The 253,305-nt window shown below is 39.2% G+C and overlaps 1 protein-coding gene and 1 long non-coding RNA gene across 6 annotated transcripts; one reads left to right on the top strand and one right to left on the bottom strand.

Moving 5' to 3' along the window:
• Positions 1-11,831: 11,831 nt before the first annotated feature.
• Positions 11,832-246,873, bottom strand: PTPRO (protein tyrosine phosphatase receptor type O). 5 transcript variants are annotated; one of them, XM_078075649.1, is made up of 28 exons: positions 246,379-246,873; positions 118,561-118,834; positions 101,709-101,867; positions 100,321-100,374; positions 99,775-99,927; positions 97,668-98,111; positions 95,651-95,812; positions 91,830-92,026; positions 84,983-85,103; positions 84,440-84,633; positions 82,977-83,088; positions 78,605-78,756; positions 76,800-76,920; positions 60,574-60,713; positions 57,397-57,529; positions 55,373-55,493; positions 51,169-51,237; positions 48,721-48,804; positions 42,382-42,417; positions 39,086-39,167; positions 29,202-29,292; positions 28,180-28,256; positions 27,475-27,609; positions 27,125-27,247; positions 21,694-21,848; positions 20,470-20,605; positions 14,153-14,273; positions 11,832-13,127 (listed from the first exon to the last, which is right to left on the bottom strand). In XM_078075649.1, exons 1-27 carry the CDS (start codon positions 246,451-246,453, stop codon positions 14,169-14,171), a joined length of 3,705 nt encoding a protein of 1,234 aa, XP_077931775.1. In that variant the 5' UTR covers positions 246,454-246,873; the 3' UTR covers positions 11,832-13,127; positions 14,153-14,168. The 5 variants fall into 5 exon arrangements, with proteins under 5 accessions (XP_077931775.1, XP_077931777.1, XP_077931776.1 ...); XM_078075651.1 differs by lacking the exon at positions 48,721-48,804; XM_078075650.1 differs by lacking the exon at positions 100,321-100,374.
• Positions 223,519-227,374, top strand: LOC144382117 (uncharacterized). Its single transcript, XR_013448532.1, has 3 exons — positions 223,519-223,639; positions 224,396-224,449; positions 227,255-227,374. It is a non-coding gene; the product is annotated as an uncharacterized LOC144382117 (long non-coding RNA).
• Positions 246,874-253,305: the final 6,432 nt, after the last annotated feature.

Here is a 253,305-nt window from a genome sequence, read left to right as displayed (position 1 = left end):
GGTGAGATGCCCTGAGGAGCTGGGACAGAAAGCTTTGAGGAGCGGATTCTGGACAGTTGACGCTGGTATCTCTGAGGGGGTGTCGTGATGCTGGTTCTGAAAACGTTGGGGGGGGGCGCAGAGACTAGAAACTAGAATCACCTGCTACTGAATTAATTGCTGCTGCCAAAGTGGAGATCTCTTGACTGGTGTTAAGCCATTTGATGATGGCGGGCCTTCGCGTAGTTTTCTTCTTGTTTCTTGATCTTGGTGTTCATCGAGCTTCTTGGGATTGCGGGATCACAATTTTTATTAAATAAGGCAAAATTTTCAGCAATTATTACTTTTCTTTTTGGTCCCTCCTGCCTTTCTAGCATTGAAAGTCTCCAATTGTATGTATATTAGGCCATTTGAAGTTTGCACGTATATTGCATGTATATTAGGCCATTTGAAGTTTCCCCAAGTTCATTAATGCTCTGTTAATTTTTCCCCAGTGCTTTTCTTTGTGTTTCATTTTGGGTGGTTTCTGTTGCTGTCTTCCAGTTCAATACTCTTGTCTCCTGGAATTTCTAGTCTCCTTTTAGTCTCTTTCATTGTATTTTTCATCTCAGACATCAGTTTTCATTGCTAAAAGTTTGATTTGATATTTTAAAATATCTTCCATGTCTGTTCAATAATTCTTCTTTGACTTTATCAATCAGAGAATACAGTTAAAATATATGTCTTAATGTTCTTGTTTATGAATTCTATCATATGAGTAGGTGAGTTTTGATTGATTTTTTTTTTTCTCTATCATGGGCCTTATTTTTTTGCTTCTTTGTATGCCCAGTGATTTTTAATTGGATGAAAGACCTTGTAAGTTTTACCTTGTTGGATGCATTTGTATTCCTATAAATATCTTCCTGCTTTATTTTGGGATGCTGTTAAGTTACTTGGAAAAAGTCTGGTTCTTTCTGATCTCGCCTCTATTAGGTGGAACTTGAATAGCATTTGCATTAAACCTAATTTTATCCCACTATTGAGACAAAACCCTTTTGAGTACCCAAGCTATTGTTCCATGAATTAGGATGTTTTCTACTCTAGCCGATGGTAAGAACTATTCTGGTTCTGTGTGAGCTCTGACAATTGTTCCTCCAAGCCTTTCAGGGAGTTCTTTCCTCGGCCTTGGGCCATTTTCTCATACACTTGCACTGATCCATACTCAACATAAGACTGTGGGCATCCTATAAAGATCTCCCGAGCTCTCTTCCCGGCAGCGCAGCTTTCTCCTCTCGTTACTCTGGGCTGTGAACCTTAGTCCCTTTGTCCTTGCTATACTTTAAGCTTTGTGTTTTCAACTCAAGGAGTCTGCTTAACTCCACCTGGGCCCTCCCTCCGTGCACTGAAGGTTGGAAACAACCTCTAGGCAGAAAGCTGAGCAATTGTAGGGTTTTTTCACTTGATTTTCATCTTTCAATGATCACAGTCATTCAGTGCCCACTGTCCAATATTTTGAAAACTGTTCTTTCATGAATTTCATACATTTGGCCTGTTTTTTGTTTCAGGCTTGAGGGTAAATCCAGTTTCTCTGATTCCATCTGGGCCCAAACTTGGAGTCACCTTGCTTTTTAAAGTACATATTTCACTGAATACAGATATCTAGGTTGCCACTTTTTATTCTAGAACTTTAGAAGTGTTATTCCACTGACTTTTGGCTTACATTGTTCCTAATGATAAGGCGGTCAGTCATCATTCATGCTTTTCCTTCTGGCTGTTTTCAAGACTTTTTTCCAGTGTCTTTCATTTTCAGCAGCTTGATTATAAAGCTGATAGATGTAGTTTTCTTGGTATTTATCCTGTTTGGGATTCAATGACTAAGTCCTGTTTTCCCATTGTTGAAGCCCATATTCCTTCCAATACTTTTTTCTGCTCCTTTCTTTCTCTCCTTGGCCTCCTATTACATGTATGGTAGGCCACTTGATATCATCCCAAAGATCTCTGAATCTCTTAATTTTAAAAAAGTTTTCCCATTCTTCAGATTGGAAAATTTGTTATTATGTATTCAGGTTCACCAGCTTTTCTACCCCTACCCCTGTGATCTTTTTTTCCAATATGCTGTTAATACAAAAATTTTTTTTGTCAGTTACTGTATTTTATTCTAGGATTTACATTTCATACTTTTATTTCGCTTTCATTTCTCTGCTAAGACTATCTGTTCAGTCATTAAAATATTTCTCTTTAATTTTTTTAATAACTTTCTTTTATTTCTAAGAATACATAAAACCTACTTTATAATCCTTATCTGCTAAATCTAGCATTTGGGCCATCTCAAGCTCAATTTCTATCGATTGCTTTTTTTCTCCTCCCACCCCGTGGGTTCTAGTTTCCTCTTTCTTTGCATGTGTAGTAATTTTTTATGATACACTTGGCATTGTAGAGATGTCTTCGATACTCTAGAACATGTTATCTTTCTTTGAAGAATATTTATTCTTGTTCTAGCAAGCAGTTCTACACTGGCTGATCACTTTGAACTTGTATAGCTTTGGTTTTATACTTTTCTGGGATGGTCATGATGGCTCAAGTTGTTTCCCAAGGTCTTGTAACTTGATGGGACTTTATCTACAAACTCTCGCTCTTCTACATATCTGGTGAGGGCTTAATATTCAGCTTTGTCTGTACCTGTCAAGAGTAGTTTTTACTGTGGAGTCCTTACTTCTAAGGAATTTCCATAAATTTTATGGATGAATTTCCAGGTTATTTTGTATCTCAGGTGGATTCCCTAAGTGTTAAAAGGTGTTCCTTTCAGTATTTTCCTCTAAGAAAATCTGTAGGAAATTGAGATTCATTTGTTTTCTAAAAGTAAATTTATGGAGGCTACACTAGGGGTTATGTAGAGATCTCACCAGGGCTGGGTCTGCTCACTTTCCTCTCAATGCTTACACTAGCAGACTGGAACAGTATTCGAAAGTTTGGATTCAATAAAGGGGTTTCTATAGAGACTGGCTGTTTGTAAGTAGGAGAAGACACTGTTCATTCAATAAACATTTAGTAAGCGTCTACTTTAAGAATTGGATATGAAGGAGAATCCTAGATACAGCCTCTGGCCTCAGAAAACATAATCTAAAGAACTGTGCAGCTTGCATTATTTATCCCTGGAGCTAGTCTTACTGATCTCCTAGGGGCTAAAGTACACCCTAAAACCAGCAGTGGGGGGTTTTCTAGAGGCTGTGATTTTCTTTTGTGACATTTAGTTTTTCCCAAAGGGCATTCCTCCCAGTTAGTCTAGTCAGAGATCTTTGTAGAGTTATGTAAGAGCCCCTAGGAAGGAGGTGGGAGGGGCAGGCAGGTACCATTCTACCACTCTTCTCTGGGGGCTTCTTTTCCTTATTTAAGACAAAACAAAATTTAAAAAACAAAAAGCTGCAGTTGCTATAGGCAACTCCCAGAGAAAGGTGGTGTTTCCAGCAGTCCTGGGTCCTGAAAAGAAATGTCAGTCTGGACTCACATCTTCCCCCTCCTCACCCACTCTCTCTCTCCACCATCTTGTTTCCTCAGTGTCCTCTTGGCTGCAGGCCTCTCCAACATCTACTCCCACATCACCTTACAACCTCCTTTCCTGGCCTCTTGGTTCCTTTCTGTCCTCAGAGTAGAGGACAGGAAAGAGGCTGAAGAAGCTGGTGCTCTGAGCTCAGTTTTATGGGAAGCACTCAGTGTTTTGGTGGAGAAGGGGCATAGTTACCAGGCAAAGAATATCTTCCAGTATCCAAATATTTGGGTTTACCTCGTCAAATTTGTAAAAGGTGATAAAATAAAAAGCCAGTAAAATCTGGTAAGCTAAAAGGAGTTACTAAGAGCTACACTTAGTAGGCTGTAATCTGAATTGGGGAAAGATACAGCTATTGGTTGCTATGAGAGGACTAAAGTCCTGAATCTGGATTTCTGTATCAAACGGGATATTTTAATAGCTGAGATGCTTCCTGAAGAGCCTTAGGCACACCGCCTTTGCTTTGGTGTGGGGATACGGTGGGCAATGAATCAGGGCTCCTGCCAGGCCCAGATGGTCCTGGTCCAGGCTGGTCCCATGGGCTCTTTCCTTCCTGAGTGTAGTTCCAGACTCTTGGCCCAATTCCTGCTTCTTTTCTTGTCCCTCAAGCCTGGCTGTGGAGTGAAACATAATTTGTCCTACTTTAGTCATTCCCATCATCCCCCCCCCCCCAAATGAGCACACAGTCTTTCAGATAATGGAAAAACAAGGAATAATATATTCACACGGTAAGAAATTAATATCTATACCTGGTCCTGTTTTAAAGTTTCCTACTTTAAGCTGGTATCATATGCTAAGGCTTTCTGCCTCCCATCTAGTCTAAGGGAAGGGAAAAAAAGAACTGAACTCAGTATTCTAAGATCTTTCACATATAACCCCACTTTACAGATGGGGAAATTGAGACTCAAATATGAGTCAAGTAGCATATACAAAGTCACACAGTAAGTAGAAGAACTAAATTTGGACTGAGCTGTCTTGGAGTTCTGTATCACCTGCATTATCTTTACTCTCAGATATCATAGGTCAGTGTAGAAAAAAATTGTAAGCATAGAAAGCATCTTTTCAAGACCTGGAATTTTATATTGTATACCACTGTATAAAATAGGTTAAATCAGAGTTTCTCTTGTCGAAGCTGCAGAGAGGAGATTCGGAGCCTCATTTGGAAATCACTGGCCCACGTCCCATAGATTCCCTCCTCCACAAAGACCCTTGCAGGTGAACGTGAAGGTGGATTGGGAGCTGACCATTCCATGGCCACAACTAGACTTGGTCTCAGCAGTCATTTACATCTTTGGGAAATTTCAGGTGGCTGACCACCCCTTCAAAACAGCATAATAATGTCAGGAAAATTGCCTTTGGACATCCTTTCTTAGTCTTTTTTTTTTTTTTTTTTTTAGAGATTTTATTTATTTGAGAAAGAGAATGAGTGATGGGGAGGGGAAGAGAGAGAGTGTGTGAGAAGCAGACTCCCCTCTGAGCAGGGAGCCCAGTGTCCTGGGATCATGACCTGAGCAGAAGGCAGCCGCTTAACTGACTGAGCCACCCAGGCGCCCCCTCTCCTAAGTTCATACTTATGCTTTGAAGTAGAAATTATAAAAGATGCCAATAAATTGACAAATACTAGTTGATTCTGGTCCCAGTTTTCCCCATGATAGCCGGGCCAGAGCCAGGAAGAGATACACGTTTGCTGCAAGTTAATCTGTGGTGTGGTTTATGCGGGAAACCTAACAGTGACAGGGTCTTCAGCTCCCGGGAGGCATGTGGTAAAACAGTGTGACTTGCACCGGGGAAGAGAGGAAAGTGGCAGAGCCATTGCGCCACAGGCTAAGACAATTACCCTGATCTGTTGTCTAGCTTACAAAATACAGCCCTTTGCAAGGTGAGGAGGTCTAGAGCATTAATAACTTGTAACAAGCCAGGATCCTGCAGCCAGTGAGGGAAGACACATTTTCATTAGGAAAACAGCACAGGGAATTTAGTTTATTACCTCGTCTCTATAACCAGTCTAATCATAGGGCAGAATTTAGACATTTGGGTAATTCATTTCATTTGTCTTGCAGCAATAGGGAAAAAAAATGGAGGAAGTGACTATTGTTATTTTATGCCTTGGCAACAGCACAACGGATTGACAAAATGCAAATTAGAACAGCTATCGGGAATGGCTTGGATGCTTCTTGCTTCTTGTAGCGTTTGTCAAACTGAGTCTCCCACAGCCCTGTCGGACATGAGTGTGCAGATGAGACAGATGCCTGTCTTGCAGAGTTGCTGACTCCAAGTTTGGCAGCACTGAGCCCAGAGGGTTGTCACCGCGAATCTGGGGAGCCCGGCTCGCGGAGGGCGTTGCGTGGTCAGCGCTCCCACGGGGGATCGCGGAATCACCTGCGCATGCCCAGTGGGGAGATGTCGCGGTGCTGGAACGAGTGGGAGGTCTGGCGGTCACTTGGAGAACTGGACAGCATTTATTCCGTGCCAGCTCTGCCAGGCCCCGGCTGGTGCTTTACGCAACCACAACTCCACAGGGTTGGTATTACTTTGTTTTTGTGGGGACACTTAGGCTTAGGGATGGTCGGGCACGTCTCAAGAGCTCGCTGCTACAGCGTGGCGGAGCACGGGCTGCTCGAACTCCAGGTCTGTTTTCAGTGACGTCACTCTGCCACCTCAGAGCACCAGGCACCACACCAAAGGCTTTGCATTTCATCCTCAACACTGTGGAGGAAGCTCTTCTGACTCCCATTTACAAACAAGGAGCCTGGTTCTCTGAGGGGCCGAGCGGTGTTCACAGCGGCGCGTGCTCACTCCAAGCCTCTATTCTTAACTCTACCCCGGAGAGTTGACTCGTAACTCTTACATCTTACACTTCGTACAGATCGGCGCCTTTGTCTTAGACAGAGCTTGCCTGCACAATGGCAGACGTTTTCACTGAATGCAGGTCAGGTCGTGGCACTGCTCTGCTGGGGAACCGTCTGTGTGGGTGATGTGCACTAGACACGAGACACACATTGCTGATGCACTTGGCCATAGAGAATCAGAGCAGAAAGGCAGGCCCGGACAGTCCAGGACTCTGATCTGGAGGGTCAGCCCCTGCTTCGACACCCCGTGCCTATGACACAAGAGTCCACATGGCATCACAGTCTGCACCTCCTTTAAATTCTGAGCTGTGACTAGGTGGGGTGGGGGTAGGGGTTCACTTGTCACCCTGGGGAAACTGGCCCAGCCCAATTCAGGGACCAACTTCAGATGCTCTAATCAAATGTATTCAAGAATTCCAAGATGGCCCTTGGGGACAGTGGGTGGTTGGCTTGTCCCAGGGAGCCATGAAATACGCTGTGTTTTTCCACGTATTGTTTTCAGCCCCACCACATGTTATGGCATCTTCTTGAAACCCTGTGCTACCATAAAGCCTCCATCACCATGTCCATTTCACAGATGAGACAACTGAGTCACAGGTGGGCAGAGTTTCAGCTCAAGTCTCTCTCTACCCATCGTCTCTTGTTCTAAGCAGCTCCCTTCCGCTATGCTGCTGGACCCTTGGCTGGCCTGTTTCCCAAGCTCACTCACAGGTTACAGGAGGATGTAATCTAGTTTGGTTTGGGACGTAAAGGAACCCTTCCAAGACCATTCTGTTCTGTATCTGTAAAGGCGGTAGTGGTTCCAGTGAACTTTTCCTAGTTTTCCTGAGCATCACCGCACACGCCAAGCCTCATGGCCTCCTGTACGTTTGGGCTTTTATTGATGTGAAACCACAGTGGGGCCTATTGTTCATAGGAATCCAGGACTTTGATTCAGAGCCAATAGCCTTACATAAGGCTAAAGAATTCAAGTGGGTTTCCTAAGTAATGGTCTTCTTATGATAGGGTTCAAAAAAGGATAACAAAAAGAAGGAGAGATCTAATGCAAGGTAAAACCACTTCTGGAGAAGAATGCATATATTTCCATAGAAAACTTTATTAAAAGAACCATCACTGCTCCTGTGGCCTCTTCCTGAGCACTTGTTTGCATTGTGGGGTAACCTTGCTCTGCTCTGTTTCATTTCTCACCTGCCTTCTGGGAATTTTATGAGGAAGTACACGCCACTGCCCTGGAGAGCTCCCATGGTAACGGAGGCACCCGCGGTCGTAAAGCATATCCTTGTGCTGCCATATTAGTTCAGAGCAGCTTGACTGCCCGGGCTGGCGATACCAGAACCACTGTGAGAACGCAATGGAAATGTGTTACTTGGTCACATTATGGGCCTGCGGGCAGGTTATTCCTGCTCCAGGTAGTGATTCAGGGTACCAGCCTCCTTCTGTCTTTTTGGCACCACCATCTCGATCTGGAGGGGGGAAGGGAGGGACAGAGAAAAACAGACAGACAAACAGGCAGAGATGGAAGTTTGCTCCTGGGTGATTTTCAGTGGTCACAGGCCAGGGAGTGGAGTTGACCATTTCTGCCTATCTTCCCTTGCACAGCACGAACCGTAAGTAGCTGGCAAATGTGGGCTTGATGTGCTGTTACATCGGCAGTAATAGTAAATTCACTGGATTCTGCGGAATAACACGTGAGCTAGAGCTGTCTGTGGAGGCTTGGAAAGAAATTGTCACTTTGGAGTCATCTAGAAAGAAAAGTTTCAGAAGGCAGGATTGGAGGTTAAGTTGCCCATATGGGGGTTCTGGTAACTGATACAGTGGGTTTCATGAATGCTTGCTGAGTGCAGGAATGAGTGTACATCATTAGTATTTCTTAATATGGCTCTGCGGTCTTTAACACTTTCATATGGCAGGGTAGTCTTTTTTGACCCTTCTAGAAAAAAAATCACCTGTCCCGCTCTTGGGCCCACATTGGATGTTTTATGTTTTTCTATCACAGCACGTGTAACACTTTGCTGCCTTTAGTTTCACTTCTAACTTCCCCCAATAGAATAGAAATTCCTTGAAGCAGGAACCTTGTCTCATCCATCTTCATAGCCCCCGTGCCTCACAGGGGATGTTGAGTAAATAAATGATTTTTTGAGCGGGTTAGAAGTTGACTATTTCTCAAATGGAATGGTTTGAAATTAGACCTCTGTTCAGAGCAGCTCTGGGCGCTAGCACACACACACGGCACCTGCCCTTTCACCAAAATGGGGACACGATTTGGGCTTCAAGCCTATATCCACGAGAGGTATGGACTCAGACATTCTTAATGTTAGCAATAAGGTGGTTAGATGTGTAAACAAAAGAAGGAAATGCTTTCTGACAAACGAAGGGACGGACTGCCCGGTGAGGGGGCAATTCTGCATGCCGGAAGGGCTCAGTAGAAAAGAACTCACCATCCGCCAGGGATCTATATGGTTGAGGAGAATCCTCTTTGGAGGAGGAGAGGAGGCTAGCTTGGTGATTCTCCTCAAGGAACAGGGACCATGTCAGGGTAGTGACGGATGAGCAACAAGAACAATGAGAAGCTAGTTCGCTGTTCTACAAGCCATGGGGAAAAAAGCCTAACACCGTTCTCTTGACTGGTAGGCACTGCCGAAAATATACTGACAACGTTTTGAGTGAAACATGGTGAAAAAGACTTGACTACTGTTTTCTTGTTCCTTCCAACAACAACCGGATTTCATGGCACATTTTTGAAAGTGACCATATGGAAGCACTTGTGCTTCTCACAGTGCCTAGCATATCGCAAGTCATCAAGAAATCTTTCACTGGGGGCGCCTGGGTGGCTCAGTCATTAAGCGTCTGCCTTTGGCTCAGGTCATGATCCCAGGGTCCTGGGATGGAGCCCCGCATCAGGCTCCCTGCTCGGCAGGAAGCCTGCTTCTCCCTCTCCCACCCCCCCTGCTTGTGTTCCCTCTCTTGCTGTGTTTCTCTCTGTCAAATAAGTAAATAAAATCTTTAAAAAAAAAAAAAATCTTTCACTGGTCAATGGATTGATTCGTTCAACAGGATTCGGTCAACAAACATTTGTTGAATTCATGATCGAATAAACAAAGGATGCTACCTTTACTCCGGGCTTAAGGGCCCCACTTCTCTCAAGTTCTTGGAAACTTTGACCTGCTATTTTCCACAGGTGACTCTGCCCTGAACGGCCTTCAGTTTCTTAATGTCCCTCATGATACAACTCCCAGAGCTACACATCACACTCCGTCTTTCATCGAGTGAACCCACCAGGACCAGGCCTGGCCATAAGCATTGGCTGAAACCGAAAGTAAAACTTGCTGTTCTGAAGGAGCGGGTGTCACAGATACCATAGCTCACGTTTTTTGGGTTTTTTTTTCCAAATGCATACGAATGGGGCTGTGAAAAACTAGGGGTAGAAATTTGCATGTGTTCTGTTTTTGTTGCTTTATAACCCCTTTGGCCAAAGGAGATGTTATATTTGGTCCCGGGCATGGCCTCTGGACTTGGGGCCTGTGCCAAGTACCCGGCTAGAAAGCTGTGAGCCAGGACGCGAGCCAGCTCATTTGAAGCACATTATATCAGACGTTTCCTGAGGTGGAAAGGAAGGCCTCCTTGCTAGAAAGCGGGGAGGATTTTGGCTCTTAGAGACTGGATTCAGTAACTTTAACTCCTTGGCTAAGGGCCAGTCCTCCAGCAAGCAGCTATCATATGGTCTGTAAAAAAATTCAGATCCAACGTCTCCAGCCCCTGCCTTCTGTGTCGACACCACAGCCTTCTTTGAGAGATGTGTCGCCTTTTGGGGTGGGGTGCGGGGGGTGGGAGGGGAAGCTTTTAGCACAGGAGAGACATTAGAAAATCTGATTAAAGATTTTATAAGAGATTAAAATAATCTTACTAACTTCTCTCAATTTGAGGGGTCACGTTGACTTTGTAGTGGAAAATGATAAGCCTTGAATTAAAACGCTGTCCAAAAAAATGTTGTCATCCATCACTTTTTTTTTTTCCTTTTCAAGTTAAATAAAATCATATAATGTGTAGTGAGGGATATATTGGTATTAAATATTAAATTTATAAATTAGGCCCTCATGGTAGTTTCTCAATTAACTTTAGAAATTGACTTTTGCAGGGAAGAAATTGGATCTCCACACACTGAAAGTTAAATATTTTGTGATTCCAAAGTCTCCCTCTCTTTCCATGCACCATGTAGGTTATTATGACCTGTATGTGCCAGCACCTCTGAGTTCAGAACATTGTAGCACGACTCAGATGATTAAACCAACAACAACAACAACAATAACCTTATTAATAATACAGAGGCCCTGGCGACTTCCCCTCTGAATGCTCACAGTGAGTCCTGGAGTGGAAGTGGTTTTAGGGCACATGAGAGGACAAGATGCAGAGCACCTTTGGGTGAATTGTCATACTGATACTCTTTATATCTGAAAAATCTGGAGCTATGGTAAGACATTCTACAGTTCGTGAACGGAGACTCAGGAGAGAGAAGTCCCAAGGCATCTGTTGGGATGAAAATCCAAGCCTTCTGACAGATGGATGCTTTCCTCACTATAAATTCTACAGCCTCAGGAGCACCCGTGTCCCAGTGAACAAAGTGACTGCTCTGGAGACCCCTGAAGGAAGGATCTGCTTCCTTCATGTTGTTGGAAGGAAAAGCACAAAAGTGCTTTTGTGGGAACTTTCTGTGGTCTCAGCTCGGAGTCTTCAGTCTAAACTCTGGATACTTTATCTTCTCTTTTGGGAAAACTGATCTGGTACCATTTGATCCCGACATTGAAGGGGGTGCTCAAGAAAAAACATGAAATATTTACGAAGTGCTTTAAGTTTCAGGGGAAGTAATAGTCCAGTCTGTGAAGCCAAAACGAATTCCACCTTACCCGCTCCATCTTATCGGCCCCTTCCGAGGTTGCCCGTGTCCCTCCTGACCTGTCCTTGTGTGAAAATCTAAGAATGTCACACAACCCTTTGCCACCTTTCTTTAGCTCCGTGTGTTCCTGAGAATGGAGTGATACCTTATGAACATGTCCAAGAAGGGAAATGGAACAGGTAGGGGTGAGAAGAGGAGGTGGCAGCAGGGAGGCGAGAAGGGGAGGAAGGGAGGCGAGTGAGAACTCACAACGCCTGAGGAGCCCAAGCTGTTAAGCCACGGGGTCTGGGTGTCCTCTGCCATTCCCCCTGCAAGGTGAACCTGAGACTCACTGACCAGCTCTTGCAAAGACCCGTGCCAAGGTCCGCTGTGGCCAAGCCTTCTCAGTGGCAGGAGACGGCGGGGTGCGGAGCTGTTCGCTTGGCATCCTTCGCCACCACTAAGGTCACTGATAAATTATTAAGCTGCTCCTAGGTACATGGCTTCGTGAAGATGATCAGGAGTGAAGGGAAGCCAGGGCAAGGGGTGATGATCAGATACACAGAGAAGAGCAAAGCCTGCGGAAGCACACACGGGAAGGCAGGACAGCCACGTTGCCACAGTGAAGCAGTCAGCTTGTGTTTACTCTCAGCTCCAAATGTTTTCCTTTGTATCTCCATACCATCACCTCTTACTTTTAAGGAAGTGACACAAAGTAACAGGCTTCACGATGCTGTCAGCGTCCATCTTGACAGCATGAAGGTCACAATACACAATCACGTACTGTAATTATACAAAATCCGAAGAAGAAAATGTTACTAGTTACACTGGTTAAAATGAAACCGACAACCCGAAAGAAAACAAAACCAAAAGAAACCTCCGTTGGAATCCATAGAGACGCTTGACAATAGCCAAATAATCGTCCTAGCATGCTGCAGTTCGTTGCCATAACTTCATAAATCCCCAGCTCTTTGGGGGAAAGAAAGTGCGTTTTTCACAGCCGGTATAGTTCCCAAAGAAATAGCTTTCACATGTATGCAGGTCCACAGAAAAGGAATGCAAAGTCTAGGCACCAAGGTTGCTCAGACAGCAACGGAGTCTTAAGAGTCCTTCTTCAAACTGTTCCGAACCAGATCTGGTTTGGTGAAAAAAGAATCTGGACAGTGACATTAGTTCAAGAGGGCCCAGGAAAAAACAACACTTAACTGTTAATAAGGAAGAAAACCATCAAGAACTAGAACAATTAAGACTTAAATATTTTTTCTACTCTACTTTGCAGCTGGATTGCAGCTTTTCATATTTGGAAAACATATGCAGTTGATCTGTGGGTAGAACCCTTCTCTCTTCCCCCCACCCCCTCCGCCCACCCCACTCCTGATCCAGCAGCTTAATGTTGGAGGACAGATATCGCTGGTTCAATTTCCTTGAAGTGGAATTAACATTTCCTCATGTGTGGCCAGGCCACTTTTTAACAATGAGGTATAATTTGATACTAACCATTCCTGTTCCCTCTTGGGCTACGGGCTTGGTCGGTCGTGTGGGTAAAAACAATTCAACTTCCTGATAAAATCACACATACAAAAATTATTGCACTTAAAAACAACAACAACAAAAAACTCAGCCCAACCAGTCAAGGGCCAAGGAAACTCTTCGGAAGTGCTGTGCTTCCTGCCCTTTGCGGAGCGTCTGGACCTTTGTGGTGTTCAGTTGAATTTGGTCCGTTATTAAATGTCCAGAAGTGAAGGAGTCCAAAAGACACTGTAGGCTCTTTAAGGCTAAGTCTTCCCGGTGCTTCGGTGAGATAGATTATCTCCTTGGCCACAGACTACAAAGCAGGGGCTCTTCTTAGCAAAATGGCCAGCAGGGCCCCTAAAAAACTCTGGAAGCAAGGGAGGCATGTCCTGTCCTGTGGATGAAAGAGAGAGAGAGAGAGGGAGACAGTAAGCAGCTTGGCAGGGACAAGGCACACGCTGACAGGTCTGGGGCTAGAAGTAGAGCATCCTCCTCCCGATTCCTCTACTTGCTCTCTTCACACTCAACCCCATCGCCCATGTGGACACAGGCTTATCTGTGCATCTTTTTCCCTTTAAGTCCCTTTTGTGGATCTAAATATCTTTTCCTTTTTGGCAAATTTGTTTCTTAGTCTTTACCCTTCCTGCCTCCTTGGGCTTTCTATGTTTTGATAGCTATAAAGGTAGAATACTAATCCTATCCTGCTATCCACTTATCCATACGCTATTTATCCTTCCATATGAATCCTACAATGCACCCCTGTCCTCTCCCAACCCTGCGTATGGTCCCCCCACCTCACTGTACTCAGATACATTTCACACTGTTTACTGACTTGAATTGGCATATTGTTACTTCAGCTAAGAGTATAACACCTCCAAAATCAGATCTCCTGGTCAAAGTTGAGCACAAGGCATTGAATATGTTACTAATGTTTTCAGGAAGCTCTCAAGTAAGTGTTCACATAAGGGACGGAGGCAAGGCATTCCTTGACTTCACCATCCTGAGACTAGTGGTAATATTGTTTCTCTTCTTTGGGATGTGTACTCCAGCTCATATCTCCTTTGTAACTCCTTGTATGACCCTTGTAATCCATAAAATATTTGCACAAAATATTGAGATAAACAGAGTGGGAGGGTAGCATCCTGATATCTCAGGCACAGATCCAATATCAGAACAATTGAAAGTTCCGGTTGCAGGGAAGGAAGGTCAAATCATAATGAGTTGCTGAAGCTCCTGCCTGTCATCCCCCAACCAAGGTGCACTGAAGCTCTAAGATCTGTATTGTATTACTCTCTCCCTATAACCACATTTGGGGGGTCAGAATCAATACAACTGGTGACTGCTGCCTTCTGTTGTATCCCATCACGTCCCCTTCCATGGTTCGAAGACAGAGTGCCCACGATGGCCTCGTCTACTTACTGCTCTGGATTCTGAACTAGGACTTGCTAACGTTTTCATAGATGACATCGCTGATGCAGAACTGCTGCTTCTTCTTCATCCACATCAGTTGCACACATTGATGGATAAAAATGTACTGCTCCTGGAGCAAAAGACCAAAGCAGGGTTCAGAGCGAGGTATTGTGCAAACGCATGCAAAGATTTAGTATTTTCATACTACGGCAGGATTAGATACTGTGATCTGATGTCAAAGGAAACAATATCCATTATTTATGAGATAATTTTATAACTAGAAAATCCAAGAGAATCGACTGTAAAAATATTTTGATTAATAATAGAGCTTAGGTCATCACAACGTAATGCTAAAGGCAATGACTATCCAATCAATAAATCATGGGCCTATTTTGGAAAAAAAAATAGTGTATCATCTCATAATACACCAAAATGAATTCTGGGAAGTTTAACAAATTAAGCCATAAAATGGGGAAGGGGGGAAATACAGGTTAGTTCTTCTCTGATTACTTTTAGGAAGGACTTTCTAAACTTCAAAGCAATGTAATAAATCACAAATGAAAATTTCAAACTACTGTTTTTAAAACAAAGTAAAATGAATAAAATAAAGGGTAAATTGGAAAATGGGAGGGAAAATTATTTTCTAAAATTATGACAAAATGTTGATACCACTTAAAAAAAATTTATTCAGTGGCGCCTGGGTGGCTCAGTCGTTGGGCGTCTGCCTTCGGCTCAGGTCATGATCCCAGGGTCCTGGGATTGAGCCCCACATCGGGCTCCCTGCTTGACGGGAAGCCTGCTTCTCCCTCTCCCACTCCCCCTGCTTGTGTTCCTTCTGTCCCTATCTCTCTGTGAAATAAATAAATAAAATCTTTAAAAAAAAAAAAATTTATTCAGTATCAAGATCAAACTATTACCTTTAGAAATCAACAGCATGGGTACAAAAAAAAAAAGTCTACATTAAAACCCCTTGTTGGAATGCTTTCCACTTTCCACAGAACAGAAACTAAAATAACCTGTTATACAATTAGTCACAAATCCAGTCCTCGAGTTTTTTGCCCATGCATGTGAGTATTGTCTAAAACGTGTCTTCTTTGTAGCCGCTCAGCCCTGCCACCACTGTGCTTGGCTGAGGTAACAAATCTGTCGTAACCTGTAGCTTCCCTGTCACGTCTCTGGCTCTCCTCTCCTGCTAAGCCTTGTTTCCTGGCAGTCACGAAAACCATCGCTTCTGCCGCTGCCGTAGCTCCTGCTGCTGCTGGAACCGCCACGGCCACCTGAGGGGTTTGGTGAAGTACCGGCCTCCACCCCCAGGGGGCCAGAGCATCCGCCTCCAAAATTTCCTCCCTTCATGGGTGCAAAATTTGAAGATTGATTGTTGTAGTTGTCCAAATCATGATAGCTTCTGCCTCCTCCAAAACTGCTTCCATCATTATCAATCCATGATAGCCATCCTCACCACCACCATATCCACCACCACCACCAAAGCCACCTCACCGGTTTCCTCGTGACCAAAGTTGTCATTCCCACCAAAACCACCTCCACAACCACCACCAAAGTTTCCAGCCCTCTCTTGCTTAGCTAGGGCTTTCCTTACTTCACAGTTGTGGACATTCATGGTATGGGATTTTTGAATGACAATCTTGTCTACAGAATCATGGTCATCAAATGTTACAAAAGCAAAGCCTCTCTTTTTGCCACTGTCTCGGTCACCCATGATTTCAACCGCTTCAATTTTCCCATACTGTTTGAAGTAATCTCTTAGATGATGTTCTTTGGAGTCTTCTTTAATGCCACCAACAAAAATCTTTTTCACAATTAAGTGGGCACCAGGTCTTTGAGAATCTTCTCTTGAGACAGCCCTCTTTGGTTGCACAACTCTTCCATCCACTTTGTGTGGCCTTGCATTCATGGCTGCATCCACTCCTACACAGGGGCATACGTGACAAACCCAGAGCCTCTGGAGCACTTGGTGTTTGGATCTCTCATGACCACACAGCCCGTGAGCTCATTTCTCATTGCTCAAAATGGCTCCTCAGACTCTCATCAGTTGTTTCAAAGCTCAAACCTCCAATGAAGAGCTTCCGCCCCTGTTCAGGCTCTTGGGAGACTGACTTAGATATAATGGCGGTGGGAAGGGAGACTTTAATGACGCTTACTCGGTGGGCATCCATGCGCAGGAAGGAGTAACCTAACGAATGCATCTCGATACCTTTATTTTTGTTTAAAATTCCTCCAGTCAGTAACACACACACTTAAATTGGCCAATAAAATATATCGGCAATTAGACCAAATATTCCCAGAAGGCAGGGACTCTATCTTTTTATTCCTCATGCCTAGCACTCAGTTTGTGCTTATGAAAGGTTTTCTGAAGTAAACTGAGGAAATATTAAAACATACGCAAAAGATGGTGACATAATAAAAAATGTAAGTTGAAACAATTGTGTTTCATCCATGATATGAGCAAAGCTAAAGGAAAATGGTAACGCTTGATGATGAGTTTGTTGAAGCTGTCATTTTTATCTATTTTGGGTGGAGGTATTATTACTAAGGTGCTAGTAAATTACCTTGTGTACACAGATAGTAAACAAGTGGAAAAGGATCCAATTTAATGTTCTGTAAAAAGGAGAATGGTTTAAATAAGGCACAGCAGATCTATACTGAAATATTAGTGTCTTTAAAATGAGATTTATAGAGTTTTGGACAATTTGGGATGATATGTATAGCAAACTGTTAAGTGGAAAATTACAGTGTAAAGTTAGTATATGTACATATAGCATGTAAGCATAATAGTATAAAAGTTATACTTGAACAAAGATGGAGATGAAATATATCAAAATATTGAGGAAGCTGTCTTGGTGCCATGAAATCCAAGTAACTTCATGATCTTTCACCTTTTTTTTTATTTCCTAGAGCTTCTCTGTAATACCATTAGAAATAACCTTGACACAAAATCCAGTCATGATAGTCAAAGGATTTAAGGGGTCTTTTGTATGACAACTTTATAAAGGTTAGGTTAATACTTAAAAGGTTGACACCTCAGCCTAATCTGTATTTTTCAACAAGCTTTAAAGAAAATATATTCCCTTATTTCGTGATAGTATCACATCCGTAACTGACTACCTCTTCTCATTATCACACATCACTCCATTGTTTCTGGTGTTATCAAGCACCGAGCACGGTTCAGGCCAGAGAGTGCCTTGTTTTTCAATTCAGAACTACTCGGTGGCCAAACTTTGTGTCACAAAGAAAAAAAAGTAGCTGAACCACAGGAAAAGTAAATGAGAGACTATTTACAGACATATCCTTGAGAGCCCCTGAGAAGTCTAAGCTGCTGATCAGGATGAGGGCTGCTCAAAGCAAAGCCCTAACTGACCTCCAGGGAAAGCCTATTAGAGGAAAACTAAACAAAACATTTGATAGAAATAGAAGAGAGCCCAGAAGAGGTGAATGCCACCCATATAGAGCGCTGTATGGTTTCAAAGTGCTTGTCTAGGTGTACAGAGGCCATAAGTGATCCAGGCCGACTCACAGCGTCTGGTCTGCGGACCCGGACTCTCTAACTACCCCTTGCTGCTCCTGTGGAGAGGCTCATACCATGTGCCGGTCAGTTGAGAAAAGGGAAGAGAACATGTCAAAATGCAGCCCATGCAGTGCGTTGCTGTGACCTGAAATGTGCATCTCAGGACAGGCTGTTTTAATCAGTTAGTCCTGCTATTTCTAGACTGGGGCAGGGGTGGTAGAATTGAGATGACGGGCGGTAGAATCGAGGAGGTAGGAAAATTAGAAAACCAGCCATGGGAGGGGACCTGGTCCACAGCACACAGGTGGTTTATATAGAGAATCGGAAATCAGCTGGAGAATCACTCTGGCCTCTTGAAAATCATTAGTGTCAAAGGAGTACTGTGGGATGAAAAAGCTGAAGAAAATAATTTGTTTATTCCGCTCCTTACTTGTTAACATCAGTAAGGTCAAAGGCAGCAGGACTGCGGTATTATGATTGGGCTCGAGGAGGATGTTAGGAAAACCCTAACATTCAGAATCCAGGTTGAACCATGAAAAGCACAGGAACCAGGAAAATACAAAGGTAAACGGACAAGATGTTCCAGACATAACTAAAAAAACAGACATAAATAAATAACTCGAGCTAGAGAGCCTCCACTGCAGAATCCCGAGGGAACTCAAGAGTGAAGCTGGAACGGTTGGAAAAAAATCAGTAACCTGTGGTGACCTCCGCCTCTTTTGCTGACTTTGAGTTTTCCCACCAGAGTTCAGGGAAGGGATATTGTACTTTAAAAAGACTGTTTCCCTGGAGATGGCAACTTAAAAATGCTGCCATAAACAAAGAAGCCAAACAACCAAAATTTGGGACCAGAAAGTTAGGGAGAACACAAAACACTTCCTCAGCTCTTCTGAGAGGCACCTGGTGGCTGCTGTAGTTTGGTGTGATTACCACACTTGAGGAGAGATAATGGTGTTGAAAATTGGACGGAGGGTCTGCCATGTGTAGGTAGTTGTTTTTTTTTTTTTTTTTTAAGATTGTATTCATCCATTTGACAGAGAGAGAGAGCACAAGCAGGGGGAGTGGGAGAGGGAGGAGCAGGCTCCCCGCTGAGCCAGGAGCCCCACGCAGGGCTGGATCCCAGGACCCTGGGACCACGACCTGAGCAGAAGGCAGACGCTCAACCCACTGAGCCACCCAGGCGCCCCGTGTAGGTAGTTTTTAAAAAAAGGCATTAGGGTTCTGTAATTGGGAAAGCCAAAGGCAACCAGGCTATAATCAAAGTCTATAAAGTTATAAGAGGCATAAATTAAGTCAGTGGGGCAGACAATTCATCACATCCAAAATACTTAAAATGAGGAGAGGCCCTTTGAAGGCTGGGGATTAATAGACATAATGGGGAGTTTTAACCACATATTAGGATGTCAGTTTACGGCAGTGAAAACCAAAAATATGGACCGATTCATAAAGCACTGTTTAATCACTAGGTAGTGGGCTTCTCTGGGAAAGCAGAACATTTTGAGCTTACGCTAACGAGGTCATGTTAACGTCCCCACCGCTGTGATTCCAAGGCAGTGGGCTGGCATGTGAGTGGGCTCCAGGAAGCGAGCAAACACATCCTCAGTGGGACGCCTGCATGTGAATGGGTCACTCTTTCCAAAGTGGTATGATCTTGCTGGAGCGCGGAAATAAATCCCTTGGGCTGGCTGTGCGGAGCCTTGGTCAGAGGGGAGTGGGGAAGCAGGAGAGAAAAGTAAAGGGGCGAGGCGCGGGGGGAGGGGGAACCGGAAGCGCAAACAGCAGCCATTACTGCAGGCTCTTTGAGTTATACTGACACCTAGTGGCGCTTAGTAGGAAAAGCATGGGGAAGACGAAGGCAGCATTTAATCTCCTGGAAATTGAGTAAGAGGTCAGCCTAGGTTGTTTTCTACTCTACAAGCGTTCCTCCCACACACACTCCTTGAGCAAAAAGGATTACTGTACGCTCGAAGCTGAGAAGTCGCAGTAGGGCATGGTGACGAGGATTATGAGCCAGCTATTGTGCGTAGGTTTAGGGGCTCACCCAGGTGCCCACCCGCTGCTGCTGCTCGGAGGCGGTGTGATGCTGTGTGTGGGCAGCAAGCAGCCCAGGGCTAACCACTCCGGCAGGAGTGCATTCTGAGGCTTCCAGGCAGGAGAGGACTCGGTGAGAGAGGAGGAAGAGGGAGCACATAACACTGGTGGATATTTCTGGGGATGCTCCCATGTTGTTACAGTGATAATTCCATTCCTTTAGATCAAGGGCACTGGCAGCACTGCTTGGATGGGAGCTGGAAATCCTTAAAATCATAAGGGGGACAGAAAGCATAAATCCAACCCCTGATCATCATCCAAAGTGCATTGGGACAGAGAGTCACATGGAAGACGAACTAATGCCAAACTTATTGAATGAAATCTAGCATTTCAAATATAAATTAAATCACATCAGTTCCACAGTCTCCACTTGGTGGCATTTACCCAGATTGGCTGTCACCTTCACTGAACTCTCAGTCTATTCAAAGAGGTTTTATTCTATTATAGATAGTATAGATACATCCATGTGCTCTGGATTACTAAAGGACATATGAAACCACAGTGCAAGTGCTATACACTGAATGGATTTCTAGAGGCTAAGATCTATTTTTTTTAATACCTTGAAGCAGTTTGAACATGCACACTGAGAAACTGGGAAGAGCAGAGGCAGAAAAATAAAAATTGAGACAACTGTTTTGAAACATGAGACTGAATCATGGGAAGTTTCTCAGTCCAGGGCATATCTGAAAATACATTTTGATTCTGTTCCTACCTCTGTCTGCACCATAGACATCCGGTAGGATCGCATTTCGGACACCAGCCCTAAGATGTCGACAAACTCATGATCCCGAATGTGCTGCAAGAGCCTGTCCAGGGCAATGAATGTTCCCGTCCGGCCGACTCCGGCACTGCAAAAGAGTGTTTGGACAGCATATTCCTCAGACAGTCCTTTTACACGGTTGCAAACACATCGGCCACTAGAAACCCCCCCAAGCTACAGGTAGCACCACTCAGAAAAAAAGAAGAAATACTCCTGACAATATTTTCCTGATTTTGAAGTACGTGATTGTGGTTGGTTTTTTTTTTTTTTCTTTTTTTAAAGATTTTATTTATTTATTTATTTGAGAGTGAGAACACAAGTGGGGAGGGCCAGAGGCAGAGGGAGAAGCAGACTCCCCGCTGAGCAGGGAGCCTGATGCGGGTTCGATCCCGCGACTCCAGGATCATGACCTGAGCCGAAGACAGACGCTTAACCAACTGAGTCTTTCAGTGTCACATTTCTGACTCACCCTGCTGCCTCCCTCAAAGAGGTGCACGGGTGCACAGCCTTAGCCCCACCCCGGTCCAGCCACAGGGCACCCTGCTTCCTGAGGAAGGTAAGGATTCCAGAGGGAGCTGGCTGGAGAGTCGCTTCCTGCTCTCAGACAGGGGATACACAGAAAACAAATCCAGTTTTCTGTGTAGCCTCGGAGTTCGGTGCACACCCCCCTGCTGGAAAGTCGGCTTGAGAGGCCACACACTAGTTCTAGCTCTGGGGCTACAGCCATTTGCAGGCGGGCAATAATATTTATATTATTCAGGGCTGTGATGAGCTATTTTTAATCTGACTTTGTATTTGGCCATGTTATAAGCCACTCAGAATCACTGAGAGGCTAGGGTACTATCCCACAGCACCTAAAGGCAAGGATTTGAGCCCTAATCCCTCCCCATGCTAGCTGCCTGAATTTGTGTCAATCCCTTTACCTCCCCTCTTCTCAGTTTGTTTTTCATCTGAAAATGAGAATAATAACATCTACCTCATAGGCTATGGGAGATAAGAAAAGCCATAATATAAGTAAATCATGTATCAGGTAAGATATCAATTGTAAATTTTAAAAAAAGTCATAGTTTACGTAATGGCAAATTCAGTGTGACGGGGTATATGGAACGGTGGGCTCTTTGCTTGGTAAAGCAGAGCCCGTGGGACCCTACCAGAAGATACGGCTGATGCGGTTACCTGCAGTGCACGATCATGGGGCCTTTGCTCTTGGTAGCTTGCTGTCGAACCACGTGTACAAACTGCAGGATGCTCTCTGCAGCATTTGCCGTGGGCACCCCGTGATCAGGCCACGCCGTGTAGTTGAAATGCATCACATCCTGCATCTCATCAGCCTTTAGGGGAAAAAGCCAACACAAGCATGAATGTCTCAGTGCGCCGGCCCGATGGCCTAGGCCTCCACGGCAGCTCACAGGTTAATGGCTTCAAAAGTTCAAGCCACGTTCCCCTCCTGGCCAGTCCCCTTCCCTTCCCAGCTCTGAGGATGGTGTCTGGCCCAAAGCAGGCCCTGAAAAAAAAAAAATACTAATTGTGTAAAACTTCGAAGAGTAGGATAAATAGGCGAATCTATGCCTTTGTAGAGATAAGAGCTCAAGCCGATCAGGGTGTGCCTCCTGGCTCGGCCACTTGCCAATTACATCAGTGTTGGTCCAGGAATCCCGTGGAAGGTGCTATTGGTTCCTGCCTGCCCCCGGGTCCCCTTTGCCAGGCTGATGCACCCCCTTTCCAGCGGCTGCTAACAGCATATGGCTGTGTCCTCCTCATAGTTGTCCTCCACAAAGGGAACTGCCTGCCTTTCTGGAGCGTGCCCGAGGGGATGTGTTCTCCTGATGAGGGCAGTGCATAGCTAAGGAATGACGGATACTGGGGTACAAATGCCTGCCCCCTTACGTCAGGGGGCACAGCTAACAGCACAGTGCCATTCACTGCCCCGGCCATCTCCGTGGGACCCAGCTGAGGCCAGAATTCAGCAGAACCCACAGCTGTGTGTAGCTCCTTCCCTGCCCTGGCCTATCCTGATTCTCTTGTTCCTTTAGAGATTTGACCCAAGACTGTACTTTCAAAAAGTCACCAATATGACAATCCCTGTCTTGTGCTCTGACCCAAGACAAACTTGCTGAACATGTTTTCTCATGCTTTTTTTTTTTAATCTTTTATTTTAAAGATTTTATTTACTTATTTGAGAGAGAGAATGAGAGAGAGAGAGAAAGAGCACAAGACGGGGGAGCGGGAGAGGGAGAAGCAGACTCCCTGCTGAGCAGGGAGCCCGATGCGGGACTCGATCCTGGGACTCCAGGATCATAACCTGAGCCGAAGGCAGTCACTCAACCAACTGAGCCACCCAGGCACCCATTTTCTCATGCTTAAAATGAGCCCTTTTATTTATTTTTTTTTTTATTTTTTTTTTTATTTTTAAAGATTTTATTTATTTATTTGACAGAGAGAGACACAGCGAGAGAGGGAACACAAGCAGGGGGAGTGTGAGAGGGAGAAGCAGGCTTCCCGCGGAGCAGGGAGCCCGATGCGGGGCTCGATCCCAGGACCCTGGGATCATGACCTGAGCCGAAGGCAGTCGCTTAACCGACTGAGCCACCCAGGCGCCCCTAAAATGAGCCCTTTTAGATGTTATAGGATAAAATAACCCATCACAAAGGTGGTTGTGAGGATTCAGTGTGCTCATGTCTGTGAAGGATGGGACCTGGTAGATATGGTCATCACTACTACCTAATTACCACCACTCTCTCCCAGCTCAGTGCAGGCTTATGGTTGGTTCTGGGAATCCCCGTGGGTCGGTATGTTTTGTATATTTATCTCATTCATATTAACCCATATGTCAAATGTGTTCTTGTCCCCTCTGAACTGAGAATTATCAGTTAGGGTGTGGGCCTTCAAGATTCACTCTTTTTTTCTTTCTTCTTTCTTTTTTTTTTTTTTTTTTTTTTTTTTAAAGATTTTATTTATTTGACAGAGAGAGACACAGCGAGAGAGGGAACACAAGCAGGGGGAGTGGGAGAAGGAGAAGCAGGCCTCCTGCAGAGCAGGGAGCCCGATGTGGGGCTCGATCCCAGGACCCTGGGATCATGACCTGAGCCGAAGGCAGACGCTTAACGACTGAGCCACCCAGGCGCCCCTCTTCTTTCTTTTTTTTTTTAAGATTTATTTATTTGAGAGAGAGAGTGTAAGGGAGAGGGGCAGGGAGAAGGAGAGTCTCAAGCAGATGCCACACTGAGCACAAAGCCCCATGCGGGGTTCGATCTCACGGCCCTGAGGTCATGACCTGAGCCAAAACCAAGAGTCGGATGCTTAACCAACTGCACCACCCAGGCGCCCCAAGACTCACTCTTTTTAGTCTCTACTAATTTGTAAGCATAAAGATTTATTCTGTTCTTATTATCAACTATCAGAAATAGTCCAAATCCAGGCCTCACAAAGATCTAATTCATCCCCTTCCCTCAAACTTGCTAAGAGCCTAGAATGCGCTCGGTGAATGGAATACTGTATCATAATTTGGAAGAATTTGGCCTGGTTATGAAACTAAAGCTAGGTTCAGGTATTGAAGAGAAATGAATTCCAAAGAGTCAGTGGCCTTGGGTGGAGTAAAATTTGTATAAATGTAAGTAAATGCATAAATAAAGCATATACATAAATACGTAATAAGATACATAATAAGATCTGTGTAAACATAAGTAAATCAGCACTTCGACTGGACCCCCTGTCCCCTAGGCACTCAAGGCTATCCACCCCCAGCCACACGCAGTGCCTCCCTCACTGCCTTCAAGGGCTCTTTCATAGACACATGGAGCATGGGTGCAAAAGTCTGCAAAGATGCTGGCGACTCTCACTGCTGTTTTCAGGAGGTACGGCAAGGAAGTAACCCAAGCATAATAAATTGTGCAGAATGACTCCATTACTCAGCACCATGAGGATTTAAGCATACTCAATCACTAGATAACTTTGGTTGCCCGGAAAAGCTCACAAAAAATGTTAACTCTTTTCCAAGGCTGATTACAGGCTTTGCTCAAAGACTTGTACATGGTAGGCAATACATATGTGTGTATAGATATATATACATATATATAATTGATCTGAAAATGTATCCAGCTAAAATATGCAAAGTGGTTCAAAACTAGGAAACACTTAAATTGTCATTAGTCTCTATCAGGGTGATCCCTGTCAGCTGAATAGCAAGGCACGCGTCGATGGGAACAAACACATTTTTGCTGGTTTCAGTCTCCAGTTCCTACTCAGTTCAGGCCAAGTTTTCAAGCCCTGGAAGGTGGCAAATTATGTGTTATGGTCATTTTCCTCCTTTCTTATTAAATGAGAAAACCATCCTTGTTCATCTTAGCCATTTCAAAATTTCTCTTACCCCGATTTCCTCATTCATGTACTTTTATCTGGTTGTACTCTGAAAGCTCCCATATATCAATATGGAAGGAATAAAGAAGAGTGTGAGCAAAAATCGAAACAAATAGAAAAACATGCCCGTGAGCACAGCACAATATTCTTTTGCAATACAACCTTCATCCAGGAAGCATAAAATTTAGATTTGGTGTTTATGGCCACAAGGGGGCACTCTAGGACCGAATGCTTGTAACTACTGTATAGGCATCTTACCAGAAAATACTATTATTCAATGTTTTATTTCAGTGTTTCAAGCCCTTGACACGATTATCATTGAAAGATAGGTCAGCATTTAAGACCAAGGACGAGAAGCATAGGACTGACCAGACACTGATCTATGTGACTCTTCTTTGTCAAGGAAACAGGCGTGGAATAGACCCTATTTTGTGCTCCGCAGTCTCTTTTCTCCTGAATGCAAACTCAGGGAATTATTTGTTCTACGTTTACCCAGCAGTTTACACTGGCTTTCCGGCTGAAACAGCCAAGAAACAAAGCTGGATTCAAATGGCATTCAGGCTGTCAAATATTTTCCCTGAGGAACGTCCGTGAGATTTCCAAGTGTTTTATTATTTTGAAATCGTTCATTCATTCACTCATTTATTCATCCCACAAAGATTTTATAAATGGCAAAGGGTTGCGATTACAAAGCTTATTAAAACAGGGTACGTGCTTCCCAAACTCACAGCACGCTGGGGGAAGAAGACATGAAGAGAGACAGTTATAATCATCTCTGGTATCCCGTGATAGAATAATCTAGATGAGACTAGAGCAGAGGGGGAAGGAATAAAGCTGTCTGGAGACTAGGGAAAGCTTAACAAAGGAGGTGACCTTTGAATTGAAACTCTGAGGGGGAAGTGTTTAGGGAACAGGCAGACATGGCCATTTCAAAAATATGGAACAGCACGAAGCAACAGTCTGCTAAGGATTTGCCTAAATTCCCCTGTAGCAAAAGCCGTTTTGTTAACTACCAGTGGTTAAGAAGTGATTAAACTTGCAAATATCAATAAATGACAAATTAATGAGTACTTCTGCTGTATTGATATGGACAATCTTTGTTTCCATTGTCCACATTAAGGGTCAGCAGATGTTTTCTGTGAAGGGCAGACAGTAAATATTTTAGGTGTTATGGGTCATAGGGTCTCTGTTGCAACTACTAGAGCTTGATGTAGCACAAAAATACTCATCGGTAACATGTAAGCAAATGTGTGTGTGGCTCTGTCTCAATAAAATGGTATTTGTGGACACTGAAATGTGAATTTCATATGATTTCCATATTTTGTGAGAAATATTATTTTTCTTTTTTTTTTTTCCACCCACTTAAAAATTAAAACTCATTCTTGGCTCACAGGCTTTATAAAACAAGCAGTGGTCCATCGGTCCACAGCCCAGTCTACCATCCCCTGACCTATACGTTTAGGAAGTGCTGTTTCTAAGCAGAGAACATTGCAATGAGAATGTTCCTATTCAATGTTGTCCTCAACAGAGAGCATGTTCAAGTGACTACTAGTAAAAATGCCCTCCCCTCTTCTGGGACTGCCATGTGTGAAGAAGGCAACAGGGTGACTGGTTGTTGTCGGCCCCTAACCAGCACATAAACATTCAGCATAAGCTCAAAGGCTAATCATCAGAGAGGTAGCAGGTCCAGGAAAAGTAGACTTTTCCTGACATGCTAATATTCAGAAATCAATAGCATTTTAAAAGAGGTATGGAACCATGGTTAAAAAGGCCTGAAGTACCTTTGACATAGTAAAAACCAAACCAGAACAAAAATAAGGAAAAAAGCCAAACAAAACCAAACCCAAACTACTAAGTTATGGTCTAAGTGTTTAAAGTTTAAGTGTGTCTTATATATCCTAATTATTCGCACATGGAATTTAGTGTAAGTACTGAGAACTTCTCTCCTCAGTCATAACTGGTGAGCGGGTGATTCCCCGAGTCTCCTATTGCCCTGGGCTAAACTGAGATGGAACCATGAGGACTTTTCATCCCACCTCTTCGGGCTCTCCAGGCCAACCATTTCATCCACACCATTGTTGATGAAATGGGAAACAAATACATTCAAAAAGTGGGATTTATCTCTTTATCTCTTGAAGAAAGCACTGTTGCAAAGCCCGAAGAGCTCACAGTCTGAGGTGACGGTGGTTTGGCCTCTGACACGTGGGTGTCCCCTCAGCATGAGGACCTGAAAATGTGCTTCGTGACTTACATAGTTGATCCGGAAGTGTCTGCAGGCCCAGTCATCCCTCTCTTCCTCCGAGATCATCTCCACGGTGATGTCTCCGTAAGCTATGGGTTCTTCCGTGAACGGCCAGTAATGGTCACATTTCACCTGAGGGGACAATGGCACAACCTTTTAAAACAAACAGGCTATGGAAGAAAGAGTCTGTGCTCACTTAGGGAAAACAGAAGTCCTTGCCTCTGAAGAACCGTATCGTACTATCGTGAGGAGGAAAAATGGAGCAAGTGGAAGTTTCTGGTACACAGTAAGCACTCAAGCCATGACCACGGCTGGTACGGGTTGTGCTGCCAGTGGGGACAGCCCCCTTGGGCACTTACCCTTCTTTTCTCGTTACACTGCGTGAGCATGACAATGATCTGGGACTTCTGTTGTAGAACCATCTTCCAAAAGTCATTTCTGGTCTCAGGCAGTGGTCCCTGTGTGGCAATATACTCCTGGGGTGAGTTGTATCCCTGAAAGATGAAGTCACCAAGTTGTCACCTAAGGAGCCCCAGTCAACACCAAATGCTGGTCCACACGAAAGAGGAAAACCTGAGAATTTACTGGGGGATGAGCCTGGCAAAGGATCACATACCTGGGTCGTGTTCTTTCCCTTTTACATCAAAGAGGTAGTCAGAGTAACGGACCCGTGTAGGTCAGCGTGATTGTAAGCCTTGTTCTCACACCCTTTTAATGAGAACAGCCACTATTTTTAAAGAACAGGGGCTCAGGTGGAGCCCTTTGAGTTGAGTTGCCGAAACCGAAAGCTAAACACGACACTGATGATCTTTAGTGTAATTATTTACTTTCACCAGATTTTACAAAGAAATCCGAACATTACTCATCTAGGGGCTTTTCCCCCCACTCCTTATTCTGAAGAGGAATAATGGGAAGTGTTCCTGAGAGTCGGGTGGCTAGGTGGAGAATGGCTCTCTTTACAACTGTTGGATGCATCCCCGGAGCCTGAATTGTCCTCCTCTGGCTGAGCTAGAATTTGGATGCCTGGTTAAAAAAAATTTTTTTTTTTACTGTGTTTTACTCACAGGAATGTAGTTGGCATTGATATAGTCCGTGCCTTCCTCTTCATTCATGGAGACTAATCTCACTCGGCTAAAGTCATCTGTAAAGAACGAGAAGAAAAGAAATATTAAAAATGTGAGCAGAAAGAATTGTCTTGACCTTCTCTAACCGAATAGCAAGTCAGATCAGCCCGTGACAGAGTAGGTCGAGTTTATTTTAGCCTGCTATTTCAGCCACACCTCAATCTTTGTTTCTTGCTTAAATAAATATAGAAACACATCTCAATCACCGTTTCCTCTCCATCAGCTCCCCTGTGCTTGTCTCAAGGTTGTGGGGGCATTGTCCAGGATATTTAGAGGAACTGAAATATCTGGTGGGTTGTATGGAAGGCTAGAGGATATAGCCTAAATCCATGAATTCCATGTCACCTAGCACATCCAGAAAATCCACTACCTCCTTCTAGAGCTTTTTCAGCTCCCCTCCTCCCCCTTCTCCATTTCTCCCAGCACTACCCGCCCCCCGACCTCTATCCACTGTGGCAGAGAAGAAAGTTAAATTTATATTGGAATGTATTTTATTTGTCCGTTAAATGCTTCATATTACTTTTTTCTCGAATGTTGCTTTTATTACAAAATGCTAAGCAACAAGAGAACCTACCAGAAGTAAGAAAGAGGAGGCATTTTAGTGCATTGCACTCCTTCCCTTGTCAGGGAGTTGACTGAAAATAGTTTATGAGAGCTCAGATTATCTTATCCTAATTTGGCTAAGATTTCTGATCTCTGAAGAGCGAAATGGTCAGTCTTTCCTGATCATCAGACACAATTCAGTTGAAAGCAAAGAAGTTCAGTATTCCTACATAGGATGGTATCCTATGTTATTTAATAACATCAAAGCATGAATGGGACCAATGCAATAGCAGAGATGGCCTTGAGGATCTAGACCGCAGCTGGGCTTGGCCAGAGATTGGGGAAAATGATGAATCTGCAGTAACAGTCTGTCAGCCTTTGAGAAACGTGAACAGGATAGGCTCTAGTGAGAATCTTACACGGTAGGATGTTTGTGTAACGATTTTTACATCGGTTCAGTGGAAGGTCTGCCGCAAAGTGTGGGATGTCCAGTCCAATCAATTTCAACTCCTGTAAATGACAGAGAATAGAGTTGAGATTTCGGTAGTTGGTGTGGATTGGATTATTGTTCACACTGTATTTTTCCTCACTCCCTGCCTGTAATAGAATTATCACACCCCATCTTCCACACGATGTTCCCGTTGCTCCCTTTTGGGACAGAGTGCACTTCTCCACTCCACTCTTCTCAACTTTCTTTGGCCAATGAACTTGGGTAGCAATCATTCCGATCAGAAGCTTTAAGTGTGCTTGCTCAGTTTGGTTTTCCTTTCAGTGCTACTGCCATCTGCCATGAAAAGAACATGCCCAGGGAGGCTGCTAGCTCCAGAATGAGGAGATGCTTAGAACAGACCTGACTCTGTCCTACAGACCCTTGAAGGAGGAAAATAAATAAATGTTGTTGCTGCTCATTGAGATTTTGAGATTAACCCTATAGGATGCTTCTATAGCATTATTGCAGGAATAGGGCTAATATAATACATAAATACCCTGAATAGCTTAGTGATCACATGGAGAAGGTAAGAATTATGTGTATCACTCAAGGTATGGAAAATTTGAAAACAGAGACACATTTCAGATTTTTGGAGGTATATGTTAACTGAAATGTACGCAGTATGTGTAAACTTTTCTATTCTATGGGGAAATGTAGGTATTTGTCCTACAGGCAATAGGCCTTAGAGAAAGTAGTAGAAGAGTGAGGAACAAGTGGGGAATATTCCCCATGTTACAAGAAGTAAGATCCACAGGCACTAAGTATCTGGTAATAAATTGGAGAGTAAAGATGAATCAGTAGTGGGCAGGCAAACCTTTCAGTGAAAATAGGAACAACCAAATATCTGCCTGTATGTACATATCAGTACTCCTATAAAACCTATAATCCAATTGCATTGGTAGGGCAATTTTTATATAAACAGACAACCATCACACTTCAACAAGATTATGTGATGGGCTAGGGGGGCTTCTAAGTGTTCATCTCATGTGTCTTCTAGGAAACAAGCTGGTATGGTCAGGCCACCTGGATTTCCCAGGAGGTATCATTGATGGTGTGGTCGGTGTGAATAGCTCCCTGGAGTTGGGCAGTGCACAACCAGTGCAGCAGATCTGGTTATGTTCCTGTACAAAGTTCAGGGAAATATGAGTAAACAGCATATACAGCCATCTACAGATGGAATGATCTCTACAGTCTCTGTGAGACTACTAGCTGAGGCTGTAATTGTTTTTACTCAGATAGGACATTAATGTTGTGCACACATTTTACTCTTCATAATTCCTCCCAATTTTTACTCCAACAAATCATAATTGAGAGGAATACATATCTGGGGGTAGAGTTTGGGAGCATCTTTGAAAGACTTTTGAAGGAGGCTGGAGACATTGGTGATGTTTTGAGAGACCAAACAGGCACATCTCTTTCATGGCCTTTCTATCGTGATATAAGCATTCTTTGCAAAGATATGCTTTAAAGAGACCAAGTTCTTGAGTCTTCTCTTGTTTCCACATAGAAGTTCCTTGACAACTAACTGGGATGCAACGCTGTGGTCCACACGGATGGACTCACTTGAATCATTCAGATCTCTCTCCTCCTTCCATTCTGCAACACTTTGGGCTTTTTAAGATCATGAAATCCCAAGCTCTGGGGCCCAAGTGGAAGCCAACCTTAAAGACAAGCTAGGCTGACTTTGATCCTCAATTCACAAAGGGAGTTTTTCTGTTTCAGGCAAAAATCCTTGCTTGCTAAATGCCTTTAACCAGAAGCATGTCACTGTCACTTTATAAGTAGTTTTTTCATTTTAAAGGGTTTTCAAAGACTGACTACATTGTTCTTATAAGTAACAAAATTTATTTTTAGCAAACTTCAACCAAATCAGTGTTATTTTTAGGTTAGTTCCTCTCGGAAGCTGGAAGCTAATTTAAATGATGCTCCCATTGCTTAAAATATTTTGGAAGTCTACCTCCTTTAGAGAGTGTCCTTAGAGATAGTTGGTCAAAACATCTGGCTTCTTTTGGTGTAGCACTCATTAACTGTAAGGTCTTGGAAAAGTAGTTCAACTCTTGGTAACATCAATTTAGTTATCTGTAAGATAAGGCTAACAACATTTCCATCCCTCAGTCACGTATAGTGACTCTCCAAGGGAACGATTAAACTCCACAAATATGAATACAGCACTATTGATGATGGCGACGAAATGCTTCTGCTCGGATTCCTTGTTTTGCTTTGCCTGGATGCATAACTTTTCCCTCTTCTGCCATTTGCACTAACAGACCCACAACTTTCCCCACAAATCCCCCGCTTTGAGGACAGACTGAGGAGCCACAGGAAGAGGCCTCGGTGATGAAAGAAAAGTGTGGAAACAGATTGGAACTGGGAGCTGGAGCACATATGGGAGCTGAAACAGATTGGAGCTGGGAGCTGGAGCACGTATGGGAGCTGAAACAGATTGGAGCTGGGAGCTGGAGCACGTATGGGAGCTGAAACAGATTGGAGCTGGGAGCTGGAGCACGTATGGGAGCTGAAACAGATTGGAGCTGGGAGCTGGAGCACGTATGGGAGCTGAAACAGATTGGAGCTGGGAGCTGGAGCACGTATGGGAGCTGAAACAGATTGGAGCTGGGAGCCGGAGCACGTATGGGAGCTGAAACAGATTGGAGCTGGGAGCCGGAGCACGTATGGGAGCTGAAACAGATTGGAGCTGGGAGCCGGAGCACGTATGGGAGCTGAAACAGATTGGAGCTGGGAGCCGGAGCACGTATGGGAGCTGAAACAGATTGGAGCTGGGAGCCGGAGCACGTATGGGAGCTGAAACAGATTGGAGCTGGGAGCCGGAGCACGTATGGGAGCTGAAACAGATTGGAGCTGGGAGCCGGAGCACGTATGGGAGCTGAAACAGATTGGAGCTGGGAGCCGGAGCACGTATGGGAGCTGAAACAGATTGGAGCTGGGAGCCGGAGCACGTATGGGAGCTGAAACAGATTGGAGCTGGGAGCTGGAGCACATATGGGAGCTGACTAACTGATAGGACTTATTGTGTGTTGCCTCCTTGCTGTAAACGCCCTAAGCTGATAAGAGAGGTGTAATTGGCTGAACACTGTAAATGTAAATTGCCAAGGCTGAACCACGGCAGAGCGGGAACGGCGGGTGTACACAAAATGCTCTGCAATCTTTTGTAATTTAGCCTGTCACTAAGTGGAAGATCAAATACTAAGTTTCCAGATCAGTAGCTTTGCAGTTGTTCTCTTTCCAGCCATATGGAAACTCCAGAGGCTTAAATCTTCATAAAGGCAAAGGACGAGGTGATGGCCTGAAACTGACATAAATCATTTTTGAATTTTCAGTTTTGTTTCTATTATGATTTATCACTCTGTGTGTTTTTCCCTGGGCCACGGAGTCATCCATAGCGGGTTGAGTGGTGGCTCCCCAAAAGATGTGTCCACATGCTAACCCGCAGAACCTGTGAATGTGGCCTTATTAAAAAAGAGGCTTTGCAGATGTAATTAAGTTAAGGATCATAAGATGAGATTATTCTGTATTATCTGGGTGGGTCCTGTATCTAAGAACAAGTGTCTTTCTAAGAGAGAGAAGAGAAGGCCATATAAAGACAGAGAAATAGATTGGAGTCATGCAGTAAGTAAGCCAAGGAGCACCTGGAGCCTCCAGAAGCTGGAGGAAGCAAAGAAGGATTCTCCCCTAGAGCCTTCAAAGGAAACATGGCCCTGATAACACTGACTTTGGACTTCCGGGCTCTAGAATTCTGAGAGAATAAATTTCTGTTGTTTTAAGTGACCAAGACTGTGGTAATTTGTTTCGGCAGCCCTAGAAATCTAATACAGTCCCCAAAGCCCAGTGGCAGCCTACGTTGGGTTGGCTGGGTTTGAAGCACGCAAGTCAGGGAAAGCAAAGCACAAACATATGCAGTGTCAGTCTGTTCAGGCTGCCATTGCAAAACTCCATAGACTGGGTGGTTTAAACAATGGAAATGTATTCCTCACAGCTGTGGAGGCTGGGCAGGCTAAGATCAAGGTGCTGACAAGGTAGACGTCATTCTGGGGCTTCTCTTGGCCTGCCTGGGACCATCGTCTTGCTGTGTGCTCACGTGACCTTTCTTGTCTAGCCCTACTTACCTTCCCAAGCCTCCATCTCATCAACATACCAATTTTGGGAGGACACAGGCAGCCCATAACATGCACAGTCATCTTCTGAGAAGAATGCAAACTCTAATCTGGCTCTAGAGTCTGTAACAATGTCAGCAGGGGCTAAGTATTTGGGACAGGTTGGACATCAGAGTCAGGCGGGTTCGATTACTAGACTACGGAGCAAGTGAGGAGACACGACGTCACCAGTGGTGTTGACAGGAGCGGTGCCAAATGCGGCAGGGTACAAGGCTCGGTGGAATTGGGCCAGGTCTGGCTCGTTTTCAGGAAAACCCTAAAGGAGATGGGATTTAGAAGAGGTGTTTAGTGAGACTCTGTATTCATTTCTGAGGGCTGCCGTAACAAAGTACCACAAGCTGGGGGGCTTAGAGCAACAGAAATGCATTGTCTTATAGTTCTGGAGGCTATATGTCTGAAATTGAGGTGCTAGCAGGGACTTCTGACGTCTGTCACTTATAGAGGAATATTAGGGCATCCTTCCCGCCTCTTCCTAGCGCCTGTGGTTTGCAGGCAACCTTTGGTATTCCTTCACTTGCAGCTCTATAACTCCGATCTCTGCCTTTGTCACCACATGGTGTTCTCCCTGTTCGTCTCTGTGTCTTCACACAGCTGTGTTTCCATAGGGACACCAGTCAGACTCAGAGCCCACACCACTCCGATATGACCTCATCTTAACTAATTACATCTGCAATGACCCTGTTTCCAAATAAGTCATATTCTGAGGTACTGAGTGCTTAGGGCTTCAACATATCTTTTGAGGGATACAATTCAAGCCAGGACAGGTACTCTAAAGGAAGAATGGGGTGCAGTAATAATGGGCATCTTGGGGAGGTGATGGAGGACTGGAGGAGAAGGACACCAACCTCAGGGGAGTCTAGCAGGGGCTGGCAGGGCCCTGGCCCACTAGGACGGGATTGAGGGGCCACACTCCAGCTGCTGGACAGATCGCTAGTATAGACACCTGGAAACAGAGACCCAAACTAGAAGAGGAGGGAAAACTCAGGTCTGGGAACCAAGCAAGACCCCCGGAGTAAGCACTGTTGGAGAGAGTTCAAGGTGACTTATTTCAACAAAGGCTGCAGGTAGGTCTCCAGTGAACTGGACCGGAACACAAGTAAAAAGAGTTGTCAATGGGAGCTACTAGCAGAAATCAAGGCTCATCTCTCATGAACTACGTGGCAAGGAATACAGTCCGTTTTGGCATTTGCAGCCACATTTCTGAACAAAGATGGTGAGAGCTTTCATTAGCCTCCTGATCAAACAAATACAAAACACAGAAATTAATGGCAGAATGAGCAATATATGGTATATCTCGTGGGCTCTCCAATTTCAAGCTCTAAAGTCTGGCTCTTCAAAACCTTTCCATATGAGACATACAAAATGAGGAACTGAATCTAATCCCTGAGTCCCAAACCTCCTTAAGAAAAGATGCACATTTTCACCAGAAGGATAATCTATCTTTCCAGCAGATCCAAAATCAGATGCAGAGTGAAAAAGGAATGTATTTAGTGAGTGCAAATTAGCAAGTCATAGAGCTTCATGTATGACTTACAGCTGTATTGGTAATATATGTAAATCCAGACATTAGTTTCAATTTGCATAATGCTTATAAATGATGTAATGTCTCAGTATGAGTGTGATCTTTCAATGTCAGTATCAAAATGAATACAAGTATTAAGCATTCATACAAACAGAACAAATAACTGTGCAGCTACTGAATTTAGCTAGACCAGCTGATTGGGCCATTTTAATACCCTCTTGGGCTCTTATTAGAGCAGGAAACCTTTTTTTTTTTCCCTTAAGTTTTGATTAATTACCAACTTCAGGAAAATTTGATGGCTGCCATGTGAAAGGTCTGACATACATCATAAAATCAGGTATGAGTATGAGTCTTTGAAAACAGATGAGGGTACCGGGACATGGAACCTGAGGGAGTGGAGGCGGGGGGTCAGGGGTGTTGTTGGAGGCTGGTGGTGCCTGAGGGCTGGTGAACAAAAAAGGAAGTGAGTCACCCATGGGTCACTGCTTGGGCAAATGTTAAAAAATACAGTCTGAGCCTATGACTTAAAGCAGACTTCTGGAGAATAATTTATATTTTCTCACCAGAGCAGGGATATGGTATTAGGACTCGGCACCAAATAAATTACATATAGGATCAACAATGTTCTAAGAACAAAGATAGATGAAGAAAAGCTTCAGAATAAATAAAGATACTAAATGCTCCTTCAAATCATGGTGTGATGGGTAATTTTATGTGTCAGCTTGGTGAGCCTAGATAGTGCTTAGTCAAACATCAGTCTAGATGTTGCAAGGTTTTTTTTTTAGATGTGATTAACAAAGCAGATTACTCTCTATAATGTTGGTGGGCCTGATCCATCAGGTGAAGACCCCAAGAGAAATGACTGAGGTGCCCTGAGGAGGAAGACATTCTGCTTCCTGGTTGCTTTTGGATTGAGCAGCAACATCAATTTTTCCCTGGGTCCAGAGCCTGCCCTGCAGTTTTCAGACTTGTGAGCTCTCATGACTCTGTGAGCTCATTCCTTAAAATAAGACTGTCTCTTGGGCGCCTGGGTGGCTCAGTCGTTAAGCATCTGCCTTCGGCTCAGGTCATGATCCCAGGGTCCTGGGATCGAGTCCCACATCGGACTCCCTGCTCGGCAGGAAGCCCGCTTCTCCCTCTCCCACTCCCCCTGCTTGTGTTCCTGCTCTCGCTATCTCTCTGTCAAATAAATAAATAAAATCTAAAAAAAAATAATAATAATAATAAAGACTATCTCTTTATATATATATATTTCTTCAATTATATTATAGTATATAGGATATGCATCTTATAATAATTACATAAGAATTCTATAATTATATAAGAAGTATATAATGTAATGAACTTATGGATGAATTATATGATTACATTATATTGTATTAGTGTTTATACATGTATATATTTCCTATTGGTCTGTTTCTCTGGAGAACTCTAATACACGTGAGTTAGAAAGCTTGGATGTACCCTCGTCCCAGATTTAGTCCAGGGTCTCTCAATGGAATACTATTGGCCTGGAACAATTCTTTATTGTGCAGGACTGTCCTACTCATCACAGAACATTTCTCATCCCTGTCCCTTTCTCCGTTGAATATCACTAGTAGCTTCTTCCCAAGGCATTATGAGAACCAAAAATACTCCCACACACTCCCAAACTCTCCCTAGGAGACTTCCTGGTCCTGGCCCAGTTGAGAACTACTGATTTAGTTCAGCCTACTCATTGGATGAACAAATTGAGGGGATGAGAAATTGTGGCTTTTTTTCAATATTGATTAAAGGCAAAATGGTCATGAGAACTAAGGGTTTTGGATCTGTTTTCAAAGACTCATACCCATACCTGATTTTAGGATGTATGTCAGACCTTTAGTACAATCCTACCTCCTTTATAATTCTTATGGAATAAGCCTGAATGTGTTCATTTATATATTGAATGTACAAAAGGTTTCAACATGCTATAAATTAAACATTTAGCACACAGAATTTATTATCCTACATTTCATATTTTTGAAGCATCTGAAGCTTCAAATCATTTATTGTTTGGTTCTCCAGTATCCTTCCTTTTTTGGGGAATAGTGCTCCCCATTGATTTAGCCAAGCGGTTCTAGTAAGAACTGTCCCGTTCCTATGTGAGTCTGCTCTCTCAGGCTGCAGTTGGCTTGAGTGGATGTCACAACGCAGGCCTGCAATCAGTATCCTCTCCTGTTAATTTTTAAACTCTGAATAAGAAAGAGAGTCAACAGTTCCCTTTGGAAACTGTGGAAACTCTCAGATGTGATGCTTGGGGGTTGTGGGTTGTGGTGTTTTCCACTGTGTGAAAGAGGTTGGTTTGCAGCGAAAGAGAGAGAGAGGCCAAGACAGAGAGAGAAGCAGAAGTGAGAAAAAAAAAAAAAAAAAGAGTGGGTCTCTGCAGGGGTGTGGCCCCTGGTTCCAATCATTCCTGACACTGAGCTGCTCCCTTTCCTCCCTCTGGTTTAGCTCTGATTATAAGATTCCTTTGGTTAGATGAGATATCTCAGCATCCTTTGAACAAATGCCCTCTCTCTTTGGTCTAAACTAGTCTGAATGGTGTGTCATTGACAACTAAAATCATCTTCTCTTTTTACCAAAAAATGGCTCACTGAATTTTCTTTATGATGATGCACTTCAGAAGCACAGTAATAATCACACTGGGGTTTGATGGCATAAGCTGGGAGGTACTCCTAACCTTCCCAGCGAGGGCAATGATGCTAACTGCATCACCAAGGTGACATCATCAAGTAGGGATGAAGAGCTGGAGGCTTCAATGAATTTGAAAGTGTATGTACATCATAATTTTCATCACCATTATCAGAGTTATCCAGACATTTATTTTCTGCCTGAGTTTTGGTTTATGTGTTCTTAAAGAAAATCTCCTTTGTTTTTTTCTTCCTGAAATGCCATCCTTGTCATAGATCTCCAGTTCACACCAAAGTTCTATTCTTTGAGGTATAGTATTTGGTGTCACATCTACAACTTCTTGCACACTTGCATGCAATGGATAACAGAGCCGGCTCTGTGTGGAATTTCTGATGACACAGGTGGGTAGTATTAGGGGGCTTTGTATTTGATCATGAGTAAAGTTCTTCTCATCCTTAAATTCCCTCTTAGATATCCACACCAGGACTCCTGCTGCTTCTTGCAGACCTAAGATATCCTCAGCTGATGAGGGGAAAGAAGAAATGAATATGAATACTGAGGGCAAAGCAGCTGCATTCGACGACCTGGTGTTTCACACGAAAGAGCTCCTAAGGCCTTTAAGAAAACATTGCCGTATTTAGAAGAGTCACTTGATCTCTTTCTTTTCCCTGGTTTCCTTGAATCATGGACCACCTGAGCCTTGCTGTAGGAACCTCAAGGATGAGGCCACCCAGACTGTCCTGAGCTGTGAAATATATGGGAAGAAAACCTGAGGACCAGTTACACTGCTGAGATCCGAGGCTGACTCATTTCCATCTACTCTGACACGTGGTCTTGGACTCAAAGGATACGCGTACTTCAGAGAAAGGAGGTGTTGCCATTTTTTTTTTCCTCCTTCCACATGAACCAGGTATAACTCTCTCCCTAATTTCCCCCCCAAAAAGTAAAGGAAATTGCACAAGGAAATATGAAGCAGAATGCCAGGAGTCCTACAGCTGTAAGAGCCCACCCCCACCCCACCCAGGCTCTTCTCTGTCCAGAAGAGAAAGGGGACCTGTTTCATCCACCACCCCCCTTATTGTGCCCTCAGTGACATAAGAGACCCACTAAAAATTCCCTGAAAGTGAAATTCTTTTCCGACCTAAATCCTCACCTTGCTTTCCTCCCCGCACACTCGATTGCATTGATGTTCAGTGATGGTTTCTCCTGGGATTGTGTTTGTTCACCCCACTACCCGCATTTGTTCTCTCTTTTCCTCCAGTGGAGCCACCCTAGTCCTGACCTGCAAAGGGTGCACGTCCTCACTCTGCACCAGCCGATGAGACATCCCCATCACAGTTACCACGCTGCCCATTATGAACCGTATCGCAAGCCCTGCCCAGTGAACAGGGAAATGACACCAGTCCCAATCTGGCAAGTCCCATGCCTCTTCTACCACAGAAGGTAGGAAATACTTGATCTACTCACCTCAAATTGAAGAGAAAATTTATAGTCAGAGTCTTTGGCCATATCCTTGATGTAGGCGTCAAAGTCATCCAGTTGAACTGGGCTTTACCAAACACAAAGAAATGTATGTTTTAGAAATCTGGTTGACAGGTATCTATACTGTTTAATGTCATACTTTTCAAACATGAATGACTTTCTTGGAGAAAAAAGGAAGCTTTACTGCTCCAGGGTCAGCATTCATCTTTTTGTTGTTGTTGTTAAAGTTATCAGTCCCTAATATGTTGTGATTAAAAAGAGGGCCTTATGTATTATACTTCCTTGAGATGGGAGAGAGCTCTAGATTTTCAGTCAGCTCTTACTCTAGCAATAAAATATTATATATATGGGATGCCTGAGTGGCTCAGTCGGTCCATTGTCTGCCTTCGGCTCAGGCCATGATCTCAGGGTCCTGGGATCAAGTCCCACATTGGGCTCCTTGCTCAGCAGAGAGCCTGCTTCTCCCTCTGCCTGCCGCTCCCCCTGCTTGTGCTCACTCTCTTTGACAAATAAATAAAATCTTAAAAAAATATTATATATATATGCATGCTTACATACATACATGTATATATGTTGTTTCTAGAAAATTCTGATTTATGGGAAAGAACAAAGGATTAGAGTCTGAAGAACTGTTTGAGATATGGTTTTATTTTATTTACTGTGTGATCATGGAAAATTGCTCTAACTCTTGTGAGATTCAACAATGTCATCTATAAAATATTATGGTCATACTAGTATACATACATACATGCTAGCTACACTGTCTCCTCAGAGCAGAGGCAGGGTCGGTGTGATGAAGCACATATCCAGAAAGCTTCTAGAGCCTCATTCTTAAAGAGCCATGTTTGTGTATCTATAAAAGTATCAAAAAGTTTCAAAGGTACAATCAAGTAACACATCTGAGCTTATGTTTCTGTATCTATACCCGAAGTCCTCACCTCTTTCCTTCTTCTTCTTTTCATGAATAAGAATTATATTTTAGGGTGCCCGGGTGGCCAGTTGGTTAAGCGTCTGCCTTCAGCTCAGTATCATGATCCCAGGGTCCTGGGATCGAGTCCCAAGTCAGACTTCCTGCTCAGTGGGGAGTCTGTTTCCCCCTCCACCCCTCCCCCCTGCTCATGATCTCCCTCCCTCCCTCCCTCCCTCCCTCTCTCTCTCTCTCTCGGATAAATAAATAAAATCTTAAAAAAAATTATATTTTATTTCCTACAGTTTTCTGTAGCTGCTTATCCTTCCCAGAGTTTACCTATACCAACCTGCTCCCTAAGCTTCTACAAGATGCTCTGCTCTGGCATCTAATCCAAGCCTTTCCACTTTGGCAGGATCCACACAGTGACCTTTCCCTTAGTCTTGCTACAAAGTACTCAGCTTATATCATCTACTTGTGGCCTTATGTCCTATTAGCAAATACATAGTATTATTAATAGTTATTTGTTTAAAGTTGTTGATTAGCCAATCCCATAGATTCTGTTAAGATTTTAGTAGAATTTAAAGGGCATTATACCTCCCAGAAGTACACTTGAATTCTAATGGTTTCACTTAATAGCATTAATGACTCGTATCCATAAAACACACTGCAGTGCATACATATTCGCATATGTTATATTGCTCGGTTGATCCCTGAAGTAGACCCGGGCAACATCAACCCCATGCTTCAAGTGAGACAGCCAAGGCTAAGAGTCCATTGAATAGTCCAAGATTACGTGGCTACTCAGCAGTAGAATGATGACCAGCACCTGGGAGAATGATTTCTGGTTAAAAGCTATTCCCACATCAAACTTGCCATCCTTCTAAAAGAATGGCTAAATGTGGGGCTCCTATCCTAGAAGGAACTCCATTAGACCTGCCCTCTCCTGCTGTTGTCTCTGAGCAGGGCATTGACCTTAACGTTGGATTGAATGATTCCAGTTTTCATCCCATTACCAGGAGAAAGGAAGCATGAATAGGAAAGGCAATCTGAGAAAATATTTATGGGTTAGAAAAAGCAAAAGGAAAAGAGAGACAGAGGAAGGGCCAGGAAACAGAAGAATGAACATCAGGGAGAGGAGGAGGATGGTAAGGAGTAGCAAAAGCAAGCTGGGAGGGAGTAAAGATCGAGAGGATAAAGGTTTAGAGGGAAAAGGGAGAAGAGAAGGTGGAGCAAACGAGGGGTGAAATGAGAATAGGTACAGATAGGAAAGGGGAGCCACGGGGACATGGTGCGGAGTGGGAGGGGGCGGCTTTGGGAGGTAAAGAGAAAGAGTAAAGAGAAAGCAAATGGAAATGTGGGCAGGGGAGCCCCTCAAGAACTGGCTTTTAGAGAAGGAAGGAGAATTAGAAAGAAAACGAGAAGGAAAGAGGAAGCTGGTTTCTTAGTGGTCTCTGCCACCCATATGTGTAAACACACCCACACATAATAGTTTAGCTGTTGAAATATACACCTGCCCTCTTTTTTAAGTTTTATTTATTTATTTATTTATTTTTAAATATTTTATTTATTTATTTGACAGAGAGCCAGAGAGGGAACACAAGCAGGGGGAGTGGGAGAGGGAGAAGCAGGCTTCCCGCTGAGCAGGGAGTCCGATGTGGGGCTTGATCCCAGGACCCTGGGATCATGACCTGAGCCGAAGGCAGACGCTTAACAACTGAGCCACCCAGGCGCCCCTAAGTTTTATTTATTTAAGTAATCTCTACACCCAATGTGGGGCTTGAACTCATGACCCTGAGATCAAGAGTCTCATGCTCCTCCGACTGAGCCAGCTAGGCGCCCCTACATTTGCCTCTTTCTTAAGCATCCCTTCCATTTGAAAACAAGCAATCTTTTTTTTTTTTTAAGATTTTTATTTATTTATTTATTTGAGAGAGAAAGAATGAGAGAGAGCACATGAGAGGGGGGAGGGTCAGAGGGAGAAGCAGATGCGAGACTCGATCCAGGGACTCCAGGATCATGACCTGAGCCGAAGGCAGTCGCTTAACCAACTGAGCCACCCAGGCGCCCAACAAGCAATCATTTCAATAGGCAAAATGAAGATCATTATGAAGAACTTTTTTTAAATTAAACATTTCAAAAAGAAATATAAGAAAAACTTACTGTATTATATACTTCAAAGTTTCTAAGACTAATCTTTAATATTTTCACCACAAAAAGAAACAATAATTATGTGACAGGATAGAGTTGTTGCCTAAATGTTATGGTGGGAATCATACTGCATTATATCAGTGTATTAAATCAACACATTGCACACCTTAAACTTACACAATGTTATAGGTCAGTTATATCTCAACAATAAAAAACAACTTACTTAGTCAGTTTCCTCTTCTTTAAACCATTTTTACTCCTGAGAATTTAAAAAAAAAAAAAAGACAGCTTTATCTGGGCAAAAGAATCGATTGACATAATGATGAAACTTGAAGAGCTTTAAATAATTACATCAGGCACCTCAATTTTATTTAATTTTCATTAAACATACCTCCAGTTTGTTTAATTACTTTTCCTTAAATGAGAAGATAATGATAATAATTTCAGATTCACTTCTTAAAAAGTCTATTAGATTACAAGAACATACTTGTACTTTACATTTTGGATTTGCCAAATACTAAATTCTAGAAATATAATCTCTTGCTACTAGTGGTTAAGCTGCTGAAGTATTTTATAAATATACAGAAATATCTGTTGCCTGAAAACTCTAGGATCTATAGGCAAGAAGGAAAGAATTGGGGAATAAAAGGGGAGAACGAAGTATCTGGGAGGGTGGATATGTTGGTTGTCAAAGACTCAAAGACTCAAAGCATCTTCCCTGGGAATGTGAGTTTGTGCTAACAGTGTTGGCATGTATCTTTTTTTTTAAGATTTTATTTATTTATTTGACAGAGAGAGAGCCAGAGCGCACAAGCATGGGAAACAGTAAAGGGAGCGGGAGAAGCACGATCCCTAATGAGCAGGGAGTCCGGATGCCGAACTTGATCCCAGGACCCTGGGATCATGACCCGAGCCGAAGGCAGACGCTGAACCGACTGAGCCACCCAGGTGCCCCTCTTTTTTTTTTTTTTTAAGATTTATTTATTTATTTGAGAGAGAGAGAGTATTGCAAGCAGGAGGGGCAGAGGGAGAGGCAGAGAAAATCTCAAGCAGACTCTGTGCTGAGCACAGAGCCCAATGCAGGACTCGATCTCATGATCCTAAGATCATGACCTGAGTTGAAACCAAGAGTTGGATGCTTAACTGACGGCGCCACCCAGGTGCCCTGGCGTGTGTCTTATAGAATTCTATTATGGCATTGTTCTAATTCAGTTTTGAACTAGTTTTTTAAGCTATCTGAAGAATGGTACCTATTACTAGTTCTTAATTCATTACTATTCTGTAAGCTCAAACACATGTAATGCTAATATATGTTACAGTTAATTACATTTTTAGGGGGTATTTAGGGTAATCGTTTTCAACCAACAAATAAGGTAACTGACCTAAGTTAGTGAATGAGAATATGGTCTCTGCTGAAACACTTCATTACTGTATTTTTATTGTTTTATATAAATGATAAATATTGATACGATTGTGAATGACAATTTTTACAAATAGTTTCCCAAAGTCTTTAAATATTGATGGAAGCACACAAACTTTCAGAAAATAAACCATCTGTAGTAAATAACCAGTGTGATCTGAGTGCTCTCGTGTGCCAGAATATTTATTTATATTAAAAATTGTGGAGGCGACTGGGTGGCTCAGTCGCTTAAGGCAGCCAACTCTTGCTTTCGGCTCAGGTCGTGATCTCAGGGTCGTAGGATCAAGCCCCCATTCGGGCTCCGTGCTCAGCTCAGTCTGCTTGAGAGTCTCTCCCCCCCTCCCCCCGCTTGCGCTCATTCTCTCTAAATAAATAAATAAAATCTTTAAAAAAATAAAAATTAGAATTGTGAATATCCGGGTACCTTCATTTCTAGAAAGGTTGTAGCAGAATGAAGCACTGCTTCCTCTGTGCTCTCGTAGCACTTTGTTCATGGAATGTTTCTCCTGGTGTCCATCAGTTGCTTCTGTGCTCCTTGCTACACGGTCCTTCCCCCCCCCCCACCCCCCCCCCCCAGAGCTGAGCATAGTTAATAGGACACATGGTGGTGCTCAATAAATGCTTAGTGAATTGGGTTGAAACAAAACACGTTTGCCATGTTGCCCCCACAATTTTACTTAATGATTCAATGAGGAGTTTGATACTAGACTCAGGAAGTGGAACTGGTGGATGGACAGGAAGGTACGAGGGCAGGGAATACAGGGAAATATCCATTAAGGCAAGAGGTGTTTCGGTTTTCATTTCCTGGTTTCAGTTTTTACTTCAGTTTTACTTCTTCCCACTTCTGAGTGATGACAGTCCACTCAATAGCTCCCTTCCTATTTGTTCTCCTTCATCCTCTGTCCTCCGTGTTTGAGATTTAGAGGGAATAGACATTCCAGTTTTTACTTTGCTTCTCCCTCACCCCCTCAAAACACCACTGTAATGTTGGACAGGGCTGTATCATCTAGGCATTTGGGAACCTAAAAGAACATCTTTTGAATAATTTTTACTCAGCTCTTGTGGGGGTAATGTAGTTAACTTTAGGAATTCCACATTCACTTTGTATCGTGGGAGCTGATGATGGTGCTTTATGACAGAGGAATGTTCGCTGAGATAACAGTTTGGTGAAGTCAGGAGGCTGCCAACATATTTTGTGATTGGGAGTGGGAAAAAAAAAAAAACCAAACCAAATCTTTCCTATCCAAACAGACAGGGAAACTGGGAAGAAACAAATGTATGTGGGAGAGTAACACTGAATAAATTCAGTGCTGAAATATTAAGCTGCTACTATTCAACAGCTGTGTAGAAACCTGATTACTGGAAGACAGGCACTTTTTTTCTTTCATTTTCATTCATTGATTGAATGAACTTTACATAGAATGTAAAATTCCACCACACGTTTTCAATGACTTATTGCCAAAAGTGTATGTTTAAGTGTATGTCTTCATGATTTGTATACAACCTTTATGTTCTGCTTAGATTTTGCAGAATTGATTCCAAAGGGTTCTCACATCTGTAGGCTGTGGGACAAGGACAGGACTGAATTATGAGACTCCACAGCCACACGGATGGAATTTTCCTACGTTTTCAATTGCTGTACTAATTCTAAGACGAAAATCAGGGGACATTTCACTTTTTTTTTTTTTTTTTAAGATTTTATTTATTTATTTGACAGAGAGAGAGACACAGCGAGAGAGGGAACACAAGCAGGGGGAGTGGGAGAGGGAGAAGCAGGCTTCCCGCGGAGCAGGGAGCCCGATGCGGGGCTCGATCCCAGGACCTGGAATCATGACCTGAGCCGAAGGCAGACGCTTAACGACTGAGCCACCCAGGCGCCCCGACATTTCACTTTTAAACATGTAAGTGGAGGTTCCGCCAGCCCTTTGGTTGTCAGCGCATTATGGAAAGAGCTAGTGTGTGCGCCTGTTACCATGAACATTTGAGGTGATGTGTAGGGTGTCATCTTGTCATTGCAAAAGATTTTTTGAGTAATTGATAACACTCATCAGACAAACAGTATATATGCATACATGATCATGCACATCTTCCAATTTTCTCTTTTACTTATATCAGTTAGGTAAGGTTCAAAATCCTAATGACTTCAAGAAGTTAAGATGCATAAGTTCTTCATGGTTATGAGATCTTAGAAAGCCAGCCAGACTGGAATTCATTGTGAAAAGGAATATGAAAAGAGGCAATGGCAGAAGCATGGGATTTACAAAGACTAAAAACAAACAAAACCCCCCGGAAACAACCCCCAATACTCTAAATGTCCCCAATTTCATAAGCGCCACTTACTCTTTCATGAGCTAGCTGGAGATCATCCCCAAATCTTAAAAAGGCGTTTAGAGTTATATCATCCTCTGAATAAAATATGCAATAACCAGGAGGAAAGCTGAGCAGTTTAAACTAAATGTTGCTTCACGCTTAAAATGACAACTCTTGCAGATTTCGAGCAGGCAGATGAATACTTGAGCAGAGCATGAGGTGAGTACAGTGTTAATAAAAAGAGCAGTAACAATGAATCCAGATAGAGCTGGTCCGAATGAAATGGTTTTCTCTGATTAGGAAACCCGATCTGAGATGATGGTAACCAGAAATCCTGGCAGAATACCATTTTGAGACTAAGCCACCTGGGCACTGGTGATCGGCTCTGGTTTTGCTATCGCCCTGGGAGAAGATTCGAGCAACACTATGAGAGAGAAAGAGTCTCCTGGTTTCCACACGAACCACTCACCAGGAAGATTTTACAAAATTAACGGGAACATCTATTCCCCTGAACTTGGCAATTTAGAGAAGAAACCAGGCCGTGTGTGAGGAAGGAGGTAGGGTGGGCGGCTCTGTTATTTCTAGTGGTTGTTAACAGACTAGGTGAACTATGAAGACAAACACATCTGGAGGAGGATTAAAATGGCTATCTGCAAATGAAAGCAGGGGAAAACATCCACGAGTTACTAGATGAAGAGAAACGTAGCAAACAGTAGGGACCTCGGGTGGCTTTGTGAGTGCTAAGCTAGCTGCACCTGAAAAAAAGCAAGGATCATGTATTTTACTTCTGTTATATCTGACCTAGCACAAGCCTAGGGCGGAAAACAGAGTTTACGTTCAGTCTATTCTCATTGGTTGATAAGTGTATGGTTTACCGCAAGTGACAGAAAGCCTGGGGCTCTATGTTTTGCCTTCTCTTCTCAGCTGGAGATAACCATTTACATCTCAAGACAATTCTTCTAAAAAAGACTGAAAGGTTTTTTAAAAACAAACAAACAAAAACCCCAAACAAAAAACAAACAAACACAACTACTGAAGGGTTTTTTCCCCCCTGACTTGGGTCTCATGCTATTTGATCAATACTATAAATAGCAGACCTTGAAGGAGTTGTTGGAATTTGAAGATGTGTTCATCAGGGGGACCTAGTAAGAAATACATGCAAAAAAAGCACAGCCCTGATATAAGCTTACAAACCAAACTGTGGGAAAGTCAGAGAATTAAGCAGAAAAATTAATATGATAGTATACGTATCTTTCTTTCTTCTGTTTGAATTGAGATCTGTGGAGGGTACTTTAAGGGTATTGGGTACAAGTATTCTGATGATAGGTAGAATACTTGAGAATGATTAGTAGATGTTGAGTGAAAAGTGATGCATATTTTGAAGGTCAAAATGGAATATATATGCACTACTCATACCTGAATACTATCTGATGTTAAATACTTAAAATATTGTGTTGGCTATGGTGAAGCCCTATACTCAAAACTGTTATTAAAACCAACTTGGAATAACAGCGAATGGGTCCTTATCATCCGAGACATTCTTGTGGGTTCATTATTTAACACCTCAGTGTCTACCATGTTTCAACAGTTTTCCTCTAGTCTTTCTTTAAAACAAACAAACAAACAAACAAAAAACCCCAAAACAACCCCATTGCTGGTATTAATCTCTACTGGTATTAATGCTGGTATTAATCTCTACTGTGAGAAAGTCCTTTTTGGTATTTCTTCCATTGCAACTTGAAGTCCTAACCTTGCCAACTGTATTTATTCTGTCCTTGGAGGAGCTGAAGAACATTTGATCAACTGTCTTTTTGAATAAATAACTCTACAGATTGCTTTTCATCTTTCACTCTTCCCCTCACTCTCCCCACTCAAGCGCCATTTTTCCAGTTCATGAACTATCTTTATTGTTTTTTCTGAGTTCTGAAGTTGTCCATATATCTGAATCTGTCTGTACATAATTTAGTACCTAAACACCTTGGATTTTTCAGGACAATGATGTTTTGTTTTTGGTCAGGAAACCACTACCTTTTTTCCTGCGGCTCAGGAAAGGAAATAGTCCTTCTAGATATGTTAGTCCCAGATTTCAAAATTATTGTTATTAGATTTTATACAAACTGAAAAGGATACTCTTTGAGATTTGATTATTAAAATGATTTAAAAGTTAAGAAAAGGAGAATTTAAAGGAAGCTGCTTTTTACAGAGGAAAGAATAGATTTTGGAACACCTGTGGTTGGAACCTGGATTTTCTATATAGTAATATGATGTTAATATAATCTCCTTAAGCCTCTATTTCCATGTCTCTAGGATGGGGCTCTGCACAGTTGTGGGGACAATTAAATAAGATAATTATACAAAGAGGCTTGCACTTAGTTGTTCAATATTCATTGAGTTAGCATTACTGTGAAAACACTAACACCTCAACACAGAGTACAGTATTCTGGGCTTCTCTACCTGAAAGCATTTCTTCCTTCTTGGAAATATGGAGCTCTCTAATGGATGGAGATAGTAAGGAAAATGGGAAGCATCATTTACAAAGATGAGAAGTCAATGCATTGATTGAATGAAGAAACAAATGACTAGTAATTCATGGAAGAAAAGCTTGCCAAGAACATCCCAAGAAGAAAATTTTAATTGGAAAAACATTATACTTAGTTAGCATCTTGGTACCATGAACTATTTTAATCCATTTCAATACCTGATCAATAATTTTAGCAGTTGCCCAAACACATCAGATAATTAAAGAGAATTTTTCCTTTTGGTTTTACTTCTGGAGAGCTAACCTTATAGACTTTTTGTTAGGTAAACAGTAAAAAAAAAAAAATCACTTACCAAGGATTAATATAAAATGCCAAAAGATAATCAGTCCAAAGACATGAGGGTAGCAGGGTTAAGAAAGCAAATATACTCCTACGCCTGTGAGCATTAATAGATATAACAGATGTAAAGATGAAAAAGTGGCAAGAGTTAGTAACATAAACTGTGAACAGATATCAGTAAATTACCTACTGGGATCAATTAAAATGACAAGCATCTTAATTACAATTACATATTATTCCATTCTGTGAAATTGAAACGCGAAGGCTTACGTGCTATCATATTGCCAACACCAGTTTTATTCGCACACATACATATTGTAATCAGATATATTCCTTTCAACTTATTTTGTGTCAATTAGTCTGCTATTAAGTGATTACATTTTACATTCAGTTAAATGAGGTCTTAAATGCCTCATTAGTTGTCTCTTATTCTTGGATATTATTACCTTTGCCACGCTTGAACCTATTTTAAGGAACCATTATAGCATCATTCAATTGCCAACAGCGGCTTGTGTGAGGAAATATCAACCAACGGTCAATTTCTGCCTATACCAATTCTGGCAGAGACCCCAAGCTTCTGGGATGCATTCTTACAAAGCTGCACTCCTAGGTGTGACTTTCTATATTACTTCTAGTTTAAGTTCATACACCATCGCTGAAAAATAACCCTTAAAACAGAGCTATGGAAGGACGCTCAGGTATCAATGATTCAAGACAAGTAGCTCATGAAACTGCCTGGTCCATAATCTGATTAATACTGACCTGAGTGGGAGCAAAATTATCGCGCTGTACTTTACTTCTGATTCAGTCTGCTGATTTAAAAAGCGTGGTGTGAATACAATTTCAGGTATGCAAACCACGTGCAAAATAGAACGTTCATTAACGTAGATTTCAACATGTCCTATGGCTGGGTCTGTAGGTACACTGAGAACTAGGAGGGGAGATGCTGTCACCTTGTCACTTTCATTACTACAGGTTCCCAGGGATATATCTGTTCTGTCCGCCAGTACATGCCGGTACTGGCAAAACCATCTTTGCCAAGAGCAGGAGGAGAATTTTCTAGATTTTTCTAGAAAGGTCCTGAAGTGAATTCTCTTTTGCCTTAGCTCTCCCATAACTGACGTCCCATATTCTATCAGTCGTGACTGATTGTGCAGTTAGTCAATACACAGCTGCCCTGAGTCCCAGGTATAATTGGATCAATTCCTAGATGGGCTGTTCTTCACTGTTTTGTGACTGGGCCTTTTTAAAGGGTGAGCCAGACAAGAAACAAAGATCAGTGAATTAGTCTCTTAATCTTGGCAAGAGTGTTAATATATCTGAACAAACCTAGAAATGTTTACTAACTTTCCACTGTCGAGGGGTTATGGGTTTTCTTTCTTCACAGTTGGATTAATTGTAGTTTAATAGCAAAATTCCATTCAGGCTAAAATTTAAAAATAGTACAACATATTGTCTTATTGAAAAGAATCCTATTTCAACTAGACTTCCCACTGCTAGATGCCCACTCAAGGAAGCCGAAGTTATATTCCAATTAAAGCCCTCCCTCCCTCATTGATTCTGTAAAGTTTCTAGTCTCACCTATCTATTTCTTGAAGATCACCATTTTGGGGGATTAGGAAAACAAGAAGAAGAAAAAAAGACCATTTACCAAGGATTAACATGAAATGTATACATTTAAATAAATGTGCTTTGCATTGTGGCTTGCAAAAGAAACAAACCTGATCATGTAAGCAGTGCCAGCTTTGTATTAAATGGTTACTTCATTAGCAATTTTGTTGGGTCTCCATTGTAGCTGATAGCATTGTTAATTCTCATGTATCAGTGTTAAGGTATAATGTCAAACAATTTAATCTCCTGACAATGCTTTCTCAATTCTCCAAATACCTCCTCCCTCTAGGTCCTTAAGATTCAAGCATGGGGAAAAAAATAAGGCCAGGTTTTCCCATGGGACCTCACTGCCTTTGATATTTATTTACCTATAAGTGTAAGAGCTGAGAGGCCTGGGCTGAATATGTCTACTCGATCCTGAACAGAAGTGGGGCTCATATTCTCAGGCACTGAAATGTCAGTTTGAAATAGAGATGCTTCTCTCTGTCCTGTTGCTTCGCTGGGGTCTGTCCTGTGCCTTCGCCACCACTTACGCGTTCAGTGTGACTCCTGCACTGAAGCCCTTCTTCAGCACGGTTTGGGGCTACATCCATGCCTGTGTTAGTCCTTCGTTTAATATAGTAACAACTCAGCCGACTAAGACATTTTCTCTACTTCGTAACTGCAGTAAACCTATATAAACTAATACATTCAGGGAAAAAAATCTAACCTTGGAAAGTCCACTCTCACCAAAATTGTGAAAGGACAATCAGACAAAACCATGTATCCCCCAAAGAGAGTCAAATAAAGTTTGGAGCACACACACAGCATAGATAAGCTCTCTAGAGCCTTGTTGCAAAGTAATGCTCACCAGTTGTATGGAAGCTTTCCATCCCTCTCCAAAGAAGCAAAATTGACGAAAGTTCCTGCTCCGCATTCCCTGTTTGAAAGGAACCACAAAATCAAGGTTACTGCTTGATGGAGCACTCTTTTACCTTGATATAAAAGAAAGCCTTTACTGGCTTATCATCACAGCATTAAATTAAAAAAAAAAAAGCTAATATAAGTTCCACGTGTTCCTCTTTCACATGCAATACAAAATAGAAAGATAAAAACGTTTTTCATAAGGTTGCACATGCTCTAATCAAGTTATTTGAAGCCAAGAGGATTTGGTTTACAATCCTTTCCAAAGGGCACTCGTGATCCTAACATAAATCTTTGAACTATTTGGGGTATAGTATTTTTCACAAAGCCTCCTAGCCTGAGGGTTTTCTGTTTTTAGCACCTATTCTTTGTGGGGTTGTTTTTAAAGCATTTTGATTTCCTCTCTAAAATGACGGTGGATCAATTTGGATTATTTTCTTCCTCCAAAGTTTTCCCCTCATGTCGGGATGCCCATGTGATTTATCACTTGAGATAAGAGTAAAAAGAGTGAGACATATGGAAACAGATGGGCTTAGCAGTGCCTCTTATCCAAAAGGTTGCCTATTAATCTGTCAGTGGAAAATATTGTTGAAGTTTTTTTTTTCCAGAAGTGGAAGACAAAGGTAAACATATTCTCATGCCTTCTCCACCTTTACCTAATGTCATGGATAAACAACACAGCTCATGGGGGTTCATGCATCTCATTTCCCCCCTAGATGAAATTGATGGACTTACTCAGAATTGAAGCAGAGATTTTGACATTAATTGGCACATCTGCTAATAACTTTGGTGATCTCCCTGTTCTTATTACTGTGTTCTAAGAACAGTTTTCTTCTTTCAAAAATGCACTAATATATTGTTATACCATGCTGTGTTATAAATTACACATCATCAATTAATTTTACTCTGTCAATTTCCCATATATAGGATTTATTTTATCCTGTAATTCAACGGTTCTTACCTGGGGTTCAAGGATAGAATTTAGAGCTCCATGAACACAGTGGGGGGAAAGTACTCTTGTTTTCACAACCTCTAACTGAAATTTAGCGATTTTTAAAATTATTAAAGTAGGCAACAAGCCAAAATAATATCATCAGTACTGGCAAGATTGCTAACCACAGAAACTGCAGATGTTTTTCTATAATGAACCTGCTGCAGATATGGAAGTATTGTTCATATTCATCACTCTGATGAAATTATGAGAGTTATTAGACACCCTACTAAATATTATCTAAATATATTAATAAAGAAGGATGTAATGCATTTGTTTTTTAAATACTCTGATTACCATGTTTTCATATAATTCATTTCTTTTTAATCTTATGTATTTTATTTTTTGCACTTAAAAAGAAAGCATTATTCTTAGAAGAGATCCACAGGCTTAATCAGATTGCCAGAAAGGATCATGGCACAAAAAATGTGAAGAATCTCTGCTCTAATGGTCAGCTGGCTGAAGTAGAACCACTTCTCCTAAGCATCTTGCTGTATGCACCACAGAGAATGCTCCTGGAATTGTACCCATTACCACACCTGCTACCAACCCCTCCACTATTACTATTATGAGCTAACATTTACTGCATGCTTCCCAATTATGGCATTATTGCTCCTAACCATCCACTAATGTAGGGGTTAGTCTCATCTTTCTTGATATACATTCTTTCCCTTGCTTCCAGGCTACACACTTTCTTAGTTTTTCTTGCACTCCACTGGATGCCTCTGGCCAGTTTCCTTTGCTCTTATCTTTTTTTTCTCCCTGAAAATCTTAATATTAGATTGTTCTGGTGCTTAATGCAGGGCCCTCTTCTCTCATTTACTCGCACTCCCTCCGGTAAAGGAGAATTTCATCCAGTCTATTACTTTAATACCACGTATATGCTAACAACTCCCAAACTTATATCTTCAGTCCAGACTTGGCTCCTGAACATCAGACTTTTATATTCAATTGCCTACTCCACACCTGCGCTTGCAGTCATCTCAAACATAACATTTCCAAGACTGAAGTCTTGATGCTCCCCCAACTCTGAAATCTTCATCTGGAATCCTATTTCCGTTGATGGCAACTCCATCCTTTCAGTTGCTAGGACCAAAACCCTTGGAGTCATCTGTGACCCTTATTCATTTCCATTTCAAGTGCGATCTGTTAGCAAATGCCCTCAGCAAATGCCTCTATTTTCAAAATATATCCAGAATCTGATCATTTCTCCCCACCTTTATTGCTGTGACCTTGGACTAAACCACTACCATCTCTAGCCTGGGTTACTGTAATGGCTGCCCCCATTAATATGCCTGCTTCGCCTCAATACAGACTATTTTCTGATGTAAGTCGGCTCTTTTGCCCCAAGTCCTGCAATGGCTTGACTCAGAATAAAAGCAAGAAGTCTTTACAATGGCTTACAAAGCTCTGTGTGATCTGACATCATCTCCTGCTGCTCCTCCCTTCATTTCCTCTGTGTTAGCTGCACTAACCTTCCTGCTACTGTTTGAACATGTTCCTGCCTCAGGGCCTTTGCACTGGCTCTTCCCTCTACTGGGCATACTCTTCTGCCAGAAAACAAATGACTAACTCCATCATATCCTTCACATCTTTTCTCAAGTATTATCCTTTCAGTGAGATCTATCCACCTCCCAGCGCTCCTGTCCGTATAATCCTCACACCTGTACTGCTAATTTCCCTTACTCTACTCTATTGTTTTTCTCTTACTGTCTGCTCACATACACCGCTGTTTTTATTGTCTATCTCCTCCGTTAGAATACGAGCTCCATGAAGGCAGAAATTCTTGTCTATTTTATATACTATCATATCTCAAGCATCTGGAAGAGTCTGACACATAGCAGGTGTCTATTAATATTTATCAAAATATCCACTAATATTTATTCAAACTACTGAATGAAGTTTCAGTAAACTGCACAAAGTTACATAGATTATAAATTAGGATTTGATCCCAAGGAGTGTAATTTCAGAGATCTCTATGCTAGCCACAATGTGGTACCACCTTCCTCCTTATCCTTCTAAGATTTGTTTAAATGCCAACAGTCATAAAGCTTGATTTTTATATTCAGAACTAATCTCTTTTCTCTACATTCATGGATTCTCATTTTTATCTCCTTTCTGGGGCAGGTCAGTTTATACCTTTAAATATATTTCTTTATGTGCATATCTCCAGCTACATTCTAATTTCCTAGTGGACAGCTTGGGTATCTGATTTTTATTTAATTGTGCCAGATAAGACACTGATTAGATCACTATTGGATGGATAAATTTATTTATGACTAGGCAACTGATAGAACTCTGAGAAAGAAGAAGGATGTTGATTGACAATTCAGCAGGCTAACATTGGGTAAATATAATTTGAGCCAAATTTCCCAAACCCAGCAGTATTCAACAAGGCAACAATTTTAAAGAGAATTGATGGATTGTTCTGATAATATAGGGGACCACTGAAAGTACTTGAGAATGTGCTTTGATAAAAAATGCATCAGTGCTCAAAGGAATAGGGAATCACCAAAATCATAAATCAAAAGTCTTTTCTAGCTGCAAGAAAAATGAAAACTGCCTGAACTCTGAGTAGTAGAAAAAAAACTAATACGAGACTTCAAATGACCTAATCATAAACTCTTCAAATGTTTTCTGATAAAACAGCTTTGGCAGAACTGATGAGGAGAGGGACTTTTTTTCTTTCTTGTGGTCTCTCCATACATTCACTCCTTTTATTAATCATACTGAGTAGCCAGAAATCTTTATTTTACTCCAAAGTATGTTTGAAAGTATCCAAATGTCATTAATGGATTCCTTTGTGTGGATTTCTTAAAATGACAAGACTGATAGTAAGAGGTCTGGATTTGTGTAAGCCATCCTTTGCTTTGTCATTTCAATGGTCATGTTTTCTAAAATAACATTTAGAAGTCTACTTAGAAAACACACAAAACAGACACTGAAAACCGAAATCAAACTTACGGCTATACAATTTAGATATTAAATTAAAACATTTTAATATTATTAAAATAATTATACATTACATTTACAAATTAAAGTATAAATTAAAATACTTTAAAAGCCCTGCTATACTATTTCGATCTGCAAAAGCAGACCTATAGGATAAATTAAAATATTTTAAAGCCCTTGGGTAAAAGGTCAACCAAACTGAACTTACCTTGCCATCTGGAGGTGCTTTTTCCTCAGAATGATAAGGGTCACGAGCAGCAGTCCAATTAACAGTGTACTGAGGATGGCCAGTACCGAGATGACTACCACATTGGGGTTCATCTCTGTAACTGAAGAGAAAAGCCATGCATTTTCATTATAACTTCCATTACACAAAACTAACAGAACCACTCATCATTTTCCATTGATTTTTAACAGCACTGAACGTATAATGATGACAATAACAGCAACAATAATGTTTCTCCTAGCCGACAATGACCTCCTGCTGGTCAAATACAACCTAGTAAAGTAGATTGATAAATGGCGTTCAGGTACCTGGCAGAGTTGTGTCCATCACAAGGGCTTACATTCAGAATGTTCTTAGCCAGGAGAACTATACACTGTGAATAAATCAAAGCCTGGACCATAGTTTAAATTCCTTTGAAAATTAAAAAAATCTAGAGGTCATCTTATTACTGTTTAAGGTTTTCAGAAGTTTAGATGGAGAGTGGCAGGTTTTCATTTTACGCCCACGACTTTAAAGCCAGAAACCACAACTGTATATTTCGCTCACAACTAATAACGTATATGAAAAAGGCACTAGCAAGCTAGCATCTGCTGCAGCACTTAGCACGTCTCTAGAAGCAGGCGTTCTGATGATCTGTAACCATATGTCGAGTGGTTTTCCATCTGCACAACTCAAGAGATTAAACCTATTAATAAGTCGTGGGGCCTTTAAGAACAGGGGCTGTGTCCCTTCCCTACACTTTATATGGGGACTGCTATGGCCCATGCACACTAAAAGTGGGAACACATATCAAATGTTTTTATAAAACTCTTAACCAGAGACCGACTAGAGCAGGGGAGAATGATACACCATCCTCTGCTTTGATCATAAAGTCACAGAACTGGCCGGCGCGTTCAATCCCTAAGACTCTGTGCGTTTGCCACCTCCCATTTGGGCCAGCACGACTCCTACTCATGGGCAGAGTGACTGAACAGAAAGAACATTAGACTTAGGGTCAGGAGGCCTTCAGGTTCATTTGACTACTAACTGCCATTCGGAGAAGCTATTTTATCTGTCTCTCTGGGCTTCATTTTCCTCACTTGTAAATCAGTTTAACACTATACCTGTTTCACCAGGTTGCCGTAGCAATGACAAGGAATAGCGAACAGGAAAGGCTGCTTGGAATGGTGTACAGGCCATAGAACTGAGAGACCGTTAATATACTTTGCGGGTCCATCTTTGGCGCCCTCTTCCGGAAAAATAAAAATTTAAAACAGAAAACAAACAAAAGGCCACTCTAGTCAACACCGAATAGAGCGGCTACATACACGATGAATGCAACAGAAATGAAAATGCCCCCCGTAAAGGGATCATGTGACACTGCGAGCGGCTGTATTACAGGGGGCTTCGTGGCGGGTCTCAGACCGCAGGATCAGCCTCCAACAAACAGGGCAGTAACACATACAACTCAGAAGAAAAAAAAAAAAAAAAGGAAGCACCATCATTCTAGAGCTTCCATTAATTTCTAATTTCCCCCCTTATAGTTTGGCTTCATTGGGAACTTCCCCACTTTGACCCAGGAATTTAGTATTGTCATTGCTTGACCAGGGACGGCTAAGGGCCAAGGCGACAGCAGACGAGCCCGAGTGGATCAGGGTACTGTGGCCACCGCTGGGGAGGAGGATGAGGCCGGTGGCGTGGACAGGAGCTGCTATGACTCACACGGCGTGTGTTAGGGCTTTAGGCACTTCATTTCTATGCCTCATTACAGCTCAGCAGGGGACGTATATTACAATTCCAGTTTTGCAGATGAGAAAACAGAGGTTCAGAGATGGTAAATGTCTTTCCCTCAATCACACAGCTAGTAAGCGCCGTGAAGGGCTCCCTGCCCCCAGAGCCTGGAATGTTTCCGCGGAACATGGTTCTATTAAAAGGATAGAGTACCTGTATTTGAAAGGAAAACAGAAGGAGAATCGAGAATGCTAAAACCTCCAAAGACAGCGGATTCCACGAACGCAAGTAATTACCCATTGTTGAGACGGCTATGAACGTGGGGACACTGGGGCTGTCGTGGCTGAAGCTGGTGACACTACAGTTGTAGGCAGTGGCGGGAAGGAGGCTGGAGATGGTCACAACGTGAGAGGAAACAGAAATCGGCTCCTGGAGACGCAGAACATAAGACAGATGTCATAGTATCTTCATCTGTTTTGTGTTTTTTTTAGGCTGTTTTTCAGAGTTGAGTGGGGAATGAACAAACAGAGTAAAACATTTAAAAGATGCGAGAGGATAACAGTGAAAAATAAGTTTCCTTCTTTCCCTACTTTCTATCTACCCAGTTCTCTTCCACGGAAGGAGCTGTTGTTGTCAGGGATTTTTTTTTTTTCCCTTTCGATCTGTATTTTATGGATGTGAAAACATAAGATACAGCTAAGCAAAACTTAAGTGATAACGTGGCTTACATATCATGCTGCTTATGTTTTACTTGGTTATCATATATTTTGGTGCTCTTCTCATATCAGCACAGAAAAAGCTGATTTATTCTTCCTAAGGGCTGTGTAGAAATTCACCGAAAGGACCTACTTTTTTTTTTTTTAAAGATTTTTATTTATTTATTTGACAGAGAGAGAGACAGTGAGAGAGGGAACACAAGCAGGGGGAGTGGGAGAGGGAGAAACAGGCTCCCCGCGGAGCAGGGAGCCCGATGTGGGGCTCGATCCCAGGACCCTGGGGTCATGACCTGAGCTGAAGGCAGATGCTTAATGACTGAGCCACCCAGGCGCCCCTGTTGCCTCTGATTTTTTGCTATTGCGAACAATGCTACAGCAAACAAAATTTTAAATTATGGGAACAAACATATATGGACACACACTCACTTAATACATGGATGTGTGTATGCATGTATACACATACATACTTATACACAAAACCTGTGTGTGTGTATTCATAGGTGTGAATGTACATGCATATAGGGATACTCATATTTCCAGCAGCTGAATGGTGCGTCGTAAAGTTGAATATTTTTCAAAATTTTGAAAGTGACTGACAAATTGTCTTCTTTTAAATTTTTCATTTTTTAAAGATTTTATTTGTTTATTTGAGAGAAAGCATGACTGGTGCTTTGAGAGAAAGAGAGCATGACTGGTGGGGGGAGAGGCAGAGGGAGAGGGAGAGGCAGGCTCCCCACTGAGCAGGGACCCCGAAGTGGGGCTCAATCCCAGGAACCCGGGATCATGACTTGAGCCAAAGGCAGACACTTAATCCACTGAGTCACCCAGGTCCCCCAACAAATTGTCTTCTATAGACATTTTCCAAGTTATCCTGCTGCCCTGTGTGTGACAACATCTCTTCTCCTACACTCCTTCCAATCCAATATATTTGTAAACTCTTTGAGTTTTTCCAGTCTTATTAATGGAAATTGCACCTCATTGTAGATTCATTTTGCATTTCTTTTACTGTGAGTGAACTTGATCATCTTTTCATATGTTTAAGAGTCTTTTGTGTATATTTTTATTTATTTATTTTTAAAGATTTTATTTATTTACTTGCCAGAGAGAGAGAGTATAAGCAGGGGGAGTGGCAAGGAGAGGGAGAAGTAGACTCCCTGCTGAAGAAGGAGCCCGATGAGGGACTCGATCCCAGGATCCTGGGGGTGTGACCTGAGCCGAAGGCAGACGCTTAAGTATCTGAGCCACCCAGGTGTCCCTTGTGTTTATTTTCTATGAAATATTTGTTTTGGGCTATTGGTCTTCATTTTTTTTCTATTTGTAGTTGTTCTTTGTATATTAAGGACACTACCCCCTTTGTCTGCATTCTCAGCTTTTAAATCACATCCACCCAAGGCACAGCAACTTTGTGTTCTCAAAAACATTTAACATTAACCTATCCTTGAGTAGAACAAATTGTTAATTTGGTGGGCCAGTGGTTAGACCAGTGGCAAGTACCACAGTACAATATAAAAATATGAGCCAGCATAACATTCTTTTTCAAAACAGGTATCTGAAACACTCCTGCGTAAAGAGATGAGAGCCGTGAGCACTTATTTCCAATTCCACCTCTTTCACTGTTCTATAAAAGAATGATTCTAAGGAAAGACTTCTGCTAGCAAGACTGTTATAGTAAGTGGCTGCATAACCATTGTTTTCTTAAGGGGAGGGGTTACTATAGGTGCAGAGAAGAAAATCCGCTACCTGCAAAATAGTTATTTCCAAAAAGGATTCTTAGAATAGAAAAAGAAAAAGATGAGCTCTTCAGTATAAATCAAAAAGAGATACGTTTGTACAAGAGAATATCAAAAGGAGAAAGAAATCAAAGCAAATTATCTTACACTCGTATGAAAAGATTCCTACTCCCAGAAATCCTTTCTTCTTTTCAATCTCATGAACTGCATTATTTAAAAAGCATCAATTATTCATGTGCATAGAATTAGTCTGTACACTGCATTTTGTGACATCCCTCACAAACTTGACCTTTCCCTTCCATGTCTGGCTGTAATATATTTCTTTTCTTGTGGTTTTGTTACCCTTGGAGCTACTGGTTCATCTCCCTCCTTCCCTTCGGTTTGACCCGGTGAATAACTCAGCAGTCATTCTATCTGCTATTTGCGATTCTAAAGCTTTAATAATCTCCTCTCTCAACCTTCATTTTCCCAAGCAAAATTGTCCTCCTTACTAACTAGAAATAGTCCCTTCTTTAAATTCTCTTAGTAGAATGGATCTCTCTATGGCACCTGCGTTTCACCTTAATTATCTCTAGATGGATGCAATATCCATAACTACATGAAAACAATTTTAAAGGCAAGTATTGATTCTAACATTTGTATCACACATAGAACCTTCCACATAGCTGGCAATCAGTTCATATTTGTTAAGTTATATTTTATATGACAGTGTCTATCCCTTTGATCGATCTAATGGCAATAGGAAAAATGAACCCCTTCCAGTCCTCAGTATGACCCAGGGTGACTAAGGATTAGGGACAAAAGATACATGCAAAGATGGAAATCAACTTGGCAATTTGGCAAATTGGTTCTTATATTTAAGGCTTGCCCTAAGCCGACTGCTAATTTCTATCCTTGAAACACAAAAGTGCAAGTGAACTTTTGTTTTCATTTTCTGTAGTTTAAACAAATAAAAGACTTTAATTTACTTAGATTATTAGCCTTAATCAAAATGAACTCAGACAAGGACAATCAAAAAGCAAAGTACCTGGAGTTTTGTTTCTTGACTCGAGCCAACTGGTTGACAGAAGACTTCAAAGAAATCAGCTACTCCCTCTTCCACCCACAGCAGAGTCACCGAAGTCTGGGTTTTATTCACGGCAAACAGTGATTTTGGGGGAGCTGGTTCTGAGCAAAGGCAGAGTTTTAAAAAATTTCATTTAATTTAATACATTCTTTCTTCTTCCCCTGATTGGCAGGATAAAACAGGCAAAAAAAAAAAAAAAAAATTCCCAAATACAGGTAGTTAAGAGCACCATCAAAATGTTACATTATTGCTTTTGAAATATGTCCCAACACGGTTGTCATCTAACTTGGGAGGCAGATTATTTTGCCTTTTTCTCCCCCTTCCATTTTATACTTCCCTTTTTGGAACACTTCTGTTTTCTACTTCAGCTTTACTATATCCATAATCTATTAATAGTTTTTGTGTCATCTGCACTGGAACTAGCCGTGCCCTGATAATACAGAACTTTCTGCAGGAGAAACAAAAATCTGTACTTAGAGGGCTGAGAAAATGAAAGTAGTTTGCTCCCATCTAATGGAGACATTCAGTCTGGTACTTAGCCAAAAACCTGTCTTCCTTTTCTGGAGACTATTTGGAATAGTTTAGTCCGAGGAATGGCTTCTTGAAAATTCAGTCGAAATTAGGAGGGGTAAAGCTAAACAGATAGGATTTTTTTTTTTTTTAAGAAAAGGATTAATGGAAGGGGACTGGATGGTTAACAAAATATTAGAGGACTGATTTCTTTATCTTCTTCTTTTAGACATTTAATCTAGATCAATAAATTAATCCATTAGTCAAGTAAACTGTGCCCCTTCGTACTCATTTCCAGTAAGTGAGTCACGGGATTTGTTAGCTTCAGACCAAACCCCTGCCTGTTCCCCAGTTTTAGGAAGTGGTCTTGTGTCTTGTTCCCCCATTCCTGAATCTCTCCTACCCTCCTCCCTGTCATTTGGGCGTTTTCTTTCCCTTGAATTCCTCCAATACACAAAGCCCTATGCCTGAACCCCAGTGCTTCAGCCAGAGTCCCTGCTACCCTGTGTCAGACGTCTTTAACATTGCTTATTTGAACATACTATAGCTAGCTATCAGGTTCACGGAACATCAGACTCTGCCCACGTGTGGGTCCCTGTCGGACAACATGCTGTGTGCTTGTTACTTGGATTTCTTTTTATTATTTGTCCCATGCTCCGAAGTCTGTTCTCTAGCTCCTGGATTTTAGCAGTGCTTGAAGAAGCCCCTGAAGCCTTTGACATGTCCATGATCCTTGCGTGGGAAGGGTTGGATCTTCTTTCTAGACTATCATCATCATGGCCCTATTCAGAACCAGGCAGTATGTCAGAACCGTCCTTCATGTGATTTATCACAGGCAACTTAAATTTGTGTCCAACTAAAAAGAAGCCGTTTTCTTTCCAGAGACAACTCGACGAGGTTGGGCAGAAGAGTTGAAGGAGGAAAGGGGGGTGGGGTTCAACTTGCACAGGCGTAATTCACAACAGATGTCAGGACCCCTTTCTCATTTGCACTGAATCGTCCACTCCCCCAAACGTTGTACTGTTGTACTGTCTCACTTCCCCTCTGATGAACTGTTGATGAAACATGGGGGCAGCTTCCACTGCCCACATCCTTTATAACTGTCACTGCAAATAGGTGTGAGTCAGAGGGTAGGTCCTCCAGTGATTCTGACTGGTGCAGAGCTTGAATCTTTGGAGGCAAGTATGAGGTTGTCTGGGGCAGAGATGGATGATTTTTAGGCTGAACCTTGGTTTTTTCTCTTTACAAAACACACATGAGAGAATTGCCCCTCACAGTGAGTCTCCTGCACTGATTAGATTCCTTAGGACAGCTATGTATTTTTTTTTTTTTTTCCTGATGGGTAGATAAACTCAGGTTAGCTATCCAACATGAACATTGCCCAAGTCCTGATCTCCAGCTCCAACATTTTACACATGCCTTTCCAATCACCTACCCTCCATGTTTCCTAATGAGCACCCCCATTCGTTCCCTTGTCTGGGCTGACAAGCTTGAGGCTCTTCTCTGGCTTCTCAAGTGCCAGAGAGCGTATCTTTAAAGAATTCTTGTCATCTCTTCATTGTGTCTATTCCTTTTATTATATTGCATGTTCAGGCTTTTGTCATCACACTTTATCAATCATTACAACAGCCTCTTCATTCTTTTTTCCTGCTCTTGATCAGTTCTTTCTTCATTTGTCAATGAGGGCTTAAATCATCTTGAAACACCACTTTGCTCACGTTAAGTCCTATCTGTGTAATCATCTATTGTGATCAACGACTACTGCATCAAATCCAAATATGCCAAGTGTTAAAGATCCTACTTACATAGGCCACATATTACCCATCCAGCTTCACCACCAACCCTCCCACACAGAAATGCTTCCCCTGGTAAAGCCAGTTTTCTCACTGACTATCATACAAGCAGTACTCTTTCTTAACTCAGTGTACTTTTTCTTCTACTTGGATCATCCTAAGATCAGGAAAAAGTCTTCTTCTCCCTGAAGCCTTGTCTGTTAACTCTATCTCGATGATCTATCCCTTCTCTGACCTTCTATTACCCTATTTGATCTATGTGAGTAAAGTCCTGATTCTTCTAGGTCCTACTAAATGCTTTAAGAACAGGGGCCATGTGTTATAAATTATTTTGCTTTCACCTTGAACTAGCCACCTGCAATTGTTCAATAAATCTTCTCTACTGGCTGATTTAAACCATAAGTCAAGATTCATTAATCAGAGGTATTAGGATTTAAGCATCAGGCAAGACCAGACACATTGGGGCTACATTTTGATGCTCTCTGTCTTTTTAAAGTGATCATATTGGTAAAATTATCAGCTTTGGTGGCTGAGTCAAAGACCGTCATGAATTACAAGTGTTTTCAGTGGTCCAAAGAGTATGACTTGAATCCTGGACTAGCGGTTTCTTTGGGTCTCACTAAAAATGTGGATCTAGGTGATAAGTAGGATCCTCAGGAAAATCTCCAAAGGGCCTGGGACCTTTGAGCAGCCATGTAATAAAATTTTCTTTTCAGGTGGTATATAGGGGCAATAGATTATTCCAAGGTCACTGTACCCATTATCACTGTATCCTTTTCTGGAAGACATATGCATATTAGCTCTCTAGGTCAATGAGTAACATACACAGATCGCCTGCTTGAGGACTGTTTAGGATCTCTGTGACGGGTATATTTCCTTAGATGTACTGGAGAGAAATTTCACCTGTTATTCCAAAGGAAACAAAAAAAGTCATTGCAATATTTCATAAGTGGAGGTGTAATTGGATTGGAAAGGGCTTCTAATTAAATTTCACTACTCAAGACAACATCTGCCCCAGGAAATGTATTAAAATTTTAGAACTGTCCTGTCCAACACAGTAGCTACTAGCCACATGTAGCTACTGAGTACTTGAAATGTGGCTAGTCAACATTGAGAGGAGCTGCAAGAGGGAAATATGGATTGAATTTTGAAGACTTAGTATAAAATAAGAATAAAGATATTTCATTTAGAATTCTTTATATCAATTCCATGTTAGGATGATGCTACGTTGATATATTTGGTTAAATAAGGTATATTAAACTCAATGTCACCTATCTCTTTTTAGTATTTTGTAATGTGGCTATTAGAAAATTTAAAATTACATCTTCGGCTCTCATTATATTTCAGTTACACAGTACAGGGCTAGAACATTCTTTCCCGTTTGGTAGAGCAGAAGTGTGGAAATTCTTGGCAGAAGCTGGTTGGAGGTTCCCCCATTCTGTTATCTAGCTCCTCTCATAAGAAGGCAAAGTCAGCTAAACTCCATAGCTTAACATGACTTAGATGATTCCTCTTTCCCATCCTCAGGCACAAAACCAAAAGGGAGTAGTGGCTAAATATATTTTTTTAAGATTTTATTTATTTATTTGACAGAGAGAGAGAGAGCACAAGCAGGGGGAGCAGCAGAGGGAGAGGGAGAAGCAGACTCTCTGCTGAGCAGGGAGCCCGATGCGGGGCTCGATCCCAGGACCCCGGGACCATGACCTGAGCCGAAGGCAGATGCTTAACGACTGAGCCACCCAGGCGCCCCAGTAGTGTCTATATATTGTTCAGGCAGTTTCATATGGTTCTGAATATAATGACATGGAAAAGCCTTTTTATTGGTCTCTTATCTCTGTTGTGGGCTGAATTCTGTTCACCCAAATTCCTAGGTTGAAGTCCTAAGCCCCAGTACCTCAAAAATGTGAATGTGGTTGGAGATAGGGCCTTTCGGGAGGTAAGTTAAAATGAGGCCCTTAGGGTGGACCTCAATCCAATCTGACCGGTGTTCTTATAAGAACAGGAAATTTGGGCAGACAAGGAGAAACCAAAGACAAATGGGAAGAGAGACGAACCATGTGAGGACACAGCTGGAAGGTGAGGTCACCCGTAAGCCCGGGAGAAAGGCCTCAGAGAAAGCAAACCTGCTGATACCTGCATCTTGGACTTCTCGCCTCCAGAACTCTGAGAAAATAAGTTTCTGTCGATTAAGCCACCCAATCTTTGATATTTTGTCATGGCAGCTCTAGCAAACTAATGTAGTTCTCTTACTCTTCAAAACATCAAATCCAGTCCAGTTCATAAAAGAGAGGGAGAGGAAGGCCTTAATGATGTTTTGAAGAGCAAACGAGCTTTAAGATAACACACACAGGGGCACCTGGGTGGCTCAGCCGGTTAAGCTGCTGCCTTCGGCTCAGGTCATGATCCCAGGGTCCTGGGATCGAGCCCCGCATCGAGCTGCTGAGCAGGGAGCCTGCTTCTCCCTCTCCCTCTGCCTGTCTCTCTGCCTACTTGTTCTCTCTCTCTTTCAGATAAATAAATAAAATCTTAAAAAAAAAAAAGATAACACACACAAAAACACTTTCTAGAATATGAAGAGCCAGGCAGACATTAGTTATAGAACATCCCCTGGCTAGCACTTCCTACTTCTCAAAATGACATTTTAAACCTTAGCTTCTTCAAAATTCCCTGGCTTCATAATGTCAGATTTCCTTTTGTTTAAAATCACTTCGGAGTCCACAATATTTGAGGGGAGAACCTGTGGATATGGGGAAAGGATACAGATGGACTCTTTACAAAACAAGCTACAGATACGGGGTTGTTGGCTTTAAAATATTCTCTAAGAGCTTTCTAACACTGTCAGTGTTATACTCAACTGTTCAGCCCTCTTCTTTTCCTTCTCTTCTTTCCTTTTCAATGCCTCTCCTATTTGAGTGGGGAATCCAACTTAATTTTATAAGGAAATTAAGTACAAGGCACAGAACATGGGCAGAAAGGAAAGCTGTAAGGCTATCTCTACGTTTAATTTTGCTTGGCTTATGAGAGGCTCAAGCTGTTCCCTAGGATCTCAGGGGAGTGAAGGTGACCTTGGGTAAAGGATGGGCTGGTGCCTGACTCTTATTCTTTGCTCTGGCAGCAAATTTCTTCCTTTCCCAGGGAATCCCAAAGGGAGTCAGGTTGTAATATTTCACGTTGGAGCAGAAAAGAATGTATTTATTGTCTCAAATCCATCTTTTTTCTGACAATTATTACCTTGTTTCTTATTTTAATAGGACCCATCAGTTTAGCTGCCAGTAGAATGATGTTAATGAGGCCAAGATTATATCCACAAGGGCCCACTAGTTTCATTCTGTTTATAGTTTATACCTCTAAAGCTGGTGAGTCCTTTTACAAATGTGTGACATTGGTGATAAGGGGAATTCAATAGAAAAAAACATTGTAAAAAATGATCGATATGATAAAATCTGTTTTCAATCCTCAGCATCACTGACAGCAATTTGCGAGTGTCCTTTTCATACATAAAGGATGGCCTTTAACGTCTATATTATTATCGGTCTTTTAAAAATAAATATATTTTTTATTTTCCTCATGGCAGGCAGTTCTACCTTAAGGAGTGTAAGCCTAACTTATATTCAACTTGGTCAAAGAAACATTTGTGACTTTTACAGTGCAAGCCACATAAATTATGTTCAGCTTGGTCAAAAACAACATCCGCAAAAGAAAGCACTATTTGAAAGGGGAAAAAAAAGTGTTAGAGAAATTATTCATAGTGGGTTGAGATTGGTAGGCAGTGAAATTAAGAAGATGAAAATATATATTAAATAACAGAAACCTGGGTTAGATCCAAAGTTTACTAAACCTATGCTAAGCCTATTCTTTTGTCAGTTTAGGGAGATTCTTTTAATAAGTAATGAGAAAATTTAAAAACAACATGGGGAACTATTTAAAAAATTCAGGCAAATATTACCTTATAATCAGGCCCTTTCCATATGCAAAACATAGGATTTTCTCAGGAATTAGAAATACCCGTGATTTCTATTACATTTTAAATAAATTCTTTATGCCTTAATGATAGCAAGTGTAATATCCCCTTCTGTGAGTCACTGGGTGTTTTTATGATTTCACCAGCTCTGGTAACTTCTAAAGATAAGTAAAATTTTTCAAAGAAAGCTCTCATTTAACCTTACTTAGTTTCAAAACAACATTTCTGACTTCCTCCTTTTTGGGTTCCAAGAATATGGTTTTTTACCTAGCATTTTTATTTAGTTAGGAGTTATTTTTGCCAAATTCTTAGAAAAAGGTCACTACTCTTATTGTATCATTAGCCTTGTTGCCTTTACTCTGAACTCAGGTATGAACTAAATTCTGAAACTGGAAGAGACATTAAAGATCATTTAGTTCAGACCCTCACTTTATAGACGAGGCAACTGAAACCCAGAGGCCCTAACCCACTTTTTTTTTTTTTTTTAAAGATTTTATTTATTTACTTGACAGAGAGATAGAGAGAGTAGCAGAGGGTGAGGGAGAAGCAAACACCCTGTTGAGCAGGGAGCCCAACATGGGGCTCGATCCCAGGACCCTGGGATCACGATCTGAGCTGAAGGCAGCTGCTTAACCCACTGAGCCACCCAGGCGCACCCCTAACCCACTTTCTAAGGTAACACAACTTGCCTGTGAGAGCAAGAACTGGGATCCAGACCTCCGTATGCCTAGTTAAGGGTCCTTTCTATACCTGGATTCCTCCCTAAAAATGTGGGTATTTGCCATTCATTTCCATATAACTGAGGATGATGGGGCCTCCTGAAAAGTTCCTCTTTCTAGAAGACCAACTTTTCCAGAGTGGGCACTTGCTTAGTACATTGAGATCAGTGCCGGACGTCACAGTCATGGCCCTATCTGTCCATCATCCAGATTCTTCCAATATGTTGAACAGAAACCTACAAACTCTGCAAGTCACTTTATGGTATATAGGAGAAGTGCTTTTAAGGAAGTGCTGAAGTTGTGTGGCTTGGCTGTGGGCAGCTGACAAATGGCTGTGAAACTCACAAGACCACAGTGAGAAATGGGAGAGAAAGAGATCGAGAAGGGGCATCAGTTAGTCTTGGGATGAGACGGAGCCATGGAACAGTGACATGCCTGGCAGCCCAACCCAGAAGATAATGCTGGCACGAGGCTGTTGGCCATGGAGGACTCTACAAGAAGGGTAGCATGGCAGTCATGATCCTCTGAAAACCTAAAGAACATGTTTGTAAGAAGTCAGTAGCAGAAGTCTTCCACAAGCTTCCATCATCGCCCCTACCTGACTCGCCTACCCCATTGGTGCCCATATACTCTGTCACTCTTCCTTACAGATTCACCCAGTCTCGGGCCGCCCCCTCCAGTGGCACCCACGGTCCTGCCACTTTTGGCCCAAGCAAGGACATCATTTTAACGAGTGTCATCTCTAACCATCCTGCCCCATCAATTTTCCCTGTTCTGTTGAATCATTCTGATCAGCCCATTGAAAAGCTGTTTCCACCCACTTCAAAAAATACAAAGAAAAAGAAAACAAATCCAACAAAAAAGATAAAAACTCTTGGATTCTGTCTTCAAGCTCCTGCTCATTTTTTCTCCTCTTTATAATCACACCCCTCAAAAGTTTTGTTATTCCAGCTGTCTTCAGTTGTCCTCCTTTTATTCTCTCTTGAATTACTTTTAATATTTGAAATATTTTGTCTTCACTACACTCCACCCAAATGCCTTCTCCCTAAATCACCAATGACTTCTGCGTTGCTCACATCAGCAGTCAATTCTCATTCCACATCTTACTTGACTTACCAGCAGGCTCGACAAGTTGATCAATCAAGCACTTTCTTTGCTTGGTTCTTTGGACATCACACTGCTTTGTGTTCTTTCTTACTTCACGGCCATTCCTTCTCAGGCTCTTTTACTGGTTCCCTCACACCACCTCCATTTCTTAAAGCTGGAGTGCCAGGGCTCAGTCCATAGATAGCATTCTTTTTCCTTAATTCATTCCCTGATGACCTCATCAAGTCTGTTTCCTGACTACCTTCAAATTTATACTTCCCAGTTCTGAAATCTCCCAGAATCCAAGCTCCTTTAACTGCCCACTCAACATCTGTTCTTTAATGCTTAACAGACACCTTCAAATATTGATGCATCCAAACCTCAGCTTCTGGTCTTTCACCCAAATCTGCCTCTCCCATAATCTTCCTTTCTGACTGCTCAGGACCCAGATCTTGGCATCTCTCAAGACTTACTTCATTCGTTCATAGACAACATCTAAATCCAGCAGTAGACTCTCTCAGCTTCATCTTCAACATAAATTTTGAATCTGATCACTGTTCATCACCTTCACAGCTACCACCCTGGTGCAGGCAAGAATAATCCCTTATTTGGATAGATGCAATAGCCTCCTAACTTTCAGTTAACTATGTGATTTATCAGAAGTGTCCAAATTGAAATACTTTGGGGGGAAGAAAAGGATTGCAAAAGAGGGTGACTGGCCTTTAACTGATCCATAGCAGGTGTAAACTGGTATTATCTGTGGTAACTCGAATGTATGGTCACCTTATCTACCTGGTTTCCCATTTTACCTCGATTCCTGAACACTCTATTCTTACCAAAGTGATCTTGTGAAACTTGTCAGGTCATGTGACTCCGTCACTTGACCCATCCAGTGGAGTACCATCTCACTTGGAATGAAACGTCTATTCAATGACCCTACATGATCTGTTCCCTTGTTACCTCTCTGTCCTTTTATCCATTACTCTTCCCCTTGTTCCTTCCACTTCAGCCATACTGCCTTCCTGACTTTTCCTTGAACCTTCCAGGTACACTACTGCTTCTGGAGCTTTGCACCTGTGATTCCCTCTGCCTACAAAACCTCCCAGTTATCTGTTTGGCTCACTGCCCCACCTCCTTCAGGTTTTGACTGAAATACCACCTTCACCATGAAGCTTAACCTATGCCACCCCCTACAAAAATTGCACCCTACTCCCCATAACACTTTTTTCACTGCTTCATTTTTTCTCCATAACATGTGTAACCATCTGGCATCCTTATATTTATGTTTATTGTCTCTTTTTCTCCACTAGAATGAAGGTAGAAATTTTTATCAGTTTTGTTCATTTCTGTATTCTCAGCACCTAGATTAGTATGTAGCGCATAGTAAATGCTAAATAAATATTTGTTGATGTATAGAATGAATTAATTTTTTATTTTTTTACTTTTATTTTTAAAAATTTATTTGAGAGAGAGAGAGAGCATGAGCAGGGAGAGAGGGAGAGGGAGAAGCAGACTCCCCACTGAGAGGGGAGCTCGACGTGGGGCTTGAGCTGAATTAATTTTTTAAAAGTACAGTATCTTAATTTATTAGCTTTTTTCTGACTGGCAGCCCATAAATAAGTAAGTAAATAAATATAGATGGATGGATGGATAGAATGGATATGCATATTTTCTTTCTTCTTTCACTTTCTCCTTCCCTTCCCTTCCATGCATTCATTCATCCACCTTTTTTTCCTTTTCTCGGTGTTACATTGACACAATTTAGTCACATTTGTATCTTATTAAATTCGTTTCTTTTTGGTGGGGGGCGAGAGGGATAACAAGGTAGTTCCTTACTAAGAGAGGATCCGAGAAAAGGGCACGGGTGGATAGGGAGAGGTACTTTAGACTTCAGTGTGTTCTGACTTACAACACTTAACTCACTTCCTGCGAAAAGTAAGGACTGCATATATCCAAGCAACTATTTCTAAAATTGTAAACTCAATGATTTCAACATAAGAATAAACAAATTTTCTCAACTGAGAGTGAGATCATGAAAGGCAGCACTGTGTAATAGCTGGGCTTTTATAAAGTCAGAAATTACTTTTCATCAAAGTGTAAATAATTATTTGTAACCTACTGAAATATTATGAAAGAGAAAGAGAGAGAGAGAGAGATTGTAATATGTCCCAAATTCCTAACATCTAAAAGTATTTTGATTCTTTTTTATTTATAATCAAACTATGTTTTAAAGATGTCTAATCTATATAAAACCTTTCGTGATTGAGATTAAGAAAATCAAACTAATGTTATTAATACCCAAATTCCAAAAGAGGAACAGAGAAAGCCACCCAAGTGGGTGTGAAACACCTCCCAGCTCTGTTAGAAGGGTTCACTAAAAAATGAAGTTTTTAGAAAAAAAAATACACTCCAAATCCAGGAAGACATAAGCAGCAGGTGGATAAAAAGGGCTGAATCACTGTTTCTCCACCCAGACTCAACAATGTGTAAAGTCAAACTTCTCTAGGTTCCAAGTTGCTCAAATGAAGGCATTGTACTGAATTATCTCCAAATCTCTCCTAGCACCTCAAAGGACTGAAGTTACCTGATTTCTTATCTTGAACCTGTCTGAACACAACTGCGGTCAGGATACTGCAGAATTTTGACAGTGGTGGTGTATACATTCTGTTTCTGGTTTTCTCTGACCTCACTGGCCGTACCATCCCAGTGTCTCTTGCTGACTCCTGCTCTGCTCAATGTCTAAGTGCTGGAGTGGTTCTTTTCTATTTCTGCTTACTAGTTAGTGATCTCATCCAGACACTCCAAAATTTATATCTCCAGTCCAGAATTCTCCCCCGATCTCATCTCTAGACACATAACAATAATCATTTTATTTGACAACTGTACTTGGATGTCCTCTCATTTTTTTTATGTCCAAAGAAGAATCTGTGCTTCTCACCATACCCCCAATTTATTCCTCTTCTAGTTTCTCTAGTCCTCAACCTCAGTGAATTGTACCACCATCCACCCTAATTGCTCAAGAGCAAAGCCTGAAAGTCATTCTTAATTTCCCTTTCTCTTATTTCCTATTTTCACCCCACCAGAAAGCTCTGTGGACACAAGCTCCAAAATAACTCCTGAATTCTGTCCATTTTTCTCCATTATTACCACTTAAGTCAAAGTTGCCTTAATTTCCCATGGAACTTATTGAATTAGAATGCTATTTTTAAAGATTTATTTATTTATTTGAGAGAGAGAGAGAGAGAAACAGAGAGGGGGAGGGGCAGAGGGAGAGAGAGAATCTCAAGCAGACTCCACACTGAGCACAGAGCCCAACATGGGGCTTATTCCCATGACCCTAAGATCATGTCCTGAGCCAAAATCAAGAGTTGGCTGCCCAACTGACTGAGCCATCCAGGTGCCCCTAGAGTGCTATTTTTAAGCTTAAGACACATGGTCCCTTAATTGGTCTCCCTGTCTTCATTGGTGACCCAACAATCGTTCCTCCCTTGAGCAACCAGAAGGATTATTTTAAATATGTTAGATTGTTTATTTTTAATTCTCTCCATGCTTTCTTATTGCATTCAAAATAAAATCTCAACTCCATCTTCTTAGAAATCCTATATAATCTGGCCTCTGCTTATTACCTCTGCTTAGCATGCCTTTTTCCAAACTTTTCATGGCAGATCCTTTCTTGTTATTCATATCTCTCATCATTGCTTCCTCAGAGAAAGGTTTTGCTGCATATGCAATCTGTCCCACACTGCCCTGTTTTAATACAGTACACAGCAGATCATAAGTTCCTTGAAACTGAAAGTAGCCCTTTGAATTCATTACTACAAGTAGTCTGGCAACTGGACGATTCTTACAAGGTTCTCTGTATGTATTCATTAAATGAATGAATGAATGGATATTCCACTACCATAGAGCTATTTTGTGATATGCCCAACACTCCCCCTCCTTATTTCTTTCCCTTTCTTTTTTTCCTTTTTTTTTTTTAATGGTTGATCATCTGATGTAAACTTACTAAATCCTCTTAAGGTTGGCTCAGAGTTTTAAGTGGATTCACCAAGACCAGAAGTTATGACTGGTTGCTGGTTGAAGCCACAGTTGCATGTCAACCAATAAGTTCTTGTAAAATGACACGTCTTAGTGCAGATTTGATTGACATTTGTATTGACTGCCAAAGAGAGCTGTCATCACACACCACCATGATACCGTGAGACTCCTGGCAACCTAAAATTCTTAATAGGATGACTGGCTCAATGCCCTGCAAACAGCACCACTGTTGGTAGGGTCTTCTCGTCGATGCTTATTGATGATATAATAGTTGAAAATCCTTGGCAATTGTTTGAGGGCTCTCTATCCTTGTACATGCCATCTTGGATTAATTTATATTATACTGGATTCATCAGTAGCCTGTTTTTTTCCCACAGATGTCAATTCTGCCCTCCATGAGGGCAAGTAGAGCAAAGAGGCTTTTATCACAGTGAAAATGGACGAAAGGTTAGCCCAACCAGTTTGTTTGTTTGTTTGTTTAGAGAGCGAGGGGGGAGAGCAGAGGGAGAGGGAGAGAAAGAATCTTAAGCAGGCTCCACACCCAGCTCGGAGCCGGACACAGGGCTTGATCTCACAACCTTGAGATCATGACCGGAGCCGAAATCAAGAGTTGGATGCTTAACCGACTTCGCCACCCAGATGCCCAAGCCCAGCCAGCTTTGGTCCCAGCTCTAACAACATCATTCTGATTCAAACAAGCCCTAACAATCTGTGTGCCAAAGCTGCATGTTTCTGTAAAGTAGAATTAATATGACTTCTCCGTATACCAAATGAACGCCATAAGGAAACATAAAGTGACTAGAATGAAAGTTTTGTGAAATACAAAATACCTGCAATCAGTTATTACTAAAGTGAAATGTTATTTTACTTCTCTGAAAGGTAAAACTTGCAATATTATTTTCAACTTTGAGGTTTGTGGTTGCAGTGTGGTTTGATGAGTATCTATTGAACATCTGAAGTAGGCAAGGCCTTGTGTGTTATGGGAAATTGGAAGAGCTGAAAAAACGCAATAATGCGATTAGTAGAATAGAAAATAGACTTTTAGACAAATGTATAAAAAGTGAGGTTATTTAGTTTTCAGGGGGAAAAAAAGGCTGAGTTCAGGCCCAGTATATATACATTGTCTTAGTTTCAGAGAGGAACAATAGAGAGGCAATATTTCACCTGATATTTAGATCACAAAAGGGAAAACCTTGCTGATTCCAAGAAATAATTTCTATGGAAACTTGCCTTCTCTTCTTGAAAAGTTTAAAGGGCCTTTCTAAAGTGGTTTAGGTAGTTCCATCTATTAACAGGGAGACATGGAGGCTCGAAAGCTCATGATAAATTTAGGAACTATCATGATTTTCACTCCTACTCCTTTGTAGTGTGAGTATAATTGTATCAGCTCATGATTTTAACTCATACTCTTGATCATATATCAGCCATAATGTAATAAATAAATAAATAAATAAATAAATAAATAACAGTGAAGCTCGCAATAGGTTCACTGAATGCTACTTTGGTAAGACCTAGCTTTGAACTTCAAGGAAGACTAAAAAAAACCAAATGAGTTAGAGAATGAGTTAGAGAAATCAGCTAGGACTCAAGAAACACTTACAGATTCCTGTCATCATGAAGCTGGGGAAAAGAAAGGCATGGGGAAAGTGAGCATAATCTTTAAGCAATTCCAGTTACCTAGAAACAAGTTTTGAACTGATTTTTATGTCCACGGAGGACAAAATCAGACATAACAGTTGGAATGGATAGGCAGGCAATTTTTTCTTAATAGAAAGATCATACAAGGTTGGAAGCTGATGATCTCCGCATTCCTAGAATTGAAGTATAGATAGCTGGGGAAGAAGAGCAGATTGCCTGCAGTGAATGAAATTGAACTTGTGGTTCTCAGTGGGAGGGTGTTTGTAAGTTTGCAGGAATGTTTTTAATAGGGAAGGTTGCTAACTGGCCTTCTGTGGGCAGGAAGCAGAAGTGCTAGATGTCCTGAAATGATCAAGAAAGCTCCAAACGGAAAAACTGGCCCATGTCCCACATCTCATATACCTTTGTAATGTCACACCAGTTAGAGATACACTATAAATATAACTGCAAGTACTTTACCACATGATAATCTTGGGAATTTTTTTCAAGAAGTTAGGTAAAATAATTTAGAAGAAAGTTGTCATGAAGAAGAATTAGGTGTTATTTACAAAGTATTCAATAATTTGCTTTTTCTGCCCATAGTATCTATTTAACGTGTTATATATTTCCAACTACCTATTTAATTTTAAAGGGTTCCAGTGCAAGGATTTAATTTTTCCAATGGCAAATATGAGGCACACACACACACAAAGATTTAAGACCTAGTGTCTTATGCACTGAATTCCAGTGAAACACAACTATTGGGGAAACTAAGGAAAGACTGTGTTTTGTTTTGTTTGGGATTTTCTAAGAGTTTTCTAAAGGTACATCACTGCCAGCAAATGCTACTCAGGGTGTCTGAGCTGCCTATAAAACACCCTGGATCAGACTTTTCTTCTTTTTTAAAAAAGATTTTATTTATTTATTTGAGAGAGAGAGAGGGGGAGTGAGAGTGCTCGTGTAGGGAGGAAGGACAGAGGAAGAAGGAGAGACTGAAGCAGACTCCATGCTGAGTGCAGAACCCAACGTGGGGCTTGATCTCATGACCCTGAGATCATGATCTGAGCCAAAACCACGAGTCGGCTGCTTAACTGACCGAGCCACCCAGGCGGCCCTCCCCCTGGATCCATCTTTACTTACAGCTACACATCTGAACATATGTAGTAACCGTGACAATTTGACACTCTTATGAATAGGCTTAGATACAGAGTCTAAATTAGCAGACGTCTGAAGCAGTGATGTCAGTAAGTTGCATTAAGTGTTTTGAAAATATTTGTATTGCTATTCTCTATAATTTTCATTTTCGAAATATGAAGAGGAGATCTCTGCTGTGAAAATGACACATTGAAGTGCATTTGTTTCCAGCTTGCCCCTCGTACACTGAAACTACCCCACAACAGTTTGCCAATCTATTCTCTTTTGCCTGCTGCTGATCATGGACTCTTATCTCTGAGGTCCCTTTATGTATCAGAAACTAAATGTATACCTCGCTACATGGAAGATTGTTGAATGTAGAAGATGTGTTTTGTGTTAAACAGTGTCACTTCCTAGTTGTATTTCATAATATAAATAATTTTGACACGACACTACACAATAATTTCTAGCTCATTTGCAAGAATATTATACTTTCCTCATTTTCCATCATCCACAGCCCATTATTTTTCTTGGCATGTTCTCTTTTACTTTAATTAAGGTTATTTTCCTCTTTCTTTCATCATATGCAAATACACCTAGTCTCTTATCATAACACTAGGTTTTATTCAAGGGTCCACCTGTACTTATGCTTGCTCAGTTATTTTATTCACTTTTTCATTTACTTTTATACTTGTATGGAAGGACTACCGATTCCTTTGCGTCTTGTAAACTCAAACTTGTTCATTTTAATTATTTGTAGTCACAGGCAATTTCATTATGACTTACAGAAGAACTGTATCTGAACAAGTACATAGGGGATCCATACAATTTTGTTATATATTTTTTAAATTTTATCTTGGTTTTAGATTAGAGTTAGGACATTATATCAACATAAAAAATCAATATGTGGGTTATTTTATGTATGAATTTCAATTTGAGTTATTAAAGAGGGCATCACATAATGCTCCTATGAGAAGGAATGGTGTCTGATAGGGTTGAGAACACCATATTAGATAATCTCTAAAATCTTGTCTCCTCTAAATTCCTCAGACTCCTTGGTTTCTCTAATCTCACTAAGGATGGTGAATACTCCTGTCTTTCAGCAGAGTAAAAATTTCTTTCACGGAAACTCATAATAAGTTGAACTTAACTCTTCTAGTAGTATACATGTTTATTTTACACTTACAAAAGAGAGTGAACCATTTTTCCATTATTTCACTGAATTGAGAAGACATGACAAATCAAGAGATGCAAACACCAGTTCTCTGGACATGACTATTGTCAACACACACACACATACACACTCACGCGCATGTGCATTCTTCTTACCTAGCTTGACAAGCTGGAGCATGGAGGTATTACTTCCTCGTTCTGTGCAAGCGGTTACTGAGAGGTTGTAGATATCTCCTGGAGGCAGGCTGAGAATTGCAGTCATGACATTGCGTGTGACCTGCAAGATCCATCAAAATCGAGGGTTTAAACTTCTAATGAACTTGAACTAGAATACCACTCCAAACAAGGACAGGGCTATAGCAGGCATTCCCTCTCTGTTCTGTGTAATCAATCTACAGTTGATCACAACCTTATGGATACTTTGTTTCCTTTGAAAATGTTATAAATTCCTCAACTGAGCCAAATGCAAGGTAGCTCTAAAAATGCATAATACCTATCAGAATATTTTTTGCAATTAGTTTTCTTCTTTTTTTTTTTTTAAGATTTTATTTATTTAATTGAAAGAGAGAGAATGAAAGAGAGAGCACGAGAAGGGAGAGGGTCAGAGGGAGAAGCAGACTCCCTGCTAAGCAGGGAGCCTGATACAGGACTCGATTCCAGGACTCCAGGATCATGACCTGAGCCTAAGGCAGTCGCTTAACCAACTGAGCCATCCAGGCACCCTGCAATTAATTTTCTATTTGGAATAGGTATTCCTCTGATATTTCTCCTCATCTTCACAGCAAATTTTAGCAAAGGCATTTGCTGGGTTGCTACTGATGTGTACATTACTCAGCCCTAGCTGGGAAGCTCAGAAGAAACCTAGTCATGTCTATAGCCACCTGGCTTCTTAATGAAAGACGGAATTTCCCAGTCTCCCCTATAGCTAGAGGGGACCATGTGATCCACCTCTGACCAATCGATTGTCAGTGGAAGTCACACGGGCAGCTTATAATTCTGTCCACACCCAGTAAGTGCTGGGCTACCACACCTTCTCTTTTCCTCTCCCCACAGGCTAGAATATGGATCTAATAACTGTGCAGGTTCACCTATGCAAATGAAGACTACACCGTGGTAGATGGAACAACAGGATAGAAAGAATCTGGAACCCTGGATAATTGATCCCTTACAGCAAAGGTGCCCTGATAGTCCTGTGCCCGCACGAGAGAAACAAACTTTTATTTTCTTTGAGCCACAACCTTCGAGTTTTGTTTTTTGTTGTTTTTTTTTCAGTAATTTAGTCTGTACCTTAACTAATGTAATGTCAAAAAGTTTAATAAAGCAGAAGAAAAGAAATCAGTATTTCCAACGTACTCAAATATTTAGGCATTGGTGATACATGGAGAAAATTTTAAAACATATTCACTGTGGTTTTCTTGAAAATGTTTGACATCCTGAAGGAAAAGCTCAAATCCTACTTTAAATATAAATGAATTACTATGGGGCGCCTGGGTGGCTCAGATTGTTAAGCGTCTGACTTCAGCTCAGGTCATGATCCCAGGGTCCTGGGATCGAGCCCCGCATCAGGCTCCCCGCTCCTCGGGAGGCCTGCTTCTCCCTCTCCCTCTGCCACTCCCCTTGCTTGTGTTCCCTCTCTCGCTGTGTCTCTTTCTGTCAAATAAATAAATAAAATCTTTAAAAAAAAAATGTTTGACATCCTGAAGGAAAAGCTCAAATCCTAACTTTAAATATAAATGAATTACTAGTTGTAACAGTACAGCTCACTATTAAAGAGTAAAAGGTAAACTCTCTGAAAGAAAGAATTCAAATTTTTCTTCACTGTCCTATCATCGGAGCCTAAAACAGTGCCAACAAGCATAAAACATTTGTTTAATGTTTCAATAAATGTCTGCTTAATGGTTTTCAATAGTTTATGTAAATGAATGTTCAGATGCCCCATACTGGGATTCAAAGAAACATACACTCTTTTTAATTTTCTTCTTTCCTTCTGCAACAACCATCCAGTGTAGCATTCTAGAATGGGAGAGGTCCGTTTTGTCATCACCATATGTCCAACTGATATATAACAGACTGTTGAAATACTCCACAGATGTGATTTCCGGAGCAACTGGGGCTAAAGGAAAGAAAGAGGTGCACTTTAGTTTAAGAGACTAACAATAATTAAAGTACTTCTCAACAGAGCATGAAATCTCATGTGGAGTTAATTTAGAGAATTAAAGTTCACACCATATGATGGTCCTGGGGATCCCTGGACCTCTCAGTAGTATGTGAAGGTTGGTGGTAAAAGGTGGACACTTGTTTCCTAGGGCCCCACCTTGTATGGCTCAGACACAAGGCAGCCAGACCCATCTGTACCTGAGGATATCGGGTCTTTATATATATTTCACGGTTAAAGATTCCTGAAATGTTCACTTCTTTGAGTACACTTGTTGTATCAATAAATGAATAGTATAAGGCATGGCTGAACTTATTTTCCAAGCAGTACTGGAAAATTTGGGGTCCTATAAAAGTAAATTTTTACTTGTGGTGCAGCAAAGATGTTTATGGAAATAAAGGACAGTAGGGTCAACAATTAGAGGGACAGAAAATAATTATTGTTTCTATAAAATAATAAGGCAATATCATTGATCGTGTCTAACCAACGCTTTGCAAAAAGTGGGCTCTAACTAAATGTTGCTGAAGCAAGTAACAAGGGAAGGCAGGAAGGGCTCTTTGCTAAATTCTAACACTGAGTTTATTAATTTTTTAATTTTCTTACACATTTAAATTTAAATTATTTCTAGTGGGGAGGAGAGTTTGTTAAAAGATTTATAATTTATGAGCTCTGAAAGCGTATTTTAATTATTTTTTAAACTAACTGATAATTCTGAAGATTTTTAGGAAACACATTCACAGTTGAATTTAAAGTCCATGTGTATGTTGGTTTGAAGACAAACAGGTGTTCCATTCTGAAAGACAGCACAAAACCAGCTGAAATATTTGGAGGAGAATTTCCATAAACCATGAAGATTCATTTTCCTCAAGATGCTACAAGTACTCATAACAAGCACTCATAACTATGCTTTCAAGAACAATTATTCACTGAAGAGATTTGTAATATATAGAGTAAAAAACATTTCTGTTTCAGGGCGCCTGGGTGGCTCAGTTGGTTAAGTGTCTGTCTTGGGCTCAGGTTATGATCCCGGGGTCCTGGGATCCAGCTACACGTTGGGCTCCCTGCTCAGTGGGGAGCCTGCTTCTCCCTCTCCCTCTGCTCCTCCTTCCCACTTGTGCTCTCTTTCTCTCTCTCTCAAGTAAATAAATAAAATCTTAAAAAAAAAAATTCTGTTTCATGTGAAATTAGAGTAGTATTTCTATATGTTTGACAATAAAATCTTGAAATACCAATAATGTATCTAGCAAGTAACACAAAACTGCATCCTATGTCAGAATAGTCTAATAAAAAGCATAATACCTTTGGCTTCTTTTCTCTTAATATATTTCTCTGTACTTCATTATATGTATGTATCTATACTTACATTTCTTCAAAGGATATTTTCTCATGCCCTAATTCTAGTAAGGGCGAGAAATGTATTTAAAATTGCGAACCCAGAAGTGTATAGTTCCCCTCACAGGTATTAACCAAGTTTTTAGATTTTTATACTCTGTATGGTCGCTTTAAAATGCAGCATAGTGCTGAAAGGCCACAAGATGTCACTATTTGTTTATTAAACATTATTTGGTACACTAGCATAATTACTATGCATTTGACTTGCAGACAAAGTTGCCCAACAAAGACAGGGGACCTGAGGTCCTAATAAATCACACCTTATTCAGATATTTTATTCCTATATCCTTTTATATCACACGATTTGGCATTTTGGCTCACAACTAAAAACATAGGTAAGAGAAGTATGCTATCCTTGTTTGCTTTAAACTTGAAATGAGGGAAGAAAAACAAAACGAGACAAAGCTAAAATTTCAACTGGTTTGTAAAAATAAGTATAAAAATAAAAGTCAGCCACCATATATATTTTAATACTGATTTTATTACATAATTTCTCACACTACCTGTGAAATTCTATTATACCCATTTTATAGATGTGAGAATTGAGACTGTCTGTGTTAATATGCTTAGAGGAGACCATGAACTACCAATGTCAGCATGACTTAGGAGATTGTCCCAGGAAAAGATAAGAAATTCCCAGAGATCAATTTATTGGAGATAATAGACTGCTCACCTAGGCAAGTAGCTCACTTATTGACCTTATAACTATCCAGATTTGCTGGGTCCATCACCTTTGCCAGATCCTGGTCAGTTCCCAGCTTTGAAAGGCACACCCCCACCACTTGAGTCCAGAACTCCAAATCCTGTTAATTTTTCATTTCTGATGTCCCCCTTCAGAGACACTGCAAAGAGCCCATCAAGGCAGTTTTCTGCCTTATTGCAGTGAGTTCTAATAAACTTGATTTTGCTCTATTAGCTAGTTGTTAGGTAGCATTTTGAATTCTGCCAATGAGAAAAGAGAAGTCCAGGATCATTAAGATAATTTGCTCCGAGTTCCACTGCTAGAATTTTGCAGAGCCCGGTCTGCTCAAATCAAGTGTTCAGATGCAAAGTCTGGGCTTTTTCCAGACATCTGCTCTGTCTGAGAAGGAAAGAATATTCTCAGAGAGGCAATGTCAATGAAGTTAAGCTGTATGAATTATTTATATGGTAAAATTTAATTAAATTTAAGTACGCAATTATTAATATAGTCAAGAAGCTAACACGGTACTTGTCACATAGTTGGTATTTTCTACCTTTTTGGTGTTTTTTCACTTTTCTACTCTAGCATTACTGTTAACATCTGGAACACAGGGAGCTCTAGACATTGGCTATTAAAAGAAGGGGATGTTCTCGCCTGGGTGGCTCAGTTGGTTAAGCGACTGCCTTCGGCTCAGGTCATGATCCTGGAGTCCCGGGATCGAGTCCCACATCGGGCTCCCTGCTCAGCAGGGAGTCTGCTTCTCCCTCTGACCCTCCCCCCTCTGATGCTCTCTGTATCTCATTCTCTCTCTCAAATAAATAAATAAAATTAAAAAAAAAAAAAAACATAAAAGAAGGGGATGTTCTATGTACGTGGATAGTGTAAGAATTCACATGATTAATTTTTTTTTAAGATTTTATTTTTAATAAAATCATCTCTATGCCCAATGTGGGGCTTGAACTCACAACCCCAAGATCAAAAGTAGCATGTTCTACCAACTGAGCCAGCCAGGTGCCCTCACATGATTAATTTCTTTCCATTTTCTTTCATTTTGGTAAAGTTTGATGGAGTAAAACTAAATGCCCAGAGAAGAAAGTATTTTGCTAGCATTATCTTTCACCTAGACATGTTTTTCTCGTTTCTTCTCTCAGCATAACACTGATTAGAGCCTCGTAGTCCAACCAAAAGTTCCTGAAAAATCTTAGTGCAAATAGGGTTCAAAAAGGATTAATGTTTCTTTGATGAATTTCCCCTTCTCGTTGTCTTCTCTGACCACCTCCGCTATCTCTGTTATATGATAATGAGCTAACAGTTGTTTAAGTACTTAAACTTTGTGCCACATATTTCACTAAGTAATGTATTTTTTGTTTTTAAAGAGGGAGGGGGTGAGGGGAGGGGCAGAGGGAGAGGGAGAGAGAGAATCCTAAGCAGGCTCCATGCCCAGAGTGGAGCTTGATGCAGGGTTTGATCTCACAACCCTGAGATCATGACCTGACCCCAAATCAAGAGTAGGATGCCTAACTGACTGAGCCACTCAGGTGTCCCCTAAGTGACATATTTAAATGGAAAAGAATAATAGGTATCATTATCATATCCATTTAACACTTTAAAAAGCTGAGGCTTAGGAAAGTTAACATGCACAGGTTACACAGGGTAGATGGCCGATCCGTGATTCAAACCCAGGTCCACCTCTCCAAAGCCTATTTTCACTCCTGCAATGGACAACACTGCCATCAGCCTGTGACCTTAAAAATGGCTTAATTAATAAGGAGATGAAGGCACTCTAGCAAATATAATCATGGAATGGCTACAATCAATTCATCTCAGTGTGAAGCTAAAAGCTCTGTCTGCTACAACTCTATTCTCATCAATTCCGAATGGAGCACATAAAGGACAGTAACTCAGAATAAAAACATATTTTAATGTTTAAAGACTATCATTTAAACAAATAATGAATTTACAGAATCAAGCATACTGTCGTCCGTGGAACTGATGCTCGATCAGTGCCGGGTGAACAACTCGAAATTTCTGGAGGTGCATCTCTTCAGAAACTCCTCAAAACAGTCCTCTCTCCCCCTGGAAGCAGTTCCCACACACCACTCACCTGTTATGAAGCTGATGGTGGAGCTGTCACAACAGCTCAGTTCCGGGTCTCCCCATGTTACCATGGTAACTCGAAAGTTGTAGTACCATGCTGGCAACAGATTGGCTATCCTCTAAAAAGAGCAAGGAGACAAAAGACTAAGGGGAAAAAAATCATATTTTTGGAGTACAGTTATTTTTATTAGGTCATGAAAATAATCAATTTTTTTGATTTTATTTATTTATTTATTTATTATTTTTTTATTATTTTTATTTCTGTGCCTTTTTGTATTTCCCAAATTTTCCATTTCCAGACTGAGGTAAGGTGTAAATAGAATGATATGCAAACATAATTTTTTTAAAGATTTTATTTATTTTTGAGAGAGAGAGAGAGAGCACAAGCAGAGGGGAGGGGTAGAGGGAGAGGGAGAAGCAGACTCCCCGCTGAGCAAGGAGCCCGATGAGGGGCTGGATCCCAGGACCCCGGGATCATGACCTGAGCTGAAGGCAGACGCTTAACTGACTGAGCCACCCAGGTGCCCTACAAACATAGTTTTGAAGAAGTGATTCGTAGGTAGAGTCAAATATTTCCAATATTGGTTTCGTTTTGCAGTCTCCTAAGTTGTGTTACACATAGGAAATACTACTTATTTGTAAATGACCGTACATACGCAACCCCCTGTTTCTAAGAAAATTGGCCTCTCACAACTCTGTGTTCTCCCAATTTGGACTGGAAGCATTCATCCTTGTTGGGTGGCAAATATCAGAGTCTTCAGCTGGGTAGAGGACAATTGTATACTTCATGCATGACCTGTAGGAACCTGCACTTTAGAAATTATTCCAGTCTCAGAAAGAGCAATCTTCACCTGCTCTCTTGAAAAGCATCTTTTTTTTTTTTTAAAGATTTTATTTATTTATTTGAGAGAGAGAGAATGAGAGAGAACACATGAGAGGGGGGAGGGTCAGAGGGAGAAGCAGACTCCCTGCCGAGCAGGGAGCCCGATGTGGGACTCGATCCAGGGACTCCAGGATCATGACCAGAGCCGAAGGCAGTCGCTCAACCAACTGAGCCACCCAGGCGCCCCGAAAAGCATCTTCTAATGACCTGACATTAGAGGTATTTAAAGGATGTGTAGATGTTAAGAATAGTCATCATTAGCGTTAAACAGTGTCAACTCATTATCGAATGACTAAAGGATATGTTTTTGTGTGTTTTCCTCCTCGGGAGTAGAGAGAAACAATAAGCACTTGATAGCTCTAGTAAAATGTGGATATGCTCAATTAGGGGTGAAAGCTTGCTTCACATAATTATTTTTTTCTCTCTCTCTATCTCTCCCCAAAACAAAAATAGTCCAGAAAGCAAAAACAACTAGAAAAATCTTGAAAGCAGCAAGCCCCCCATATGTATTTACAGGTAACTTTTTCTGGTACATTCGGTAGGGAAAGGCACATCTGTTTACACAGGGACGTGTGACAGCTACTTACCACGGATGCAGTCAAGGAGATAGTTGCTGCGATTTCATAGTACGTTGTCCACTCTGATGTCATTGTTGCAGGGTTGAAATAAAACATTTCAACTACGTATTTTCTGAACACTCCTAAGTAAGGTCTGCTCCAGCTCAGGACCACTGCCGTAGGACCCAAGGGATAGAGCATTAAATCCTTTATCCCTGTTGGAACTAAGAAGAAGTGGGGAGGGATGAAAAAAAAAAAAAAAAAGAGCCAGGAAGGAATGTTTAATATCTTAGCAATGGCTTCAAACTTCTTAATAGCTAGAGTTTTCGCTCTTCCAATACCATCATTGAATAAATCATATTCGCCTCTGATGTTATTTTTCCTGAGCCGTAGATGCTAACGATATCCCCCCGGCATATAACAGTAGTCATTTATTACTCTGAGTGTAGAATATTGGGTGAACAAGTAGGGCCCCCCCATATATGATGATAATGACTTGGACCTGGGCATTGGACCCCCGCCTCTCCCCCCAACAGTACTCTGATAAAGTTATTCTGGAGGCTGGCAGCTTACCGATAGCAAATGTGACAGGATCTGAAGGGGGTCCAATCAAAGGGCCTTTTCTTAGGTACATCACGACCTGGTACTGGGCACCAGGAACCAGATTTTCAATAATAGATTTGCTTGAGTTCACCTTTAAACCAAACACCCGATATGATTTATTTAGAGCTGGGCTTTCATAATGTGACACAAAAGCTGATATCATATTCAGGGCTCTTTGTGGAGCCACAGATGCCTTTGAAATCCAGAAGCCTTTGCTCGTTCTGGGGAAGGTCAGATTTCAGAATTAGGATGATTTATAGTTTATGTGAACACTGAAGGGAACCCAGAACATTCAAATTCTATGGCTGGATTTAATAAGCCCCGTGAACTGCTTTATACCCATCACTGTCAATTTTAACTATATACACTAGAGACACATCAGCCCCTAACCATAATCAAATCAGCAATACCATAAGGGGAGTCTGACATCCTAAACCGTAGTGTCCGCTAAAACCGTACAAAAATCAGTGCAACAATGTCTTCAACCTCTCGTCACTTAGAAGCATATAATATCTAATTATAGAGATGGAAATGACCTCAGAGATCATCTGCTCCAAATCTCTCATTTAATAGATCAAGAAAGTAAAGCCAGGAAATGGCCAAGGTCACATATTTAGATTCAGCGCTGGGGCTGGAAGCCTAGTGTTGTGACCTCTACAGCCTGCTACGGGCAAGTCATGGGGACTTAGCGTGGGGGGACAGCAGGAAGCGCTTCTCCAGGCTATTGTGACCCCATAAAATAATGTTGTAGGAAATATTTCTCATTTAGATGCGCTCTTCTTTGCTGTTCTTTAAAAAAAAAAAGGGGGCATGCTTGGGTGGCTCAGCCGGTTGGGTGTCTGCCTTTGGCTTGGGTCATGATCCCAGGGTCCAGGGATCGAGTCCTGCATCAGGCTCCCTGCTCAGTGGGGAGTCTGCTTCTCTCTCTCTCTCCCTCTGCTGCTCCCCCTGCTTGTGCTCTCTCTCTCTTTCTCTCTCTGTCAAATGAATAAATAAAATCTTAAAAAAAGAAAACTTTTGGGTCAGTAACAAATGCAATATAGAGAACAATAGAACAGATAGATGAATGAAATGTTCTTACTAAGGTTAAATGTTGGTGTGCACGAGGATTGATGCTTCAGCTTACGGGTCAAGAAGTGTGCGACTTTGACCTTAAGTGCCTCTATAGTTAAGACAGTCTTGCTTAGTAGAAAGAACACAGGCTCTCTATTCAGACTGCCTGAAGTCAAATCCTGACTCTACTCCCTTGTAAGAATGGGAATTTATTTATAATTTGCTTTTAATTCTTACCTTGGCTTCCTGATTGGTAAACTATAGATAATGCTATTCTATACCTCACAGAGTGGCAAGGATGCTTAAACTAGAGTATCAATAAAGTTAACTCATTACTCAGCAATTCTTTGGCCTCTGGGGTACATAACATAAAATTGCTGTGGAAAGGAGCATAAATCAATGAAGAACAGTATTGTTGGCAGTTTACGTATGCTATAAGTTTTTGTTTATTAAGCTTCATTATGATTTTAAGAATAAACACAGAATTGGTGATATGATATGAACTTTAAACCTTTCTGATACCAGAAACTGATTCTACACAATTGAAGTTGTGGAATTTGAATTGGTAGAACTTGCTCTAAATGTAAGTGGAGGGACAGGCACACCATAATTTCTTTACCAATAACTTGAACAAAATAAAATTAAGTTGAATGACTACATTAGCATTTCCCTCCTTTCTTTCCTATTTACACTGATATCAGAATTTTTTGCCCATGTTTTCGAAGGTGAATTCTGCTGGAAGCCATCTAGACAAAGTTGGCCAACTAGATATCCTCATCTGACGGAGCATTTCCTGAAGAGACAAACTACGAGCAAGACATGCATGCTGTGCAAAACTAAGTAACACTGTCTTATTTCTTTAAAATAATTTTTTAAATGAGAAAACTAATAATGCTCACAGTAGAAGAGCAAATGGCGTAAACCGGCAATTTTTCTGTCCTCCTCCCCTCATTTCAAACATTTTGGTGGGCAATCTTCCAGACCCTCCTGGATACATATAGACATAAATAATATGATATAGAACCATATAGGTGTTACATTATTAACATCGCTCCCAACTTTTCTTTAAAACTTAACAGCACATCAGAGACATCTAGGCATATCCGTGAATGCTAACTTAGCTCATTAATCACTCATTTAGAATACTTAGAATAGCAGGACAGAAAACGTGTAGACTGCTTTAGGGTGGTGTTAAAGATTCTTTGGTTGGATAATATTTTAAGCAAGTAGTTGATTCTGATTATTCAAATGACTATGTGAAATCAGAGCCACTTAAATATGCCATCATATTTAATACCCTGAGGGTATCATGCTAGTGAAATAAGTTGGAGAAAGACAAATACTGTATGATTTCACTATGTGGAAACTAAAAAGCAAAACAAATGAACAAACAAAACAGAATAAAACTTATAGGTAAGGGGAACAGAATGGTGGTTGCCAGAGGGGACGGGTTTTGGGAGGTGGATGGTATGGGTGAAGGGGGTCAAGAGGTACAAACTTCCGGTTATAAAATAAACAGGTCACGGGGATGTCATGTACAGCTCGGTGACTATAGTCAGTAATATTGTGTTGCATATTTGAAAATTGCTAAGAGAGTAAATCTTAAAAGTTCTCATCACAAGAAAAAAGATTTTGTAACTTTGAATGGTGATGGATGGCAACTAGGCTTATTGTGATGATCATTTCACAACGTATACAATGATTGAATCATTATGTTGTTACCCTGAAAATATGTTCTACATCAATTATACCTCAATACAAAATATATGCCATCATAACAAATTCACCCTAGGGACATTATACTCCTTTTTAAAAAGATTTTATTAATTTATTTGCAAGAGAGAGCATGAGTGGGGTGAGGAGCAGAGGGAAAGGGACAAGCAGGCTCCCCACTGAGAACAGAGCCATCACCTCTGACCTGGAGCTCAAGGTGGGGCTAAAGGTGGGGCTCTTCACAGGACTCCATATGGGGCTCCCCCCCAGGACCGCAGGATTAAGACCTGAACCGAACTCAGACTGATGCTTAACTGACTGAGACACCCAGGCGCCCCTACTTTTTTTTTAATAAAGAAGCAACTATGTGTATATACATCAGACTATTTCAAAAAATGACCTCAGTAATAAATAATAAATAATAAACACCAACTCCTTCCTGCCACCTCGTTTTTGAATATTTGCTGAGCCACCAGCCTGTACCTATGCTTCTACCCTTCCATGCCCCTTGCCTTTATCCTGGATCGCCTTGGGGCAAGTAGACTGTAGGCAGGCAGGAGAAACGCCCCTGAATACTACTTACTAAATAATATGTATTTTATTCTCCAGAGGATCATCCCACATCCCCTCCCCCAATTTTCATCCCATTTTTGCATTCCACTATTTCCTCTCTCCCATTCCCAATGGGCTTTGTCTCCATTTAAGAGAATTCAGTTCAGCCCAATGCCCCTCCAATGAAGCACCAGTCCTGTTTCTCCCCAGCTAAAGAAATAGGAGGAAAGATGTCCTAGGGAGCATAGGAAATACATGACAGACTGTTAAATCATAGGGTACGTACTTTGTCGGAAAACACTTAGGGACCAAGGCAGATCACATGTAAAAATAAATATATATACATATATGACTTTTTTAATCCTGAAATTTATGATTGTATGTGAGTCTTTGGAGAAAGTACTGAAAGCACATTTGCACAATTTGAAGAATTGACCGGGTCCTTTATGTATAACACTGATGGAGCCCACACTTGATGTTCAATATATATTTATTAACGAATAGCACTGAGATGGTTGTTAGGAGGCGTACAACACAAAACACCCTTTTCTACAAACATTTGCATGCAAACTCACACACGAAACAACAACCAGACATGAAGAGGATACACATGATAAGGACAAATTCAAATTAGTGGGTACAATGTACAGAGACGGAAGGCTAGACTCTAAGCGTTGTGAACTCAAGGTTCAAGTCAAATTTGTTTTATTTATGTGGCACAGAAATCAGTGGTGGTGTCAGAAAGAGTAGTGGCACTAGCATTGGGTCTCATAGATGATCTAGGTGATACATAAAGCAAGGATCCTTTGGTATAGTCAGTGGTAGAAGCAAAGTAGGGAGAGTGAAAGTATAAAATGGTGGAACATTATATTAACCGTTAATACCATAGTCCCCGCTTATCTGCAAGGGATATGTTCTAAGACCCCCAGTGGATGCCTCAATCCATGGGTAATACCGAACCCTATGTGGACTATGTTTTTTCCCTATACATACATACCTACTGTAAAGTTTAATTTATAAATTAGACAGAGTAAGAGACTAACAATAACCAGTAATGAAAACAATTACAACCCTATACTATAATAAAAGTTATGTGAACATGGCCTCTCTCAAAATACCTTATTGTACTACACTCACCCTTCTTGTGATGATGTCAGATGATAAAATACCTATGTGATGAGATGAAGTGAGGTGAATGACGTAGGCGCTGTGACCTATTGTTAGGCTATTATTGACCGGCTGCCCACATGTTGGAGGAGGATCATCCGCTTCTGGCCCACGGGTGACCATGGGAAACTGAATCCGTGGAAAGCGAAACCATGAATGGGGGAGGGCACTACTGTATGTGTTTAGCTTTAGGATCACTCTTATTTTTGAGCTGCATCTTGAATATTAATTCAATCTAGTACCACCGAATACAGAATTAAAGAAATATTATTACTTTTTCTTTTTGGATAATGGTTGCTTTGGGAAATAAGCCCAAATCAGACTGATACTGGTGATAATATCTTCCGGATTCTTTTGATTAATGGCCACATGATTACAGGCCAGTTTTTGAGGCTTCTTTTTTTTTTTTTTAAAGATCTACTTATTTATTTGAGGGTGGGGGGAAGAGAGAGAGGGATAGAGAGAATCCCGAGCTGACTCTGCACTGAGCGAGGAGCCTGATGAGGGGGGCTCCATCTCACAGCCCTGAGATCATGATCTGAACCCAAACCATGAGTCAGAAACTTCACCGACTATGCCACCCAGGCACCACTGCTTTTCAGACTTTTTAAACTGATGTTTCCTCATCTAAAAATGTGTGTGTGCATCTGTGTGTGTGTGTGTGTGTGTGTAGTGGGGCAATGGATAATGTTGGTATAATAACAAATCTTCAAAATGGTCTTGTAATTGAGATAACACCTCACACAGTGGTCTAGATCCTGCCCTCCACTTTAAATATTGGCCTCTTTGCCTATAACCCTTAACAATTTCATGTTTGCATTTCAAGAAAGCATTGTCAAAGTGCACTGAGCCCAGCCTTTTCTGGCTCATTTACAATTTACAATTTTTATCTGTACTATTAGCCTTTGGCTTCTATGCAAAAGATACATAATTTGTACATTAGATGAGGGGTGATGAAATGTGCCTTGGAGCAGTCAAGTTCTGTGTCATGTTCTGTAAGAGAAACACATTTTTCTACCAATGTAACGAGTCAGCTGTCTTTCCTATGCTCAGGAAGGGAAACTTCTAAGCTGCACAGTGAGTTGTGATTACATTAATCGGTTTAGCCTATGTACTCCTTACTTTAAGTCAAGGGGTAGCCTCATCTGCAAGTAAGGGCTTATCTCAACGCTCTTAAGCCTTTCTAGCACTCCAAAGGCCATGATTCCTGAATTCCTCTTATCAACTTTAAAGTTTCTCACTCTTTGAACTTCCCTAAATGCCCAATTTTTGTGGGATAAATGGAAACATTCCAAAAAGGTTTCATATAGTAAACATTGTTCTTGAGTATTATATTTCCAGTGTATGACACATGAGTTGATAATGTAATTTTTTGCCTTTAGGGAAGGAAATTTGTGTTTGCAAGACACCAGGAATCGGTACATTTGATCCTATGAAAAAATAAAACCAGGTTTTAGGAAAATAGTCCTGGGCTCCAGGCTCCCTGTGGATACTCAGGGCGATGGAAAGCACGGTCTGCCCTGGGGCCCATGTGGCAGGTATTCACTCAGAACTGATGGCTGGGTGCATGAGCTCATTCTGGTAACCATTCCCAGAACTACTGATTTGCACCCCATTTCCGAGTGCCCCTTTATGCCCCCTTGGAGCCCAGCTAACTTCTATTTATCCTTCAAAGCTCTTCTCAATTGTGATTAGTGAACGGGGAGTTTTTTACTTTAGTACTTTTAATTTTTAATTATTTTTTCAGTGAGCATGAATTACTTTTATAGTTCAAGCAACAAAAAAAGAATAGAAAAAGTAAAACAAACAAACAAACAAACAAACACAAATTCCCCAGAACCTTCTGCTTGCTCATCTCCTTCCCTGGGAAAAGTTTTTCTGGCCAGTTTCCAAATCCTCTTGCCCCAGTCCATATTTACTCATGCTCAGCTCTTTCTTTCCATGAACTCATAGGGCCTCTCGATCATTTACTTTTAGCCTCGGCCTGATTTTATACTCTGCGGTAATTATATGCTCACTTATGCGTTGTTCTCCTTAGATTATAAACTCTGCAAGAGGCAGATACATAGCAATTATCTAGAATCCCAACATCTGTCCTATCTGAATTCCTGGCACATCATAGGTGTCTTGAATGAGGTGTGAAAATAAAAGGAAGATGCTAGTGCTCAGAGGGGGAGGGAGGAAGAGTGTAACTGAAGAACCAGGCACACTCATTTCCTGCTCACAAACCACCCCCCCCCCCCCCGGGGGAGACCCCAGGGCAGCCTCTTGCAATGGCCTCCTGCAGGCCTTGAGTGAGCAAGCCCATCAGCATTTTTTCCTGTTCCCTTACCTGAGTGCAGTACTGCTTTTCTAGCCTTTGGCTCTCCTTCTGTTTCTGGCAGGTGAGCGACACCACAGACACGATGGTGCCATTGTAGTTCTCCTGGGAAGATGTCCAGGACATCAACGCAGTGGTTGAGCTTAGAACGTGGACATTCACATGCTGGGGCTTCTCAGTCAGTTCTTCCATCCACTCTCCTGAAGGGCCTAAACATGTCAAATAAGAGCACAAGGGAGGTTTCGTGCTGAGCTGGTGGAGATAAAAGAGTCGAGTTTTAAAAATCATGATGTTTTCCTTTCGCCTTTACACAGTCAGTCAAGGTTAAGACGGGCAGGTGGACCGGCACGGCTCTCTGTCCCCTGCCTCTGAGTTTATTCCAGTAGATTCTTCACCAGAGAGAATCTACTTCTCTTTTAACGCAGAGCGGGTGTGGAAGTGGGGGCATTTCAGCAGTGTTTAGAATTCCTTTGCTGTTAGGATCTTCGGTCTCTAGAAACAATGACTTTGAGATTCAAATTAGCCTCGACTGCCATGATACGAAAAGATTTTAAATTTGGTAGCAGTGGGATCAAAAAGGCGGAGTGTGACTATATTGAGAGAAGAAATAGGCAACAGGCTGGCTCAATTACAGAAGCTGCCTGAGATCTGGGTGGTAATTTGAGGGACGCGGTGGGTTTCTCATTATAAGGTAGCTCATCAGAAGTGCCCACCATTTGCTTTGTTCTCTTAAGGTTCTGAAGTGGTTATTAGCACTGTGCCTGGCACATAGTAAGGACTCAAGAAGGGTTGAGGTGGTTATTATCTACAGAAGTTCCTTGTTGAAATGCACATGTGCAACGTTCCTTTATTTGCTTAGGATACACTTCTCAGTGTCTTAATAGGGAGCTGTATTCCTGGGCTGGAACCCAGGAGGGGGAAAGAAGCAAGCGGATCCCCTGGGGAGAGCAGTCTCAGGCTCACAGCCAATGGGGCCAGGGAGATAATGACAATAAAAAATGACAATAATAATGATGGCAAAGAGATAGAGCATTCGGCAGGTTGGCAGGTCGTAGGCTCTGCTTTAGGCTTGTATATGTTTACATATGTTAGTCCTTTAATTTTCATAACAGACCTATGAGATAAGTACAAGTATTAATCCCACTTTCAGATGAGGGCGCTGAGGCCTCTACAGGATAAGTAGATTCACCCACAGGAAGGCTGGTTCCAGAATCCATGCTCTTAACCCCTGCAGGAAACCACTGGGGGCACTAGGAACTGTGAAAAGCGCTGGTTTGGAGATAGGAAAGTTGACCAAAACTCGGCTTTGCTCATTATTAGTGACACAACCTTGGGCGAACGGTTTAACTTCTCTGAATCTCTGGCAATGCACCGGCCAAATGGATTAAAACATAGAATGTTAGAATTGAAAACTTGAGAGATCCAATACCTCATTTAACTGATGAGAAAACTGAGGCCCAGAGATGTGTATGACCTGTCCAATGTCACACAGCTAGTAAGTGCTTGGGGCCCAACCCAGACCTCCGGCCTCCTGGCTCAGTGCTTTGTGACAATTTATCATGATGCCATCTGTCACTGGGGTCAAATGAGATCATAGATGTTAGAGAACTCTGTAATTGTGAAGTGTTTTCATCGCCGTTAGGAAGATTACTGAGGTAGCAGGGGCACAGAGAGCCAAAGTGAGAGGAAGTAAAACAAATTCACTTGTTCAATGGTTTTACATTAGGACTGACCTGATGATCAAGCCAAGGTAAAGGGTCACTGCACCCTACGTGGAAATGGACTTTGCTATCAAATATTCCTAGGTTCTAGTCCTCATTCAGACACTTGGGAAAGTTACTAAACTTTCTGTGCCTCAGTTTTTTTTTTCCACCTGAAACATGGGGAGCACTGAAATGTGAGGCTGTTGGGGGATGAATGTAAATGTCTACCTTTCCTCTCATCTCTGAGGAAAGCCTTCAAAACCACAGAAATAAAAATCATAATGCAATACAAGAAATATAAATCTTAATGGAATTTAATAAATATTAATGTCCTAGCTTAACACCGGAACAGTTTGGTCAGGAAAACGGGCTGTGAATATCGTTTAGCTGGTATGAGTCTGTACTATGTTGAGGGGGCTTACTCAGTTCCAGTATAGTATTTATATCTATAGTTTCCTGTTTTAAACTAAAGGTGTATATACAGTACGCCTGAATAACTCATTACTGCAGAGCGGAATATCCTAAGCACTAAAAATAGTATTCTTTTATTGGCAGAGAAAAAAACAGAATTTTTAGTGCCCTGTATTTTCTAGATGAGTATTAAGATGCACCTCTTTGAAATAATCATATTTTTGAGCAATTCTGACACATTCTCAACAGTGCTAGTCAATTTAGATACTCTAGAGCAGAGCGCTGGACACATGAAAGTTGTTCAGTGAATATTCGTCGAAGGTACAACAGAATTAATAAATAAGTAGTATAACCTCAGGCTAGGATTTTATAATTTGGTATGAGAAGTAAGATGTACACAAATAAAACAAATCTAGAAAAATATTATACACAAATAAGCTCTGTATTTTATGTTGTGCACTATGAAACACAGTAGAAATTTGTGAATTTGTGAAAAATATTATACACAAATAAGCTCTGTATTTTATGTTGTGCACTATGAAACACAGTAGAAATTAGTAGAAACACAGTTTGGCCAGAATAGCTGAGGGAGATTTCCCGGAAGCTGTTGACACTTGGGGTGATCTCTACTGACAGACAGGGAAACCTTCTAGTTAATGAAACATTTTAAGCTTCACGGAAGAACTGAATACTAAACTTCATTCTCAAGTGACCTCATGTCAGAGATCTTCCATAACTGAAAACCAGGCAAGCAAAATTATGACTATTCTTTCTGTATATCTCATGGATCTTTAGGCCTCTTATCAGCGGCGACATTTTTGATTTCTTAAGTAGAAATGCTACATGGGGCATTTTCAACATTTTTCAGCTGTTAAACGGGTCTCTTCCCTCTGCCCCCCTTCTCATTCTCCCATCCACCCTTTTGAGGATTATTTGGGGAAAGGAGGTATTTTGCCTTTGGAGAAGGTGATAAAGTGTGTGGTGGTCATCTTTTCTGAAGAGCCATTTTTATCCATTGCCATCTGGTTTTTTCTTTCTGCTGATGGGAGGCACATGTAACTGCTGATAAACCAAGTAACTGATTTTTGGCCTTGAAACCTCTGGTGAGCACATTCAGATTAGCTAAAGACATTACAGACATGCACCATTCATGCAGCTTCTAGAGACTAATTATTTGCTCCGTCATTACTCCTCATGGAATCAGTAGAAACTACCAGAAGACTTGACACTGGGGCTTTTAGAACGCTCTAGCTTTGTCTTCTTGGGCCAAATTTATGGTGACCACCTAGGTCCTACGCCACTTAAATCTCTGGTTTTCTTTTGAGCTCTCTCAGCTCAATATTCTAATGAGACTTCTACCCCAGTCCAACAATACCAATTTTCTGTATGGCCTCAAACAAAAGTCATATGTCCTAAACCGTGTGTCTGTGTCCTTGGAGGGTTTGTTATGGCTAGTGTAGAAAGTCAGCTTAATAAATGTTCAATTATCCCAATAATAAAAAAACCCATAAGCTAAATCTCTGGGTAGGTTTGCTACTATTAAACATACATATATTTCCTCTGCTGTCAAAATCTCATGGAACCGAGCCTCTTCTGACCTTGACGATTTCTCAGGGTCTCTGAGGTTTGATGAATAATTGAGGCCTGAGCATCATTAATCTCCCCAGTTCCATTGTCCTAGCTCCCCTGTAAGTGCAAAATAATCTCTTTGGTACTTACTGATATAAAAACTGAGTGATTTTGCTGACTGACTTTTTCGAGTTTCACAAGATCCTGAGGAACTAAAGGTTGTCACAGATAACTTATATTTCCCAGGCTCCTTCAATTCTGCAACAAATTCATGTGCTTCTTCATCCACTGTCAAATATTCAGTAAAGTTTTCTGAATCATATATAAAAAAGAGAATATATATGAATTGAAACCTGGAAGGGCCCTGAATGTAGACAAGTCAATTAATACAAAAAATAAGTATTTTTTATACGTTTCCTTTCTTTTGTCAAGTTCAATTATACATCTTCATCAAAGGTACTAGAAAAGAAACATGACCAAGTATTCAAATTGCTTTTCACAACACTTCTAATTTACCAAACTAAAATATGGCATCCAAACCAATAAAGCTTAGGGATGAGTATATACTGCATATTCTTATGTATTATTACCCAACAATGTCATATGCACAGAATAGAAGTAGAATGTCGGGATAAGATTGCAACAGTTGACTTTCTTATCTGGATATAAAGATTAAAAAAATAACCAGCAATCAGTATCTTATCAGTTCTTTGTGGTAGTATTAAATACCCAGAAATGCCTTAAAATCAATTGAATTATTTCTAGTTGGAAATAATTCTCCTGGGCAGATTTTCTGACACTTGTAATACTTGTCCTTGATCTGTCTTCTTCCAGATTTTACTTTCTAAAAGTAAAAATGATTTTTGCATTGCTTCAAAGTCCATCTCCTGCTGCTTATTACTCCATTTGAAGTTGTTCTCATCAGTTGGTGACTACGATAGCTCAACAGAACACACAGCAGTCAGATGAAAGCATGATTGAACGTTCATGGAAATACCCATTAAAAAAAACAATTGTGAGATACAAGACCCTATTTTCCACAGAATATACTGTGGGACAGGAAAATAAAAGACAAATTAAGGGCAGATGAAGAAAGATATCTTTTATACAAGTAATTCTAGGTAAAAGTGAAGACTTTTGACTCAAATAATTGGAAATGACAAAGGATTTCAATTTTACACAATATTTGGGTATGGTTGATTGCTCTATAATCCAGGATAGAGGAATCCACAGATTTTGGTGTCTTATTCTATAAAATAAAATAAGGGCAAACAACAGTATGCACTGTATGATACTACATGATATTAATGCCCTACCCTGAAAATAAAGCTATTATTTGAAACTTCAAATTTTAACAACTTGACAACTTTTACCACTCAAACCACTAGACTGGAAAGTATAAAATGAAGTGTGTTATTATAGAAACAAAACAAACAGCAAATAACTATAATAACCTAGCAAACAATTTAAATATGATTCATGACCCACATTGACTGCTGGCCAGGGCCCTGTTTTTCATAAGCTAGTGGACTAAAATACGAAGAAAGCTCTGGAATGCTGGATCAATGACTATGATCCATGCTATGGCGAAAATACTAGTTGCTGTGCATTTTCTATTTTATGGCCCGCTCCTCTTCAGGCAAATGTGGAGTGGTGCTGGTCCCTGAGGGGCACACCCTGAGGCAAATCAGAGTCACTAGATGAGGAAGCCCCAGGGCTGACGCTCTTGGGAAGGTAGCCTTCTTGTCAGAAAGATTGTTTTGCTACATGCTTCACAAACTGTGTACTAGAAAACAGAAAATTTCTCCAGGATATTTTGTAATTTGTGATGGTTAGAACTTTAATTCAAAATCTTCCCAAACGGAAGGTTTTCCTCAGCGGCCCGGAGTACGTGACATGTTGGGCAGTGAAATGTGAGCAAGTTGTGAATACTGGCAACTTAGAAACTACCTAAACCCTGGATTCTGATTCTACCTATCTAATTTTGTTTTCTAGTCTTAGCGGGCGTTGCTACTCAATTAAATTCTTCCCCTTCTTGACCATTTTGTCTTTAAATATTAACTGTCTCCCATCAGCCTTTTTTTCTAAATATTTTAGTTGCAACATATGTCGGTGCCCTTTCCTTTGTGCACCATTTCTTATTTTCGCTGATTTCCTGTTACTTTACCTTCTCTTTCTATGTGGATATGGAACCCATCGAAGGCAGTGGGTGGTTTGGGTGGTAACCAATTCAGGATCATTTGTACAGGAAAAAATGAGAGAGAGCCTGCTGTTGATTTCTCAGTCTCACTGAGTGTACTGTTATTTTCATATTCCACGGGAAGGACACTGACAAAGTCATCTTCACTTTCGGGAGTTGCAGATGCGCCGCCCAACCAATAGGGCTGGGATGGAGTTTCGTAGTCGCTGCTGTTGAAATCGGGCCAACCAGAAGAAATGTTGCCAGAGGGAATTTCAGGGGTTTCATCCATAAAATGGAAGAGTTTGTCTTTTCCCGCTGTATCTTGTGATCTCATGAACGATTCCTCTGGAAAACTGCCACTCTGTTCTTCCCAATTGTTTTTGTTCAAGTTTATAATACGAACCGAGATATTTCGAGGTGGATAAGGGGCTGTAAGAGAGAGAATTTTCATTTTCCAGTAATTTTTAGTTCTATGATAGTGAATACTTAATCTATTAGTAAGTCAAATACACAAGTGGATTTACAAAATAGAGGTTAATCTTACTTCTACTAAAAGATAGTAGAAGATAATCTACATCAAGAACTATTGTGGTGTTAAGTTACACATTTATCTAAGATTTTGTGCACGATGTGTATACATGAGTATATCACCACTCATACTTCAACCACATTAACTAGTGATATGATGCTTGTCCAGGTGGTAATTTAACCATGTCCAAAGCAGAGTTTTGTAAATATTCTGTAGCTTATCAAATCTCTTTTTAAAAAACCTGAGTCTCTGCCACTGGATCTTCCTTACAAAAAAAGCAACTCTAGTGTACTCTAGCTATCAAGATAAAAATACTCCCTGTGATATAGTTGCACGTAAGAGAGTTGCATATATGCCTTTGAAACATTAACACACATGTTAGAAATACTGCTTCACTCCTCACCTCTCCAGAATGAAACATATGAGCACAAAATCCATGTGTGAATTAGGGAAGCATACTTTTCTAGAGGTAGAAAATTATGAAGGCATGCTGTCTGGTCTCTCCCTGCAACTGTTTCTACCTATCCTTCAAATAGCAGCTGAAATATCACCCCTTCCATGAACTTTGAATAAAAATTAATCTTTCCCTCCTTTGTGTAGTTACATAACTTTGTACCTCTTAGGACATGTATCAGTTCTGCCTTGTATGATTGCCATTTGTGTTGTATCTCTACCATTTTTGAGGACAGGAAACTATCTCACCAGACTTTGTCTTCATCTCTCTCATACTTAGCACAACTTCCCGGTAGAAGTCACTCAATTGATAACGTTTCCTTACTTGAATTGAATAATGAAAAATACAAATAGAATCTTAGATGTTGCCGTGACGTGACTAACTTATTTAGCTGAAATAGTTTCTTTGTCTTGTCCTACTTAATGAAAATCATGACATCTTAGATTCAGACTGGCAGGGTCTCAGGGGTGATCTATAACAATCCATTCCCAATGTTCATATGAAAGGTATCTCCAACATTCCTAATGAGTAATTTGGACACATTAGACACAGGCAATGTCAATTACATTGGTATTGGTGACAGGCATTTGGTAGGTGTATATTTCCATCCATTCTTCCATCCATCCATTCATCCATCTATCCATCCATCCATCCATCCTATAACACTGCTTCCTATTGGTGATGCTACTAAAATTAAACACTGCAAGTTTTAGACACATCTGAATCCCAATATTTTCCTCTAATAATCTGATATTCTTTACTAGAACATCTCCTATCATTTTTACTGCCATGTGGGAATTTTGCCAGGTTATAGAATACTTGGTCAAGTTAAGTTACTTAATTATAACTTTTGGCAGTATCACGTACTTTTTTTCCATTCAAAGAGTATAAATCTATGATTACATTGATATATTTTAGATTTTTCTTTTGAATATTTTACTCAGTTCTTTTACATTGATGGAGAATTTGTTTTAGACTATTACAAATATATATTTATTTTATTTCTTAGCTCTAGAACATAATTTTTCTCGGAATGATAGAATGTATACATGCAACAAACATATAATTTAATTATTTTTTAACTAAATTTGATTCTTCAGAAGACTTACCAGTTCTATGCTGTTTAGGTTCGTGACTGACACCACTGTACTCCACAAGAGTACTTTTATTAAAAGTTGCCTCAGATACCAGCTGAAAAGTGATGTTACTATAACATATTCCTGGCAGCCAGTGATTAAATACTGTTTTTCCCTTAAAGAAATCTGAGAATAAAAACAATTATATTAAAATTTTGATCTCCTAAATGCCACATACTTCTAGAAAGTTCTAAACAATTATGATTAAATAGCCCTAAGATATTATTTCCTGCAACTTCTGGCATGGTCAGTAATACAAAATTAGAATAAGATTAGAGATGAAAATTTGGATCTTTATATCCAAAATCCTGAAAAGCTTTTTTTCTGCAGGCATTGGATACAATGGAATTAAATTTTTATTATAGGAACATTTTGTGTATTAAATGGAGAAGATAACATATAGAAATTATAGATTCAGTTTATGCTAGCCATTTATTTTATGATAAAAATCAAAGATATTTTGCCACCTTATGACTTAGGAAAAAGTAATTTTATAAAACATGTTTTCACTAGGCTTACTTGTAAAAATGGCCTTCTTAAAAGTAGAATGGTTTATCTGCCAGTTGGCAGCACCTGATTAAAAAAAAGAAAGAAAGAAAGAAAAGAAGGATTTGGATTTAATTTGAAAAACATTAAAGAAAATAATAAAATTAAGATTCCAATTCAAATTAGAAGGAAATGTGGGAAAGAAACCAAAAGTACCACTTACTGAACTAAAAGCCAAAAATAAATTTGAAAATTAATTAACTTAAAAAGGAGAGCATATTTATTGATTTATTTTAAAACTCCTGGCTTTTGGTTCTACAAAAATTCCAGAGAATGCTTTTCAATTATTCATGAACTTGTATTTGCATGTGATCAATAAGCAAATAAGGCCCCATTTATTAGTTTGCAGATAATCTGTTTTCATTGAAAATTTAAAAATGCGGTAATTTGTGGAGTCCATGTTTATATTTATTTGATGTTTTAAAGCTTCAAAAACTATAAATTCACTGCATTGTTTTAAACCATGTCTCATAAAAAGAAATCCATGGAAGAAATGAGTTTATAAAAGCAGCAAGTCAAAATGGCACTTTTCTGGCTATCATGACCTGTGTGCCTCAGTATCCATTCTTCACCTCACCAGTACCTATTTCCAGTTACAACCAGTCAACTTTGATAACCATCATCTAAGCCCTCAGAGAGAAATGTTACAGTTTTGAGACTATCTAAGTTCCTTTCCTTCCCAGTTTACTCCCAATGGAGCTGAATACCCTCCCTCCATTCCTCCCTCCCCACCTTCTCCCCAACAGTCTACTCAGAGAAGGTGACCAGGTTCTTTGAAATGATTGATTCCCATAGGATCTCTTTTTCTCCTCTCCCCACAAGGTCCCCATCAGGCCAGTATAAACAATGAAACCAATTTTTGTATATTAATGCAATCATTTAGCTGGTCATACAGATAAATATATCCAAAGGAACAAAAAAGCATTATCATCCGCATTTGAGAATAATCTTGGACCACCTCCAAGCGAAACTTGGTAGAAGGTGCCTTTTGAACTTCTTAGTTCTAGAAATGCCCTTCTAACACACCCAGAAGGAAATGGTTAAGTGAGGTGCTTCTAAGTTTAAGTTCGAATTTATTTCTTGTACCAGACATGCTGCCTTTGGCAAGACTAACAAACAAGCAATAATAATTTGAGTATTTCTTATGCTTTTGCATTGCATGTGACTCTAGCAAACCAGATGTTCTAAGATTCCTCATGACAAGATTTTCATAAATTAATAACTATTTTTAGTGGTTCTTCCATGGTCAGATAGAGAATCATAAGACCTCTTTAGAGGAAGACAGAAGTCCAATTAGCAAACATCATGTAAAAAGGAGTATTTTAAAGATGATATTTATCACCCTTCCTTTTGCTTCTTACCTTTATATAGCATTGTTCGGAAGTCTTTACCTTCCCAGTAGCTTATGTTTACTCTTGTGAAAACATTATATTTTTCTGGATAATGAATTTCAAATAGGACTCCTGTTTCAGGAGAAGGTTTATAGTCATATATTGAAACACTGGTTACAGGTAGGGGTTCTGCAGAAGGGAAGTAAATGGACAAAGGGGAAGTGGAGAAAAAGGGAGAAAGGCCATTATCAGTACTTGGAAGTACCAAAAATTACACCTGTCAGAACACTTTCCACACTTTTATTATCCCATAAGCATTAAACTCCCCCATACTCATGAGTTGACTGTTCTCCAGAGCAGCAATTAACAAAGTACATTTATGTGGTGTTTTGTGTCTTTCAAAGAACTTTCATATTCATTTTTCCATTTGCCTTTTGCAACAACCCAGACATCTAGGACAAGCAAATATGAATATTGCCACTCAACAGATAAAAATGATGATGACTCAGAGACTTTAAATTATTTGTCAAAAGTAATTTAACAAGTACATGGCAGAGTCTATATCTCCAAATTCCTAGTTCATTTTTCTTTTTTCCAAGCCAAGAAAACTTGATATTAATAACAGACCAGTAACAGAAAATACATTTTGGCTCTGACCCAGGATAAATGTTTATGTGATTATTTATTTCTTTGTATAAACTTAGTAGTTATTTTTCTGTATTAAGTATAAGATTGCAAACCACCCTATGTTGTGAGAATTATAGTTTATGGTGTTTATCAAACCACTTTTCCTGCAGAAGCTTAAAAAATGTTTATTTCTATTTTGCTTGAGTCGTTAACTCAGTACAAAACTTTTTAAATACTCATTTTTTAAAACTACAATTTGATGCACATTTGTGTCTCCTCCATTCCCTTTCTTCAGCAAAATTCTTGTAAAGATGACTGCACTCCCTCACTCTTCTGAAGGAGCTGTTGGATTAGTTGTACTTGCATTCATTTGATTTGAGAAAATCATTTTAAATAATTTGGTTTGGAGTCAACTATTGTATTACAGACAAAACTAATTTTGATTCAAAGTTTTATCATTAGAGGATTCTCAGACATCATCTGCAGCCTAAATGAAATCAATATCCTTACTTTAAATTTTACACTTTTAAAATTTCAGTTTCAATACCCTAGGACACCAAAATTTGATTTAATTTATTCCACAAGTAGCAGGTACCTACTTTGTCTTAATCTGTAGGTAAACGTTTTTCATTTTGCCCTCCAGGATCGTGACCTAGTTTAGCTTTTGCTTTTGATTGACAAGATCCAGGAAGGATTGAAGCAACATGTTAAAGCTTTGATTTTTCCTGGAATTTTCTTAAAAGCCAAGCCAACATCTAGCGAAAAAGTCAGGAAGGACGTTCAGATTACAGCATATATTGTGATCATGTCCCCGTAGACTACATGCTGTATTCTCTGGCTAAAATGTTTCTATTTTATCTTTGACTTGTCCTTGGTCTTCTTGCTTAAAAGTAACATTTACAAAGTGAACACACTTGTGCCACGTAAACCAACCAACCAACCAACCAACCCGGCAAGACTCTTGTGTATTTCTCTTTGATTAATCCCCCAAAAGTTTTGAACTATTTGAAGGTCTTTCTTTCAACCCAGTCTAATTACTAACCCACGGAGTCTACCAAATCCACCTACTGCTTCTGGATCTAAGGGAACCAAAATGAAAGCTAACAACAAAAAGCAGCCACAGAGCAGGGACTCTTCCATTCCTGCTGTCCAGTATCTCATTCTCACCAGGGTTCTGTCTCCTGAAAAGAGAAGGGAGAGGTCCACCCAATCTTTCATGCCCTGAGGCATGACATCTGCACATCAAAGCCACAGTCAAACTTTGAAATTCAAGAGATAGATGAGGATTACAGCATAGATATTTTATTTTGTGATTTTTTTTTTTTTTTTTTTTTTTGGCTGCTGCAAGCTACTTATATTTAAACTAAGAATTTTTTTTTTTTTTTTAAGATTTTATTTATTCATTTGACAGGGAGAGACACAGCGAAAGAGGGAACACAAGCAGGGGGAGTGGGAGAGGGAGAAGCAGGCTTCCCACTGAGCAGGGAGCCTGACACGGGGCTCAATCCCAGGATGCTGGGATCATGACCTGAGCCGAAGGCAGACGCTTAAGGACTGAGCCACCCAGGCGCCCCTAAACTAAGAATTTTTTAAATGCCTACTTGCCTGTTTGCTTCTTATGGTTCTCTTGGCTTCAACCTAAGTGACCCGGGTCAGCTGTAAATTCTAAAGTCTAAGCCCAGCCATTACTGAGGCACTTTCAGTCTATTTTCAGTAGAACTCAAATGCATTCTCTAAAAATATTTTACTGTGTCTCCAGTGACTTCCTTCATTATTTTTCTTTTTAGAAATTAAGTGATGTGTTATAAACCAGAGCTGCTATTATTCAAGTGTTTTTCAGTGATGACAAGGTTAAATCTTGATCTAATTCAATATTCCTTTCTCTGCAAGCCACACTTCACCCGTGGGAACCAGGCAGGACAGGATAGAAACATAGAGTTGTTAGAAAATGTGAATCATTTATTACTTTTGTTCGTTTGTTCCTTTTTTGTCCTCAGGTCTTTTTATTTTTCAAAAAGCTAAGCATTATAAAATATATTTGAAACTCCCTCATATAACTCACTCAGATCCCCTTTGCCTCCCACCACGGCCAGAGATAAATTAGTACTCTGAATTTGGTGGTTATCTTCTGATGTGTTTTTTACTTTGATATTTATATGTGTCCAACATCCATACGAAATGTTATTTTGCATGTTTTAAAATATGTTAATGGTATCATAGTACATGAATTTTTTTGCAGCTTATACTTTTATCAACTATCGTGCTTTTGAGATTTCTCCATCTTGATGCAAGTATCTCTAGAAACTGTTTTAGTGTTCACTTTAGAATTATACAGACTCTACTGTTTATCTGTTATTTTGTTAGATAGATTGTTTTCAATCATCCACTTTTGCAAATAAAGTTGCAATAAATGTCTTGAGACATGTTTCAGGACTAAATCTTGGATAGCAGGGTATGCACATCTTCCATTGTATGAGATATTGTAAAAATGTGTTCTAACTCTATGTCAATTTACATTTCCATCAGCAGTGTATGATAGTTCCTCTTTCTCCATATTCTTTTTTTTTTTTTTTTAAAGATTTTATTTATTTATTTGAGAGAGAGAATGAGATAGAGAGAGAGAGCATGAGAGGGGGGAGGGTCAGAGGGAGAAGCAGGCTCCCCGCTGAGCAGGGAGCCCGATGTGGGACTCGATCCCGGGACTCCAGGATCATGACCTGAGCCGAAGGCAGTTGCTTAACCAACTGAGCCACCCAGGCGCCCATCTCTTTCTCCATATTCTTATTCAACACTTGTTTGTATCAACCTTTTTAGTTTTTGCCACTCTGAGACATATGAAATTTTGTCTCTGTTTTAATTTCCTGTTCACAAAAAGAGGTTGATTATCTTTTCTTATGTTTATTGGTCATTCAGCTTTTCATTTCTTAAAATCGTTTGGTTCTTTTGCCTGTTTCATGGGTTCATTTTCCATATTCTCCTGTTAATTTGTAATGCACCTTCTGTCATATACTGCATTCCCACTGTCATTTTTTTGTGTGTGTGTCCTATGCCTTCCTTCTGGATTCACCTTCCTTGTTAAAAAATATCACTTAGTAGTTATTTAAGTTAGAGTCTAGGTGTTAAATTCTCCTAAGCTTTGTATTCTGGAAAAGTTCTTTATCTTTATTCTTTATATTTTATTATTTTTTTATTTTTTTAAAGATTTTATTTATTTATTTGAGAGAGAGAGTGCGCATGAGTGGTGGGGAGGGGCAGAGGGAGAGGGAGAAGCAGGTTCCTCACTGAGCAGGGAGCCCGACCTGGGACTGGATCCCAGGACCCGGGATCATGACCTGAGCTAAAGGCAGATGCTTAACTGACTGAGCCACCCAGGTGTCCCTTTATCTTTATTCTTGATGTAGTTTAGCTGGATATGAAATTATAAGATTTCCTCTCAGGATTTTGAAGCTATTGCTCCATTGTCTTCTTGAATCAATCATTGTGGAAGAGAAAACTTCTGTGAGCCTAACAGTTATTCCTTTGTACATATTATGTTTTTTTTTTTCCCTTTGATACCTTCTAAGCTTTTTATTTGTCCTTGGTAATCTAAGATTTCACCATCACATATCTAGATATAGACTTATTTTTGAATTACCCTATAAGTATTTGGAATGCTTTGTCAATCTGTGGATTCATGTCACTCTTCAAGTCTTGGAAATTTTCATAATCAACTCTTGAAATAGTGTGCCCATTATTCCCTTCATTCTCTTTTTCTTGAACTCTTAACCTCCTTAGTTAGAGCCTCTCCCACCTTCATATCTAAGAATTGTGCTAAATTATGGGCAATCACAAAGAATACCTTTCAATTTATTATTTAAATGCTATCAGTACAGAATTTATCCCATCAGTTGAAGTTTTTTGATTGAATCTAAATTTGACTAAGTAAGTGAATTTTGCCTAGTCTAACCAACTAAATTTTAAATTAAATAATTGTATTTTTCACTTATAAAAAATTCTAATTTATGTTTATTTGATTCATTTTTATTTAATTTCTGCCAATCTTTGCTTCATTATGTTTTAATCCTTTTAAATGGATGGAATTCTTATATTTATCTCTTTGAGCATCACAACATACTGTAAATTTGTTATCAAATTGCTATACAAGGGGCGCCTGGGTGGCTCAGTCGTTAAATGTCTGCCTTCGGCTCAGGTCATGGTCCCAGGGTCCTGGGATTGAGCCCGCATCGGGCTCCCTGCTCTGCGGGAAGCCTGCTTCTCCCTCTCCCACTCCCCCTGCTTGTGTTCCCTCTCTCACTGTCTCTCTCTCTGTCAAATAAATAAATAAAAATCTTAAAAAAAAATTGCTATACAAAATATAATCTGCAATGTTATGGTTGTTGTTTTGATGTCTATCTTTTTTAGCATAGATTTCATTGTGTGTTTTGAAATACAAGCCCTAGGCTAACTTTGTGTCTTCTTATTGCCCTGTTTCTTGCTTATTCTTGCTGTTGAGACAATTTAGCCATTGCTTCTGTTCAGCTCACCACAGTGCCCAGTCTAGAACCAGGGCATATAATATTATTCTAAGGTTCTTGATATTATGGATGATATAGTGGCTATCACAAATTCATTCCCTGAGTCAGAAGGTAACTAAGCTTGGTCCTTGAGAGTAAGACTGACTGTGTGTTCCCTGCATCCCAAGGCCTCCATCTATAATTTTATCACAGGCAGAAAGAATCTCTGCTCCAAACAGAAAGCCTGGCTCTGCGCCCTATCTGGTATGGAGCATTCCAATCCTTACTGTACTGGGGCCCAAGATCAGGGCTGTGTTATTCCAGATGCAGAGCACAGAGGCCCCAGGACTTTAGCTTACCTCCCCCTTGGAGTTTCTGTTTTATAGAGACAACGATCTTATTTTTGAGCCTACCAATATACTTCTGGTTTTCTTTTTGCTTTGTGGTAGGAGCAAAGAGTGTGTCACAAGCAGATATCTACTGCATTATGTTTGCAAGAAATCCTAACATGAAATTCCCATTTTTTTCTTTTAATAAAAACATTTTAAATGACATTTAATATGATTGGGTTTTTTTTTTTTTTCTCATTTAGGTGTCCCACATAATTAAATCTGATGTTTAATCGGAGACTGTTTTATGTCCCTTAATTACCTTTGAATCATTCATGACAATCATGAATAGGAAGTTTCTTAAAGTTCTGGAAGTAACTATCTGAGACAGAAGATAAAGGAACAAAACAAATGTAGAGCAAATACTGTTTAAAAAAAGCAGAGTTAACCCTGTGCTTGTTGGTAACTGGTAAGAGCCGAGAAGCACTTCTTTCTGAGATTGCTCTGTTTTGATGGACTAAAACTAAAGGAGATGTTGGATCAGTGACCAGTGTCCTTGCCTTTGATGTGACCAACCTAAGAATGTGTCTGTTCTGACACAGTCCTCTTGAGAGAGAGAAACCTGTGATTAGGCTCTCAGGTTTTTTGTTTGTTTGTTTTTGTTTTTGTTTTGAGAGAGAGAGAGAGCATGAGTGGGGTGGGGCAGAGGGAGAGGGAGAGAGAGAATCTTAAGCAGGCTCCCCACTCAGTGTAGAGCTGGTGCTGGGCTTGATCTCATGACCCTGAGATCATAACCTGAGCTGAAATCAAGAGTCGGACGCTTCACTGACTGAGCCGCCCAGATGCCCCAAGACTCTCACTTCTGATGGCAGAAGCAGAAAAAAGGGACTGATCCCAGGTCCCAGGCCAGAGCTCCTAAACTTATGTTGAGATAGACAGCTCAGCTCTATCCACGCAAGCCACTGAGGTGAGCTGACAGCAGCTGCGCCCATGGTCCAAGAGTCATGGTCACTATCAAACCCATGAACTTAATTCAAGTCTTTACCACTTCCTTCCTGGAATATTTCAACAGCTCTCTAAATTATTCTCCTTGCCTCCAATCTCACCTTAATTTTTTCTACTTGTTTCTGCTCAAAACTTCTAAGCCTGCAGGCTACTTGATACTCTGTTTGTTAGAGTCTCTGTCACTTGCACCTCACTGACTTTGCCCTGCCTGATCTGTTTTGACTCTCCTTTGCTTCCAACTCCTCGAGTAATTTTCTGTCTAATGCCATGGGTATTGTTTATATTTATTGATCTTATATGAATTGCTACACATTTTGTTAAGGAGTGTATTTTAATATTTTTCACATTACAAAATATTACCCTCTACCAAATCAGCAAACTCACAGCCCCCAAGACAAGACTGGCCTGCCACTTGCTTTTGTACGACTTTTGAGTTAAGTCTTAATCTCAGGAAACAAACTGAGGGTTGCTGGAGTGGTGGGGGGTGAGAGGGATGGGGTGGCTGGGTGATAGGCATTGGGGAGGGTGTGTGCTATGGTGAGCGCTGTGAAGTGTGCAAGACTGTTGAATCACAGACCTGTACCTCCGAAACAAATAATACATTATATGTTAAAAAAAAAGAAGATAGCAGGAGGGGAAGAATGAAACGGGGGAAATCGGAGGGGGAGACGAACCATGAGAGACGATGGACTCTGAAAAACAAACTGAGGTTTCTAGGGGGGGAGAGGGGTGGGAGGATGGGTTAGCCTGGTGATGGGTATTAAAGAGGGCACGTTCTGCATGGAGCACTGGGTGTTATACACAAACAACGAATCATGGAGCATTACACCAAAAACTAATGATGTAATGTATGGTGATTAACATAACAATAAAAAATTTTAAAAAAAAGAATGGCCTTTACATTGTTAAATGGTTGACAAAAGTTAACAGAGGAACAATATTTCGTGACATATCAGAATTATATGAAATTCAAATATTGGTGTCTTTAAATAAAGTTTTATTAGAACGCAGCCATGCTTGTTCGCTCATGTATTGCCTATAGTTGCTTTTGTGCGGCAACACTAGAGCTGAATCACTGCAACAGACTGTACAGCCCCCAGAACCTAAAATATCTGTCATCTAAGAAAAAGCTTGCTCACCCCTGGGTTAGATTAAAAAAGTAATAACCTGCCTAATGCTACACATATGGTTTCTAGATTTCTTTGTTGGCTCTAAAGTTCATACCTTGAACCACTACTCAAAATACCTGCTTGATAATTTGCCCATTGCAATGCAGGATTCAGGATCTTACGACTTACAGCTCTAAGAAGGAGCTTTCCTCAATAAAATCTTATTATGTCGTTTCTTTGTATCTGTCAGCATTCCTCATCACTTCTGGATTAAAGTCTAAACTCTTGTAAGGTAGTCAAGGTTCCTCCCAATTTTTCTGGCTACCTCTCTTATTATTTTCTGGATTCATACATGCTAGCCATGTTAACTCCTTGCAATTCAGAAGAAGGTCCAGTCTTTGCAAATAGGATTCCCTTTGACTCTGTTGTAACACTTTCCATTCTTTATTCATTTAGCAAATTTTCACTACATTCTCAATGATTGTTTCTTCTGAGGTGCCTTCCCAATGTTCGTTAAGGAAGGCTGGGCAATCCCTCTCACATAATTTTCTTACAGCATTTATCATGTTTTCGTACTAGTTTGTTTATTTGTCTTTTACACTATAGCATATGATCTTTCAGTGTGGGTATGAAGGACGTGACATACAGAATGTAAACAATAAATAAAATAAAAATTCATGCATTATTGTTATTTATAATACATGAATTTGTATTTGCATAATGTATGAATGCATGTTTATATTTGTACAATATGTTATAGAATACATAATATTATATTTGTATATTCTCCAAAGTGTTCTGTAATGTTTACAACTACTACATCTCATATTTTACTAACACATGAGACAGCGGTGTGTAAATAACATTTCTCCAATTTTTAAGCAATTGTTTTCATGTGTTATTTTATCTGTTAAGAAATGACTTCTCTCTAAAGTGCAGACAAAATACTGATGGTTCTTAATCAATTAAATATTAATCAGATGTCAGTGCCTAAGGGCTGTGAAACTCCTTTGGGCTGGCCGAATGACTTATTTGTGCTGAATTTATTTTTTGCCATGTTTCTCAGCATTCTCTAAGAACACCAGACTCGGAACAACTATAGAGAACTATGAAAGGACGGCCCTGGGGCCAATTGCTTTGTCACTGCTTATTTCATCAAGACAAGCATCTAACACACACTAAATGACTGCAACAAATGTACCCTTTTATTCTCAAGAGCAATGTGTCATCTCCTTGAGCAGATACTATTAATGTTTCCTAAACTTTAAAAAAAGCTCCTGTTATGAAAATAAAGATGGCAAAAATACATCATTCACTGACAAATAGTGGTAATTTTAGAGCTCAAAACTAATCTTAGTCATCACGTACTTTAGTTCTGTCTTTTTTAAAGGAGGAAGCTGAAACCAAATGTCACCTAATGTCGCCTCATGCCTAAGGTCACAGAAATATTTGTGCCTTAATTCTCAATTCTTATATTCTGAACCTATTATCCCTTTTAAAATCTGGGATGATGTAACTGAGTCTTTAAAAATGAGATAGAGTATGAGAGACAAGAAACCATCATTAATTAATTTTTGCTCTTTGGAAATCAATGCAGATTTCCCCTTCCACTTAGGATGTAGAAAGCTACAAGTCAATGTCACTGTCTCAACCCTCAAGAAGAAGAAAAAGCCAAATAATCCATGAGATCATGATTTTTCTTGAGTCTATCAGAGATCTGAGATTGCAAGGCAACCAAATGAACTAAATACCCAAGAGTGACAAACCCCCTGTAAAACAGAAGGGACATTAACCGCTTCACCTTTAGAAGAACATAACAGGAAGAGGGGGGCTCCATTAAAACAGGAAAGAAGATAGATTTTAATAAATTCATAAAGGCTGGTTGTGTTTTCAATGACAGTTTATAACTATTCTATCCAATAAAATAGTTATTAGCCACCTGTGGCTATTTTAATTAAACTTAGAATTAATCAAAATTAAATAAAATTAAAAATTAGTGGCTACTATAATGGACAATGCAGATATAGAACATTTCCATCATCCAAAAGTTCTAGGACAACACTTGTTTAGAATGATTGGAGTGGAGTCCACACTTTCTTTCTAGCTCTTATTGTGGGCTTTAATCAGGTGCTCATGAGAATATTGAGGGAAAGAGGCACCACTGATAGATCAGGTTGAAACCTGATCTTACTCAAGTCTCTGGATGTTTCTTGAATACAAAACAGAATCCTTGGGAGGGGCAGAAATATCTTTCCTCCCAAGTTCTCAGGAAAATATACCCCCTTCTGAGGGGTGGGTAGAAGTGAAAGAGTCTGTTCCTAGGAGAGGGGCACAGACTCTTTTGGACCTATGATCACACACTCATACAAAGTAGAATTCTACTACTACTGGGGAAAAGGCAGAAAATTCCAACCCAAGACCTTCCACAGATTTGAGCTCGACTGGTTGTCAGTGTAGAGTGAGGGGCAGGAATGCTGATAGTTCCCCACTTAGGATCACAGAGTCTGCCTAAGCCTGAGGCTGGACCAGGAGAACCAAGAACCTCGCCTATCCTCACCAAAAGCTTAATGTTAGTAAAAACCAACAGCAATCCATTGGGAGGGAAGGGGCAAAATCATGGAGACCTTCTGTGGTGCAGGTGTTCAGGACTTGCTGATACTGAAGGTAGAATTGGAACACTGAGAAATACACTCTACCATTGCTGGCAGGCAACACTGGAAACATTTGATATCTGTGTGAACTGAAAGTGACTAATACCTTAAGCTCAGCTTGACTCATTCTCCCATACTACCAGCCTAGCAATCTGGTAGATTTAAATTAAATACAATGGTAGGGGCGCCTGGGTGGCTCAGTCGGTTAAGCGCCTGCGTTGGGCTCAGGTCACGATCCCAGGATCTTGGGATCACCCTGCATCGGGGTCCCTGCTCATCAGGTAGCCTACTACTCCCTCTCCTCCCCACTAGTGCTCCCATCTCTCGGTTGTTTCCTCTCTCTCTCAAATAAGTAAATAAAATCTTTAAATCCAATGGTATAAATAATTACAGAAGTATAAATGCTCTAAACTAGCACTGTCAAAACTGGTATCCACTAGCCATATATGCTATTGAGCACTTAAAATGAGGCTAGTGCAACTGAGAAACTGAATTTTAAACTTTATTTAATTTAATTAATTAATTAATTAATTTTATTTTTTTAAGATTTTATTTATTCATTAGACAGAGAGAGACACAGCGAGAGAGGGAACACAAGCAGGGGGAGTGGGAGAGGGAGAAGCAGGCTCCCGCAGAGCAGGCAGCCCGATGTGGGGTTCGATCCCAGGACCCTGGGACCATGACCTGAGTTGAAGGCAGGCGCTTGACGACTGGGAGCCACCCAGGCACCCTAAAATTTATTTAATTTTAATAAACTTATGCTTAAAAGTTACAAATGTGTAAACTTTCATATTGACTATATATTGAAATAGTAATATTTTAAGTGGAATGGATTAAATAAGCTTATTAAAATTAATTCCATAGTTTCAGAAGCTTTTTTAATGTGTCTATCCCAAAATATAATATGCATATATGGTTAACATCCTGTTTTAGTTGGATAGTGCTGGTCTAAACACTTCAATTAAAAAGGCAGAGATTTTCAAAAGAATAAAAAATAAAAGGCAGAGATTTTCAGATTGGAAGAAAAGCAAAATCCAGCTCTATACTGAATACAAGAAACCCATTTACATATAAAAACATAAGTAGGTTGAAAATAAAAAGGGTAAAACAAGTATACCATGAAAAGACTTAATGGAAGAAAATGAAAATATCTATATTAATAGCAGACAGAATAGACTTCAACACAAGGCATATTTCTTGGGATAAAGAGGGCCATTGCATATAGATAAAAATGTCATGTGTCACTAAAGCTGGTGCATGTGCCTCCACCCTGTGCTTCCTCACTGCCTCCCTAAAGCTAGTGAGCTCATACACCTGGCTCTGGTGACCGGGGGGCTTGTGTGGGTCCCACAGAACTGTAACAATTGGAGAATCAGCTCTTGGCAGGTTACCAACCTCAAGGCACTGCACAGACAGTAAACTGCAACACACCAGCAGACTTTCTGTGACAAAGGCCTATTTACTTGTCCTGGAGCTTCTGCCTGAGAGGCAGGCTTCAGGTTTGCTACACATGTAGAGGCTGTGGAGGTGCTTTTAGGGAACTTAGGTCAGGTAACACTCTTTTTGTAATCTCCCTCGGTCGTGCTACAGCTTGCGAGTCCAGAAAGGAGCTTATACACTTGTTTGGAGCCCCAATTTTTGCAACTGTTGTCCAGGGGACACTTCCAGATCACCTGGTCTGGAGGCCAGCAGGGTTTAGAATTGTGGCCCCTCAGGACTGTACATACTTGCATAATTTAAAAGCTATTGCCTGAGGACATGTCTTCCAATCAGCCTGAAACTATGTGCTGACTGAGATCCCTCCCTTTGGAACACTGACAGGTCTTAGCATACCCTTACCAACTGGGACTTATCAAGAATAAATCAGGTTGCTTAGACAATCACAAAGATTCAAGAGACAGCCAAGAGCTAAGGCAAGGTTGAACAATAATGTTTATCTCCTACACAAGGCCACTTCTTTCAGACTGTGAGAGGTAGCTGTTTCACTTAATACATAGAAACAAATACAGAGTCAAGCAAAATGAGAAAACAGAGGAATATGTTCCAAACAAAAGAACAAGATAAAATTCCAGAAAAAAATCTTAATGAACGATAGTAATTTACCTGATAAAAAGTTCAAAGTAATCATCATAAAGATGTTCACTGAACTTAAGAGAATGAATGAACACAGTGAAAATTTTAACGAAGAAATAGAAAATATAAGAAATTACCAAACAGAAGTTACAGAGCTGAAAGAGACAATAACTGAACTGAAAAATACACTACAAGAATTCAACATCAGACTAGCAAAAATGGAAGAAAGGATCAGTGGAAGACACAGGGGTGGAACTCACCTAAACAGAGCAACAAAAAGAAAGCACAATTTTAAAAACTGAAGACAGCTTAAGGAACATGTAAGGCAGCATCAAGTGGAATAACATCTGCGTTCTAGGGGTCCCAGAAGAAGACAAAAGAAAGGCACTCATTAGAAGAAATAATGGCTGAAAGCTTTTTTTTTTAACTTAAAGAAGAAAAAAGACATTTGGATCCAGAAAGCTCAGAGTTCCAAATAAGACGAACCCAAAGACATCCACTCAAGACACATTATGATTAAAACGTCAAAAGTTAAAGTTAAGAGAGAAACTTAAAAGGAGCAAGAGAAGTCACATACAAGGGAAACCCCATAAGAATATTAGCATATGGTAGCCTGGGTGGCTCAGTTGGTTAAGCGTTTGCCTTCAGCTCAGGTCATGATCCCAGAGTCCTGGCATCGAGTCCCACATCCGGATCCTTGCTAAGTGGGAAGCCTGCTTTTCCCTCTGCCTGCCGCTCCACCTGCTTGTGCTCACTCTCTCTCTCTCTCTCGCAAATAAATAAAAAAATCTAAAAAAAAAAAAATTAGCATATTTTTCAGCAAAAACTTTACAGACCAGAAGAGGGTGGCAAATATATTCAAAGTGCTGAAAGGAAAAAGCTTCCAACCAAGAATACTCTATCTGTCAAGGTTATCATTCAGATTTGAAAAAGAAAAAAAATTTTCAGACGAGCAAAAGCTAAAGGAATTCATCACTACCAAACTGTCCTTACAAGAATTTTTTTTTAACCAGACCTTCACTTTTATTTTTATTTTATTTTTTTTATATTGTTTATTTTATTATGTTCAGTTAGCCACTGTATAGTACATCATTAGTTTCTGATGTAGTGTTCAGTGATTCCTTAGTCTCGAATAACACCCAGTGCTCATCACAACACGTGCCCCCCTTAATACCCATCACCCTGTTACCCCATCCCCCACTCCCCTCCCCTCTGAAACCCTCAGTTGGTTTCCTGGGGTCCATAGTCTCTCATGGTTTGTCTCCCTCTCTGATTTCTCCCCCTTCAGATTTCCTTCCTTTCCCCTATGATCCTCCATGCTATTGCTTATGTTCCACATATGAGTGAAACCATGTGATAATTGTTCAATGTTAAAGGGACTTCTCTAAGCTGAAAAGAAAGGACACCACTTAGTGTATGTATGTATATCACTAATTATTATGTATATAATTAATTATTATATTACTAATTATTATTATTATTATCAGAGGCTATGACTAGACATTTTTCCAAAGAAGACATACAGATGACCAAAAAGCACATGAAAAGATGCTCAATATCACTAAGCATCAGGGAAATGCATATTAAAACCACCATGGGATATCACCTCACATCTGTTAGAATGGTTATTATCAAAAAGACAAGAAGTAACAAGTATTGGTATGAATGTGGAGAAAGGAACTCTTGTGCACTGTTGGTAGGAACGTAAACTAGGATAGCCACTATGGAAAGCAGTATGGAGATTTCTCAAAAAATTAAAAATAGTACTACCATATGATCCAGCAATTCCGCTTCTGGATATTTAGCCAAAGGAAAAAAAACCCCATTAATTTGAAAAGATATATATGATATGTATAAGATAGATATATATAATTTGAAAAGATATACCTCCATGTTCATTGCAGCATTATTTACAATAGCCAAGATCTGAAAACAACCTAATCATCCACCAATGGACGAATGGATAAAGAAGATGTGGTGTATCTATGTGCAATAGAATACTACTCAACCATAAAAAAGAATGAAATCTTGCCATTTGCAACAACTTGATGGAACTTAAGGGTATTTTGTTAAGTGAAATAAGTTAGACAGAAATAGACAGATACTGTATGATCCCACTTATATGTGGAATCTAAAAAACAAACAAACAAACAAAATAAAGCAAAACTCATAGATGCAGAGAACACAGAATGGTGGTGTTCAGAGGAAAGGGGGTGGTGGGGTGGGCAAAATAGGTGAAGGCAGTCAAGAGGTACAGACTTCCAGTTATAAAATAAATAAGTCACGGGGATGTAATGTACAATATGGTGACTATAGTCAATAATACTGTATTGCATATTCGAAAGTTGTCAAGAGAGTAAATCTTAGGTGTTCTCACTGCAAGAAAAGAAATAGACACTGAATGGTGACAATGGTAACTTGACTTATTGTGGTGATCGTCTTGCAGTATATACAAATATCAAATCATTGTGTTGTATACCTGAAACTAACATAATGTTATATGTCAATTACACCTCAATAAAAAAGAAGACATAGTAATCTTAAAAGTGTAAAGATGAAAAGCTTCAAACTTCACGTAAAGTTCAAAATATGTAAAGCATAAACTAAGAGAAGTACAAGGGGAAATAGACAACATAGATATAGTTGGAGACTTTCACATACCACTATCCATCATTATTAGAACAAGTAGACCGAAAATTAGTAAGGGTAAAAAAGACTTGAACAACCAACCTGACCTAATTGACATTTGTCTACACTTCACCAACAAGAGCTCACAGAATACACACCAAGACAGACCACATTTGGGGCCCTAAAACAAATTGCAATGATTTTAAAGTAATTGAAATCATATAAAGTATGTTCTCTGATTACAACATTTACCTAGAAATTAATAAAAAGATCTCTGAAAAATTGCAAAATTTTGGATATTCAGCAACACACTTCCAAGCCCACATGTCGAAAAAGAAATCACAAAAGAAAATGAAAAAATATTTTGAACACAACTCATTGCATACACTAAAATGTCAATGAGATATTATGGAAATCTCTTATCATGTACCTATTTATCATTTACTTATCATTCACTTACTTATCAAATGTCTTTATGAACCATTAGCTAAAGGGCTGACTGCTAGTTTTTTTCTGATCTGGAGTGGCTAAGTGCATGCTAATGAATGTTAGGTCAGCAACAGTGACTACACTTTTATCTTGCTTTGTGCCTTAGTCTTTTCTCCCCTTGGTTCTTTCTCCTATTACTTGCTCAACTGAATTGAATTAATATTTATTGATCACTTATTGAGTGTAAAGTTCATGTTAGGTGCTTATGAGATTATGAAGATGAGGAAGGCAGAGCTTCTGATTTCAAGGAATTGTATTATAGCCATTGTTTACCTAGATCTGCTGCCTGGACCTATTAACTCCCAGTTCAACTCTCTCTGCAACTTATTTAAAACAGTCCTTTAGAACAGGCAGGTTCTTCCTTTAATTCTACTAGGTCCTAGATTTGCTCATTATATCTATAAACCTTGAAGGTCTTGGGTTTATGCCATTCCACTCCTAATTTTTAGGATTCAATGCTGATTCTGGGACTCTGCCAAGGGAAACTTCAATTAATTTTTGACAGACATATTAAAAATATGCCTTCTAGCTTGATTCTGAGTTCTTGCTTCTTGATGTTTCTCTTTCCTTTTATCCTGAGAGAACAATATCACTATGTCCTGTTCCTTAATTGTGGCAAAAATGACTGCAAGTAGCTGGCATTTAAAAAATCACAGCCATTGGAAAATTTGCACTGAGGAACAAAAAGCAAAAAGAACTTCACTGAGCCATTAAATTGCTCTAGTGGTAAACTCTGCCATCTTATAGATAACAGTTTTTCTTCTAACATATACATCAACATATACAGTAAAGTTGCATCTTACTTTGAGATTAGGTATTAAAGTCCCAGAGAGAAAAGTGAAAATCACATATAGTTAAAATTACTCCTAAAAATTCCTAATATCAGCATTAATGTTTTAAGACATGATATACTGAAGGTTAAAATGCCAATGATTGGTTTTTTCTTGGTATTTTTCTTGGGCAGTGGAAGCCAAGGCTATTTGGAGGGTGAGGTCAAGAATAGAAACCGATAAATAATATCTTTTTCTCTCTCTCAGCTAAAAATGTATAATTAATTTTTAGCTGGCTAAATATGAGTATAAATTCTTTGTCTCAAAACCCAAATGGCTTAATATGAGAGTATGTGTTCTGGAAAAAAAAAAGCTTAGTTATGATCATACTATTCAGTTATTTAGCAAAAAATTACATGGTCCAATCATGAATATAAAATTATTATTCAGTCTGAAAATATACTATCTCATAGAGGTTTACTTTTTTGGGTTTAAAATAGATTTTTCTTTAACAAAAGGTAACAGTTAAACACTATCAAACGTTGGCAAGAAACCGTATTGTCAATATAAAGCAAAACTTTGAATTTATGTCACTTGACTTCACGGTGATTGGTCTTGCCATCCTGGGCTGACTTTCTCTCAATGAGAGCCCCATGAGAATATACCCAAAGAAGAAACACAGAGGACAATATTACAAATGATGCTTACTTGTTAACACAGTGATTGATCTGGATGGCTTGGTAACCACATTTCCATTTACCACTACCAGAGTGATTATATAATAAAGGCCATGGTAATTAGCCTTAAAGGTAACAGGAGGAGGCAAAGTGCTGTTGAATTCCTCAAATTCGAAGAAGTAATTTTTTGATTCCCCAGTTATCTTCACAACATACACAGATGATGGGCTCATGACATCTGAAGCTTCTAAAGAGACAACGATGCTATTATCATCTTGAACAGTTACATGGAATGTTGTGGCATTCTGTTTAAGAAAAGAGAAAAACAAAAGGAAATGACGGTCAAATTGAGATCATTGGCAATAAAATTATGCTGAGCTCATTTTCCCAAAACTAATGTTTGTGATAAGCACCACACAGGTATTTTAGTGTTCAAGGAAAAGCAGAACGAGAGAGATTGATCCTCTTATGACTAAGGATCTTCTCAGGCTTTTACTTTTGATTCTTCTCCATTGAAAAACTGCTCCCAACTCATGGATTGTGTCATGTAATAAACACAAAATAAACATCGTGGAAATGAGGAAAGAATGAAATGAATGAAAATCATCTTGGCACTCAATTTGCAGAGAAATTCTTGCTTTTAGCTATGCTGGAGAAAGTATATGGATGGAGCACTCCGTTTTACTTAGGAAGGAGTAATGTTGTGGTGGTCCTAGGAGAATTCTAGAAGAATGTCACAAAGCAGTTATTTCCTCACTCACTTTCACCTGTCAGTTCTGAAAAAAAAGAAAGAAAAAAGTCGGGACTGAGAATCCTGTGACAATCCTCCTCACTGGAGGTTAGCCAATTTTTAATAAGAGAAGCTAACATGCTCTTTGAAGAAGGAACCAGACTGAGGATCACTGGCATCTATGGTAAAGGCAGCGGTGAAGGGGAATGAAAACTGCTCTAAGTGTCTAGATCAGTGTTTACGGACAGTATACTTGAAAAGTCATGGTGTGGCTGGTGTAAATATTCCTTCCTGATTCTTTCCCATACTGCATAGGCAGAATAGTCCTGCTGCTCTCTGGTCTCACACAAGACTCGTATACTTTGTATCACTGCTGCTTTGTTTTTAACTCATCTTCTGGGTACATGGGGTCCAGGAAAGTTGTTTCACTGCTCTGAGCTTCAGACCTCTCTTCCGTGAAAGGGGGACAGAACAATTTTTTAAAACATGCTTAGGACTTACCAGGATCCAGATACGAAGCTAGGCAGGCTATAAACACAGTCATCTCATTTAATATGCAAAATGACCCGATGAGATAGGTATTTTTTTTTTTTCAATCTCAGTTTGTAGTTAAGGAAACCAAGGCTCAGAAGGACTGAGTCACCTGCCCAAGGTCACACATCTAGTTTGGACTCTTAAACACTGAACTACACAAGTACCAAAATTGAGCTTCATTACATCCACATGTCTCTCTTCCCTTCTTGACTTGTTTTCCTAACACTCAGTCTGACACACGGTAGAAACTGGTAAGTCTCTGTTAAATGAATGAAAGAATTGCTGATTGCGTTAATTACATGTGGACATTTGCTTCTTAGAATTAACCTAATGGTACCTCTTACGTTGTCAGGAGCCAAATCAAGCATACGGTACATATCAGTATCCTAAAGGAGGCCAAAATGTACCTAAAAATGTACTGATTTTTTTATTATTTAGTTGTTTTAGAAATCTAATTTAATTTTTACAGGTCCTAGTATTTGTAAAGACTATCTGGCCATTAATAGAAATTTAATTCTATGTTAACATTTAGTAGACTTAATTGTGTTAACCGTATGAGACCCTAAGTTCTTTAAGGACGGGGACTGTATCTTATTTCTAGCTGCATCTCTAGCTCCAGGACCACTGCCTGGCACATGTTAGCTACTCTGTGGTCTGGATAGTCCTAGGCTGGTCTCTATAATATGGATCAGTCAGTACGGATTGCCTTTTAAAATGTCCTTTTCTTCACATTGTCTCTCATCGTCAGACACATGGGTAGGTTTTTAAAATTGTGTACTTTTGGGAAACATAACAAACATACAGAATATGACTATTATTGCCAGTGGTCCAGGTGGAACTGTGAGGCTAAACCAAGCATCCAATATCCAGTAACACTGAACTCTAGCTTTTATTTATTATTGGTTACAGAAACGGATTCACTAACTCAGAAAACAGTAAGTATACAAACATCAGCTTCAGAATTATTAAGAATTTTTTGCTCTATGTTTTAATAGCCAATAACAAAATTTTGTGATAATGAAAAGAGGGTTACATAGACTCAATTTTGCAAAGTGTTGAAGAAATATGTGTCTAATGGGTCATGAGGCTTCACAGACAGCGCAGTCTTCCAGGGAAAGGGTCTAATCTTCCAAAATCTAAAGACAGCTTTGGGGATGATTGTATCAGCCATGAAAATAAGCATTGACCCATGTGCTCCCAGGTCACCAAAAATAAATCAGGGTAGGCTAATCAGATTCAGTCAGTCGAACTAATGAGAATAAGGCAGCAGGCCAAGTGAGTCTAGGCAGTGAGCCTAAAGAAATGTCATCACGCTATTTCTTCTCTGTCCTCTGTGCTTCAGCTTTTCCTGGAATCTATATTCAGGAGAAGATTCTGAATGCATGCTGCAGGTATGCAATCCCTGCCGAGATGTACAGCAAGAAGGAAGAGTTAAAAGTTACAGAAATGGATTTAAGCTTAGGCAAGTCCAACATGGATTTGTTTGGTGGATAGAGAAATATTTAAAACTATTTTTTTTTGAAACCGGGTAGTAATATTGCTTGACTCTGCAATGAAAATATTTTTACTGAAATTTCCTTTGCATAATACAATTTAATATAGAAATTTCTCCACTCCAACACCCTCATTTCACACTTGAAAGCACAGCGGTGCAAATATCACCCAGCTAATTGATGTCAGAACAAGGTCTAGGATCCACACATCCTTATGTCTCCCGGTAGTGCTCTTTCCTGAACTAGAGCTGGCTGTTTGAGGCAGCAAAGGAAGGCTGGGTGCTTGGCTTCAGCTAGGAAGGGGGAGCCCAGGAGCTTGTAAACTGCTCTATGGCCAGTCCTAAAGGGACAGAAGCTATCGGAGACAGAGTGGGCCGCACTAAAGAGGAGAAAAATGCAAGATGAGTCCCTGGAATGTGGGACAAGGAGAGAATTTGTCTCATATATTCCAGTCTGACATCGTAAGAAATCGTCCACCATCTCTGACAAATATAACAACTGTTAATCTATCGATCCCCTAATCTAGACTACACTTTGCACTTGGCATTTTATGTCTTTTTCTTTTTTTCCTTACAACGATCTTTAGAAATAAGTGTCTTTCTCCCCATTTTACTCAGAGAGTTTAAATAATCTGCTTAAGAACACAGCAATAGACTTGGAATCAGAGGGCCTGAGTTTCTACTCCTTTGCTGCAGCCTATTATCTGACAACATGGGAAAACACAAGGATCTCTTAACTTCATCTGTTTAATTTCTTTTTTTTTTTTTAAAGATTTTATTTATTTATTTGTCAGAGACAGAGAGAGAGAGCACAAAGCAGGGGGAGCGGCAGGCAGAGGGAGCTGCAGATTCCCCACTGAACAGGAAGCCGGATGCGGGACTAGATCCCAGGACCCTGGGATCATGACTCGAGCTGAAGGCAGACACTTAACCCACTGAGCCACCCAGGCGTCCCCATCTGCTTAATTTCTAAAATAGGGGTGGTTCCTATAAACTCATGGGATTTGGGTAAGAATTAAGTGGCTTTTATAAAAATGCTAATAGGGTGGACCCAATAAATATTAGCTCTATCTCAAAGGTTCTCGTGTTTTAATTAAATTGAATCCCTCAATGACCTGTCAACTAAAGAGGTTCCTTAAACATTCATTTAACTAACTTCACAACTCTATGGAATTCTGTGATCACGTTCACTGGATGTTATATTCACACTGTAGAGGTATCCATTCTATCATTTCAACAACAAAAAAACATTAGCCGAGTACCAACTTGGCATCAGGTATCTCGCTGGGTGGTGGCGACAGGCTCTGAGAAAGATGGGGCACTTGACCTCCTAGAGCTCAGACTCTAGTCAGAAAGGCTCGCCCAAATGCATAATTACAACACCATGTGAGTGTTACTAGTTACAGACTTTGAAAAACTGTTTGATGCTTGTTTTTTCTGCCTGTCTGGGATCCCTTCTTTGATTATATCTTCTTGTTTTGGAGCACTGCTTCTTTTCCACCATAAAGCCAAGAAGGGGTCCCGATGGGGGTTCCTAATACTAGTGTGCTACTCCCAGATTAGAGCAGGAGGTACTGTGACTCAGTCTGGGTGAATCATAATGCCCAGTTCTCCCCTCATGGAGAGAGCCAGGGGGATGCCACTGGGGACCCAGCCAGCCAACTAGAATGCTTTGTCTGAAATTTTATAACTGGAATTAGTGGGAAAGAGTTTTTTCCTCCTCTGGTTCCAAGTGTGTATGGATGCAAATCTGGAGAAGTCAGTGTCTATCATTTCTGCCCCACAAAGACAATTGCTTGAGGGAAAATCCCTGATGTGGTCCGAGGCCCTGGTCTCGGTCACCCTAAGGCCCAGGCCCTGTGCAGTCTGGCAACCTGAGTGAATAAATCCCAGTTTATGGCTTAAGTCAGTTAAGCTGGACTTCCAAAACTGACAGCCAAAGGTCCTGGTCAATACAAGAGAATTGTTCAGTGCTCTAGACTTGTAGAGAAGAAAACAATTAAATCTGCTTCTGCAATGGGTATGAGGAAGGGTTTCAAGTTGGAAGTGATGCTTGAAAGACACTCAGGAATTTCCCAGGGGAACAAAGGTCAGTGCATCATCTGGAGAAATGGGAAGAAGAGCCCACAGGCCTCCAGAGTGGTTAGATCATGGTAGGACTTTCAGAGAGGAGGGTTGATAGCCAAGTCCAAGATGTGAATTTGGGTATTTTTTAGGCCAAAAGAAATCATGGTCTGTTTTAATGCAGAAAAGTGACATAATTAGATCACAGCTTACAAAGATCAATACAATTAGGAACATGGACCAGTATAGTTAGGGATTGCCCGACTGCACCCACCGAAGGCCAGTAGATGGTAAGGAGGCTGTTGCAGCCCTTCAGGTAAGACCCGATGAAAGTCTGAGCAAATGCTGGTTACACCAGATCTCCTGTGGGACATGCACTTAGAACATTATTAATGCTCCAGCTGGCAACCTAATCAATGATTAGACTTATTAGAAGGCATTTTAGAGGGAACAAGTAGAAAATTCTGCTGTGCTAAGGTTACCACATAAGAAGTAATGGGACACTCAATTCTTTTCAATAACAATATCAATGGTGTCCGGTGTTTCTATAGCACTTATGGCCAGACACGCTATGGAATTCATCCACTTAGCCTCCTGTCCAGCTGCGGGAAAACTTTTCCAGCAAGATCTTCTTTCCTTTCAGTTCCTTCAGGAAGATCAAGTTCCCAGAGCTGTCCTGACAGGGCAGAGATCCCCTCCTGACCCTTTCTCAGAATTATTCACAGGTCTCTTTCAGAAATTGTCAGAACAGAATTAGGATGTTGATCTCAAAGGTTAGGGATGATGGCCTCCCTCTCATTTTCCATGATGCATGCATGCAATCTTCAGATATGTCTTGAGCAGCCAGCGCATATCAGGAACTGTGCCAGATGCTGGGGATTCACTCTATTTAGGAGTGAAGAGGAAGACTGGTATTATGTGCCTTTGTCCTACCTAGCATTTTGTCTGACCAATAATAGTGATGATGATGATAAGGAAGATGCTATCATCGTAAAGGACACTAACTTACATAGTGGTTATAATGTGTCGCCAGAAACTTCTCTGAAGCTCATCCAGCAAGCTGTTGATACATGCCTGCTGAGTGAATATAGTTACAATCTGCTGTGTAATACCAGACTTCTATATAAGTGTCCTAAATGTATCCTTTCAGGTAGAGCCTGTGGGTTCTCTCTCCATGCCTGAGTCCACATCGACACCAGGTCAACCTTTCATGTTTTACATGCCTAGATACTTTCACTTCTGTTTTTATGACTTCATGATACAGAGTCCTCATTTCTTTTGCCTCTTTTTGGTAAAGGAGTTCAAACTCACATGTCAGGCAGGTCATATAAATGAGAGAAACGAAATAGTATAACAGGATTGATTGATGAAATAGCCAACGGGAGGGTGCATGCATTACCTAAAAGCATCATTAAAAAGCACAATTATAACAAAATAAAACAATGCTGGCCAAAGAAAACACCTTTGCAGGCCAATCTCTGCCCAGAGGCTGCCACATTACAACACCTGAATTTGTTGCACTGCCATTTCCTTGATCAAACACCTTATCTTTGGACCTTCAGCTTCTGATCATACCCTTTGCTCTGCCCAGCCAGAATGCAGAAATGATAACTAAAGTCTGGTACCCCCTATGCATTCATTTAAAATAAATACAGATGGCATTTCCTTATCAAGTTACCGGGTGTGTGTGTGTGTGTGTGTGTGTGTGTGTGTGTGTGTGCATGCGCGCGCTAAATGGCATTTTATTATATATATTAATGCAGTAATTATTTCCTGATTCCTAATAAGGACTTGTAGTAGAAGCTCTGCAGAACTCTTAATTCAGGAGATTAAACAAAACATGCTTAAGAAAAGAATTTAACCTGGCATTTTTAAGTAGAGAGAAGCCACTCTGCTGAAGAGATATGCCAGAAAAATTCGATGTGCTATTTAGGAAAATAATAATAGCCATATATCACATTTTATATTTTTTAAAACACTTTTGAACCCATTTTCTCATTTGATTCTCAAAACATCCCATTAAGTTATTATCTCACTTCCTGGATGAAAACACTGAGGTGCAAAGAAATCAAATGAGTTTCTCAAGGCTACTCTGTGATGATGTGGAGGGGCTGGTACTCAAGGCAATTCTTTAACTACAAGTTTTATGACTCTATTATACCACTCCTCCCAGACGATCAGATCCTGGAGCCAGAATGATCTCCCAGATGCTACTTTTCTTATCTGTATTTAATTGGTGGTGAACTCCCTCAGCACAAACTATGACTTATCCCTCTAGGTTATGATTGATAGATGCTCCAAAAGGGTGGTGTCACGAAAAAAGGCAATTTTGAGAGATAAAAAGAAATTCTGGGGCACCTGGCTGGCTCTGTCGGTTGAGCGTCCAACTCTTGGTTTCAGCTCAGGGTCCTGGGATCAAAAGAGCCCTCTATGGGCTCCACGTTCAGCTGGGAGTCTGCCTGAGATTCTCTCTCCCCTCTGCCCCACCCCCAGCTCGCACTTTCTCTCTGTCTCTCTCTCAAATAAATAAATCTTAACTAATTAGTTAGTTAATTAATTAATTCTGGAAACAGGCACACCTGGGTGCAAGTCCCACTTAAGTGATACTCTCTCATTGTGATTCTTTGAGCCTCAGTTGCTTCAGGTAAATCATGGAAATACTAAAATACCTATGTTTTTGAGGGGAACCAAATGAGATTGTATGTGTACATTACTTAACCCGATGCCTAATATTTAGTAGATTCTCTGAACACAGTAACTGATTATTACTTCAAAATTTATGACCTATGCTTTCACACTGATTTTCTTTGGGACATATAGGTTGTAGAAGTTGTATCTTTTTAGGACACTAACAACACGATTCATATATGGTTCAAAAGCTCTTCTGCCTTTCAGTCTATTTATCCAGTAATCAGTTTTACCCCTTTTTGTGGCATCATGAGGGAGAGCAGCCAGTATTTCTGTTTCTATTACGCCTGCGTACGACAGCCTGAGCTGCCCTATTTGACTGAAGGTTACCATGGGAACAGTTTCCAGAACCTACTGCGCTGAGCAGTTCTGAGACCTGGGAAGCTGTGCCTGGCTGATGATTGACTCAGGAGGAGGTGGGTCCACAATCCAGGAAGCCACAAAATACATTTGTCCTCAACAGTTCAATGATCAGGCCACTTCTAAAAATACGCAACATTCTTCTGGTTTAATGTGTTATGAAAAATAGGGCTTCCTGGCAGGTGGATTCTGTCTGTGAAATAAGTGTTATTTTAATAAAATCAAGCACTCACAAATAGAATTTTGCCTGAATTTTTTTATTCCCCAAACCTCTTTTTCTATCCTTTCCAGTATTTATAGTTTTGAAATAGTTTTTACCTCAGAAAGATGCTTAGGAAAACGCATCTGTCCCACTTATTGAAAGCTAATGTGGAAGATGATGGTGTTAATCATTTTTTATTTTAGAATGGATGAGTTCAGTCAAATTTCCCCCCGGGCCTGAAGTGTCTCTCCAACTGTGACACCAGTTAATTAAATTCTGATGATAGCTAACAAAGAGGGCAGTCGAGTTACCCGACATGTAGTTCATAGCATATTTAGGTGCCACCTTCGTGACCTTTTGGGAGCACTGACCTTTAACTCCCCTGAGCTGTTAACATCCTCAACAACAAAGCTGCAGGACCTTCAACGTGTATAGTCTCTTACGCCCTCCACCATCACTGAGATTTTATGGTTTTCCTAGAAGACCGATCCCTCCGTGCCAGGTAAATTTAAGCCCAGAAGTTCAGGGAGATGAGGTGCAATACTTTACATATAAACTTTGCTCAATGTTTACCTTCATGTAGTTTTAAAAAATGGTGCGCTTACTGTATACCTGGTGCTAAGGATATAAAGGTTGAGAAAAGAAATTTGGTCGCTGTCCCAATGGTCTTTGGAGTCTACAGCAAAAGAGAGGAAATATACCATTTTAAATAATTAAATAATTACAAGTGGAAAAGGCATCGTTCAGAGGACCTTAGGAGAAGGATCTAACCTGGAGGAAGTAAGAGTCTACACATGTAAGGACAGGCATCAGTAAGAGTTAGCCTGATGAGGAGCTGGAGAAGGAATAGGATCTCTGAAGAACAATGTATTTGAAGACTTGGGGGCCAGAGAAAGCACAGTGTATTTGAGAAACCAGAATAACATCAAAATGGCCAATACTAGAGACTGGATCATGGGATACTTTGTTGGGTCCTTCTAAAAAAGTTGAATGCTAAAGGAAATGGGAAGCCACTTATGGGTTATTAGGGGCATGAAATGATCAGATTTGCATCTGTAGTAGAAGTAAGATAGTGTGTTAACTACTGGCTCTCAAGTTCCTATTGGTGGAACTTTTAATGGAAAAGTGCTTGATAATGAACCACTTGGGATAGAAGGGAACACTCTAACAGTGTGAGAAGAGGCATCTAGGGAAACAAACAAAAACAAGAACAAAGAACCAGTCAAACTAGTATTCGAGTTACAAAGAAAAGAATGGCTTTATTCCAGAAAGGAAGAGGGAGAGATAAGAGGGAAGGGGCTAGGAAAAACATGGAGAGAAGAGCCAGCAAGATGGTGTGATGCTGAGATAGAGAAGGGCAATCAGCCAGTGGAAATATCCAGATGGAGGAGGTCAAAGAGCATTTTAAAACTGGAAATGCCTAATGTTCCACTTGAAGTTAGCATTTTGAATAGTAAACACTTATCCATCTTACCAAATTCCAATCTTCAATAATATTTGCTATACTCACAAATGCTTTGTGTGAGTGGGTCATTTGTGAAACTTGCTAAAGGGGCTGCATTTCACGTCCAAGTGCTGGGGCATGGAAGTGCTCTTTGTGCAACTTGGTGTCTGGGGGAGGAGGAAGTGAGAACATGCAAACGTCCTCCAAAATGGCAAAAATCCCAAGGGAACGTGAACTTCCATCAGAGATGGTAAGGAATTTAAGGCCAATTTCATTTGGGTCTCAAGGGTGCAGGAAGCTCCTTCTGAGTATAGAGTGGATTGCTCCTTGGTGAAGATAGGCAGAAGTAGGTGTGATCGAACTATTCTTGGAGAGAAATGAAGGAGGCTAGGACCAGGGCGATGTCAGCAGAAATTCAGAGGTTATGTTCCCCAGAACTCAGTGACCTGAGATTTGACTTGGTTGTGGGCTGGTTGTGGGACTGATTTCATACACACTTACCATCATCATCACCATCATCATCATCTACAGGAAAGACTGCAGATATCAGCAGGGTCAGAAAAAGAGTGATGTGTATCATTCTTTCAGTTCATGATACCTAATGAGTATGAGATGCCTGTGGGACATCCAAGAGCAAATGCCAAGTAGGTGGTAAGATATGTGGATCCAGAATTCAGAGGAGAGGTCTACATCAAATATTTGGAACAGATTGTATCCCAGATGGCAGCCGGGGCCCTGGAAATCAAGGAAATACCATAGTGTGGAAATACAACCGCTACTATTAATAGAGCTGACTTCTTTTAAGAATGTACTTTGTGCTAACTTTTTAGGCATTACTTAGCTTAATCTTCTTAACCACCCTCTGAAATAGGTATTATTATTTGCATTTTCCAGATTGGTAATTGCGCCTCAGAAAGATTAAGTAACACATCTAAGGTCACATAGCTTTTAAGAGGTAGACAAGAGAATTAGATCCACATTCTTTTGATTCCAAAGTTTGTGTCCCTGCCATGAGCTGCATTTCAGATTTTACTTAATTTCTTTGCAACCAAGAGGCATGAATGTCACTTTAACTAATCACTCATCTTTTTTTTTTTTTTAAGATTTTATTTATTTATTTGAGAGAGAGAGAACATGAGCAGGGGGAGGGGCAGAGAGAGAAGCAGGCTCCCCACTGAGCAGGGAGCCCTATGTAGGACTCGATCCCAGGACCCTGAGATCATGACCTGAGCCGAAGGCAGACACTTAACGACTGAGCCACACAGGCGCCCCTAATCACTCATCTTTATTACATGGGGAGTTACAGGGCATTTGGCTGTAGTAGGAAGAGTAGTGACTTAAAGGCAAATAAAGTTGAATATGAATATCTGTGCCATCACACACAGAACTCTCTGAACCTTAGTTTCTTTTTCTATAAAATGGGAAAAGGGTGCTCACTTTACAGGGTTCTTATGAGAATACAATGAAAAAAATGTAGTTAAGATACTTGCCATATTTTATGCCTTACACATACTAAGTGCTTAATTTTGATGGTTTAAAAGAAGTGGAAATTACACCTAATGAATCTGGCTAAGGAAACTCTTGTTAGCTGCATTGCAAAGCTTTCTGATTATCATAGGAAACCTCACAGATCACAAAAGGGATTTAAGTTTGCCCTTCTATAAGAACCCTCAATATCAAATAAAGCCCTAAATTAATAATCATGCAATTTCTCAGTGTGCATTTTTCAGGAACAATGGTAGCTCAGATTTGATGCTACTTGAACTAGTGACAGACATAATTCAATTAGAAATATTGTTTCTTATTGTTTTATTAAAATGGCCTCTAAACTAGTCTTTCTTCCATTTTCTCTCTTCTTCAAAATACCAAATTATGAATAGTAACAGAATTGTGAAGTTACAAGATCTTGGTTAAACAATAAAATTATGAAAATAGGATGATGAAGAGTAAGGACATAAAATTTAGCGTAAAAAAGTTTTGCTTATTAGATTGTTGAACACGGACAAGTTACGTAGCCTCTCTGAGACAGTTTTTCATCTGTAAAATGGAGTTGCTCATCTTCTTGCAGCTATACTTTTGTGGTGACTATACTGGGTAATGTTTGTAGACTACCTGGCAGAGCTGGGTGCATTCTAAGCACCCCCAAAACAGCACAGTTCTGATCGTGTGAATGTTCTGGGTTAAAAACTCGGGGGAAGAATCACTGAGCTTAATATTCACTACCAAATAAGAACCAGGTTCGGTTGCTTGACACTCAACCCCCTCCACAGTCTGTCCCCAAATTTTCTATCCCATCTAATCTGTTGCCACTTCTCTGTCAGGAATTCCGTGAACACCACACACTAGTCAAACTCCCCACTCCATATGCCCCAGGTGCCTTCCTGCCTCTGTGGTTCTAGTTATGTGTTCCTTCTGCCTGAAATACCCTTTCTCCCCCACTTCAAATATCCAGTTCTATTTGGCACTGACATCTCTATCAAATTCCACTTTTTTTTTTTTTAGTTTCAGGGGTAGAGTTTAGTGATTCATCAGTTGCATACAGCACCCAGTGCTCATTACCTCAAGTGCCCATCGCCCAGTTACCCCATCCCCCCACCCACCCACCCTCCAGCAACCTTCAGTTTGTTTCCTAGAGTTAAGAGTCTCTTACAGTTTGTCTCCCTCTCTGATTTCGTCTTATTTTATTTTTCCTTCTCTTCCCCTATGCTCATCTGTTTTGTTTCTTAAATTCCACATATGAGTGAAATCGTATGATATTTGTCTTTCTCTGACTGATTTATTTTGCTTAACATAATACCCTTTAGTTCCATCCACGTCGTCGCAAATGGCAAGATTTCATTCTTTTTGATGGCTGAGTGGTATTCCATTGTACATATATACCACCTCTTCTTTATCCATTCAGCTGTTGATGGACATCTGGGCTCTTTGCATAGTTTGGTTATTGTGGACATTGCTGCTATAAACATTGGGGTGCAGGTGCCCCTTTGAATCACTATGTTTGTATCCTTTGGATAAATACCAAGTAGTGCAATTGCTGGGTCATGGGGTAGCTCTATTTTTAACTTGTTGAGGAAACTCCATGCAGTTTTCCAGAGTGGCTGCACCAGTTTGCATTCCCACCAACAGTGTAAGAGTTTCCCCTTTCTCCGCATCTTCACCAACATCTGCTGTTTCCTGTGTTGTTAATTTTAGCCATTCGGACCGGCATGAGGTGATATCTCATTACGGTTTTGATTTGTATTTCCCTGATGATGACTGATGTGGAGCATTTTTTCATGTGTCTGTTGGCCAAATGCCACCTTCTTTGAGAAGTCTTTATGACCATCCCAGAAAAATGGTCTCTCTCTTCCTGTCACCTCACAGCCCAATATCTACATCTCTCCCAGGACACATCACTTTGTACTTAGAATCATACACATCTAGTAGCAGGTAGATTGTTCCTGCAGGAAGAAGTAGAAATAATTTCAAATGGCTCTTCTTTACCAAGATCCTGCTATCCTCACGTTAAGTATTTATAACATCTACTTAAACCATTTGAAGTGAACATTTCACATATTCATCTTCATTTCACAATGTTAGTTTTAAATTGTCACCGTTTCTTACTTTCCACGGTATGAGTAATATGTTCAGCCAGCACTGATGCTATTTTGAATTACAAGAAGGCTAAAACAACAATCTGATATTTATGTTTTATAAATGAAGCTCAAAAATATCTTTGTCTTTCAGAACAGCTGTAAAAAGACAGTATGCAATTTACTGCACCAAGTGAAAGGATTCTATTCTTTGGGAAAGGATGGCATTTATATAAATCATTCTGTGCTATTTGGTAAGGAAATAGCCTTGCTTTTACTTGACACACTGCTCTTGTTGCTAATTGGTGTTTCATCATTAAATATTTTCTTATTGCCGTCTATAATATGTATCTTAAAAGGTGAAAAGTAGAAATATTTGCATCGAGATAATTTTGAAAAGTGGTTTTTATCATTAGAAAACTTGGAAGGTACAGAATCTAATGGCAACTGCGAAATTTTTTCATAGGATTCTTTACAGAAGTGTTTAAATCTCTTTCCACATCTTTACCTATTATACTAAGGTTTCTGTTCTTTTTTTTTTTAAGATTTTATTTATTTGACAGAGAGGAAGCCAGCCAGAGAGGGAACACAAGCAGGGGGAGTGGGAGAGGGATAAGCAGGCTTCCCGCAGAGCAGGGTGCCTGATGCGGGGCTCGATCCCAGGACCCTGGGATCATGACCTGAGTCGAAGGCAGACGCTTAACGACTGAGCCACCCAGGCGCCCCTAAGGTTTCTGTTCTTAAAGGCGGAAGCTGTTCTGGTCACCTGACACATGTACCTTATGTCAATTTACAATAATCTTCATTGTTTGCATTAACAAAAGATCTTTATTTACAAAGTGTTTATTCAATTCATAATAAAGATTAATAAAGTCATAGCATGCAGTACTTTTATCAAATGGCTGAGTTTGGGATCTGTATGATTTTTATTAATTTTATTTATTTATTTATTTAGAGAGCATGAGAGTGGGGAGGGGTGGAGGGAGAGGGAGAGAGAGAATCTTAAGCAGGCTCCATGCCCAGCACGGAGTCCAGTGTGGGGCTTGTTCTCATGACCCGGAGATCATGACCTGAGCTGAAATCAAGAGTCAGATGCTCAACCAACTGATCCACACAGGTGTCCCTGAGTTTTAGAATTAATATCAATATACTTTAAGTTCTGAAACATGCCTTTCTTATTTTAAATACCTTGAAATATAATACTTATGATCAACATTAATTTTCCATTTACCAATTACTCTGTTTCTATTTCCTCCTCCCTGAATAATATTCCCCTTCTTTCTAGTTTTGCACCTATTTTTTTTTTTTCATTCCTTATTTTCCTCTCTTGTATTGCTTCTCATGGTCTGCTTTGTGCTGTGTTTGGTTAGTTCTGTCTATAAATTTCCTGCTAGATTTTAACTTTCTAAAGACAGGCATTCAGATTTCACTTGTTATCTATCACAGTATGTTACTATTTGGAACTTAACAGATATTTGTAAACCTAAATAATCCATTCATCCATCTACTCGTCATTTATTGAGCCTTTAATGACATATTCTTACTGTGTCTGTCCAGCCTATTTTTAATATGTCTGAATATTTAGAACTATAGTTCAGTTTCTGGATTATTAAACCCAAATCATATCTTCATATTATAGAAATAAAAGAATATTTGGCTAAACAAAGAGAGGTATTAGGGAAATAAGCAAGGAGGCAGGTGGAGAGAAAAGAAGCATCAGATGAAGAGGAACGATTAAAAAACAGAAGGGAAGAATGGGTGGGAGACCGTGAAAAACATTTGTAAACTGGGAAAGAGCAAAAGAGTGAACAATAAACCAGGGACACAAAACATTCATATTTGGATCTTTGCTGGTCATGACTTCTACCTCTGTCATTATTTAATACTTGACAGAGAAAGAGAATCAAGCTGAATTTCTATTAATATCTCGACTGTTTCCTTATCCACTGTCCACCTTCCTTTTCTCTCCTATGACTATTCTATAGTCTGTTTCTGATTTGCAGAGAATATATTCTATAGACTCATAGATAAACCATTAATAAATCCTACGTTGCTATGGGATCTAATAGAGATTTAATGGCCTAATTGCTCAGGCAGAGACCGTCCATCCACTTGGCAAGGATGGTGCCACGAAGATTCAAATACTGGATGGGAGACTGGACTTTAGGACCCCTTTCAATTCATAACTTTGAAGAGTTATAAATTAATAAAGGCTGAACCTATGAGTAATTTCTAAGAATATTAAGAGATGCATGCCAGATTTCCTTTTAGGTTATAAGTATCCAGGATCTGTTTTCTTCAAAATGACAATTTCTCCCAGGCCTTTTCCATTAGCTTAAGCTTCAAGGAAACAAATCATACAACATTTACTGGAAGAATTAAATCATAGTTTAAGATAATTCAATACAATATTTTCCAAATATATTGCTGCATAATTTATAATAAATATGATTAATTATATATATTTAGTACATAACAATATGATTCTCTATTTCGTTGGAATAAAAAAATACCATTAATCTGATCCATTTGTGTAGTTGATTAATATGTCTCCTTCTTTGTCTATTCCCTTTAGCATTCAAAGTAAGAGAGAGATTTTTAGTTATCAGGTAATTATAATTAAGCCCATACTAAGTGCTATAATTAAAGAAAGAAAAGAATGACAATAATAATAGTGTATCTTAAGTGCCTAATATATGCCAGGGTTTATTCTAGGTGCTTTAGATTAATTAGGCCTCATCCTTAGAACAACGTTTAGAATTCATTATTATTATTATTTGATCAATAACTAGGAAGTAGAAGACCAGGAATTCAAATAAGAGTAATTCAAACAATAATTCACAGTGCTTGCTTGGTGTTAGCTACAAGAACATGATTGTGAGCAGGGGAGACTGGATTCAGACCTCAAGAGGATTCATTCTAATGGGCAATAACAGTAAGAAGCATCAAATATTATGACAAGAAGCACAAAGTACTCCAGAAACAAGAACACCTTACCCAGTAATGGCAATGTTGACGGTTGGACAATAAACAGGACTCGGCTGGTAAAGAGGCTGGAGTGCAGGGGATATTTCAGGCAAGAGGGCTTGGAAACCCGGGATGGAGGACAGCACAGTACCTTCATGGAACAGGAAGGGCCTTCAAGGCCATGTCCAGGTGTTTGGGCATTACCTCAGGGCCGCTGAAATGTGGTAAGCATGAGATGGCCATGAGTAGATTTTCTTTTGAGAACAGAACTAATGGTAGTGTGGACCTGGATTGGGGCAGGGCAGCGCGAAGCAGGAGATCAATTAGAAGGCCCTCATAATAACTGAAGCAAGACTGACTTGGGCTTCACAGTGGTAAAGGAGATGAGGGGGACAAGGAGAGATCTAGTCAGGAAGTAGTGGTAGAGTGCCTACAAGTGTTCAGAATGGGAAAGAGCTTTAGAGTACGTTGTAATCCAAAATTGATAAAGATGAGGAAACCCAAGGCCCAGAGGTGGGAAGGGGCCTGCCTCAGGCTATCTGGCTGGTTAGAGGAGACAATTTCTTTTTTGAGTACTGTTGACACACGATGCTACATTCATTTCAGGTGTACGACTTAGTGCTTTGACAAGTTTATACATGATGCTATCTATGTTCACAAGTGTACCTACCAACTGTCCCTATGACGTCGCTATTACAACGTCAGTGACTGAATTCCTTATGTGGGCCTTTTATTCCTGTGACTTATTCGGTCCACAACTAGGAGCCTGTATCTCTCATACCCCTTCCCCCATTTTGCCCAACTCTTTGCTCCCTTCCCATCTGGCAGCCACCAGGTCTCTGTATTTATTGGTCTGACTCTGCTTTTTGTTTGTTTTTCATTGTTTTTTTTTTTAAGATTCCACTTGTGAATGGAATCATATGGTATGTGGCTTTCTCAGGCTGACTTATTTCACTTAGCATAATATCCTCTAGGTCCATCCATGTTGTCTCAAATGGCACGATCTCATCCTTTTTTACGGCTCTGTAATATTCCAGTATGTGTGTACACACGTGCATTTATACACAGCACATTTTCCTTATCCATTTGTCTACTGATGGATGCTTAGATTGCTTCCATATCTTGGCTACTGTCAATAATGCTGCAATAAACATAGGGGTGCATATATCCTTTTGAAATAGTGTTTTCATTTTCCTTGGGTAAAGACCCAATAGTGGAATTATTGGATCATATGGTATTTCTGTTTTTAATTTTTTTGAGGAGCCTCCATACTGTTTTCCTCAGTGGCTGTACCAATTTACATTCCTACCAACAGTGCACAGAGGGTTCCTTTTTCTCTACATCTTTGCCAGCACTTGTTATTTCTTGTCATTTTAATTTTACCCATCTTCACAGGTATGAGGTGATATCTCATTGTGGTTTTGATTTGCACTTCCCTGATGATCAGTGATGTTGAGCATCTTTTCATGTGTCTGTTGGTCATCTACATGTCTTCTTTTATTTTTTTGACTTTATTTTTTATTGTTACGTTAATCACCACACATTACATCATCAGTTTTTGATGTAGTGTTCCATGATTCATTGTTTGTGCGTAACACCCAGTGCTCCATGCAGAACGCGCCCTCTTTAATAACCATCACCAGGCTAACCCATCCTCCCACCCCCCCCCAGAACCCTCAGTTTGTTTTTCAGAGTCCATCGTCTCTCATGGTTCGTCTCCCCCTCTGATTTCCCCCGCTTCATTCTTCCCCTCCTACTGTCTTCTTTTTTTTTTCTTAACATATACTGCATTATTTGTTTCAGAGGTACAGACCTGTGATTCAACAGTCTTGCACAATTCACAGTGCTCACCATAGCACATACCCTCCCCAATGTCTATCACCCAGCCACCCCATCCCTCCCACCTCCCCCAATCAAGCAACCCTCAGTTTGTTTCCTGAGATTAAGAATTCCTCGTATCAGTGAGGTCATATGCATATGATACATGTCTTTTTCTGATTGACTTATTTCGCTCAGCATAACACCCTCTAGTTCCATCCATGTCATTGCAAATGGCAAGATCTCATTCCTTTTGATGGCTGCATAATATTCCATTGTATATATATACCACATCTTCTTTATCCATTCATCTGTCGATGGACATCTTGGCTCTTTCCACAGTTTGGCTATTGTGGACATTGCTGCTATAAACACTGGGGTGCACGTACCCCTTCGGATCCCTACATTTGTATCTTTGGGGTAAATACCCAGTAGTGCAATTGTTGGATCGTATGGTAGCTCTATTTTCAACTTTTTGAGGAACCTCCATACTGTTTTCCAAAGTGGTTGCACCAGCTTGCATTCCCACCAACATGTAGGAGGATTCCCCTTTCTCCGCATCCCTACCAACATCTGTCGTTTCCTGACTTGTTAAAATTAGCCATTCTGACTGGTGTGAGGTGGTATCTCATTGAGGTTTTGATTTGGATTTCCCTGATGCTGAGTGATGTTGAGCACTTTTCCATGTGTCTATTGGCCATTTGGATGTATTCTTTGGAAAAATGTCTGTTCACATCTACATGTCTTCTTTGGGAAAATTTCTATTCGGGTCCTCTGCCCATTTTTTAATCAGGTTGTTTGTTTTCTTTTTCAGTGTTGAGTTGCATAAGTTCTTTATATATTTTGGATATTGACCCTTTATCAGATATAACATTTGCAAATATCTTCTCCCATGCAGGAGGTTGTCTTTTAGTTGTTGATGATTTCCTTTGCTATGCAGAAGCTTTTTATTTTGATGTAGTTCCAATAGTTTATTTTTGCTTCTTTTTCTCTTGCCCCAGGAGACAGGTCTGGAGAAATGTTGCTATGGCCAGAGGAAGACTCTTTACATGCACATCTTCTTGAACCATCTCCAGTGATATTTCCATTAGAATATTTTGCCTCCCAAACCTACCAAATCAATTGATTTTTTTTTTTCTCTTTCTGCCATAAGAAAGCTGACTTAGATGGGCTTTCTGTGTATGCTGTAGAGGTCCAAGTCAAATCTGGCACACTTAGGTTGTAAGGCTATTGTAAACAAGCGAGTGCTTGCCAAGAGGCAATGAAGACTGCCTTCAGAGTTTATAATTTTTTTCTTTATAACAAATGAATAAATTAAGAACAAAAACCAAGAAATTGAGAATGTTTTGATTGCCTTTAGTCACAAACATACTAAAGATATCATTATATCATAAAGGAAGTATCTTAAATGCATATAGTGCTCTAGGGTAGGGCTTTTCAAACTTAAAAGGCATATGAGTTCAGGTGGTCTGGGATGGGGCCCAAGCGTCTGCATTTCCAACAAGCTCCCGGGTGGTGTTAATGTTGCTGGTCCACAGAACACACTGCATAGTAAGGCCTTACTTTTCAGTTTTTATTCACTGGTAACAGGCATGAATAGTTAATCAGCAAGGCCAGGAGCCATCTAGGTTAAGCAGAACCTCTGACTGGGAGGCGTTTGGAGTGTGAAATATCTTCCTAGGTGGACAAGGCAATTCGCTGATATTCCATTGTGAAGCCATCTTCAGGAAGGGGTGATTCCCATCACTGGAGCAACACACAGATGAGGCTCAGGGGCTCTGAGTGAACCAGGGGAAGAACTAGCCATGTACCACCAGAGCTGACACATCTCCTTGACTCCCTGGGTGTCACCCTGGGAGTTCTAGACTCTGCCTTAAGGTGCTTATTCCTAGCTTTATGACCTACATTATGAGCCTTAGTTTTATTCAATTTTACATCTCAAGCTTCTGTTTTTGTCATCTTTATGTTTAGAATTATTCAAAGAAGCTAATAAGATAATATGCATGGAAACCTGTACATAGTACCAAAGCATTAGAGGGATGGATGTTTGAAAATCATGTGAGCGAATCTTTAAGCCTTGGAACTAGTCTTTTTCCCATTCCAGCTCTGGAAAATTCATCAGCCATTCTGTATCAGACAGTTAAGTATAATTCTTTACACACGGCAACGGTTTATCAAAGAGTCAGAAAAGAGGGGTGCACCTGTACATTTCCAGGGATGTATGGGTTTCAAATCAGATTTAGGTCTAGAAAGAGCAGGTAAATCTGATGAACTCCATGTGGCAGAGGCAGAAAGCTCAGGCTTTAAGAACTCAATTAAGCAATTATGGACAGAAAGAATTATAATTGGTGTATTTGGTGCAACAGCGAAATTTCTGTAAGGCAGTTACATCATCATGGTCAACACAAGCAGAAGGGCTGAGTGGCAAAGGCAGGAGAGGAAGTGGATCAGGACCGGAAAACAGCCATCTCCTTGAGCTACTTTGGGCAGAGGGTTTCCAAAACACAGGAGAGGAAAAGCTGTTAAATAAGCCATCATATAAAACTCCCATATTGACGAGGATGTTGCTTAGTACTCACTGCAGTTCAATAATTAGCAATATCCTGAAAGCCGGGTACTGTCATGGGGCTATAGGAGATACAAGGTAAAAAAAATGCAGCATTGCTTAGAGAACTTGCAAATGCAGCAGGGGAGATAAACACGGATACAGATAGGTAATATACAGAACGTGAATGAACAATAAGAGCGGGGAACAAAGCCAGAGAGATTATATTCAGCCTGGGGAAGCGAAGAATGTTTCAAGCAGGAAGTAGTACTTCTTCGAATCATAAGTCATTACATTTAAAATGAGAAGGGATCTTGGAAGTAATTTAGTCTGATCCTCAGGGCTGGTGAAAATGGTGAGGAAAGTTTGTTCGAGACAGCCAGTGTGAAGAATAGGACTTTTTCAGATAGAGCCCAAGGTTTTATGCAGTGATAGCACTCGGCACATGAGAATGAGAGACAAGGCAAAGGGCCAGATTAGAACAAATGAAGCCAAGCCTTGAATGCCGGGCTAAGAACTTGAACACTGTTGACAAGAAACCATTCAAACAAGTGTTTGATGAGAACCTACTGTTCAAGGCCTGCCTATATGTGCAGGCAGGTGGTGCCAACTCTCTGTTCCTTACCATGGTTCCTGCATAATCAGAAGGGGAAGATTGAATACACAAAAACTATGACCCTGGATAGGTCCTTTTACATACGATCCCATGAGGAGCATTCCTAGTATTAGAAAACATCCTTTTTAACATAAACTGTAACCAAGTTATATTGGGATGGGCTGAGCAGGGAAAATATATATGCATGTAATGTTTGGTATTCCACTATCTTACAGGTAAAGAGATGAGATAATCATCATGTTCCAGAGAAGTTCTATATTTCTACAGCATGGCTATAGATTGGTGACTCTCTTGTCACTCTTGCCACAAGTGAACACAATTTAGAATTTCTGAAAACTGAAACCACCCTTTATCTCGATGACGACAGAAGCAATTTTCACTGGTTTCTGTGAGGCAGCTCAACTGGAATTATACTTCAAAATAAAATAAATATTTCCCGAATAGACCTTCACAAAATCCACAATTTCTCTCATAAATCACAATCCTCTTGAAATGAACCTGACATAAGATACTGAATCACGAGTCTCAAAAGAACCAGAAATCCAATATATCTATAATTGTCTTTTTTTTGTTTAAGACAATAAGATGCAACCCACTCATGTAGCCAGCAAGTTCAACTTTCACAAATCTGGTTTCCTAGATTCTTCCTTTGTGGAGAACAATAGGTATGAGGCATAGGTTTGTGGCAAGTTCACAATCAAATTCTGGATGCATCCCTCAGGAATTCCACTAGGAATTCATGAACTGTTTTTAAGTTTAGTAATTCCTTCATGGTGGGGTGTGTTATCTTCTTCCTGGAGTTAATTCCGTGTCAGTGCTGTCTTGCTCATCCTAAGTGTCTCCATCTTTCTTGATGGAGGTCAAGTGAGGTCGGGGAAGGCCAATGGTAAAACAGCGAGACTCATAAATTCAGTAGCATTTAAAGCTAAGGTGGCAAATTCCTGCTGAGCCTGCTATCTTGCCTTTCTTTGTCTTTTTATTCTCTGCAAATGGGCTGGAATGGAGCAAGAAGAACTCGCTGTGATTTTTTTTTTTTTATTTACTTAAGCACAGTTTTGGACCTGAATGTTCATTCTTTTCTGACATTTATACTTTCTACTGCCTTTCTCCCCTGAAATCCATTAACAAAGAGAAGAGCATGGACATTTGATGATATTCCATTTCATTGTCATTCAGAGCTGTGGGGTAAGAACCACCCATCAGTCCATAAGGCTGGTTCTCTAACTAAAATCTTAGGCTTTTTCGGCAGCTCCTTCGGGGGGTTTGATGACTCATATGCTGAACATAGGCTGCAAGAAGCAAATACCAAAGGAGTCACTGGAGGTTGGGCCTGGGTGTCAACACGTGGGAAAGTCAGGACCAAATGATGCATGGTCTTTATGCCAAGCATGAGTAATGCAGGATCCTTGCAGGTGTTACTTTCTGGGATGGTGGTGTTGTTATTTTTGTCTTCTGGTGGTAAGAAAAAGAAAAAAAGGGAAGTGCAACTTAGTCTGCTCTTTCCAAACTTGCTTTCCACAGGGGAGTCCCTTCTGCTCTCTCGTATAGAGACGTCTTGGTGGCACCTGAGGGGATCTTTTCTTAACCAACTGAGCCACCCAGGTGCCCTGAGGGGATCTTTTCTTATTTTGCTTTTGGGCCCCAGTTAAATAAGAGATGCATGATTCTCCCACTATTTTAGCTAGTTCAGTACTTGCTGAGTACTTGCTGCATTGAGGACCTCGTGGGGCCTCTTTGCCCCTCATTTCCTTGGTGGGCAGGGGAGGAGAATAGAATGTTTTGAAAAGCAAATAATATATTTTATTCTGCTTCTTCTAATAATGCCCTTTACCCTGACCAGAACCTTTAATTACAGAGATGTGGGCATCTTCATAAAATTTAAGCCTCAAGTAACATAAACTTCTATAATTTAAAATACAAAACCCCAAAGTTTAAGGAAAAAGTTTGGGATAATTGATTCCTTTTCAAGTTGAAGTACACTGGAATAATCTACCGAGGAAGTGCACTGCTATTATGCGTTGTTCTAGTTAGCCTGACACCATATTGATGAGACATTAGAGTGTTAGATGATCCACTATTTAAAAAACCTATGTGTTTGGTACCTTTTATTAATATGCTACAAGTTCTACTTTGCCAATATCAATTTCATAAGTGCTCTCTGTCCCAGATAAATAAATTCTTCTAAGTTGGATTTGGCTGATATGTTTCAGTTGAGCTGTTTCCGTCCCTCCTCTTTTGACATTTGGCTGAGTTTTGTTCCAGACATGTCAAAAGCCTGCCCTAGGGAGATAAGGATTAATTTATTGAAGAAAACTTACAATGCAGAAACCAAGCAGAAATTTGCAGAACCTGTTGTTGATGTCAGTTCAAGTTGGTTCATTTTAGTGAAGCATTTTTTTTACCTTAAATAGAGGTACCAAAGTATATTTTGTGGAATAGAGAAAAGTAATGATTACCCATTTGTTACGGGCATGTGATCAATGGCAAGTTAGAACAGGGTGAGAGGAAATCCTGCTTAAATAAAATCCCATTTAGTATTAGGATAAGCCATATGAAATTGCTAATATTCAACCAAATACATCTTTGAAACTAGATGCTTTGAAAATAAAAACCAATTAACTTCAGCCCTTCCATTTGGGTACCTATACTTTGTCACATTCCCTGGCTGTGTACTGTATTTATGGGGGCCTCCAGCCAGCCACTTAGCATAGCATATTGAGACAGAGTAATAGGCCCTGAATTGAAATTCAAAAATATTGAACAAATGATAAATAAAAAAATCATCAGTTCCATGAGTCCTAATATTTTAATAAAAGCAATACATGATCCTGATACCAAAATTAGGTCAAATAAATAGGAAAATGTTAACAACAAAGGAAAAAAAACTGTCATAAGTCTATCACCCAGAGGTAACCATTGTACACTTGCTGACTCCTTTACTGTGACATTGTTCTTTAATAAAAATGAGATCAGGGGCGCCTGGGTGGCTCAGTCGTTAAGCGTCTGCCTTCGGCTCAGGTCATGATCCCAGGGTCCTGGGATCGAGCCCCACATCGGGCTGCCTGCTCAGTGGGAAGCCTGCTTCTCCTTCTCCCACTCCCCCTGCTTGTGTTCCCTCTCTCGCTGTGTCTCTCTCTGTCAAATAAATAAATAAAATCTTTAAAAAAAATAAAATAAAAAAAATAAAAATGAGATCATACTACTTTATGACATGCTTTTCTGAATAAATATAGGGGAAAAACTCTGCCCATCAATAGATATTCCCTGTCTGCATTTGTTTTAAGTGACTGTATCGTATTCCGCTTTCCAGTGCTTGAAACTTTATAGTGTTTGCCAATTACAGAGCCCATGGTGAAACAAGCTGTCTTATGCACCTTGGTCATTACTAGTCAGAGTGGTCTGTAGAACAGTGCTGGTCTGAAACTGTGTATTAATAATCTGTGACAAAGAAAGCACATCAGTTGAGGGTAAGCACTGAAGTTTTTTATGGCCCAAGGATGGTATGTCTGCTGACATGTAATAATAAAAACCAAATTGGGGCTTGCATTTTATATGCCTGCTTTAATGTAATTCTTCATACTCTTATTTCTGATGAAATATTGGTTCATGTAAATTGGGGGCAGGGAAGGGGATAACCTTGGTCTTTTACTAGATAGCTCAAAAAACTGAGGCCAATCTAGCTAGTCTGACTAGAATTTCTTTGTCCAGAAATCATAGTCTGAGCCAATGGCTGGCTAATAAGAATATTTTCAATGATATAGCAGCAAAGATTTGAGGTTATATGAATTAGTATTTGGGAAGCAGGTAGGCCACCACTCATGTGACTGGGCCATCATTTCTCACTAGGGTCTGGTTATTTCTTCTAACCTTGGAATGCTGGTTACTCCAGACCAGCCTTTCTCAGAAATTCTGAATCAAGAGAGAAGAAACAGTGGTGATAGAGAAAAATTGAAAGAGGTAAAGAGGAATTATATGGAGAAATTGCCAAGAAGAAAAGGAGATGCTTTGCTAATTCATTTCCTAAGAAACTATAGTCAACCTTAGTTGAAATTTCAAAAGAACAACAGATGTATATCCATGAAGTGCAAAGCTGCATCAGTGTTGACATTAGTAAATAAATTATTTTTGAAAGAATGACAAAATACCAACCAAGCAGAGACTCCATGTGTCATGTCAGTTGGGGGACACAAAAATTTTTAGTTTTTCTTTGCTTTAGTTTTTAAGATAGCCGAAAACTGTGTTTTGTAAAACTATCCCAAATCATGGAAAATCATGCCTTATGAGCCATTATTTGAATGGCTAAATTCACATACTTCTGAAAGCTCTGTTATATTTTTGATGGTTACAGTTACTCTTATCCTCTGATAGTTGAGAAGGTCGATAACCTCATTTCAGCTTCCTATCTACAAGTTATGATGATGGAGGATGCTCTGTATATGGTTTTGGTTGAATAAACTGATCAGATCTTCTCAGCTTATGGCAGGTGAGTTGGAAAGAACCTAGGAACACGGGTTTCCATGCTATCCAAAAGTAGAGCATGCCTATGAAACCTTTTGCAACCTGAAATCGCATAAAGTGAAGAAGCAATTAACATTTATATGGAAAGTTTTTTTTCAGCGTTCCCAGACTCCCAAAATAACCTCTCTTAGGCTTTTCTCCTACCTCAGGACACATCTTGCTAATGGATGCACAAAATAAAGGGAAATAAGGCACAGATGCTCACAGACACAGTTCAGTGTTCTGTTGGCTTGGTGCTGAGATGCTGAGATGCTGAGATTCTGAGTGTGGCTCCTGGGAAAGAAAGTTCGCGGGGCCCCGCTAGATAAGCCACGCTGTGTGCTGTCTCCACAGCAGATCGCAGGGAAACAATCACTGAATGCTATTTTTGCTTTCCGCCTTTTTCTGTAAGAGTGAGAAGTCTCTTCAAATTTCTTTTGGTTAGTGAAAACAGGTATTAATGTAGGTCTTTGTAAAAGCAACTGGCAAAACGTGAACTTTTGAAAATGAGGGGATACCAGTAATAGCTTTTATGTTTCTGTGAACAGTGCTTGATGATCAAATGGATTTGCACACCCCTTGCAAAAGGTTTCCCCCTTTTCCTGGAAATATTGATCTTTGTGACTTTACTATTTACTTGAGAGAAAATAAAGCACTTACTTGCCCTCGGTTGCTTTACTGTTACTTGAAAGATATGCCACCCAAATCAGTTTACATTTAGTTACTTTTGTTGCTTATGAATCAAAACCCAAATGCTGAATTGAGGCCAACATGTATTTTGAAATTTGATGTGAAATGGGAAATTCATGCATTTGAATATCAGATATTTCATCTGGGGCCACATCTGTTTTCACCTGATAAGGCAATAATTTTTAAATTGTTTGCAGCCTCTAGCAGTTATGCTAAAATTTGATAGGATTTGTAATAGAAATAAAGGAAATAATTCTGCAAAGGACATTTTTACCGAAGTATTCATTTGCAAATAAGCAACCTTTCTGCAAAGTGGTAAAAAGAAGGACCTGTGGTCCAGGCACACACAGGGAATTCAGTGGCTATACTGGGACCCCAAGGGACAGAGAGTTCTGGAGGAATTTGAAACTTCATACAGGACAATATTTAGTCTTAAAAAAAGAAAAGAAGGGCGCCTGGGTGGCTCAGTTGGTTAGGCGACTGCCTTCGGCTCAGGTCATGATCCTGGAGTCCCTGGATCGAGTCCCGCATCGGGCTCCCTGCTCGGCGGGGAGCCTGCTTCTCCCTCTGACCCTCCCCCCTCTCATGTGTTCTCTCTCTCTCATTCTCTCTGTCTCAAATAAATAAATAAAAAAATCTTTAAAAAAAAAAGAAAAGAAAAGAAAAGAAGGTTCTGTGCTCAAGATCACAATGAACATTAATGTAAACACACTAAAGATGCTTACATGGTCCTAGAATACTGGTGAAGATCGCCATGTGGTACTATATAGCCCTAATAAGGAGAGAAACTGTACATGCTCCTCTAGGTTGAGAAAGCAGGTTTATTTTTATTTATTTATTTATTTATTTATTTATTTATTTATTCATTTACTTACTCGTTTTTAAGTGGGCTCCAAGGGGGCTTGAACTCACGACCCTGAGATCAAGACTCAGGTGCTTAACCGACTGAGCCACCCAGGTGCCCCAAGAAAGCAGATTTAAAATAAATGACTAAATATTAGGAAACAGTTATTGAAATAATATATGAGGGTTTTTTTGGTGAAGAATATAACTCCCCACTCAAAGTTTTTCTAATATTAATACTTTTTTTCTAAAGTAAAAAGCCAAATAAAAGAGAAAAAAAAAATCCCTTTGAAAATTATCTGAATTTGTAGCAATATAGAAAAACTATGGATTTCTTATTTTATTTTCATTTGTTTTGATAGTTGCATCTCTTTTGGGGACACCTGGGTGGCACAGTTGGTTAAATGTCTGACTCTTGATTTCGGCTCAAGTTATGATCTCAGTGTCGTGAGATCCAGCCCCAAGTTGGGCTTCTCGCTCAGTGAGAGTCTGCTTGAGATTCTCTCCCTCTCCCTCTACTCCTCTCCCTGCTCGTGCACATGCATGAGCTCTCTGTCTCTCTCAACTAAAATAAATACATAAAATCTTTTTTTTTTTAAGATTTATTTATTTATTTGAGAGAGAGAAACAGAGAGAGCATGAGCAGGAGGTACAGAGGGAGAGGGAGAGAAAATCTCTAGCAGACTCCACGCTGGGTGGGGAGCCCCACACGGGGGGCTCGATCTTACAACCCTGAGATCACGAACTGAGCTGAAACCAAGAGTTGGGTGCATAACTGACTGGGCCATCCAAGCACCCCAAAATAAATAAAATCTTTTTTAAAAAAAGAAAAAAAAGACCTATTTTGTTGAATGATAATTATTAGAACCACTACAATTATAATTGTTTGTTAAAATAACTATAGGTCTTTCTTAGTTTAGCAGTTATGTTGCTCACCCACTAAAATATTTTAATTTTAAAAAGGGATCACTTAACATGGCTCCTTATTGTAAAATCTTTGAAAAATTGAAGTGAGAAGAAAATTAAATACTTTATGATATTTTGAGTGGAGAGAAATGAATAAGTGGTTTTCATGGCTTTTCAAAAGGTACAATTTTTGAAGGCAAATTCTTCCAATGTGAGTGAAATAACTAATTAATCCTTTCTGAGATGATGAGGGGATAACAGTACAATCCCCCCTCTCAAACCCAGTTCCATGCTTTGGGAGACTGAAGGCAAAGTCTTAGTGGACCATAATTTTGGTTTTTAGAGTCTCATGTGTTATCTAGGCAGTGTCAGTGAGGGAAATAACCACTTTTTTTTTAGTCAAGAACCAACTAGTGGCTTGACGGCCAAACTCCTAGGGCGTCTTGCCCTAGGACTGGGAACAGTAGCCGTTTGTCCCCTGAGTGACTGGAAATTCATAAATTGATTAAACATTGTGTTATTGAAGCCAACATCAAAATATTGAGCAGTTAAAAAAAAAAAACTAATGACTTTACTATTTCCATTTACTCTATGGAGAGGCCGTCCTCAACAAAGCTAAATCTTTTTTTTTTTTTTTAAAGATTTTATTTATTTATTTGAGAGAGAAAGAATGAGAGAGAACACATGAGAGGGGGGAGGGTCAGAGGGAGAAGCAGACTCCCTGCCGAGCAGGGAGCCCGATGTGGGACTCGATCCAGGGACTCCAGGATCATGACCTGAGCCGAAGGCAGTCGCTTAACCAACTGAGCCACCCAGGCGCCCAACAAAGCTAAATCTTTACTAGGATCATTGGAGAATCATCTTCAGAGCAGTCCCAATATTAATGCAGAACACCCACACCCCACCCCACACCCCAATGACTTGAAAAGATATTTGTCACACCTTATCCTTGCCGTAACATTTCAGAACCCTCTTGTCTGAAATTTGACTTTCTGTCCTTGTCTTCCTTGACTGCTCTGCAGAATGGGATTCTGTTATGTGCTCCCGAGTGCTCCTCCCTTGGCTTCTACCACACTACCAAATTCTGACTCAGCTTCCACCTGCCCAGCTACTCTTCTGTCTCCTTTGCCATCCTCCTTTTGCCTGGTTTTTTGTTTTGTTTTGTTTTGTTTTGTTTTTTTAATATTCAAGTTCTAAACTCTCCTGTTATCTCCGTAGGTGATCTCATCTGGGACTGTGGTTTCTTTACCAACTATCTGTGTGCCAAACACTCTAGAATCTGTTTTTCTAGTCCTGACATTTTCTCTGAGCTCCTGACCTGTATATTTAACTGCCTCCCCGAAATACCTGCTTGGATGTCTGAAAGCCATTTCAAACTCAAGGCTCTTAAAACAAACTGAAAATCGACACCTTGCCCCTAAACCTAATCTTTATTTGGTATTCCCCTGTGTCAGAAAATGTCTCACCATCCATCTAGAAATGCACAATCTGGAAATGTGGGGTCACCTTCAACTTCTTTCCCCCCTCACCCTCTCTTACCGAATCTAAATTATCATGTCCTGAGGTTTTTATCTCCTGAACATGTCTTGATTCTGCCCAGATTTCCTTCTCTCTTATTTTGCATGGATTTCTAGAGTTTATTATGTTCTTACACTCTTCCAAACTATTCTCTACACTGTATTCAGAAAATCCTTCCAATATATAAAACTGGTCATGTTGCTCTCTGCCTCAAACCATTCCTATTACACAAGTAACTTTATGGGCCTGCCTTAGTGCCCATATTATTTTAACCTTGATAGTCTTTCCAGCTTCATCTCTTGCCTCTTACCATCTGGCTTTCTGTATTCCAACCAGACAGATCTTTTAGTGTCTTAACTGGAATATTCTCCCTCCCACCTCGAGACTTGTGCATATGCTCTTTTCTCTAAGTGGTCTTTCTGTTTCAGCCCCTTCTTTGAATAATTTACCCTCACCCATCCTTTAGACTGGAATATGTGTCTGTTCTCATCATACTGATCTCAAATCCTAGTGCAGTGCCTGGCACATGGTAAGCACTCAAGAGATATCTTTGGAATGGATGAATGGATGAAGGAATGAGAAGTTCATGAGATTCAAAAAAACTTGAAAAAAATCTGAACTGACCCGTTCAAATGGTGTGTCAGATACTCCTCATTATCTTCAATATCCAATTTCTACAATAACCCCTGATTTTTAGTGAGTATATGAATGTGGAGAAGTAAGGTTGTATATATGGTGCAGCCATATACGGTTATAGGACCAGTTCCTAGTTACTGGGATGTAAGAGAGAAGTGCAACCCTTGGAAAGTGTTCAGAAAGGAAAGGAATATGCTTTTTTTCAGTTGTCTTCTTCCTTCTGGCTGAAATGCCAAAATTCCAGCATTTATCTTGGATCATGAGGTGACTGGGAAAATAGAAGTCATGAATGGAGAAACAAGATAGAAGGAGTCTGCATTCCTGGCACCAGGAGGCGCCATTCCAGTCTCAGACGAGCACATCTATGTGAGCAAGATGTAAACTTCTTGCTTATTTGAAGCACTAGCCCTTTGTGTTTTCTGTGGCATTAAGTCAAACCTAAACCTGATTAAGTTTTTCTTAGAACCCTTGATTTTAAAAAACTTTTTTTATTATAAAATAATTTTCACTCATAAAAAGATTACAAGCATAGTATAAAAGAATCCCAGAGACTGTTTACTCAGATTTACCAATTGTTAACATTTTGCATTTTGCTTTATTTGTTCTGTCTGTCCATCTACCTCTTTATCTACTATCTATCCATATATATAATTTTATTATATATATAATTTTTATTATCCATCCATGTATATATAATTTTATTATAAAATAATTTTTTATAAAATATTAAAAATTTAAAAAAAGAATTATAAAAAATATTTATTATAAAATTTATAAAATGTATTTTTAAAAAACTTAAACCATTTGAGAGTAAACTCCATAAATCACGACATCTCTTACTTCTTAACATGTGCATATTTACTCAATAAAAAAGACATTCTCTTATATAACCATAACATAGTTACCAAGTTTAGGACATTTAATATTGACACAATACTATTATGTAAAACTCAGCCCATATTTCAGTTTCACCCATGGTCCCAATAATTTTTCTATAGTAAATTATTTTTCACGTCTAGAATCTTATTCAGAATCACACATGCATTTAGTCATCATGTCTCTTTTGTTTCCTTGAATCTGGAACAGAGATCATTGGTTTTGACCTGGGGACCCGGACACCTGGAATAAGGACTCCATTTCCCAGCTTTCCTTGCAGCAAGGTGTACCATGTGACTAAATTCCATTCAGTGGCAATAAGTTCAATGTAGATATTGAGAAATTTCCTTTAGAAAAAAGGCAGCATGTGCCCTTCATCTTTTCCTACCTTCTTCCTCCCCTTTGGTGCTTAGAATGTAGAGTGATGGCTAGAGCTTCATTTTGAACCATAAACAGGTGGGTCGTACCCTAATGACAGCAAATAGAAAGATGCAAGGTTTCTCGTCTTTGACATCACAAAGCACCATTTCAGCTTCAGAGAAATACTCAGAATGTATTTCGAATTTGAAAATTTTGTTTTAAAAAAAAAAGACAAAAACGAGGAAGTAGTTGCATGAAATAAAAAAAATTTAAACTTAAAATATTCTGTGTGTAAACTGCACCATATAGTTTAAAAGTGTGGTGTAATCCAACCCTTTGATAGCAAAATATTTGAAAGTGCAAACACACTCTTTTCAGAACTTTGGCTCTACTTCCATATATAATCCTTTTATAAGAAACTCAATAGTAAGTTTCTGTATTTTCAATTTGACCACTAATTATTTTCTGTTGAATATCAAAATAAGAGAAGAGATTCTACTCCCACAAATGGAAAATAGCACAATGCATGATTCATTCTGCCTTCCCCCACCTTTTGCAGACAATGCTGAGCACAAAGTGAGTGTGCTAAGGATCACTATGTTATTTTAAGTATCATGTACCCTTGCAACACAATCATTTGTAGTAATGGCTCGAAATCAACTTGTTCTAAAAACGGTGTTGTTGTTTTCTTAAATTTCACATGGTCCTTTGTTAAAGCACTTGATCTTAAAAGTGTTACCCAGAGGAACACTTGCTTTGACACTAATGAAAGGGTCCAACTTCTCTGCCTCCTCCTGCTTATCTAAGGAAAGAAATCCACCATCCCCAGACCTCATTCCCAGAAACCCTAAATTTCCCTCTCCTATCAGGGTTCGAGAAGTTTACTGCAAAACAGGTTTTTACAGCTATTGTGAGAACCACTCTGGTTACCTATACTGATAAGCCCTATCCTTCATTTATAAACATGAATGTATAAAAATAAGAATGGATAATCAAGGGCTACCAGAAGTTGAAGAAAACCAACGCCTTCACATATAAGGAGAAAGTTGATTAAATAGAATTAATCCTAGAGGAATCCAAAATAATGCAACAAAAGAGAATTTAAAAAGACACAGTGGGAGAACAAATTGCTATGAAAAAGGAATAATGTGAGATCAAGAAAACATTCTTAGAAATTAAAACCATGATAGCTAAAATTTAGCACTTTAATGGAAGGTCTAAGAATTAATTTGGCTGACAACATCTCCCAAAACAAGACATAAAAGACAAAAAAATATAAATTTAATAGAAAAGTTATGAGAAATAGAGAATAAACTCAGGATATTCAGTATCCATTTTTCCAGAAAATAAGAACAGAGAGACGAAAGGAGAAAACCCCCCACCATTTTGGTTCTATTCTATCATGTGAACATCTAAAGAGCCTAAGACACACAACCAAATTAAGAAAAATTTGTCTGGGGGATAAAGGTAACACTATATTCAATATACACAATGATTTTTTAAGAACCAGTTTTCTGACACAGTACAAAGTGTCAAAGAAATAACAAAAAAAATATTTCTCTGAGCTGAAAAAGGACTTAAATATTCTGCAAGGATTGTTAGATTTAGCAAATAAAAATACACGCATTTGAGACAGAGAGAGTTTTAATTCATTGTTTATCTGAAATTAAATTAGCCTGGGTGTCTGGTACCTTGTCTAGCCACCTTAACTCCCAATCTACATACATTTAGATGAAACTCATTTGAACTCCAAGGATGAAACAATTCTAGAAACTAGCATGGAAAGGTGTGGTGAACCCTAATGAATCATCACAATGGAATGACTCTCACATTAGTATCAGACTTGTCCTCTGAAACATAGGATGCTGCATTTGGAAAGATCTAGAACGTTGAGACAAAGGATTGGGAATCTAAAGTCCTGTACTGGACAGTGTCATTTAAATGTGAGGGTGAATACTCCAGGAATAAAAACCAAACTTCTATGTAAGAACATCATAATGATGAAACATTGGAAACATTTCAATTAAAACAGGAACTAGAAAATTAAGAATATTATCACCAATAATTCTCATTATATACATACAAAAGGAGACAATATAATTAAAAAGTGTAAATACTGCAGAGGACGAGATAAAGCTAACAATTTTCATAGGTATGACTGTCTAAGAAAAATTCTAAGATAACTAATTAAGAAACTACTAGAACTAAGATAAGAATTTAATACAGTGACTATATACAAGAAAGACATGCAAATATTAACAGTTTTTCAACACATCAGCAGGATCCAATTAGAAATTTTAATGGAATTTGAGATCTCATTAAAAGTGGAAAACAGTGAAAAATAAACTCAGCAGTAAGTTCAGCAAATATTGTATAAGACCTTTCAGAAGAAAAGTGTAAAAATGCTATGATGTATAAGAAAGACTTCAATAGGGGCGCCTGGGTGGCTCAGTCGTTAAGCGTCTGCCTTCGGCTCAGGTCATGATCTCAGGGCCCTGGGATCGAACCCCTCATCGGGTTCCCTGCTCAGCGGGAATACTGCTTCTCCCTCTCCCACTCCCCCTGCTTGTGTTCCCTCTCTCGCTGTGTCTCTCTCTGTCAAATAAATAAATAAAATCTTAAAAAAAAATAGAAGGACTTCAACAAATGGAAAGCTACCATATTCTAGCATGAAAAATATAATCATTTTGATGATGTCAGTTTTCTTCAAATTAATTTAAAAGTACATTATGTCACAAGTCAAAATCCACTCCCCCCTCCAAAAAAAGTTCATAGCATTTAAGAAGCTGGTTCTCTGTATTTCTTTGGAGGGATAAATGCATGGGAAGAGTGACAAATATTTCGAAAAAAGAGGACACTTGCTCTAACATTTATTAGCGCCAGTGCTGTAAAGTTACAATTAGAACAATGTGGTAGCAGTGAAGGAAGTAACAAACTGAACAATAAAGCAGAATCAAGGAGCTATAAAGAAACCCATGTAGATATCAACATCTACTTTAGAATAAATTTATTATTTCAAATCAATCCGGGAAATAGTAGCTAGTACAACAAATGATGTCACATTCGAGGGGAAGAGACTTCTAACTCAAATTGTGCACCAAATGAATTGCAAATTGATCAAATTTTAAAGAGAGCAGGATAGCATAGGCTCAAAGCTTGGGCTCCGGAACATTTCCTGGACTCATGCATACCAACAAGTTAGGTAACCTCTCATGCTGTGGTTCAGCCTCCTTATTTGTAATTTAAGGATATTCATCCCTTCCCCCTAGAGTTGTTATGAAGAGTAAACGTGTTACCATTTTTTTTTTTTCCAGCATGCCTGGTTTTTCCTTCTTTATTGAATATTCCAAGATATAATTGCAGTTGAAGGAGATGAGTGAGAATGGGGAGGTGCGCTGAAGGCACTAGGCTGCTCCTAGACTCGGCTCAGCTCTAGAAGGGAGAGGAACGAGGGCTAAAAAAGGCAGGAGCCTTGCAGGCCTTGGGGCGGGTGAGGCGTGGCCCGCAGGAGAGTCCTGTCACGTAGTAAGTGTGTGTTAACTAAACTTTAAAAATAAAGCTCGTGTACAGGATAAAATCACGGACAAAAGAACAAACAAGCAAAATGCTGGAGAAGCACAAGCCAAACACAAAAATGACAAAGGATGACGATCAGGATTTGTAAAGAACTTCTAGAAGTCAAAAAGCAAACGGCAACGAATTATGGGGAAAATGGATGAAAGATATATATCAAAGAAAAATGAAAGCCAAGTGGTCTGATCTGATTATAATCTCTAGTGACTGGGAAAACGCAAACTTAAACATGAGTGAAATGACTGCAGCTTTAGAAGGAAGCCCTTGCTGCTTGAGGGAAGAGAGGGACACTAGTCTCCTGGATGAGACCAGGGCTGTGAGTGACAGCCATTCACTGCAGAGGGGGGTGCCGGCTCACCCTCACCATTGTACTCGAGTTGTCCTGGCCTGCCTTCCATTCCCTAAATACTCCACACACTTCCCTCACATCTGTGGATATCTCCTCTGGTGGAAATGCCCTGTTTCTGTTTCTTCACCTGGCAATATTCTCTGTTATCTTTCAACACTCAGCTCAGATTTTTTCTCTTCTGGAATACCTTCCTTAGCTCTCAGAAGAGAGTCCCCTCTTCCATGCACCCATTATTTTGTGGTTGTTGTTGTTTATAAATCAACTATGGGTTGATCACCATTTTCTGATTGTTTTATCCTTCTGTGTGCCAATCTCCCAAAAGATCGCAAGCTCCTTAAGGAGCAAAGCTCTTCCTAGTTTATTTCTCTGCACGTAGTCCAGCCCAGCACATAGTAGAGACTTAATAATATCTTTGCTAATGATGAGTGAATATTTATTTTAAAAGACTTCCTTTCTGTTTTCATGGATAATTGTAAATTGATTCTACAGCCTTTAACAAATCTATTCCTACTTCAGCCATAATCATAGAACGTAAAAACTGTTAAATGTTAAAGGAAAATAGGATATTTTCACCATCAATCAATGTCACTTTTTAATATTTCCGTCTTTGTACTCTGGTTTGGAAAAGCCTTTTCAGAAAAAAAGAAAAAAACTACCCTGTCAAATATGTGAATGATGATGTTCTAAAAATATAAGATTTAAAATAGAACATGCTGTATGTAAATAAATAAGAATATATTTCACTGAAAAGTTAATACATATGTTCCATCCCATATTCCTGCAATATTTAGTTGAGAATATTCATTTACAACTTAAAGCTCCAGAAAAAAATGCTGATAATTGGAAATGCTGTCCAGCAAGTCCAAGGTGCATCTTTTTGTAGGTTGCCTGTTCTATGAGCCTGTCATATTTTAAAAGGCTAATGAATTCCCTTTTGATGATCAGACTTCTCTAACTGTGCCCTTAACATCTCAGCTGGAGGAAGGGTAAAAGCAGAAAGACCGGCTGGAACTACTATAAGTTGTCTCCCTGGCATTATCTCTTAGCATAAGTATTCATGGTATTGGCTCTGAGTCATCTAAGTGAGTCAGAGAAGTAATTAGGATATTGACAGGCAGAGGCAATGGATATGAGTGAACCTATGATTATCCCCTTACTTGCCTTTACTGGCATGATGTTGAAAGCAAAGAAGCAACTCTAAAACCAAATAAACCTGAGATGTCATTGCACACATATAAAAACAAAACAAAACAAAACAAAAAACTTCTAGGTCCCCCAAATTATGTTATGGATCTGAATGAATCAAAATGTTTGCATTCATCTTAACGCTTAAGCAGGCAGTAAGATTGGGTTTATATAGAGAATGGTGAATAATATTTGATTTTCCAAAAATATTTACATATTTAGTAATTTCCAGCTATTTTTTTCACGCACTAGTCCAATATTGGTTTTACTATAACCCACCTCAGTGTCCACTTCTACAAGAAATAAACCATAATTAAATATGGAAAATTTTTCCGATCACAAGCTTATTCATGTTTTACCGTTTTATTTCTTCCATCTTAACACTTTGCAAAGCATAAACTTAAAAGATAATTAATGGTCTAATTTTACAAGATCAATAAATTATAAAAACTCTAGGAAACTTGGAGAGCATCTAGTCCAGCCATCTTATTTCAGAACAGTAGAATCAGAGGCCTCGGAAAGGAGAGGGATTTACCAGAGGTTCACAGCAATTAGAGAGAAGTAGGTCAGGAGCTCTGCTCTCCTGTATCCCAGCCAGGGCACTTTCCACCAGGTGACCCTGCCCTCCACCCAGTCTTTGATTTCTCCAAAATGATCCTCTCCCTGAATGTATAATATTTTCTCTTTCTTGCCGCCCCTCAAAAAGTTAAGCAAACAAATAATAAATTCCTTTTGCATTTCACTATGATCATAACCTTTTAGAATTTAGGGAGAAAGGATGTACAATAGGATACGCAAATCAATAGCTGGTAATTATCTCATTATTACACGGAAGAGAAATGTTCTTTGGTTTTATGCAACATGGGATTCACATCTTTAATCCATACCTTCTGCTAAAACTGTGGCATGCTTTGTGTTACGTTTGGTTAATCACTAAGTATTTACCTTCTTTTAAATAGTTAATATCTTATTGCCCAGTTTCTCATTCACTATAACAAATATTTCTTACATCTTTTATTATTCACATGACTGGGAAATATGCAAAGGATGTTGAAATTAGCCACTAATGAGATGAGCCCCAAAGCTTGGGCCCACATTCCCACGTTGTCACTTTGTAACCATGTGGTTTAGGCAAGTCACCTAATTTTTCTTTCTTTTTTTTTTTTTAAAGATTTTATTTATTTATTTGACAGAGAGAGAGATAGCGAGAGCAGGAACACAAGCAGGGGGAGAGGGAGAGGGAGAAGCAGGCTTCCCGCTGAGCAGGGAGCCCGATGTGGGACTCGATCCCAGGACCCTGGGATCATGACCTGAGCCGAAGGCAGACGCTTAACGACTGAGCCACCCAGGCGCCCCACCTAATTTTTCTAAGCCTTGATGTCCTTCCTGAAAAAAAAAAAAAAAATGAGAATGTTGTGATTTGGAGGAATGGAAAAAAATGTATTTAGGCTGAGCCTTATTCCATGGCCATTTTCTTAGATTAAAAATGTCAAAATATTGTCAGTGTTACCTGGTTCAGCCTAATATATAAAATAGTTGGCACATAGTAGACACTCTATTACAGATAATACAATTAGTAAAATTCTTTCTCAAGGTGTTTTTTGCTATTTCATTCATTATAAAGTCATATTTGCACCAACCCATCACCTTAATAGCTAAGTGATGGGTACCATGTGTAAGTTGTTGATTGCCTCAAATGCCTTGAAAAACAACCAAAAAGTATTTGCCCTGGTTTGGCAATATCCAAATCCGACTCCCTGGGGTAAGTTATTTTGGAATTGCTGCAAAGATTTGTTTAGCAATTCTGTGGCACAGAAAGTATCTTAAATTGAATCATTCTTTTTTGTCCTTAAATGGAAAGTTTCACATTTATTTCTTTGTTCTCTTATAGCTAGATAGTAATACTATTAGCCAAAATTAAAAAAAAAATCTATCATGAATCAAGTATGGTCCTAAGTCTATCATGTACTCTCAACAATCCCCTGAGGTAGGTGCTCATACTGCCCCACTTCAAAAATGAACTGAGGCATGGAGGGTGTAGGAGCGCTGACAGCACTGACTCCATCTTTGGCCCTCCATCTTGTTCCTGTCTGGTGATGATTTTCCTCAGGGTTATGTGTCCCCGGCCCCTTGGAGGATAATGTATGCCCTGACCAGAATGCAGGAAGGCTTGCTCTGGTCCTTAATGTTGTTTAGATGATTAGTAGAGATAACATAGTTTCTTCGCCCACCTTTCTGGCGCACAGGTGACCCCACGGGTCTGTTAAGTGGTAGACCCTTGGACCTCACCACAGCACCCTCTGCACATCCCTTGCTCTATAAAATCTGTAGACTGAGGTCTGGACTTTGGGGAAAACAGTTGCGAGCGTTGGTACCTGCGCGATCCCCGGACAGTAAGTTACCCTGAAGAAAACTGTGTAAACTCTGTGGGGTGGCCTGCTTCATTTTCTGCTTTCCAAGTGTCTTCTCAGTTTGAGGGATACTTGATAGTCCCTCCTCCATCTTCTCACAGAGAGTGACTTACCAAGATCACTGAATTAGTAGAGGCCAAACTAGAATTTGACCCGAGGCGATCTGATATTGCAACTTTGCACACTCTTTTCTGCACACTAGATATCACAAGGCTTTACATGTGGTAGTCCTTCAGTAATGATAAATAAAATGTAAATTACTGGAAGCAGGGAACAGATACAGATTCCAGAATAAATACTTTGGCACCAGGGTGATAAAGAATACCACACTCTTTTATTTTTGTTTTCTTCATCCCTACCTGGCCTAGGCAATGAACTAACAACTGACCTAAAAATTAAACCTTCCTACACATAGGTTTTTTTGAATCTTCTCTCTTGGACCACAGTGCTTGGTTCTTGCTCTTGAGCAGGCACTATCTGTACTGTATTGTATCTTTTAACTTACATTATTATGTGAACCACTGCCATCCATCCCTTCCTCCCTCCCTCCCTTCCTCCCTTCCTTCCTTCCTCCCTTCCTCCCTCCCTCCCTCCCTCCCTTCCTTCCTTCCTTCCTTCCTTCCTCCCTCCCTCCCTCCCTCCCTCCCTTCCTTCCTTCCTTCCTTCCTTCCTTCCTTCCTTCCTTCCTTCCTTCCCTCTTTCTTTCCTTCTTTCCTTCTTCCTCTTTCTCTCTTTTTAAAAAATATATTTACTGAGATCCTCGCACATACTAGGCAGTGAACTAGAGACTAAGGTGAATCAAACAGAACCACTGTTCTCAAAGATTCAGAGCCTCGATGGAAAGACAGGAAAACAATTAAGTTCAATGAAAGATCGATTGTAGGTACTACAAAGATGTATATGGAAGGTAAGGCTATAAAGGGTATTATGATTCTATTTAAGAAGTAGTCATTTTTTAGAGAAGCATTTGAAGGTAAACTGATATGATGTCTGGAACTTGTTTTAACATACTCTAGGAACAATATCTAGACAAAAGAGGGATGGATAAATGAAATAATAATGGCAAACTTGATCATTGTTAAAACTGGGTGCTCAATACATGGGCAATTGTTATATTATTGTCTCCAGTTTTGTATATATTTGAAATTTATGGTAAAAATGTTTAAAAAGTACATCATCGGCATAATTAACATTTATCAAATACTTACTAAGTGGCAGGTACTAAGTGCTTTTCCTGTACAAACTTATTCAACTCTCACAACTACCCTGTGAGGTAGGAGGAAACTCACACAGAGAGGTTCAGTAAGTTGCCCAGGTTCACAGAACTAGCGAGTAGTGGAGCTGGGCATTCTCTCCATATTATATTGTTTCTCAGCATAGGGTAACTATTATAATACATAATGATAGTTATTTAGTATTTTTAGGCACTGTGCTAAATACTTTACATATAGTATTATATTTAATCCCTGCAAAAATATAAGGACTCTCAAGGATCCCGTTTATGGTGGCATGGGTTGGTCAGGAAATGTGGTAAGACAGGCAAGAAGTGATGCCTGAGTTGAGTTTCTATAGCTGAAAGGCTATCTCCCAGGATGGAAAGGATGTGATCCCATCCTAGGCAGTGGGAGAATCCTAACTCCACAAAGATATGATGATTCACACTGGTGCCTGCAGTGAAGGAGAATTAGGTGTGAAGTGAGTGGAACAAGAGTTGGGCAAGGTTGGATAACCAAGTAGAAGTGGGATCTGGAGGTTCTCATGACATGGTAAGCAACTGAGGCACCATTCCAAAAGTTATGAAAAAGACACTATCAAGTTATAAGCAGGAAAATGACAATATCAGACTTAGTTTTGTAAAAGTCAACTAAGGGGCCCTGAGGGGTATGAATCAGATGGGGCAACGTCCAATATGTGACTGACTCAATTGGTTTGTTTAATGGATGCTTTGAATGCACATTTGCTCATCTTGATAAAGTCTATGCCATGTTGGGTTACTTCTCTATTCTCTGAAAACAAAAGCAAAACAAAAGACACAAACCATACTGGCTTTCACTTTTTCTGTGCCTTTTTTCTCTCATGCACACGGTGCCTACTTAAATGATATGCTCTCAAAGGGCATTAAATAAATGTGGTACACCAACTCATTTTCTTACCATAGTCTGTTTTTTTTTAATTAGAAGACAAATGAATTCCCATAGGTCAATCTTTGAGGTCACCACTCTTTATTCTGTGGCTTAGATGGCTTGAAGTTCATCTTAACTATTAAGAAAATGATTTTGCGTTAGCTTCAGTTAAGTATGTGGTTACATCTCTCATGTGTAATAAAAATATTTATTTCCAGGGATCCTGAAAAAGGAGGAAAGCAATCTAAATTGCTTCATCCTCTGGCATGTACTCTTTTCTGACAGTTTATAGATGCTATTTTTAATAGGCAGCTTTACTACCACATTGACCTTTCTCCAAAACTCCTGGGTCTGAAAAAATTATATCACATCAGTTAGTCTCTCTGGAGCATCTTGAAATGATAAACGACTTGTTGGCACGAATGAAGGGAAAGGAAGCTTTTCTCAAGGAGCAAAGGAATATCTGCCAAAAAATCATAGCTGATCGGTGCCTATTTAGTCTATGCCTTGAACTCACCTTTCTTCTTTCAAAATTGTATCTATTTTGATCTTCGGGGGACTCTAGCTCAAAAGTCTGATTTAATATGCATTAGTAATGCTCTAATTTTGCATCATAGAAAATGTACCATCTGCCATGCAAGATTTTACTCTTGAAGCTTCCAAAACGATCAAAATTTTTCTGGTTTTATTGCAATATTTAATACTTTTGTATGTGTGTCTAGTGTGACTGGTCCCTACAATCACTTCTGCTGAAGACCCTTTATGCAAGACTAACCATATCTACACCAAACATCTGTACCTCAGGAAGCTCAGAAGATAAGCCAGAAAAAAAAGAAAACAACGACAAGAATGACAGGAGTTGAGCTGGGTAGTTCATTCATTCCACACGTCCTTATTGAAGGCCACATCTGTGTCAGGTACTGGGAATCAACCAGTGAACACCATAGATGTTAGGGAGTTATGGCGAAGTTAATCTCTATTAACAATTAACTTATGCTATAACATGAAGAACTTGGGGTGATTAAGCATGTTCACATTTAGCAAGTGGAGAAGTCCTCTGCACTGAATTTCTTTGCCTGTGCAACTCAGAGTTCTTGTCCACAAGGAGGACCATGAGCCTGACCTGAATGGAAGTTAGCACAAGGCTGCCTTCATTGAAAAAGTCTTTCTAGGAAAAAAACAGCTGAAATGAACAGTATGCCTAGTGATTAGGTAATTTACATTCTGGCACAAGCTGCTTATCTCATCATGCACATTCTACCAAGGTCCTTGTCTTGCTCATAGATGGGCAGGCAGTCTTCTCATCCGACTTGGGATTGCATTGCTCTCAACTATATTCTTGCTTTGTTGAATTACCACCTGTAGACTCAGTTCACGAAGGCTGTAATTTGAGTGCATGTTTCAGGAAAGACTAAATCATAGCGTTAAAGTCCTGAAGAATTCCAGTTCAGAAGGAGATTTTGGGGAGCAACACAGACGCAATCAAGAATGTAGAACAGACCCATGTTCCTGTCCTTCGATTACATTCCTTTCATCGCTCTGGTTAAGATTTTACCATCAGTTCCTTTGTGGGAAGGAATTGGAGTATGATCAATACTTACTATGTACTCATTAAAGTAACTTCTCAAACGTAATGTGCATACAATCTCCCTGGGACCTTGTGAAGAATACAATTCTTATTCAATAAGTCTGGGGCAGGACTTAGTTTCTACATTTTTGACAAGTTTCTAGACAATTCCAATACTGTTGGGACAGTGGGTCACACTGGTAGGGAGGTTGGTATTTGCAGTATTTACAGTTCATTGCACAATCATTGCAGAAACCTGGACTTAGTCATTTACAATGTATTCTCTCGCTGTTTTTGTACAGACATGAATTAAAGATCCTCTATCTTATGTCGTATTCAAGCGTTATTAAAAACTTATAAGTAATATGCATAAAATTCACTCATTGCTTTCTCTTAATATCTATATCTGCATAGGTATTATTAATTAATTTTTTAACCTACACTTGGTACCTTTGCATATAGTTGGACTGTGTAGGAATAAAGGATCTGATCATTTCCTGAAATTTCTTCAGATAGTTCCCCAAAGCATGGGAATCTAGAGTCCTTTGGCTCTCAGGAAGGTACAAATAGGGCTTGGGTAAATTAAAATAAGAGAATCTTTCAATTACCTCCCATCTGTATAAGTTCCTGTAGAGACAGGGAATTAATATAAAATTTGTATCCAAGCCACTTTCCCACTTCTCCTCATACGGTGTTATTGATTTTCTATTAGCATTTGTCTCTGGCCAACCACTGACACAAGGTCACATTCATAAAGGTAATGACGAGAAAGCCAGGGAACTTGAGTGTTGCTGCTCCCAACCTGGAGAAAAATCTGCACAACCCCACTTAGTCACGGAGAAGAGTATTTCAGTTGCCAAGAGAAGATGAAGTGGTGAAACCCTTGCCAGGATATAAAAAAAACCCACTAATTTCCTAACAGAGGGCTGTCAATAAGGATTTGGGAAATTGGATTAACAAAGAAGAGCCGAGATTTAGCTTGACCATTAATCATGGTGTGTGGGAAATGTTAAGTAAGCTTGAGACTCACGATCCAATCATTCATTCAACCTGACAAGGACAGGGCATTGGAAAAGATTCTAAAATCTTTTTAAAAATATTTTATCTATTTATTTGTCAGAGAGAGAGAGAGAGTGAAAGAGAGAGAGAGAGCACAAGCATGGGGAGCCGCAGGCTGAGGGAGAAGCTGGCTCCCCACTGAGCAAGGAACGTAAACAGGACTCGATTCCAGAACCCTGGGATCATGACTTGAACGGAAGGCAGACACTTAACTTACTGAGCCACTCAGGTGTCCCAAGAGTCTAAAATCTTAAGTTTGTGCCTTTTAGTACTTCTCAACAAAACTTGTTCAATGAATGTGAACTAGACACTGCACTAAGTACAGGAGATTCAAAGATGAATAAGATATAGTCCCTGTCTTCAAGTGGTCCAGTGTTATGGGACTTACAGACAAATAAATTATAGACTAAAATACATCAGTGCTATTTGTCCCATGTCTGTTATATGATCCCTGAACTTAGATAGGAGACTTTATTGGTATTCTGATTTTAATAAAGCTCTTTATAATGTGATTAGTTCCTGTTGATATGATTTTTGTATTCTCCAGCAAAAAGGAAATTTTGCTCTCTTCTTCATGACAGCCTTTTAATATTTATGGCTGGCTCTCATAATTATATGTAGATACTTCTTCAAACTAAAATTATATGTAGATATTTCCTGTTCAAAGAATAACAGAAAGAAAAAAGTAATAGAAAGATTACTATAAACATACAGTTCATTTTCAGCACATTATTTTATTTATATAATCAATAGAGTGTATAATAAATTGATTTCAACCAACCAAAGCACGATTTATATAAGAAAAAGTGGAGAGAAAGAAGGAAAAGCTGGGGACAATTTGGAACAGCAAGTTTTGCTCACCTTTTCTTGAGCAAGCTGCCAATTAGCTGGGACACTGCAAAGAAGCCATGTAGGGTATTGCCCTTGGGCAGCTGGATGGGTCAGCAAGGGAAGCAACTTAGGTTATTTACGGATTTTCTAAAATTTGAGTATTTCTCTCTGAAGCTCTTTCTGTATTTTCTCTGTCTGTTCTTTCTTAGCTTCTCCAGCTCCACGACGCCTGCTCTTCCCAATTTATTCTTATTAGAGCATCTCATGCATAAACGCTTTCTAGATTCCATGCCATCTTGGTGGAGTTGCTTTTGAGATTATTCTTGAAGAAATTAACGGACAGTATTGGCCTTGCACTCTCCATGGTTACATTGTAGTCTAAAAAAATAATTGAGTAGATTTAGACTAATTTTCCATGAAAAATCAAGTACAGATTTAGAAATGGTATTTTCCTAAATGGCTATATTAGATGACTAAATTTCCTTTTTCAAGAAAAAAATAATCACAGCCATTCCCCCTCCCCCCCTTTTTTTGCATTTTTAAGAATAAAATGTTAGGGGCGCCTGGGTGGCTCAGTCGGTTGAGCGACTGCCTTCGACTCAGGTCACGATCCCAGAGTCCTGGGATCGAGCCCCACATTGGGCTCCTGGCTCAGCAGGGAGCCTGCTTCTCCCTCTGACCCTCCCCCCTCTCATGCTGTTTCTCTCTCACTCGCTCTCTAATAAATAAATAAATAAAATCTTTAAAAAAAAAAAGAATAAAATGTTAGTATTTTCTTGCTTCTTTTATAGGTGTTCAGATAATTGAGTTTCTGGCCAAGGTAACTGTGAGAAAGAGAAGTCATCTTAAAAGATAATTTATGATTATAACTAAATCAGCTAAAGAAATTAAAATTTGAAATAAAGACTGTCAAAAGTATGAACCTGACTTTTGTGACTCTTAGAAGGATACTCAACAGAAAGGGCACATCTCTAGTAAAACAAGCTTATGTCCCCAATTTACCAGGAAAAAATAAAATAGCTTCTGTGCAGAGGATTGAGTTAGGGCATGAGAAAGAAAAGGAGAGGTTTTATGCCAATACACCTAGCTAGCTTCGGATTGAGAAATAGGCATTTATTGAGGACCTGCCAGATGAAGGGCCCTGTGCTAGGATTTGCAGGCTTCTGGAATATTTTGTGTGGCCTGTGGAACCACGGCATTGGTATTATTTGGGAGTCTGTGATAAATGAATCTATTTCTATACAAAAGCAAATGAATGGAAAGATCAATTCTTTCCCTTCTAGTTACTTTGCAATTCATGTTTTGTAGTTTTTAGATAAATGGAAATAGTTATTTAGCATACTGACACTTAAACTTTAATTTTCAATATTACTTGATCCCAAGTTGGTAGTTTTAAATCTTGTTTTTTTTTTTTTTTCCATTGTGGAACACTTTGCTCAAAGGAAATATTTTTCCCACTTAAAAATAATCTTTTAATCATTTAAAATCTTTTTCAGGGACGCCTGGGTGGCTCAGTTGGTTAAGCGACTGCCTTCGGCTCAGGTCATGATCCTGGAGTCCCGGGATCGAGTCCCGCATCAGGCTCCCTGCTCGGCAGGGAGTCTGCTTCTCCCTCTGACCCTCCTCCCTCTCATGCTCTCTGTCTCTCATTCTCTCTCTCAAATAAATAAATAAAATCTTTAAAAAAAAAAAAAAATAAAATAAAATCTTTTTCAAATCCCCAAAAGAGTGTGATTTTAAAATCTATTAGTGCATTTTTATTCAAAGCATATAGTCACCCACTATAAAAAATCATACCCAATCATTAACTGTACCAAGGACATCTATTCATTGGCTTGTACTTTCCATAAGTACAAAAAGTTGGGTTTGTGTGTGTGTGTGTGTGTTTGTTTTTGGTTTACAACAACACCCATTTCTTGTCTTACAGTTCTGGAGGTCAGAATTTGAAATCAGTTTCACTGAGCCAACATCAAGATGTGCCCAGGGCCACGTTCCTTCTGGAGGCTCCAGGCAACAGTCTGTTTCTTTGCCTTTTCCAGCTTCTAGTGCTTGATTAGGTGCATTCCTTGGCTCCAGGCCCCCCCCTCCGTCTTCAAAGTCAGCAGCACAGTGTCTGGCCTCAGTTGTTATGTTGTCTTCCTCCTTCATTCTGTGGTCAAATCTTTGTCTCTTTCTCATAAGGACACTAGATCACTAGTTTACTATAAAAAGGATAGAACTCAGGAACAGCCAGATGGAAGAGATGTGTAGGGCAAGGTACAGGGAAAGGGGCTTGGAGTTTCCATGCCCTTTCCAAGAATGATGCTCTCCCCAAATCTCCACGCATGCATCAGTCAAGAAGCTCCACTTAACGTATTTTATAAAATGTAATACTGTTTCCAGTAAGTAATGGCTAGCACTTGGTAGTATAAATCTTTCAGGAGAATGTAAAGATGCCAAATATTCATTTATAAGAAGATACAAAATACAACATTATCCAAGACAATTACTTAGGTTTGTTTATTAAGTCTCTCTCTCTCTCTTTTTTTCAAAGATTTTATTTATTTGTTTGACAGAAAGAGAGAGAGCACAAGTAGGGAGAGTGGCAGACAGAGGGAGAGGGAGAAGCAGGCTTCCCGCTGAACAGGGAGCCTGACGCGGGTCTCGATCCCAGGACCCTGGGATCATGACCTGAGCCGAAGGCAGATGCTTAACTGACTGAGCCACCCAAGCTCTCTAAGTCATGACTCAACTAGTTACAAACTGGAGTTTAAAAAAAAAAAAAAGAAAGTACAGGAATGTTAATTAGGGTTTTCTTCATTCCAAAGCAGGAACAGCTAAACTCATGTCTTAACGAACAGAAAAAAACCTTTTTGGTGACTTATCCAATGAAGCCATGATAGGCTCTCTCACAGTGAAACATTTGATTTTAACTGCCAGAGTATAAAACTGTTAATAAAAAAGTCTTAATTCTCTTGACATATATGTAAAATATGGTAGCTGACATTGTACATTGATTTCAGAATATACAAAACATTGGAAAAAGTCTAATTTCTAAGGATTGGTTTTCAAAAGGAACAGTATCCCTTAGGGCAGGAAATAATAACACTGTGTGTTTTAAAATATTTTAAGGCATTTTCAGATGCTAGTCTCACCAGAAAATCTGGCATTTCCAGGTTAAGGATTCATAGTTTCAACCATGTGTGAGTGACCCCAAAGACATTTTGCATTTTTGCTGACATATGAATCTGAGTCCAGTGTGTGAAAATAATAAACATGGTAGTAAATGATCTTGGCAGAATTTCCAGCATGCCTCTCTCAAGGAGTCTTGATGGCTCTTTTTTTCCTTATTCAGTGATAATTACTTAGATTGTTTTTAGACTGCTTGAAGCTTGTTGCTTAGCCAAGATAATTTATTTTCCCACAAATTGTAACAGGGCTAGGTTAAATATAGTAAAATGACCCCAAATAATGCTCTGAGTCTTTGTGGTAAATCACAGACTATTTGAGGATTAAGCTCTTTTTCAAAAATGGAGTAACATGAAATCACTTTCCAAGTGGACTATTTTCCAATTGCTTAAGCTAAGCATCATGGTAGAATTTCGTATTGTCTTTTAGACTCTCCATGTTAAAAATCAAATGTGTCCACCAAGCTCTTAGGTCAAGGTTGAATGTGCTTGAGTGTTCTGTTCAGACTTTAGACTAGTGGTGAGGGTGCCCTGGAACATTTTTGTTTTGAATACACAGCCACTGTGTATTACATTGAGATCCTAAAGCTTTACTACTTTGTTTTTAGCTTCTCCATAGGCACTGTCACCTTCTCTGTTCCTTTTCCAAGGATGACATATACCCAAAAGGAGCAAGCAAAGGAGATTATTTAAAGAAGCTTAAAAAAGCAGACTCCTAACTATAGAGAACAAACAGATGGTTACCAGAGGGAAGGTGGGTGTGGGGATGGCGGTGAAATAGGAGATGGGGATTAGGAATACAGGCATCATGATAAGCACTGAGTAATGTGTAGAATTGTTGAATCACTATATTTTATACCAGAAACTAATATAACACTTTATGTTAATTACACCTGAATTTTAAAAAATTAAAAAACTAAAAAAAAAATTAAAAAATAAAGATGTTAAAAATAGGACTGCTTCCTTCAAAGAAAACTTACTTCAGTCACCAGGAAAAACACTTGCACATAACTCTTTATTTTATTTTCACATGAAATAATAGCCTATATTTTGTGTATAGACAATGGAAGCAAATATCCAGAAACACTGAGACAAATAATTAACTTGGACCATATATAGTTCTCTGAATAAAACAAATTAGGAGATGGTGGGATTAAAAATCTGAATAATTGCTTTGATTGACTCTGGAAGTAAAAGCACCTTCTGAATTAACAAACATCCTTCTTTTTAAAGTAAGTAATTTAAAAAATTACCGAATGACCATTCTCTTTAAGACACAGTTCAAGTATCATTTTTCATAATAACTTCACTTTTCTCAGAGCAGTTTACTTCTTCAGACTTTAATTTAGTGAGCTAACATTTCCTCATTACCAGAAATACTGCATAATTGTCCATGTAATTTCTTTAGGAAGATAATTGCATAGCATCCTGATCTCAGCTTGGAAAATTAGCTGTCAGGGACAGATAATTTCTATGTGCCAAGATTTAAACCACTATCCTTCCGATGTTATCGTCAAATATGATGAGCTCTATTGGATGTAGGAGTCGGTAATAAATCACTCCTTCAATAAGGAACCTATGGTGTCCCCATCATGAATTACCCTGCATTTCAATCCCACCTACAGTATTCTCTGTCACACTGCTTACATTTCTATTAGGACACAATAATATTTTTACTATTGGCAGGACTTTCCACCAACTGATGTTGAAAAGCAGATTTGAATCTAATTTACAAACTACAATTATTTATGTGAACAAGTTAATCTTTGCAATTATACCTGGAAATTATTCATGAAATCAATTTTCATCAGAAGAATAGATAATTTACATAGAATATGCAGGATCATTTTTAACTTCCACTTGGTTTCTAGCATGTTTTTTGCTTCTTTCATTCTCAGTCTTTTTCTGTCGGTAAAAAGGATCTAAAAACACCTGTCCCTACAAGCTACAGAGGAGTGATTTACACAGAATCGCTTTTGTACATGAAGATATATTATGTATGGAAAGTTTATAAACCCATATGATGTAAATGGTACATAAGAAACAATACATATAATTATTATTTTGATAATACCTTAGTTTAATTAGTGGATAGATACTGATACTTGATGCTTACCTTGGAAATGAAACTAAGCAAGTATGATTACCTTAAGGAATCTTTAATAATGCAATGTTATTTATGAACCTCCCTTGTTAATTATTTAAAAAACATTACCATGCCCCCTCCCCCACTTCCCTGCCCAAGACCTAACTTGGTTGCCTGTTCAAAGAAGGGCTTCAGGTACTATATTTTGTTTCTAATGTCAACCATGGCTATTTTTTCTCTTTAATTTAGACGGATAATTAAAATTTTTTCCTAACCCACCCCTCTCAGGACCCACAAGGCTTTGTTCTTTGGGGATACTATGCATACTCCAAGCTAAAAGGCAAAGAAGGACAGGTCTGGACCTGGGGTTCAGGGTGCTCCACCCTCCATGGCTTCACCTTCAAGGAAGGCAGGCCTTACATAAAGGAGAGGTTCTAAATATGCAGATTTTCAGCGCTATCCTTGCCTGGTGTCAAATGTCCTCCAGAAGAGGATGATCCTCTGGTCCCTGAGAAACCCAGCTTAATCCCATTGGCTCACAGTCCCACCCTCTTTTCTCCCCAAAGGCCTGCCCTCACTACACACAAAGCACCACCCACCCAGCCTCAGCCCTCTGTGGACACCAGGAATCTTCTGCCGTGCCCCAGGGATATCCCATTGGCAAGGCCCTCCACTTGTTTTTCCCAATATTGGGCCTCCTTCCTTCCTTCCTTTCTTTTTCAGGATTCACCTTTCTGATACCCTCCCAGAGCAGGTCCCCTTCATAGCTCTTCCAACTCTGGAGCTGTCCCTCAAAGCACTAGCCAGCTCACCACCCCATCAGATATGATTTGCCACCTCTCAAATAATAAGCAAATAATCAAAATGCTAAATGTGATTTTCATCTTTTAAGTCCAAAACTTCCATACAAACACAACACAATACACCATCTTGAATGCCAAACACTGCACATTTCCTTAGAAATATTCTCGGCCATCAGCAAAACACTTAAAAATCTCCATTATTATTGGATACTGAGGCTTGGTAATTTGCCTCTGGCTACACACTAAGAAAAGGAGTGGGAGAAACTTGATTCAAATTCAGGACCATCTTTGTTCACATACTTGGTTCTTTCTCTTTGCCACACTGATTTTCGATACTGATTTATTCAACAAAAATCCTGTTGCTGTAATTGTGCACCAGTGAGGAAAAAATGGTCATGGAGTTTAACTAGTTTGTGTTAATCTGATTAATATTTACCCTTCCATCAAAAAAGACCAGAGATCATGTTGCATTTAGGGAATTATTTTTCTTAGGTGTTTCACTAGTTGTGTCTATCAATTCCATACTTGTGGTGTCCTTTTCAGGCAAAATTTTATTTCTTTTCCTTACATTGATAAATCTTCCCCCTTCTTTCTACCTATCTGTCTGTCTCCTTTTTTCCCTCATTATCCTTTAGCTAGTAACTCTCTGTTAGACCTTAATCAGGCAGGCATGATTACCAGGAGGTTCTCTGTTTTACTACATTAAGCTTGTTGAATCCAGTGGTCCCTACTCTGGGAGTAAAGGGGAGAGGAACAGATTCTTAGAAGCTGATGAAAGGACACTTTCTGTGGGTTGTCACTACAATAAACATTACTTTTACACTCTTGTCTGCTGCTTATAAGAAGTGTTAATGTTGCTTTCACAAATGAAAGCAAAATACCCTCTTGGCTTGTGTTCCTTCTAACTAACTCTAAGTGCCAGGGAAAAACTCCTGCATAAACCCACGCTCCTCAGACAGGCAACCAACACACCATGGGTCTATGAAATGGGCAAGACCTCTGAGCCCTTTATTGTCAGGCCTCTCAAATTTGGAACATCTTGGGGAAAGTAAATTGGCACAGTGAGAGACAAGGCCAGGTTTTGAAATCAGCTACAGTGCTTTGACACAGCTGTGATTTTCATTGGGTCACTTCCATGAGATCCTTTGTTTCTGGAGTCTGGTAAGTGGATGACTTAGTTATCCAAGTTAGTTATCACTATAACATATTATTTTTAAAATAATAACTCTAGGAGGTTAATCTAGACATCCAATTTATTCAAGAAAGCAAAGAAGTGGAAATATAACTGAATTATCCTAAACTTTTCTTGTGAGTCTCTAGCCACAAGGCACTCTGTTAAATAGATCTTAGAGATACACAGTGATGTTGTCGTTCTTTATTTCTTGAGGCTTACAATCTACCTGGGGAGATTGGACAAACATAAAAAAGACTAACATAAGTACAAAGTAGCATATGTCAAAAGACAAAATATAGAGAAGTGTTTAGAGTAGGTAATAATCACAAAAGTCTGAATTTTCAGGTAAGGTTTTCTATAGGGAACTAGGACTTGAATTCAACTGCGAAGACAAAGAGACTAAATATTAATATTAATAGCAGGTACCATTTATTGGACCCTTTCATGTCAAACTTGGTGCTTTCTAAGAATCCACCACTCTTAACAGCCCAATGAGGTTGATATAAGTATTGCATTTTCAGGTAAGGAAACTGAGCCTAAGAGAAATTACACTGTATTATATCACTTTTAAAGTGGAAAATAAGGTGCATTTTAAAAAAATTTTCACACCTCAAAGATAATGTGTGTAAAAAAAAAAAAAACCTACGTAGCAAGCCTGATTACCATCAAGGTTAAAAAAATCTTTTTCAAATGACATAAATTAAAAATGGAACCTCTCAGGATGCCTGGGTGGCTCAGTCAGTTAAGCGTCTGCCTTCAGCTCAGGTCATGATCCCAGGTTCATGGGATCGAGCCCTGAGTCTGGACTCCCTCTCCCTCTGCTCCTCCCCCTGCTCATGCTCTCTCTCACTCATGCTCTCTCTCTCTCTCAGATAAATAAATAAAATCTTTAAAAAAAAAGGAACCTCTCATGACAGATCTATTCTCTAATACTATGGCTGTTTTGTCAAATGTAGGATGTCACTGGTTTTATTTGGGGAGAGATACTTGATAACACAGCTTTCTATACAGTATTAAAGGTAAAACGACTAAATGTATCTGTCTTTTTCTAATGTGAGATAATGAAAAAAAGAGCAGAATCATCATTCTAGCTAGAATCATCATGCTAGCACAGATCAGTAATTACAAACATTATTGAAAATCCACCCCAAACCCCGCCCCCGCTCCTGCATAGGGAAGCATCCAGGCATATCCAAAGGAGGGATGTATTCAAACGGTTAATGTAAAATCTGTATTCTCTCTTGGAACAACAGAATCTCAATCCTAAAGACCAAAATTAAATAATGATTAAAAAGGGTACTTAAGAAAATACTACTTAAGAAAAGAGGATACTTAAGAGAATAATCTTGAGCTAGAGTCTGGGATTTTAAGGAAATCAAATGAGTCCTTTCCATCAAATCCCCCATCCTGTCCCAGCAGTGCCTGTTCTCTCTCATCATTTAATTTCCTCATCTTGTAGGAGCAGTCAACTTTGAAATTGCCAGGAAGGCAAAGAGAATGAGGCTGATAGATAAATAGATAGTTGCAAGTCTCGTACACAAAGATCAAAGAAAAATTTGAACGAATGGTCATCTCTATGCTTATTCTTTTTAGTTTTCATTTTCCCCTCCTTTTTTTTTGAAATCCTATAAGATCTAATTTTCATAGCTGATGAACATAATCAAATTAAAAGGAGAAGAGAAAGTAAAAAGGTGTTGGATTTTAAAAGAGAAAAGTTAAAAACCCCCAGTTGTAACTGCAGGGTGGGAAGTTCGTCATGGGTTACAGTAATAAGTAGAATTATGAGCTATACAATGTACACATAGCTTGTGTTCATTAGCTGTTCTTTGGCACTCCAAGTACATGGTAAGCTACCTGAAGGAAAGAAATGCATCGGATGCTCTTTCTGTTTCTCTCACAAGACTCAGAACGGCTCAAAGACTGATATTTTGAAGTGCCTTTTGGATTAGACACTCTACTGCGTTCCAGGGATTCAATCAATACTTTCAGGTTTGGTAATCAATTGAATTAGGAAAAGAAACCGATAATTTTGATTTATGAACTAAATGAATTTCCATGAGCCTTGAAACAAACTGGATTAAGACCAGAGGCTATAGGAAGGCCTAGCCTGACATTTGTTCTTAGATTTTTCTAAACAATGCTGAGTCAAAACAAAACAAAGCAAATGACCAGAGTGGAGGTCAGAATATAATTTCAGCACTAACTGAGAGATGAAGCTTATCTTAAGGCAAATGATGAGGGGAACAGAGGCCTGCAGTAGGTGGAGGAATTGTGGATTCTTATTCCTATAAACCAAAAGTCAGGGAAATCACTCAGACTGTGACAGGATTAAATAGTGGAAATAACAAATGACTGCAAAATACTTTATGTGCCCTAACCACTATTTCTACCTCTTTGTTTTAGTTTCTATTTCTTTTTTTTTTTTTTAAGATTTTATTTATTTATTTGAGAGAAAGAGTGTGTGTGTGCATGAGTCGGGAAGCGACAGAAGGAGAGAGAAGCAGACTCCCCGCTGAGCAGGAAGCCCAACAATGGGCTTGATCCCATAAACCTGGGATCATGACCTGAGCCGAAGGCAGACGCTTAACCAACTGAGCCACCCAGGCGCCCCTTAGTTTCTGTTTCTAATCAGGATAGTTTATTTACTATTTACTATATACTATTTAATGTTTAAGTTCATGCTATTTTTGTGACTAGGGAAAAATCAGGAAAAGCAAAATATTGTGTGGTTTCACTTTATATTGGTGCAAAATTGTTCTCCTATGATTTTTTTTTTTAGTTCTTATTGTGTCAAATGTAACTAGAAGGCAGAAAGTTAACAAAATATTGTATGATACTTTCTGAGCCTCATCATTTATGTGGCATTTTATGCACTCTCTATAAACACAATTATATCAGGACACTTTGAATTTATACCTCTTATTTTTTACTGTGACCTGATTTCAAACCCTTGAGAAGACACTCAAAACTAAACTTAATCTAAGACCATGTCATCATTACCTTTGTTTAACCAAGGCGGCTCACTGGAGAAAAAAATACGTATAAAACAGCCTAATGAGAAAGTGAGCAAACAGAAGGGCTATAATATCAAAGGAAGAAGATTAAAATCTGTATCTAAATCACTTTCAAAAATGACAATATTTCAAGGTGGACATCGCACATTAAGAGTATAAGAAAAATTGATGTTGATTAAAATATGTTCTTGGACTGAAGTTTCAGGGTTCATGATTGATTTCGCTGTTCTAGAAACAAGAATTTCATTTGAAGTTTCACGGCTCTTTATGTCTTTGCTGGGCTTACAGAAACCATTTCCCTGCACGTACCCCTACATGTGTCATGCAATTTATTTTAATAGTAGCCATGTACAATAACTGCATGCACAATGGCCAGCAGAAGATGGACGGTATATGTCATTGTCATTTGTGGTGATTACCATCGAACCACATCGGAGTTAGAAATAGCGAGTTATGGTTACAAGAATATTATAGTGGACTCAGGTGAGCCCTGTATTCTGGTCTCAACGCTGCCACTAACTTCTTAGGGCACAGTGGGCAAAAGACTAATAAATAAATTGTATAATAAAAATTTAAATGAAATGACTTTAATCTTAATCTGAAATAAAGTTTCCTTTAGCAACAACACAAAAATATTTGGAATTTTTACTCGATGCCACAATTGTAGGCATCGTATTCACATCCTTTTCTACTTTTTTTTTTTTCCCTGTACCTCATGTCTTACTCCTTTCATTCTGCTCCATTGGTAAGACCGTATACTTCCATCATTCTTAATCAAATGGAAGTGTTTATTATCAACTCATCTTCTGGTATGAAGAAAGCGTGTCACTCAGGATACATTATTTAGAACAGTAATAATTAATTGTCTTCCAATAAATTAAAAATGAGAAACAGTTACTATAGAATCCTTCCTCTTAAAGTGCAATACTCTGTACAGTCAAATGAAAATAAAGGTAATCTTGGATAATGGCTTACAAATGTTTTCACCAAAAAGAATACCCCTGATTTTCTTCTCTCTTCATAGATTCTGTATTATTAAACATTTTTGTCTACCTAATAGTTAATTAGAAACTAATGCATTTTCCCATTTGTATTAACCAGACATACAGGACTATCAATTAGAGTTTCTAATCAATATGAAATAGCACAGTTAGGTGACAAAAAAAAGTTGGCCCAAAGCTCAGAAACATAACATTTCAGTTGGCCCACACACTCTTAATGCAGGCAAATGAACAATTTCCATTAGAAACACCAAGACAGTCTTTCTTAAATTGGGAATCCTTGGATCCTTAGATCTTTTGCGAGATCACATTCATGATCTATTCATGCAACTGTGACAATAAAGAAATCAGACCTATTTCTTCCCTTAAACATATGCACAGAAATATAGATTTAGCTAACTATCTGCTGCCAAGAATTGAGACATATTGACTTTCTAAATGTACACAAGTCAGCTTCATGTAGAGTAGAAAAAACATGAATTTTGGGTTCAATAGATCTTTCCTCCCCAATTTTTATTTAGATTCCAGTTAGTTAATGTACAGTGTAATATTAGTTTCAGATGTAGAATTTAGTGATTGAACACTTCCATACAATACCTGGTGCTCATCACAAGTGCCCTCCTTCATCCCCATCACCTGTCTCACCCACCCCCCCACCCACCTCCCCTCTGGTAACCATCAGTTTGTTCTCTAGAGTTATGTTTCTTGGTTTTCCTCTTTTCCCCTCCCCGCCATGTTCATTTGTTTTGTTTCTTAAATTCCACATATGAGTGAGATCATATGGTATAGATCATTAAAACATAGAGTCATTTGTAAATTTTTTCTTAGTCTCAGATTATTCACCTATGAAATATGATTAATAACATCCACCTGAAAAACACTGATAACCTTCATGTCATAAAGTATTAAGCACAAAAAAATCATAAAATAACGAAAGCCACATTTCTGTAATACACAAAATGGTTAAGAGATCAATGTCCTGATTATGTAAATAACACTTACAGATACATTAAAAGCTTCCCAAAAAGAAAAGTGGGCAAAATATATGAATTTCACTAACAAAGCATACATATGGCAATAAGCATATAAAAATGTCCAATGCCATGAGTAATCAGAGGCAAATTAAAACAACAACATGCCATTTTTTTGCTGATAAAATTTGCAAAAATTTTTGGAAAGATAGAACTGGAGACTAGTGAGGGATGAATTTTGTTATTCAGTCAAATACTATTTAGTGTATGTACCAGGCACTCTTTTAAGACATGGGGATAAAGTGAAGAATAAGATGATGAGGTCATTGTGTTTATGGACCTTACATTCTGCAGTGTGTGTGTATGTGTGCATGTGTTTGGTGTTTAGGGGAGTCAAGCAATAATCAGGTAAATAAAGTCATAAACTGAGCTGACTACATGAAGGGAATGAATAGGGGACTCTGATAGAAAACTATGGTAGAGGAGATAGGGAGATGAGTGAAGGCCGCTCCAAACAGGGTATATTAAGCTAAAATTGGAGCGATTAGAAGTAATTAGCTTTGTTACAAGCCCTAAAAAGCAGCCAGGCAGAGGAAATGCCAAGTGTAAAAGTGATGAGGTAAGAGAGGGCTGAGCGTGCTTTAAGAATTGTCAGAAATGCCAGTGGAGTTAAGGCATAGTGATCAAGTGTGGTGTGGTCAAGAGTGGTGTGGTCCAAACATAATGTGGCAAGATGGGAAGGGACCAGGTGGGAAGAGGCTAGCTCACTTGGGGCCTTACAGGTCATAGTAAAGGATCTGAATTTTATTCTTAGTTGTAAAGTCTAAATAGATATAAACTCTCAAATGAATAAAAAACTAAATGTTTACTGTGCACATAGAATATAAAATAAAAGCTCACCAACCAACTAGAAATAAAACTACAAAACCTGTAAGTTTTAAACTGTCAACATTCATTTAATGTGGCAAATGATCTTTGCAGGTCCCACATTTCACTGGATACATGTATTTAATGCCAAGCGTGACACGTTGGTTCTTTTTAGTAACACATATTAACACCAATCTAATTTTGGTGATTTTGAAACTATCCTTCACTTTGCTTACCGTTTATGTTTCCCTTGGCTTGACTCCACTATTTTCTTATCCCTAACTATTTTCTTTATTCCATATATCAATCCTTAGAATAACTAGACTAGTACTGCTTGATATCAGTGAAATAGCAGACATCGAGATCTCTAGGAGAGATTGACACGCTTATGGTCACTGCACCTTTTCACCATGGCCAAGATGTGGAAACAACCTGAATGCCCATTGACAGGTGAACCAATACAGAAAATTCAGTATATACACACAATGGAATATCTTTCAGCCTTTAAGAAGAAGGAAGTCCTGCCCTATGTGACAGCATGGGTGGACTTTGAGGACATTACGCTAAGTGAAATAAACCAGATCCAGAAAGATAGTACTGCATAATTCCACTCATATGAGGCATCTGGAATAGTCAGATTCATAAAATCAAAGACTGAGAAGGTGGTGACAGGTGGTTACCAGGACCCGGGGAGAGGGTGAAATGGGGCATTATTAATCAAGGCATAAAGTTTCAGTTGAGTGAGATGAATAAGCTTGCGTGGTGCGCTGAACAGTGCCACACCTACAGTCAACAATAATGTGTAGTAAGAGGATGGATCACATGTGTTCTCACCACAATAAAATTTTAAAAAGAAATAAATAAAAGTCAGACCTAAAAGAAATGTCAGCATGTATCATTCTTATTTTCTAGAACATTGTTGTATGTACATACATTCATTTTTACGCATATCAATTATTATTAAATCGGAAAGTAACATTTAACCATTTACATAAGAAACTCTCAGTCCTCCAAAAGTATGTCCAAAGACTCCAGGCAGGAAGTATTGCTCTAAAACAGTATTGTGGCATGTTCTTTCAGAAAGGGGCTCATAAGTCTCAGAATTTAGTAGCTGAAAATCCCACTAAGTAGAGGCAAACAAATTTCACAAAAATCTTATATCTCAAGAAAGAATTCCTACTGGACTTTCTTACTGCTCTGGCTGATCTTTCTAATTTAAGTTCCCAAAGCTCCTTTCTTGCTCTAAATTAAAGACCGAATTCAGTCAAACAAATACCAAATCCCTATCTGGGCATCGAAATAATCCTGACAATTCTTCCACTTCATATTGAAATAAAATGCTAGACCATTTCTGTGTTTAAGAAGCATGACCCACAGTTAGAATCCAATGAAATTATGAGATACAATTTATACTCTAATGAATTTTAATTAATTTTTAATTAAATATAGGAAATTGAATGTTCAGGCAAAATACAAAATTAGAGTTGGCAAGGAGAACAAAATCTGCAATAGATCTTGCTTTTCAGTCAACCCTGCAGGATGTGTCTAAGTCTGATTTGCAAAGCAGTGCAAAGAAAACAGCCATGTGAACCAGTCTAATGAAATCCGACCTATGAGATATTTTATAGTTCAATTGAAGAATCTATTTTTAATATACAGTGAATTCTCAGCTATTTGCCTGTAGGATATCCACTTTATACTTTGGGCAGAGCACTTTCGTCATTCCTTGTTGACTTTAATCAAACAATAGGTAGATGATGTAAGAGGAAGCAAGGCAAACTCAATTTATCATTAGCTTAATCTATACCTACTGTGTACATCGAATGAATATGTGTATTTCACAGAGAAATTCACACGTGGCTTTTATCTATATCATAACTATTCTCCATTGTAATTAAGTCATATTTTCCTCAAATATTTATTAAATTCTCTCTGTGATAGTTAGTAGCGACATCTGCCAAATAATTATGGTTCTTCCCTTTGGCCCTTTGTAGTTAGGTATGGCCAGGTGACTAATTTTGGAAAATAAGTTGTAGTGGAAGTGCTTTGTGCGCTTCTGGACTAGATTATTTAACTCTTGGTTTAACTGCTGGTTAAAACTTTGGGGAGTTTTCTCTCTCTCTCTGGCATAATGACTGGCGATATTTAAGATGATGACTGCTCAACTGGGCTGTCCCTGAATGACTCTATTACGAGATCCCAGTCATACAGAACGATCAAAAACCTGTATTGCTTTAAGCCACTAAAATCTTAGGGCCATTTGTCTCCCTGCCATTTTTCAGGCTATTCTAACTAATACAAACTCCATGCAACACGTTGTGCTTGGTACCGGGGATGCATCAGTAAACAAGGCAGAAATAATCACCAACCACATGGCACTTTCATTTTATTGAAGAAACTCAGCCTCGCACACTAGAATGGAAACTACAGTAGGGCAGGGGGTTTTGTATATTTTGTTTCTGGCTGTTTTTTAGGGTTAGAAAAGTACCCAGTGCAAAGTAGATGCTCATCTACATATATTTGATAAACAGCTGGAGAAAAATGGAATGAGCTAATTAAAATATCGGTACTTTTCACAATGGAAATATACAAAGTGTGATGACAGTCTGTAATGATGCAAGGTGCCCAGCCTGTGGAGGGGGAGGACAGGAGACAACCTCATCAGAATGGCTTTTGAGAAGCAGGAATTCATGAGATAAAGGATGGCGGGGGAAGGAGAGCACATTCTAGGCACATGGAATGGCATATGCAGAGCCACTGGCGTGAAGAAGAAATGAAGGTGATTTAGCCTAAGGGCAGAGAAGAATAGGCACAGGGGTACAAGGTGTGGTGGGTGAGACCACCCTGGTAGGCAGAGGAAGAGCAGGTTACACAGGGCCTTGTAGGTCTTATGAAAGACTGTAGGCTCTAGCTTAAAACACAGGGAGATGGTGTTTAAAGGGATTCAAAGTAACAGTCAGGTGGCTGTGAGGGAAACAGACTGAGAAGAGTTTATGGGGGGTATTGTTTCAACTTATTGCTACCTTTAACTCAGAGCTACATATAATGGCTTGGAGTTTAGCAATTTACCCCAAGCTTCTGACTAAAAGTAAGCACCAGCTGGTTACAGAGGGAGAACCTGCTGTCTGCACAGCTCCTTCTTCAGTAATGAGGCTCCTGTGACACCTTGGTCTCATGGTGAGAGGCTGTGTAGAAAGAATGCGCACAGAAAGTTCTGGATGACATTGTTCATTTCCTTAGCAGGGTCTCTTTTGAAGATCCTTGGAAGAGATTTCTTCCCGGTTTAATACTAAGAATAGATTTGTTTCTCCTTAGAAATACTCTTTTTATATCTTAAAGACAGGTAAAATTTTAAATTGATCAATTTCCCTTTCCCCTGTGCCTATGGAAAAGCTTAGGTCAAATGTGTGACCCACTTAAAGTAACTATAGAATTGTATGTGTATTTATATGAACCTATCTCCATGGTATGTCTCTGCCCTTGGTTTTACTTTTTGATTTTACTGACTTCTAATTTAGATCATCCTACCGTGAATATTTATATATTCATGTTATGGCATCTTAAAGGTTTTTGGTTACTAACTGTAGTATAAATAAGCATTTAGCAACCACTAGCTCTAATCAGATAAATAATAATCTGCATATAAAAGTTAGCAGCACACTTTTCTGTGGTATACTTTTTTTTTTTAAGGATTTTATTTATTCATTTGAGGGGCGGATGGGGATCCAGGGGAGAAGGAGTAGCAAGCTCCCCACTGAGCAGGACCCTGGGATCATGACCTGAGCTGAAGGCAAACGCTTAGCCTACTGAGCCACTCAGGCGCCCCTCTGTGGTAGACCTTTTAAAGAACATGAAAAATAGGAGCCAGATTAGCCTCCATATATTTAAAAAAATCATTCATTGTTTACCTATTATGTGTCAGGTACTGTAGGTTCAAGGATGAGTATAAACATATATGGTCTGTGCCTTCGTGGAGCTTTTGGGTTAGTGGGACACACTCTGGATCTGTGAGAAACGGGATTGTATTGTGTGTGGTCCTTCCACTGCATACTGGTTAGGTTTGGGCTGGACTCCCTGGGTTTGAGTTCTAGCTCTGTCACTTCTTTACCTGGCCTTGGGCAAGTTATTTAACTTTTCTATGCCTTAGTTTCTTCATGTGTAAGATAGTGATAGGAATAGTACCTACTGCATAGGATTGCTGTAAGGATTAAATGAGTTAATGTGTGTAAAGAACTCAGAATAGTGCCTGGTAGGGTTATATTATTGTTAGATGGTTTTATTACCGGTAAAGGGAATTTGGGATGAAATAATGCTTAAAGTGTCCCTGTGGAAATATGTAATGGGAAACCAAAATTCCTTTTTCTGACTTGTTTCTAAATAAAGCATTGTATATTGTTTAGAAGCTTGAGATCATCAAGAAAAAGAGACTTTGGGAATCATCTTAGACAATTTCCAAATAATTTAGAAATCCCTGCCACTGTCTTGATGGATGCCCATTCAGCCACTTTGTTGGGATTTGTGGAAATCTAGCACCTATCCCTGAACAATCCAATCCATTTTATTGTGGGTCAGCTCTAATGGTTAGTAAGCCTTTCGAGGGTTGAGCCAAACTCTTAAGAAAAAAGAAGACACTAAGAAGACTGGGTTTCCATCCCCAGTTAATACACTAATTTGATATGCCTATGAATAATTTGCAATAATTTTATGCACTAATTTGATATGCCTAATACATGATAACTACTAAGTCGTACATAGTGACATTCATTAAGTGAAAATATTTGAAATACAAAATGTGAACATTCAATCCACAAGTATTTATTGAGATCCCACTTTGAATCAGGCACAATGATTAAAAAATAAGGTTTCCACAAAGGATTACATATTCCAGGATTTAACTAAATTTACTAAATGCCTACTTATGGGGAAAACAATTTAAGTGTTATTTAATTCTCAAAACCCTCTATGGTAGGTGTTACTACTTTTACAGGAAAGATGAAGTAAATGAGAAGCCAAGATTCAGAGAGTTATTTTTTCTGAAGAAATACAGCTTTAGCTACTATATAAATAGCAGACCTGGAACTAGAACCCATCTCTGTCCATTTTTTTTTCCATTGTACCCAGAGGATCAAAGACTAAAAGTAATAAGAGAAAGTAAAAATGCACATGGCAAAAAGAATGGTATTTCAGGGTACCAAAGAACCATTATTTAAAAACAGTAGGCCAAAAGAGGGAGGAGGTATTATACTAAAAGGTTTCTGAATGTTTGAACAATGCTTGGCTTCTATGAATATAAGTGATTCCTCCAATACCACAAGCAGTGTATCTCTGTGCTGCGCATGGTGATGGTTTTTTTTTTTAAAGATTTTATTTATTTATTTGACAGAGACAGAGACAGCGAGAGAGGGAACACAAGCAGGGGGAGTGGGAGAGGGAGGAGCAGGCTCCCTGCTCAGCAGGGAGCCTGATGCGGGGCTCGATCCCAGGACCCCAGGATCATGACCTGAGCCAAAGGCAGACACTTAACGACTGAGCCACCCAGGCGCCCCTGGTGATAGTTTTTAAAGTGGCTCTCCATTCACCTCCATTAGATTTCTCTGTGTTCCTCTCATCTTTCTCTTCCCAGTTAAAGATGGGTGGGAAACTATGTTGGGAGCATCAGCTAACCCTTGCCTTGCCCCCATGCTGCCTGTTTGGGGGATATCGGTTTTCATCTGGGGTTTATGCCTTTTACCCTTAATTCCTCAGGGTAACTAAAAACAGGGTATGTGGTCAGGGGTGGTAGTCCACTGCCGTTAATAATGCATATTCCCAACTTCTGCAAGGCCTACCTTGGCAGAATTTAAGTTGTCAAATAGGTATGGTTTTGGTTATATGGGTCAATTAGTATTCAGAGCTTTCTGGTATATTATCTGCATCCTTCCCCCAACAGAATGCAATAGAATGTAAGATCCTTGAGGATTGGAATTTTTTCTACTTTGTTTCCAGCTCCTAAAATGGTAGATTGCACGTAAGTGTTCTAGAAAGGTTGGTTGATGGATGAATAAACAAGAACAAAGCCACAAATCTTATCTCCTCTGGGCCACTTGGTCTTCCCAAGGGACTGTCCTCAAGACTGTACATATCTGTGTTCTCACTTAGAAGTGACGCGAGCTTGTAAAATCCAAGTTCAGAAGTGTGGCTGTTTTGAACACTGGGTAGTTGAGGACAATTCAAAACACTCTAACTGAAAGAAGTCCACATTCTTTCTGTCAGCCTGAGGCAGGGGCTTTTCAATCAGGGGGATCTGGCTTGTATTGTTGGTTGAATGGAAATAATGATATTAATCTCTTAGGGTTATTACAAGGAGTAAACAACACATGGGAAAGCATATTTCACAGTAATTGGCACATAGTTGTTGCTTAATGAAAGTTTAGTTCTGTTCTTCCTTTGTCTAAATAAAACACAGTTGTTGGAGATATAAATATTATCAGTTGCTTAGATCTCGGTGGCTAAGGAAAGCAAATCTAATTAGAAGGAAATGTAATCTTTGAGTTACAAACTTGGATGGTAAGCCAGTGACTAAAATATTATATTATTTCAGTATATCACAGTACCTCTCTATTGAGGACAAATACTGTATGGTCTTAGAATTTAGTGATGCATTAGAAGCAAAGGAAAAATATCCAATAACTCATGTGAATGCCAAGCTCTTGGACGTCCCAAAATGGCACCACTCCCAGAGATTGCCTTAATTACATCATGTAACTCAGCCACTTCCTGGGAGAGTAGTCTCTAAAAATACTTTGTCTTACATTGTGTGTGATCCTTCTACAATTCCATTTTCTTTTGTTAGATTTCCCATGGGAAGGCAAAGATTAAATCTGCTTTATTGTAAATGTGCGAAGGGAAAGACTGTGTTAAGAGGAGTAAATGACCTAATAAAAATGCCTCCTTGACTTCCATTTTATTTTCTTCCTCAACAGAATCATAAAAGTCTATACGATGTTATAGAATGAGCCTGTGTCAGATGAAAAATTGAGCAGCAAGTGCTTGAGGCTGTAGATATCTGACCAGCCCTATGAATTTCTGTTTCTGGATTCTTTGTTCGATAAAGAGTTTCCTTTTGTTTGTTTGTTTTTTTCCCACTAATTAGACATTATTATCACATCACACCAAGATATAAGAATCATATCTTGGATCCAGAATTTTACAGTTAGCTCTTAACTATAAAAAGAGTGCTGACTCAAAGCAATCTTTTCAGTAACTTCAATTAAAATATATAGTAGCTCAGTAATGTTTAAGGCAACAGTATTACTTAAGATATATATGTTTTTCTCAAAATTAAATCATAAACACCTAACCAAATTGTTTTCCCACATTTTACTTTTAAAGTCACAATTGAAGACACAAGTGTGATTCAAATGAGTCCGGAACGTATGGTGAAGCCTTAATTGCACATGCAAACATACAAATATACCCACCCAGATACATACATTTACATATATGAACCTGTATAGTTATGTGCAAATTCACACATACATTTTTATCTCCGACATCACGTATACTCAGATATGCATTTCTATGGGAATGCATCCAAAGAGGCACCTGACTTATAAAGAGAAATTAAAGAAATGAACTTTTATAGACTATAGCACCCTCTAAAAATGGTATACTACACACACACATCGGTGATCTGTGTTCTCAATGGTAAAAGGACTCATGAGGAATTAGACACCTGCTTCTGTTTATAACTTTAAGTAGTCCCAAAGGCCTGATTACTATGAAACAACCATACACTTGTCTTGGTTCATTGCTTAATCAATCTTTTCAGGCACACCAGAATATCCCATTTTCCGATACAAGGGCTTTCATCATCAGCTTGTGTGATCTTTAATTCTGCAGTGCTGTCATATATTAAGAGACAATAAAATGAAATAGGCTGTTATCTCTTAAAAAGCACTAGTAATTCAAATTTGGACAGCTTCAATTTGGGCATAGGTTGTTATCTCTTAAAAAGCACTAGTAATTTAAATTTGGACAGCTTCAATTCGGGCAAGGTAATTGTGGAAATATTCCCTTCCTTCTCTATGCTGTAGTCTGACAATGGTTTTGCAAATCTTACTTACAAGCAATAAGGAAATAAAATTAAGATGTTGGTCATAAAATTAGCCAATATAAGAGAACTAAAGCTTCTATTCCAAGAGGGGCCTGGCTATGAGATTTGTTATTATCCATGGGGCTGAAAGAATGAAGGCTTTCAGGGGAAAGAAGATTCTTTTTTCACTGTCTTGTATCTTTGCTTTCTCTCTGTCATCTTGACTAAGACTTCTTCATGCTGTCCCAATCCTAAACAACGGTGACAACAGCAGCCACCTCGTTCTCCTTCTTCCTCCCCTCCAAGCCAGCATTCCATCACTTTTGCTCTTTTCAAGGGCCAACTTACTGAAATAGTTTAAACTCAATTTCCTTAGTTTCCCTGTACTTCTCAAGCCCAAGCCACCTGACACCTCCTTCTGTTTTCTGCCTAAATTCCTCAAGCAAAGGCAAAGAATGTTGTCCTATTTTCTATGTCTATTGGCCCCATTTCATTGTTAATTCTTTTGTGATGCTTGGCAATATTTCACATTGATGACCACTGCTTGCTCCTTAAGATATTTTCTTCCCTAGGTTTTTTGCATACGGCTGTCACTTCATTCTTCTCTCTAATCCCTGTCTCTATCTCTTTTACTTCAGGTTTTTCCTCTGCCTCTCTCTTCAATATTAGCGTTATGAGAATTCTCATCTGTTCTATTATGTGTGGTTTCTTCCACTCCTGTCGGTGTCTTCTCCAGGTGGGGATAGACTTTGTGTTCAAGGGCATCTCAAATGAGTCTAATGGGAACATGAACAGACCCTGTGGTTATTTCCCCAGGCTCCTGAATGTAGAATTTGGATGGCTCTACTCTGTACTTGGAAGAGTTTTCACATTGGCGACCTGATTAGTGAGTTCCAGTCAATATGGTGGGGAAGGCGAAGTACACCGCATACCCCCTCACCACCTCCAGCAGAGACAACAATCAGAAGTTGTACTTCATGCCCAAAAGAATTTCAGACATTAACACCACCATATAGCTTAAAAGCATTTTTTTTTTAGATTTTATTTATTTATTTGACAGAGAGAGACACAGCGAGGGAAGGAACACAAGCAGGGGAAATGGGAAAGGGAGAAGCAGGATTCCCGCTGAGCAGCAAGCCCGATGCAGGGCTCCATCCCAGGACCCTGGGATCATGGCCTGAGCAGAAGGCAGATGCTTAACTGACTGAGCCACTCAGGCACCCCAATAACTTAAGTTGCAATCGTGGAGATTCACCTAATAATACCATTTAATTAATTTGGCTGGCCCTTGAATAAAGGAGGATCAGAGCATATGACAGTAAACTATCAAAAATTAACTAAGTGGTAGTCCTAATTACCACATGTTAGAGGTGGTACCTTTTCAGTAACAGCCTCTTGTACTTGATACTTGGCTACAACAGATGTGGGGATTGTGCTCTCCTCAACTCCCCACGGTAAGAGAAATCAAAACCAGATCACTTTTACATGGGAAGGATAACAATATACATTCATTGTCTTGCTTCAGAGCTACATTAAATCTCCTGCTCTCCGTCACTATATAGTTGGCAGGGACCTTGATCATTTTTATGTTCCACAACACGTCATGTTGGTTTGCTATATTGGTGACATAAATGGTAATTTGACATGATTAGTAGAAAGTGGCCAGTATTCTAGGCATCCTAAGCTGCCTATGTGCCAGAGGGAAAAACCTCAATAGAAGACTCACAACAAAGACCCCTAGGGTATTAGAGCAAGGCCATTCCTTCTGCAGGAAAGAATTATGCAACATTCAGAAAAAATAATTCGTGTCATGATTCTAGATTCTTAGAGCACTATATTATCTAATCCACTGAATCATAAGTTTGGCCAGGAAGAGTAGTGATTTATTATGAATGCAGCATTCAGGATTGGGCAGGCGACGTTCCAGAAGACACAAGTAAATTACAATAAACAGGTGGCCAGACACCTAAACCATCTTGTGGTATTAGTTTCTCTGTCACAGCTCATAGCTATGGCATCTTAGGTTTCCCTATGACTAAATGGCAAAGGAAAAACTGAAGCCTGATTCACAGATAAGCTGGTACAATTTGTTCATGTTTGCTTTACTGGATAATTAATTGTTACACTTGAGACTTACATAGGGCTAACTCTAAAGGACAAGAGAGTGGGATAGACCTTCAAAGATAACATTTGGAAGTTCACTTTCCATGGAGTTTTGGGCATCTGGGCAGAGTGGTTTGGCTAGTTGGCCAGGACTCAGAAGAAAGACAATTAGAGGATAAGAGACAATGAAATCCTAGGACAACGCATGCAATTGGACCTCTAGAGGTGGGCATGAAGTGTGCATTTGTCTATCTCATACTAATGCCCACTGAGGAGCATCTACCTCAGAAGAGGAACTCAATAACCAAGTAGAAAACTTGTCCTGTACATGTTAGCAAGCCTATTTCTTTGGCATTCCCAGTGCTAGCAGAATGGGACCATGAACAGAGTGCCCACAGTGGCAGGGATATAGCTATGCAGGCTCGGTAGCAGGGCTCTATTTCTCTAAAGTTGATCTGGATACTGGTGATAGTGAGGAGCAGAAAACAAAATTAAGCCCTCATTATGAAGTCATCCTTCAGGAAACCAGTCAGCCACTTGGTGGTAGGTTGCTTATATCACACTCAATCCCTCTAGAAGGAATAAAAATTCATCCCTTCATGAATTAACACCCTCTCTGGATATGAATTTGCATTCTCTGCTTCAAGGGCAACCACTGACACCATCACCCTAGGGGTTATACAATATCTGACATATATTTTCACGGTTTCTGATAATTATCTCAGTTTTACGACATGGGGATTGAAGAATGGGCACTTAAACACACAATCCACTTGTCCAACCATATATCTCCTCATCTAGGAGCTGAATAATGGAATTGTCAGTTAGAGGCCCAAGGAAGACATAAACTTAGGTACTGTCTGGTTAGGGTGCTATCCTCTAGGATGTGGTATATGCATTAAATCAATGTCTGATTTCCAGTAGTTAGAATACATGGGTCCCAGAACTAAAGGGTAAAAGTAGGTTTGGTTCATCTTACCATTCTTCTCAGTGACCTGCTTGTGGAATTTGTGATCTTTATCTCCACAAACATGGGCTCTGCAGGATTAGTGGCCTTGGTTTGTGGAAAGGGATTGTTTCTACCAGAAGACAGAGTGGAACTCTTAATATATTCACTTCAAGCTGCAGGCAGAGGTAGAGGGAGAAGCAGACTCCCTGCTGAGCAAGGAGCCCAATGTAGGGCTCTATCCCAGGACCCTAGGATCGTGACCTGAGCTGAAGGCAGATGCTTAACTGACTGAGCCACCCAGGGGCCCCAAAGTGAAGAATTTCTATTCTAGTAGAGGTGATTGACTCTAATTTCTATGAAGTTCTGGGATTGGTGATATATAATGAGAGTAGGGAGGAATATGTATGGAACCACAGCATTCATGAGGAGTGAATATTTGCATTTCTGTGCCAAGGGATAATGTGAATGGACAATTATAGTAGATATAGTCCAAAAAAGGAAAGGCAACTAAGGGCACAGATCTCTCAGGTATGAAACTCAGGGTCATCCCAGCAGATAAGAAAACTAGGCCAGCCAAAGTGTTAAGGATGAGGGGTATGAATGGTAAAGAAGGAGATAATAAATATCAATTACAATCTAGGCACTGCCTGTAACAGTGAGGACTGGAATTCATCTCAATAACCTCTGGAATTAAGCCTTTTCAGAGATTACAAATGATCACTACCTTGAAGGGGACTCAGTGACAAGTTTTACCTAATGGGGGACATGGTGGATCTGAGTGGTGCAAGGGATGGACTGTATTGGCCATTTCATATCATCTTAGTTCATCTCTTACCCCAACCCCTGCTTTACTGACCAGTTCCATTAAGTGCTTAACCAGCTTCACCTTGGTTCAACCTTATATACCTCACTTTGGGCGAAGACCATGGAACTCTTCCTGCCGTGGGACTTCTTGGTACAATAGTGTGGGATACCCATGGGACCCTACTTGGCCCTCATGCATGCACAACCAGAGATGCATTACTTAAGTTGCAACCTTAAGCAATGGGGATGGACACCAATAAATGAATTGTTCCCCCCATTGCCCTAGGCTATTTATTTCATAAGGCTCCTTAGACGGTCCTGTGAGACTGAACAATACAGCTCACAAAAGCACATTTTCAAATTGGTTTTTCCTCTTTCCCTGTTCAAAACCACTGATGCTTGTTCTCTAAGATTATATTCCCAAATAAAATAAATGACCTTTACACAAGCTTTGGTCTATGGCTCTGTTTTGGGGGGAAACCTAGATTAAAACAGAACTTGACAAAAATTTTGAGAAAAATATTTCGAAGGAAACTTTTTTTGGAGACTCTCTAGAAACATGAAGTAAAGGGACAGCTAAGTCTTGTCAATTTCTTGAACCTGAATAACCAACTGGTGGTGTCAATGGGAAACAGGCGACACCAGGAGAAGAGCTACTTTGGGGGATGCGGAGATGAAAAGTTTAATTTTAGACTGTGGAATTGAATATGGAATTCACCCAGAAAGCATTTGGCATTGAAACACGGATCTAAGGTGAATGGATGGAATTGGATGATGGATAAAGCTTGAGAAACGGTAAGTATAGATAAGAGCAATTTCCTAAATGTGACAGCAATATTTGGGAAACATGGTATCTTCATTAATAAATTGAGCTCCCTGAATGTGAAACTTGAGAAAAAGTTGTCCTGAATGTCATTTTTTACTTTCACATTCACCGTAACTTTCACTCTGAGAATTCTTGTTACCTGGCTATTTAAAGATTCCCTGGAGGAAAAAAATAATACTGTCAAAACAGAGCTTTCTTAAAGAAGACAGAAAAAGAAATAGGCTTTTTTTTTTCTTCGATCAGTCAGTGAGAGCAAGGAATGAGGGCAACAAGAGTAGGTGTTTTTCTAGGATAGAAAAAAGAAAGAGCATTTGGATTTCATTTTTTTAAAAGGATATAATATGTGCTTATTAAGCATGAAAACCTTCCAGCCAGCTGTGGCAACAATTTCAGAGAATAAAATTATTTAAGGAGTTTTATTATTAATACTTTATGGATGTGCTCACTGATCAAGACTTTTTTTTTTACTCCTCTGAATCTAATCAAACAGAACATTTTAGGGTAACACACTAATATTGCCACTAAATTTACATTAAAATTGGACATGTTGTTATCTACCCTACTGAAAAAAGCACATGGTGTATCTATTAATCATTGCTTAATGTTGAATCCTAATACGTGAACTTTTTCTAATTAAAGGGCTATTCAGCTCAGACACTAGTACCTTATCATCTTAGGCGTTTCATTGTTCTTTTGGCATTTGTTAATGGCAGAACTTGCTGGCTATTACCAAAGGCCTTTCAAATCTTATAATTTCTGAACAGTTTTAAAAATGGGAAGAAAAAAAGCCTCAATGTGTGTTTAATTAAAAACCAGATTTTTATGATAAGACTATGGGGTGGATAGGTGGATATCTGTTCTAGATTATCCAAAAGAAGTGGAGAAAATTATATGTAATATTTATTCTTGTATTTATATATTTTTTTCTGGAATTTTATGATTTAAAATTTTTTTGGGTAATCCACATATTATTTTCTTTTCTTTTTTAATTTTATTTTATTATGTTAGTCACCATATAATACATCATTGGTTTTTGATGTAGTGATCCACGATCCATTGTTTTCGTATAACACCCAGTGCTCCATTCAGTACATGCCCTCCTTAATACCCATCGTGGGGCTAACCCATCCCCCCACCCCTCTCCCCTCTAAAACCCTCAGTTTGTTTCTCAGAGTCATATTATTTTCTCACATCATACTTCCACTAAGAAGACAAACAGGCACATTGCTTTTTATAGTTAAAAAATCATTTGTGCTTGCAAGAAAAAAAATCCAGGATTTCCTTCAGCGTTCCCCGAGGGCTTCTGTGTGGGCCTAGCGGGAGGTTGTTACATAATGAGCACTGTTTACAGCTAAGTGGATCTCCTTTGGCTTTCCTTATGGAGTGCCATGATTCACATAAATCAAACTGTGAGATCAGGGAACTAATCAGCCCTGTAGATGTATAATTATAGTCTCTAGGAGAACCAGAAAAAGCCTTTGATTCTGGAATAATAGTAACATAGAAACTGTTCTCTGAAGTCTGGTATCATCCGGAAGATACGCTTTTGAGTTTGAAAACCACTGTTTAAGATTTTTCTGGTTTGTTATGCAGTAAAATATTAGTGTTCCAGCATTATTCCCCTTAACTAAGTAACTTGCATTACTGGCCTTTTATTCCTTTGTTGGTTCGTTCGCTCATTCAGCAGAAATACACGGTACCAGTTACATTGTAGATACTGACATACTCAGTCTAACGCCCCCCCTCCCAAAAAAAAAAAAGTGAATTTGTAGTCTAGGGAGAGAGGCAGGCAGAGATATAAATAAAGTACTAGGAAAGCATAAAGCAAAAGGCATCAAACTCTGCAGAGGATGTCAGGGAGGGCTTCACTGAGGAACTAACATTTGAAAGGGAGTAGTAGGTGTCGCCATGGTGGTGAGAACAGCTTATCGGTAAAGGCACAACACGACGAAAGGCTTGGGGTCTAGAGCAAGTAACCGTGTGTGGGAAATTAAGAGTTCTGTGGGGTAAGGACAGCACCCTCCCCCTACTTTTTGCTAACAACACGTTTTTAAGGAGTTTGGGCTTTTTTCCTGGGGCAGTTTAACATTTTTTACTGGAGTAGGCTAAAGATCCAACTTACTTTAGAGGTGATAACTGATGGCCATGTGCTAGATGCTTAGGTTACTGGGGTGTAAGATTGGAAATGAGGGCTGGAAGCAGGTTTCAGAAGAATCTGAACATTGAACAAAGGAATCTAGAATGCACCATGTTAGCGATGAAGACCTTTGCAAGTGTCTGAGATGCGGTGGCAAGATGAAAGCAGTGTATACGTGGAATAATTTTCCTCTAGGCTGCTCTTGTTCTTTTTGTTCTGAGATAGATTTGGGTTACAAGAGTTTCATAGACTATGCAGTTTGAAGAGTTTTCTAACTGATTATTTCAAGCCCATCTCCAGTCTTCATCTTAGAGCAATCTAATATCAGATGTTACTAATACTTGGCAGCCAAAATAAATGGCAAGGAAGCCGTAGCTATTTATACAAGCAGATTTTGGAGAAATAAGAGCCTTAGATCTAGATACTTGCCTGTCGGGGGGAAGATGGGGAGATGGAGGTGAGCATTTGGCAAGGTCAAGTAAGTGCTGTGCTTCACTACCACGAGCAGAGCTAAGCTCTGTAACCTCGTGTGGGGGTTCTACAATCCTGAAGAAATGTTACTATCATACCGGCTACTGAATGTGAGACAGAATTCTGAGACTCCTTAAAGAAACAGAATCTTTTTTGCCCTCGTATGGAAAGGCTGTAATATACAGGGCATCTTGGGTCCAACATGTATACATAAGTTTAACCATGTAAAATTGCCTATATGTAGCTGTTTTTGACACTCCAAATGGCAATTTTATATTGTTCAAAATAATAAACATGCACACACACATACATAAGGTTATCTGTATCAACTTATACCTGTATATCAGGTTATATGATCAGATATCTATTTAATCTTTATAGAGAGAGACAGAGACAGGGAGAGATAGACAACAGAGGCAGAGAAACAGAGAAAAAAGCACTAAAGAATTGGCTTCAGTGTCTATTGTGACAATTTTTTATTCTAAAAATCAAATGTGTTTTATAATAATAAATTCAGATATAATTATTAGATTTTTCCAACTCCTAACAAAATGATTCTTATATTTTAAGAATAGTGGAACAAAAATTTGTTTATATAATGACAAATATTCTATTTCAAAATTGACTCCTCATGGGAATTTAATTAGATATATATTGAAGTGTCTCACTCTATCCTTTTATGCTTCCCATAGCTGTGTTCTCTGTGTTACATTCTTTGTAATTTGTTTGGATCTATTTTATAATCTTTTTGTCATTTGAATGTATTCTGCTAGTTAAGTCCTCTGTTTAATTTTTAATATTATTCATTAAATTTTCTCATATGCAGAAATTTTTTTGGTTCTTTTTCAAAAAAATTAGTGACCAGTTTTAATTTTTATTCCTGCTTTAATTTATTTAAGCATGTCATCTATTCTTATTGTAAATTCTAAGAAGGCAGCTCCTTATCAACCAGGAAGAAAGTGCTCACCAGGAACCAGGAATTGGCCAGAACCTTAATCTCGGACTTTCCAGCCTCCAGAACTGTGACAAAGTAGATTTTTGGTGTTTAAGCCACCCCATCTGTGGTATTTTTGTTTTGTCAGCCTGAGGGGACTACTACAGTGAGCTGATGAACAAGAATTTGAATACATACAAAGGTTTATAATGAAAGCCAAGAGTTGTGCTTAGTTGCAATGTCCTAAAATTTTTTGATTTTTATGGTTGTTTTGAAGTGGTTATAATCAATCCTTTGTACACTTTTCCCCAAGACCAGGGCAATAGCATATTCATTCTGTCACTTGAACATGAAGATAATGCTGCATTTCTGCACAGAGGCTCTGGTTCAAGGGCTGGCAAATCCAAACCTTCTATGCCTCATCTCCTCCCCTGTCAGCGTCACCTGCCTCTGAGGCCCCTGCCGTCACCACCAGCAACTCTACAGGGGTTCCGATGGGCTTTGGGATGTCCTGTTCTCTCTCTACAATCTGTGCTCTGGGGTTCTTCCCTCCCGCCCTCAAGCTTCCCTGTTGGTGCTGAGGCATGTGATATCAGGGTTTGCTGAGAGCCCAAGCACATTTACTTGGAAGTGTAGGCAACTTAATGTCCCTCAGAATGCATCTTGGAGCTTTGGGAGATGGGAGCTAGCCGTTAAATTCTTCTCTGTTCCTCTTCCCAAATGGCCTGTCCTGAGATTCGCTGATTTATCCAGTCTCCTGAAAGATTGTCAAAAACGTATGCAGTTCACTTGGTCCCAAGTGGTGACAGGCTTTGTAATCACATGTATATTGTTGTCAATACTACACTATCTCCCTTTTTCTTGCCTCCTCCTTCCTGAGATTGCACTCTCCAATCAAATAATCGCACATGAGCTTTGGTCACCCACTCTGTTTGCTTGAGAATCTGGGCTCAGAAAGATGGTTGTAGAAATGATAAGAAATATTTTTAGATGTTTCTAATTTATTTTTCTCAGTCTATCTTCCACAAAAAGCTATTAGCTATTTTAGAGATGAGGGAATTTTAAATTCACAGCTTAAAAATCATCTAAAATTAGAAAGCCATGAACCTTTCATTAAATGTGGACAAATATTTTTCCAACTTAGACTTTGAAGCTTAAACATAAACATCACCTGAGAGTTCTTTTCCATGTAGGGGAAGGAAAGGTAGAAGGGAGTTAAATCTATTAAGTATATTTTTGCCATTAACAAAGTCGAGTATGTCTGTTATCATATGTTCCACGGGAATTCAGAGAAAGACAAACTATATGCCAATCAAAGCAGGGAAAAAACTGTTCCAATAAATATGACCATTTTCTATTATGAAGTAGCAGCAGGATATCATGGGAGGTTGCTGTTGTCTTCTTGCCTTCTTGGTTATCTGTAAAGCAACAACTAAGGTTTGCAACTGTCAGGGGATTAATGGTGAGAACAAACTAATACATAACCTTAGAAAGGTCATTTGACCACTGTTGGCTGAAAATATACAACATGATGAACATCAGTGTCTTTATACTGTTGTGTTATATAGAGGATATAGAAAACAGCCACAAAGACAGGTTTCTGGTAGGGATGTTACTTAGATTGAGTCCTGAGCAGGGCATTGAGAGGACAGGGCATTGAAAGAAAATCTTTATTACATTTGAACATCAATGCTAAAAAGCAAGATTTTTTTTCTTATTTTATCTTTCCCATATTTAGAACATAATGCAAACGGAATTGCAAAAATGGTGTTCCATTATATGTACATACCAAATTATGTTTCTGCATTTATCTTGGTAAAAATTTTTGTTGGTTCCACTTTTTGACTATTTTGAATAATATGCTATGAAGATTCTGTACAAGTTTTTGGTGGGCATGTACCCTGATTTCTGTTGGACATGTATGTATGTATGTATGTATTTTAAGATTTTATTTATTCATTTGAGAGAGAGAGAGAGAGAGAGAGAGAGAGCACAAGCAGGCGGAGAGGCAGAGGGAGAGGGAGAAGCAGACTCCCCACTGAGCTGGAAGCCTGACGTGGGACTCAATCCCAGGACCCTGGGATCATGACCTGAGCCGAAGGCAGACGCTTAACCATCTGAGCCACCCAAGTGCCCCGGACATGTATTTATGAATGAAGTTTAACATGATACTGTCAAACTCTTTTCCAAAATGGCTACACTATTTTACATTCTCTTATAATCTTTTTTCTCCTTGCTGCTGTAAGGTCAATAGTGGTGTCCCTTTTATTATTCCTGATTTCAGTAATTTGAGTATCCCCTCTTGATTTCTTGGTCAGTCCAGCTAAGTTTTGTTCATTTTGTTGATCTTTTCAAAGAATCAAGTTTGGTTTTATTGATTTTCTCTATTGTTTTTTGAATTTCTATTTCATTTATTTATGCTCTAACTTTTAAACTTATTTTCTTCCCTTGGCTTGCTTTAGATTTAGTTTGCTCTTTTTTCCCCCAGTTTGTTAAGGTAAAAGATGAGGCTATTGATTTAAGATCTTTTGTCTTTTTTAACATAGATAGATGTTAACAGCCATATTTCCCTTTAAGCACTATTTTAGCTGCATCCCACAACTTTAGTATGTTGTATTTTAGCTCTCATTCATTTCAAAGCATTTTAAAATTTTACTTGCTATTTATTCTTTGACCCCTTTGCTATTTGGAAGTGTGGTGTTTAATTTCCACACTTTTGTGAATTCCTCAATTTTCCCTCTATTATTGATCTCAACTTTAATTCTGTTGTGGTTAAAGAACATACTTTGTGTGATTTCCATTCTTCTAAGTTTACTGAGGCTCTTTTAATAACCTAACATATTGTCTATCTTGTAGAATATTCTATGTGCACTTAAGAAGAATGTGTATTCTGCCGTTGTTGGATGGAGTATTCTATAGATGTATTTTAGGTCTAATTGGTTTAGAATATTGTTCAAGTCTTCTGTTTTCTAGCTGATCTTCTGCTTAGGTGTCCTGTCCATTTTTGAGGGTGAGATATTAAATTCTCCAACCACTATTTTGAATTGTCTATTTCCTTTCAATTTTACCAGTTTTTGCTTACTGTTCGTATGTCTTTTTCCCCTCACCTTTTTAACCTTCAACCAATTTATGTCTTTGAGTTTAAAGTGTCTCTCTTCTAGACAGCAGATAGTTGGGATATTTTTTTAAAAATCTATTCTGTCAATACCTGCCTTTTTATTAGGGAGTTTAAGGTAGGGCTTACATGGGCCATTATGCCAATTGTTCTTTACATTTTTTTTTTTTTACATCTTTATTCGTATATTCTGTCATTACTGCCTTCTTTTTGTGTGTGTGTGTGTGTGTCATTACTGCCTTCTTTTGTGTTAAGTAGATATTTTCCAGTGTGCCGTTTTAATTACTTTATTTTTTTAATTATAATTTTTGAGTTATTTTCTTAGTAGCCGCCCTGAGATTGTATTTAACATCTTAATTTAAAATAATGGAATTCAGATTAATAATGACTATCAAAAATTTGCTCCAATATAGCTCTGTTTTCTACTTCTCTTTGTGGTATTATTATTTTGTGCAGATGATATCTTTATACACTATATGCCCACTAGCTCAGTTTTATAATTGTTTTATGTAGTTATCTTTTAAATCATACAGGAGAAGAAAAGACTTACAAAAAATTAAATTATACTGCTTTTCATATTTACCTGTATAGTTACCCTTATGGATGCTCTTTATTTCTTTATGTGGATTGAGCATCTAGTGTTCTTTCATTTCAGCTTGAAAGACCTGCTTTAGTAAATCTTGTAGGGCAAGTCTGGTAATAACAAGTTCACTCAATTTTTGTTTATGTGCGAATAACTCAATTTCTCCCTCATTTTTGAAAAATGATCATACCGAATATAGAATTCATGGTTGACTCTTTCAACATTTTGAATTTTCATCTCATTGTCTTTCATCTTCCTGGTGTCTGATGAAAAGTCAGCTATTAACTTTATTAAGAATCTCTTATACTTGGTGAATCATTTTTCTCTTGCTGATTTTAAGATTCTTTGTCTTTTGACAGTTTGAATAAGTGTAGCCCTCCTTGACTTTCCCTTACTTAGACTTTATTAAAATTCTTGGATGTATAGAGTGATGTTTTTCATCAAATTTGGGAAGTTTGTGGCTACAATTTCTTCTAGTATTGTTTCTCCCCTCCGTTTCTCTCTTCTGCTCTGGGACTCCCATTATGCATATATTGGTATATTTGATGATGCCCCACAGATCCTTGAAATCTTGTTCATTTGTCTTCATTTTCCTTTCTGTTCCTTAAACTGGGCAATCTCAATTGATCTACCTTTAAGTCTTCCAAGCAAGCTCAAATCTGTTGTGAACTCCTCTAGTAAATTTTTAATTTCAGTCATTATACTTTCAATTCTAGAATTTCTTTTTTTTAATTTTATTTATTTTTTAAAGCCTCCACACCCAACATGGGGCTTAAACTCACTACCCCAAGATTAAGAGTTGCCTGCTCTACCAATTGGCACTCCTCAATTCTAAAATTTCTATTTGGTTCTTTTTTTAAAAAAAATTCTCTCCTTACTGATATTCTTTATTTGGTAAAGCATCACTGTCATACTTTCTTTTAATTCTTTAGATAGTATTTCCTTTAGTTTTTTGAATACATTAATAATAGCTTATTTAAAGTCTTTGCCTAGTTAAGTCTAAAATCCGGCTCCCGTTAGGGATAGTTTCTACTGATAACTTTTTTCCTGGGTTCAAGCCATAATTTTCCTGTTGGAAAGTGAATATTTGAGATCATATAATATGGCAAATCTGGAATTCAGTTCCCTTCTCCATGATTTGTTATTGTTGTTTTTTGTTGTTCTTGCTGCTGGGTTTGTTTGTTTGTTTGTTTATTTATTTATCTGGGGGGGTTGTTTGTTTAGTGACTTTCTGGAACTAATTCTGAAAAGTCTATATTCCTTGTGGTGGTCAGCCACTGAAGTCTCTTATTAGCTAAGTGGTGAGAAAATGATTGGTCAGATATTTTCTTAAATGTCTTGAACCAGTAAGTCTTCTACCCTTTGTCAAGGAACCCTTTGTTGAGGAATTCCAGGAATGCTCAGGGAATGTATAATTCTGCCTTTGCCTTTACTTCCTGCTTGTACAGGACCTCAAGACCAACCAGAGATGAGAGATTGGAGCACTCAATTGTGTCTTTCTTCACATGCACACAGCCCTTCTTATAAATGTGACCTTCCAAATCCCTGGCAATATGTCAGACCTTGTCAAAGACCTATGAACATCTCCTTGCCAGGTCTTCCTTTTATTTTTCTGTCCAGGCTCTTTTTTGTCCCAACTGATGCTGTAAATATCTGTGATATTAAACAATTTCTGTTGGTTGTTTTCCACACATACCCTGCAGGTAGGGCTTTTGAGCTCTGATCAGGTTAAATAATGGCAGTGTCTTTTGAATGGGGATTTTCTAAGAAGCTTTGAGACTGATCAAATAGTGATGATGCACTGGGGATGGAACTATTTGAGGAACCTCAGTTTGGCCCTACCCCCATGCTCCATGGCTCTAAGGCTGTTGTTTTACAAGGCTACTGAAGAACTAGGAGAAGGACATGGGGGTAGGTTATAACTACTATAAATCTTATAAACTATAAATCTTATTCTTACTGAGGTGCAGTAATTTTTTTTTCCTTTGGAATAAACACTCTTCAGATTGTTGCAAGTCTTTGGTTAATTTCTAGAGTTCTGCAAACTTTGATTTGGATAATTCCCCTTGCCCCTCACCCATGTTTTCATTGCTTTTATGAAGAAGTGGACTGATGGAAGTTCTTACTCTAATATCCTGGACATTCAAAGTCCCTTCATGAACTCAGATTTTTACCTACTCTCTTCCCAATATTTTAATGACCCAGTTTCTATTGGGAAAAAGAAGTTCTCCCAATGGATGTTGGTCTTGTCTTGTCTTGGAATTGTTCTGTGCCATTCTAAACTAGGAAATAAATATACAGTGCTTTAAAACATTTACAAAATGCAGTTATGGACAAATGTCTGTACCAATCAGCATATTCTTTAACTTACTTGGTATCCTCATTCTTTTTCTTCAACCAGTTACTCTTTGCATTTTTGTGGTGATAGAATCTTTGAAAAAAAAAAAAAAAGGTGTATAGTATGGATTCTCACTCCCTAAAATGTATGCACATGTGAGTAAAAAAATATCCACTTTTTCTAATATATTCACAGATCTGAATCCCTCAGCTCTCTCTCTGGAACACAGATAAAAAATTCCTGTCTTAGAATTTCATGCATTTGGTTATAACTATTGTTTCTATATTTTATAACATCTTTGTATCTGAGAGAATTTATCTTTGGTGGTAAACAACAAAGATGAAATCAACATTTATTTAGTGCTGATTAAAGATGTCAGTTACTAAGTTACATAAAATGATTTGTGCATAATAGGTGTTTAATAATTACACTTTGAATAAATACTACTTCATCTATTTTTATTTTAGCCTCTTTAACTCTTTCCTCAATTTTTGACAGATACACATTGCCCTCAGTAAGGAACTAGAAGAATTTGATAATATATTACACTCATAAAATAGCAGAGCGGGTAGGAAAAAAAGATGAAAAGGTACTGCTGAATTTGAGAATAGGTTCAAAATAGACTTTGGGAAACTTTAGAAATCTCTCAATTTCTACCACTCCTACTATCTGCCTCTCTGAAATACCCTTTGATATGAAACAATATAAAACAACTGATGAAGATTGGTTTTTGTGGCCTCAATTGTGATGCCATTCTTAGCACCCAAATTACTTTCTTCTCTTGTCCCATTGTGTATTTCTCCCAGGACAATTTGCCATCACCATGCTAGTATTCATAGTCCAAGGCAGCAAAGCTTAGGTTCAACTTCATGCTCCATAATTACGTTTGTTTCTACGAAGCCCCTGTGCCCACTTAGCATTTTAGATATGGATCTGAATGTGGTAACTGCTTCTCATAGGTACTGTAATTACTTCTGTTTTAATTTTTTTCCATGTGTTTTAGCTAGATTCCATGTAAAACATCTGGAGACACTAATTACAGGCTGTCCTATAAATTTACACTCCGATTGGCCCCTGTGACAGTCATGTCATTAACTGATTCAGAACCAACTCTAATTAATCAGCTGACAAATATAGATGGTCCACCTGCCTGTACCAGTCTTAGTCTGAATCGAGCACAAAATAATATCCTTTGCAGCACTGCCTGTGAAAATCCTGGGCACTGATAAGACAGTCTATTTTTTTTTTCCTCAGGCTAAATTACTGAGGAAAACTGACTATTTTCATATTTCGAAATCAGTATCTAGCTTGTCTTCAGGGGTAGGTTCAATTCACAAGCCGCTAGGGAGAGTCCTGTGTATGCGCCTCATGCCCATCCCCCACACCCAAGAGCTTATTAACGGAGCTAAGTCCTTGCAGGGTATTTTACTTTCAAGGAGTTAGCTTCACTGTGTTGGCTGCGTTCCAATCTGTGTAATTATACTGTCCTCCCTCTCAAAGAAAAATAAAATCCCATCAAATCGTAGTGGTTTTAATTAGGGAAGTTATTTGTTACTCCCTCCTTTAAGACAGACAAAGAGCTCTCAAATTGTATTTCCACTGCTATACCGCAGTTGTGGTCAAACCAGACGGGCTGGGTTTCACAATAGCAAAGAGTCTCCTAATTAGTTCCATAATGGACTTTAGAGTCTTCCATGAAAGGCATTATGGAACGAGAATGGGGTATTACTGTACAAATGGGTGCTGCTATAGACAGAAAAAAGTGAAGTTCTGTCTAGCTTGTTCTCCTTAGACCCCAAGATTCATGTTAATCCGGGATTTCATTTTTTTTTTTTTTAGATTTTATTTATTTATTTGACAGAGAGAGACACAGCGAGAGAGGAAACACAAGCAGGGGAAGTGGGAAAGGGAGAAGCAGGCTTCCCGCGGAGCGGGGAGCCCGATGTGGGGCTCGATCCCAGGACCCTGGGACCATGACCTGAGCCGAAGGCAGACAGATGGCAACAACTGAGCCACCCAGGCGCCCCTGGGATTTCAATTTTTAAATTGCATCCCAACATGCTAAGAAGGCAGAAACCATTCTCAGCACACGTGATTGAGTGGTTCATTAGGAATATATACCAACATTAATATATCACAGATATTTGGCACACAGAAGAGTTCTTAAAGAACATTTAGTGAACAGAATGTCTTTTAGGGGAGCTCACAATTTAAAGAATTTTGCAAAGTGAAAGTCCCTTAAAGGACTATTTAAATTTATTACAAATTAATAAATTTATTATTATTTACTCACAATCCAGTCATTAATTAATAACTCTAACTAGTAATAGAGTCTGTTAATAATATTGACCAAAACATTTATTAGTTTAATTAATGATATAGTAATTAATAATAAATTAATAACAACAAATAATTAAATTATTCTGTTTATTATATATTAATTTATTATAAAATCACAAGCACACATATATATAAAATAATGCCTGAGGATTTTTATTCTACCATAATCAGTGTTTAAAAAAATGTAAGCATGTAGGTTTTGCTACTTATTTTACATTAAGAGATTACTTGCTGGTTGTAAAGTATTACAACTTTTACAAAATATCATTTCTTTTTAATTATAAATATAATACTCATTGCATAGAACTTGGAAAATCATTATCGCACCAACTTGAAAAAGCTAATATGAATAGTTTGGTGAAGATCTATCCATATTATAATCTGGATCACAATAAGCAGCCATTTATTTTTTTATTTCACAATACATCATCAACATTTTCCAGGTTGATGGTATCTTATGCAGCATTCTAGTTTTTGCTTGCCAAGCATGAATATGTCATAATTTATAATCTCTGGTTGTTGAAAATGTAGGCTTCTTCAGTTTTTTAATATTCTAAGTAGTGTTTCAATGAACATTCCTCATATGTATCATTGCATTCATCTTTGACAAAGGTTTTGTGTCATCTTTGATTAATCCCATAGGATAGACTCCTAAATGGAATTACTGGATTAAATGTATGCATGCTTTTTGGCTTTTGATTTTTAATGCCACTTGTTCTTAAGAAGTTTATAGAATTTTTGCCTGTATCACTGCCAATAAAGAGAATTATGATTTATTTTCATCTTTTTGTGACTCTGAAAGGCAAAATAGTGAGTTTTTTTCCAATTTGTGCCTGATTTTTAAAATTATGTTTTTAATTTTAATTCCAGTATAGTTAACGTACAGTGTTATATTAGTTTCAGGTGTATAATAATAGAGATTCAACAATTCTATACAACATTACTCAGTGCTCATCATGGTAAGTGTACTCTTAATCCCCTTCATCTGTTTCACCCACCTCCCCACCCACCTTTCCTCTGATATTCTTTACTTTAAAAGAATACCCTCAGTGAAAGTTTTTTTCAACAAGAACATTTTTTATTTAAAGCATACTTAAGAATACATGGTTCTAAAAGATATATATAAAACATTCCATCCAAGAAAAATAGAATACACATTTTCTTATAAAGAAACTCCAGAGTTTCTTTACAAATTTCTATAATATTCACTAATGTTTTTTTCATGCCTTTTTTTCCCATTTGTACTTTCTATTTTGGAATCACTTATTAATTCCTTTGCCTATTTTTCTATTGCAGTATTCCTCTTTTGAATTGATTTGCAAAATGTTTATGTATTATAAGTATCAAGAATATAAAAAATTAACACTCCTGTCATTCATGTATAGCTTAGCTTTTAAATTTATTTATAAAGAAATCAGACATACAGAAAGTTAAAAAATTTATGTCTTTAGAATTATGCTTTGAGAAGTCCTCTACATGATATAATTAAATTAATACTCAATATTATTTTTAAAAATTATTTTACAGTTTTAATTTGCATTTAAGGCTTCAACCACTTCAGGATTTATTTTGGTATTACAGATTTTTTTCACTGAATTTGTTATGACAGACCTGAAGCTGCTGTTCATAGAGTTGTTTACTACTTATTATTATTATTATTTTTTTTTAATCACTGATGGATTCAAACATACAGGAAGCTGGGATTTTAGGAATGTAGGGCAGTAGGGTGGGAAACATTCCAATTTTTCTTTAAAATATTTTAAATGCTTGTACTAGTTTTTGTGAAGATCTCAGTTTATAAAAAGGCTCTGTCCACAAGAATTTTACTTGAACTTCTGTTAAAATATGTGTCATATAATTAAAATAACCATGTATACTTATGTTAATCTTTGAGGAGGAAATAAGCTTAAATTTTTTATTGTTGATTGGTATGCCTCAGTTTTCACTTGTCAGAATTTCCCAAATTCTGTAGAGTTATTCTAGGTAATATTATCAATACATATTGAAGGAAATTTTAGAGGCTGAAAATCACCATTCATTGCATAAGTAGCTTTGGTGTATCCAGTAAGCTAATGAGGAAAGAGACATGAGCTAATACAATACAAAGCTTATAGTCTATGGCAGGTATCAAATTAATAATGTAGTAATTCCAATGGAATATTTTAACTAACTAACCCATCATGTTTTTCCAATTTAGGAAGTCTTTCAAAGGAGATAAAATTGAATGAATTGTTTAAATAAGCCACAAGGATATACTGAGATTTCACATCTTACCTGATAGGTTTACACCAAGCTCTGTACTTTTGATTGTTGGCATACCTATACGAGCAGGTAAATGGGAAAATCGAAGTTGAAGTTGAAAACTTGAAGGTCAAAGAGAAAAAATGACTACTTTCTTCCCTGTCACACCTTTTCAGTTGTGAGATGTTTTTAATTATAGGGTGTGTTTCCTTAATCCACACTAACTCAAAGAAATCTTCCTTCTCATTGCAGATTACATGTTCACTGAACCCTTCCAATGGGGGATTTCTCCTCTTAATTTTCGTTTTATAAAATTGTATCGACTGAAAGCCCAATTAAAACTGCTTTCCAGACGTACAGCAGTCCCCTTCACACCCACAGGGTGGTTAGAGAATCAATGAAGCAGTACATTGGCAAACTAAGCTTCACCTATCTGACAGGTCTTTAGTGAGACAGAATTTGCCACCTCAGTGCTTCTCCTCCCCAGGATTTCATGGCTCCCAAGAGGGTTTCCCATAGAGGAGAATGTGAGGTTGTTATCTTTGTCCTCTTCCCTCCCACCCCTCCAAGGTCCCACAGCAGATATACTTTATTTTCAACCAAGGGACAACCCTCTTTGTCATCTCAGAAATATAACAGGCTACTTAACTACTTATAAGAATTAAAGGTGTAACAATAAGCAAGAATTATATGACTTAGAACATCCTCAGTGCTTAATCTTGGGAGACACATGTTCAGAGAAACAAATATGATGAAGAAATTTACCTAGAGGATAAATCCAGGCTCATTAATAAAATTCATATTTATCTACACTTCCTGACATTTATTCCTTCATTTCCAACAACATATTCACTCAACAGTGTTTTTTTGAGTTCTACTCTGGGCTTTTGTACTGTTCTAGGTGCTGATGATGCAGTAGCAGTTTTTAAAGCAGATAAAAATGCCTGCTTACATTCTAGACATAGACAACTTATAAGACCAATAGATAAGTTATGTAGTGTTTCAACAGCAGAAGTGCTAAGGAGGAAAGTAAAACAAGGAAGGAATGCGGCTAGAAAGTGATGGGGAGATGTTAAACTAACCCCTTATATAACGTGGGCAGGAGAGGTTCACTGAGAAGGTTTGAATTTGAATAAATAGCCAAATATGGTTAAGGGATCCATGCTGGGCAGAGAGGAGATGCAAGGGGGCATTCATGGTAGAGAGAAGAGCTGGGGCCAACCTCTGAGTGGGGGCATACCTGGCACATTGGAGGAACAGCAAAAAGACCAGGACTGGAACAGAAGAGCCAAGTGTAGGGTAGGGCACATAGGGTCAGAAAGGTAAGAGGTGTCCAGATCATGAAAGGTCTCGTAGCTGATTATAAGCACTTTGCCTCTGATGTGTTTTTCTGAGACATGTTCAGATGATTGATCCATTGATTGATTGACTATATGAGTAGAGCAAGCAGTCTTTACTGCCTCCTCCATCACCCTTGGACCCAGGAAGGGAGGAAGGACAGGTGCTGTTGCCTGGGTCTGTCCACTGCAGGCTTGGCGGAGAGCATGCATGTATAACCACAGTAGTCCACCAAGAAAAATACATCCTGTCCGCTTCATCTCATTCCAGGTGCAATTGGGCTCTGTGGGGGTTTGAAAGGAGGGAAGTTGTCAAGGAAGATTCAAAATGTTTGACCCAACCAACTGGGAGGACAGAATCGCCACTAACTGAGATGGGGAAGAATGCAAGAGAGCAGGTTTGCCAGGAGAATATGAAGAGCGTGTTAAATTTGAGAAGCCTACTACATATCCAAGTGGAGATACTAAACATACAGTTTTATACATGAGTCTGGAGTTCTGGGGGAGACCTAGACTGGAGTTATTAACTTAGGGGTCTTCAATTTATAGATTGAAAACCATAAGACATATTCACTATTACCTGAGGCCTGTTCACTATGGATTGTCGGTTGGACTGACTGTACCTCAATTACAAAGCTGTGAAATGGTTATGAGAAAATCTGTCACAACTGTTTGACTACCTTCCTCTAATGACCTGTAAAATCCCTCATAGGGCTTCAAAAGATAAAAGATATTACCCCCAAAGTGGCTCAAATTGCTTTATTTATTGTACTCAAGTCTCTGTTTTGGTGCATCTAAAATTTTGTCTATATCGATGTATTGTGACAGATAGTAACTAGACCTATTACAGTGATCATTTCACCAGCGTATACAAATTTTGAATCATAATGTTGCACATCTAAAACTAATATAATGTTGTATGTCAATTAAACCTCAATAAAAAATAATAAAATTTGGCACAGTATTCTGGAATAGCCCTCCCTCTTCTTTCTATCCATCAGATACCTACCAATTTTTTTTTAAGAGAAAGAGAGATAAAGCACACATGTGCAAGTGGCGGGGGGCAGGGGAGGGGCAGAGGGAAAGGAGGAGAGAGAATCTTAAGCAGTCTCCATGCCCATATCATGACCTGAGCCTAAATCAAGAGTCAGATGCTTAACCTACTGAGCTACCCAGGTGCCCCAGATTCTACCAGTTTTTAAATTCCCTCCTTCTACATAAGGTTTTCTTCAGTCATTCTAGACTGGTGGTTTGTACTATTTGCTTAGTGCCTTGTTTTTGGTGCTTATTATCTTGCACCGTAATTGGATTCATGCTTCATAATAGTGTCTTTAATTTTCCTTTTGGAGGGATGATACTAAAGTTTGTAAATATCCGCTTGAAGAGCGTAGACCATCGCTTGCTTAATGTCAGAAAATATGTATTGACTTAATTTAGCTGTGATGACATTGTGTTATTATGAAGAAATGAATCATTGCAACTTCCTTCTTCTGTTTACAGTAATAATGTTTACCTTGTGTGTAATGTAAGTTATTTTATAATTTCCTTCATTAAATTTTGTTCCTAATGAGTAACTTTTCATGTTTCCCTTGATGTCTTCAATTTTTTAATTGCAAAATCATTTGTTGATTGGAAATCACTTGTACCTAAGTGTAGTCTTACACATTCTACCAACTAGCTATGAGTTAGTTGAAGATAGGAACTATGTTTATAAGCAACTCTCGTCCCAGCGTCTGATGGGTGAGGATGCAGGATTTACACTATCCCTAACATACTTAAATGTTGCTATTTATCCAATAACAGGCACTGACCTTCACAGCCCTTTGATGGCATGGCTGGATACACACTGATCCACCCCCAATTCTGGTTCTGCCTTTCTTATGCTGAGGGCATGTATTTGTAAGCAAGCTAAGGGGCACCTGGGTGGCTCGGTCAGTTAGCGCCTGCCTTCAGCTCAGGTCATGATCCCAGGGTCTTGGGATCAAGTTCCCCTCCTCAGTGGGGAGCCTGCCCCTCCCTCTCCCTCTGCTCCTCCCCCTGCTTGGGCTTGCTCTCTCTCTCTCTCTCTCAAATAAATAAATAAAATATTTTTTTAAGGAGGAAGCTAATTAGGTCGAAGAGGATGTACTTTGTTGATGGAATGGAGAAAAAGGAACTGTCCCATTTTATTAATTTTTAATAGAATATTTCAGATAAATAAAAAGCTGTTTTATACAACCAAAGAATACTCCATAGCGAGGTTTCTATAGCCACGGAAAAATCCAGAAAACATAGGCTGGGTCTAAATGGGACAAGTATTTCAACATCTTCTGTGTTGTGGGTTTAAATAACATCAATTTATTGGTAGTCTTACATAGCCCGCAATAAGAAAAGTCACAAAAACTAATACACTTCACTAATTTCGTTTTCCGCCACTGTGAATTCCAGTTCAGCTTACTTTCTATAAATTTCTTTGGAGGCACTGTAGTTCCACCACTTTTTAACTGTGTGACCTTACCTCCTGGTTCCTCAACTTCTTCCTCTGTAAAATGAGGATAGCAATAAAGGTCAAATTTGGGAGCTTAAAACATGTTTTTGAGTTAGAGTAAATAAACCACAAGAAATCGTAAGGTAGATGTGAGAAGGGACAGGAAGTCCAATTACTGTAAGCAGCACAGAGATCAAGGACAAGTAGAGATAGGAAAGGCAGCAAACATCAAATTCCCCTTAAATCTTACTCTGAGGACCCTGTTACTTTTCCTGCCCTTCTCTTGACTTTGTCTCAAGCTCAGACTCTGGGCTGAAATCTTCCCATTCCTTTTACTGAAAGGACAAAATTAGCAGTCACCTCATGACACACCCAACGGCCAAAATTTTGGCACCTGCCATTTTCCATAGAGGGGGCTTTTCACTTTCTGTAGCAGCCACGAGAGATTGAGAGAGTGGGGAGTACCAGTTAGGAATCTGGTGGAACTTGGACCAAGAGAATCAGCATGAGGTGAATCTCACCATCTAAGGATTTGCTCAGCTACTTGACGCTATTTGGGGTTCTGTCTTGCTTAATAAATGTTCCTTAAACAGTCTTTTTCTTTAATGTAAATGTATTATTTAGATAAAACACAACTTCCATCTGCTCCCATTTACCTAAGGTAAAATCTGACTTTTTTTTTTTTTTTAGAAAATCAGTTATTTTAAAGCCAGATTCTCTCATCAAGCAAAGGGAAAACCATGTGGCAAGGAGCAGAGTTTTGAATTCCAAAGGATCTGAATGCATTTCAAACAGTAGCATTCAGAAGTCTGAATTGTTTTTACTTTTTGAAAACAAAGTTTTCTATACTTTTGTTTGATACATAAATTAAATGATCATGTGTATTGGCCAAATTTGGAGGGAGGAGTGGGTGGACAGAAGCTGGGGAAGCGATGTGGAGCACGGACAAAGCTTAACTTTAGAAAGGAAAATAAGTCCAGTCCAGAAAGGGATAAATGTAAGGGATAGGTCAAAAATGTAGAAGTCAAGAGATGTAGTAATCAACGCTGTCTCTGGATCCCAGGCCAGGTATCTCTAACTGCAATGAACTGGTATTAGAATAGCAAAATTTGGTCTATCAGTCTCTTCAAAGAACATGTTCATATTGTTCAATTAATGGGACCAGTGATTCTAGGATTCAAGTGTATGGCTCAGCAATATCATCTGTACCACTGTCACAGAACAAAATTATTCAATCTTTTCTTGTAAAGCTGAATGTGTACACTTCAAAAATTCAGAGAATGTGTTGGTGCAGGTATCCAGTATGGTTGCTAAGACTTAATGAGTCCTGCAAATACTCCTACTCCTTCCCTGTCAAACAAGGATAACTCCCCTGTAAGTTTAATTATAGCCAAGAATCTGGATTGCTGGGCTGGCGTGTTGGAATGTGCTTTTCTCCATCTAACATGAAAGCCCCTGTGTCAGCACTGCCTTGACCTGTCAGGATATAGTAACAGAAAACTCTGCAATTACAATGAAATAGACAGAAAGTTGATAGATGAGGTTTTGGACTAAAGCATTTCGGAACCCACAGAAATCAATTATGGTAAATATTTCCAGAAAGCCCACCTGACATTCCTCTGAGAGTTTTTACTGTAGTGATTTATTTGTAGTGAGAGAAGCCAGGAAACCCTTTTTTTCCACCTGGGAAATGCACCAATTCTGTAATAATGAATATTCACATAGATACTAATAACCTTGCTCTTTTACGTAAGCTTAGAGGTTTATTTTATCTCCTGGCACATGCATCATGTTGCACTCTTTATGATCTGGAGTGAAACCTCAAAAATGTCTCATATGTCAGATTCCCAGATCTTTTTTGTGATTTTTATGTCGATCATATTTTTCCTTCTGTATTGTACGATGGTCAATTGTCAGTGTTTTCCAGAATTATGAAAGTAAAGTAGACTTAATAAGTGTGACGTAAGTTAAATGGATGGTTCTCTGGTGTAATCTCATTTTTGCTGCACCTGGTGTCCCTGATTTATGTGCAATGTGTATGCTAATATCTTCATATACATAATATTCTGGTGCCACCAAGTGCCTACAAGGTTATGAATTCTGTCAGAAGGGGAACTCTTTAAGTTTTAGTAAAACTAGCAAAATGAACATTATGTCAGTGCAGATCTTTTGGTCTCAATGTGAAGAAACTTTAAATGAGCAGTTTTCACATTTATTTGCAACGAGCCTTAAGTCCATCACAATTATTTTTTGTCAGCCTAAGTTAGGTCTTAAACTATGAATCCTTTTACTTACGTAGTATGAGTCACATTAATTTCTTTTGTTAATCAGATCAAACCACTAATTCATATTTAGCTTCTTGTCAAATAAAGCTTCTAAATTTTGTGTTTTCTAATCCACTCCGCTCTTCTGTTGCCATTAAGCCATATCTTCCCCATGCTGAGTTTGCTCATTTGGTTTCTTGGACCCAAGTATAAGATCTTGCACTTATCCTTGATAACATTCATCTTATTTTCAGCCTATAGCTTCAGCCTATTAAAATCTTTTGGAATTCAGATTCTGTCACCCAACATATTCATTATCTTTTAAATCTAGGCAAGTTGAAGGAGGTGTGTTTAATTTGTAGCCTGGCCAGGGTTGCACAGCTGTTCTTCGAAAAATAGAGCATGATTAAACACCATGTGGAGGAGAGGTAATTACTTTCTTTTGTCCCTGGAGAAGATAGTTTCAAAGTCTTGCAAAACTAAGATATTGAAGAAGCTCAAGGAATTAATCTTCTAAATATTTACTTTCACTCCATATTCATTTCAAACTTCACTCCATACAGAAACTAAACTCTGGTTTATTTTGTTAAGAGAATTCCAGTTTTCCTCCTAGACATACTCAAGGTCAGCAGAGAAATTAAATTTCCACCATCTTGAAGTTATAGCTATTCCTTCTTGTAAGTTTCATTCCAATCACATGTTGCAAAGTGTTCCAAGATTAGTTTGAAGAATGAACGGTGAAAAGCTCAAGTAATAATAAAAACACACATACAATGTTTTAAAATATTTTAATTGAAAATATTTTGGTAAATAGGTTTAGCTTTTCCAAGTTAGAATTAGAAAGTTCTGTATGTATTAGTCCATAAAAATGAGAATACCTAACTCAGATTTACATTCTAAGAAAGTTTTCATGGGGGCACCTGGGTGGCTCAGTCGTTAAGCTTCTGCCTTTGGCTCAGGTCATGATCCCAGGGTCCTGGGGAGTATCAGGCTCCCTGCTCAGCAGGAAGCCTGCTTTTCCCTCTCCCACTCCCCCTGCTTGTGTTCCTTCTCTCACTGTCTCTCTCTCTGTCAAATAAATAAATAAAATCTTTAAAAAAAAAGTTTTCATGTGCTTTGTTAATTTTTTTGGAACTAGAATTTATATTATAGTTAAAGCCACTTCTAGATTAGGAGGTCATTCCTTTTGGTGTATGGGTTCCTAATTTACTAGACCTCACTCCCAGTTGCCAATTCATTTTCTAGTGATCTCTTAAAACTTGATCAGCTATATCATAGAAGAAAGGGCATATGATAATAAGATACAGTAATCTGAGAAAACATTTTGTAAATATCAGCTATTTCCTACTTGCTGCTTTCTCTCTAAAAGCCTGATATATTCAGAGTAAATCTCACATAAAATATTTAGATAAAATATATTTAGAAACATTTAAGATAAATTGAACTTTTACCACTGGAATTGCATCGCATTTATAAAATAAAAGTAAATATAACACTATTGTACAAAGCCTGACCTTCAGCTCTGATGCTTGACCAAGAATGATGCCTATGGATTCAACACCCAATTCCTTATTTATTGTCTAACCAGGGTTACACTTCATTTTGCATTGTTTTCTCAATAGCTGCTGGTGTCTTTCACAGTTCCTGGTAAATCTGCAGTCCTCAGTGACTTTCAGGGATGCTTAGAAGCTTGAAGAATGGGATGCAACGGTAATGCACATTCTAGTAATAGCAACACACATGGAAACATCCCCATAAATGGGGTCCATGGGATAGTTTGTGCTTATAAGTTATGCAGTTCCAAAGGAGCTTGGTGGGAGAATAGGGATAATGAAGGGTGAGTTATTCTCCACATAGAAGTTTGATTTAATGTTGAACATTAGGGGCTATATCGCGTATTATAACATAACATGGCATCCACATGCTGACAAAACCTCAAGAATTTTGTTTTTTTTTTTTTTTTACATTTGCCAAACCTCCACATAACTAACTTAATTTTTTTAATTTATTCACTCATTTGGTCATTTGTGCTCTTCAACAAAACCAGATGCACTGCTGATACTTGATCCATTTATTTGGCACATCAGAATAACTTTTTGCCTATGGCAGATTCAAGGCTCATTAACAGAACACTGTGCTAATGAACTTTGACCAAATAAACCCTATTCTTTACTGTTCTGAGTTTCTGAAGCAAGTGATTCCCGAACTATTATTTACTGAATATTTTTCGTAAGTTCTTTTGTATTGTTATATGCTTTTAACCTATATGTTATAGGTTAATATAGGTTATCATATATAAAACTAAAAAGATGGCAAACTGTTTAAATCCTGGGGGCCAATAGCATGTTGATTTTTTTTGTTGTTCCTGCATACTACCTTGAGACAGTAGTTGGAACAGAAAATTTTGCAATTTTTCTTTGTCATGAATATTCATTATGATTTATATTATTTGTGTCCTTTGACAATGGATACAAAGTGTACCATTATATGCTTAGAAATGTATCTTCTATGCTATAACCTGAGATCTTCTATCATAACTTCAGCTCTCTCTTTCTGTATTTTTATATATTCTGAGTAGCTACTATCTGTCAGACAGACTCTATTGTTGGTGCAGAAAAGACAATAGTGAGCCACACTGGTAAATGCCTTCCCCACTGAAACTTGTATTTTGATGTAAATACATAAGTAAATAAAAATATTTCCAGCTTGTGATACATTTTTTCAAAGGATGTAAAACTTGTGCTGGTGATTTCACAAAAGTGAAACAGAGGGAGAGCCCACTTTTGATGGTGTGGGCAGAAACAACCTCTCGGAATATGTTGATTTTTAAATGGAGTCTTGAAAGATAAAGACAAATGAGTTAATCACGTGAAGAGCTGAAGACACTTGAGGCACGGAAACAGGAAGAACAAAGGCTCTGAGTAAGGAAAATGCTTGGAGAACTCTAGGAACTATTTAAGCTCAGTGTGGTTAAAGCAAAGCTGGGGGTACAAGATGAGGTCAGGAAATGGAAAGACAAACTCTTCGAGCCAATAAGAGAGTTCTGTTATGATGCTGGACTCAGGATCAACATAAAAATCAACTTTGTTCCAATAAGTCTACAAAAACAAATTAGAAAAACATGATCAACAGCAACCAAAACATCTTAATGCCTGAGAATAAATCAAACAAAGGCACTGAAAATTAATAAAACAATCATAAAGGGTCTGAAAGAATGCCTAAATCAAGGAAAAATACATCTATGTTCATCCATGGATAAGAATCAGTATTTTAATAAATGCCTCCTCAATCTATCTATTAAAAAACAATTTGCCTTTAGTAAATATACTAGGGGTACTATACTCTTTCTTTCAGAAATAGCAGGTTGGATCTTCTGGAAAGTACATGATGCTCTTGCACCTCGCTTAGAGCAAACTTGGAGGACAGCCCAGCTTCAACTGAGGTTTTAGATTATGGAATTCGAGCAAATTCTGGAGGCACCTAAAATTCAACTTTGAGTGTGCAAGTACATGCAATGTACTTGATCATTTTGATCTCATTCCATAAAATGTATCAGGAGGGAGTAAATGAAAGCGGCACGAAAATAGCATGGGTCTTTTAGAAGATTCGTGTAATCTGAGCATAAAATCCCAAGCAGATGTAACAAAAACCGAACAGAAGTTCTGGCAGTGATATACTTTCCACATTGGCCTGGGATTTGTACCTCCACTGACAACTTCTGTTCACATTTTATCAGCAACATCAGTGACATGAACTAGCCAGTAAAAAATACAGACAATAAAGTGAGGCAGAAAGCATATTAGATCAACAGATGGGAAATCTGGATTTCTGTTCTGCCTGTGCTTTGGCTACTCTGAGAACTTGGATCATTCGTTTAGCGTGGAGTTTCTTTCATTGATGCAACTTGGAAACTGGATTGGAGATTCTCTAAGACCTCAAGCCTAACTGAGCAGAGTTGACTGCCTGCAGCAGGAAGAAAGCCCCACAGTTTCAGTCCTGGTCGGGGATGTGTGGAGACTCTGGGGAAGAGGCAGGGGTAAGGACGGCGTTGAAGAGTTGTCCTCACCAACATCAGGTAAGTTGAATTCAAGAATGAATAGACTGTCTTAACTAAACAAAGTCTGGGACTGTTCCATTTTCCCTTAAACAGAGTCAATCCACAATGAACATCTGCTGGTTTGAAAATATTTTCTGAATGCTCATTTTTATTTCGTTGAAGCCATTCGGCACATTGAAATGAATCAGTCCAGGAACCGCACAGGCGATGCGGGGGGGGCGAAGGCAGGATGAGGGGAAGAACCCCCTTGCACACAGTCTGAAACAATCACCCACAGCCCTCAGGTGTTGACAGTAGAAGTCAGAATACGTTGGCATGCAGTAATTAGAGATGGAGAGGCACAATTTCAACGAACATGTTCTATTATTAGTGTATTTCAACAGCAGAGCTCCAAGAGAACAAAGGCAATAGCTTATCTGCTTATAGTGAATTACTTGCGACAGCAGAACCTGTTTATACCCTGCACTAGGCCAGTGTTCACACCACATGCGCAGCACAAAACGGCTGTCACCAGGGTGACAGCCACCCCCACAGTGACTGAGTAGAGGGATAAATAGTGGAATGAAGACAACAAGAAAGCTGGAAAACAGCACTTATCCACAGCTCTGACCGTGACTCCCGAAACCTCTCTAACCAAAACCGCATCCTCTATCTGCCTGACACTGCACAGAAAAAGAAGAAAGTTATCTAAAAGAGAAGGATGATTTAGAAAATAATCGCCAGAAAGAAATTTTTAAAAATAACAGTTTGAGCAACCACTATATTTAAGACTTTAACATGAATTAACCCATCTCATCCTTGTAGAAGAATTAACTGATTTTCAGAGACGTTTTTAAGTATTCAGGGTTACAAAGAAGATCTAACGTGTTGTTTGATGTAAAGCCTAGTGAACATTCTGCTATACTATTCAGCTATTAATGGTAGAGGAGGGGAACAATGTCCCAAAGAACGAAGTGTTACTTCGCTTCTAGTCAGTACTATCTCGCAGGCATAAACATTGAGAGAGGAATGAACTCCAGGGCCCAGGGATATGGATCTCTCCACGTATGGGCATTGCTATATACCATCGGACACAAAAATCATCAAATAGAAACTATTTTTTTCTTCATTATTAATAGAGCACCTAGGATAAACATTTAAATTGGGAGTGACTTTTTGCATGGAATGGGGAGGAAAATTGGAAAAAAAAATAATTCTTAAAGGTATCTTTAGAGACTTTACATATGTGGACCACTTCTTTCTCCAAGACAAAGTCCCATGGGTGAAATACTATTTGGCATAAAGTTGGTTATTGTGCGCCATGATTTCTCTATATATGTTACACAGGATTTTTTTTACATTTCCTTTGGCTGATTAAAATTCTGAATTTTTGTTTTATTTTTGTGGCCATTAACATCTATAAAATTTTGACACCATAAAAAACAAAAGGTTACTTATTAATTCAATGAGTTTCTGAGCCATATTTTCGCCTATAACAGTATCAGGCAAAGCTCCAGTCACAACTTACGCCTGTCATTTTCTGTAATTAAAAGTACACAGTCATATTTATGCATTCTGCCTTCTAGCAGCTGCAGTTAGATTAACTGTGAACAAAGAAAACATTTTGACACAGTTAATTATATGGCAGTTCTCCTTTGCTAGCAAATACCAGCTACCTCCTCAAATGAATAAGAACACTTTTTTGTTATTTTTCTTTTATATAATAATATGAATAGCCATGGAAAACTTCAGTTTACACTTACAAGGAGTTCTAATCCTAACACTTCAGTCTAACACACATTAAACTATCTGGTAACTTTCTAAGAGGATGTATGATTATCAGATTAAACAGATCAGATGCAAATGTTCTTTTGTGGGGCAAGATTTCAAGCATTTTTTTTTTAAACATCAGATGAGGAGAAAGATGAGAATAGGATTTGGTTTCATCTTTGCAACACGTTAGAGATCACAAATAAATTTCTACATCCCTCGTCCAGTATATGAGGGCCACTCTGCTTCTCAGGAAGCCCCACTAGGCAATACGCGTCCTTACCGGAAGTGTGTTCTTAACTAAAAATTCCCAGGCAAGGAATTGGCTGTTCCTGGGCAGAGAAAGGAGGTTTGCCGATGAGTCATCTGCCTAAGATGGCAAAGTAAACGTGGAAATCAGTGGGAGAGGGAGAGCAGAGTTACAGTTGATTCCATGAAACCCAAACCGACCTGTGAGTAAGGATGAGAAAGATCGTTTTCTGGTCACTACCTTCAGCCCTTTGTAGGAAAAGAGTGCTGGGAGTAAAGTAGTGAGACTGTGGAACAGATACTCAACCCAACCAGCAAGAAGCCCATCTCCAATGGCAGCACTGGAAGGAGGCAGAGGGAAATGTCACCCAACATGAGTCACAGTTGCCTTGATTTCTAAATTCATTGTAATCTGTATGCTTCTCTCTTCCTTTCCCTTTCCCTTCATCCTCCCTCTCCTACATTCCTTTACTGCTAAGAACTCAAAAATGATAGAATTGAGAGGATCAGTATAGACTCAGGGGAAATGTATTGAGGAAAAATATGCAGATCAGTGGGATGGCTGTGCTTGTAACTTCATGCATAGAGGATTTTGGTCTTTTGAGATCCTTTTATATAAAGTTCCATGGAAATATACAACAATATAATTGAAATTTACTTAGTGGATATGAGAATGGGCTTTGGAGTCAATCCCACTTGCTTGGTTATTTCGCATGTCTGAGGATTGTTTTTCTCATTTGCAAAATAGGGGTCACTTCACTTGTCTCATGTTGCTGTGAATATTCAGTAAGACAATGTATATAAGGTGCTTACTATAACATATAGCAAGCCCTCTAAATGGTCTCTCCTATTATTACTCAGTAATAAATAAATGCATACTTTAAAATGGAAGAGAAACATAATGTTTAAAGATGACTTAATTGCAGAAAATGACAGATGTAAGTTGTGACTAACTAGAGCCTTGCCTGAGAGTTACCCCTACAGTTCAATAAATGCTTGCAGTTCCCTTAGATGAGTGAAACTACTTAAACTTCAACATTTTTTAGCTTTATGCTGGGTGTTTGTGTGTGTATGGTGAGAGAGACTTCTATGTCTAATGGATATTGCAACCCGCATATGAATAGGAGTATTAAGGTGGGTGTCTGGAAAATGAGTTACCATATGTGAGAAAACACACCCTGATAATGATGTCAGGAATCAGACCATGCTGAAAGCAAACAACTTCTTCAATAATCAAATTCCTCAGGAAGTAGAGAGTAGGTATTTATTGGTGACACATATTTCTGGATGACTGATGGCAATCTACCACACAGAGAAACGATTAAGGTTCTGGGCGGATTCATTGCTGTGCTAAATGAAGGTAACTAAACCTGTTTTGTAAGCTCTTTTTCCAATCCATGTATATCCAGGCTGAGTCCCATTTCCTCCGTCTTTGGGATGATGTGAGCAGCATGACTTCACAGTGGCAGAAGACACCTGATTTCCTCTGGGCTTTCCCACTTCTGAAAATCCCATCCTCGATGCCTCCATCCTTGGTGTTCACTCCTCTGCAGACAGTGGTTCTGTAACTACCAACCATGAACCATTCCTTTCTCTAAAAATGCACTCAAACAATTTTGGGGGGAACTGATTCAGTGATGGTTGCTGGTCAAGTGGACTGAGCCCTGTAACATGCTCTCCCAGTTGCCAGATCCATTCCTGGGGATCCGCGCTGGGCTCAGCCTTCGTCAGGTGCTGCACGGGGCAAGAGCCAGGACAATGAAATGCTTCCTCAAAGCGCATCCACAAGGCTTCCTCTTTCCCTATAGAGAAGAGACGTGGAGATGCTGTGCTTTACGTTCATTTTTAGAGTGCAGAGCATCCACGGTAATTTACAAAGGACGTATTTCCCCTGCGGTTATTTAGGAAAGTTTCTGTATGTGTAGAGCTGTTGTAATACGAGTGTTTGAATGGGATGGAAAAAGTACATTTTAGGGGAGATAATCTCTAACGGGAACAGGTTTTTTTTTTTTTGGTTAAATCTTCACAGGCTACAAATTATGGAGACTGAACTCAATCCAGTTTAAGAATAAAAGGGATTTATTTTCTCTCGTACTGGGGAAATCCAGTCAGGCATGACTGGATCCAGGTACTTAAATGAGATGATCAAATTATTTTTTTTCTTTAATATCTTTGCTTTCCTCTCTGTTGGCTATATTATTTGTCAAGTTTTCTCTAAGTGGTAGAAAACTGTCCCCAAAGAGCTAAAAGTTTTGAATCCTTTCAATTTCCGATCTCAGGAGTCTCAGTTTCCCTGTGCTCCTATAATCTTTGAAGTAGCATACACTGATTATCTTTCTTTGGTTCATATGCCAACCTCTGGACCAATTTTTCTGTCCAAGGGAATTGGATACCCTGATTCCCTCGTCTGACGTGTAACCATACAAGGGGGGGCGGGGAGCAGGAGTCTTCCTACTCCCCACCAGAATCACTTGGACTAGAGAAGGAACAATTTCTATAAGAAAGAAGATAAGGGACATATTAGTGACAGATCTCAAACATTTATTGAAACAGGTCATTTGTAAATTAAATTTTGGACTTGAGAATTTTCTGGGTTCAAAAGTTGTTTCAAGACATCTTCTGCCTTTATTTCCCGGGTGACTGGGAAGTCAAACTGTTAGTCTATACCCTGGGGACTACAGCGCTTTTTGTCAAGTTTTTGAATCCAGAACCTGGAAGGTCTCCATTTCTCCAAGTCCCTCATACAGTGAGGGACCACTGAGGCTGGTAGTGTCTCCAATCTCCATTTTGTATTTCAAGGTTAAGAGAATGAGGAAGAAGAAAAAAAAGAAATCAAGAACTCTTCTCGGAGAGCTCATATGCTAAGAGATCCAGTTCTGAAGTTGTCATAGTGAGCAAAAGAATGCCAAGCCTAGCAGCTCCGTGGGCCAAGTTCTGTTCCAGCCACATGTCTGTAGCTTCCACGGATATCAATGGGAGTTGTGTGTGTGTGTGAACTGAGCACAGAAGCTGGCTGTGTATAAATAGCTCTGCAATGGTGAAAATCTCTTCTTGTGTGTCTGGTACAACAGAGGTAGTCTTTTGCAGTTAGCGCCTGCTTCCCCCTCTAATAAAGTAACCAGGCAGTTTCAAGAAATTCCATACCAGAATATTTGACGGTAATTATTTCATTTAAAAAGATTTTGATCAGAGAACAGGGAGCAGTATTTGTCTTAAATGTCTCTCATTTTCCACTAGCAAGCTCAAGCCAGATTTAACGATTCTTTGCAAAACTGGCCTTCACTATTCCTTTGGCTGAGTTGTCACTCTGTTAATTGACTGATATGCAGCTAACTGGGGGGTAGGGTGGAAGTCAGAATGTTCTCTAAGGGGTTAAAAAGTTATCTAAAGCAAAATGCTTACATTCACACTGGCTGCCATGGCACAGAGGGTCAGGACTGTATGGCATAGAGGGTCTTTCATGGGAACAGGGCTCTGACCCCATCAGGCAGGACACATGGGTAGGATCCCTGGACCGTTGGTCCTCTGCCATTCTGCCATCAGCCCCAGTCTGACATTGAGCACATTGATGTGAGGCTGAGCCATCTCCTAAACCTGGGTGGGAATTTCTTTCAGAAAAGAGTTAAAGATAGACTTGTACTCTGTCCATTAGAGCCTGGCTGGCTCAGTTGGTAGACCATGTGACTCTCAAAGCGTTGAAGATAGACTCGTATCCGGTCCCTTAGAAATAGGAGATTTTTTTCAAGATTTTTATATGAAATGTTCTAGTTTATAAAAGTTACCTACAGGTAGATAATTTTCAAATGCCACCTTCAGTCCCTGTCCTAGTTTTAAACTCCAAGCTTGTATCTACCTGGCTTCTGGAAATCTCTATTTGGATATCCTGTTCACACCTTAAATTCACCCAAAACTTAACTTTTATCTCACCCCACCCTTGTCCCAAAACATATCTACTATGGCCTCTGCTTTAGTTAACAGTGCCATCTTTAATCATTCAAGTCAGAAAACTAGTAGTTGCCCTAACTTTTTTCTTTCTTGTCACCGCATCTAATCAGTCTAAGCCTAGTCGATCTTACTAATTAAGTTTCTCCCCATCTTCTTAATTTAGTCCCCTGTTCCTGCCATGAAAAGCGGATTAGAGTGCAAGTTTTATTTAACTCACTAACGTCAGGGTTTGAATCCCATTTTTGTTACCTCTTTGGGGGGATGCATCTTTATGGAGGGAGCCTTGCTTTCTTTATCTGTGAGTTGGAGATAACATCTACTTCACAGGACTGACTAATAAGGATTAAATTAGATTATATATATACACACACACATATATATAAAGTGTCAGTATAGTTGCTGACACATAATAAAGTTCTGGGAAATGGCAGATACTTCATCCTTTCTTGCTCAGACTATCGTAGCAGACTCCCTGCATACAGTCTTGCCTCTTCTCTATTCTGTACACAGAGGCTAGATCATAATTTCTAAAATGCAAATCCTTCCACCTTATTTATTCAAAAACATTTTGTGTGATAAAGAAGTCCCTGTGACACCCATCTATTTACCCCATCTCTAACTGCACCCCTTCTTAGCCCAACATTTTACCAACTGGTGCTGCATCTTTTATCCATCCGTCCAATTAGAAAACTAGTATTTATCACTTAAAAATCCATATTAAAATTTCCTCTTCTCTGAAAGTTTCCCTGGTCCTACTCCGAATAGAGTTGACTTTTCCTTAATTCCATCACTATTTTTGAAGTATAAAACTCATATATTTCTATTGTAGGTTTAATTACACTTGCTACAATAGTGGCATTATTTGTCCATACATCTGTTTTCCTGACCAGCTGTTGTGCAGTCTTCAAGAAGTCCTTGAAGAAGAGACTATAATTAAGAAAATATCTTGATTATTGTTCTCTCGTAAGAGTTTAGTCCAGTGCTATATTAGTTTTCTACTGCTGCCATAGCAGATTTCTACAAATAGAGCAACTTAAGACAACACAAATATATTACTATACAATTCTATAGGTAAGAAATCTGGTATGCATCTCACTGGGCTAAAATCAAGGATGTTGGCAGGGCTTCCTTTCTGGAGGCTCATTCAGGTTGTTGGCAGAATTCAGTTCTCCGCATTTGTAAAATACTGAGATTCCATTTCCTTGCTGGTTGTCAACTAAGGACTGTTCCCAGATTCTAGAAACTGCCTGCATACCCTGGCTTGTGCCCTTCTTCCTTCATCTTCAAAGCCAGAAAGGGCTGAGTCTCTCTGAGTGCATCCTGATCTATTCTACTTTTTGCTTGTTTTAAGGACTCCTGTGATTAGATTGAGCCCAACTGGAAATTCCAGGATAATTTTGGTCTTAGTAACCTCTTCAATCTTAATCACATCTGCAAAGCTTCCTTTGCCACACAAGGTAACATATTTATATGTTCCAAGGTTAAGGCGTAGACAACTCTGGGAGACCATTATTCTTCCTATCGAAGGAGCCTCACATATTTTAGGTGATCAATAGTGCGTGTTGAATGACAAAATAAATGTATGCAGATGACAATAGGTATGTAGGTCCTTTGATTATATTAGCTGATTTTATAGGGCCATTGATAAATTAGACAATTTGATATTCTTATCTGATTTACTTGTTATAACTTTTTATAAGAATCCTCAGATACTATGTTTTCTAGATCTTTGCTTTTCATGGGACCATGGCAAATGAATTATATCCAAACAGACCAAATGAATTTTTCTATAATCTCTGATTTACCATAAATCATAAACATTATTAGTAAAGGTTAATCAAGAGCCATCAAGAGTCTCTTGTCTTGTCCTTTTTGTGACTACTTACAGAAAGATTTATCATTTGTATGAAGTTAATATGAATGTACACATTTATTCTAAAAGTATTTGAGTGCCTGTATGTGCCAACCTTTGTGAAAGGTAAAGAGTGGTGAACAAAATATGGTCCCTCCCTTCAGAGCTTACTGAGTAATTGGGAGACAGATGATTAAAAAGTAATTACATGTCTAGGACGAACAGATAAGGAAAGACCATTTTCAAGATACAAAGATAATGAAGACACGGTAACTACACTGGAATTAAAATTTAAAAAAAGACCTATTATGCTCTAAGACAATCTGTTTCCTCAAGAAGTTAATATTACAGGGGCGCCTGGGTGGCTCAGTTGGTTAAGCGTCTGCCTTCAGCTCAGGTCATGATCCCAGGGTCCTGGGATCGAGCCCCGCATCGGGCTCCCTGCCCTGCGGGAAGCCTGCTTCTCCCTCTCCCACTCCCCCTGCTTGTGTTCCCTCTCTCACTGTCTCTCTCTCTGTCAAATAAATAAATAAAAATCTTTAAAAAAAAAAAAAAGAAGTTAATATCACAGCCCAGCCAGGAATACAAATACATGGACAAATATTGCCACCACAGTGCAACTAAACCAATGACGGACATGTCTTCATGTTATAGGGATGCATTAAGGAGGAAGGAGCCTACTACACTTGGAATGTGGCTGGAACAGTTTCAAAGAAGTGAAGATTTTAAGTTGTATCTTGAGGAAAAAAACAAGGCTTTTCCAGATGGACGAAGAGGAATGGAGTGGGGAGGAATTCTAGGGAGAAGGAAGAAACTTAGGCTCTTCTCCTAGTCTGGAACAGAGAGAGTCAAGAATGGATTTGTGGATAAAGGGTCATCTTAGCTGGGATCCGGAGGAGGAGCATATGCTTGTTGCGTTAAAGGGAGAGTGTGGAATAAAGGAATTTTCTAGGCAGAGAGAATGACACATTCAGTGGACTGGAGGATGGTGAGAATGAGTGTCGAGTATGAGGAACTGAGAAAGATTCAGAATGACCCCAGCATAAAAAGTGAGGAAATTGGAGAAATGATACTAGAGAAGTAGTCACAAACTACATCAGGGAGGGAATTTGAGCCCATGAAGGAGTGTGGATTGTATCCAAAGACCTATGGGAAGCTATTTATGTGTTTTAAACAGAAAAGCGAGATGACAGATTTTGCCCAATTTCATTACCTCTGACTAACTGAATTAGTTGGCAGTTCTCCTACCACCTGCTGAAACTAATCTCTTCTCTCTGTATCAAGAAGTTCCTCTTTCATTGATTATGTCATTTCTTTTTTTTTTTTTCCTCCACAACAAATAGAACATGCCGGATTCCTGGGAAAGATTGGCTGATGTTCTTCTAGACAACAAAATCACACCCGGGGGGGGGGGGGGGACCATTAAGCTTGCCTGGGATCTGTATCACGTTGGGTTGAGCGAAGGCTGTTCCCTCAAGCTATTCCTGTCTCTGGCAAGGTGTGGACAATCTCCTATGGCTCTGCATCTGAGAAAAAGAGAAACAAACCTCCACATATAAAAATGATGGGGGTATGCTGTTGTTATAGCCATGCTGGGGAGGAAATGGGAGAAATAAAATAAGGCCTAAGATAGCATTTTGAAAACCTAAGTCAAAAGGAGATTTGAAATAAGGTTCCTGGAGGCAAAGTTCTAATGTGATATGGTTTGTGTTTATACTGGTAGCACATCTGGGGCATTCAACCACTGCTCAGTGAGAAGGGTAACGTGGCAGGCACTTAGGCTCGTTATTCAAAACAAAGACCTGAGGTATGGGCAGTTTCTATGTTTGTCAGAGAATACAGAGGCACTAAAGCCTGAAAGTCAAGAAAGAGAAAAGATAGTGAAAAAAGTGGAAGCTAAAATTGAATATGTTAAGAGATGTTCAAGGCACCAGAGAAATAAGACCTATCGTATTTGTAGACATTTCTGACTCACACTTATTCTTTAATACCAAAGGGCTAGAAGAATTCATAAAATTTATGAGAGGAGTTCAGAAGAGAGAAGTGGGGGCGTTTGGGGGAAGAAATTGAAGTCAGATTTGATCTCTAAGTTGGGGGAAAATAAAAGCCCTTTCCATGTCCTTGTCCTTCATGACTTCTGTAGTGCCTCCCTGATATTTACAAAGACAAAAGGAAAGTAGAAAGGCCTTGAGAGCCTAGTCACAGGCAGTACCTTTAAAACATGAAGTTAAAAAAAATTAAAAAAAAAAACCATGAAGTTATTCTATAAAATGACACAGGCAATTAAATTTCTTGTTACAAAATATAAACAGGCTGCACGCTAGATTCAGGAAGATATTATCTGCTCCCCCCTTCCCAGAACCTAAAACTGAGTAGTTATTTTCTGATGTTTTAATGTGTATTTTCCAGTGACTTATATATGAGAAAAGGAGGAAAGAAGAAGGCTCTCTCTATATAAAGTGTAAATAATAAAAGTATAGACCAGGGAGTAGAGAAGGAAAGATGGGGCTGGAAGAGAAATTGTAGAAAGATAGCAAAATAGGAGGCTGGTGAGTATATACAGTTGGAATAAATTCTTCTGTGTCCTAGAACACTTCAACACTGGTGGAAATCATGTCCAGTCTCAACCTTGAGAAATGAGGTGGGCAATGGTGAACTGGCCCTTAATGCCATGAGCTGTGGAATTCTTCCTGAGCAGAAACGTTGTATCAAAGCATTCCAGGATTTATCATGAAGGTATGGTGCCATGGAAGTGAGAGGTTGGTATGCTAGGCCATCTGGTGAGATGCAACTTGTCAATCTCCCAGATGGTTTGTGAAAAGAGAGAGACTTGGCATTGAACTGAGATCAGCATATGAAAAGAGCCATGAAATCACAAACTTAAAACCCATTTTTTTTCACATAGTATTTTGAAAACTTCATTAAGGAAATTTTATATGAATTTTATATGATCTGAAAGATCATATATAGAAGTTTTAATTTACAATATGAAACCATTTCAGTAACATTTACTACATTTGCTTTCATCTCTTTTAATAGGTGTTTTATTAATCTTAAGTTACTGAGTTAAAAGGAAGAAATTGATATTATTTTCATTGATTGATTTGCACATATCCAAGTTTTGTACGACTTCTATAGAAAGAGGTCTAGTAGGATTTGGCTATCCTGAATTATTCTTCTGGACAAGCATGCTCTAAAAAATCAGTGCCATGTTTGTGAAATACTTGAAAATGATCTGCTCTTTGAATTTAAATTTCCAAATAAATGTATTTTAGAACCTTTTGGATTATGCTCACTAATAATTCTTAAAATGATGTAACCAGCAAGCATTACACTTAAAGTATAACATATTCCCCATGTTTCCATAACTCTGGGATTTTTTAATATTAACAATAATCAGAAGTGGGAACTTCGAAATGGTGTAAATTTCTTATTTTTTTTTCAATAAATAAAGCCTGGTTTTCATATTTTCTTTATTTTATTCTCTTTTAGTTAGAACATGATGATGATTATACAGACTCACATAAAATTCTCCTTCAATTTAAGGTATGTTCATGTGGACAATAAAGCTTATTTTTTAAATTTTAATTTTGAATTCATGTAAAATAGCTACTTACTTGGACATTTAATGTAAAATGCAAATACTTTTGAGATAAATAGGGCTTTTAATAATTTGTAATATCCCAACCATGGAGGAATTGAGAAATAAATACCTGGGGCAGAGTATCAAACATAAATTAAATTTTGACTTTGTATCTATTTTCACATTCAATTAAGATGCCAAATTTTTATAAAGACCATAAAAGAGAATGTATTTAACACAATCTTTCTTCTTTCTTTGTAGTTAGGCTGTCTTCATGTTTGTTTGTTTATCTTTCTGCATGCTATTAAGCATTTGATTATTTCACCGTCCACCAGTTTATTTGACTTGACTAGAAAGTAGACGAGGTAAATGTGAGGCAGATCAAATTAGAGAAGTAATTTTTGCTACTGTTAATGTTATAGGATGGGGAGGCAGAATCAGATCTCAGCTTGTGTTTAAATGGAATTCACACACACTTGAAGAATTAGTGGGACAGGAATTCCAGAAATCCAAGGGCTCACAGCTGACAAGCTCCGATGGGAAATACAAAAACCAAAACACAAGCTTGACCAAGTAAGAAATCCTCCGTTATCAGGGGGACAGAAAATGTCGAGTGAGGCAGGGAAGGTGTTGGGGTTGTAGGAGTAGTAAGCACCCAGTGAAGTGGGGGAGATGTCTAATAGGGGAACGTAGATCCTGGAAGGGCGGAGGGGGCACTCAGAGGAACTGGGGTTCACTAGCAAATGCCCCACGTGAGAAATACCCAAGTGGGCCCTTTATAGGAAGAAGGCTGTTGCCCCATGTGTACTGATGGGGCTGACTGCTTTATACTAGGAGTTACTGTAAATATGTACCAATTTATACCCACAGATGAGTGAGACCTAAAGAAACAATGAATGATTAGCACAGGATTTGGCATATAATTGTTGCTCAATGAATGTTCACAGAAAGAATGAATGAACGAAGGTTCAATATATCATATGAAAGATGAAAAGATGAGTAATGATCATATACATAAATACTGTATGAATAGAATACTTGACAATATTACATGTACAAAGTTAGGTTAAAAATTCTTTTTTATTCAATGATCTGATCTATAGATAAGAGGCAAAGCTGACATGAAAATATGTTGCCATTAGATGTATATATTTAATCAATTTTATATATTCAATCATACCAGTCATATAATCAAGCCATGATTATAGGTGACCCAAAATTAACTTGGGTAGGGTAAACCTTATTTTTTAAAAAGCAAAAGAGCATACTACAGTATTAAGCATAGCCCTCCATGACACGCACTACACACATGGATGGACACACATAAATGTGGAAAAAGAAAACCTGTGTGTATCAGAGCAAATGAAACAGGGAATACAATTGTTTTTAGTAAGATAATATCATATATTTAAATTGTGTCTTACAATTTACGAAGTCCTTTCAGAGATTATCTCATTTACGTTGCACTGTAATCCCAGGAGGTAGAAGTGATTTTAATTTTCATTTTTACAGAGGGGTGAAGTGAGTAAGTGGTTGTGGGCAAGTAATCTTTCTTCTATGCTGTCTTGTTCCATTGATAACCCTAACATTTTTTTCCATCAGGTTCTTGTTTTCTCCAACTTGAGATACCTATTACATTGTATTAAATATTAAAAACTTAGAAAAATATGATCATTCAAAAATCTTCCCATCATTTTGCTTCAAAGTGATAGAAATCTATAAAGGCAGGACACCTTTAATAATAGTACAGCACATTTTGTCATGAGCAGTCTGTTCCTTCAAAAATTATCATAAAACAGATTGAGAGCTAAATATGAAATGCTGAGCTCTCCAGTTAAAGCACAGACCTCATTTCATTCAGATCAACTCAAACAGATGAGACAGAAGAAATGGCTGAACAATTATTCTATTTTATTTTCAGCTCTGGTAGTACGCTTCCCAGCTCAAGGTTCCAACAATTTAGGGAGGGGATGGTATGGCAGAGTGTGCTTGGCTAATAATTTCTTGGCGGGACATATTCTAAAACAGTAATAGCCATATTCTGGGGCCTTCCTTCTATGCAAGCATCATCATTTTTTAAAAGATTTTATTTATTTATTTGCACAATAGAGAGAGAGAGAGCACGATAGAGAGAGAGAGAGCACACAGAGCAGGAGCAGGGGGAGGAGCAAAGGGAAACAGAGAAGCAGGCTCCCCACTGAGCACGGAGCCCAACGCCTGGGGCTGGATCCCAGGACCCTGGGATCATGACCTGAGCCGAAGGCAGACATTTAACCGACTGAGCCACCCAGGTGCCTCAAGCATCATCATTTTTATAACTTTCATATACAGACTTAGCATCTCATAACCAGACAGAAAAATGTAAAAAAGCAAAAATAACACATCCTTGGGCAAATGAAGTTAAGCTCCTGAAAATCATGTTAACAGTTAATGTTGTTCTCCCACATCCTTTTTAAGATACTCTAGTAAATTAAATAAAAAGAGAAAAACAAACAAAACTCTTATCTTCAGGTAGGCTTTTTCTTTCCAAAACCAATTTCAAAGAACAGTCAGATATGTAATAATGGGTGTCTTGGGGATGTAATTTTTTATGCAACTTGACATGCAAGTCATGAGTAATTAATTATGTCTTCTATTTACACTTTGTCAGATAAGAGTATTAAACAGAAGAGCTGAGAGGAACACAGAACACTACCATTAATCTGTTTAATTTGCAAATCTAATGCAATCAAAAGGAAGACATTAGTGTTAAAATTGTTTTTGTCCAGGTGGTATCTTTCATGGAGGGAAAGGCCTGTCTGAGGTGTAAATGCTACACAAAGACAGCAAGCCACAGGATCTCGTGTAGGCTTCCAAAGCCATGGCATCAATTTTCCTGGGTGCTTATATCATTGATTCTAAATGCTCTATACAAAAATTAAAGTATGAGCTCTCCACATCAACACTAGCATTATATTCGGCTCTGTGCAGTTAACTAACCAAGTGAAGAAGCCCCTGACCCATTAAACTGAAGGTGGAACATGTGAGTGACAGACTGATCGACAGCAAGGAGAAACTGCAAGAAAGATTTCTGGGTAAGCAGGAACCCACTCTCTCCAGCAGTAACCTGTACCCCACTTCTTTCCAAATGGCAGTCCTCACCAATAACTTAGAAACTGATTCGGTTCTCCTGGGTCTCAGGATATTTCTCTCTTAAGAGGAAGAGACAGAAGATAGAAGTCAGTGAATGAGAAAAGGGAAGCCATGTCAGAACTTTCACACGAATTGGTATGATGGAGTATGCAAGTTCTATGGTTTCTTTCCTAATGCCTTCAATACCTCTCTGAAACTCAGCTGACTCATTATTAAAATGGTGATGATGATTTCAGGTTTATATAAGGATGGAATCAGATCATGTATGTAAAGTTCCTGGGACAGTCCCCAATAACCAGCAGCCCCTCAATAAGTGAGAATGATGGTCAGCATCACCACCATTGTTTCCAGTGAGACAGTGAGTTTTGTGAGAACATATCTTTTCATTTCTGCCAGAGATACTTGTACTGGGTGCTTCCTTTTGGATATACCTTATAAATAAATGTGGCACTATCGGTAAGACCTTGATTGCTGCATTGGCAAGATGTTTGTATATATAATAGAGAGATTTAGATCCTCTACTCAGTTTTGTCTAGCAGAATGTAATTTTTACTTGTAGTTTTAAAACTGTAGAAGAAATTCTACACGTATGACAGAATATGTATGTGAATTTTAATTTTTATAATAAACATGACAATTTTTAGTCAAATGCAGAGGATATAAATTTGAAAGTGTGAAACTAAGTAAAGGAAAATCTCATTCAAAATGGAGGTCCTGGGGACCTGGGTGGCTCAGTCAGTTAAGCACCTGCATTTGGCTCAGGTCACGATCCCGGGGTCCTAAGATCCAGCCTCATGTGGGGCTCCCTGCTCAGCAGAGAGTCTGCTTCTCCCTCTCCTTCTGCCTCTCCCTCCCACTCCCTGCTCATGCCCTCTCTCTCTCCCTCGCTCTCTTTCTCTCTCTTTCTTGCTTGCTATCTCTCTCTCTCAAATAAATAAATAAAATCTTTTTTAAAAATGGGGGTCCTGAAGGGGGAGCTCTGATGCATGTACCACTCCTTGCAGTTTACTTTACATATCTTGATAAGAAGCAGCTTACTTTACCACCCCAGCAGGAGGAAGGAAGATTTTCTCCTCACCCGGCAACAACCCAGCCAATGAGAACCACCACAATTCAGCCCATGAGAAGTAGCCACAACCCCAAACTCTTACCTCGAGTCAACAAACAGCCTCTCCCAAATTCCTTTTTTCCTGTATAAAAGAATACTTCTCTCCTTTGTTCTCTGTACTTGCCTGTGGTTTGGCAGAGTTTGAATGTCCCAAATTGCAATTCCTCTGCTATTCTTGAATAAACTCATTTTTTTGGTAATCTAACTGGCTATTTTATTTTTAAGGTTGACAAAAGTGTGCTGACAGTTACAACTTGTCTCTGAAAAAAATCCACTTATTTTCCATTTATCTCTAAGAGTGCATACAGATTAATGTATAAACAACATGATCCAGGGGAGTTTAAGCCTAGGGACTAATTTACTGAACTACCCAACCAACAGAGGATTATTTTATCTAATTAAGACAGAGCGCACGTATTTAGAATTAAGCATTTGCATTTACCAGCAAATTCAGAATTATAAAAGCAATTAAAGCTAAAATGAGGTATGATAATTTTTTTCCTGCACACCACTGCTGAGCTAAAGCTCCTTTTAATGTTTGCCTTTGTAACACTATTGTACAGAAGGTTATGAGTAAGAAGCTCATGGCTGGGCAGAACCCCCTTTCCCACCTCGTTTCCAGCCACTCAGCCTCCTTAGGACCTGAATCCATCCATCCTATTTTACTCAAGCCTCCTAAACAGAGCCTACATTTTCTCACATTCCTACTTTTGTTCCTCTGTTTCTCCAACCTGGAATGTTTTCCTTAACCTTGTCTACCTATCTGGCAGTATTGGACCAGATTCAGATTAAAATCTGTCTTCCTTCATGAACCTGGTGCTCCTTCAAGCCTAAGTGCTCTGTCCCTTATCTGAACGCAAGGGCACTTGGCTGCATATAGTCCTCTGTCTCATTCATTTGCAAATAAATGTATTACAACTTCGGGAGTCTCTTACAGTAGTAAGTCATATATTGCCTTTTAAGTTGCTACATGTTTATATTATTTCCCCTTATATTACAGACTTCCAGAGGACATAACTGTGTCCTATACTCTTAAAAATGATGAGCACAGCACCTCTTTTCGAAGCCCAGTTTAATATATGTTTGACGATTGATTGGTTGAAATAGCAAAAAACCTATTCACCTTCATATATCCTCCATTCATCTCCCCTGCTTTACTCAGACCTCCTAAGCTTGTCGTACACTTTCTATTTCATCCTAATTTATTTATTTTATTTCCAGATGTTACTTAATAACTGCTAAAAGAAAGAAAGAATGCTATAACTTAATCAATAAAGTATTTTGTCCTTACTTCCCACAATGGTAATTTCCATCACTCCATTTTTAACTATTTTCTGAAGAGTCATTAAAATGTTGTCTCCCACATTGGTGTTATGGGAATTATAAAAGGGCCAATAACCTGTGGTCCTTTCCAGAACTCAGTAGATAAATCTTGTAAGAATGTAGTTCAATACCCAACCTTCTTCATAATGCATTTGAGTCTGTGGCTAATGGTGCTTTATTGAGGTCCTTGTGTATTTTCCTGATTTTTTTCACATTTGCTTAGATATCTTGACTTTCCCTGCAAGTATAATTATTGTCTTTCTGAGACAGTCCTCATAAGAAAGAAGCTCTGTCAACTAGTCAATTAAAATACTTAACAGAGTGCCAGGCACAAGAAAAGGAAGGAAGGAGGAAGGAAGGAAGGAAGGAAGGAAGGAAGGAAGGAAGGAAGGAAGGATGAACTTAAGGTTTTTTAAATTTTTTCTATGAGAAAATTATATACTTATAGAATGTTGCAAAGCAATGTACAGGAAGGTCTCATGCACCCTTCACCCTGCCTCTTCCAATGTTGACGTCTTGCATATCCAAAGAAGAAAATATCCAAACTATGAAATTGACATTGGTACAATCCATAGAATTTATTCAGATTCCACCAGTTATTATGTGTTTATTTGTGTATGAATATGTATAGACCTATACACCTTTATCACATGGACAACTTCATGTAAGTACCACCACGATCAAGATACACAACTCTTCCATTATCACAAGGCTCCCTATACCTCTCCCCTTGCCACCTAATCTTTAACCCTTGGCAACCATGAGGGTGTTCTCATCTCCATGATGTTGTTATTTCAAGGATCTTATATAAATGGAATCTTACAGTGTGCAGCCATTTGAGATTGGCTTTTTTCACTCAGCCTAATTTTCTTGAGGTTCATTCAAGTTGCTGTGTGTATCAATAGTTGCTGAGTAGTATTGCCTGGTATAGAAACATCACAGTTCACTTAACCATGCACTTATTGAAAGCCATTTTGGTTATTTTCAGTGTTTGGCTAGTACAAACAAAGCTGCTATAAACATTCCTGCACACACTTTATGTTTTGATGAAGATAATTATAGTTCCTTGTATATGGCTAATTCAACTTTTTCGGGTCGACAATTGGATTTTCAGAGATGGTTAAGATGGGCGAGGAGCTAGTGAGTACATTCTGCATCAAACATTTTTGTTCAGATATTCAGGAGGGAGTAACCATCTGTACTGGTTCTCCCAGAACAGGACGACTATGTCTGCTACCCTGGTGTAATGATCCCTTCACTCTCGGAAGTGCCCTGCTTAGTATGATACATTATACAATCCCTCTGATTCAGATGACTTAAAAACTCCAAGCATTGCTATTATGCCTGCTTGGCTATGGTGGAATTGCACTGTAGTAGATAGCTGTTTTGTAATCTTTCTGAGCACGGGTGGAGTGACTCTCTGGAGTCCGAGAAATGGGATAGTCTCCCAAAGAAAGATAGTCTTGCTAAAGTCTCTACTGTTCCTCCCTCCTTTTCAGTCCAAAAATGTCACTCATATGTGGAATTTAAGAAACAAAACAAACAGGGACACCTGGGTGGCTCAGTGGCTTAAGCGTCTGCCTTCGGCTCAGGTCATGGTCCCAGGGTCCTGGGATCAAGTCCCACATCGGGCTCCCTGCTCTGTCTGCTTCTCCCTCTCCCTCTGCCTCTCCCCTCCGCTAGTGCTCTCTCTCTCTCTCAAATAAATAAAGTCTCAAAAAACATTTAAAAAAGAAGAAACGAAACAAGCAAAGGGAAAAAAAATAAGAGAGAGAATTGTTGGGGGAGATTGAACCATGAGAGACTATGGACTCTGAAAAACAAACTGAGGGTTCTAGAGGGGAGGGGGATGGGGGAATGGGTTAGCCCGGTGATGGGTATTAAAGGGGGCATGTATTGAATGGAGCACTGGGTGTTATACACAAACAATGAATCATGGAACATTACATCAAAAACTAATGATGTAATGTACGGTGATTAACATAACATAATAAAATAAAATTAAAAAAATAAATTCACTAGGTACTAATACTCTTTAAGGGATTTTTTTTTAATTGTTTAACGAAGAGTGAAGTTGAAGGTTATTAGGAAAGGAAGGTAAAGTCCTTTCTTTAAAAAAAATATGTGTTTGCTGTGTTTGTCCACTTTTAAATCTACTCACTCAAACCCTTTCTCCTGTTCATTCCCACAATTCCCTCAAATGAACAAAAAATATATTAAAAAAAGTTTGAAAAAAAATCAAATAAAGTTAGATGATTTTATGTGAAAAATAAATGTTGGAAGGAGACAAAAACAAAACAAAACAAAACAAAAAATAAGAGAGAGAGAGCAAGAATCGGACTCTTAACTATAGAGAACAAACTGATGGTTACCAGAGGGGTGGGGGTGGGGGTGGGGGTGAAAGAGATGAAGGGGATTAGGGAGGGCACTTGTGATGAGCACAGGGTGATGTATGGAAGTGTGGAATCACTGTATTGTACACCTGAAACTGACGCTGCAGTGTATGTCAACTGGAATTTAAATAAAAACTTAAAAGAAACTACACTGTTAAAAATAACAACAACAACAACAACAACGGGTCTTCTTGTGAGTCAGTTTTATGGTTGGGGACAGTTTCCAAACTCATGTCTTAGCTCTGTGCGTCTTAGCTCCTGTCATAGCTCCACGACTGAGAGGAGAGGACTCTTTCCCACCATTGCCAGTTTGAAAATACTTGCAGGGATAGCTTCTGATAGGTTTGGCTTAGGTCAATGCCAATCCCAAAGATGATGATCAGTGAGGCACAATCCCCAAATGGGCTTATCTTAGGTCAGGTGTTCACCCTCTTGACTGATCACTCTGTCCAGGGCATTGAGGCCCAGTAGGAAGATGGTATCACCTTTCAAAACACATGAATCAGAAAGAGGTTTCTTCTAAGGAGGGTAGATGGTGAGGAAGGTGGCAGACTTGGCCACGGAAGGAATGGTGATCTGGGCAGCGACTGTAATTTGTGTCTGCTGTGAAAAGATCAGAAATTCTACATCTTTTTGACTAGAAAGCCTATATTCTTAAATTTTTTATGTGTGGTATTTAGCTATGGAGAAATGGGTAATAAACATAGCATCTGAAGTTTTTCTATGTGATTAATTCTTTTTTTTAAGATTTATTTATTTATTTGTGAGAGAGCATGGGGGGGAGGGGTAGAGGGAGAGGACGAGAGAGAATCTCAAGCAGACTCCGCGCTGAGCATGGAGCCCCACGCCAGGCTCAATCTCAAGACCCCGAGATCACGACCTGAGCTGGAACGAAGAGTCAAGACACTTAATGGACTGCACCATCCAGGCACGCCTCTATGTGATTAATTCCTAAGTAGTCACACTAGTGAAAGACATACATGTAAGTGATGATCCCCAACACTTTGTGATCATAATCGACATGTATAATCATCTACACCCTTGACTGATGCAAATACAATCGGGAGTTGAATACAATTCACCCAAAGACGTCTGGCCTAACGTCCTAAATTGCAGAGGACTGAACACGCTTGAAAAAAATTATCATAATACATTTCAGTGAAAAGAGTATGCTAAAATGGTAGGATAATTTGATACTTTTTTTTTTACAGACTCAGATACACAGACATGGGAAAAAAATTGGAATGATACATTCCCAGATGGTGGTTATTTTGGAAGAGAATGTGTCGGAATGACTGCTTTCCTCTTTTTCTGCCTGTTGCATTTGACACAGTTTCCTCGGTGAACAAGTATTAGTTTTCGAATTCTTAATCCATTCTTATAAAATTCTTGTGTACGGCGATGCACACCTGATTCAGATTTACTTAGAGATTTCAAATTAAGAACTCCCTTCTTTAGAGCCTCCAGAAGCCACGGAGTAAAAGGCTAATTGAAGGTCTCGGCACAGCAACAAGAATCTCAATAGAAAGATTCTCATTAGGTTCCCAATTAGCTGTCAAAAAAATAAAGAAAGAAGAAGATGGTGCATCAGTCAGATGAAAAGGGACTTGAAGATACAGCTGTCTTTTGTTAGTTGCAAAAATGCAAAAAAATGAATCCGAGGAAGCAATGTGGAGCACCTCTAAAGAACGCTGATTTTTAGCAGATTTAACAGTTTCAGCTAATTAAAAAGAAGCAACCGATAAGCTGTTTTTAGGATTAAGTCCATAATACTTCATTCTAAGCCCTTGCAATCATTTTAACACAGTTTTGACAACACCAGAATTTCCATATTACAAATCCCAAGTACCTAACCATTTTGAGTGAGGCCCATAGTCATTTCCGAGAGCCTAATTAAAAAGTATAAATTAGCGACGGGAGACTGTAGAGGAATTTCTCAGTGATGATGAAAAAAATGAACGTGGCCCCATTCCATAACTATATCTATATGTAAATAACTCTATTGTACTGATACATTTCATATGTATATAAAGGATTTTTCTATAATCCTTTAAGGGAGGACCACATGACTCACTGTTTAATAATACATTATAGACAATATACAATTCCCTTGGCTTTTTATTATTCACCTTATTAATCAACTTCTTCAGAAAGTTAAGAAGCCTCTTTTTCTTCCTAGATAAAATCTAGGAAATTTAAGTACATCAAGTAATAAGGCATTTCTTATGGTAATGGTGTTGGCACTTACTATAAGTATGATGCTTTTACTTTGTGGTATTTGGCAAGAATACTCCCGTTTTATGACTACACTTTAGTTTTCAACACAATGTCAAAGTAAATAGAAACGCCACAGCAATATCACTAGGATGTCTATTTTATGGGCCACCAACTTGACTTAAGTAAGAAATTCCTGGTTTATCTAAGGGAAAGGATGATGTAGTCTAATTAGTCTAATTCTGATGCAGCTACTCAGAGACAGAAAGAGACTCCTATGAGTTCTTGAAGATTTCCAGAAACCTTGGTTTGATATTTAAAAAAAAAAGCAGATTATTATACTTAAGGAAAATAATTGATTAATCACAGAATTGTGATTAATACCCGTGTATGTGAGTATATCAATATCTGATCACAATTTACTTTTATTTTCAGTTATTGAGGATATTAATTACTTGACAAACGAAACCAAAATTAAAGTAATAGAAAAAAATTACAACTAACCCAAACTTCCACACTTTACCAGCACAGTAGTAGACTACAGATATAGATTGGTGTATTATAAACTGATGTAATACCTTTCAATTCTCTAGTGAAATACTGATTTACATAAGTAAGAGCATTTGTTTTAATCATACTTTTGTATTTTTGTCATTTGAAAATCTTGAAAATCCAGGTTTTTGGTATATATATATATACTAACATTTTAATGAATGCAACACTAATTTAATTAATCAGCCCATTTAACTGTCCATATTTGGACAGTGAAATATTTATTTATTTTTATTAAAGATTTTATTTATTTATTTGAAAGAGAGAGCGCAGGAGCACGAGTGGGGGGAGGGGCAGAGGGAGAGGGAGAAGCAGACTCCTAGCTGAGTGTGAGGCCAAGGAGTAGGGAGGTGCTCGATCTCACCATCCTGAGATCATGACCTGAGCTTAAGTCAGATGTTTAAACAACTGAGCCACCCAGGTGCTCCCAGATAATGAAATATTTATTATCTAATACTTCAACTGAGTATGAAAATTACCATTCATTTCTGTATAAAATTATCTGTTGTGACCTTATACAGAAAAGGACATCCATTTTCTAAAATCCATTAAAAGAATTTTTGAAGTACTCATATGCATTTAAAAATATCATTTTTAGGAGCAAAGAAAATATAAGTTCTAAGTATTATAGAAAAGCAATAATTTATCATCTAGCTTCAGTTAGTTATGTGAGTTTCTAAAAATGAGTTTAGAGGTTGAGAGCCAATCTGAGTACATCAACATGCATGGTGAGAGAAAAATGAGGAAAAACATTGCTTATAAAATTCTTTTCATTTTGATATTTTCAAATTGTAAAGCCAAGAGAGCACACCTTCAGATTTTAAGAACTCAGAAGTCACTTTGTCTCAGAAGTTAAAGTGTATTATACACATAGTGAATAAGATAGAGAATAAGTGATCAAAAAATCCGAGGTTTTACTTTATGAGAGATGAGAATTCATCACACAAGAGAACCCATCTGTTGCTTGGCCACACACATCTTTTGTCCTTTATGGTTTATTCTGACCTAATAAAATAGCAAGAAAAAAATATGTGAAGAACCTTACCTTGGTGTCTAAAAGAGTTCATTTTCACTTATAATAAAGCCTTTGCTTCCTCCACAAGATCAACAAAACAACGTTTCCAGACCATTTTTCATTCCGATTCCCTTCCCCCCCAAGCCCCACTCAGCACCACCCGCCTGACAGACTCTCCCTCTTACTTCATCTCGTTGTGCAGCAGCAACCTTCCCTGCCCTGGTATGCTTGCATCCTACTCTTGCTCTTGAGTCTGTCCCATAACTTCTACTTGACCTTTCTCACCCCATTTACTCATTCAACACTCATTCATGTATTCAGCAAGTATTTACTGCACATCTACCGTGGTCCAGGTGCTCTTCTAGCAGCTGGGGATAGAGCATGAACACAATGGATCAAGTCCTTGCTGTGTTATGGAAACTACAAGCCTTCCAGTGGAGGAGCAAGTCATTATAAAGACCTAGTACAATATCACATGGTGAGTGATACATTCTCTGAAGAAAATAAACCTGGGTAAAAGTGGTAAAATTTTAGGGAGACTTTTTTTTTAAGTAGGCCCCACACCAAGCATGGAGCCCAACATGGGGCTTGAACTCATGACCCTGAGATCAAGACCTGAGCTGAGATCAAGAGTCTGGTGCTTAGCCAACTGAGCCACCCAGAGGTCCCTGATTGGAGGGTTCTAGATTGGTTGTTCATGAAAGACACGTTGAGGGAATATCCTTTGAACAGAGATTGGAATAAAATAAAATAAAAATCTGCATTTATAAAATGCTTGTTATGTACCATGCATTTTTCTCATGCTAGCACTCTCAAAACCTTATCATGCATGGTTCCTCATGGGATCCTAGTGGGAAGAATGAGAGCTGCCTTCCACCCAGCTGGCTATCGTGGCCACGAAAGAGAAGAGAGGGTAACAGGCAGAAAATGTGGACTGGGATAGACTGCTTAAAGTGGTATGATGGACAGCTGAGGGCGGGACAGAGGGATGACAAACTTCTCACATTTTATCTTTATCACCTCCCAGGTCTGTTGGCAAGCAGTTACTCAGAACACGCAAGAAAGCAGGAACAGTCACAATGTAGTGCTCGACTAACGTGACACGAGACAGGAGTCATGTGTGAAAGCTACAACCAGAAAGAGCTCATCTCCAAGCCAAACCAACTAAACAACGAAACGGATGTCTAGAAGCGCAACAGCCGCCTCTCAGCTGATGGTTCCACCATTTATAACCAATTGGCAGTAATAGTAAAGACAATACTGAACGAAACATTGTTCTCTCAAGTTATATATTAACATAATTACACTGGACAATAAGGTTAAAATGAATTTTCCATTTTTTAATAGCCAAAAGCCAAAGAACCCTTTTGTATACACAGTTACCAAAGCTAGAGTTAGCAGAATCCATAAAATGAGAATATTACATTTTTTTCTTCTGACAGAGTTTCTTAAACATCAATCCCTGATAAGAAAGTTGGGAATGATTGCTTTCCTTCATGCAAATTCTTCTGATTCGGAGATTTAAATTATAACTGCTCTTGCTGCTGCGTTTTTCTTATCATTAAGGTTACATTCCTCATTTAAAAAAAGAGTGATAAAGGAAAAAAAGGAAGTGTCTAGTGTACAAGCATAGATACTGTTTCTTAGAGCATAATCACTATTCCCATGAATTATTTTTAGAAAATGAATTCTACAATCAAACTTGGGAAATGCTAGATCTTCCTTCTGGAAAACACAATGCATATTAACATAATGGGGATTCTGAGAAGTCCCGGTACAAAAAAATAATAATCAATGAATGAATAGTAGTTTAAACAAAATTAAATAGATTATTTCCCAAATTCATGTTACCACAGAAGTGTTTATGCAAGTCTCTCATGTTCCATGAAGCATAGTTTGGAAGACGCTGCTCTAGACACATTTTTATTGTTCTACCTCTTTGACTTTGCTTTAGCTATTTTTACCATCCTATTGCTTGCCTTCTTTTTTAATTTTTCTACATAAAACTTATTGAGTGCTTATTGTATTCTAGGCACGTTTTAAAGTCCTTCGTGGTCATTATCTCACTCATTCCTGCCTGACAATTATCCTCTGAGATAAATACAACAGATTGCCAAAGGGGCCCCCACACAAGTGAAACAACTTTCTCCACATCCTGCTTGTTGGTAAGATTGAAATCCGGTCTCTCTGACCTGAAGCCTATGCTCTTGACAAATCAGTGGCCAGTTCTCTAGTCCTCAGCTCCTCCCAAGCTCCACAGAGACCAAGAGCCTACCGATTTTCCTGTCCAAAGATATTTTCCAGATCTTAGCTTATAGGATCTTTCTGTCACATTTGATGCTGTTAGCCAATCCTTCCCACTTGTAATCTCCTAGACCCGGGATTTTCTTGATTCTGCTTTCCTCTTGTACCTCTCTGGCTGTTTCTTCTTCATCTTCTTAGGTTCCTTATTAAATGTTAGTTCTCCTCAAGGCCCATCGTGGCCCACTGCCCTTCTCCATCTTGCTCTCTGCTGGGACATCCCCATTCACATCTCCAGACCTGCCATCTCTTCTGGACGTCAGACTCATATCTAATAAGTACTTGTGTGCTTTGTTTTTTTTTTTTTTTTTTTGGCACTCCAAACTCAAGAGGTTTTCTGCTAAATTCATCATGTCCTATTATCAGTCAAGGTCCCAGTAGGACACTTAAGGGGAAATCATAGATAGTTTAATCAAGGGACTGTTACTAAAGGTGTGGAGCAGGAATAATAGTACTAAGCATGATGGCGAAGGGGGTAAGCTGAGCTGGAGGAGAATGGACACTGTCCAGGACACATTGTTAAAACTGCAACATGTCAGACAAAGGTGTCAAGTTATTTAGAAATTAGCATGAAAATTACCTTCTCCCCAGCTCCCCACATCTAGCCAGTCTTGTCAATTTCACTATTTTTTTAAACATTGTTTCTCTTATTTTAGTGTCGTTTCCCAACACCCTAGGATCAACATTTGTCAACTCTTAATCGGACCATTATAATCACCTCTTAGCTGAACTGCTTCCAGGCCTGCTCTACCTTCAGGTTAACCTTTCTTACAGCCAAAAGCTCTCTCTGAAATGCAAATCTTACCCTGCTAAGAGTTGGCTAACACTTCAATGATCCTCTTCACCTAGAAAATAAAGATCCTACTTTTTGGCACAGCATATAGGAGTCTCCCTGATCTGGCATCTACCACTCCCTTTCCTTTTGTACACACTTGTATTTTCCTAAATACTACCCTGCTTTTCACAACATTGGGCCTTTGTTCATGCAGTTTTCTCTTTGTGTCCGTATTTCTTAACCTAACTCAGGCTAAGCTCAGGTCATCTTTTAAGAAATCATCTCCCAGACCATGAGATATAGTCTCTCCTCTAACATATTACCATGGTTTCCTCTATTAAACGAACAAACAGAACCTCACTACATTTTAATGACTTCTTCTATGTCTATTTTCCCACTGTGTCTTTGTGAGGATTCAATTGACTGTTACCCATTCCTGTACCTACAACATCTAGTACAATTCCTGGTACACAATAGATATTCAATTGATGTTTGATTAACTGAATGGAATTGGACAGCAAATCATTATCCTGGAATCTGAAAGACAGACTTAGTATTGAAGAAGAAAAGTAACTCTCAATGTGACCATTCTGGCCTTGGGGAAAGACTGGTCAGCCAAAAAGGTTTATAGGACGCTCTTTCAAAGAATCTAAATGATAGGGAGAGATTAACCAGAACGTAAAGCCAGGATCACAAGGTAGTAATGCTAGAGTTAATTAAAATAGAATTCTGATTCGGAAAGTAAGGTAGAAGACATTAGAAACCAGACCTCAGATCAGACCAAATATGCAAAGGGCACTACAGATTCTTTGGAATTATCCAACATCTGGTTTGTACATGCCAATCACAAGCTCCTGTGGGAGGAACCAAGAAGGAATCGCAATCTAAATCAGCACACAGGGCTATAGATAGTCTCTGATATGGGTTAAGGGCAAAAGGAACAAGGGACAGAAATTTCTCTGCATTTCACTTAGTCAGTTGGAGGGCCATGATGAAGGAACAGGATTAAGGGCCTGTTAGACCCATGATAATTTCTCACACATAAATAATCTACTATAAAAAGAAGGCAGGCAGAAGAAAAAAAAAACAAAGTCTCAGCTATCTGAAAAACAGTTAAATAAGGTGATACAGAAAAAGGGAAACATTCATCATTTAAATCACATGTATGTTAGTATTACAAAATACAATTCTGATTTTGGACCCCCGCACTGTAGAGAAATTCTTTTTATTTGCTGGTAAGGGTACAAAAATTACCAGATTCATTTCGTTTAATTCACTTTATGACAGGAACAGTTTTGTTAGAAAAATGAGTTGCATAGCATTCCTATTCAGGAAGAGGGGGAAACAAAATAAAGGAAGAGTATTCAATAATGAAACATATTTATTTGCATATAAATAGAAGGATGGCAATACAATTGTTTTCCTCAAACTTTTTTCATTTGATTCCCTAATTTTCCCTATATTCATTTTCTTACAGAAATTACGCATATTTATAATTTGTAATACAATTCTCAAACTCAGAGTCCTGTTTCCAATTCTGGTTTCCGAAGTATTTTCCCAAGCTTTTATCATTTTCCCCTCTTTCATCTCAATTTCCTGACAAAAAGAAAAGGACAAACCTTTCTTATCACGAAATCACTATAACCTTGTTTCAAATATCCTGTTTGTTTGGTGGTTTTAATATATTCAGAAGTAAAAGGAGTTGGCCTTTTAGGTAACTGGAATGTCTAGGAAAGTAGACATCTTTCATTGGACAATGAAATTCTAAATGAAAGAGTTGAGAATGATTTTCTGACACAGGGATAAGATATGGTCGTACTTATAGAAATAAATTGGAAAGCACCATGTTCAGAGGGGAAAAAAAACAACTAAGGATCGGCACTCTGGAGATCTAGGACAAGCTTGTGAAAGGACAAACTTACTAATTAGGAATAATTAGTGATTGTAGATTACATGAAAGGTGCTTAATAAGGTTATTTATATATCGTTCTGAATAGCTGGTAGAAAAGGTACAGAACCTATTGGAGCCAACCAGGAGAAAAGAAGATACAAGTCTTTGTATTCTGCCTTTAGCTTCATCCCACCCCATTCACCCTCTTGCTCATTCTACTTGTGCCATATTAACCTTGTTTTGGCTCCTCAAATTAAGGGCATAAGTGCACAAAGAAGTCTCTCACATATTTATTTAAGCAGAAAGAGCTGATACCAATGGGCCTTTGAGGCCATCATAGAAGAGTTCTTTAGTGCTTTGAGTTATGCTCCTGGATTAAACACTACCATAGATAGAACCAAGACTAGGGTATAGAAAAGGCTTCATCTCTCAAGGCAAAGTTATGGCAAAAAGTAGAGGGATTTCTGTTAGAAGCATGCAGAAATCTTTGTCAGTTGTAGTTGGTAGTGGTCACAGAAGAATGATGATATGGAAGTGGAAGCAAGAATGTGACTTACATAGCTGGGTGTTGGCTGAAGTTGCGGGTCACATACAGAGGTAATGAAAGCTATTTCCCCTATTATTTCATTGATGATAGCACATAGCAGCTGAGGTAACACTGGTGAATAAATGAGCAACCAAGAGTGCTACATTTTTGGAAAAAAACCACATTGGTATTTTGATTTATAATTTTAATAAGTTCTTAATATAGAGAACTGGTAACATTTTATTATTTTTTAGTGTAATGATTGCACTGTAATTATAATAATTTAATTCACATAATGATAATTTTCTCATGCTTTCCTTAAAGATGTGCTCACAAGTCAATATTACGGTATTTAACACCTCTCAGTCAGAAACTGTATAATGCCACAAATTTCAATTCTGTATATGAAGCTTCTACTATTTGCCTAATTCCACATCCTAAGCACAGTGGAAGACAAAAAATTACAATATACTTCCCTTTATTTCAAAAATAAATATATTTGGAGTAATAACATGAGCATACTAGGTGCTTTCTAGTAAAGCTCATCATTGCAGTGGGGCTATACTTATGGAAATGCAACAGCACTGGAACTGTGCACCTGAAGGTATTAAATTGGGAAGAAAATGAGAAATAAATATCTGTGGTCATTCCTCTTAACCCTTTATTGTGCCACACTGCTACCAATCACAATGGTCTAAATAAGTGCACCCTGTATCCAACACCAAAGGGCCTTTGCAAACCCTCAAGACTTAAGTTGGAATTATATTGATAAAGCTCAGGAGTCAATGTACTTATGAGTTTAAATACCTTTAAGTTGGTTATTTAGATGCCAGAAATAGTGCTACATTTAAAAATAAAATACAACTCTTACATCATTTTTAATTACTTATCCATATAGATGTGTATTTTCTTATGGACCAAAATAAGGCAGAGGTAAGGTGTGAATTTTTTATTCTTTAATATAACAACAATCTTTCACACAACAAAGAACAAAGGTAAACACGCATATAGTGGAAAATTATTACCCAATCCCCAGTAGAAGCCCAGCCCAGTGAACACTCTTCAGCTTACTGGGGATGTCATATGTGAAAGGGTTTCTCGAAAAGGTTAGCACTAAAAAACAAAATAAGATAAGGTAAAAATAAAAGGTTGGAAACAACATTTATCAAAGGAGTCAGTTGACAGAGGAGTTAATGACAGCAAACTTCATTGAGAGCAGGGTGGGTTAGGCTGCTCCAGAAAGATGAAAAGATTATGGTTCATCGGCCAATATTGTATAATATAAAATGTGAATGAAACCTCCACGTGGAAGTGAAACTTCTTGTGTGTGTGTGTGTGTGTGTGTGTGTGTGTGAAAGAGAAAAGGGTGGGAGAGAAGGAGAAGGAGAGGCAGAAGGAGGGAGAGACAGGGAAGTGGAGAAAGGCAGACAGACCTTGGAGAGTGGATATTTCTCCTAAGTAGTACTATGGCCAACATCATAACACTCATGCTTTATAAAATTAAACATAAACATCTTTTCAGATAATATAATTAAGGCCTCTTTCAAATTTAATGTTCTTTGATTACATATCAGGTAAGAGCAGACCCGGAAGAAAATATAGAGAGGAGGTTAAGGAAAGAAAGAAGGATTCATGCCAAGACTATGAGTTTAAGGAAACATTCCACTTGACTACTAATGAGCACCATTTCAGGGAAGGCAGAATTGAAATTCCTATGATGTCATATTCTACAATTTGCATCTTAGTTGACAAAATACTGATACTGAGTGAACTGATACAGGAAGCAATTTTCAGGAAGAGGTTTAGTAAAGATAGGATAGGTGAGAGAAATTACATTGTTTTCACTGGGAATGCTGGGAAGATACACAAGGGGGAGACTCATCAGATAAATACTCCATTTACATTCATATGTGGGTAGAAGAATTTCAGATTGGTAGGCTCCCAGGATACTTGATAATAGAGTTCCACTTTTGTTTTCTATTTTTATATATGCCATCAATATGGATTATGAAATTTCAAAATTTCATAATCAACATTGTGCTTATGCAGATATTAGCCTCATAACCTACAGTGGATGACTTAGACAATCTGAGATGCTTGATTAAATGTTCCTATCACTTAGCTATGGATAAGGAATGATGCACAAAGACTTCCACGTCCAGGCACATTTACACTATCTCAGTGAAATTGGTTATAGCCAATCATACAGATTCAAATTTTTAGACTTTCCCATCACTTATACCTAGCTGCTAGCTCCTGATTTGTGGAAAAGATAAAACTATAAATCAAGCCTCCCATTTCGGTTTCTCTAACTTTATGGCTCTTAGGAATTTTCACTCTTATACAGAAGATATTTCAAATGGAGTAGTGAAAGATTTGTTGACATAATGTGAGCCACGGTGATTTTTGGGAGGTTGGATAAATTGTTTCTGACTCAGCACACAGATCTTATCACTGAGATTCAATCAACAATGTGCTATTTAATAATGGAACTGTTTCCAGGTCTACTATACTGACATTTATTCAGGACCTTGAATGCAAACGTATTTCCAAATTAGAAAGAAATTATACGATGTACCAAATTTATCATGTAATATACTACTCCCAAATGTAAATGCCTTATCCTTTGTGCCCAATTTAATGCTTTGAATATTACTTCCCAACTGTAACAAAATAAGATTAATGAAATAGCATATGTGAAATATCTGGAAGACTGACTGGCGCATGGTGGGTATTCAGTAAATATACATATATTTTTTTCCTCTGATATACTTTACATCCTGGTGACACAAACTCTGCACTTACATAAAATAAAGGGTAATGACTTGCTCTACAAAATTAGTTGTCCCATTACAATATTTATTTAAATGACAAGCCTTATCAATGTATTTACTATGTGATGCAGTTAACCATAATTGACACCAATCTGCAAATGTGCAAAAATACACCTATTGTGTGAAACAGGGTGAACCTCTCTTACAGTCACTGAGAATACCGTTATGCCAACATTGACTGCATTTTCTCACATCTAAATCAAGTTTTCATTAGAAGTTTTGCCACAGTTTTTACATTTTAATTGCAGCACTCTACTCCCACTCTCAAACCCATTATTTGACCATTTCTGAAATTCTCACTCATTATGAAGAATTCAAAAGAAAACCTGCAGTTGTGCCAAATGTTGGGTTTGGATCGGATGTCATACATGTAAGTCTTAGCTGTTACTTAGAAAAATGTGTGGTGATGCAATTTCCCACTTTGGATTCATGACAAGTGTTGCATAGACATAATAATTATGACAGAATTTAACAATTAGAAAAATTAATAGAAAATTTAAATAAGTCTAATATAATTATGATGTGTGCTAAAAGAGCAATCTCCTATAATGAGAACACATGACCAAGCTTGTTATTTACCAGATTTTAAATAAAATTATTATTAGCAACTTAAGAAAAATGTAAAAACATATGAAATATAATTTAGAATTTTATTTATTCATTCTGTTGCTCTTTCTCCTTGAAACTATTTTTCCTATTTTCCATTAAGATAAATAAAAATATGGAATATTTAAAATTGATGCTGTTCCCAATGCATTGGTCCTGTTCCACTACCTCCTTGTCAAGCATTCATAATTAATGGTGCATGTAAGCAAAAAGTGACGCTTTGGTAAGGAAACATTTGCATCCATTAATGTTTCGTCCATTTCTAAGGTAGGTAGCACGGTGGTGCTGAAAGGATAGCTCCCAGTCACCTGTGGACACACTACTTTGCCAGGAAAGGGAGGACTACGACAAAACTAGACACGCTGAAGACACAAGCGGTAGACAATTACCTCACAACTTCACACTACTTTCCAAGCAAACATCTAGCTGAAATTTGTTTTAAAGATTTTATGTGCAGTATAGTTGTCACACTAGGATTAAAAAAAAAAAAAAAGCAGCCCCTTCCCTTTCATTTTTCTCAAAAATAACAGCCTAAAGCAGAATAATCCAAAGAAAACTCAAAAAAGTTAATTTTATAGATTTTTTCTGTCATTTAAATTTAGAGGTACCAGCCTTTGTAAATACGTGGGGGAAAGTCTAAAGACTTTGTGAAAAGAATTATCAGGTTGAAGATGAAGACTTGGGGAGAAGAGTCCTCTCCAGGCTCAAGCTGACACTCCTTATTCAAAGAAAACCATGCTCACGACCACCCCGGCAGTCTTTTTGAGGACAGGGAGCTCAGCCCCAGGTGTATAATTCCAGGAGAAAGTAAATTAAGACAAAGCAGCCGTACACACCGTTGGGGAGAGAGCGGTAAGGTTGAGCAGCATTGGGGTGCAGTAGTGACCAGAAGGAAAAGTGACCTCATTTTGCCTGGTGAAACACTAATTAACAAGCCCACCTTTGATGCGGATACCAGCGGTGGTAAAAGAGCACAAAGGGTGCAAGCTGGAGAGAGCAAACTTCCCTGTTCTTCCACCCCATCCCTCAAAACCTCCGGGAACACGCACACGCAAGGACAACAAAGCTTGCACCCAGGCTGCACAGCGGGCGCTTCCAGCCGCCGGGCCATCGCGCCCCGGGGCGCGCCGCTCCCCCGCGGCAAAGCCCGGGCATCGGAGCACGCACGCGGGCAGGACCGCCCGGGCGCGAGGCGGGGAGGGGGGGGGGGACGCTCCCCTACCTTGAGCAGCACAAAGAGCCAGAGCAGAGACAGGAAGCGGCGGCCGCCGCGGGATCTCGTGGGCAGGTGCCCCATCACGGTGCAGAAGGGACCCGGGGGGACCGCGGCGCGTGCGAGCTCCCCCGGCGGCGGCTCACAATGGCGAACTGAGGCTCCCGCCTCAGACCGTGGGCGCCGAGGCTGCTCCCGGGGGGCGCATGCTGCCTTTCCAGTCTCCTTGCGCCGGCTCCCTTTCCTCTTCTGCGCCGGGGGTCCTCCCGGAACGTGCCAGGCGCTGCAGTTCTTTAACAGCTAAGGATGGAGAGGGTGGGGATTGGAGTGGGCGAGGCTCTGCGGCCGCCGCCACCGAGGCTGCCGGTGGAGACGCGGGGTCCGCGTGGTGAGCGAGAGGCGGATGCCCTGCGCCCAGCCCGCCGCGGTCCTCCGGCCGCAGGAGACTCTCACTCTGCGCCGCGGACTCATAAAGTGACAGCAGCCTCCCAGCCCTCCCACCAGGGTCCGCCTGCCGCCTGTTATCTCTGGACAGCCCCCACTCCAGGCTCCGCCCCGACCCTTTCCACTGTCTCTGGGACTCAGGAGTTGTGCGGGGGTTTCACTGACTCTTCTTGAGCAACTTAGGGAACCGGATCCCAGTCTCTTCTCAGTCTTCCTACATCTGCTCTCAGTTGCTGTTATAAAAGTACAGAAACACTTGGAGGGAACTGGCGGTTGTGATTGTAGTGATGGAGTGCGTGGTTCATGCATGTGTGTTTGATAGGTAGGATTCCATTCTCTCCATCCCACTCCTACCCGGAGGAAATAGTACAATTATATACACTTTACATTTGAAATCAGCTCTTACTAATTTCAAGGGCTGTCTTTTGATACCAAAGTCTGTCAGGTTGCCTGAAGCAGAATGTAGAAGTCGAGGAGGGGGGATCACAATATAGTACATATATTTATAAACATACTTAAAAAAATGTGTCATTATTAAAGAAACTGTTGAGCCTTTCCAGAGTGGTTATACTATTTTACATTCTCACCAGCAATGGATGGGGGCGGGGGCGGGGACGAGGTATGTAATTAAAGAAAGGTAATAGTAGGACTCTTTGTGGTGATGAAACAGTTCCCTATCTTGATGGTGGTGGTGGTTACACAAATCTGCCTAGATGATAAAACTGCATAGAAACGCAGGAGGGGTTCACGTGCGCCACAGCCCACACATACAAATGTCTATAAAACTGGTGAAATTTGCGGGCGCCTGGGTGGCTCAGTCAGTTAAGTGTCTGCCTTCGGCTCAGGTTATGATCCCAGGGTCCCGGAATGCAGCCGCGGATCAGGCTCCTTCCTCAGTGGAGAGCTGCTTCTCCCTCTCCCTCTGCCCCTTCCTCCCACTGATGCTCTCTCTCTCACTCTCACTCTCTATCTCAAAGAAAGAAATAAAATCTTAAAAGAAAAACTGGTAAAATTTGAATAAGGTGTGTGAACTCTACCAATGTCAGTTTCCCGGTTTTGATACATACTATAATTATATAAAATGCTACCTTTGGAGAAAGCTAGGTGAAGGATAAATAGGACCCTCCTGAACTATCTTTTTGTTGAGATATAATTGACATATAGCATTATATTAGTTTCAGGTGTACAACATAATGATTTAATATTTGTATGTATTGTGAAACGATCACCAAAACAAGTCTAGTTAACATCCATCATCACACATAGTTACAACGTTTTTTCTTGTGATGGGAAGGAAGGTTACTCTTTTAGCAACTTTCAAATATACAATATTAACTACAGTCACTATCCTGTGTATTGCATCCCCTGACTTATTTCCTTTGTAACTGAAAATTTGTAACTTTTGACCCCCTTCACCCATATGCTTTTTAACAAGTGTGAATTATTCCTGAGTAACTAATCCGTGACTTTTTAGAAGCTCAGGCAACTAATTCCTAGCTGTGTATTTTCAAACTATTTATGTCCCTTTGGTTGTTATGTGTAGCTTTTGGAAGATGTCTTTCAAAATAAACTATGGGGTACTCTATTCAAATATGAATCACTGTGGGGTGCCTGGGTGGCTCAGTGGATTAAGCATCTACCTTCTGCTCAGGTCATGATCCCAGGGTGGTGGGATGGATCCCCACATCCCCACATCAGGCTCTCTGCTCAGTGGGGAGCCTGCTTCTCCCTCTCCCTCTGTCTGCAGTTCCCCCTGCTTGTGCTCTCTCTCTGTCAAATAAATAAATAAAACTTTAAAAAAATAAATATAAATCACTCATTATTATGTAAATAACCCTTGCTGCACCTTGTCAATAATGGAACTTCCTATTTGTCTTTGAGACATGCTTGGGCACCAGGAGACAGGCAAGGGGACCTTGGTTATGAATGTAGGAGTTTGTCTCAGACCCACAGTTAGGGAGTAGTGGCATGAAAAAGGACCTGGGGCTACGTTTACTCAACCTTTGGCTAGATAACTAAATGACCAAACAGGAATCACTTGGTTGGTATGTATATGTGTCTAAGAAAGGTTTAGATTGAATATATTTACATGTGTATGTATGTGTACTAAATGCTCATAGACATAAATAAAAAATAATGGTCTGAATTTATGTGAAAATACTGTCTTTGATGTCTTCCTTTAGAAGCATCTTTTGTGTCATGTTCTTTCCCCTCATGTGCTCACTTTTAGTGCCTTTATGCCCTCTCTTTGTTGGCCTGGACCTTTTCTTTCTTTTGGGAAAATATTAGCTGCTTTTCCCTCCCTCTGGGTCAGACTCATGGGCTACCTGAAAATTTTATCTTTGGGACTGAACTTACAGGGGTTTTGTTTTGATAGTTTTCCTTTTAGTTTGAAGCTCCTGAAAGCAACATTCTATTCCCACACACTCTTGAAAGTGACACTAAAGTGATTTAATGTCTAGAACTAAAGATATGTTTAGACCAGTGGCAAAATCATACAAGTTGCTAATGACTCCTCTTTTGAATCGATTTTGATTTTAAAGTGTCCATGTTGTGGTTTGCTTATATCTATAAGAATTTTATATGTGTGTGTACAAGTATGTGTGTGTGTGGATACATAGATATGGGCTTGGCTGATGTATGTGGGGCAATAGAAAGCAATTCTACTGATCATACAGTCATCCTGTAAGTGCAAAAGGAACTTTCATAGTGATGTACATTTGTATATAATCATATTTGCTATATTGTTTTTCTATTTTTTCCTCATCACTTATACCACAATTTGCTTGGCCTTTAATGCCCTCACACATGGGTACATATGGACCACTTCTGGGGAACAATAACAGTGAAGAGTAACCAGTAAAACATTCCCCATTAAAGTATTTGTGATTAGCATTATTAATATTCCATTAAGTAACACCGTGATTAGATGGCCTGAAGATTGACAGTATCATCTCATAACCACGGATTTTCTCTCCAGAGAAAAGTATTTTACTTAGCTGCTGCTGAAAAAAAAAAACAAAAAAGGAGTTTCATTTGTTTTTATTGCACTTAAAACAGTAACATTCTTGGGAATCTTCCTAGAAGAGGCTCCCAAGAAGAATGTGAAAGCTAGATCATCAGCAGTGTGGGGTTTTCAATCCATAGGGCATGCCCTGCATCTCTTCTAACTATCGACTAGTTTTCCAGTGGGTACTTCCAAAGTATGGTAAATCTTAAGCTATTTTCAAGAATACAAAGCAGCAAGAATGGTCACGGGCAACGTACAGTACAAATAGTAATCTGTGTTTCACCAATCCTTTCAAAATGTTTGTTCTGATTTCATTATCCCGACAATACTGTGAGGTAAAGAAGACAGAGATCATTATCACCATTTTACCCCTACTGCTGCTTTCCCTGGAGAAAAGATAAATGGACAACACAGAATCTGCAGGCGTTAAAAAATGAATTTGCACAAATTGAAATAGAGCTCTCTACTGCTTTGGGAAATAATAATAAAGCCGTTAATGAACAAGAGACTGGAAGATCTTTGTAAAAATCTGCAAGAGGCTCAATTTTTGGTTTTTGTTAAGACAGTCCATCTTTTCTTAAACATGTGAAAATGTACCTGTGTGTTCACATCTATCTCTTGTATGGAAAGAGAAGTAGTAGCAGCCACAGAAAAGAGCTGTAATGCCTAGGAGAGGTTTAATGAGGAGTCAAATGGAACTCTTACAGGGCTCTTGCCAATGAAGTTCAATTCTGCTCTCCAGGGACCAACTCTAATGCAGTTCACTGTGTTCAGTCCTGGCTTCCGCTACTGAAATCGCCTACAAGGCTGTCAGCAGTTTTGGTATTAGAGTTGTATTTATGGGAGTTGCTCAATGACAAATAGTTTACTTTATGTAGAATGCAGGAAAAAAAACAAAAAAAACAAACTCAAGCCATTGATCTCCAGACTATGTTCTGCTTGAAATGCACAGTAATAGCCATGCAGTCTGTCATCCATATCACACATATGGCCATTGTTATAACATGGGAACCGGAGATTATGTGTAATATGTGCTTAAGTTCGGGTGGCCAGGCAACATTCTGCTTTTCAATTTATTTGAGCATTTATTTTAGTTTTTCTCTTGATGAACACTGGTTTCTCGCCTCAAAGACATGTTGACAATTCATAAATTCTGTCTTTCAAAGTGAGAATGATTGGCAGCCCTTAGGTGAATAGCATGTTCCAACTGCCAAGACTTATTACTCTTGAAAAACAGAGAAACTCACCACAGAAGGTCATTTTTGCTTCTACATGAAGAATTTTTTCTCATGGCTTTTTTTCCTTCTCAAGTAGCTCCTATTCAGGCTTTTTTCTCTTACTTGACTCTTGCATGGTTTTAAGAAAAATCAAAGAAGAATATTGTGTTATACAAGATCATCTGCTCAAAGGAATTAAGAAAATATATGGGAACAAGAACAGATATTTATCATCGGATGCAAACTGCAGGCTATAGAACGAGGGATCCTAAATTAAAAAGGCAGATTGTCATTTTTAGATACCATCCCTTCTTTCATTTATATTCTAGGATTAATGTGCGTTAACATTTCCTTTAATTCCCCTAGAAATGAAAAAAATAGAGAATACTAAGCAGCCATAGGTTATGCAGTTTTATCCTACATTTTGTTTACATGTGCTGCATTGGCTAATAAACTTTTATAATATTTGCTTTCTGAGCTTCCCAGACATTGTTAGTATCTATTCACTTAATTTTCCTTTAGAGTAGGTTTCTTGACTAGTTATAATTTAAAGCATTAAGATCCTGCATGGGAGGATTCACTTTAGCTTGGCAAAAAAGCCTGGCTAAAACTTAAATTATTTTACAGATAAAGCAAGACACATTATTTGTTAAGTGAAAGTAGTGTCTACTGATCTTTGCTTCCCTTCATTTTTCCCTTCAAATTAAAGATGCAATGCAACATTTATTGTGTTGCAGTACACATGTATGTATGCATCATACATAATGTCTACATATGTATCACTTGAAAAGTGGTTGCAAATATATCATTATGGAAGATTTGATCATAATGACTTCAGGTGCTGTGTAGAGACTATGAAAACATTAATCACACATTTTGAAAACACACTGCCTTAACTGCTAAGGATTTTACCAAAAGGCACAATAATATTGCCTTGACAATTATACTTTAAATCAATCACACCGAATCAATTTTTGTACTAAAAATTACAACTTTAATAATATTCTCAAATCTAACAGTAAGAGAAGGGGTAAAGATGACCATAGTTCAAAGAAGGGTAGGGGACGCCACTGATGGATTGATGTCATTATCTGTCTTGGCAGAAGGATCTAGAAGAAAAATTCTGAGGAAGGCATAAATGTTGTGAGGAAAATTCTAATATCCAAGGGAAGAATATCCTCCTCACAAAGGGACATGAAGAAAAGGTATAATTGTGAAGCTGTATATTTCTAGGTATGCCTGCATGAGTATTGCAAGGGGAGCAATTTGGGAAAGGGAGTTGAATGTACAGATTCCATCTGTTTTGTTTGGCAATCTGATGATGCTGAGAAATTATAAGGGTAAGCTTTGAACATATAGAGAAAGACAAAGGATGATTTTAATGAAATCCAATCAGGGATCAATATATGTCAAGCCTATGGCAGTTCTCTGTTAACTCACTGTCTTACACAAACAACGATCATTTCCAACATTTTCTACTCAGCTCAATCCTCCCTCCCTCTACCCTACAGATCCTTTCGGTGCTTTGGCTTCACCTTCTACCTTACAGAGGAAATACTGGCCATCAGGTGACAACTTTTTCATCTTCCCTGACAGTAAACATAAGCCCTCAACTTTCTTGTTAAAAACAAGGAGCTCTCTCTCAATAACCATCTAAGGATAATTCTACTACCTATTTTCTAGAGTCCATTTCTTCCAGCCTTCCCTGTCTCTTATTTTTAACCTCTTCCTATTAATATATTCCATCCCTTGGCTTTTTAACTATGTTCACATCTTTACAATCGAAGGGAAGAAAACCTTCACTGAAATATTCATGCTGTCAGTTGCTACCTTTTCTTTCTCCTCACCTTTCACACCCCCACCACTGCCCCTTCACAGGAATATTTTCCCAAGTACTGGGCATGCTTTCTGCTTCCATTTATTTTCATTACCTACTTACTCTTCAAACCACTTTGGTCTAGCTTCTACTCTCATCATTTCACCAACACTGCTCTCACTAAGGTCAATAGGAATCTCTTAGGAGCATATACTATGTTGGTTTCTCTCCACGTCCTGAAACATTCTCATCTCCGACTTTCCATAACGCTACACATCCCTGGGTTTTCCTCAATATCAATGGGTGTTCTTAGGAATCTCCCTTGCTGGGTCATTCTCCACTTCTTGTCCACTTAATGTTGCAATTTTCAATGCTTACTCCTAAACTCTTCTATTTCCCTCTGTATTCTTGTGCTAGCTAATTGAATCTATGGTCATGTCTTCAATCCT

Source organism: Halichoerus grypus, chromosome 6, assembly GCF_964656455.1.
Source record: "Halichoerus grypus chromosome 6, mHalGry1.hap1.1, whole genome shotgun sequence".
In the NCBI taxonomy this organism is placed as follows: Eukaryota; Metazoa; Chordata; class Mammalia; order Carnivora; family Phocidae; genus Halichoerus; species Halichoerus grypus.
The sequence above is the reverse complement of the archived record's forward strand: the minus strand, read 5'-3'. Positions and strand labels throughout refer to the sequence as shown.

What these genes read in the sequence shown, in the direction of transcription:
- PTPRO (XM_078075649.1), bottom strand. Translation starts at nt 246,453, where the DNA reads ATGGGGCACCTGCCCACGAGATCCCGCGGCGGCCGCCGCTTCCTGTCT. An exon ending in TCTCCTTGACTGCATCCGTG is followed by an intron (nt 83,089 to 84,439) that starts GTAAGTAGCTGT and finishes TGCTCTTTTTAG; the next exon opens with AGGATAGCCAATCTGTTGCC. An exon ending in GCATTTTATATTAATCCTTG is followed by an intron (nt 42,418 to 48,720) that starts GTAAGTGATTTT and finishes TTAAATTCTCAG; the next exon opens with GAGTAAAAATGGTTTAAAGA.